Genomic DNA, 239,448 nt, shown 5'->3' on the forward strand with positions numbered 1-239,448 from the left:
GTGAACATTTGGCCATTCATCAGCACGGTTGACATCCTTCTCAATGCACTCGACCGGGTGGCGCAGTGGTAACACTCGCGCCTCACAGCAGCAAGAAGAAGAAGAAGCTAGGTTTTATTTCTGACTGGGTCCACCTTCCTGCGTTGAGTTTGTATTTTCTCCCCCTGCTCGGCAAGGATTTTCCTCCGCGTTCTCCATAATGTTCACATAGCTAAGCACCGTACAAGTTAACTGGTGTTGGCCATACATCCAAATTTAGGGCCCTCCTGAAAAAGAGTATTCAGACTCAGTGTGGCTTTCCTGGGTAAATAAGTATTTATATATGTAACACTCGTATCAACAGGAGCGCTATGGTGGTGAGTTGTTAACTCCCTCGGATGATATACGGGAGGTCGTTGGTTCGATCCCGACCCTGACGCCTGCTGTTATATTTGGAGTTTGCACGTTCTCCCCCTGGTCGAGTGGATTTTTCTCCGGCCCATTCCGGTTTTTCCATCCACATTTAGAAACTTGTGTTTAGAGTATTTGACTGCCCACATGATAAGCCACTTCGTTGAGGTATCATTTGTGACCAGTTCTCTTCTGAAAAGAGCTATATAGCTCAGTGGGCCTTACCTGGTAAATTTTTAAAAAGTTCATAATTTAGTTTTAGTATGAACCACCAGTGTTCAGTCACGATAGATGGGCTCATCTGCATCATGAACGGGATTTTTCACAATACAGCAGTGTCATTTTCAAGTAGCTTTCAAATGTGCCCACCACAGGTGAAAAATGTGAGGGGGTTCCAGATCAGGGGGGTCGATGCGGTGGATGGGGCAGCGCACGGTCCACGCGACCCCTCCAATGGCGCTTTTTGATGTTTCTTGGTCCCGTGCGTGGTCTCGTATCGTCACGTCCTGTCATGTCAGAGGAGAGAGGGCATCAGTTATGTCGACAAATGTTACTTGCAATTTCGTGGCAAATTCTCATGAATCCAAAATCTGCAATGTTGGAGGAGTTAAAACTAACAAAACGATCAAAACACAAGGAATAATAATAACTTAGGGGGAGGCATCACACCTGTCCAGGCGGCAGTGAATTCCACAGCCTGGGGGTAGCACGGGAAGAGGCCAGGTCACCCATCGAGCGGACGTAGAGTGCACGGCTCGCAATCAGAACGTTGCAAGTTCATACCCTGGTTTGGGGGGAATGACTCAGCCCATCATCCCTCAGAGGTCGATAAAACGATAACCACTATGTTGGGAACTCAACAGCGGCTGCAGGAGATGAGCTCCGCCGAATCGCTCATTTGAGCAGGAAATCCCGTCGATGTGTGAATATTACTCCGAGGGCATCCCCTCAATAATTGGGGACACACAACAACAAAAACAACCCTGAGATTTTTCTGAGTTAACGCATAGCTGTGCATTGCATTACCGACCAAATCTGCGCGCACTCCGTGTCTATCGGGGGGGTGGGTGGCACGTGTAAGAATCAAATCACTCCAGGCCTCTCTCTCTCTCTCTCTGCCTCCCCCCAAACCGCTTCACCTCCCCACCTCGCAGGCAAGATTTGTGCGCCTGCCCATTGAAGCAGAACAGCGCGGCGACGGCAGCAGCGGCGTCGGCGTGAGCTCAATGGGGATGGGACAACTTCGCGAGCCGCGTTCGACGCGGGCGGCCAAAGTTGCGCACACGTGGTATCACCACGGAATCCAGCGACCGGTGCCACCGGAACATCGCGCACAGAAATGGACGCCGCACATCTCCCGCTGATTGGTGTCGTCGTTGTTGTTGTTGTTGTTGTTCCGCACGGAGTTCCCCAACAGTATGTCACCTTTAACAGGCTGTGAGGGCGAGCGCTGTTAGCGAGGAGCACCTCGTGAAGGCCGGCACGGCACACGAGTGGGTGGGTCGGCCTACACCACGCCCGGCCGCCTTTGTCTCCCCAGTGGCGACGTTTACTGCACACCGCTGCTCCGCAGACACCAGCACACCCACCCGCTCCACGCGCGCTCGCATTCGCCACAGCTCCGGGCCACGTTTGGGCTCCACGTAAATTATAAAATAAAACAAAACATTTTAAAATAATAAAATAATCAACGGAGCCTTTCCCACAGAGCCCCCGTCGTAATCCACGTGACGTGGGGGGGGGAGACTGCGCGACGCGTCACGCCGCCTCTACAGCTCCCAACATTTTTGTTTTTACGCCGATTTCCCTGCGGCGTCTCAAGAACGCCACTGACGTCGCTAATGGGTTCCATGCCGGCGGGGGGGGGGGGGGGGTGTTCTCGCGTTCGGCTTTCTGTATAGGAACTCACGAGTCCCGTTCCACGTAGCTCATCGGCTGTTAACAACTCCTTAACTCACGGTGGTGGGGGGCGGGGGGGGGAGACGGCAGCGAACGACTGCAACCCGTCCCAGGGAACGTGAACCGGGGAGACCGAGCGGGTGAAATCGGCTCGCGTGTTTGGTGTCAGGCTTGCAGCGTTGTGGTATTGTGAGAGGTGTCAGCGGCTTGCGGAGGCATTCATCCAGCAGTGGATTGACCCACGTGGCTGAGGATGATGGTGACGACGATGATGATGATGATGGTGAATTCCATGTCCCGGCTTTGGTTGCACAGAGGAGAGCCGCCCGGGAAGCTGAAATGGAACCCTTCAATGCCCCCCGTTGGAATGGAACCGGGAGAGCGCCACGGTTCGCAATGCGGTGCACTGCTGCCTGCTCAGGATTTCCCACAGTCGCCTGCCGGGAGCGACTTTGAGCGGGGCTGGTACTCGCATCCGCCACGTGGTGGCAATCCCGCGTCTTGTCGAAGTTGCGATATCCACAGGGGAGTGCCTTTTAAAGGGAAGGGGAAATTAAATCGCGGGTAACGTGGAGAGACAGCCGGCATAGAAACAGCCGGCAGAGAGACAGCCATCGGAGAGACAGCCAGCGGAGAGACAGCCGGCATAGAGACAGCCGGCGGAGAGACGGCCGGCGGAGAGGCAACCGGCGGAGAGACAGCCGGCATAGAGACAGCCGGCGGAGAGACAGCCGGCATAGAGATGGCCGGCATAGAGACAGCCGGCATAGAGACAGCCGGCGGAGAGACGGCCGGCGGAGAGACAGCCGGCATAGAGACGGCCAGCGGAGAGACAGCCGGCGGAGAGACGGCCGGCGGAGAAACAGCCAGCGGAGAGACAGCCGGCATAGAGACAGCCGGCGGAGATACAGACGGCGGAGAGACAGCCGGCGGAGAGACGGTCGGCATAGAGACGGCCGGCATAGAGACAGCCGATATAGAGACAGCCGGCGGAGAGACGGCCGGCGGAGAAACAGCCGGCATAGAGACAGCCGGCATAGAGACAGCCGGCGGAGAGACGGCCGGCGGAGAGACAGCCGGCATAGAGACAGCCAGCGGAGAGACAGCCGGCATAGAGACAGCTGGCGGAGAGACGGCCGGCGGAGAGACAGCCAGCGGAGAGACAGCCGGCATAGAGACAGCCGGCATAGAGACAGCCGGCATAGAGACAGCCAGCGGAGAGACAGCCGGCGGAGAGACAGCCGGCATAGAGACAGCCAACATAGAGACAGCCGACATAGAGACAGCCAGCGGAGAGACAGCCGGCGAAGAGACAGTCGGCGAAGAGACAGCCGGCATAGAGACAGCCGGCATAGAGACGGCCGGCATAGAGACAGCCGGCGGAGAGACAGCCGGCGGAGAGACAGCCGGCGGAGAGACAGCCGGTATAGAGACAGCCAGCGGAGAGACAGCCGGCATAGAGACAGCCAGCGGAGAGACAGCCGGCATAGAGACAGCCGGCATAGAGACAGCCGGCATAGAGACAGCCGGCATAGAGACAGCCAGCGGAGAGACGGCCGGCACAGAGACAGCTGGCATAGAGACAGCCGGCATAGAGACAGCCGGTGGAGAGGCAGCCGGCATAGAGACAGCCAGCATAGAGACAGCCGGCATAGAGACAGCCGGCACAGAGACAGCCGGCATAGAGACAGCCGGCATAGAGACAGCCGGTGGAGAGACAGCCGGCATAGAGACAGCCGGCATAGAGACAGCTGGCATAGAGACAGCCGGCGGAGAGACGGCCGGCACAGAGACAGCCGGCATAGAGACGGCCGGCGGAGAGACAGCCGGCATAGAGACAGCCAGCGGAGAGACAGCCGGCATAGAGACAGCTGGCGGAGAGACGGCCGGCGGAGAGACAGCCAGCGGAGAGACAGCCGGCATAGAGACAGCCGGCATAGAGACAGCCGGCATAGAGACAGCCAGCGGAGAGACAGCCCGCGGAGAGACAGCCGGCGGAGAGACAGCCGGCATAGAGACAGCCAACATAGAGACAGCCGACATAGAGACAGCCAGCGGAGAGACAGCCGGCGGAGAGACAGCCGGCGAAGAGACAGCCGGCATAGAGACAGCCGGCATAGAGACGGCCGGCATAGAGACAGCCGGCGGAGAGACAGCCGGCGGAGAGACAGCCGGCGGAGAGACAGCCGGTATAGAGACAGCCAGCGGAGAGACAGCCGGCATAGAGACAGCCAGCGGAGAGACAGCCGGCATAGAGACAGCCGGCATAGAGACAGCCGGCATAGAGACAGCTGGCATAGAGACAGCCGGCATAGAGACAGCCGGCACAGAGACAGCCGGCATAGAGACAGCCGGCATAGAGACAGCCGGTGGAGAGACAGCCGGCATAGAGACAGCCGGCATAGAGACAGCTGGCATAGAGACAGCCGGCGGAGAGACGGATGGCGGAGAGACGGCCGGCACAGAGACAGCCGGCATAGAGACGGCCGGCGGAGAGACAGCCAGCGGAGAGACAGCCAGCGGAGAGACAGCCGGCGGAGAGACAGCCGGCATAGAGACAGCCGGCATAGAGACAGCTGGCATAGAGACAGCCGGCGGAGAGACGGATGGCGGAGAGACGGCCGGCACAGAGACAGCCGGCACAGAGACAGCCAGCGGAGAGACAGCCAGCGGAGAGACAGCCGGCGGAGAGACAGCCGGCATAGAGACAGCTGGCATAGAGACAGCCGGCATAGAGACAGCCGGCACAGAGACAGCCGGCATAGAGACAGCCAGCGGAGAGACAGCCGGCGGAGAGACAGCCGGCACAGAGACAGCCGGCATAGAGACGGCCAGCGGAGAGACGAACGGCGGAGAGCCAGCCGGCACAGAGACAGCCGGCGGAGGGAGAGAGAGAGAGAGTGCGTGATCATATCTGTCCCCGTGGAAGTGCCGGCCGTCATGTAATGTTACGTGACGGGAGACGGCAGCAGCTGCCCGCGCGCATCAGTGGAATATTTGGAGGGGCAGTGGGGGGGTGGGGCAGTGGAGGGGGGGCAGTGGGGGGGGGGCAGTGGCGGGGGGGTCAGTGGGGGGGGCAGCCGACTTTGCTGTTGTCAAGACGTCACTCGCTCTCGCAGAGATGGTTTGTTGATTTTGTTTTGTTCCAGTCACAGTATTCTGTCAGTCCGTCATCCCAGCGAGCGTTGCTCGTCGTACCCAGAACCAGGGCCGTGACCTAGCTGAGTGGCGTCTCTTCTCCGTGGCTGCACTACCGGCAGCAGGAGCAGCAGCTGTCTGGGGCCCGCTCTCTCCCATACACTGCTGCACACGCAGCAGGAGCAGCATCTAGGCACTATCCTGCACCTTCAATCAGCACCTTCAATCAGCAGCGCAAGGCTCTCCAACTGTTCAGACTCTCACCTGTCTGGGCTCTCGCCCGTCCAGGCCCTCACCAGTCCAGGCCTTCACCTGGTCTAGGCTCTCACCTGCCCAGGCTCTTACCTGGTTCAGGCTCTCGCCCCTCCAGGCCCTCACCTGTACAGCCCTTCACCTGGTCTAGGCCCTCACCTGTCCAGGCCATTACCTGGTTCAGGCTCGCACCTGCTCAGACTCTCACCTGTTCGCACGCCATCAAATCACCCTGCATGTACCCGATATTTGTCCGATCTCGCAAGCTAAGCAAACGTCCGCCTGGTTGGTGCTTGGATGTCCGACTGTCTAGGAACACCACGTGGTGTGCGGACTACGGCTGCGAGGTGGCCCGGAGATTTCCGCGCATCCAATGGATTCCCGAGACCTACCCGTGTGGAGATGTTCAGTGTCACGCTCCTCGCATGCGTGCTTGGTGGCCTCCTTCCGCACGAAAGTCAAACACCCACTCGTGGAGCGTGGCCCAACCATCCCGGTGTGGCAGGACCCTCCTGACGACGAATCTTGAGACTGGGCAGTGAGGCTTCCCTGGGTAATTGAATGACGGCAATATTTTAACGCGTGCGTCTGCGTGGGGAGCGGTAGTGTAGCGCTACGAACCTGGCGACCCGAGTTCGATTCCCGCTCACGGCCAAAATCAGTGACGATTATCTGCACCGGTTCTGTGCCTCTCCTAGGTCGACTCAGCCTCAAATTAGTACCTGGTGCGGTGTGTAAACATCGCCACTGGGGAGACAAAGGTGGCCGGGCGTGGTACTGGCCACCCACCCCCTCGTGCGCCGTTCTGGTCTTCATAGCTGCTCGCTAACAGCACTTGCCCCAACAGTCTGTTACAGGCTATACGGGGGATCTTTGTTTTTTTGTCTTTGTGTTACACGCTGCAGCTGAAGTCGCCGGCGTCACAATCCACAGACATACCAAAACGGCACGACGATTCACGTGAGCTGTATGGGACACGGCAAAGTGTGGTCAGGCGACACCCCGTGCCCAACAGCACCGCGGCCTGGGGAGAGCAGCGTTACTGACGAGCGACTTGGCGTGTCTTCGTGTTACTTGTGCACGCAGTACCACAAAGGATGTGCCCTCCAAGTGCATTCGCGCATGTGCACTACAGTGTGTGTGTACACACACGTGCGTGTGTACACTTTGCGTGTGCGTATGTACACTTTGCGTGTGTACACATGCGTGTGTGTGCGTGAGTTGTGTGTGTGTGTGTGCGTGAGTTGTGTTTGTGTGTGTGTGCGTGAGTTGTGTGTGAGTTGTGTGCGTGTGTACACGTGCGTGTGTACACGTGCGTGTGCGTGAGTTGTGTGTGTGTGCGTGAGTTGTGTTTGTGTGTGTGTGCGTGAGTTGTGTGTAAGTTGTGTGCGTGTGTAGACGTGCGTGTGTACACGTGCGTGTGCGTGCGTGAGTTTGTGTGTGCGTGAGTTGTGTTTGTGTGTGTGTGCGTGAGTTGTGTGTGAGTTGTGTGCGTGTGTACACGTGCGTGTGTACACGTGCGTGTGTGTGCGTGAGTTGTTTGTGTGTGTGTGCGTGAGTTGTGTGTACACGTGCGTGTGTGCGTGAGTTGTGTGTACACGTGCGTGTGTACACGTGCGTGTGTACACGTGCGTGTGTACACGTGCGCATCAGGGTGACGCGGCGGTTATCACGCGCTGCGCTCCGAACCCGGCGACCCGAGTTCGATTTCCGCTCACGGCCAACACCAGCGACGATTATATGAACCGGTCCTAGGCCTACCCTAGGTCGACTCAGCCTCAAATGAGTACCTGGTGCGATGCGCAAATATCGCCGCTGGTTAGGCAAAGGCGGCTGGGCATGGTGCAAGCCACGCACGTGTACCATGCCGGCCTTCATAGGTGCTCGCTTACAGAACTTGTCCCTACAGTCTGCTAAGGCTATGCGGGGGGAAGCGAGATATTTGTCTTTGGTGCGTGCGTGCCACAACCGTCATCTATTTATGCATTCACACAGATCATTATTATTCATTTGCGTGTTCGGCTCGGTTTGCCAAACTTGCTTCCCCCCGAGGCAGCGGAATTGCTACAACCACAGCAGGTCTGCTGCGAGGAATGGGGTCCCGTAGCCCACAACTCACACACACATAACTCACACACACACAACTCACACACACACCTCACACACAACACACACACACAACTCACACACACATCTCACACAACTCACACACACACACAACTCACACACACACACAACTCACACACACACACACAACTCACACACAACTCACACACACACACAAACAACTCACACACACAAACAACTCACACACACACAACTCACACACACACACAACTCACACACACACAACTCACACACACAACTCACACACACAACTCACACACACACGCACAAATCACACACACAACTCACGCACACACACAACTCACACACACACACAACTCACACACACAACTCACACACACACAACTCACACACACAACTCACACACACAACTCACACACACAACTCACACACACACGCACAAATCACACACACAACTCACACACACAAACAACTCACACACACACAACTCACACACACACACAACTCACACACACACAACTCACACACACAACTCACACACACAACTCACACACACACGCACAAATCACACACACAACTCACGCACACACACAACTCACACACACACACACAACTCACACACACACAACTCACACACACACAACTCACACACACAACTCACACACACAACTCACACACACAACACACACAACACACACACACAAACAACTCACACACACAACTCACACACACTCAACTAACTCACACAACTCACACACACAACTCACGCAACACACACACACACACAACTCACGCAACACACAACTAACACACACCACTCACGCAACACACACAACTCATACAACTCACATACACACACAACACAACTCACACAACTCACGCAACACACACAACTCACACACACACACACAACTCACACACAACTCACACAACTCACGCAACTCACGCAACTCACACACACAGACACAACACACACACAACTAACTCACACAACTAACTCACACAACTCACACACACACAACTCACACACACAACTCACACACACAACTCACACACACAACTCACACAAGTCACGCAACACACGCGCTTTGGCGACGCGCCACGTTCCCCCCGCGCTACATTCCTCAAGTCGAACGCGCCGCTCGCTCCGCCGAGCGTTTGCCCAACGCACGCGGTTACGAGGCCGCGTAACCGCGTTCATTTGATGTTATTCAGCTTATTGTTTGTTATTGTTGTCGCACGTTTGTAAGACGGGGCGGTTGCCCCGCCGCCGCTGCCGCTGCCTAAAGATCCTCGCCGTTGCCTTTGACTTGCCCCCCCCCTCCCTTCTCTTGTCCGACGTTTCGGCGCGCGTGCCCCGAAAGTGTCTCTTCAGTTTCGCTGAAGAATCTGCCGGCACATGGAGCCAAAACGTCGAACATCAACGCGCGACACAACTCCTAAACGTATAGGAGACTGCGATTTTATAGTAATCATGTTTAATTAAGTTCACTATTCAAATCTAAATTGTTGACTTGTTGATCTTCTGGGATCACCATCAGTATAAGCAACTCTCCGCTGTCAGCTGACTAAATAAATAAAGACTCTACGCATTCGCAAAAAAAAATACATTGTGGCATTACAATTAAATATCTAATCGGCGACGTTTCTGGCAATGGCCCTTCTTCAGAGCACATACATAGATAGACCAGAGAGAGTTGTTGGGGGGTGATACTTAGCAGATACAGTACATAGTTCAATAATAGATACTATTGAGTAAGCGTAAGAGTAGATTCGGCCTGAAGTTGTGTTGCTATGGCTCACGGTTCTAAGGGCGTGAGTTTGAATGCCACTTTATGGGAGGAGACTGAACACCCACCAAAGTAATGTGGAGTTTCCACCACTGGCTCAGTCTGCGAGTTGCCACGATTCTAGCTCACAACAATTCCATCACAGAATTAATAATCTGTTGTCTCGTTTGTATTGTCCGTATAATTAATTCCGTCTCAAATCCTACCACGAATATTAATACGAAATCGCATAGAATTTACATGTTCGCTGCAAATAATTATTAACTCTCAAACACACGTTTCAATTACCAGTTCCATTGATTAATCAACGAAAATAAGCGCTAGGCGTGAAAACATCCATAGTTTCATCAACTACAATAAATTCTCACTTCCAATGCATTAAATCTGTCATCCAAAAACGGATTATTTACCATTTTATGCAAAACATGCCATCAACGAAAGTAAACAAATCGGACACTGAAATTGCCAAGAAACAATGCAAACGAGACGGGAGAAAAAAATATAAAAAATAACGATCAATTCCTGCATCTGATATCCACCATGAATCGTGACAACTCATTGAGTCAACGAGCAGGCGAATCGCCCCATTCCACATTCCTACTGAGCGCCACCTCTGCACCCCCTGGTTCAGTGGTGGGCGCTCCAGATGTAGTTTTTTTTGCTTGCACAGAACCAACGCTGTTGAAATTATGCACTCCCAAGAGAGCCCCCCTCCCCCCACAACTCAATAAAAGAGCCCCCCACAACTAACTAAGAGAGCCCCTCCCTCCACAACTCAAAAAGAGAGCCCCCTCCCCCAACAACTCACTAAGAGAGCCCCCCACAACTCACTAAGAGAGCCCCCTCCCCCCACAACTCACTAAGAGAGCCCCCCACAACTCACTAAGAGAGCCCACTCCCCCAACAACTCACTAAGAGAGCCCCCCACAACTCACTAAGAGCCCCCCCTCCCCCCCAACAACTCACTAAGAGCCCCCCCTCCCACAACAACTCACTAAGAGAGCCCCCCACAACTCACTAAGAGAGCCCCCTCCCCCAACAACTCACTAAGAGCCCCTCCCCCCCAACAGCTCACTAAGAGCCCCCCTCCCCCCAACAACTCACTAAGAGAGCCCCCCACAACTCACTAAGAGCCCCCCCTCCCCCCCAACAACTCACTAAGAGCCCCCCTCCCCCCCACAACTCACTAAGAGAGCCCCCCACAACTCACTAAGAGAGCCCCCCACAACTCACTAAGAGAGCCCCCTCCCCCCACAACTCACTAAGAGAGCCCCCCATAACTCACTAAGAGAGCCCCCCACAACTCACTAAGAGAGCCCCCTCCCCCAACAACTCACTAAGAGAGCCCCCCACAACTCACTAAGAGAGCCCCCTCCCCCCACAACTCACTAAGAGAGCCCCCTCCCCCAACAACTCACTAAGAGAGCCCCCCACAACTCACTAAGAGAGCCCCCCTCCCCCCACAACTCACTAAGAGAGCCCCCCTCCCCCCACAACTCACTAAGAGAGCCCCCCTCCCCCCACAACTCACTAAGAGAGCCCCCCACAACTCACTAAGAGAACCCCCCTCCCAGAAAACCATGCGGATGATGGGTTGTGTAAGAAGAAAAGAAAACTTGTAATTTTTTGCTATTTTATTTTTCTATCTGGACGGCATGTATGTGAAGGAGACATCGTCTGGGACACAGGAGGTCGAGAACTTCGAGGGAGCAGATTCATGGCCCTCTTTCGCCACCTCCCGGCATCGCCAGCAACTTGCCCGACTTGCAGACGCCCCCTTATTCCTACTGGATCAATGTTCGCTCGCAATGCATTGCATTGTATAAATGTTGAACTTCTTTCGCACCGTACGCAGCCAACCGTGCTAATCGAAGGTGCTGGAATGCAGTCAAACGTCAAAGCGATGTCCGACTCAAAGGAGCCATCGAAGCGGTGTTCATCTACTTGAGTCAGTGGTGAACACTCCACATTTCTATGGCGGGAGCGAGTGTCTATACAGGACAACCAGTGTTGACTTCTCCCAGAGATTGGTGGTCATATTATTACACCCCGTAGGGATGATGGGGCGAGTCAACCAACCAACCAGAGGTTGAACGTCGAGCAAACCTTGCGTTTGCGGAGCAACTCGCTCTCCCGCTGAGCCACGTGGCCGGCCTTCGACGCATTGCCGCAATACGATTTGAATGATGGGTTTCTTGACTTCAGGGGAGAATCCACTGAGATGTCCAATATGCTAAGCGAGAGTGATCCGATCGACACGTGACAGCCAGTACGGTTCGACATACGCCGAGCGCATACAAGTCCAAAACAGTGCTCAAGAGAAAGGGAAGTTGATTGCACAACAAATTAAAACATTTAGCCCCTTTGTCAGTTCGCTGATAAGATGGGGCGTGATTGACCATACTTGACCACCGTGGTCAACGCGGGTTGGTGAAGTCGGAGCGATCGCCCAGGAGGAATTCAGATATCACTCGCCACTGATGTTTGCCGCTGCTATGAATCGAACTCTGTCCTGCCGGGGTCTGCCGCGTTGACAAGATGTTCACTGCCTCGCCTGGTATACGTGGAGGTCGTGGGTTAGATCCCGACCCTGACGCCTGTTGTATATTTGAAGTTTGTATGTTTGCCCCGTGGTCGCGTGGATTCTTCTCCGGCTCCTCTGGTTTTTTTCTTTCCCATCCACATTTAGAATCAACGTGCGTTTAGATTATTTGGCTGATATAAATGTCCACGCGATAGGTCACCTCCGTTGAGCTATCATTTGTGGTGGCCATGTCGCTTCTGAAAAAGAGCTATGTGGCTCAGTGGGCCTTGCCTGGTGAAATAAAAACAAATAGGTTATAGTTTAAGCGTACGAACGACCCACAGTTGCAATGCGCTGTGCCTATGTAAAGAGACATGTTGAGACAAACTTATAGAGAGATACAAAATAAAAACATTTACGACTTTGAGCAATCGAGAAGGCCTTTCACGCTGGGGCAACATGTTAACACGAAGCAAATGTCAGCGCAAGGAGAGACTGGGGTTGAATCAGAGTCCAGTTTTACCAAAAACAGAGCGAACGAAAGGCAACAGCCGCTGTTGTTGCCGGTGAAGCTGGCAGACTGCTCCAGGTTCAAAATGTTCAAAGACAAAGGCAATAAAATAAAGTACGAGATTTGAAATAAACATCGTTGAATACAAAACAAAAAATACGCGGATTTATACACGATCCAATCGTAACAACATCTCGAGAGACTATAACAAACATTGGGCATGAGCGACATTACATATTTATTGTACATAAATAAATTAAAATGCAGTTAAACGCAGAGAAGAAAGGCGTGTTCTTGAGCCTGGACTTTACCAGGGGCATGGGGTTGGCAGCACGGCCGGCCGGGGGGGAGAGCGTTTCCAACGACGGGAGAGAAGAGAGGATGAGTGAGTGACCTCGTGCCGAGTGTGGGTTTTGAATTTTGAGTGCGTTCCTTGAGCGGCCGTGGAGAACTTAAGACACCCCAGGATAGGTATCGTTAAATGTGCCTTCGATAGTAATTTATTATAATGCATTTTTTATGGAATTAGCTTTTATTCTTCTTGTGATTTAGTCTATGAACAATGTTTTTTTTAATCTATCTGTACAGTACTTTGAATGGCATCCTTTGCACGAAATCGTGCTTTATTGTTTACGCCGCACAGCTTTGGTCACTCTGAAAGCTCTTATAACCATATTCTTGGTTCTTTCGGTAAAGTCACGTATAAGGGAAACAATTAAATAATAAAATATAAAACAATAACATTTTCTTGCTGTGGTTTTCACACCTGATGATGATTGCTTGCGTTGCAGTCGAAACGTGAGAATGTTATTGTTTTATATTTCATTGTTTCCCTTCTACGTGACTTTACCGAAAGAACCAATAATATGGATCCCTGCAGTCACGAAAGCTTTAAATCCTTATAAGCAGTTGCATTTGGAGGCTTGCCCCTTCCTTCCTCTCCGCCTGATGATGAAGACCGCTTGTGTTGCGATCGAAACGTCGTGGTTTTTGCTTTTATTTTACATTTTTATTAATTTAACATTTTATTTCATTTTTATTTTCTACCTACGTGACATTACAGAAAGAACCAAGAATATAGAAATAAAGATTTGACCGATTGAAGGTCGAGTGGCGCTTCGACGGATAAAGTCTTCGGTTGCCGGAGTGGAGAGTTTTGTGCGGGAGGAGAGCGAGATGAGAGAGGCTATAGGCATGAGCGAGTCCTTGGAGAGCGCTGAAGCCGACCACTGCCGTATTTAATAATGACGGTGCCAACTCGCGTGGCGATGCATTCGCTCGCTCTCGTAGAGAGCGGAGGCGCCAGGGCAGTGTTCTTCACTAATTTTCAGAGGTGGTTGGGGGGGGGGGGTTACTTTCGCCGATAAGACATCATAGGTGTGAGACAACAATAATTTACATGTTGTGTACTGTCGGTGGTGGGAGGGGGGGGGGGCACGTCATGGGGCGCACTATAGGCCATCAGGGGCTCCCATTGGTCCCCGTGCCTTGCGATGAAGAACGCCGCGCTGGGAGGAACCGCGGACGAGCGAAATGGAATCAACGTGGTGAGCCGCTTGAAAGCAATTGAATCATTTGGCGGACCCCAGGGTCCCGCAAAAATCAGGTCAATAATTATTATTTTTCAGTCCGCCCACTCGTGATCCCGCCAGGACACCGGACGGACCCCGCCCCCCCAGGCAGTGAATTTAACGTGTTTATGTAATTTTTCAACGTTTTACGAAACTTAGTGCCCCGAGTAGCAATGGACGAGGCCAATCGAATGACCACTAGTTTTGTTGTCGGTAAGGCAGCAAGACTCGTGTCGCTACGCGGTTTTTCCCACCCCCGGGGCAGTGATGGGACCCCGGGGTCCCGCCAGTTGCTCCAATTGTCCAATCTCTGCGGTCCTCGATATATACATGTGTTAAGGTGTTAGCGTGCGGCGCTTGAAGAAGATGCGGGAGGCGAAGCCGCAGCACCCAAAGAAAACCCCACGCGCGTTGCAGGGGGCAACGCTCCGTCCAACTCAGACAGATCAGGCTGAGAGTCCAACCCTCTCGCCGCGCCGTTACCGCCTTCTCCTGGCGAGCCAGGGGTACGGCACAAACCTCGGCGCCCACGTGAGGTGGGGGGGGGGGGGAGTTCTCGCAGCATCTGCGTGTGGTGGTGCGTCGATCCACGAGGCCCTCGCCGCTGCTGCCCTCACACTTGCGCTGGATTTACAGGCAGCAGCAGCAGCCGCAGCCACTGCCGCTGTTGATCTGGGACCGGACTGAGAGCCACTTTACCCCCTCTCCCACCCCACCATTACGGCGAGTCGTACGGTCAGCGGGCACGGCACAATGTCGCATCACTCGAGCACTAAACATGATTAACGCAATTAGTGATTTTTTGTGTGTGTGTTGTTGTTGTTGTGGCGTGTGACGGTCGGTCACATCAATTGCCGGCAGGCCTGTCCGCTGCAGGCTTGACTGCTCTGTTCACCGCAATATATATGTAAATATTTTTTTTTAAAAATTGCAATTCTCCACTTGAATCACGACTCTATTACGGCCGCGGCGTTGATGAACGCACTGAGTTTCCCGTTGCGCGTGCCAGCAGAGAGGTGTCACCGTGTTATCTCATTTAATGCACGCCAAGCACGGCGCACGTCAAGTCTCGAGCTTGTACTCGGCGAGCGGTGCGGTGAGTGGTGGAGGGGGGGACGTTGGCCCACGACCACACACGGACACAGCCGCCTAGGGGCTCTCAAGCCCACTAAAGGTCGCGGCAGTGTTACACACGGACAGTTTGCGTGCGTGCGACTTACAGAAGTCGGCAACTGATGACATCCCGAAGCAACGCCTCCTTCGGCCGAGTCAAATCGTGGCATTTGCGAAGTTTCTGCCATGAGTCGCCATCGCCTTTCACGTGTGTGGTTATGTGCATATATATACAGCGCTTGGTCAATCCACTGCTGGATGGATGCAGGCCCACTGCCCACGCCGCCTCAGTCCACGAGGACTGCTTGACTCACCCAGATCTTGTGATATATATAAAACATAGAGCCTCCTAATGGAATTCCTCCAGTCTAAATCAAGATTCTGATTCTGAGATGCACCACCTGTGCTGTCCACTGCGCCACCTCGCTGCGTTTTAACCGCCTGGTGCTCCAAAGACCAAAAAACGCCCATAAATCCTGAATAGACTGTTGGGGCAAGTGCTGTTAGCGAGCACCTATGAAGGCAAACACACGAGGGGGTGGGTGGCCTACACCACACCTGGCCGCCTTTGTCTCCCCAGTGGTGACATTTACACACTATACCGGGTACTTATTTGAGGCTGAGTTGACCTAAGGGAGGCCCAGGACCGGTTCAGATAATCGTCACTTGTGTTGGCCGTGAGCGTGAATCGAACCTCGGTCGCAGCGAGGTTCGATTCCACCTCTTTGAGTTACGGAAAATCGGGACACATCGTGGGGAGGCCATCTGTCAAAAAGAGCTGCATAGCTCATCGGATTCCTCCACTATAAACACATATTCTGATTCTGTTTCGAAGTCCTGAGAGTGGAGAACTGCGTGTCAATGCGTTGTCTTCAGTGGTTTATTCATTTTTTTTTTACGATGCCGACACCGGCAAGAAATACTGCAGATTTCTTGCAGCAGCACTGGAGGCAGCAGCGAGGATTGGTGAATCACAGCACGAGCGTTGGGAGACTCTGTCCCCGTGGGCGTCGAGGAAGGTGCCGTGCCCAGGTCTCGCCAGGAGAAGGCAGTGAGAGCAAAGTGCTGTCCCTCGTGTGTGGGATCGTGCGTTGCCCCCTCTCGCACGCGTGGGTTTTCTCCGGCCACTCCAGGTTTCTTCCCACCTGTGTAGACGCTCACCCATTGGCTGGAAACGCATTACTACGTAGTACTTACAGCGGACGGCAGAGCTCGGGCAATTGTTGGTGGTTGCCGGCTCGCCGCCTAGCTGCTGTTGCTGCCTTCCAGCTCGTGTCTGTGGTTCCTCGGCGATTGTGAGAGATGCGAATCGCATGAACGGCGATATATAAATATTGAAATATATTTATTTAAAAAAAAACACAACTAAATATGACGATGTCATAGATTTCCCAGTAGAGCTACCGCAACAAGATGATAACCCCTGGGGAAACTAGGACAGGTGACGACCCGACGTGCTGGGCCAAGATCGGTTCAGGTATCGTTTTCCATCTCACTCCTTCCCGTGCTGGACACCCAGAAAGAACCCCAATTAATGACGTACTTGCTCGTGCCAGGATGGACGTCCCCCCCCCCTCCTTCTCCACCTTCCCCTCTGGATGAGACGTTCCCCTCCCACAACACGTGACCCGTCATGGTCAAGACTCGAACTCTGGTGGCCGAGTTCGTAGCTCAATTGCCCTAACCACTGCGCCCATCACTACACCGCCCGCTGCCTTGTCACGCCATGCGTCTTAATTGCGGCATAGAGAGTGACGCAGCGAATGTGAGCGAGTAATGACCATTGGCTCGTAACAGGACAAGACTACGCAGAGAGACATAGAGCCTCCTAATGGAATTCCTCCAGTCTAAATCAAGATTCTGATTCTGAGATGCACCACCTGTGCTGTCCACTGCGCCACCTCGCTTTATTTTAACCGCCTGGTGCTCCAAAGACCAAAAAACGCCCATAAATCCTGAATAGACTGTTCGGGCAAGTGCTGTTAGCGAGCACCTATGAAGGCAAACACACGAGGGGGTGGGTGGCCAACACCACACCTGGCCGCCTTTGTCTCCCCAGTGGTGACGTTTACACACTATACCGGGTACTTATTTGAGGCTGAGTTGACCTAAGGGAGGCCCAGGACCGGTTCAGATAATCGTCACTTGTGTTGGCCGTGAGCCCGAATCGAACCTCGGTCGCAGCGAGGTTCGATTCCACCTCTTTGCGTTACGGAAAATCGGGACACATCGTGGGGAGGCCATCTGTCAAAAAGAGCTGCATAGCTCATCGGATTCCTCCACTATAAATACATATTCTGATTCTGTTTCGAAGTCCTGAGAGTGGAGAACTGCGTGTCAATGCGTTGTCTTCAGTGGTTTATTCATTTTTTTTTTTACGATGCCGAGACCGGCAAGAAATACTGCAGATTTCTTGCAGCAGCACTGGAGGCAGCAGCGAGGATTGGTGAATCACAGCACGAGCGTTGGGAGACTCTGTCCCCGTGGGCGTCGAGGAAGGTGCCGTGCCCAGGTCTCGCCAGGAGAAGGCAGTGAGAGCAAAGTGCTGTCCCTCGTGTGTGGGATCGAGCGTTGCCCCCTCTCGCACGCGTGGGTTTTCTCCGGCCACTCCAGGTTTCTTCCCACCTGTGTAGACGCTCACCCATTGGCTGGAAACGCATTACTACGTAGTACTTACAGCGGACGGCAGAGCTCGGGCAATTGTTGGTGGTTGCCGGCTCGCCGCCTAGCTGCTGTTGCTGCCTTCCAGCTCGTGTCTGTGGTTCCTCGGCGATTGTGAGAGATGCGAATCGCATGAACGGCGATATATAAATATTGATATATATATTTTAAACACAACTAAATATGACGATGTCATAGATTTCCCAGTAGAGCTACCGCAACAAGATGATAACCCCTGGGGAAACTAGGACAGATGACGACCCGACGTGGTGGGCCAAGATCGGTTCAGGTATCGTTTTCCATCTCACTCCTTCCCGTGCTGGACACCCAGAAAGAACCCCAATTAATGACGTACTTGCTCGTGCCAGGATGGACGTCCCCCCCCCCTCCTTCTCCACCTTCCCCTCTGGATGAGACGTTCCCCTCCCACAACACGTGACCCGTCATGGTCAAGACTCGAACTCTGGTGGCCGAGTTCGTAGCTCAATTGCCCTAACCACTGCGCCCACCACTACACCGCCCGCTGCCTTGTCACGCCATGCGTCTTAATTGCGGCATAGAGAGTGACGCAGCGAATGTGAGCGAGTAATGACCATTGGCTCGTAACAGGACAAGACTACGCCGAGAGACGCTTTAACGAACTCACTCTCAACTGGGTTCATGGACATTACATTTCAAGCAACAGACGTCTCGGATGTCGGCAGTCAACCCCGCCACGAGGCTAACGGGACTGCAAAGGGAATGTCGCGGGTGATGTTAAGTGACACCGGGAGCAGCCAACCGCTGCTCCCGGTGTCAAAAGCGCAGCGTGGAGACGCGCAAGGACCCCCCCCCGCCCCGTATGCTCTTCACAGACAGCACCTATCCAGGCCGGCACGGTGGCACACGAGCGGGTGGGTGTCGAGCACCGCGCCCGGCCGCCTTTGTCTCCCCAGTGGCGATGTTTACGACACACCGCTACGCCAGGAAGTCATTTGAGGCTGCGTTGACCTAGGCGAGGCCCAGGACTCGTTCGGATGTTTGTCACTGGCGTTTGGCCGTGAGCGGGAATCGAACTCGGGTCGTCGTGCCCGTGGCGCAGTGCGTTAACCACGACACAAAGACAAAGACCCTCCTCCCCCACCACCACCACGTAAAGCCTTAACAGACTTTTGCGGCAAGTGCTATTAGCAACAACACCAACCGCCGTTCGCCACCAAGTGGCGGTGACGTCGCTTGTGCCAGGCTGTGTGCCGTTGAGGCCACGTGATGCGCTATTAGCGAACACGTGTGCGCGCGGGCGCACGAACACGCACGAGCACGCACGCACGCGCGCGCGCTCAGCGATCGTCTTAATCGCGTTTCCGTGCCGGGCCCGCCAACCCGAGCGGCCCCGACGAGTACTCCGCTCCAGATGCTCGCATCCGCGTTGTCATCATCATCATCGCCTCCTCTCGGCGGCGGTGCGCCGTTGACTTAATGCGGCGGTCGCCGCTGGTTATCGTTCGCTGCCCTCCCGAGTGGAAGCTGTCAGTCCGCACGCGCCCCCCCCCCCTCCCCTTCTTGTTAAGTGGCGAATCGCGGCCGATGCCATCACCAGACCCGGCGCCGTTCGAACGACCTCCCTGGTCTTTAGACAACAACAACATTAAAAAGAGGAAAAAAATGCTCCCCTGAATATGAAAGCTCTGAGGATAGTGGTAGTCGTAGTAGTAGTTTGTCGCTCCGAGTGTGGATGCTGAGGCCAATCGATTTGTTTCAGCTTGTCTTTACCCAGGAAAGCCTCGCGGAGTCTCCAGCCTCCTTTTTTAAGGGAGGTCTTGCCACGTTTTCGCAGTCGGGGTGGGTGGGGGGCACAGGTAATGCTGCAGCTATTCGATGTTTGGCCGGTACCGGTGACATTAAAGGTTGTTTTTGTTTAGAACACGGGGAGGAAATCCGTGGAGAACAGGGGTAGAACGTATAGAAAGGTGCCCAAGTCGGGAATCGAACCCAGGCATTTTTGCCGTGAAGCATGTACGTCCCCCGTTGTCACACCCTGCCGACCATAACTTCAGAGGTTGGATGATGCACGGCTAGTTGAAGAATTCCGAGTGGAAAATATCGTCCTGTCCTCTGAAATGATGCCGGTTGCCAACCATTGTTTATAATGTAAGCAGTGCACACGAACAGTGTACAGCCCCTTTCTCTGTCAGCGCACTGGTGAACGAAGGCAACCAAATATTGGCGCATCGTACAGCCCAACAAACGCGCCTTTGCTTCACTGCCCAGGGCTGGCAACGTAGATTTGCGGCCACCGAGACCACCGGTTATAACGGACGGTGCTTACCTATCTGAGCACTGTCCAGGCTCAGGCCTACTTAGCTTCTGAGATACTCTGACATAGTGGTCAGTTCCGGATGATCCTAGGAACAAAAGTAGCTACATATGTAGCTAGGGGCCCCGCACTTTCAAGGGCCCCGCGATAAATCCTTTCTTCACCTGAGTAAGGCTACTTGTGTTGTGGCCGAAACGTCGTGAGAATTTTATTTTATTACGTTTTATTTTTATTATTTTATTTCCATTCTACGTGACTTTACCGAAATAATCAAGAAGACTTTCATTTCCGGTTCAGTGATTCTGCACTTGCTCTATTATTATAGTACTATACCGCCTTCAACTTTTATGAACGACTGGGTGTTTAAGGTTAGCGATTTTCGTATTATCTGGCCGTATAGCAAATTAAAAAATACAATTTACTATGCAAGTAAAAAATGTGTGTTTTTATATTTACGTTTTTTTTTTAATTCAGGGCCCCTTTATAACATTAGCTACAGGGCCGCACTAGCTTAATCCGGCACTGCATAGGGTGCAACTCTGGGCGATTTGACCGCAGGTGTATGCAAAGACCCAGCCGAGAACGATGTGATTGATTTCATCTATGCTCTCCGTTTCATTGTGTTACATTCATCTCGGTGCAGAAGTAAAACTGTTAACGACCATTGTAGCTGAACGCATAGGAGCGCTCGTGACTTGTTACTAATCCGGATTACGCTCTGCAAGGATTTGCAGCGCCAGCCCATCTGGGTGCGTGCGTGCGTGCGCCTAGACTGCTGGGGGAACCTCGCCCCCCCCCCTCCCCCACATCGTTCCTCGGCGCTCCCCCATTGCCATCAGAACCCACGCATAACTCTCTACGCCATCGGCTGCCTCCCCAATCTCCCACACGCTCTCTCAACACCCTCCCCTCCCCGCTCCACTCAACGCTCTCCTCCTACGCCCCAACTCAGACTCCTCCTTCTGCGCTCGCGTCCCTACGTCGCCCACCCCCCCTTGTTCAGGCTGCCACTTCATCTTGAGATCACATAATCCCAGCGTGTCGTCGGCAGCAGTGGCGGCGGCGGCGGCGGCGGCGTCAAGAGCGCGTGCGCTGGGCATCCGCAGGGCCTCATGCCGGCCCGGCCGCCCCCGATGGCAACAAAGGTTCCGCCTCGCCCGGGCTTCCCCGCCGATCGATCCTTCGACTCCAGTCAGGTGAACGCGAGCTGGCGCGGCGACTTTACTGGCGCGACCGCGGCGCCGTCCCTACCGGCGTATGGGGGTCGCAGCCGCCGCGGCTACAAGGGCACGGTACTGCGGAATTCATTGGCCAAAAAAAACCCGATTAGTCGGAATTTTGCGTAGCAAACTCCACCCCCCCCCCCCAGCAGCGACTCGCGCGTTAATGATCGGTGCGTGAGGTTGTAATGATGCTCGGGAGCCCTCCGGCGTGCTGTCGGGTCGTGCCGCGTGCGTGTTGCTCGGCGATGATGTCCCCGACGTTTCGCTCCACGTACCGGGAGCTTCTTCAGGAAGTGAAGTGCAGAGGAAGCTCCCAGCGCGAGGAGAGAAAGGTCGGACGTCGGAGCGCCACCAAACGGCACGACCGCCAGATATCTGATGAGGTGACCGGGTGGGTCTTGCTTGAGGTCAGAGCGATGAGCTGGCACCGCTGATGAGCCGGCACCGCTGATGCGCCTGGGTTCGAGTCCAGGTTTCAGTCACCTGCAATTAAAACCGGGTTTTCAGGTGCAAGCTAATAGCATCAACCCGGTTAGCCACACCTAACCCCCACCCCTCCCCCCCCCCCCAAAAAAAAGGTTCTGCACTTTAATTTGTTACATTTGCTACAACTCTGAGAATTAAAACATCAGTTTTTGGCTGACGTGCGACAACCATTGCTCTGATGCGGCAGCTCGAGTGGGTGAAGCTCTGCCCTCTACCGTGTGCACCACAAGTCTCTTGAAGGAGGAATCCCGGAGGTAGTTCTGTGACATCCTCTTCCTAAATGACCATTCTCTAACGCGGGGGGGGGGGGGGGGGGTGGGATTGGCTCTGGAGTCTCGTGATGGCATGGCGCGAACGACAGCGACATTGAAATAAAGTTTGGATTTGGGGACATCTTTGAATTAATAAATAACGATTATATAGAGTACCAGTGGGTACCGTTTAACATTACTCTGTTATTGCTTAAATATCATTTATACGTGTAGATATCTACAGATACAAGTATTGCTAGACTGACTAAAAAAACTTAAAATCTAAATTACCCATGAATTGCCACTTGTCACAGTCTTCAATTCAATGAAACTTTATTTTACGTCGAGACTTCTCTGAGCACTTCACAATGTTACGATCATCTGAAATAGTCGGGGATAACAATGAGTGGGGTCACGGAAAATAAAAATATAAACAGCGACTTAAACATTATCTATAAACCAGTGTACTTTACACATGGATTACGATAAGCAACTAAAACAAGAGGGGTTCACACACAATAAATCTCGGTAACAAATTTCATCTGAAATCGTGGAACTGCCTGCAGTAAAATATAGAGAGAAAGACAAAGATCTCCCATGCAGCATTTCAGACTGTTGGGACAAGCGCTGTTAGCGAGCACTGATTAAAGCACACATGGGACACCAGCCGGTGGTCTGTGTAGAACAACACCGGGTCGCCTTTGTCTCCCCCAACGCCGATGTGTAACACACCGCACGAGGCAAGGGTGCAAGTCGGAGTCGCCGTAGGGAAGTCCCCGGCGCGGCGGATCAGACCTCCACCAGCGACGTGATCCGCGGGAATCGAACCCGAGGCGGGTCGTGCTCGTAGCGCGGTGTATCTCTCCGTTCCCCGACAGATTCGCTGCGTTCTCTCCGCGCCGTCTCGCCCGCCAGTGTTCCCTGATGGCGTCGCCACGAGGCCACTACCCGCTGCGCTGCCACAACGGCAGCTCGGCGGTGCCTCTGCACAACTCCGTGGTGTGCCTCAACGCCACGGCTCGCCCTCCGTCGCTGGCGGCTGCCCCCGCCGCCAAAGCCGCTGACGCCGCCGCTTGCAGCGCCGCCTGCTCCGCCGCGGGCGTCGAGCAGCAGGGCCCTCTCTCGGGCGACTCCCTGTGCCTCTGGATCGCCATCGGCGCCACCGTGGGCAACATCATCGTGGTGGTGGTCGTCTACGTGTGCACCTTCTACGAGGTGTGACGCCGGGGATAGCTGCTCCCCCCCCCCACCACCCTACTACCCCACGGTAGGAACACGTGCGGACCGGCACACGGACGGACGAACGGACAATGGGGCAGACAGACAGGTGGATGTGTGGACACACGGACAGATGGACACATGGATAGATGAACGGATGTACAGACAATCGGGTGAACAGATGGATGGATGGATGAGCACACAGACGAACGGCTGGGCAATTGGGCAGACAGAGGGATGGACAGATACATTAATCGATGGACTCACCGATGGACCGGATGGACAGATATATAAACAGACAGACGGACGGATGGGCAATTTGGGAAGATACTTCGATGGACAGATAGAAGGATAGCTGGACGCACAGATGGACTGACACACGGATTCATGTGTGTATGTGTGGAATAGCAGACGATCAGATGCATGGATGGCTAAACGGAGGGACGAATGTATAGACATTTGGACGGACAGACGCACAGACGGATGCATGATTGACCACATGGCCAGATGGACGGACGGCTGTGCGATGCGCAAGCCGTCGCTTCGTTTTGACATTGTAATCTTTCGGCAGTGAGAAAAGCAAGATGAAAATGACCACTTGTTTCACACAGTGGAGCCAAGCGACCCCCCCCCCCCGTCAATGAGAAGCACCGGAATCTCGCAGCTCACAGTGATCCTCTGAACTGATCTCTGAACTACTTGAGAAGCCTGACTTCCTGATCTTCTTGGAAGATGCTGTTGTTGTGATATTCTCCTTCCCCTGCCATCGCTGCTGCTACTGCTGGCGTTGACAATTTCGTCGTCTGCCATTCCAAGCGTTCGTTTGGGTGGCAGCCGCTCGCACCGATTGCGTTCGTTATCGAATCAAAACAGAGGTCGCTTGGCAATGCGACGTCAGTGTGAAGAACAGAGAAAATCACAGACCGTAGGCTCAATGTGGCAGCTGTGCCGGCAACGCGAGGAGACATTCTGCTGCTGCTGCTGCCGCGTTGCTGCTATCCAGCTTCTACCATGACGAGTGCACCATCAGATTTGACTTGCGCGTGGAGGCGAGCGGCGTGGAAGCGGAGAGCTACGGCCGAACGCGCTGGGCCGAATCGCAACCGCCCGCTCGTCGTCAGGCAAAGCCATTAGCGAACGGGTCAAGGGAGACATTCATCGCGCCCAACCGATCAGGAAGCGCCGCCGACACCGCCGACACCGCAGCAGCAGCAGCAGCCGGCCGACGTTGGCGACGACGACGCCAGTAAACTTTGCCTCCCGAGGACAGCGGCAGCTGCAGCAGCAGGGGCAGAAGCGGTCACGGCAGGCCGACCGAGCCACTTACATCTTGACTGGTGCCGAGACGGAGTGCCGTCAATGATCAGCTGAGGGCACCGCAGCTGAGCACACGGGAGGCGTGCGCTGGGGGGGGGGGAGGCGAGGGGTGGGGGGCACGGAGATTGCTCCGCGGGGCGCATCTGGCTCTTGTCATAATCGCGGAGATGCGGGGCTCTGTAACGATGCTACGCGCTGGGCTCGCAGCCACATTTGTGCTTGGGTTTATTCCGCCATGTAAAGCTGACACTTATGAGGTGGCCGGGAGGCTCAGCAGAGGTCAGAGCGCTGAGCCGCCACGCACGGCTAAGATCCTGAGGTTCCAATCCGCGTATCAGCCGCCCGTGATTAAACCGGTTCGCGAGTTGTGAGTTGATGGTTTCAGTCCGGTCAGTTAATGAAAAAAACACCATCGTAATATGTTCGGTGTTGCACTTGATTAGGTGGAATTCCCATTCTGAGAATGAAAATGAGACTAGTTTCAACGTCGTGAGACCAACTTTTCTCTCCGTAACATGACAATGAAAATGATACTAGTTTTAACGTCGTCAGACCAACTCTTCTCTCCGTAATAAAAAGTACTGCCTTCGAGTCTGTGGATAAATATCCCACTTGATGCGATTTTAGAAGCAGCCCTGTAGTGTCCCCTTCCACGGACTTTACAGACGCGGTAATCCGCTGCATAACCGGGATAAAATTCAGGGGAAATGTAAAATATCAACATCGAATACCTGGCGCCACGTGTTAAATCGAGAAATAAAATCCACTGGATTGGACTCCATTGGGAAAGCCCCCCCCTACTGGCTGACTGACCGCCACTGCTCCTTCGTGATTCGCCTTGCGCCTGTAAGAAAGGTGGCGGGCACCAAATGTACCCAGATCACTATTTCACAGTCACGTTTGTGTGCATGTTCATCGCACGTGCGTGTGGTTAATGCGGACTTGATTCCTTGCAAAAGTTGTCTATTTGGTGTTCGAACGTCTTAACACCTGTTTTATTGACATAAAGGATAAAACCCATTCTTATTATAATAGGTTTTTCCCCTTTTTTCTGGCAACAATACAGGTGTTAAGATGTTAAAACACCAAACTGAAACCTTTAAAAAGGAATCATGTCTGCATTAACCACAATGCTTGTGGTCAGAATGCAAAAAAAACACGCTCTGAAACTATATGCATTGTCCTTGAAACTGATTGGTCCACACCAGAGACAGCTTTCTTTTGAGCCTCGTCTCAAGGTGTTAGACCAGAGGACGCCTTGAGACGAGGCTCAAAAGAAAGCTGTCTCTGGTGTGGACCAATCAGTTTCAAGGACAATGTATCATATTATCAGAGCATGTTTTTTGGTCTGCATTCTGACCACAAGCATTATGGTTAATGCAGACATGATTCCTTGTAAAAGGTTTCAGTTTGGTGTTTTAATATCTTAAGTCACGTTTGTGACTGTTGCCAGAAAAAGGGGAAAACCTCTTATCATATTTTGGTACTGGCAAAGGCGGTCCCAGGTGTTAAGATGTTAAAACACAAAACTGAAACCTTTAACAAGGAATCTTATTTTTCACACTATTTTTCAAGTCGGAAAAAATATATATATCCGATTCTCACGCGCACGATTCGGCATGTTGTACCTCGCCCGCTTAAAGAACCGATACTCGTCGAATGATCGATGCTTCGTCGCCCCGTACAGAACAGGCTCACACAAAACCGATCCACCCACTGCTGCCTTGGCTCGCGCGCTACTCACACAGCCGTCAGCGTTAAATCTCACCCCGACGATTCTTCTTCCGCATCACCGGTGCTCCGATCTTTTTTTCTTTCTGATTTTCTCTTCATTCGGCAAATTGGCTAGCGGCCGCGACCACCGCCGGCGGGCTGCTCGCTCCGTCAACCGCGCTTTAATCCCGAGAAGCGCTCGCGCGCTGACGTTCCGCGTCAGCACTGCTCAAATCGACGTCGCTCATGAGCCACCTGGCCGCGACCGTGCGGTTTGAGCGAACGGAGAGAGGGATGGGGGATAGAGAGAGTCGGAATGATTTGCTGCTCTAATGAGCATTTCAGGCGATGTTCATCTAATGTTTACAGCCCCTAAACCAGTGGTTGATGTCCCACATTCCTCTAGCAAGAGGTTGATTTATTCATTAGGACCATGGTAGTCATGGCTTACTTCAACCTCCCTCGCCTACCCACCGCACCCCAACCATGACTTGAACTTACAACCTTGCGATTGCGAGCCACTCGCTCTACCAAGGGTGACCTGCGAATATTTACCCGCCACTAGGGGGCGATGATTGCTGCCGCTGTGTAATCCCAATCGAGTAATTTGCGGTGTTATTTTTTTTTATTTAGGCACATTTGGCACATTTTGGCGCCGGCTCACGGTGGCTTGCGCTTGCGCAACAACGTCACGGGATCTTTAACGTCCGCTGTGGGTGGAGCAGACGGCGCCCTGGCAGCGGTATTGTCGCGGCTGACGCTGACGCCGCGGCAATAACCAGGGGCGGCCGCTGGATTCGAGGCGCGAACAACCCGCGGCGACAAGTGGCGAGTCGCGCTGTCGCTGGGGCGTGCGTGACGCGCCCGCGCGTAGGGAGACGCCGGGTGAGCCGGTCGACTGTTGACATCGGCGAAGAAGAGCTTCAGCGCTCGCCGGATTCCTCCGGCACGAATAAATATTCCGGTTCTGATTCTGACCCGCGGCGATGGACACTGAGCTCGACCAGGGTGAGCGGAGGCGCACGGCGAGGGTTCAAAGAGAACGGACAATTCTTCTCACGTCCGCTTCGCTGCCCAGTCATCTCGCGTTGTAACAACGGAGGCAAAGGCGCAGCCCTGCGATTGCTCGCTCGCGCCACTGCTGGCAGTAGGGGCCTCCAAACGAGAGCGGAGCTCGTGACAGCCCCGCTGTCTCATGGATGTTTGGCCTACTCTTCCACGCCGGCCTGCCGCATTGGAATCGGTGGGAGTACGCACGCTTTACCCCACCGCCACGCGCGACCTGCGTGTCGACTAACTGCGGTGTGGGTTGGATGGAGGCGCCATTGTTCCAACCGGCACCGCTGGGAAATGGAATGGAACCGGCCACCTCTGGTTCCTGGCAAGTCCCAGCGTGCCAGCCGTCACAGCAGGGCGACTGCGCCGCGTTACTGTTATCCGGTTCTGCGTACTCTAAAGCGTAATTACGACGTGAATAAATGTTCCGACACGCTCGTGACGACGGGTGAACTGCGAGATGCCGAACATCTCGAGTCTCACACGCCGCTGTCACTTGTGCGTTTTCAAACTGCACATCTTTGAAGTCCCGACGCATGCGCATTGTATCTGTACCCCACATTCTTACGAAACGTTCACGAATTTGTCGCCGATGTAGCAAAGAAGGTGGCACACGACAGAGAGAGTGAGAGAGAGAGAGAGAGATGGGGCGGGCGGTGTCGGAGGGGGAGTTTATAAATCCGTTCTGGGATATGTTGGTCTGGAAGTCCATAAAGTGACAGACAAATCAGCAACGGTTCTGTACAAAGAGAGAATGGATGTTTCAATCCGTTTCGATTGTTTTGGCCGTGAACAACAACGCTAGCTGGTAACTATTATATTGTTTCTGTTTTTTTCTGTTTAGAAAAAAAAAACACTTTTTCGCGTTGAACGGACCCCATCGTGTAGGTGGGAGCACCCTCGCCAACAATATCTGGTATCTGTATGTCTGACCTTGCACTGCTGATGAGGACGCGCCCCAACGAAGTCGCAACCGGCTCAGTTCGCCTGCTTGAGCAAATGCTGCTGAATAAAAAAAAATGTATATGGATCCGCACGACCAAAAGGCTGATGGGGGAAAAAAAACCTTTATAGCAATAATAGGTTGTATGATAATAAAATATATTTCACATGGAGAGATGTACTCTTGCGTCTGTGACTTTTATAAAGGTGGCAAAGGCGCAGCCCCGTAAAGGCTCGCTCACGCCACTGCCGTCGAAAGGGCCTCCGCTCGAGGGAGCTCCCAACATAGCCCCTCTCGCTAGGCAGCTCAGCCGACTCTCCCTTGGCGGCCAAATCACCTTGGAAGTTGTCGGAGTATCCACACTTGACCCACCCCCCCTCCCACCACCACCACAACACGCGACCAGACTGCGGTGTGATCAGCCGGCACGCCACGGTCAATGGGCGCGTGGCGGCGCGGGAGATGATTTAAAAAACAAAACTAAAAGACCAAAAAAATATTGCACCCACTGCTTTTTACCGACGGGCTCGCCGATTCAAATAAAATCCGCCGAGCTCCGTTACGCACGGCCCGAGGGAGTGCACCGACCTTGGCGAGCGGTTGTTGATCAAGACCGTAGCGGTGGCGACGAAATCGCCTGCGTTCAGCAGTGCAGGTGTGGTGGGGGTGGTGGGGGTGGTGGGGGTGGTGGGGGTGGTGGGGGTGGTGGGGGTGGTGGTGGAGGTGTGGGCGAGCGAGCAAACGGGACGGCAAAGGCGAGACCGCCGCACATCCACGTGGAGAAGACCTCCTTGGGGGCGCCGTGGCCGTACGGTGTTGGGTTCACAGGGACGTCTGCTCGCTATTTGGCGCGGTGTTCTTCAATAATTGTTGGGGCGGGTGGGGGTGGGGAGGGGTAAAGAGAGGGTTGGGGGTTTGACAGCAGCACGATGATGGTGTGTGTGTATGGGGGGGGGGGGTGTTTTCACTATTTGTGTGTTGTCGGGGCGGGAGGGGGCCGCAGTAAAGGCCACCAGGGTCGCCAGCAGCCCGCGGGCTCTGCGACGAAGAACGCCGCTGGAGCGCAGCGCGCCCCGTGTCGCCTGCTGCTCGGACGCAGCGTCCTCGTCCCCTTCGTCCAGAGCCCTCGAGGTGGCGAAAACGCTTTGAAGCAAATGCGACGAAGCGGCCTCGTCGCTCAAGGGGGGCACTTCCCCCATCCTCCCCCCCCCCACCCCCAATGCCTTTTTTTGGCGAGTCCGACGGTTTAATTTACTCCCAAGCGATGGGGCGAAGGGACGGACTGCAGCTCGGAGATCTCGCGGTCGCTGTGCCCAGCTCTCGGGTGGGCACCGCGAGTTGAACGGCGCACGACGTCCGACGTTTCGCGACGACGCCCCCAACGTTCGTCGTCGATCCCGGCGCGCGGAGCGAAATGCACGCCGAATGAACACGCGGCACAACTCGTAATAGCAAAAAACAAACAGCAGCACGTCGGAGAGATGGCAGCGGCTTGTCGCGATTTCGAGTCGAGCAATCATCGCATCGCGCGCTTTCAGCTGCGCTTCTTCTGAAGGCCGTCTGGAACCGGGGCTATGCACTTTTAAACGGAGATTTAAAATGCAATTGTTTAGAACTGCTTTTTGTGCTTCGTTTGTTGTCCTTTGCCCGCACCTGCGATTAGCGCGGTTGGCTGCGAGCGGTGAAAAATAAGTTCTCCATTACACAAACATTCAAAGGTTGCCGTTTCTCACATTTTTTTAGCCCTTGAGCTCGGATGGCCAGCAGATGGCAGTACAGAAGTTTCCCTCGCGGCGAGGATCGGCACAGCGGGCGACTTGGGCATCGCGTGCACGAACCCACGGCATCAGCAAGTTCGGCCCCGTCACGACGCGCGCGTGGATCGCGAGAATTCGTGACGAGGTCGCGGTTACGAGCTGCTGCGACGGAACGAACGGCTCGCTTGCGCTGCTGACACCGCTGCTGCTGCTGCTGCTGCATTCGCTGTGGTGTACTCGCCACAGCCATTAACGCCTCAATTCCGTCAACCTACACTGTGACCCGAAATGCGGGATGTCGCGACAAGCGACGTTTCGAACAGCGGCCCCATTCTCGATTCTACGTGCCGCGAAGAGAAGAGCCGTTGCCCCCGACATGTCCATGCTCTCTTTTTCATTTTAGTGTGACCGACGATACAAAAACAACAACAACAACAAAAACAACCCCTTCCAATAATTCGCAGTGGAACAAATGACTCTCTACCGCTGCTGCTACCGCTGCTGCTATCGCCGTCGCCGCCGCTGCTGCTGCTGCCGTTATCCAAGTGCGGCTGTCCGGTCGCATTTCACCGTTCACTTCGCCGCTTGCGGATGAATTCCCCACGTTGAAGCGCGCCTAATTCATTTGCATCGTTGCATCGCCTATCCCCTCCCACCCCACCCCGCCCCCCCCCCCCCCCCACTACATCGCTGCCCCCTCTCCCCGCAGTGCCCAACACTCCTGAGATATGTCCTCTTTCTCTTCTTCCTCCATATCTCACTCATGCTCTCTTTGCCTCTGTAACGTTCTCCGTCAATCATGCGCTCCCTTAATCATGCTTCCCCCCTCTCTATCTCACCGATGCCCTCCCTCCCTACCCCATGCCCTCCATGCCCTCCCTCCCTACCTCATGCCCTCCCTCTCTCTCTCTCACGCCTTCCTCCCGCATGTCCTCCATGCCCTTCACGGCCTCCCACGCTCAACACAACACCACCAGTAGTAAACGACTTGCTGCTGCTACTGCTGCTGGAGGTGAGTGCGCCGTGGGCATGTCGTCTTCTTCTTCCGTACGGCTGCCGATGTAGACGCAGAGCAACAATTACAACTGCGCATTCAGGGTGGTCGAGCCGAGATAACCGCGTCAGAGGCAGCAGGAGCGTCTCGCCGCGATGCCACCTTCGTATGTGTGGATCGGGGGGCATTGCGTCCTTCCGCGTTGTGCGGTCTGTTCTGCTGGAAAGTTTAAGAAGAACAATATTTTCCATTTGCGCATCAGGTATCCGCATGGTTTGTGCGGATGCGATTTAGGCCATTTGGGCCTGTGACCAGAGCAGACGAAGCAACGCACTTTGGGTGTTCGTGGTGCGGTGGAGGAGGCTCCACGCACCGTGTGTCTGTGTCCTCTCCCGAGCACACGCATCTCACTCCACACTCCCGCAGTTGCTGCTGTTCGTTCTGCTGCCAAGCGCTGCTGCCGCTGCTATTACTGATGCCATTTCTGCTGCTGCTCGTGCTGCTAATTCTGCTGTTGCTTGTGATACTGTCAGTTCTGCTTCTAGTGCTACTCGTTCTGCTGCTGATGTTGTTGCCAGTGCTGCTGAAAGCGCTACGAGGAAATAAACAGTTGGAACAAATCCGGCAGTGACAAACGACGAATTGCCGATCGCGCCTAAAGGCTCCGTATGCTGGCTACACAACAAGCGAATCAGTCGGTCTCAGAATACAAGTTATTTATATTTATACTTTCTTTTGGTAACTTTTTTTGTAGGAGAATTGGATGCGTTTTTTTTTAAAGCGACCAGCTAGAGAGAGGCTCGCGAACCGCAATGTACAACCCGACACAACAGCTGGATCCCACCTTCTTGACAGCCCAGGTATGTGTCGTCGCGTGTGATGGTTCATGTTCAAGAGGAGCGCCGGCGCTGATTACACTGTGACAATTTTTTTTGTTCCTGGGTAGTAAGTGTCATTTGCTTATGCCTCAAAAGTACAGAAAATGGTTATTATTCCCCACAAACTTTGCTTTTGTGACCAGGACAATTATATTTTGAAATTGATCTATTTTCGATTAGATAACGGGCGAATTTGTATCTTTTCGTTCACAAAAAGTCAGAAAAACAACATATGAATCAAAATGTACATCTATTTATACCAAAGTACTCCAAAAATTACTACAAAAGATTTATAAGTGAGTAGTTTTTCGAGATTTATGATCATACTGTAAATCACTTTCACGAATTAGACCCCAAATGTAGTCTCCCATCATGTTCTCGTTATACTGTCCTGGGTAGCGGCGTTCAAAGTCCAGTGTATCCTGGTGGAAGCGCTCGCCTTGCTCCTCCGAGTACGCTCCCATCAAGGATATGGACTTTGAGGGATATCCTACAGCCCATTGTGCCGGGAGTTCTTCACCAGAGTCTCAACCAGCTCCACGTAGTTTTCGACCTTGTGATTGCCCAGGAAGCCACGAACCACTGCGACAAAGCTGTCCCAAGCCGCTTTCTCCTGACTAGTGAGCTTCTTGGGGAATTCATTGCACTCCAGAATCTTTTTTTTTATCTGTGGTCCGTTGAAGACACGGACTTTGACCTTTGCCTCAGATAGCTTAGGGAAGAAGTCTTGAAGGTACTTGAAGGCTGTCGACTCCTTATCTCAGCCAATCGATGTCATTAGAATGAGTACCGTTTTGTGGGACAACCACAGTATTTGTTTTATTACAGCGAGCGACGCCCCGAACATAGGAACGTGGAGTTCCGTCTATTCGAGCCACCAACCCTTACATTAATGTGCTGGATCACATTGACGCGTGTTACCACATCTGGTGTGGATTACACGCGCGAGCCTTTTATCAATCTACTGCCGAACGAGGGCCTTCCCTGGTCGTGCGGGGTCACGGGGGTTTATTTGACCTTGCTTCACCACACCGGACAGTGCGGGTGATTTTGTCTTCCTTGTTTGCGGTGAGGATCAAGAGGTGGCTGGCTGGCTCAGGACTCAGAGCACTGAGCCGGCAACGCTGAGTCTCTGGGTTCGAATCCTGGTTTCAAACCGGCCAACCGTGACCAACGTGGGTTCTGAAGTGTGGAGCCATGGGGCTTGTGCAGTTTCACCAAATCACGGGGTTCTCACCTTCCCAGTTAAAACCTTTTAATACAAAAAAAAAACGAAACACACGATTAATCGTGAGCCACGCTTTCCCACGCGTAGAAATTCCCAGCGATGGTCGGGATGTCTATCGCGGAATCGCCAGGACACGGCTTCGCCATGGCCCGGAGCTACAGCCCACGTCGCACGTCGATCTTCATCATCCCGTGGCCGCCCCTGCCAGGCCGGCAATGCTCGCCCGGCCTGGCCAGCCTGGGTGGCGTCGCGGGCGGCGGTGCCGCTGGGGCAACCGGGATGACCGGGCACCCTGTGGAGGCCGCCTGGCGGAGCCGGGCGTGCGCGTGGCTCACAGTCCTCGCCATTGTTGGCAACCTCCTGGTGGTTGGCATGTTGTACGTGTGCACCTGAGGGACGCCGGCGCCGAGCGGCGGCAGCGATTCCGCCTTCGAACACCTACCCCCAACCCCCCCCCTACACCCGCTCTCGCGCGCCTCCGCGTGGCAGCTTCGTGCCCACGGGCGCGCGCTTCTGGCTCGCGTGCCGCGTGCGTTCGGCCGGGCGAGCCACGGATCACCGAGCGTCCGCCGCGGAGCGATGCTAAAATTAGTTATTCCGTCCGTGGTAATTCGACTGGGAGCTGCGACGCTTTTAAAACCTCCCGCACTAATACGAGTGACTCACAGCAAAATGCTTTTTTTTTTCTCACAGTAAGGGCTGTTGTTTTTGTTTTGCCAACACGACGCTGAGCACACACGCACGCATACGGAGGGTTATTGATCCACCACCGTGACATTCCCTTACTGGATAGGGCGATAGAGGAGTCAGGAAAAGTCATCAAGGATCCTTGCCTCTGATGCCAAATGTTTTTGTTTGGCTATTGGGAACGACTCAAGAATTGGCAAGAGGCTCAAGGTCAGTCTTATTACCAGGCCTAGGCATGTGATTCATCTTTCTCCCCCCCCCCACCATCGATTCTGTAAAATTGATTCTGTTCAAGAATCAATTTCATTTTCGTCTCATTCGCAGCGTCTCGGTTGTATTATTGTCACTGATAACGGCACGACAAAAAAAATCACCCCCATCACTTTAAATAAGATGTTTGAACTTCATTTGGTTGGAGTCCGGCTCGGAGAATTAGAAAGGTCAATTTAACTGTCACGCAACAAACTTTCCTCCCTTGCAAGGAGTAAGGCACAGTACCCTCGAGTGCATCGCTTAAGAAGATCATTCAAAAGGTTTCTCTGAAGTAGTTCGGTGACATCCCCTTCCGCGGAGCAGGTCTCTAGACACGTAGGGTAACACACTGCGCGTCCAAATGAACGACGTCTCCACGAGCTCGAACTTAGCGGTCGGCCTCGTGACACGACGCGTGACGCGCAATAGCAGAGTCCGCACCTCCCATTGGCACGGTCGGCTCCATGCGGTGCGACACCAAACTAGGTGGCGGTGACGTCACCACGGCGCCTGTGCCAGGCTAGGTACACGTTGAGGCCACGTGAAAGTGTCGAACGTCCCGCCGGCAGGAGGTCACGGGGCAGACCCAGGTGCCACGGGTCGACTGACTGAGATGACTGGCCGATGCACCACCTGTGCCCCCTACTGCGCCAACTTGACGGTGTAACATACATTCAGTTCAGTTTCATGTATTAGGTGTAGCCCTGTGAGCCATGCGCCTCCTGACTCGGGTGCAACCGCAACAAGCAAAAACATGAACAAAGAAAGTCTTAAAGCGACTACGCGCAACAGAAACATACAGAAAAAAACAGCAAAGTCTTCCAGAAATAAACACCGTATACATATCAACGCTGTGTGCAACAATCCCAGTGGGATGCAAGTCAAACACTAACAACCATACGACATTTCGATTTAAAGCTTCCGTGACTGCAAGGATTCATCTTCTTTGGTTCTTTCGGTAAAGTCACGTAGAATGAGAATAAAATAGTAAATTGATAAAATAAAATAACACAATAAAATTCTCACGACGTTTCGGCCACAACACAAGCGGCCTTCATCAGGTGAAGGGACGAGACTGTCTGGAGGACAGCGCTGGAGCGAAAAAGCCACGCTCAGATCGCGACCTTTAAGCTGTGTGAGAAGAAACAAAGCGCCCTCAACTTTAGCAACACGGATAGCTACGGGCCCCGTTCAGACGGACGAGTTCATCTATGGTCGGAACAGAGGAGGAGGAGAGAGACAGCTGCGAGGCGCTGTTATACTCCATGTTGTAAACCATACCATTAACCGTGGTGTGAGAGGTATTAAGAGTCAATGCCAGCGAAAGAGCTGCGGTCTGAAGGTTATCGTAAAATACAATTAATTAAGAACGGAAATGGTTTAAAACATCTTTACAATGGTTACTAAGCCAGAATCCATCTTCTCGGTTGAAATTGTCTCTGTGCTTGTATATGTGAATGGCCTCATGAACGAATCTCTCATGGTAGCCAGTTGGTTAAAGTTGAGGGCGCTTTGTTTCTTCTCACACAGCTTAAAGGTCGCGATCTGAGCGTGGCTTTTTCGCTCCAGCGCTGTCCTCCAGACAGTCTCGTCCCTTCACCTGATGAAGGCCGCTTGTGTTGTGGCCGAAACGTCGTGAGAATTTTATTGTGTTATTTTATTTTATCAATTTATTATTTTAGTCTCATTCTACGTGGCTTTACCGAAAGAACCAAAGAAGATGAACCATACGACAATTCAGATTAATCAGGTTAACTCTGTACTTCAACAAACAAACATGGCTAAACCATGCGTTTTCAAAATCACTAAAACAAAGCTATAAAAACAATGTAACAGTGATCATACCAATAAACGATACACGTAACATGTACGACCAAACTTTGCAGCCATAGCTGGCAGCATGAGTCACTCCATAACAGCAGGAGTATCATACATCACATACATAACATACATAATTTACATATATACGAAGTGGGTGGTGGGGGGCCGGGCAGTAGAGCAAGTACTTCGCGTAAAACACAAACACAAGAAAGCATTGCTCGAGAGAACAGAACCCCCTGCGCGCCACTGCGTCCGCGAGATCCCGTTCCTGTCACCTGTCTCCCCCCGTCCACCTCCCCATCCCCTCCCCTCCACTTCCCACTCTCCCGTGACCTTTGTCGAGAGCTACAAAGTCAACCCGCAGCTCGTGGAGTGCCGGGTTTGACGGAGTCACAACTTTTCGCGGAGCCTCTTCAGAATTCCGCGACGTCCCCCGCTGCGTAGAGAGCGAACCCTCTGACGTTGAACGGAGAGCGCCTCGGCCGGATTGTCACGGGCGCCGACGACGCCGTGCGTGCATGCAGTGCTGACATTATCGCAGCGGAGAGAGGGAAACTGCTGCGGCATTGAATTGAAGCTTTCGAGACTGCAGTAATCCATACTCTTTGTTTTTTTTCTTTCGATAAAGTCACGTATGTATGAAATAAAATAAATCAAGAAGTTTCGATCGCAACACATGCGGTCGTCCTCAGGCGGAGAAGAATATAATCCAGCAGTTCCACTGCTAGATTAAACTTCTTTCCGCCTGAGGACGACCAATGCAGGCCATTTAAATGACAATGTTGTGATGCATTGCCGAAAAATAAAGGCTTCGGTATTTATACCACAACAATAATAAGAGGAGATACTCTTTGGTTTTATTCAACAACATAACAAAAAATCACGACGTTTCGGCCACAACACAAGTGGCCTTCATCAGGTGAAGGACCGGACTGTCCAGAGGACAGCGCTGGAGTGAATACAGCCAAGCCCAGACCGCGTCCTTCAAGCTGTGTGGGAGGAAACAAAGCACCTTGACAAAGCAGTTAGCTTAAAAATTAGCATGTGTAGTGGAGTATGAAGGTGTGTTGTGGAAACTGCGCGATTGCATGATCACATGGACAGTGTGGGTTATCTGGGGTCAGCCTGTGGAGAAGGCGAAAACAGTGTGGGTCGTGTTAGGACAGCCAGGTGCAAAGGCTGGGATGATGAGGTAACGGTTGGGCCAATTAAGCCAGAGGATCAGCAACGGCGGTGATTGGCTGTGGCTGTTGTCAAGGGCGAGGAGGCGTCGAGATGTCTGGAGAAAGGCAGGTGTTTGAGGACGCGAAGCGTGCGGAGGCACGCGGGCCAATTAATTAGCGAAAATGAGAATGGGCATAAATTGGAGGAGACACAAAGAGAGCGGGGAGTTGGAGTTGGGAGCTGCACGAGGAAGACCTGGAGTTGGAAACAGAGTAGAAGCAGAGTTTGGAAACAGAGTTTGGAAACAGAGTTTGGAGACAGAGTGGGAAATGGAGTTGGAACAGAGTGTGAAGCAAGACGAAGTAGTTAGCAGTGGAGTGAGCGTAGTGATAGAGGAGCTGAAGACGCTGTGTGCGGAGTGTGCGAAGTTGCTGTGTGCGAAGACGCTGTCTGCGGAGGAGCTGAGGAGAATAGCCAGCAGTGGAGAGAGCTTAGCGATAGCAGAGCTGAAGACGCTGTGTGCGGAGGAGCTGAACGGGAAGTCGCTGAGTGCGAAGCAAGTGAAGTGATAGTGGGGAGACAAAGGTGGTGAGCGAGACGAACGGAGCACGGTGAGCAAGCCGTGGTGACCAGGATACTGTGGAGTGTGGAGGACATGTTGAATGTTGTAAATAAAGCGGTGTTCGAAGAAAGACAGAAGTTGTCCGCGTAAAGTCGAACACTACATTTGGTGTCAGAGTAACTACGAACCACGCCGAGATGTCAAAGAAGGTGGCAAAGAAGAAGAACATACCGGTGGACTCGTCCGACGACAGCAACGATGAGGACGTGCTGCCCGTGTCCGGCCAAGTGGCCGATACTCCTCCGGAGGGTCTGGTCGATCAAGAAATAACAGAATGAGGCGGCGGTTCGAGCGGGGCCGAGATCCCGGGACCGTCGGGGGATTGGAGAGTCCTCATGGCCCAGTGGGAGGCCAGGATGGCGATGCTGATGGAGGCGTTCAACCACTTTGTGACATCGAACCACGTACAACCAATGGTGTCAAGTCAACCAGCAGATGTTGCCGCGGGGTCGGAGCGATTGGAGAAATCCAACGACGAGGAAGCGCAGCCGTCGGGAACAGCATGCCGACTTCATGTGCAGTGGTTCGAGGCCAAAGTCGGTGATTGGACGGCATTTACACGACGGTTCCGAGCGGCTTATTAATCTCTGGAGTGGACTGAGGGTGCCGCACTGCGGGCACTGCCGACGGCCCTCGATGATGATTCTTTGGCGACATTTAATGGTTTCCCTGCGGCAGTCAGGTCAACGCTGGACGGGGCATTCGCGGCAGTGAGAAAGGTGTACGAGCCGCGGTCGTTCGCCAAACGTCGATTTCAGCAAAGGAAGCGGGAGGGCACGGAATCCCCTCTTGCGTTCCGCAGCACATTGTTGGCCCTCGCTCAAGTTGCATACCCGGCGATGGACCAGGAGGCCCTAGATTCCTTGCTGCAGGAGAAGCTTTGGCAGTTGGCGAAGGAGCTACGGATCGTCCTTTTGCTTCCTGACAGCAACAACGACGACGACATGTCGTCTCTACAGATCGCCAGGACCATCCAAGTCAACCTGGACCTCCGCGACGAGCCAGCGGTGGTGGGTGTGCAGCCGCTGCTGATGAGCGCTGCCGCGGCCGAGAGCGCGGTGGCGGTGAACGAGGCGCCGCCGATTGCAGCGGTGGCCGGGGTGCCACCCGCGGGCGTGCTGCGTCATCCCGCGGTGTATGGAGGTGGCACACAATGGACGTGCTACGAGTGCGGATGGAGAGGACATCTCGCCCGCGACTGCTGGCGGCGCAGGGGCGGCCTTCCAAGGGCGCCGACCAGCTACAACTGAGGATTTCCCCAGGACCGAAGATTCCGGGACCATCCCTATTGACTCGACGAGGGGGTTCTAGCAGGTTTGCTGGCCGGACGCTGGTTGACCGGCCACAACCTCGAAATGCTGTCCGGTCCGAGCATGGACGAAGGATGGTCCCGCCAGCAGATGGTCGCTGGGACTGGGACGGGTGTGCGACGAGGACCAGAAGCAGCAACTCACTTAACGGAGGAGCGTTTACCCGCCCTTGCCCCAAGGTGTCCCGTGTAGGGGAAATAGACCAGCAACTGGAACTCGCTCCCGAGGACGGACCTTCCATTGACTTTGCATGTTGCGGTTCTTGTACAAAGTTGTTGTGTTGTTTCGTTGTTATGTCCGCGGTACTCCACTACTCCGAATTCAAAGTATCGTCGTAGCCGGGATGGCTAGATTTTTTTTATCACGGGGGGGGGGGGGGTGATGTAGTGGAGTATGAAGGTGTGTTGTGGAAACTGCGTGATTGCATGATCACACAGACAGTGTGGGTTTTCTGGGGTCAGCCTGTGGAGAAGGCGAAAACAGTGTGGGTCGTCTTCTTTGGTTCTTTCGGTAAAGTCACGTAGAATGTGAATAAAATAATAAATTGATAAAATAAAATAACACAATAATATTCTCACGACGTTTCGGCCACAACACAAGCGGCCTTCATCAGGTGAAGGGACGAGACTGTCTGGTAGGACAGCGCTGGAGTGAAAGAGCCACGTTCAGGTCACGGCCTTTAAGCTGTGTGAGAGGAACAAAGTGCCTTGACAAAGGAATTAGCATATAATTTAGCATTGAAATGGCTGAATGATTAGCTTGTGACTGGTCACAGAAATAGCTATGTTAAAAGTTAAAGCATACACATCCGCAGAGGCACCCCTTGATAAAGGAATTAGCATAGAATTTAGCATTGAAATAGCTAAGTTAAAGCATACACATCCGCAGAGGCACCCCTTGACAAAGGAATTAGCATAGAATTTAGCATTTAAATAGCTGAGTGATTAACTTGTAACTGGTCACAGAAATAGCTACGTTAAAGTCAGAGCATACACATTCATCGAGGCACTTAGTGCAAATCAAACAGGAGAATTTAGCATTGAAATAACTAGGCGAATTTAGCATTGAAATAACTGAGTGATTAGCTAGTGACTAGCTAGTGACTAGCTAATCACTCAGTTATTTCAATGCTAAATTGGCCTAGTTATTTCAATGCTAAATTCTCCTGTTTGATTTGTACTAAGTGCCTCGGTGAATGTGTATGCTCTGACTTTAACGTAGCTATTTCTGTGACCAGTTACAAGCTAATCACTCAGCTATTTCAATGCTAAATTCTATGCTAATTCCTTTGTCAAGGGGTGCCTCTGCGGATGTGTATGCTTTAACTTAGCTATTTCAATGCTAAATTCTATGCTAATTCCTTTATCAAGGGGTGCCTCTGCGGATGTGTATGCTTTAACTTTTAACATAGCTATTTCTGTGACCAGTCACAAGCTAATCATTCAGCCATTTCAATGCTAAATTATATGCTAATTCCTTTGTCAAGGCGCTTTGTTCCTCTCACACAGCTTAAAGGCCGTGATCTGAACGTGGCTCTTTCACTCCAGCGCTGTCCTACCAGACAGTCTCGTCCCTTCACCTGATGAAGGCCGCTTGTGTTGTGGCCGAAACGTCGTGAGAATATTATTGTGTTATTTTATTTTATCAATTTATTATTTTATTCTCATTCTACGTGACTTTACCGAAAGAACCAAAGAAGATGAATCATTGCAGTCACGAAAGCTTTAAATCGAGTGTGGGTCGTGTTAGGACAGCCAGGTGCAAAGGCTGGGATGATGAGGTAACGGTTTGTCCAATTAAGCCAGAGGATCAGCAACGGCGGTGATTGGCTGTGGCTGTTGTCAAGGGCGAGGAGGCGTCGAGATGTCTGGAGAAAGGCAGGTGTTTGAGGACGCGAAGCGTGCGGAGGCACGCGGGCCAATTAATTAGCGATAATGAGAATGGGAATAAATTGGGGGAGACACACAGAGAGCGGGGAGTTGGAGTTGGGAGCTGGACGAGGAAGACGTCGAGTTGGAAACAGAGTTTGGAAACAGAGTTTGGAAACAGAGTTTGGAAACAGAGTTTGGAGACAGAGTGGGAAATGGAGTTGGAACAGAGTGTGAAGCAAGACGAAGTAGTTAGCAGTGGAGTGAGCGTAGTGATAGAGGAGCTGAAGACGCTGTGTGTGGAGTGTGCGAAGTCGCTGTGTGCGAAGACGCTGTGTGCGGAGGAGCTGAGGAGAATATCCAGCAGTGGAGAGAGCTTAGCGATAGCAGAGCTGAAGACGCTGTGTGCGGAGTTGCTGAACGGGGAGTCGCTGAGTGCGAAGCAAGTGAAGTGATAGTGGGGAGACAAAGGTGGTGAGCGAGACGAGCGGAGCACGGTGAGCGAGCCGTGGTGACCAGGATACTGTGGAGTGTGGAAGAAAGACAGAAAATGTCTGCATAAAGTCGAACACTACACATGTAATTGGGGGATTAGCATGATGCACGTAGAGGGCACATGTTCAGACCGGCGAGGGGGGGGGGGGTAGTTTAAATTATGTTGGTGTGAAGGGAAAATAGTGCAGCTGTGAAAGTTTGGGATACCATTACTTGAAAAAATATATATATACTGTACCATGGAAAATTAGTTAAATGTTTGGTTTGATTTAGAACATCTTTCCATTGATTGTTTAGTTTGAAACCATCCTTTCGGTTGAAATTGTGTCTGTGATTGTAAATCTGAATTGCCTCGTGGACAAATCTCTGATAAAAACCGGTAGGTTTGCAGAGAACCTTGGTATCGGAGAAAACTATATCGTGATCACCCACAGCGTTGTAACAGTGGTCAGCTACGGCAGAAGAATTCGTTCTGCCGTGTTTCAAATCTGATTTGTGCTCGCGAATTCGGTCAGAGATATGTCGTTTCGTCTCCCCGATATAGCAGTCACCACAAGTGCAGCTCAATTTGTAAACCCCGGGGTACTGTAAGTCAGGAATGGCATCCTTTACGGATGGGATTAGGTCACGGATTTTGTGTACTGTATTGAACCGGAACAGGATCATGTGTTTGTTTAGCATTTTGGAGATCTTTTCAGTAACGCCTGCTACCTACAGGCTAGCCCGTTTTCTGTCAGATACCTTGCTGCCTTTCACTGGCAAGACCACCTCAGCAGTACTTAACTCAGCCCAATTGGTCTCTATGGTCAAAGACGTTGTACTGTCCCCTGATGATATCCTTGTCAGCTTCGATGTGGTCTCTCTGTTCACCAAGGTCCCAGTACCTGATACCATTGAAATAATTGAAAATTTGGTACAACATGGACTAGACCCCGATACACCTGCGCTGGTTAGACACTGCCTCACCAACACCCTGCGTTACTTGGAATGGCACCTTTTACAAACAAAATGAGGGTACCCCCATGGGTTCCTCCTTGTTACCAGTGATAGCCAATGTTTTCATGGAGAAATTTGAATCAGACGCCATCCAGACTTCCACCCTCAGACCTTCCCTGTGGAAGAGATATGTAGACGACACTTTCGTCATTTGACCACATGGCCTCCCAGCTTTGAACCTTTTCCTAGACCACATCAATTCCAGACACCCCGCCATCAAATTCACCATGGAAGTGGAGAAAGATGGCAAACTGCCATTCTTGGATGTTCTGTTTGAGAGGAGACCTGATGGCTCATTGGGACATTCTGTCTCTACAGGAAACCCACCCACACAGTTTCCTACTTGAAACCTGATTCCCACCACCACCCGACTCAAAATAATTCTCTCATCAAAACGTTATACCACAGGGCTCATTGCATTTCGAACCAACACCACCTGGCCAGTGATTTAAAACATATACATCTGGCCCTCAAGAGGTCTCTAGACATCCGCCAAGCTGTTTCTCCCTCCATACAGAAACAACCACTTGATACTCCGATCAAAACCATCACACAACCATATATAGCAGGCGTTACTAAAAAGATCTCCAAAATTCTAAACAAACACATGATCCTGGTCCGGTTCAATACAGTACACAAAATCCGTGACCTGATCCCATCCGTAAAGGATGTCATTCCTGACTTACAGTACCCCGGGGTTTACAAATTGAGCTGCACCTGTGGTGACTGCTATATCGGGGAGATGAAACAACATATCTCTGACCGAATTCGCGAGCACAAATCAGATTTGAAACACGGCAGAACGAATTCTTCTTCCATAGCTGATCACTGTTACAATGCTGTGGATGATCACGATATAGTTTTCTCTGATACCTAGGTTCTCTGCAAACCTACCGGTTTTTTTCAGAGATTTGTCTACGAGGCAATTCAGATTTACAACACAGACACAATTTCAACCGAGAGGATTGTTTCAAATTAAGCAATCACTGGAAAGATGTTCTAAATCAAACCAAACATTAAACTAAGTTTCAATGGTACAGTATATATTTTTTCCAAGTAGTGGTATCCCAAACTTTCACAGCTGCTTATTTTCCCTTCACACCAACATTATGTAAACTCCCCCCCCTCCCCCTGGCCGGTCTGAACATGTGCCATCTACGTGCATCATGCTAATCCCCCAATTACATGCTAATTTTTATGCTAACTCCTTTGTCAAGGCGCTTTATTTCCTCCCACACAGCTTGAAGGACGCGGTCTGGGCTTGGCTGTGTTCACTCCAGCGCTGTCCTCTGGACAGTCCGGTCCCTTCACCTGATGAAGGCCACTTGTGTTGTGGCCGAAACGTCGTGATTTTTTGTTATTTTGTTTTTTACCTACGTGACTTTACCGAATAAAACCAAAGAGTATGGATCCTTGCAGTCACGAAAGCTTCAAATATAGAATAAATAAGACGAGATGTCAATTATTTTTTTGCCATGAAAGTCACACTGAGTCTCAATGTTGATTTGTTTTTCTTTTCTGGAGGGTTGCTGTGTTGTCAATTCAATTCGCTAGAGTTTGGCTTCACGTGCGAGGCTCACTGTAGAACCCACGGCGCTGTCAACGAGGGGCAGACACTCAGCACTGCCGTCTCCTGGCCACACCTCGCAAGCCCCATGCCTCGGGCACCTGGCAAGCCCCAATGGTGTGGCGGTCAACCATGCCGAGTGCTCACCGGGCTCACACCTGCTTAGCCTCTAAGAGCAGTGAAGAGGACATTTGATTCTCTGATGCTTTCCGAGTTAGACGAAAGTTTTCTCTTGCCCGAGTTAATTGCAAGGTCAAGAAGAATAAAAAAAATCAATTTGCCAAACGTGGTCATTAATTTCACGAAAAGATATCATCAATCGCTTGGTAATTGGAGGCGTTGAGGACATCTTGATGTTGTTTAATATACGGATGGGCTGTCAGTCACTCGCTCGTTAACCCTTGAATCGACGGCAGGTTCATCGCCATGTCACGCGAGGTCGCTAACATCCACGTCTAACATTGTGAAAAGGGCCGATCGCATTCACCGCGTTCTCCCACCACGATTGACGTGGCAGCAGAGCGCCTCCGATGAGCACCGTTGTCAACGTACGGTGTGATAGAAGTTCAACGTACATCGCGCCTTCTTTTTGTGAACCACTGCCAACTGAGCGAAGCAACAGCATCATTGCATTCGGTCTCGCCTGAATCCGTCACTTGGCTTTCAAATATGTCGAACTATTTCTGTGAAGAAGGCGCCATTACCCATTACAAGTGTGTGTTTTCCTATTCCACACCCACGCAGCGTTATTTGACGAACGAGTCCAATGTTTTGTTCACTCTGATTGTGTGCCACTGCCAAGGCAGCAGCAGCATCACCACCACCACTACCACCACCACATACATTACTTAAAATTTAGATGCAGATCTCGAAGCCAGTTAAGAATGGAGAGACTTCATATTTCCAAGCACCTCTTAAATTCCTTCCGTCGAATTCCGAACATCCTCCACACCACGCAGCGCCTTTGCCCATCGCTCTCCGGCACGGGCGAGCAGCACGTGGCCTTCATTATGGGCATGAACTCCTCTCCCCTCTCTCTCTCTCTGTCTCTCTGTCTCTGACTCAACAATGCACGAAGACCATCGTCCCGACAACGGGCAGACGCACTTACGGACCCAGATAGCGGCGATGGTTTAATAAGCGCCCGCCATCAATTAGGCGCGCGCAATTTACGCCCAACGCAATTAGAGACCACGGCTGCTTCCTCCGAAAGCGCGCGTCTCCATTGCATTAGCGGCCCATTTGGCTTCCATTTGTCCACAGCGCACAATCGCCGATAAGATAGCCGCTCTTTCGCTTGCGCTGCTGTCAAACAGTCCGCCTGGAGCAGCCGTGCGTACAGACCTCGCCCCAGCGTCCTAAAGCGGTAGCCCCGAACAAAGAAAAATCATCAGGTTTAGATGTAAATACGGGGGGCAAAGGCGGCTCAGAGGCAATAACAATTATACGCAATAACAATGATACTTTACACTTTTAAAGCAGCGTTTTTTTTTTTTACCCGGAGGGCACAGAGTTGCTGTACAGAGCTGCAAGACAGAAATAAAGTAGAATAATAAAATGAAGTCAGTAAAAAAAAGCTGACCACTGTTACAACGCTGTGGGTGATCACGATATAGTTTTCTCCGATAACAAGGTTCTCTGCAAACCCACGGGTTTTTATCAGAGATTTGTCCACGAGGCAATTCAGATTTACAAACACGGACACAATTCCAACCGAGAGGATGGTTTCAAATTAAGAAATCATTGGAAAGATGTTCTAAATCAAACTAAACATTCAACTTATTTTCAATGTTACAGTATATTTTTTCAAGTAGTGGTATCCCAAACTTTCACAGCTGCTTATTTCTCTCCACACCAACATTATGTAAACTCCCCCCCCCCCCCCGCGCCTGGTCCATCATGGTCCCCCCCGCGCCTGGTCCACCATGGTCCAGCATGTACCTCCTACGTACATCATGCTTATTTTTATGCTAATTCCTTTGTCAAAGCGTTTTGTTTCCTCCCACACAGCTTAAAGGACGCGACCTGGGCTTGGCTGTTTTCACTCCAATGCTGTCCTCATGACAGCACGGCCCCTTCACCTGATGAAGGCCACTTGTGTTGCGGCCGAAACGTCGTGATTTTTGTTGTTTTATTTTTTACCTACGTGACTTTACCGAATAGAACCAAAGAGTATGGCTCATTAAAGGTTCGTGATTAAAAAACAGAAAACAACCGACTCAAATGCAACAAAATAAAAACCCAAAGGCTAAAGTAAACAAAATATGACGAAAGTGAAAAAGCCCTTCAAAAAAAGAGATGGGGTCTGAAGGGTGAGGATGAGTCGAACGTCCATTGACTGGCGAGCCCACACCCCTAGTTGAGTCGGGGGAGGGTCGACTCGACTCAGCCCATCACCCCTTCCCTTCCGGGGGTGGATATGCAGGAGAACCACTTTGTGTGGAACTCACCCGCACGCCCCCCCCCCCCCCCCCCCCGCTAGGAGAATGTGGAAACTCCACCGCTGGCTCGGTCGTGTAAAACAGAGGCAATGAACGGCGCCTCACCGCTCGTTGGAGCAGGAAGTCACTGTGGCCGTGTTTAAACAGACCTCGGCAGGGCCTGTTCTCTAAACAATTATTACCACTGATATTGAGGGCTCCGTCACGTGTCACTAGCAGCACGCAGTGCGGATCACCCTGCTGGCATGACACGTGCTTCAGACGACAAAAACAACGGTCACGGGCAAAGAAAATGGAACAAACAAAAAACTGAAAACAACAAAACCTACGTATGTTGAACTTATTTCGCACCGTACGTTGCCAACCTTGCTAATCGGAGGTGCTGCAAAGACGCATGGGTAGACGCAGGCTGGGAATTAGACTGAGATACAGGGAGAGGAGCCACGTGGATTAGAAAACACGCGCAGGTTAATGACGGCATCTAACATTTGTTAAGGGAAGTAAGGGGCTTTGGGCAGGACATCGTCAAGGTTGAAGGCCGATGGTCAGGAATCGTGATGGCATGGCAGCCGAGGGAATGGCGCGCATCTTAGAGGGCGTCCGTCGAGGAGACAGGGGCGATGGAATCGGCTGGGCCGATTATTATTACATCGCATGGTCGTGAGAGACGGCGACCGATCGGAGAGAAACTTCATCCAGCAGTAGGTTGATCATGGCTGATGACAATATTGCTACGGCATAAGTGTTACAGGATGCAGAGCCACGGTTGCGACAGCCACAAAATTGAACGCAGTGCTGGAATCACCGCTCTCACATTGCCAACGTAACATTCGTGGACTTAACGCTGACCAGAGCCAACGCAGCACCGATCAGTTTTCGCCGGGCAGTGGGGGGCTGCGTGGCACGGCTGGTATCTGGCGCTGTGGAGGCGAAGCTTGGCGACTCGCAGAAAATGTTACGAACGTTCATTCCCGTGGGCGTTCATTCCCTTACCCATCTGTACAGGATAGTGTCAACCCCCCCCCCCCCCTTGTCACACGCGCGGAATTGTCTCCAGGGCAACTGCGGGTTCATCCGCCACGTACATTGGTCGATAACACCTTGATGTATACAGAGGACCGCAGAGCTTGGCAAACATTGTTTGCGGCGGCTTGCCGCGTGCCTGCTTCCCTTCCCGCTGGTCCGCGAGGACTCTTGAGTAGTTATCTCGTTTCAAAAGTGAGCGAATCCTGCGCGGCACGTTACAGATTGACATGAATTATTATTTCAAAATGAATAGCGGGTTTTTTTTTTAATGTAATTCTAGTGTATAAACAAAAGAGGCCTTGCACAGAGAGTTTCTCAACGCTGGAATTGTTTCCCGGGGCTCGGAAGCTCGGAAGCTACCCAATATGCGTGTTCTCCCAGCGCCGTGACGCAGGGTCAGCGTGAACACGCTGACAGCATCTGCACTGTGCGTCGACAAATACTGCCAAGCGTGCTAAAACAAACACAAGCTGACAATCCTGGTGTATTAAACGAGCCTACGCTTGGTGGCAACGAGACATATACAAACAGAACTTCGTCCAGTGTCTTCCACGTAAATATATATATATAGTATGTATATTTAACGTATTTCGCACCGTATGTAGCTAACCGTGCTAATCGGAGGTGCGGGGGAAGGACAACAAACTAAACACTAAAAAGCAGTTCTAAAGAAATTCGTTTTAAAATCGAGATGATTTAAAAGTGCACAGCTCCCGATGGCTTCCCAATATCGGAAGAGCGTTCCAGACGGCCGCAGAAGCGCCATCTGAAAACGTAGCGCGATGCGCTGAACACCGTCTTCGTTCAGCGGTCAGATTAAACCCGCAGCTGCTGCGAGGATGACCGCAGTTTCTCGTGATGGACTTATGCTCCTTGACGAGATGAGCGAGATATCGTCAACTTAATTATCGTCGACGGTCAGAGTGGTTTGCGAACCGCTGATGAACCCCCAAACTGTGGCTACCCCCCTCTCTCTCTCTCCGTGCCCCGATGTGAACGGCGTTCTTGTTCTCTCTCTCTCTCTTAGGTTCAATCGCCCCGTGTAACCCTCCACATGATGCCACGTGGCGTGCATACTCGCGATACACCACGGTGTATAATATAATACGCCGTAGGGCACATATGATTGTGTACACACGACGCGCACGCAGGCTGCTGGTAGCAGGTAAAATTGGATTTTAAAAGTCAAACACCCCCGGCCTGCCCCCCGTTCTCCTCAAACAACCAGCCAGCCACCCTGTCCTCGTGTCCCCAGCCCCTATCCCCCCCCCCCCCACCGGTCACCACCCCCACCCACAAGCAAAGGGACACAGAACCTGGTCCGACACGTGGAGCGAACGCGTGCACTGGGGACGGAATAGGGCTGAACGATCTGGGGGAACATTTTTAATTGTGGTTTTATCTGACAGATATTGCGATTACATTTTTTTACGTCACTGTGTAATAGATTTAAAACGTATGATGGAGCATTACCACATGATACCATCAAAATATGAACTGCTCTCTCTATATATATAAAAGGGAAATTTGTGAATATGTGTGTCTGTTCAAAATGTTTAGCATACTTCCCGACATGCAACAAACTTGAAATTTGCCATGTGGGTACTTTCCAGACTGTACACCATGCAACAATTATAAAAAATATACTTTTGTATTTTTGGGGGGGGAGGGGGGGCATGCAATAATGCATAATATTTTGCACGGCAAGTGAGCTGTGACGTCACATCTGTCATGTCACCCGCGCATGTGGTAGCGTCACGCAGTGTGCCTGCTGACGTCACGCATCCCCCCCCCCCAACCCTCCGCGAGTAAAGTGCCATACAAATGTGTTGCAGGTCTAAGGCGTTCTTCGCGCAGCATTGCTTTATTATTTGAGTCGTTTACTGCCGTACGCACCCTGAAAGTTGTGTGTGTGTCTGTAACAAGCGCGTGTATGTGTACCTATGGACGAGCGCGTGTGTGTCTGGGGGGGGGGGGGAGCGGTAGTGTAGTGGTTAGCGCGCTGTGTGTGTGTGTGGGGGGGAGCGGTAGTGTAGTGTTAGCACGCTGCGCTACAAACCCGGACCAGCCGAGTTCGATTCCTGCTCACGGCCACCACCGGTGACGATAATTTGAACTGGTCCTGATCTTCCCCCTAGGTCGACTCAGCCTCAAACGAGTAACTGGTGTGGTGTGTGAACATCGACACTGGGGAGACAAAGGCGGCCGGGCGTGGAGAAAATAATGCAAGAATGAGAACTTAAAATATATGAATGACTTCCAACATGTATTTATTAAAATGTTTTGATTGAAATAAAACAATCAAACATAGAACAATTGTTAAGTTAAATAAATAAAGTTATAATAAAAAAATGAAACAACTCCAAAAAAAGAAGGTAAAGGGACTTTTCAAATCGCAAAAAAAAATCAGAGCCTTTGCGATTTACTAATCGCATTGTTTCAAATTGCGATTTCGATTTGTAATCGATTAATCGTTCAGCCCTAACGCAGAGTGCTCGCTCAATCGCTCAATAACCGGTGGTGGCACGGAATCGGTCGCCTGATTGTCTCCCTGCTTTCACGACTACCGCCACCGGGTTACTCGGCTCGAGAAAGAGCTAGCGGGGACTTGCAATTGGCAGTATGTTATTGATAGCTGTTGATGTTGTTGTTGCCTTTGCGCTGTGATATTATTCCGCTAAAATTCAACGTGACATCACACGCAGTCGAATTCGCTGGGAGGAAACGTGGAACTGACACTTTGGTTCTTTCGGTAAAGTCACGTAGGTAGAAAAAATAAATAAAACAAAAAATAATAATATATCACGACGTTTCGATCGCAACACAAGCGGTCGTCCTCAGGTGGAAAAAAAATAAACCAAAATAATAATCCAGCAGTGGAACTGCTGTTACAGCAAGATAGCTGTTACAATAAGAGATTATATTTGTGGCAATGGGCAAGCAAGCGGGGTCTGAGCTGGAAAGGAATTCCATCCCCGGATGCAAGCACGTCAGTTGTGTTAATGGAGGAGATTAGGGAGAGAGAGATTAGCATTAAATGAGCTTCCGTCGCCACGTAAGAGTATCATGCCCGCATATGCGCACAACAGCAGTGTTAATGGGAGATTAGCACTACGTTGATGGGAGAGATTAGGCAGGGAGATTAGGGGGATTAGCAAGTTAATGTCATGTCTATGTGTAACACAAGCTGCTGCGGTGCTGCCAACCGCGCTGTGAGAGGCAAGCGCGTCCACGCAAGGGAACCACTGCAACAGTGGTCGCGCCAGTGAGACACAAAGCCAATCACACAGCCAGAACCATCGGTACATCGAGGCTAAGGGAGCAGAAGTGGCCATGTTAGTGAGACCCCGGCCCGTTAATGCAGAGGCACCTAACAGGGCAATGCAACTTAGAGAGTCGGAGACAACAACCAAACGGCAGGGAAGATTGGAAGCACCACAGCAAGTTACAACTTTGCTTGGTTAATAACGTCCTTCCAATGATTGCTCAGCTTATACCCATCATCTCGGTTTAAATTGTCTGTGTTTATATATCTGGATGGCTTCATGGACAAATCTTTGATGGTAGCCCGAAGGTTTACAGAGTACCTTGGTCTCAGAAAAAAACAATATCGTGCTAGCCCACAGCGTTATAACAATGGTCAGCCACGGCAGAGGTATTGGTTCTGCCGTGTTTCAAATCTGCCTTGTGTTCGCAAACACGGTCCAAGACATGTCGTTTCGTTTCCCCAATGTAACTGCTGCCACAGACACAACTTAGTTTGTAGACTCCAGGGTATTGCATGTCAGGAATGACACCCTTCACAGATGGGATCAAATCACGGATTTTGTGCACTGTATTGAATCGGACCTGGATCTTATGTTTGTTTAAGATTTTGGAAATATTTTTGGTAAGAACTGCTATGTATGGCAAGGTGATGGTTTTGATTGGGTCATCAGTTGGTTGTCTCCCCATGCTTGGGGCTACAGCTTTGCGGATTGTGCGGTCTGAGTATCCATTCATGTTGAGGGCTTGGTGTACATGCTCCAGTTCATTGGCTAGGTGGCGCTGGTCAGAGATGCAGCAGGCCCTGTGGTGTAGTGTTGTGATGAGGGAGTTCTTCTGGGCCGGATGGTGGTGGGAGTCAGGCTTTAGATAGGAATCCGAATGGGGGGAATTCCTCTCGACGGAATGTCCCAACGAGCTGAGCAGCAATCTGAACTTGCATTGAAATTCTCGTGGTAAACAAAAAACGCAAAAAAATACCGCTCGGCTCCACTACGCGCCGAGTGATTGCTGTGAAAAATTCACGACTGTTTATACAATAACGTCTTCGTCTTCTTCGTCGTCGTCTTCCTCTTTGTCTTCTTCTTTGTGGTCTTATTCTTCTTCATTCTTCTTCGTCATCTTCTTCTTCGTCTTCTTCGTCTTCATCTTCTTCTTCGTCTTCTTCTTCATCTTCTTCTTTTTCGTCTTCTTCGTCGTGGTCTTCTTCTTCATCTTCTTCGTGGTCTTCTTCTTCGTCGTCTTCTTCTTCTTCTGGGTTACTGAAAGGGCGCTTTATTGATGATGCGGAGTCAGAACCCTGGCCGTGCCGGGCGGCCTCTTGCTCACATCGCCTCTAGTGCCTGCGTGTGTGTGTCCTGAACCGCAAGTTGAACTTCTTTCGCACCGTGCGTGGCCGCCAACCATGCTCATCGGAGAATGCGGGGGAAGGACAACAAACTAAACAGACGGAAAAAAACCCCAACAAGCTACACACAAATCCCTGCTACTCGAGGCGATGACAAGAGTTGTTTGTAAACTCTCTTACGAATACCCTTTCGCTCAAATAAATACTACTTTCATTTTATGAAGCGTCATTCATGCGAACTGTATCACATAACACTCTGCATTAATTATATGGAATGACCAAACTATATATTATTGTAACTTTGCATCGGGCTATGAATAATAATAATAATCATGATGATAAAGCAGGGTCCTGAAGTTGTCCTAAGCACGGGACGTGTCACTAGACCCTGCATCTTTAGCCGAGACGCGGTGTCACTGTCGTGTCAAATCTGTACAAGGTGTCACTATCGCGTCAAGTCTACACGCTGCGTCACTCTCCGGCGTGGCCGCGTGGCGTATGCGCAGTGCTTTTGCTTGCAGACTCCCTGGCTCCAGTGTCAACGCTGGCGTTGCTCCGCAGGACAATTCAAACATGTTCTGAGGTCGACTTGGCTCCACGTACTAAACAGTGGTTCGTCATTATTAGTTGTCTGCAAGTGTAGATGAATCACTGCTTGCTGGTGCCCAGGATAAACACTTTTTACACTTTGGCGCACGTCCGTTTGTCGAACGTCGTACGCAGCCAACTGTGCTAATCGCAGTTTGCGGGGGAAGGACAACACTCTCAAAACACAAACATCAGTTCTAAAGAATCCCATCGAATGATCGCACCAACTATGTCACCTTACATGGATCGGTCGAGATGAGGTCCACGATCGACTCAGTCGATCAGCTCACCGAATCCTTAAGGGGGGGTGGGTACGCGGTGTTTTATATATATTTTACTATTTTATTGTTTCTCTTCAACGTGACTTTACCGAAAGAACTCAGAATATGGGGGTGGGTACCTTGAAAGTCAGCGTGGTGGATTCCACCCGATTCTCGCGTCTCGCATGAGCATTGTGTTCAGGAGCTAAATGCCAATTTAGAGGTCTCCTGGCCTACGACAAGAGGGCTTTGGCAGAGAGAGAGAGTTTGTGTAGCAACGCTGTGCATCCTCCTCTGTGTAGTTTAACTACGCAGTCCAGATTTTGGGTTGTACGGCCACACTCACACTCCTGTGGCTCGCGTCTTAACATTTCAACTCACGAATGAGACGTGTGGTGATGCTCTGATGCCATTGCCACTGGAATGTCGGGATTTTGTTCAAAGTTTGTATTCTTTTTTTAAAACCAAGATTATTAGCTGTACACGCGGTTTGGAAAAAAAATATTTTACCTTTGGTAGAACACGGGAAATATGAGTCAACTATAAACTATTTTCCTTTCACCACATTAGGTCCACTGAGTTATGTAAGCTTCTTTTTTTCCCAGAAGAAACCTGGCCACAGATGATAGCTCCCAGAAGTCGAGGGGAAAACCAGAGGACCCTGAGAAAAATCCACGCGACCGCGGGGAGAGAAACACGCAAACTCCAAATATACAGCAGGCAGGCGTCAGTGTCCGGATCGAACCCACAACCTCCTATATACCAGGCGGGGGTGGTTAACGTCTCGCCACCACGACGGGAAATCGAGACGGACATCCCCAGGACGGACAAAAAGCGGGCACGCCTCAAGTTGAGCAGCAGGGACACAGAAAGAGTGCTGGGGGCAGGAAGGGGACGAGGAGGGGGAGACAGAATGACCGAGCCAAGATTCCGTGGATGATGAGAGGATGATGTTGAGAGGGAGGGTGGGGGGGAGAGGGAAAAGAGACAACGAGGGAGCAGAAGAGAGATGCACGGAGGAGCAGCATCTGTTTTCACAGGGGGCGGTGGTAGGGGTGAGGAGAGAGGTTCATAGTGGATTTACGGGAGGCTTGAGCTGAAATGTTATACGTATATTCTGATAACGTCCATCAAAACTGATTATTTTTTGTACCAAATTAACAGCACGGAGAAGCTCCGACGCCTTTCAGACGGGAGGAATGCGCTCGGAACGCTCCCCGATGATGAGCAGGAATGGCAGGAGAAACACTCAGGACGATATTTTTTCATTAAGACACATTCCACTTTTTTTTTCCATCGAATATCCCCCACCCCCACACACACCGTCCAAAAGAGAAACCGCCCGGAGCGATTTGCAGCGCCAACAATTGCTCGACGCAAGACGCCTGCGCGCGGGGCCCGTCGAGGCGCAATGGTAAAACAAAGTCAAAATGCGTCGACTGTTCTCGCGCAATTGTGCGAACAATTTATCGCTTCTAGATTTGAAGCTTTCGTGACTGCAAGGATCCATACTCTTTGGTTCTATTCGGTAAAGTCACGTAGGTAAAAAAATTAAAACAACAAAAATCACGACGTTTCGGCCACAACACAAGCGGCCTTTATCAGGTGAAGGGACCAACCTGTCCAGCGGACAGCGTTGAAGTGAAGAAAGCCAAGCGCTGGTCGCCTCCCTTTATCGCTTCCCGGTCGCAGTTGGATTCGTAGGAAGAGGTTTGACTGGGCCGCGGACTTCATGGAATTGAGAAAACAGAGTGCGGTGTCAACGGAGCGAAGGGGCGCGTGGACACGCACCCCCCCCCCCTCCCCATGCATAGGTTGTTTGACCATACTTCCCCAATGCTTATCAGTGCATGCCGCGTGCATCGTGACGCCGTTAAGGGAGGCAACAAGCTAATCTCTCTCTCCCTAATCTCCCCCATTAACACAGCTGACGTGCCTACGTCCGTGGATGGAATTCCTTTCCAGCTAAGACCCCGCTTGCCTGCCCATCGCCACAAATATAACCTCTTGTTGTAACAGCTCTCTCGATGCTTCAGCAGTTCCACTGCTGGATCGTATTATTTTTTTCCGCCTGAGGACGACCGCTTGTGTTGCGATCGAAACGTCGTGATTCATTTTATTTGATACCTACGTGACTTTACCGAAATAACTCAAAGAGTAAGCGAAGTATGGCTTTGCGCACAAAAAAACACTCCTGTCCTTCTGCCTCCATCTGTCCCAGGGCACGCCACAGATCGTCGCCGAGACTGGAAAGACGCCGTCCACCGATCGCTCTGCGAAACTCGCCATCGCAGCTCGCCGATACCAGCGACTGAACTCACCACGCAAATGTTTGCGTGTGCGACCGAGACGCGACCGTTTCTGCGAGAACGCCGTCGTTCTTCTGGTGGGTGGTAATCCACCTCCCTCCTGCACGCTCCTCGAACTTCTGACCCCTTGCAGTGCCGTCGCCTTCTTGGTCGCGCGTTCGCCTTCCCAAGTTATTACGCGCGTCGGGGTGGCGGTGGGGGGGGGGGTGGAGGAGATACGGCAGAGAGCTGAGCGGCAATCTGAACTTGCATTGAAATTATCGTGGTAAACAAAAAACGCCAAAAAAACACCACCATTCGGCTCCACTACGCGCCGAGTTATTGCTGTGAAAAATTCGAGACTGTTTATGCGGCGACGTCTACCTTCTGCTTCTGCTCGTGCATACGCAGAGCCAGCAAAACTACAATTTCACATTCAGGGGGTCAAGTCAGATAACCACGTCAGGACCGGCGCAGTGTATCGCCGCCGTTTTTGTGGATCGGGGCATTGCGTCGATGGTACGCTGTAGGGTCAGTAGCATCGAGCACCATCATCTCCTCCATCATCCCGACGGGGAGAGAAGCGCTGTCCGCACGGTGACTGCTGCTGTCACCAGAGCCAGACCACGGATCGCGTGATCCGACGCTGCCACCCCCCTCCCTGCACCGCCGATTCGCGGGCAGCATCGAGGACATTCGCCGAGCCTGCGGAGAGGCTACTGAGTATGCGGAGTAATAACCCCCACGTACAATGAGACGTATAATGTTGCTCGGTTCACTTTGACATGTGACAGAAAACACACACAGATCACCGTGAGCACCACTAAACGCACCGTACACAACGCATCATCACCAATGCTAAACTCAGCACACAGCTCACCATTATCATTTTTTTGCAGAATTTTGCAATATAGAGAAGTTTGTTGTGAAAAAAGAAAACGAGTTTATATTTGAGTAATTATTTTTTTCATCACGTGATGATAAGTGCTCGCTTCTTTCTTCTTTCATTCGGCAACACTTTTCGCACAATGTGGAACGCGCCGCTATAACGCACACAGCGCACCGCTATAACGTGGAACTCGCACGGCTATAACGCACACAGCGCACCGCTATAACGCACACAGCGCACCGCTATAACGTGGAACTCGCACCGCTATAACGCACACAGCGCACCGCTATAACACGGAACTCGCACCGCTATAACGCGGAACTCGCACCACTATAACACGGAACGTGCACCGCTATAACACGGAACGTGTCACCGCTACAAAGCGGTTTCCGAGCGGTCGTCGGCGAACTGCCTTCTTGGGCTGTGCGGCGTAGCGGTACAGTGATACAGTACGCGGATTGATTCGGTGTCGCTGTGGCGTACCCTCAGTTCTTTGTCCCGTCATCTCCGCGTGTGTACATCGCATCTCGCCGAACTTCACGGTTATGTTATTTACGGGGGACATTTTTTTTTATTGTCGCTTGACGCTTTTTTCGATGAGCGCGGCATCGCGCCTTCAACTGTGCAGCGGCGCCTGGGGGCGGGCGTCGTGAGCCAGCGCCTTGGTGCTGGCTCGCGTGCGATTGTTCCCGCCGCGGTGGCGAGATGTTGCCTCCCTCGCCTCGTACGCAGGAGGCCGCGTGCTCGATCACGACCCTGACGCCTGGACATCTCTCCCTGCGGTCGCGTGGATTTTTGTCCGGGTCCTCCGATTTTCTTTTTTCACCTCCACGTTTAGAAGCATGCTGGGTGGGGTGGTATTTGGCTGCGAGAAATTTCCACGTGATGATAATTATCCCCTTCTGTTGAGCTATCATTGGCGAGAAGCCAGGTCGCTTCTGTTAAAGAGCTACAGTATATAGCTCAGTGGGCCATTACCTGGTAAAATAAATAAAAATTGGGGGGGGGGGGGGTCAGACATTTGTGACGATGTGTGACGAAGGAGGGGGGGGGTGAGAAATGTGACGTCACATAAAAATTCGCAACTTTAAATAAATATAGACAACACGTTCTACTTAATTGAATAGACTTTTTAATAAATGTTTTCGCCTACAACATCAGAGTGCAGCGCCACACGAAATACGCACTACAATGACAATAGTTTAAAGCGATTTGAAGCATGTTTTATTTTTTGGGGGGGGGGGGGGGGGGTGGGCAGAGCTTTGTGACGTCATATTTGAGGGGGGGGGTCTGACTTTTTGTGACGCCGTGTGGCTAGGGGGGGGGGGTCAAAAATAATCCAAAATCGCGTGACGTCATTTATGGACGGCCCCTTTCTTGGGTTAGAACACGTAAATACATAAATGTGTCGTTAAAGCCGCCACCACCCGACACAGCCAACTAGTAAGGGTTGTCCAGTAAACAGAACGTGGACAATTCGTCACTAGTACAGCACTAACCGGTGTGTTGGACAGCAAATCCACAACATTTACCATCTGAGCACGACGTTTCGCCAGTGATTACAACCGGCTTCATCAGGCGACATCCAGATTTGTGGTGAAGTCTAACTCTTTCGTTCCTTGAATAGAGGCGTAGACGTGATGACGTCACTTGTGAGCCCTTCACGTGCGAATGGGAGAGAGGGTGCATCTAAATTACAATGGGTAACCATTGCAAGGTTGGAATTGCCCGATGATGCTGGAAGTATTTACCAGCGAAACGTCGTACTCAAACTGTAAATGTGGATTAACTCTTCAACACACCGGTGGGCTGAAGTAGTGAATTATTTGTCTTTTGTCAACGTGACACTTTTTTGCTGATTGGCCGTGTCGGGTGGTGGAGGGTTACGACACATTTATAAATAAACGCGATCTAACCCAAAAACCTTTATTATGAATATTATGAATTATGAAGGTTGGGTTATTCATATGGTAACCTACGTACATGATGCATGCGCATTGTTGGTGTACCTCGTTAGCGTGCAATGCAATAGCAGTACCCGTTTTTGTCTGGTGGCGGGATTATATTTACGCGACCTAACCCTTACAAAAAAAATCTATGTTATGGATGATATTGATCGCGAAAGCCTGCTACGTGTTGAACTGAGTTTTATAGCTCATGAGTCGCTTTGCCGTGGTGGTCGTCTCTTGTTGACAGGTCGCACCCATCGACGGCCGCACGACACGATGAGGAAACGACTCTTGCTTGAAGGGCACCTGGCATGCGCGAATGTCTCTCACGGCTGGCGTGCGTCAGATTATATAGAGGCTAAGATCCCCCCGTATAGCCTTAGCGGACTGTAGGGGCAAGTGCTGTTAGCGAGCATATATGAAGGCCGTAACGGTACACGAGGGGGTGGGTGGCCAGCACCACGCCCGACCGCCTTTGTCTCCCCGGTGGCGATGTTTACACACCGCACAAGGTTCTCATTTGAGGCTGAGTCGACCTAGGGGAGGCCCAGGACCGGTTTAGATAATCGTCACTGGGTGTTGGCCGTGAGCGGGAATCGAACCCAGGACGCCGGGTTCGTAGCGCAGCGCGCGAACCGCTCGCTACTCCACCGCTATAGAGGCACGCACACACACACAGACACCCACCGCTATAGAGGCACGCACACACACACAGACACCCACCGTTATAGAGGCACGCACACACACAGACACCCACCGCTATAGAGGCACGCACACACACAGACACCCACCGCTATAGAGGCACGCACACACACAGACACCCACCGCTATAGAGGCACGCATACACACACAGACACCCACCGCTATAGAGGCACGCACACACACAGACACCCACCGCTATAGAGGCACGCACACACACAGACACCCACCGCTATAGAGGCACGCACGCACACACAGACACCCACCGTTATAGAGGCACGCACACACACAGACACCCACAGCTATAGAGGCACGCACACACACAGACACCCACCGCTATAGAGGCACGCACACACACATACACCCACCGCTATAGAGGCACGCACACACACAGACACCCACCGCTATAGAGGCACGCACACACACAGACACCCACCGCTATAGAGGCACGCACACACACAGACACCCACCGCTATAGAGGCACGCACACACACAGACACCCACCGCTATAGAGGCACGCACGCACACACAGACACCCACCGCTATAGAGGCACGCACACACACAGACACCCACCGCTATAGAGGCACGCACACACACAGACACCCACCGCTATAGAGGCACGCACACACACAGACACCCACCACACACATTTACTGTCAACATAAATGTGACGCATGCCGCGAACTGTTTACCAAACGCCGGGCATGCGACGCGTCATTGCCACCACGATCGTCGTGATTGTGGACTTGTGATTTAACAACAACAAATTTGACGTAAGAAAAAAAACTCACGAAACTTTTTTTTCTCTCTCGCAAAAATGTACCGTCATTGCTTTTATTGATCGCCTCGTCTGGACTGATTTCCCCTACTTTCGTCGCCCTCGTGCGAACAATGTTTGATTGTTTAATCTCTTTATACATTCTTTACGTGACCTCAAGCTCCCGCAAAGCACGTGATTTGTGTGTGCCCCCCCCCCACTCTGAACCCCTTCCCTTCTCCCCACCGCTCCTCCGTGCAGCTGCGTGGACCCTACGGTGAACTTCTTTCGGTGAACTTCTTTCGGTGAACTTCTTTCGCGCCGCACGTAGCCAGCCGCGCCTATCGGAGGTGCGGGGGAAGGAGAGCAAACTGAACACACGCAAAAAAAAAGCAGTTCTTAAGAATTTATTTTATTTAAAAGTGCACAGCTTCTAGTGGCTTCCTAATATCGGAAGGAAGAGCTCATGCTCTTTCCTGCCTCCCCACCTCCCACCTGCCGTCATCATCATCATCGTCTTCTCATCCTCATGCCCCGTCCTGACCCCAGCGCTCTTCCTCCTCCTCCATCCCTCCCGCCCTGCCGCTCATCCTGAGCCGCGGCCTCCTCTTTGTCCGTCTTGATGGGGGTACTTCGGTGCCAGCGTCCCTTTCCTGTCCCCTTCCTTTCTCTTCTCCCATCCATTCACATCCCACCCCCTCCACCCATCGACTCGAGCCCTCTTCCCCGCAAGGGGCGGTGCCAAGGGGTAACGACGTGCAGAATAGAGCCCGCGCGTCGCACGATCGTTTCATTTGCGACGGTAAATAAGCAACTCGGCAAAAATAAGCGACTCGCGCAAGTTCACGCCACTTGACACAAGCATCGTCATCGTTTGACGTCGTTATCGTTACAGGCCGCACGGTGCTGTTGGCCAATGCCTCGAGTGTGTGTTTTGGTTTTTGTTGTTGTTTTTCGTCCAATGCGGGGAGATGGAGTGACGGAATCAGCTCCCGGACAGGTTTCCCGAGCGGATTGTTGTTATTGTTGTTATTTACATCGCGGGATCGTGCGAGACAGCGACGGCTTGGGGAAGGCCTTGGTCCAGTGGCTTTTATTCGGAAGCCACTGGAGCTCGGCACTTTTAAATCATCTAGTTGGAAAACGAATTTCTTTAAAACTGATTTTATTGTGTCTCATTGTTGTTGTCCTCCCCGCGCACCTCCGATATAGCACGGTTGGCTACGTACGGCGCGAAACAAGTTCTTCAACACACATGCAGTTGTGGATTTGATTGATCGTGGCTGGTGATGGTGGTGACGATGATCGGGGAATTCCCAACATTTGTAGCTCTCCGCGACCGCTCTGCTCCGCCAGCGATAGGCACTCCCACGCGAGGCTGCGTCCCAACACAGCCCCCCTCAACTTCCTCCCAACGCAGCCCCCCTTCAATTTCCTCGCAACGCCCGGATTCATGGGTAAACAAAACACTGATGCGCGTTTTTCCCCTTTCCCTGGGGCTAAAGCAAACGCCTTCGGGCCACGGAGGACAAAGATGTTACGTGGCCTCCACCCCCCTCGACCCCCCCCCCCTCCCCCTGCGGATGTGTCGCTAATGTGCTGTTGTGGGGAGCGGTAGCGCTACGAACCCGGCGGCCCGGAGTTCGATTCCCGCTCAGGGCCAACACCGGTGACGATTATTTGAACCGGTTCTGGGCCTCCCCTAGGTCGACTCAGCCTCAAATGAGTACCTGGTGCGGTGTGTAAATGTCGCCGCTGGAAAGACGGAGGCGTGCCGGGCGTGGTGCTGGCCACCCACCCCCTCGTGTGCCGTGCCGGCCTTCATAGGTGCTGCTCGCTAACAGCACTTGCCCCAACAATCTGTTCAGCCTAAACAGGGGATCTTTGTCATTGTCTTTGCTGTTGTACAAACACGACCGGTGGAGTTGCAGTCGTTCAAAAGCTCTTCCCTGCCTCATTACACGCGAACGAAGTTCCACACACATACACGGGCGGAGTTTGGACACGTTTATTCGTTTATTTTAAGAAGTTTACAATTAAGATTAAAAAACACATTCATCACATGCACCCTCGATTCCGAATGGCGAGGAACAAAGCGAACCACTTTTTGCCTTACCCACCCCGCCCCAAACATAGAAGTGAAACTCAGCCCGATGCACAACGCAGACACACATACACGCGTGCGGAATTGCCTGCTGCATTTCTGTTTGAATGTCTCGAGTCTTGGGGGGTGCCGGCGTTTGTCTCGCTCCGCTCGGGGCTTGGTGGACGCGGCGCGGTGACCCCAGCGGGGTAGCTCGCGCCTTCGCCCCCGCTTGTTTCAGGAGTTCACGGGGGTTTTTTTTTCTCGTCGAACCGCGGCGGCCGCCCTGGTTAATACTCGGCGGCGGTGTGTGTCAACCGTTACAACAACAAATTACTGGACGTTAAAGATCCCCTTGACGTCATTCGACGCGAGTAAGCCATCGTGTTCCGGCGTTACGGTTAAAAAAAAAATGTTTAGCCAAACTCAAAGGAAAACCGGCAAATTGCTCATTTTGGATGACCAACAACCTCAATGAAGACCTGACGAAAGAACAGCTGTGGTTTATCTCCCCTGCCCGACTACAGTGGAGGCCGCTCTTATACAACCGGTGCCCCGACAACGCAGGGAAGAAGAAGGAGGGGTGGGGTGATTTCCTTCGAAAATGGAAGTTCAGGAGACTCCACCAACCCGTGAATGCGATGCCAACCATCAGGCGCATCGCTGATGACTGCACCAATGAAACCACGCGACCCTGGTGGAACGAGTGGACCACTCCACTCAGATACCACCCCGGATTTGGCCGTGGAATGGCTCACGACATTAAGCGTATAACGGCAGCGCTGCTATTCTTTTTCAAACGCCATAAGAACTAAATAAAGAGAGAAAACGCTCGCACGAAGCAGCGATCCATGCGCACTGTGGATAGCTTTAGAAACCACCGCATGCAACACTTCCTAAAATCCAACGTCACTTACAACGAGTTCATTAATGTTCAAACTCGCGGCCAATATCGCCGTTCCCGAAAATGCAACGTCCTTCCTTCCTTCCTCCTGCGAGACCCTGAAGTTTTTTGCAAAAGTCGACATCCAACATCCTCGGACTCGATCTCACCGTTGAATCCTCCCCGCCTACAATCTATTCGCGTCCTTCCCCCTCGGTCGCCACCCCCCCCTCCCCTCCCCCGGATGCCACTACCCTGGCAATGTGGGTGCCCCTGCCTGCCCTCCTCCATCCCCGCGCACGTGCACCGACTCTTCCTGATTACGTCTGCGAATGACCAAAAAATGCATGCAACGTGACTTTACCGAAAGAACCAAAGAGTATAAAAAAAAGGCTCATTGTTCATGGAGGAAATTCAGAACCTACGTGGATGAGGGTTTTTTTGTTTGATAATGTTCTGCTTTCACTTACGCCGTGCCCCTACTGGACATCTATAACAAAGAGACGTGGAGCTCATCGGATTCGTCCAGTGAAAATACATATTCTTATTCTGATTAACTGCGGCTGCTGTTGGGTATTACTGCAACATAGAACATTACGTAACCGGTGATAATACGTAATTATAATTTTCAAACTTTGACAAAGCCGCTGCTGGATGAAGGCCTTCCCATTTCGTGTCAGTCGTGGGAGTTGTTCGTCCATACTTCGCCACGTTCGTCAGGGTGGAGTTGGTGAAGAGGTGAAGCCAGAGAGCCGGTTTCAGATGTCATTGGCCACTGATGTTAGCCCAGGGCCCAGAATTCAACTCAGGGTGGCTAGGTTAATCGTGCAGTGAGTCAAACGCTTCATTAATCGCACTGCGCGATATTAGAATTAGCCTCCCATCGTCCGGTATCCCATATAAGACTCGGGTTGCACCATTACATAAACCTGTTAACGCTTATCTATTACACCCCCACGTTAATAGCATTATGTGGTGATGATGCTGCTGCAGCTTCTGAGTTGGCAGTGATGCCAAAGAACAAATAACAAAAAAACGCTTTCGTCAATAACACTGTTTCCTCAAGATGAAAAAAAAAACAATGTAGATAACGGGCGACGTTTCGGGCAATGACCCTTCTTCACAGGACATAAAAAACCTCACCTTCAATAGCACTGTTTGTTGCCGCTGCCCGCTCGGCATCGTGTGCCTGTGGGCACTGTGCTTCAGCATCGGTGATTTAAACGAGGCGCGAACAACCCCATACCCAGTCCCCTACCCCCGGTATTGTTCGCAAAGAGTCACATTTTCCGACGTCGCGTTCACGTGTCGCTCCGCTCTTGTTAACATCGTAAACCAGCGGGCGGGGGGGCATGGGGGGGGGCGGCTGAACACGCCTCCCAGCGAATGTCACCACCGCCACGGTTTACAAACTCTACTGCCATTGTTTACACGCGAACCGCGATTTATAGCCAAGGGCGACCATCGCAGCCACCTTCCGTGACGCCGAGAGGCGCCGTGGGCCAGGGGAGGCTGGAGGAGGGGGTCGTAGCTGCAGCCCGAGGGCCTCAGACTTTGAGGTTTTCCCTTCAACCCCCCAAAAGATCATACAGAGCCCCGCTTTTGTAATGGTTGTGACACAAGCGTTGCACTCCAGCGGAGTGCTCTGTAACTGACGTGGCGCCGAGGACCAGGTGCGCCGCGGTGTTTTCTGAATAAAACGAAAGAAGCTCGCTGCTCGCAAGCCAGGACAGACGAACTCTCCATGCCGTTCAGTGGCCGATTCAGCACCCCCCCCTCCACCCCGCCCTTGCCTCCAGACCTCCCCCCCAGATAGCCGTCAGCTCCCATCGTCGGCCCTCTCAACTCCCTCGGTCGCGCATGCAAACACGTGTGTAGTGGAGGTCCAGCGAGTTCGACAGCGAGTGCCGTGGAATGTAAAAAGGTTGCGAAGCACAGTAGTGAGATGATGATGATAATAAACTGATCGTACACTTATGATGATGATGATGATGACGATGGGAGTGACTGACATCGTCGGGCTTGGGTGGTTGTAAAACAGTCAATTTAATATACTAATCGGAGGGCCTCCCCAAAACGATAACATCGAACCTAACGTGGCCCCCTGACTGCACTCAAAACTGTTCGGTTATTTTTGCTTTCACAGATTTAAACAGAAAACCGCGTCTAAGGGCGCACAAGCAATCGCTTTGCATGGCCACGCACGCGCGCGCGCGCACACACACACACGTATACACACACACACACACGGACGCACACGCACACACGCGTATACACACACGCACACAAGGCGCGCTTGTTTAGTTTCGAGCAAATTCCAAAATGCCCACTCGACGGCAGCGAGAGTAGCACAGCGCTGTGTCGACACTCATCCAGGATACCCCTCCCCCTAAAGCCCCCCCCCCCCCCATCAACGTCCGTGTTTTGACAACGTTATTGATAGGAAGCGACCGCGCTTCGTAAACCGAGCGTCGAGGCGGATTGATGACCTTAGGAAACGCGCGCACGACGCTCGACTCGCTGCGGAGCTGCGGGTGGAAATCGCCAGCAAATGGTCTCGAGGTGTCAGCCGAAGCGGACCGCGGTGTGGTGGCCGCGAGGGCCGAAGCGAGCTCAGCAAATATCATAGGCGCCCCACCTAAGCAGCTCAAGGGGACCGTCGCAATCAGCTCCCCATGAACTTAAACTGGTCAATTAATTTAACAGGCTAATCGAGCCTTCTTCTCTTAGTCTCACTACGTCCGTCTCTGAACGTTGCATCCATCTCAGCTGAACACGTAGCAGGCTTTCGTGACCAATATCATCCGTAATAGAGTGGTTTTTGGGGGGGTGAGATCTCGTAAATATATAAATGTGTCGTTAAACCCGCCGCCACCCGACACGGCCCGCCACCACCGACCTTCCAAGACAACCATCTCACCTACCTCTCTGCCCCATCGGTATCTCTCTTCTCTCAGCTGATAATACCGATATATTTTGCCCAACATTGTTGGCACACCTATACCCCTTTGTCTCGACATCTTATGCAGTCTCGCTGCATGTAGTTTTTAAATTGAAATGTCAGGTGGACCCCAAATTTTAGTTTCTGCTTCGGGCACGCAATTGGTCAGCGCCACCACAACCACTGAAATATACCTACCATGCATGTGTGTGTATGTGTTGAACTACTTTCGCATTGTACGAAGCAAACCCGTGCTAATCGGAGGTGACATGGTCTATCCACTGTTAGACGAAGACATCTCCCAAGCCATCACCACCTCTCGGGAACCTGCAATGTAATAACCCACAAAGCACTTGCGCGCAAACGGATTTCGTCGTTCGACCTCCCCGGTGGACGTCCTCAATTTCCCTTGCCCATCGCCCTTTCGGGCTTTCGCGACGTTTCCCGTCTACGCAGTTTGAATTGTCTCATCGACCCACTTACTGTCTTTGCTACTGTCTAATCCATGCGTTCCCGTTTTTGTCTCTGCGTGTGCTTCCCAGCTCTTGCCGCCTCTTGCCTTGCGCACTCTGTCGGTGTCTGCTCGTGTGCATACATATCGTGTAGTCACGACCGTGCTTCTGAACCAACCACTATTTTGTTTTGTTTATAAGCACATGTAAAATGCACGCGGATAACACTTTTTTCAGGGCGGAAAAATAAAAAAAAATATTCTATGCAAACATGGTTACAAGCTGCGGTCGCAATTCGGCAAATAGCTCAAGCGAAACAATCCACCACTTGTTTAAGTTTCCCAATCTGGACACCGTCGGAAGCTGGCCCGGGGCGGAACCCCAGAGTTGTGGCCGGGGGGTTGGGGTGCAGGGAGGAGGGGTTATACCCCCCCCCCCCACCACCACCCCCCGCCACCCCCGCTAAGGATGACGCGTGATCGCACTTAACCAAGAGGCCATTCATGCAGCGATCACTTTACGCGCCCCAGATAAGCAGCGTTACCCTGGTCAAGTGAGTGAGCGAGGAAAGAAGAGAGAGGGGAAGAGACGGCAGAGACGGCAAAGAGAGAGGCAGAGAATTTGATTTTCATCATCATCATCACCACCACCATCATCATCGGAGGTGAGTTGTGAGTTCAAGGCCTGCACGCAGCCGCGGTGCCGGGAGCGCGCGGCGTCTCGCGGCGCTCCGCTGATGAATCCGGGTCGCCCGTAAACGCGTCGTGGACATTTTTGAAAACTCAGATTTGCATCTTTTGATCCGAGCGAGGATGCATTTCGTGCACGCGCTTGGGGGCGCGGAGGTGGGGGGAGGGGTTAATTTAGAAGGGGGGAACGAAATGTGCGTTATCGCATTGACAATCTTCATATTGCGGGTTGGGGCCATCAATCTCCCACACAACTCCCACACACCATCTCCCGACGCAGCGGAGCCGGGAGCAGGATTCTGGCGGATGCCCTCGCCTGGTGTGAGAATCTGAACGTTCTCCCTCGCCAATTATTACAACAAATGCGTATTTTCGCATATACTTGCTGACTTATATTCATGCGATAATTGCGTTAGTCGCTTGCACTGATTAACGCCTTTCACAACTTCTCTCTTTTTGGGGGATCGGTCCCTTCTTTGATGGGTGACCGCGCACAATTATTGCACAGCGTTTTGAGAGGCGATTGTATGAATGATTCCTCTTCTGGCGAAATGGCAAACGAGCGCGTAAGATTGCAGTGCGAGCCATGCGGTCATCGCTCCGGCTAGTGGCGCGACTGCCGCTGTCGAATCCGACGGAGAACGGTCGCAGGGTCCAGATGTTGGCGATTGAGTCCACTCTCTGGTTCTGATGACCGTAGTCTCTACACTGTGTGGAGGGGTCATCGTTAATCGGGCAGCGCAGTGGCGAGTTGTTATCTCCTGCTATGAAGGAGGTCGTGGGTTCGATTCCGACCTTGACGATGCATGCGTATTTGGAGTTTTGCATGTTCGCGCGCTCTCTCTCTCTCTCTCTCCCCGTGCTCGCGTGGAGTTTTGTCCTGGCTCCTCCAGGTTTTTTTTGTCCCCTCCACGTTTAGAAACACGTGTTCGGAGCGTTTGGCTGCCGCACATTTCAACACGACAAGCCGCTTCGTTGAGCGATCAATTGTGGCCAGTTCGCGTCTGAAAGAAAAGAGCCGTGTCTCTGAGCGGGCCTTTCCTGGTACAATTAAATATCTATACATAGTTTCGAGTTAATAATGCCCCGCGTGTAGCAGAGGCGTTCACCGTTCAGAAGTGGTTGATGATGGGGACCACCAGCGATTTCTTGCACGAATTGTGGCAATATCAAATAAAATTGAACAAACCATGTGGCCACGTAGCCATACATAACTTGGTCTTCATCATGCTTTGTGAAGAAGATGATTTTTTTTTCCGTATGAAGCAAGTATTAAGTATTAATTGAAGAAAGTATTAATTACCTTTTAAATAAATAAATATTCCCACTCGTCTATTAATGTATTCACACACTTAGGTTTATTGGACGTTTAGCTCATTCAGCGAATGGGTTTTAGCATTCATTTAATTAAACTGCCGTTGCATTTTAGTTTCCATGAGTTATGGTTCACGCCAAGCGTTTGCTGCTGGGTCTTGTATACGGTGCTCTGAAATCCTCAATGAGAGGCGCATTGTACATTAACTAAATGATACGTATAATATAATAATGACTATCATTACTAAAATAAATATCGCTTCCTTACCCACATGTATCTAGTTTAACACAACCCACCAGCGTACAACAGGCGCATACGAGAAGAACGAATTTGATGTCATATTCACATTTCCCACAATGACTCTCACTGAAAATTTCGTGAAAACATCTTTGTTTTTGTTTAAGCAACTATTATTCATTTAACTTTTGAAAATGACTATTTACATTATTCCCGATGTTCACTTCGATAGGATTTCTGTAAAAAAAAAATCACAACGTGGCAAAGGGCCCTCTTTCAAGTCAGTCTTGAGACTCGGCCACGTTTGTGTATTAACAAACAAGGTATGCGCGTGAACTTCTTTCGCGCTCATTGGAGGACACAAACTAAATGTGAGAATAAACCCATCGCCTTACAAGTTTGTTCGTCTGGCTTCGTCCACGTTAGTCGCGGAACTGAGTCAGGACTGAATCTGTTGCCACGGTCTACGTCGTTCTCGCCATGTGTTTCAGTTCTGTGTTGGTTCAATTTCAATTTTGAATCCTCCCTATTTATTGATCTCCGTTTGAAGATAGACTGCGCTTTAGCAGGCTTTCACCAGGCAATACAGATGCGTTTTTCTTTTATTCAGTTGAACGAGGAAGAATTTAATATGGAGTGCCCTTGCCCATAACGCCTGGTGATCCAGCAGCATTGGTTTAACAGGCCTTGACTGCTGATGAGACCCAGAAGGTCAAAGCCGGTCCAGAGTGTGCTTGCTTAAAACAAACGATGCCGGAAAATATCGGAATGGAAAGGAAAGACGCTCACGGACCAACACGCGAGCATTTTATATTAACGTGGTGTGAAGACACGGAGCGCTTATTCTGCTTATGAATGCGTTTTACGCTCAATGTACCACGGCAACAGATGATGAGTTTGGGTACGGTTACATGAAGGTCATTAAATAAATAAATATTCTATGCACTAAACACATAACACGAATTGATGTACCGTGTACAACATTGGTATGCTAATCAGAAACCGGAGGTGGAGTAGTGGAGGCAGTGGTTAACGCACTGCAATCGGCCACATGAGTTCGATTCCCAGCTACGGCTAACATCAGTGGCAGGTGATATCTGATCATGTCATGGCCAACATCATTCACCAACCAGAGTGGTGAGTATGGTTAAACAACTCTCCCCCCACCATGACATGACTGACACGGCAACTGGAGGCCGTCATCCATCAGTGATTTGACAAAGGGCTTGAGTTAAGTTTCGTTGGCAACGACGTTGACACAGCGCGTGTGGGTGCGTGTGTGCGTGTGTGCGTGCGGGCAATCCGCCACGCCAGGTCCCGCGATGGACCTCGCCAGCTCCACCCCGACGGCGAGCGCGCACGGCGGCCTCAACGCGAGCGCCGTCTGCGACGTCGCCCCCTGCCCCGTGAACCTCACCCTCGACGCCGAAAAGTTCTGCAACGCGACCACCATCTGGGACTCCATCTACGTGTTCGTCCCCGCCGCGTACTACGTCATCCTGGCGCTGGGCGTCGTCGGCAACCTCTCCGTCATCCTGGTGCTCTGCCTGCAGGCCACCAAGCGCACGGCGGCGGAGATCTACCTGCTGAACCTGGCCTGCGCCGACCTCCTCTTCGTTTGCACGCTGCCGCTGTGGGCCATCAACATCACGCGCAAATACGACTGGCCGTTCGGCGACGCGCTGTGCCGCGCCGTCGGAGGCCTCGTGTACGTCAACATGTACGGCAGCGTCTACTTCCTGACGGCCATCAGCGTCGAGCGCTACTTCGCCGTCGCGAAGCCCATGTCGCTGGGCCTGCGACGGACTCGGTCGTGCGCGCGCCGCGTCTGCCTACTCGTGTGGGCCGCCACGGCCGTCTTCAGCTTGCCCGTGTTCGTGTTCCGCGGCACGCTCTTCCTCAAGGAGTACAACATCACGGCGTGCGTCAACCAGGCGAACACGGGCTGGCTGATGGCCAACTACGCCTTCCTCAACGTCGCCGGCTTCCTCCTGCCCCTCGGCGTCATGCTGTTCTGCGCGTGGCACATCGTCCAGGAGTTGCGCAGGTCCTTCCAGAAGACGAGGCAGAACGAGAAGAGGGTGACCGTGCTCATGTGCGTCATGGTGCTCGCCTTCTTCATCTGCTGGATGCCCGTCCACTTCTTCCTCTTCCTCGATTTCCTCATTCGACGCGATGTCATCACGGGCTGCGACGCCACGGAGGCCATCGAGGCCGGCGTCCAGATCCTCACGGTAGTGGGTTACGCCAACAGCTGCCTCAACCCGCTCATCTACGTCTTCCTCGGGAAGATGTATCGGGAGAGGGCCTCGCAGATCCTGCGCCGCGTCGCCGCCTTCTTGCGGAGCTCGTCGATGCAGAACATGAGCCAGTCGTCGCGATCGCAGAGCGTCACCACGGTGTTCCGCGTGTCGCAGACCAACCTCACGTCCGTCATTCAGTCCAACGTCGCAGCATTGTGAGCGACGCGCGTTCGTTTCAAACCGGCTCCGCTATTTCGACAAAGTTTGCGGTCCTGCAACTGCTCAATAAGTTTGACCGTGGATGAGAATTATCGGGGCCATGGTTGAGTCGTATTTGCCTGAGTGGCTGGGCTGCGTGGGGGGGGGGGGGGTCACCAAAATGACAAAAGCAAATCAGGACAGAAAGCTGAGGAATTGAAAAAAATACTGCCAAAAATAATTTCCACCGCAGTGCAAATCGGTTCTGGCAAATCAAAGAAGACAGTGCTGGCTGCGTTGATGAAGACGGGGGGGGGAGGCGCAGACGTGGGGAGCATGTAAGTGCAGTGGACTAATGGCTGCCCTCTGCTGCCTATATCACGTGTTACGCGCGGGTGTCGCTAACCAAAAACACCAGACGGTGGCGAGTTGTTTAGTACCTAGCGCTGTATGCTGAACGTCGTGGGTTCGATCCCGACCCTGCTGCCTGTTGTATATTTTAAGTTTGCATGTCTCTCTCTCTCCCCGTAGTGGCGTGGATTTTTCTGCGTGTTCTCCGCATTTAGAAACCGTGCGTTCAGAGTGTTTTGCTGCTGATTTCCACTTTCACGTAATAAGCCACTTCGTTGAGCTGTCATTTGTGGCCAGGTCGCTTCTTCAAAAGAGCTATACAACTCAGTGGACCTTACCTGGTAAAATATACTTATATATACACAGACGTTGAACTCTCCCACCTCTCTGACCTCGCTATGTACTGTGAAGGGTCATTGTCTGAAACGTCGCCTGTTATGTACTTCAAATGTTTAAGGCCACGCACTGTCATTGACGAATGTTTTTTTTCGTTATTTGCGGCAGTATCAACTAGACGCGACCTGGCCACAAATTAATTTTAACCGTTCTGATAGCTACAGGCGCAGTGCTGCTTGAAAACGAATTATCAAGTAATACCACACTTGTTTAACTGCATGCCGATACAGTTCCCTATACGTCAATAGTGATTAACTGAGCAGACAATAACAAGTATTGCGATTTCTTGCACCCAAAAACGGAAAAGATGTACACGCATGGCGTTCATGCATAATATACACGCATAAAGTATGTTAATTACGCTATAAATAATGGGATATCCATTGTAATTGATATGTAGACATTAACCCCGCCCCCACTCCTCTGGCCCTCGCACCTGATTGGCTCGCTCACAAGTGACGACATCACATGTATCCCTCTATTTAAGACCGAAACAGGAGGATGTGTCCACAACTCGGGCTGCCGCCTGATGATGCTAGTTGTAATTACTGGCGAAATCTCGTACTCGAATTGTAAATGTTGTGGGTTTACTTTCCAACACAGCAGTGTGCTGTACTAGTAACGAATTAGTACGTTTTGTTTACGTGACAAACCTTACTAATTGGCTGTGTCGGGTGGTGGTGGGTTTAACGACACATTTATATTTGTGAGAAATAACCCCCCCCCCAAAAAAAACCTATATTATGATTATAGTATCACCAATGCGTTCACAAACATGACATCGCTTCGCCGGGGTTTTTTTTTTGGTTCGGTGTCACGTGGCATCTGCCGCCGTCACTTTTGTTAGCGCCAAGATACATTTCTACACGGGCACGCGACGGCATGGATACCGCCAAGTCCAAAGAAGGGGACGAGGAACTGTGGTCAGAACGTTCAGGAATGCCGTCAAATCGGCAACTCGAGAGCGGTGGACGCGTTGGCCAAGCGGCCGCGCGCTCGCTGCAGAGATTCGCGCTGTCGCAAACGGAGCGGCCGCCTCGGGGCGCTATAGCCGCAGCGGCTCTGCGCGCCGTCCGCTGCACGGTGGAGGTGAAGGGATCCCGCGGGGCCGTTCGCAAAGGCTCGGCCATCGTGTGGCCGTGTAACGGTCCACATTCGCCGAATGCACACCTGTCAACCCATACGGTTTACCCCGGATTCTTCTACAGGGAAATTGAGTTTTCAGGTTCGTACGGCGTACAGCCGTTTCAATACGGGCAGAATATATTTTTGTGTATTTGTTTGTGTTTCTCCCTTGTGATGGGACTTTGTAGGATGGACGTTGAGATTTATAAGGGCACGGGGTGACCAGTAAGGTCTGGTCTATAATAGGGTAGGCACTGATAAGGGGTTGACAGGTATGCGAATGTGCAGATATCACCGGTAGATAGATGTACTCGTTTGCAATAGCAGCTGCCATCGCCCCCTGCTGCAAAAACTTGAGACTTGAGTGAGTCGGGCTCTCCTGGGCAAATACTAAGAGAAGAAGCCCAGATGACCCCCTGCAGACGCTGCGACACGGCGTGTTGTTTTCGGATAAGATGGGCATTTTCTTTCCCTTATTCGAATGTGAATCACGTGGGTAAAAAAAACAATCACCGAGCATTTATTTGCATGACATACTTTACTTTCATATGTGTACTTACTGTTTATAGTATACTCATTTGTTTTTTTTAATTCGTGTAATCCAATTACAACTGCTGTTTGTTTGTTTTCCCAAAATGGAACATTCCAGCCCATATTTATATGCACATTGTGCCTGTCTGGTCCTGATAAACTCTACTGCTCACTTTGCCAGCGGTTTTAACAATTGTGTCGAGTTGTGTGCTTAGTTTACAAACACAATGACGCTTCCGCGACCGATGTGATGATTTGTTCATTATAATTGTTTTATATTGTACGAATACACGATGGCAACAATCACCTGTCCAGGCCCTCACCTGTCCAGGCCCTCACCCTCTCCAGCCTCTCATCTGTTCAAGCCCTCACCTGTCCAGGCTCTCATCTGTTCAAGCCCTCACCTATCCAGGCTCTCATCTGTCGAGGCCTTTACCTGTACGTGACCTCACCTGTCCAGACTCTCACCTGTTGACGCTCTTACCTGTTCATGTCCTCACCCGTCCAGACTCACATGTCCATGCTCTAACATGTCCAGGCTCTCACCTGTTCAGACTGACGTACGAGGGAGTTTGAGCTCTAGTTCCACGCCTCAATCAAACATTGAGTACGATGCACGAAGTATGTGCACGTTATAAACTGTGACTATTATAATATTTAAGTGAAGCATTTGTTCACTGGATCACGGAGGGACGACCACAAAACTAACAGTATACTTGGTCATAAGCTTCCAATACATTAAACGTAATCTTGCAAAATGGTCTCATAACCGAAGCGGTGTCCTAGAAGATGTTCGATAACCCACAGATGCTCGCTTGCTCTCAGATTACAACTGTATTGAGAGCAGGAGGATTAAGTGGATCAAAGTGAGTGAATTATGAAGTTCATTATGAGGCCATCTGCGGAGAGACGATGCAATAAGTGCAACCAGTGTGGGTTACATGGACAATTGTTTGTTTTCCAGAACAGATGTTAAATTGAGATGTGATTGCATTTCAAAGCGCTAATCCTCGATGTGACCGAGGTGGCTCAGAGGTCAGACAGACCATTGAGTTTCCTGGGTTCGAATCCAGATCCAGGCCAGACACATGCCAGCACGAGGAGTTAAACGTCGGAAATCAAAATAAGAAATTGCTCTCTACCCCCCCCCCCCCCCAAGCTCTGCGATCCTCGATGTATTAATGTATCGGTCAATTAATGTCCACGTGTGGGATTAAAACTGCCGCACCCTCAGAAGCCCATGTGTGCGAGGGGACAACACTCTATCCCATCTATCCGTCGGTACGCACAAGTGAAATATTAGGTCAGAGGGGCTCGTGGACAAACAAAAAGAGAGCCCGCGAAGGTAGGCCTCGGCAAGGTGAAAGGTCAAAACAACGAGCCTACCTTTATCCTACCTTTTACCTTACCACAATACAATCACTCTACCCTTACCTTTAACCCTTTAGCAAGGTAAAAAGCAACGAGCCTACCTTTACCTTTTATCCTTACCCCATACAAATTACCCGATTACAGGGTAATTACTGGGGTACTACACATGAAAAAGGTTTATAACAGGTAAATGCTAGATAGAGCGCTATATTTATCTCCATATATATAAAAGGCAAAGTTGTGAATATGTTTTTTTATGTTCAAAATGTTTAGCCTACTTCCCGACATGCAACAAACTGGAAATTTGCCATGTGGGTACTTTCCAGACAGTACACCATGCAAACATTATTAAAACAAAAAAAACACTTTTTTGGGGGGGGGGGGGGGAGCTCAATAATGCATTTATTTTTTGCACGCCAAGTGAGCTGTGACGTCAAATCTGCCATGTGACCCGCGCATGTGGAAGCATAACGCATTGTAGTGTAGTGGGTAGCGCGCTGTGTATGTGTCTGTGTGTGTGTCTGTGTGTCTGTCTGTGTCTGTGTGGAAGCGTAACGCATTGTAGTGTAGTGCTTAGCGCGCCACGCTTCGAACCCGGCGACCCGAGTTGGATTCTCGCTCACGGCCACCACCGGTGACGATTATTTGAACCGGTTCTGGGCCTCCCCTAGGTCGACTCGGCCTCAAACTATTAACTAGTGTGGTGTGTGAACATCACCACTGGGGAGGCAAAGGCGGCCGGCCGTGGTGAATCCAAGTCCCGGGCGAAGCCGGGTAGTACAGCTAGTCTATATATATAAAAGGGAAATTTGTGAATGTGTGTGTCTGTTTGAAATGTTTAGCATACTTCCCAACATGCAACAAACTTGAAATTTGGCATGTGGGCAGCTTCCAGACTGTACACAATGCAAAAAGTATAAAAACATACTTTTGTATTTGGGGGGGGGGGGGGGGGCGCAATAATGGATATATTTTGCACGGCAAATGAGCGGTGACGTCACATCTGTGATGTCACCCGCATGCGGCAGGGTCACGCAGTGTGCCTGCTGACGTCACACACCCCCCCCCCCCACCCTCCGCGTAGGCCGTGTATTAATACAAGACAAGAATCCAAGTCTCGGTATAGAAGACTCTCGATGATTCCAATTTTAAATGGAGGCCACGGACTGCGCCACGGAGCTTTTAGCGAGTGGTAAACAAGGTGTTTATGGTACACAAGGTGTTTACCGGGTAATACTTCGCGCTACCTTTACACTTTACCTTACCCCTTGGCATGTCGACACCTTTACCCTTTTACCCGGTAAAAAGGGTAAATTACCTTAGGGGCCGTCCATAAATGACGTCACGCGATTTGCCCCCCCCCCCCCAAAAAAAACATATTTCCATTTTGAAAATAAAACATGCTTCAAATCGCTTTAAACTATTGCCATTGTAGTGCGTATTTAATGTGGCGCTGCGCTCTGATGTTCTCGGAGAAATCATTTATTAAAAAGTCTATTTAATTAAGTAGAACGCGTTGTCTATATTTAAAGTTGCGAATTTTGATGTGACGTCACATTTCTCAACCCCCCCTTCCCCCCATCGTCACAAATGTCTGACCCCGCCCCCCCTTACCTTGCCGAGGCCTACGCGAAGGATTTTAATAAGTCGACGTTAGCGCTCCCTTCCGTTCACGTGGGAGAGGTGCAGAGTTATAACAGCTGCATGGCCACTGTGTTCCCTTCTCACTGGGCTCACACCCACACTGAACACTGAAGCCACACCGTGGACTTTTTCCCGCAGTGAGTAAAATTGAGTTGGGGGTGTGGGGGAGATAAACGTGGAATAACAACAACAAAAAATGCCCTCTCGTCGACACTCATAGGCGGGCACATGTGGTGTGGTTTAGATGATCCAGGAAAAAATAACACATCCCCATTACTACATTTGGCCGTTTCCGAGAAAAAAAACATATATATGTAAATACAGCCTTATTTCTCCTGGGAGTAAACGGTGAGCTTTATTACATGCTTGTGCAGTCGTTATGTATAATGTCAACATTTTTTGGGGCGTTTGTTTTGCAAGGGAGGTTTGGAATGCGATGACAAGAACGGTGGTTGAAACACTAAAATAATGAAAGTTTTTTTTCTTTCAAACCCAAATACTTCTCTGCGAAATATATACGAAGTCCAAGAATCAACATACCATACGTTTCGCACACATACACGGAACATTCTTCGGTCGTCTGGTTAGCGCCTACGACGTTCGTACTCCGCGGGTAATGACTCGGGAGTTCCCACATCCTGCCTCATCCCTGAAGGCAGGAAACCCCCCAAATCACAAGCCAAGCCCAATGATATGAGGTGATTATGTCACCAAGCCACATCCAGCCACCTCCCAATCGGTGACACAGGTGAGATTATCTTTTTCAGTTAATTTTGTTGATTTGACTCCGTAGGCTATCACGCTTACTGTTATGATTCATCATTAGGTCGTTTTTGGGTCGGATCTTGTGTATAATATCAATTATTTTGATGATAGCCCTCCACCACCCGACTGAGCCATTCAACACATTTTGTCACGTGGGCAAATATGTCAATTGTTTTTTTTTCCTTCAGTAAGCCGGTGGAGGAACGTTGAACAGAAGAAGCAACATTTCTGACAATTTTATTCGACGTTTCGCGCGAGATTACACCCGGCATCATCAGGCGTCAACAAGAGTTCAGCTCTCGCGTGCAATGGGCTTCCCGCACAGCTATGCACGTGAACTTGTTCAACAATTGGCGTCGATTACTGGTGGACTGGTTGTGATTGGCAGGTGAGTTGAATAAGATGAATCTATTGGCCGGAGAAAATCGCCTATCCTTAATTGTATGAAGGTGTAATTACATCTTATAATTAGTTACGAAGTGAATTAAGTAAGCGACGCGGTAACGCGTGAGATCTGGTGATCTAGCTACCTGGCTCCACAGTGCTGAATTACAGGCCACGTGCAGCAGCAGCAGCAGAAGAGCTACAACAACCCACAGAGCCGAGGGCATTGATTCACTGCAAAAAGGAAACTGTATCTCACCAGCAATGTCAGGTTTATTGTGGAGACACAGATGTATGACGGATACTTTTTTGCGGAGTCTGATCTGGGTCGATCTTGGGGTATTCCAGACGTGTAGACTGTAGAGAGCGGTGGCTCTTAACCTGGGGGTGCGAGACGTGGCCAGATTTTATTAGGAGGTAAATCATCGATAAACAAAGCACGGGCACGTACGTACAACTACTTTGTTTCATCAAACCCCTGTGTATTTATTAACATATTTACAGTATGTTTTACGGTTGAGAACCACAGGGGTGCAAGGCTGCAAGTAAAAGGTTAAGAACTACTAAGAATAGACTGTAGTGCACAGCGTGTAGACTATAGATTTATAAACAATGTGGACCGAGCTTCCACTCACGCCAAGCTCTGGCTCATTCCATTTTCTGCCGACCCAAGGTAATATTTACGGCAGTAGGAGCTTTTATAAATTGTTTAAAAAAAAACCCAGTTAATCAAGTCCAGGCTGGCGACTTCTCTCTCTCTCTCGCTGTGGGTGTCACCGACCGTGAATATTTACGCACCCAGTGTTGTGACGCCAGGCGGTGTTGTGACGCCAGGCGGTGCTGTGACGCCAGGCGGTGCTGTGACGCCAGGCGGTGTTGGGACGCCAGGCAGTGCTGTGACGCCAGGCAGTGTTGGGACGCCTGGCAGTGTTGTGACGCCAGGAGGTGCTGTGACGCCAGGCGGTGCTGTGACGCCAGGCGGTGCTGTGACGCCAGGCAGTGTTGTGACGCCAGGCGGTGTTGGGACGCCGGGCAGTGTTGTGACGCCGGGCAGTGTTGGGACGCCAGGCAGTGTTGTGACGCCAGGCAGTGTTGGGACGCCAGGCGGTGTTGTGACGCCAGGCGGTGTTGTGACGCCAGGAGGTGCTGTGACGCCAGGCGGTGTTGGGATGCCAGGCGGTGTTGTGACGCCAGGCGGTGTTGTGACGCCAGGAGGTGCTGTGACGCCAGGCAGTGCTGATCTCACCTACATTGTTTCCTTCTCCACGCAAGCAGTGAACGGTGCTAATCAGCAAGGTTGGCTACGTACGATCCGAAACAAGTTCAACATACATACAAACGTGCAATAGGCGTAGGGAGCGGTAGCGCAATGGTTGGCGTATTTCGACATGAACCCCGGTCACCGGAGCTCGATTCTCGGCCACGGCTAACGTCAGTGGCCCCATTCAGATAGCACCAATCAATCACCCCCCACCCCTCCACCCCATGAATGGCGTTTGAAGATGTGTTATCTCGCAGTGATTATACTTGGTACTGCTGCTGCTGCTGAGTTGGCCAATTGTCCAAAAGCACAAATGACAACAAAACTCAACACATCCGTCAGTAACAAATGGCAATTAAAAAAAATGGCAAACGTTTCGGACAATGGCTCTTCTTTCATAGCGCATCAATGATGAAGGGCCATTCCCCCAGGGTCATTCTTGCAAATGAGACAATCGTTGTCTCGATCTCTCTCTCTCTCAAGTTCCCCGAGCACGAGGCGGACAGAGGAATCGTCCCGACTTGTAGGGATCCGGCCGGGCCACGTGCAGTGACGTCACTGCCGCGTGCTGGAAAGTCATGTGATATCATTCCCCCCCCACCAACCTCTTGTTAATGAACATTTCCACTCCGACTGGACAATCGGTGAGCTCGTGTCCTCTGGGCGTGTAGCTGCGGGAGTCGCGCTCTTTACAACAAGCACGACTTTATGAAGTCTGTCGTTTTGCTTCCTTTTGCGCGTTCGCCGCAAACAAACGCAAAAACAAGTCTCTGGCGTTTACATTTTGATTTTTGTTGAGAGGCCAGCCCCGTCACCTCGGTGCGTTCCACTGTCTTTAAACATACATCGAATCATTAGTTTATTTTTTTTAATCTACAGTATTCGTGTTGTCGCTTCGTGCAAATCGCATCTGATAATCGCCGAGGAGGAACCGCAGACGCGAACAGGAAAGCTGCCAGGTCGCCACTACAAAACAGTTTCCCCTCACTTCTCTATACATTAAGATGTTTGTTTTTTTTCCAGCCAATTGAGTTGTGTTTATTATACACGTGAGAGGAAACCTGCGCACCCGGTGGCAAAACAAAGTCATGCATGCGAGGGGACAACACTCTATCCCGTATAGACGGGACATATGAGTTCACGTTCTGCTGCTGTAGTGCATTCTGTTGTTTGTCCGATCCACCAACCCTTGCTACTGCCTCCAGTGATAGACTGCAGTCCACGTGTATGCACGTGTATGCACGTATGTTGGACTTCTTTCGCACGGTGCGTAGCCAACTGTGCTCATCGGCTGTGCAGCAGAGCCACCAAGTGCAACTGTGGCTCTGTGGCCTAGACGAGAATGGGGTTTTCCAAACTTCCCCAACTCGCGACTCACCCTGAAGTAGCCAAAGCAGGAAAGCACGCCGGTGCTTCTGGACGGGTGCGCCTGAAACCGTGAGGACAGTGCGATACGATCAGCTCACGTGCGGCAGCTGGATCGTGGCATCTTCATGGGTATGCGTCGATGATTCTGATCATCGAGCAGTGGATTGATTGGATGACGGTCGCAGAGTAGCATCACTGAAGGCGCCACACCGACACACAACCCATTGTGATGCTCTTCAAACTCAATAGCCGCGTCCAATCTTGCACAGTTGGTAATTGCGACCCGCAGAGCCCGCGTGAGCTCCGAACTGGCTGGACCAGTTTCTCTACGCGCGCTGTGTTATTCAAAAGCACACTCCCCGCAGGGTCGAGACGAGGGTGGGGGGATGTGTGGGGGGATGTGTGGGGGGAGGGGTGGGGGGGGATGTGTGTGGGGAGGGTGGTTAGCATTCGACAACTTGTTCACTCACACCCAGCCGATGTCAACAACCAAGGAAGAAAAGCCGTGCGCACGCGTGGCCTCTGTGAACGCCGCGTGCATGCAACAGGCGTCGTCAACGAGATGTCCCGAGCAATGTCTACAGGTCACGGGCGTGAGACTGCCACACCTGCCCCCGAGTTTGTGTCTCCGCGTTTTGGGCAACCTTGTGATCAGTTGCACGCGCTATCGTGCAGAGAGGTAACATTGCCCCAAGACGTTGACTGTTATATGCTTTTTTTTCTTTCATTTTAAGGCCACAGTTGTTTCTTGGCGAATGTGTTGAGTTTGTTTGTATTTGCACACCACTACCAACGCAGTACGATCAAATAATCGGTTTATTCTTAAATACATTTTGGAAGTTTTTTTTCCCCCTTCCTAGAGTCAGTCCCTAGCGGCAACACAACTTTGTATGTATGTCGAACCTCCTTCGCATCGTACGTTTGCCGACCGTGCCAATCGGAGGTGCCGCAACTTTACACTAAAGTCGCGTTCGTATTGTTAGGACTGACAGACCGGACACAGCTATTGCATTAACCCCTTTCAGTCCCGAGCTACTGCGTGGGCATCAGTGCTGCCCAAGCAAAATTAACAAAGCGACTTAACACGCGCGCCAACGGCCAACATTGGCTGGAAATTGTCAACAGTAATAACGAAAAAAAATAAGTCCAAAACACGAATAGGCGTAGGATTGTCGGGACCTGGACCGGTTTTTTTTTAAATGAAATCTTGAATTGTCACGCGAGACGAGTCTGTGTAGAACATTTCAGCTCGTTAGGCTTCGTAGATCCGAGGATATTAAACGTCAAAGATTTGAAAGCATATTCACAGACAACAAGACAAGTTCAATAAAAAAAATATTGTAATAAAAAAGGGCTGCCGGTGACAGACAGAGATGGTAGGTGGGGGGGGCACACCAAAGGATTGGCCAAGAAAGTGGAAGAGGAGTGTAGGGGTGGGTAGTGAGAGAGAGAGAGGACCCAGCCACCACACGTTACTTTATTTACTCCGCACACACACACGGCACGAGATCCCCAGCTCGTGGACACTCGGAGAGTGCGCGTGCTGGCGTCCGCCCTCGCTGCAGGCAGGAGGAAGCAGGGAGAGACGGAGCCGTTGAATGGGAAACTCTTCGCACGAGAATTCATCTTCGACGGACAGCAGCAGTTGATTGGCTCAGTCTCTTTGGAGGAGCAGAGTTCAAACACGGGCGAGGTGACCTCCTCGGTGCGCGTGTGGAGAGGTGCGCGATTGGGGTGGAGGGGGGGGGTGATCGTTCCTTCATCCGCCGACTCGAAACGACTCCGTAGAGAGCGAGCGACGGTGGTTAACTCAAGAGTGGTCGTCTTGCAGCAACTGACGTTTTGGGTAACGTATTACACGAGTGTGGCACACATCGGTTTATGAGACGCCCTTATGGGAGTGCGGCTTATAACGCGGTCGGTTTGTGTGGATGGATGTGTGTGGGGGGGGGAGTGGTGCTGCAGTGGGTTGTGTAGTGGTTAGCGCGCTGCGCTACAAATCTGGCGTCCCGAGTTCGAGCCCCTCTCACGACCAACACCAGTGACAATTATCTGAACTAGACCAGAGCCTCCCCTAGGTGGACTCAGTCTCAAATGAGTACCTGGTGCGGTGTGTAAACATCGTCACTAGGGAGACAAAAGCGGCCGGGCGTGGTGCTGGCCACCCACCCCCTCGTGTACCGTTCCGGCCTTCATAGGTGCTCGCTAACAGCACTTGCCCCAACAGTCTGTTACAGGCTATACGGGGGATCTTTGTCTTTATCTTTGGTGCAGTGGTTTACGCCCTGCGGTATGAACCCGGTGACCCGAGTGCGAATCCCGCTCACGGGCGATATCGGTGACGAATATCTGATCCTGTTCTGCCCCTCCCCGAGGTCGACTCAGCCTGAAATGAGTATCGTGGCGCGTGGGTGTATTAAACAGCAGCACTGTGGAGACAAAGGCGGCCGAGCGTGGTTCTGGCCACCCACCTCGTGTGCCGTTCCGGCCTTCACAGGTTATCGCTAGCTACACGGCGTGGTCAATGCTATACAGGGGATCTTTTCGTTTTTTGTGCGGCCAGGTTTGTCTAACTTGATTGGCACCTGGCACATTTCTGCACAATTATAGGGTAAATATATATTTTTTATAATTATGAGTATACATTTATATTTCATATTTGCGCGTTCGAGTACCGTTTGGGCATATATATAATAGTAAAATGCAGTCCTTTGCCAATCCACTGCTGGATGACTTACTCGATCCGCCCACGCCATGCTGGGCCAAGGGGCTCGTTTGACCATACTTCACCACGCTGGTCAGTGCTGGTGTGTGAATGATGGGGGGGGTAACCCCTCCAGGAGCGGTTCAGATTCTCGCTGGACGCCACCGATGTTCGCCGTGGGACTGGATTCGAACACGAGTGGCCCGGATCCATAATGCTCCACTCACCTATCGACGTCAGTATGTACAGTGAGGGAAAAAAGTATTTGATCCCCTGCTGATTTTGTACGTTTGCCTACTGACAATGAAATGATCAGTCTATAATTTTAATGGTAGGTGTATTTGGACAGTGAGAGACAGAATAACAACAACAAAATCCAGAAAAACGCATGTCCAAAATGTTATAAATTGATTTGCATTTTAATGAGGGAAATAAGTATTTGACCCCTCTGCAAAACATGACTTAGTACTTGGTGGCAAAACCCTTGCTGGCAATCACAGAGGTCAGACGTTTCTTGTAGTTGGCCACCAGGTTTGCACGCATCTCAGGAGGGATTTTGTCCCACTCCTCTTTGCAGATCTTTTCCAAGTCAATAAGGTTTCGAGGCTGACGTTTGGCAACTCGAACCTTCAGCTCCCTGCACAGATGTTCTATGGGATTAAGGTCTGGAGACTGGCTAGGCCACTCCAGGACCTTAATGTGTTTCTTCTTGAGCCACTCCTTTGTTGCCTTGGCCGTGTATTTTGGGTCATTGTCATGCTGGAATACCCATCCACGACCCATTTTCAATGCCCTGGCTGAGGGAAGGAGGTTCTCACCCAAGATTTGACGGTACATGGCTCCGTCCATCGTCCCTTTGATGCGGTGAAGTTGTCCTGTCCCCTTAGCAGAAAAAAACACCCCCAAAACATGTTTCCACCTCCATGTTTGACGGTGGGGATGGTGTTCTTGGGGTCATAGGCAGCATTCCTCCTCCTCCAAACACGGCGAGTTTAGTTGATGCCAAAGAGCTCCAATTTGGTCTCATCTGACCACAACACTTTCACCCAGTTGTCCTCTGAATCATTCAGATGTTCATTGGCAAACTTCAGACGGGCATGTTTATGTGCTTTCTTGAGCAGGGGAACCTTGCGGGCGCTGCAGCATTTCAGTCCTTCACGGCGTAGTGTGTTACCAATTGTTTTCTTGGTGACTATGGTCCCAGCTGCCTTGCGATCATTGACAAGATCCTCCCGTGTAGTTCTGGGCTGATTCCTCACCGTTCTCATGATCATTGCAACTCCACGAGGTGAGATCTTGCATGGAGCCCCAGGCCGAGGGAGATTTACAGTTATTTTGTGTTTCTTCCATTTGCGAATAATCGCACTAACTGTTGTCACCTTCTCACCAAGCTGCTTGGCAATGGTCTTGTAGCCCATTCCAGCCTTGTGTAGGCCTACAATCTTGTCCCTGACATCCTTGGAGAGCTCTTTGGTCTTGGCCATGGTGGAGAGTTTGGAATCTGATTGATTGCTTCTGTAGACAGGTGCCTTGTATACAGGTAACAAGCTGAGATTAGGAGCACTCCCTTTAAGAGTGTGCTCCTAATCTCAGCTCGTTACCTGTATAAAAGACACCTAGGAACCAGAAATCTTTCTGATTGAGAGGGGGTCAAATACTTATTTCCCTCATTAAAATGCAAATCAATATATAACATTTTTGACATGCGTTTTTCTGGATTTTCTTGTTGTTATTCTGTCTCTCACTGTTCAAATAAACCTACCATTAAAATTATAGACTGATCATTTCTTTGTCAGTGGGCAAACGTACAAAATCAGCAGGGGATCAAATACTTTTTTTCCCTCACTGTACATACTCGACTAGTTAATTGGTTGTGCCAAATTTCAGCTGTTTATTTTACCCCTGCAGAATAGCGTTAGAATTTAACACAACTCGACACGTTCCCCAATAGCACCGTGGCCTTAAAAAAGAAAGCATATTCTGGGCGACGTTTCGGCCAATGACCCTCCCACATAGCTCACAACTAATTGGGTACAAGTTTGGGTCATGCATATTGGCTGAAAGGTAGTTGCGTGGGACGGAGGTTTCCGTCATGGGAATTTGGAATGACCACCAGTGTGTCATCCCTGCCCCACCCCCACAGCGCGTTGAACGGGGACACCCTGTGCTTTGTTTGCACAGACGCTGAAGACGCTCTCCTGTACGTACACACACACTGTCCATTTACATATGAGACGCCTATCGCCAAATCACGCTCAGTGCGCGCCAGAATTCGTCACAAGTGCGAGGCTAAGCAGGCGCTGAGCCTGGATAGCTCTTTGGAAGGGTGATCACCACGCACAACTTGCCACGCAGGTGTGACGCTAGCCTATGCTCCCGTGTCTGGGTAGCAAACGGGCAGTGCGGTGACATCCATTTAGTGTACCGTCCCTTTGCGCTACGCAAATCTTGGCGGAACCTCGCGCTGGTCAGCATGGGCAAGAATGGTCAAATATCGCTCAGGGTCCGCACAGGCAGGCGTGACTCTGTAGGCCCTGATCCAGCAGTGGAACGGATCTCTAGTGTGCGCCAGTATACTTCCCACCTTGTACAGTATATATACAGGTTACCACGAAACCAGGTTTTATCTCGTACGAAGAGGAAGACAACACGGCCATATTCACCTCTGTCTTTGGCACGCGGTGTCGTCCGTCCGCTGGAGAGATATCTGTCGGGGGGGGGGGGGGGGATTTTGGCGCAAAGGTATTCAGCGAATGGCAAGAATCCGATGGGAGTAAAAAAAACAGGGCACACAAAACACATGACTTGGCTCGCCCAACGCCTGACCTGGGCCAAACCGTAAAAGCGATTGTAAATATGGTGGATTTACTCTCAAGCACACCGGTGAGCTGAACTCTTAACGAATTGGCTATGTTTTAAGTGACTAACTTTACTCATTGGCTGTGTCGGGTGGTGGCGGGTTTAACGACACATTTATATTCACGTGATCTAACCCCCCCAAAAAAACTGTATTCTGGATTAAAACCGTACCCTGCTTGAACATCAAACCAGCGTTTGGGGTGCACAAATTGAACGTGGTCGTGTTCGTTGAATTAGCCACGAAAACGTTCGTCAACGAGCTGTTTTCGTTTCCTTCAATTCACGAGTTCCACGGTGACCACGGGTTGGATGTCGATCGCCAAACGTGGCGGATGTCTACGACTACACCCAACCAAAAGTTTCGAGAGTAAAGCGTCTGAAATTAAGAGGGCAGACCGATGTCATTCGGCAAGGTTATTTGGAGGAGCCCGGGAAATGGAGAACAACAACAACAACGACCCGGCTGGGAACGCGTCAAAAGCAGCCGACTGGAGCGGCCTCTGCCCGAGGACACTGGCGGCTTGAGTCATCCCGAAGGGGAGAAACCCCGATGATCGGATCTGTCACGGGAATAGTGTCAGCGGGAGGGGCAGTCGTCGTGATATCCTGCAGGCTGTCGTTGTTATTAGACTAAGGCTATGACTAATATGTAACGTTACGAACATTAACTAAGCTAACACTGCGCGACGTGGCTGTTAATTGTACTTAGAACGTGCGCATTTCCAAGAAATGCCACTTTGCTATCCTATCGCTTGCGTGCAGGATTATCTGCGTTTGTCCAGACAACCGCACACAAGTGTGTTTGTCTCGAAGGCGCTGCGCGGGCGGTGTGTGCGCCGAGCCAACAATAGGTGCGGTCCCTCCCTCCTCCTCGAGGCCAGAAAGAAATACGGTCAAGAATGTGGCTCCCTTTAAAGCTAGTGTCCTGAATGAATGCAATTTCCCGAAAGCGTCAGAGTTGTTTTTTTAGTTGATTGCGTTTGGACACGGCTCGGTAACACCGCAGCAGCACCGACTAATTTAGCTGTGAAATCGACGACTCTTAAGATTGCTGGGATACTGACCAAAACACCCGGAACTCGCCCGATCTCATCACATCTCGGAAACTCGGCAAAGCATTGAGCCTGCCTGGTGCATGGATGGGTGACCACCACGCATAAGTAAATCAATACACGGGTGTTTTAGGCGGCAACTGCCGTTTCTGCTGTCTGCTGCGCTGCTGCTGCTACGTTATCGGGCAGAGGACAGTGCAGCTCAATGCATCCTCTAACTCTACTTCCACGGTTCCAACGTCTCTGGCTGACTGGCTCCGTCCGGGACTGTCGGTCGTGGCTGCGTGCCGTCCCAATGCTCTCTCGGAGCCGGGAGCACCTCCGACCTCCGACGCCGCAGCGGTCCACCGGGGGGTCATGTCGCTGTCTTTGGCACACGATGTCCGGTGGTCCCGCTTCCACCGGATGGGAGCCATCTTCGAGAAAGCGAATTAGGGCTGCTCATTTCGATTGCGGAAGATGCGACTCATTCGGCGCTGCTCAGCCCGTGGAGCGAAACGTCGGACACGGATTCGAACCCCAGGAGCTCGGTGTTCCCGGCTCGGCGCTCTGACCTCGAGAGCCACCCGACCACCCAAAGGTTGTTGGTTTACGTGGCTACAGAGAATCAGAATATTTATTTATACTGAGAGGAATCCGATGAGCTATAAAGCTCTTTTTAACAGACGTCCAGTCGGGGCGTGTAACAGTACACAAACACGATAGGAGTGCAAAGTACAAGCAGGGTTAACAAATCGCCCAAACACATACAAATAAAACTAAACCATCCCCATCCTAACCAGACAAAGCCCACTGAGGTATTAATTTATTTTTCAAAAGCGAGCTGGCCACAAATGATAGCTCAACAAAGTGGCTCATCATTTGGACATTTATAGCAGCAAAATAATCTGATAAATCTAAAACGTATATTGCCCCAAGCTTGCATTTGGTGTTGACTAGTAGGCCGGAATTTTACAGTAGATCATCGATTGTCTATTTGGCGGCTTTGGGGATGAAGGGGGTGCTGGATTTTCAAAAACGCCGGATAATCACCACATCATGATTCTTTTTAGCACATTCTAGCACATTAGGTGTTACATTTTTCAGTGTTTTAAATTCGTTGACAATGTTAAATTGGCATGAATAAGCATACAAATAGACACAAATAAATATCCTACTGTGAAACGTTGACGTATTTACTGTAGCGTACTTACCACTCCAATCTCGAAAACTCTGCATGGGGTGATGTGCGTCGTGCCACGACGCACATTGTTTCAGCACAACCACGTGTTTCACGATCACCGGGCTGATGCCGAATCACGTGGACTTTTTTCTTTCCGGATCGCACCGCATTTATCCCGTTTTTATTCCTGTAGTTATCAGTCATGACAAATGTATTTGAGTGCAGTATTTGCGTTGTTTAAGTTGTTTTATGTAGTGTATCACGTACCGTATATAATATTTTACACTCAAATCAAGCGTAGCTACTTTTTTTTAGTCACGCGCGCGGTGCCGATGGCCGGACTGGTGACAGCTTCAGGAGCGGTTTCGCCGGATCGGCCCGGGACCGCCGGATAATGTTGGAAGCCGGATAATCGCACGGCGGATAATCGATGATCAACTGCATATACTTTGTTGAGATTCATTTATTGATCGCCACTTGTTTAACTTTTCTCTATTTCGCGCTCCTGTCGGTTTTTTTTGCAATAGTTTGTTGTTGTTACTTGCTGACCCACCCCGACTGGACATCATCTACGATAAAGAGCGTCCTAGCTCATCAGATTCCTCCCCGCAGTCTAAATAAATAATTATGCTTCCGTTATTACCAACGCGACTCTCTGGCCACCTCAGTTCTCCCCATTGTGCGAGCCGCCTGCTCCAAATCCACGCGGGACTCGACGGTACGAGCAGCCCTGCTTCGTGCGGTCAAACAATCCACCACGACCGACCGCGATCAGGAGGAGGCCTTCATCCAGCGGCGGATTGACGAGGATTAATATCTCACCCAAGAGCGGTTTCGACTTATACCGTGCCTTAGCCGCCCAGGCCCCCGTGATCCCCTGCACCCATAACTAGGGTTCAGCCGGATTTGTGCAGGTCAGGGACCCGGCGCAACCACAACATCCAACATACCCGCAATCGCTACGGCTGTGGCTGCGAGCCAGACGCCACCTACTCCGGTCGATCAGCGACACAGAATGTTCGGTGAGAATTTAAGCAACGATCGTCACCATGAGGGCCCCCCATTGCCTTTGGGTGCTTTCCATTCCGATTTGGCAAGCGATGCTAGATTGCCGAGATAGGTCCCTTCACTTTATAAGAAGAAAACCGAAGGCTGCCATGGTGGCTGTTGCTGTTGATAGTGGTGGCGGTGGAGCGTCTATCCCCGGCTCCGATACGACGCGACCGATCCTCGTGCGTACGCGACAGATCATCCTGAGGACGCGACCGATCCTCGTGCGTACGCGACGCGACCGATCATCATGCGTACGCGACAGATCATCCTGAGGACGCGACCGATCCTCGTGCGTACGCGACGCGACCGATCATAACCGGTCATGGTGGCTCACGGCAGGAGAGCGAGTGGCTAACTGGTGGGTCGACTCAGCCCATCATCGCTCCATCGTGGGGGGGGGGGGGAGATAAGATGTGTACCAGCCTCGGGGGGCCGTAAACACGAGACGAGCACTGACCTCGAAAGTCTCATCGGGGCGGGAGATCGCTTTGACCTTTTGAGACCGCCGCTCCCCCCCCACCTTCGCAGGCAGCTGCGGCCTCCTTCACGATGGCCACCTGCAAGGAAGTGAGCTGCGTCATCCCGCCCGACTTCGGCACGGTGATGTTCCCCGTCATCTACTCCATCGTCTTCATCGTCGGCATCATGGGCAACGTTGTGGCCGCCCTCCTGGTGCGCCTCTACGTCAAGCAGAAGAACGTGCTGGGCGTCTACCTCCTCAACCTGTGCATCTCCGACGTGCTCTACCTCGCGACGCTGCCCGTGTGGATCGCGTACACCTCCAACGAGGAGTCGTGGACGTACGGCGAGGGGGCCTGCAAGGCGGTGGGGTTCTTCTTCTACACCAACAACTACAGCACCATCATCTTCCTGTCGTGCATCGCCCTCGACCGATTCCTCGCCGTCGTCCACCCGCTGCGCTCGCTCGGGCTGCGGCGGATGCGCACCGCGTGGGGCGCCTGCGCCGTCGTCTGGGTCCTCATGCTCGTCACCAACTTGCCCCTGCTGTTGCACCCTCAGCTCTTCAAGGACAGCCACAGCCGCTCGCTCTGCTACGAGCGTTACCCGATGGAGCACTGGGTAGCGCAGCTCTCCTACTTCCGTGTGTTCGTCGCCTTCCTGCTGCCCTTCATCATCACCGTCATCTGCTACGGCTACATCATCCGCACGGTGCACCGCTGCGCCTCCGTCGAGCGCCGGCGCAAGCGCAAGATCATCTGCCTCGTTGTCGTCATCATCACCATCTTCGTGGTCTCCTTCCTGCCGTACCACGTGCTGCTGCTGGTGCGTGCCATCGCCAGCGATGTGACGGAGGGCTGCAGCTGCGATTTCGAGATCAAGGTGCGCAAGGCGTATCGCGTCGCCTTCGCGCTCACCTGCCTAAACAGCGCGCTCGACCCCTTCCTCAACATCTTCGTGTCGGAGAACTTCCGCGAGGACCTGCGCAAGGCCATGGCCCCGCTGCGGGCCTGCCTGCGCGCCGCCACCCGCGGCAGGTGGCCGCAGGAGCCCCTGCGGCGACAGTCGGCCACCACGGGTACTGGCACCGTGCGCAACTCGAGGGTTCCGCTGTTCAAGACGTCCCTGAACCAGGGCTCCGCCACCACGACGGTGCTGTAGCGTCGGCGCCGTAGCGGCGGTGCAGTGGTAGCGGCCAGGCAGGTTGCGCGGACGTTGCGCGAACGTCGACGGGTAACGTCACGATCGTTACCGCTTCCAAAGCGCACGGCGGCTAGGTGCGGGAAGCCATCGGCAGGTTGCCGCACGGGCCGATCGCAAACAGTATGGCACGCAACGCCGACTAGTTAATCAGTGCCAACACGAAATATAAAACTAGTTGTTTTTTTTTACAAAGCAGGAGAGAACACCACTACCACGTGACCACATGACCCCCCCCCCACAAACAAATTGTTTTTGTGCAGTGGTGAATGGGGGGGGGAGGAGGAGGCCGGGAGTGACAAGCCATGTGCTCGTGTCCTCCTTCGATATTCTTCCTTCACGCGTGACAAACCCCCCCCTCCCACCACCACAATAAATTTGAATTCATCCCCGCGCACCGCTGCTTCTCTGCGAGCGTTCCGAATCGTCGGATCTCGCGCCGCGTGACGCCGATAATCACGATCCGGATGAACGTGTGGAGAGATTAATCTTTTTTAATGATGTTATCTCCGTGCACCGCTTACGGAGAGGCGTCAACATCTTACAACGTTCGCGATAAAACTCTCTCATCCTGGGCCGATGTGAACCACTTTGCTCGCGTTCTTACTGTGTTCAGCATTTTGTACATATATCTTTTTATTCTTTAACTTGTCCATTGAGCTAATCATATTACTAAGTTCTTGACCAAAACTGAGAGTTAGCCCATCAAGGGCTGGAGCGAGTATCGGCACCGCCTAAAGTAGCTCATCCACCGTTCATAAGCACCCGTATATATATTTTTTTGTTTGTAAATGAAAGAGCGCATCACCTAATAGCTACGCCCTTTATAAGTGGTTGTCACGGACTTCACTGCGTATTGGTCCCCACGTGAAAGGAAATTGGAAGGAGCGATGTCATTGCGATATATGATAATAGGTTTTTCTCCTTTTTTCCGGCAACAAAACAGTTGTGTTAAGATGTTAAAACACCAAACTGAAATCTTTCACGATGAATCATGTCTGCATTAACCGCAATGCTTGTGGTCAGAATGCAAACAACAACAACAACAAAATACTCTGATGATATATGCATTGTCCTTGCATATATTATCAGAGTATGTTTTTTGTTTGTTTGCATAATTGTCGCCCGTTGGGGAAGACGAAGGCGGTCCCTGCAGGTCCGTCGGCACGTGACTTGCGTACGAATCCCACCTGGGGCGATCGTCACTCTCGTCGCTGCGGCCAGGGGCGGAGCCAGGATTTCAGACCGGGGTGACATTCAACAATTTTTTTAATTTCAAGAATGATTTAGAGAGAGTCAGGCTGTTGAACTAGACGCCATCGGTTGGCGACACACTCTGACAATGCAGTTGCACGGAGTCCGCCAGACCGAGTGTCGTACACTTACACACGCAGAATGTCACCCCCACTGTCACCCCCCACCCACCACCCCTGGCTCCGCCCCTGGCTGCGGCCCTGCAGGAGGAGCCCCTCCCTCCGTCGAGTGAGGGGCTCCTTCTGCCGACAGTGCCGCGAGAAAGGCGATTGCAGGGCTGCTGCACCCTGGCCAAGAGAGATTCTCCCACGAGGGTGTTTTTTCAGACAACCTCGGAAGCTCTAGGTTTGCATGATATATAAGTTAGTGACGTGAATTGAGCTGAAAACATTGCAATTACATCTCCGGCGTGTTCAACATTTATACATCTTGTTTACAAAATAAATTGTAAGATTTCCACAAAATACCAAAAGACAATTGTAAAAATTAATTTTGACTTGACCTACGGAAGTCCTGTGTGTAAAACTGTGGCGACTACTGTTGGCGGTTCTCAGAACAACGCACCCAACAAAGATCGATCAGCAACACGCTTCCCGTGGCTTTGATACCGACCCTGACGCCTGCTGTATATTTGGAGTTTGCGTGTCTCTCTCCCCGTGGTCGCGTGGATATTTTTCCGGGCCCTCCGGTTTTGCCCTCCACATTTGGAATCAACATCGTGCGTTTAAGAGTATTTGGCTGCTATGAATTTCCACGCGATGATAAGCCACTTCCTTCGAGGTATCATTTGTAACAGCCAGGCCGCCTCTGAAAAAGAGTTATATAGGAGCTCAGTGGGCGTTACTACCTGGTAAAATGAAAAAAAACGGTTTAATAGTTGATTTCAAAGTGACTCCACCAGTCCGAATTCCAGGGGCCTCTATGGGGAATTCCACAGCCAGAGCGTTGGTCTCGCAGCGCCGCCACCAACACCGTTATGATGCCCGCGGGGTTTTTTTTAAGTTTTTTTGTTTTGTGGTCAGGGCCAGAAGCCACTTACCGCGTAGCCGGAAACCTCTCAGCCCCCCCCCCACCCCTGCCCTGCGCTGGTGGCCAGGTGGTCAGACAACGCGGGAGAGTAGCAACACGCTGCTGCAAGGTTACAAGGCGTCGCGCGCTCTTCACGGAACCGCAGAACTTAAATGGAGATAGAGGGGGGCAAAACACGTGGGGGGCTGGTGGGGGGGTGCTTATTGGGTCCACCGCTGTGGGTTGTTTTATGCAATCGTTGTTGCTGCGACTGTGCACCGCGTGCCTCCGCCACGCACTGCGTGCTGCTGTGCCGCACGTCCTGTTGTAAATTGTGAACTGAATCTCGCTCGAGGCGTTTCGTTTTGCGCGTTTCCTGGGCTTGGGCGCGCGAGAGTACGAACGGACGCGGCGACCCGAGATCGATTCCACGCGCACGGCCAGCGTCGGGGACGAACATCTGAGCCGGTCCCGGGCCTCCCCTAGGTCGACTCGGCCTCAAATGAGCACCTGGCGCGGTGGTGTGTAAACATCGCCACTCGGCAGACAAAGGCGATCGGACGTGGGGCTGGCCATCCACCCTCTCCTTGTGCCGTCTCAACCTTGATAGACGCCGCTCGCCAACAGCCCTTGCCCCAGAACTCTGTCGAGGCTATACGGGACTAAGTGGGGGTGGTGGGGGGGGTTCTGTCTCTGTACGTGCGTGCGATTGTCACCCTTTTACAGCGATAGTCGGAACAAATGCGCGCGCTACGTAGCAGCAGCACTGTTGCCAACTGACCCCCACCTCTTATTAGCGACTCGCACGGGGTGAGGGCAGCCGTGTACGCACGGAGGCGTAAGCAGCGATTCTAGGTATGCGGTACGGGATTTCCCTGTGTTTACTGGAGCTGCCGCCACCGTGAGGGTGGGCGGAATGGGTTTGCAGCTCCTCTCTGTGGACGCGACTCGAGATCCAGAGAGGTCGCCAATTCGATTTCATCTTCCGGCGCGGTGGTCGAAAGCAAGGGGCCGTCCATAAATGACGTCACGCACCTAGGGGGGGGGGGTCAGACATTTGTGACGATGTGTGACGAGGGGGGGGGGGTTGAGAAATTTGACGTCACATCAAAATGCGCAACTTTAAATAAATACTTAATGAAATAGACTTTTTTAATAAATGTTTTCTCCTACAACATCAGAGTGCAGCGCCACATTAAATACTACAACCTTGTCAGTGCCTAGCTTTATACTACAACCTTGTCAGTGCCTAGCTTTATACTACAACCTTGTCAGTGCCTAGCTCTATACTACAACCTTCTCAGTTTCTAGCTTTATACTACAGCCTTGTCAGTGTCTAGCTGTATACTACAGCCTTGTCAGTGTCTAGCTTTATACTACAGCCTTGTCAGTGCCTAGCTCTATACTACAACATTGTCAGTGTCTAGCTCTATACTACAACATTGTCAGTGTCTAGCTCTATACTACAACATTGTCAGTGTCTAGCTCTATACTACAACATTGTCAGTGTCTAGCTCTATACTACAACCTTGTCAGTGCCTAGCTTTATACTACAACCTTGTCAGTGTCTAGCTTTATACTACAACCTTGTCAGTGTCTAGCTCTATACTACAACCTTGTCAGTGCCTAGCGTTATGCTACAAACTTGTCAGTGTCTAGCTTTATACTACAACCTTGTCAGTGTCTAGCTTTATACAACAACATCGTCAGTGCCTAGCTCTATACTACAACCTTGTCAGTGCCTAGCTCTATACTACAGCCTTGTCAGTGTCTAGCTTTATACTACAGCCTTGTCAGTGCCTAGCTCTATACTACAACCTTGTCAGTTTCTAGCTTTATACTACAGCCTTGTCAGTGTCTAGCTCTATACTTCAACCTTGTCAGTTTCTAGCTTTATACTACAACCTTGTCAGTGCCTAGCTTTATACTACAGCCTTGTCAGTGTCTAGCTTTAGACTACAACCTTGTCAGTGTCTAGCTTTATACTACAGCCTTGTCAGTGTCTAGCTCTATACTACAACCTTGTCAGTGTCTAGCTCTATACTACAACATTGTCAGTGTCTAGCTCTATACTACAACCTTGTCAGTGCCTAGCGTTATGCTACAACCTTGTCAGTGTCTAGCTTTATACTACAACCTTGTCAGTGTCTAGCTTTATACTACAACCTTGTCAGTGTCTAGCTTTATACTACAACCTTGTCAGTGTCTAGCTCTATACTACAACCTTGTCAGTGCCTAGCTTTATACTACAACCTTGTCAGTGTCTAGCTTTATACTACAACCTTGTCAGTGTCTAGCTCTATACTACAACCTTGTCAGTGTCTAGCTTTATACTACAACATTGTCAGTGTCTAGCTCTATACTACAACCTTGTCAGTGTCTAGCTCTATACTACAACCTTGTCAGTGTCTAGCTTTATACTACAACCTTGTCAGTGTCTAGCTTTATACTACAACCTTGTCAGTGTCTAGCTCTATACTACAACCTTGTCAGTGTCTAGCTCTATACTACAACATCGTCAGTGCCTAGCTCTATACTACAACCTTGTCAGTGCCTAGCTCTATACTACAGCCTTGTCAGTGTCTAGCTTTATACTACAACCTTGTCAGTGCCTGGTTTATACTACAACCTTGTCAGTGTCTAGCTCTATACTACAACCTTGTCAGTGTCTAGCTTTATACTACAACATCGTCAGTGTCTAGCTCTATACTACAACCTTGTCAGTGTCTAGCTTTATACTACAACCTTGTCAGTGTCTAGTTTTATACTACAACCTTGTTGGTGCCTAGCTTTATACTACAGCCTTGTCAGTGTCTAGCTCTATACTACAACCTTGTCAGTGTCTAGCTTTATACTACAACCTTGTCAGTGCCTAGCTTTATACTACAACCTTGTCAGTGTCTAGCTTTATACTACAGCCTTGTCAGTGCCTAGCTCTATACTACAACCTTGTCAGTGTCTAGCTCTATACTACAACCTTGTCAGTGTCTAGCTTTATACTACAACCTTGTCAGTGTCTAGCTTTATACTACAACCTTGTCAGTGTCTAGCTCTATACTACAACCTTGTCAGTGTCTAGCTCTATACTACAACCTTGTCAGTGTCTAGCTTTATACTACAACCTTGTCAGTGTCTAGCTCTATACTACAACCTTGTCAGTGTCTAGCTTTATACTACAACCTTGTCAGTGTCTAGCTTTATACTACAACCTTGTCAGTGTCTAGCTCTATACTACAAACTTGTTGGTGCCTAGCTCTATACTACAACCTTGTCAGTGTCTAGCTTTATACTACAACCTTGTCAGTGTCTAGCTCTATACTACAACCTTGTCAGTGTCTAGCTTTATACTACAACCTTGTCAGTGTCTAGCTTTATACTACAACCTTGTCAGTGTCTAGCTTTATACTACAACCTTGTCAGTGTCTAGCTCTATACTACAACCTCGTCAGTGCCTAGCTTTATACTACAACCTTGTCAGTGTCTAGCTCTATACTACAGCCTTGTCAGTGTCTAGCTTTATACTACAACCTTGTCAGTGTCTAGCTCTATACTACAACCTTGTCAGTGTCTAGCTCTATACTACAACCTTGTCATTGTCTAGCTCTATACTACAACCTTGTCAGTGTCTAGCTTTATACTACAACCTCGTCAGTGTCTAGCTTTTTACTACAACCTTGTCAGTGTCTAGCTTTATACTACAGCCTTGTCAGTGTCTAGCTCTATACTACAACCTTGTCAGTGTCTAGCTCTATACTACAACCTTGTCAGTGTCTAGCTCTATACTACAACCTTGTCAGTGTCTAGCTTTATACTACAGCCTTGTCAGTGTCTAGCTCTATACTACAACCTTGTCAGTGTCTAGCTCTATACTACAACCTTGTCAGTGTCTAGCTCTATACTACAACCTTGTCAGTGTCTAGCTCTATACTACAGCCTTGTCAGTGTCTAGCTTTATACTACAACCTTGTCAGTGTCTAGCTTTATACTACAGCCTTGTCAGTGTCTAGCTTTATACTACAACCTTGTCAGTGTCTAGCTCTATACTACAACCTTGTCAGTGTCTAGCTCTATACTACAACATTGTCAGTGTCTAGCTTTATACTACAACCTTGTCAGTGTCTAGCTTTATACTACAACCTTGTCAGTGCCTAGCTTTATACTACAACCTTGTCAGTGCCTAGCTTTATACTACAGCCTTGTCAGTGTCTAGCTTTATACTACAGCCTTGTCAGTGTCTAGCTCTATACTACAACCTTGTCAGTGTCTAGCTCTATACTACAACCTTGTCAGTGTCTAGCTTTATACTACAACCTTGTCAGTGTCTAGCTTTATACTACAACCTTGTCAGTGTCTAGCTCTATACTACAACCTTGTCAGTGTCTAGCTCTATACTACAACCTTGTCATTGTCTAGCTCTATACTACAACCTTGTCAGTGTCTAGCTCTATACTACAACCTTGTCAGTGTCTAGCTTTGGTTTACGCCCTGCGGTATGAACCCGGTGACCCGAGTGCGAATCCCGCTCACGGGCGATATCGGTGACGAATATCTGATCCTGTTCTGCCCCTCCCCGAGGTCGACTCAGCCTGAAATGAGTATCGTGGCGCGTGGGTGTATTAAACAGCAGCACTGTGGAGACAAAGGCGGCCGAGCGTGGTTCTGGCCACCCACCTCGTGTGCCGTTCCGGCCTTCACAGGTTATCGCTAGCTACACGGCGTGGTCAATGCTATACAGGGGATCTTTTCGTTTTTTGTGCGGCCAGGTTTGTCTAACTTGATTGGCACCTGGCACATTTCTGCACAATTATAGGGTAAATATATATTTTTTATAATTATGAGTATACATTTATATTTCATATTTGCGCGTTCGAGTACCGTTTGGGCATATATATAATAGTAAAATGCAGTCCTTTGCCAATCCACTGCTGGATGACTTACTCGATCCGCCCACGCCATGCTGGGCCAAGGGGCTCGTTTGACCATACTTCACCACGCTGGTCAGTGCTGGTGTGTGAATGATGGGGGGGGTAACCCCTCCAGGAGCGGTTCAGATTCTCGCTGGACGCCACCGATGTTCGCCGTGGGACTGGATTCGAACACGAGTGGCCCGGATCCATAATGCTCCACTCACCTATCGACGTCAGTATGTACAGTGAGGGAAAAAAGTATTTGATCCCCTGCTGATTTTGTACGTTTGCCTACTGACAATGAAATGATCAGTCTATAATTTTAATGGTAGGTGTATTTGGACAGTGAGAGACAGAATAACAACAACAAAATCCAGAAAAACGCATGTCCAAAATGTTATAAATTGATTTGCATTTTAATGAGGGAAATAAGTATTTGACCCCTCTGCAAAACATGACTTAGTACTTGGTGGCAAAACCCTTGCTGGCAATCACAGAGGTCAGACGTTTCTTGTAGTTGGCCACCAGGTTTGCACGCATCTCAGGAGGGATTTTGTCCCACTCCTCTTTGCAGATCTTTTCCAAGTCAATAAGGTTTCGAGGCTGACGTTTGGCAACTCGAACCTTCAGCTCCCTGCACAGATGTTCTATGGGATTAAGGTCTGGAGACTGGCTAGGCCACTCCAGGACCTTAATGTGTTTCTTCTTGAGCCACTCCTTTGTTGCCTTGGCCGTGTATTTTGGGTCATTGTCATGCTGGAATACCCATCCACGACCCATTTTCAATGCCCTGGCTGAGGGAAGGAGGTTCTCACCCAAGATTTGACGGTACATGGCTCCGTCCATCGTCCCTTTGATGCGGTGAAGTTGTCCTGTCCCCTTAGCAGAAAAAAACACCCCCAAAACATGTTTCCACCTCCATGTTTGACGGTGGGGATGGTGTTCTTGGGGTCATAGGCAGCATTCCTCCTCCTCCAAACACGGCGAGTTTAGTTGATGCCAAAGAGCTCCAATTTGGTCTCATCTGACCACAACACTTTCACCCAGTTGTCCTCTGAATCATTCAGATGTTCATTGGCAAACTTCAGACGGGCATGTTTATGTGCTTTCTTGAGCAGGGGAACCTTGCGGGCGCTGCAGCATTTCAGTCCTTCACGGCGTAGTGTGTTACCAATTGTTTTCTTGGTGACTATGGTCCCAGCTGCCTTGCGATCATTGACAAGATCCTCCCGTGTAGTTCTGGGCTGATTCCTCACCGTTCTCATGATCATTGCAACTCCACGAGGTGAGATCTTGCATGGAGCCCCAGGCCGAGGGAGATTTACAGTTATTTTGTGTTTCTTCCATTTGCGAATAATCGCACTAACTGTTGTCACCTTCTCACCAAGCTGCTTGGCAATGGTCTTGTAGCCCATTCCAGCCTTGTGTAGGCCTACAATCTTGTCCCTGACATCCTTGGAGAGCTCTTTGGTCTTGGCCATGGTGGAGAGTTTGGAATCTGATTGATTGCTTCTGTAGACAGGTGCCTTGTATACAGGTAACAAGCTGAGATTAGGAGCACTCCCTTTAAGAGTGTGCTCCTAATCTCAGCTCGTTACCTGTATAAAAGACACCTAGGAACCAGAAATCTTTCTGATTGAGAGGGGGTCAAATACTTATTTCCCTCATTAAAATGCAAATCAATATATAACATTTTTGACATGCGTTTTTCTGGATTTTCTTGTTGTTATTCTGTCTCTCACTGTTCAAATAAACCTACCATTAAAATTATAGACTGATCATTTCTTTGTCAGTGGGCAAACGTACAAAATCAGCAGGGGATCAAATACTTTTTTTCCCTCACTGTACATACTCGACTAGTTAATTGGTTGTGCCAAATTTCAGCTGTTTATTTTACCCCTGCAGAATAGCGTTAGAATTTAACACAACTCGACACGTTCCCCAATAGCACCGTGGCCTTAAAAAAGAAAGCATATTCTGGGCGACGTTTCGGCCAATGACCCTCCCACATAGCTCACAACTAATTGGGTACAAGTTTGGGTCATGCATATTGGCTGAAAGGTAGTTGCGTGGGACGGAGGTTTCCGTCATGGGAATTTGGAATGACCACCAGTGTGTCATCCCTGCCCCACCCCCACAGCGCGTTGAACGGGGACACCCTGTGCTTTGTTTGCACAGACGCTGAAGACGCTCTCCTGTACGTACACACACACTGTCCATTTACATACGAGACGCCTATCGCCAAATCACGCTCAGTGCGCGCCAGAATTCGTCACAAGTGCGAGGCTAAGCAGGCGCTGAGCCTGGATAGCTCTTTGGAAGGGTGATCACCACGCACAACTTGCCACGCAGGTGTGACGCTAGCCTATGCTCCCGTGTCTGGGTAGCAAACGGGCAGTGCGGTGACATCCATTTAGTGTACCGTCCCTTTGCGCTACGCAAATCTTGGCGGAACCTCGCGCTGGTCAGCATGGGCAAGAATGGTCAAATATCGCTCAGGGTCCGCACAGGCAGGCGTGACTCTGTAGGCCCTGATCCAGCAGTGGAACGGATCTCTAGTGTGCGCCAGTATACTTCCCACCTTGTACAGTATATATACAGGTTACCACGAAACCAGGTTTTATCTCGTACGAAGAGGAAGACAACACGGCCATATTCACCTCTGTCTTTGGCACGCGGTGTCGTCCGTCCGCTGGAGAGATATCTGTCGGGGGGGGGGGGGGGGATTTTGGCGCAAAGGTATTCAGCGAATGGCAAGAATCCGATGGGAGTAAAAAAAACAGGGCACACAAAACACATGACTTGGCTCGCCCAACGCCTGACCTGGGCCAAACCGTAAAAGCGATTGTAAATATGGTGGATTTACTCTCAAGCACACCGGTGAGCTGAACTCTTAACGAATTGGCTATGTTTTAAGTGACTAACTTTACTCATTGGCTGTGTCGGGTGGTGGCGGGTTTAACGACACATTTATATTCACGTGATCTAACCCCCCCAAAAAAACTGTATTCTGGATTAAAACCGTACCCTGCTTGAACATCAAACCAGCGTTTGGGGTGCACAAATTGAACGTGGTCGTGTTCGTTGAATTAGCCACGAAAACGTTCGTCAACGAGCTGTTTTCGTTTCCTTCAATTCACGAGTTCCACGGTGACCACGGGTTGGATGTCGATCGCCAAACGTGGCGGATGTCTACGACTACACCCAACCAAAAGTTTCGAGAGTAAAGCGTCTGAAATTAAGAGGGCAGACCGATGTCATTCGGCAAGGTTATTTGGAGGAGCCCGGGAAATGGAGAACAACAACAACAACGACCCGGCTGGGAACGCGTCAAAAGCAGCCGACTGGAGCGGCCTCTGCCCGAGGACACTGGCGGCTTGAGTCATCCCGAAGGGGAGAAACCCCGATGATCGGATCTGTCACGGGAATAGTGTCAGCGGGAGGGGCAGTCGTCGTGATATCCTGCAGGCTGTCGTTGTTATTAGACTAAGGCTATGACTAATATGTAACGTTACGAACATTAACTAAGCTAACACTGCGCGACGTGGCTGTTAATTGTACTTAGAACGTGCGCATTTCCAAGAAATGCCACTTTGCTATCCTATCGCTTGCGTGCAGGATTATCTGCGTTTGTCCAGACAACCGCACACAAGTGTGTTTGTCTCGAAGGCGCTGCGCGGGCGGTGTGTGCGCCGAGCCAACAATAGGTGCGGTCCCTCCCTCCTCCTCGAGGCCAGAAAGAAATACGGTCAAGAATGTGGCTCCCTTTAAAGCTAGTGTCCTGAATGAATGCAATTTCCCGAAAGCGTCAGAGTTGTTTTTTTAGTTGATTGCGTTTGGACACGGCTCGGTAACACCGCAGCAGCACCGACTAATTTAGCTGTGAAATCGACGACTCTTAAGATTGCTGGGATACTGACCAAAACACCCGGAACTCGCCCGATCTCATCACATCTCGGAAACTCGGCAAAGCATTGAGCCTGCCTGGTGCATGGATGGGTGACCACCACGCATAAGTAAATCAATACACGGGTGTTTTAGGCGGCAACTGCCGTTTCTGCTGTCTGCTGCGCTGCTGCTGCTACGTTATCGGGCAGAGGACAGTGCAGCTCAATGCATCCTCTAACTCTACTTCCACGGTTCCAACGTCTCTGGCTGACTGGCTCCGTCCGGGACTGTCGGTCGTGGCTGCGTGCCGTCCCAATGCTCTCTCGGAGCCGGGAGCACCTCCGACCTCCGACGCCGCAGCGGTCCACCGGGGGGTCATGTCGCTGTCTTTGGCACACGATGTCCGGTGGTCCCGCTTCCACCGGATGGGAGCCATCTTCGAGAAAGCGAATTAGGGCTGCTCATTTCGATTGCGGAAGATGCGACTCATTCGGCGCTGCTCAGCCCGTGGAGCGAAACGTCGGACACGGATTCGAACCCCAGGAGCTCGGTGTTCCCGGCTCGGCGCTCTGACCTCGAGAGCCACCCGACCACCCAAAGGTTGTTGGTTTACGTGGCTACAGAGAATCAGAATATTTATTTATACTGAGAGGAATCCGATGAGCTATAAAGCTCTTTTTAACAGACGTCCAGTCGGGGCGTGTAACAGTACACAAACACGATAGGAGTGCAAAGTACAAGCAGGGTTAACAAATCGCCCAAACACATACAAATAAAACTAAACCATCCCCATCCTAACCAGACAAAGCCCACTGAGGTATTAATTTATTTTTCAAAAGCGAGCTGGCCACAAATGATAGCTCAACAAAGTGGCTCATCATTTGGACATTTATAGCAGCAAAATAATCTGATAAATCTAAAACGTATATTGCCCCAAGCTTGCATTTGGTGTTGACTAGTAGGCCGGAATTTTACAGTAGATCATCGATTGTCTATTTGGCGGCTTTGGGGATGAAGGGGGTGCTGGATTTTCAAAAACGCCGGATAATCACCACATCATGATTCTTTTTAGCACATTCTAGCACATTAGGTGTTACATTTTTCAGTGTTTTAAATTCGTTGACAATGTTAAATTGGCATGAATAAGCATACAAATAGACACAAATAAATATCCTACTGTGAAACGTTGACGTATTTACTGTAGCGTACTTACCACTCCAATCTCGAAAACTCTGCATGGGGTGATGTGCGTCGTGCCACGACGCACATTGTTTCAGCACAACCACGTGTTTCACGATCACCGGGCTGATGCCGAATCACGTGGACTTTTTTCTTTCCGGATCGCACCGCATTTATCCCGTTTTTATTCCTGTAGTTATCAGTCATGACAAATGTATTTGAGTGCAGTATTTGCGTTGTTTAAGTTGTTTTATGTAGTGTATCACGTACCGTATATAATATTTTACACTCAAATCAAGCGTAGCTACTTTTTTTTAGTCACGCGCGCGGTGCCGATGGCCGGACTGGTGACAGCTTCAGGAGCGGTTTCGCCGGATCGGCCCGGGACCGCCGGATAATGTTGGAAGCCGGATAATCGCACGGCGGATAATCGATGATCAACTGCATATACTTTGTTGAGATTCATTTATTGATCGCCACTTGTTTAACTTTTCTCTATTTCGCGCTCCTGTCGGTTTTTTTTGCAATAGTTTGTTGTTGTTACTTGCTGACCCACCCCGACTGGACATCATCTACGATAAAGAGCGTCCTAGCTCATCAGATTCCTCCCCGCAGTCTAAATAAATAATTATGCTTCCGTTATTACCAACGCGACTCTCTGGCCACCTCAGTTCTCCCCATTGTGCGAGCCGCCTGCTCCAAATCCACGCGGGACTCGACGGTACGAGCAGCCCTGCTTCGTGCGGTCAAACAATCCACCACGACCGACCGCGATCAGGAGGAGGCCTTCATCCAGCGGCGGATTGACGAGGATTAATATCTCACCCAAGAGCGGTTTCGACTTATACCGTGCCTTAGCCGCCCAGGCCCCCGTGATCCCCTGCACCCATAACTAGGGTTCAGCCGGATTTGTGCAGGTCAGGGACCCGGCGCAACCACAACATCCAACATACCCGCAATCGCTACGGCTGTGGCTGCGAGCCAGACGCCACCTACTCCGGTCGATCAGCGACACAGAATGTTCGGTGAGAATTTAAGCAACGATCGTCACCATGAGGGCCCCCCATTGCCTTTGGGTGCTTTCCATTCCGATTTGGCAAGCGATGCTAGATTGCCGAGATAGGTCCCTTCACTTTATAAGAAGAAAACCGAAGGCTGCCATGGTGGCTGTTGCTGTTGATAGTGGTGGCGGTGGAGCGTCTATCCCCGGCTCCGATACGACGCGACCGATCCTCGTGCGTACGCGACAGATCATCCTGAGGACGCGACCGATCCTCGTGCGTACGCGACGCGACCGATCATCATGCGTACGCGACAGATCATCCTGAGGACGCGACCGATCCTCGTGCGTACGCGACGCGACCGATCATAACCGGTCATGGTGGCTCACGGCAGGAGAGCGAGTGGCTAACTGGTGGGTCGACTCAGCCCATCATCGCTCCATCGTGGGGGGGGGGGGGAGATAAGATGTGTACCAGCCTCGGGGGGCCGTAAACACGAGACGAGCACTGACCTCGAAAGTCTCATCGGGGCGGGAGATCGCTTTGACCTTTTGAGACCGCCGCTCCCCCCCCACCTTCGCAGGCAGCTGCGGCCTCCTTCACGATGGCCACCTGCAAGGAAGTGAGCTGCGTCATCCCGCCCGACTTCGGCACGGTGATGTTCCCCGTCATCTACTCCATCGTCTTCATCGTCGGCATCATGGGCAACGTTGTGGCCGCCCTCCTGGTGCGCCTCTACGTCAAGCAGAAGAACGTGCTGGGCGTCTACCTCCTCAACCTGTGCATCTCCGACGTGCTCTACCTCGCGACGCTGCCCGTGTGGATCGCGTACACCTCCAACGAGGAGTCGTGGACGTACGGCGAGGGGGCCTGCAAGGCGGTGGGGTTCTTCTTCTACACCAACAACTACAGCACCATCATCTTCCTGTCGTGCATCGCCCTCGACCGATTCCTCGCCGTCGTCCACCCGCTGCGCTCGCTCGGGCTGCGGCGGATGCGCACCGCGTGGGGCGCCTGCGCCGTCGTCTGGGTCCTCATGCTCGTCACCAACTTGCCCCTGCTGTTGCACCCTCAGCTCTTCAAGGACAGCCACAGCCGCTCGCTCTGCTACGAGCGTTACCCGATGGAGCACTGGGTAGCGCAGCTCTCCTACTTCCGTGTGTTCGTCGCCTTCCTGCTGCCCTTCATCATCACCGTCATCTGCTACGGCTACATCATCCGCACGGTGCACCGCTGCGCCTCCGTCGAGCGCCGGCGCAAGCGCAAGATCATCTGCCTCGTTGTCGTCATCATCACCATCTTCGTGGTCTCCTTCCTGCCGTACCACGTGCTGCTGCTGGTGCGTGCCATCGCCAGCGATGTGACGGAGGGCTGCAGCTGCGATTTCGAGATCAAGGTGCGCAAGGCGTATCGCGTCGCCTTCGCGCTCACCTGCCTAAACAGCGCGCTCGACCCCTTCCTCAACATCTTCGTGTCGGAGAACTTCCGCGAGGACCTGCGCAAGGCCATGGCCCCGCTGCGGGCCTGCCTGCGCGCCGCCACCCGCGGCAGGTGGCCGCAGGAGCCCCTGCGGCGACAGTCGGCCACCACGGGTACTGGCACCGTGCGCAACTCGAGGGTTCCGCTGTTCAAGACGTCCCTGAACCAGGGCTCCGCCACCACGACGGTGCTGTAGCGTCGGCGCCGTAGCGGCGGTGCAGTGGTAGCGGCCAGGCAGGTTGCGCGGACGTTGCGCGAACGTCGACGGGTAACGTCACGATCGTTACCGCTTCCAAAGCGCACGGCGGCTAGGTGCGGGAAGCCATCGGCAGGTTGCCGCACGGGCCGATCGCAAACAGTATGGCACGCAACGCCGACTAGTTAATCAGTGCCAACACGAAATATAAAACTAGTTGTTTTTTTTTACAAAGCAGGAGAGAACACCACTACCACGTGACCACATGACCCCCCCCCCACAAACAAATTGTTTTTGTGCAGTGGTGAATGGGGGGGGGAGGAGGAGGCCGGGAGTGACAAGCCATGTGCTCGTGTCCTCCTTCGATATTCTTCCTTCACGCGTGACAAACCCCCCCCTCCCACCACCACAATAAATTTGAATTCATCCCCGCGCACCGCTGCTTCTCTGCGAGCGTTCCGAATCGTCGGATCTCGCGCCGCGTGACGCCGATAATCACGATCCGGATGAACGTGTGGAGAGATTAATCTTTTTTAATGATGTTATCTCCGTGCACCGCTTACGGAGAGGCGTCAACATCTTACAACGTTCGCGATAAAACTCTCTCATCCTGGGCCGATGTGAACCACTTTGCTCGCGTTCTTACTGTGTTCAGCATTTTGTACATATATCTTTTTATTCTTTAACTTGTCCATTGAGCTAATCATATTACTAAGTTCTTGACCAAAACTGAGAGTTAGCCCATCAAGGGCTGGAGCGAGTATCGGCACCGCCTAAAGTAGCTCATCCACCGTTCATAAGCACCCGTATATATATTTTTTTGTTTGTAAATGAAAGAGCGCATCACCTAATAGCTACGCCCTTTATAAGTGGTTGTCACGGACTTCACTGCGTATTGGTCCCCACGTGAAAGGAAATTGGAAGGAGCGATGTCATTGCGATATATGATAATAGGTTTTTCTCCTTTTTTCCGGCAACAAAACAGTTGTGTTAAGATGTTAAAACACCAAACTGAAATCTTTCACGATGAATCATGTCTGCATTAACCGCAATGCTTGTGGTCAGAATGCAAACAACAACAACAACAAAATACTCTGATGATATATGCATTGTCCTTGCATATATTATCAGAGTATGTTTTTTGTTTGTTTGCATAATTGTCGCCCGTTGGGGAAGACGAAGGCGGTCCCTGCAGGTCCGTCGGCACGTGACTTGCGTACGAATCCCACCTGGGGCGATCGTCACTCTCGTCGCTGCGGCCAGGGGCGGAGCCAGGATTTCAGACCGGGGTGACATTCAACAATTTTTTTAATTTCAAGAATGATTTAGAGAGAGTCAGGCTGTTGAACTAGACGCCATCGGTTGGCGACACACTCTGACAATGCAGTTGCACGGAGTCCGCCAGACCGAGTGTCGTACACTTACACACGCAGAATGTCACCCCCACTGTCACCCCCCACCCACCACCCCTGGCTCCGCCCCTGGCTGCGGCCCTGCAGGAGGAGCCCCTCCCTCCGTCGAGTGAGGGGCTCCTTCTGCCGACAGTGCCGCGAGAAAGGCGATTGCAGGGCTGCTGCACCCTGGCCAAGAGAGATTCTCCCACGAGGGTGTTTTTTCAGACAACCTCGGAAGCTCTAGGTTTGCATGATATATAAGTTAGTGACGTGAATTGAGCTGAAAACATTGCAATTACATCTCCGGCGTGTTCAACATTTATACATCTTGTTTACAAAATAAATTGTAAGATTTCCACAAAATACCAAAAGACAATTGTAAAAATTAATTTTGACTTGACCTACGGAAGTCCTGTGTGTAAAACTGTGGCGACTACTGTTGGCGGTTCTCAGAACAACGCACCCAACAAAGATCGATCAGCAACACGCTTCCCGTGGCTTTGATACCGACCCTGACGCCTGCTGTATATTTGGAGTTTGCGTGTCTCTCTCCCCGTGGTCGCGTGGATATTTTTCCGGGCCCTCCGGTTTTGCCCTCCACATTTGGAATCAACATCGTGCGTTTAAGAGTATTTGGCTGCTATGAATTTCCACGCGATGATAAGCCACTTCCTTCGAGGTATCATTTGTAACAGCCAGGCCGCCTCTGAAAAAGAGTTATATAGGAGCTCAGTGGGCGTTACTACCTGGTAAAATGAAAAAAAACGGTTTAATAGTTGATTTCAAAGTGACTCCACCAGTCCGAATTCCAGGGGCCTCTATGGGGAATTCCACAGCCAGAGCGTTGGTCTCGCAGCGCCGCCACCAACACCGTTATGATGCCCGCGGGGTTTTTTTTAAGTTTTTTTGTTTTGTGGTCAGGGCCAGAAGCCACTTACCGCGTAGCCGGAAACCTCTCAGCCCCCCCCCCACCCCTGCCCTGCGCTGGTGGCCAGGTGGTCAGACAACGCGGGAGAGTAGCAACACGCTGCTGCAAGGTTACAAGGCGTCGCGCGCTCTTCACGGAACCGCAGAACTTAAATGGAGATAGAGGGGGGCAAAACACGTGGGGGGCTGGTGGGGGGGTGCTTATTGGGTCCACCGCTGTGGGTTGTTTTATGCAATCGTTGTTGCTGCGACTGTGCACCGCGTGCCTCCGCCACGCACTGCGTGCTGCTGTGCCGCACGTCCTGTTGTAAATTGTGAACTGAATCTCGCTCGAGGCGTTTCGTTTTGCGCGTTTCCTGGGCTTGGGCGCGCGAGAGTACGAACGGACGCGGCGACCCGAGATCGATTCCACGCGCACGGCCAGCGTCGGGGACGAACATCTGAGCCGGTCCCGGGCCTCCCCTAGGTCGACTCGGCCTCAAATGAGCACCTGGCGCGGTGGTGTGTAAACATCGCCACTCGGCAGACAAAGGCGATCGGACGTGGGGCTGGCCATCCACCCTCTCCTTGTGCCGTCTCAACCTTGATAGACGCCGCTCGCCAACAGCCCTTGCCCCAGAACTCTGTCGAGGCTATACGGGACTAAGTGGGGGTGGTGGGGGGGGTTCTGTCTCTGTACGTGCGTGCGATTGTCACCCTTTTACAGCGATAGTCGGAACAAATGCGCGCGCTACGTAGCAGCAGCACTGTTGCCAACTGACCCCCACCTCTTATTAGCGACTCGCACGGGGTGAGGGCAGCCGTGTACGCACGGAGGCGTAAGCAGCGATTCTAGGTATGCGGTACGGGATTTCCCTGTGTTTACTGGAGCTGCCGCCACCGTGAGGGTGGGCGGAATGGGTTTGCAGCTCCTCTCTGTGGACGCGACTCGAGATCCAGAGAGGTCGCCAATTCGATTTCATCTTCCGGCGCGGTGGTCGAAAGCAAGGGGCCGTCCATAAATGACGTCACGCACCTAGGGGGGGGGGGTCAGACATTTGTGACGATGTGTGACGAGGGGGGGGGGGTTGAGAAATTTGACGTCACATCAAAATGCGCAACTTTAAATAAATACTTAATGAAATAGACTTTTTTAATAAATGTTTTCTCCTACAACATCAGAGTGCAGCGCCACATTAAATACTACAACCTTGTCAGTGCCTAGCTTTATACTACAACCTTGTCAGTGCCTAGCTTTATACTACAACCTTGTCAGTGCCTAGCTCTATACTACAACCTTCTCAGTTTCTAGCTTTATACTACAGCCTTGTCAGTGTCTAGCTGTATACTACAGCCTTGTCAGTGTCTAGCTTTATACTACAGCCTTGTCAGTGCCTAGCTCTATACTACAACATTGTCAGTGTCTAGCTCTATACTACAACATTGTCAGTGTCTAGCTCTATACTACAACATTGTCAGTGTCTAGCTCTATACTACAACATTGTCAGTGTCTAGCTCTATACTACAACCTTGTCAGTGCCTAGCTTTATACTACAACCTTGTCAGTGTCTAGCTTTATACTACAACCTTGTCAGTGTCTAGCTCTATACTACAACCTTGTCAGTGCCTAGCGTTATGCTACAAACTTGTCAGTGTCTAGCTTTATACTACAACCTTGTCAGTGTCTAGCTTTATACAACAACATCGTCAGTGCCTAGCTCTATACTACAACCTTGTCAGTGCCTAGCTCTATACTACAGCCTTGTCAGTGTCTAGCTTTATACTACAGCCTTGTCAGTGCCTAGCTCTATACTACAACCTTGTCAGTTTCTAGCTTTATACTACAGCCTTGTCAGTGTCTAGCTCTATACTTCAACCTTGTCAGTTTCTAGCTTTATACTACAACCTTGTCAGTGCCTAGCTTTATACTACAGCCTTGTCAGTGTCTAGCTTTAGACTACAACCTTGTCAGTGTCTAGCTTTATACTACAGCCTTGTCAGTGTCTAGCTCTATACTACAACCTTGTCAGTGTCTAGCTCTATACTACAACATTGTCAGTGTCTAGCTCTATACTACAACCTTGTCAGTGCCTAGCGTTATGCTACAACCTTGTCAGTGTCTAGCTTTATACTACAACCTTGTCAGTGTCTAGCTTTATACTACAACCTTGTCAGTGTCTAGCTTTATACTACAACCTTGTCAGTGTCTAGCTCTATACTACAACCTTGTCAGTGCCTAGCTTTATACTACAACCTTGTCAGTGTCTAGCTTTATACTACAACCTTGTCAGTGTCTAGCTCTATACTACAACCTTGTCAGTGTCTAGCTTTATACTACAACATTGTCAGTGTCTAGCTCTATACTACAACCTTGTCAGTGTCTAGCTCTATACTACAACCTTGTCAGTGTCTAGCTTTATACTACAACCTTGTCAGTGTCTAGCTTTATACTACAACCTTGTCAGTGTCTAGCTCTATACTACAACCTTGTCAGTGTCTAGCTCTATACTACAACATCGTCAGTGCCTAGCTCTATACTACAACCTTGTCAGTGCCTAGCTCTATACTACAGCCTTGTCAGTGTCTAGCTTTATACTACAACCTTGTCAGTGCCTGGTTTATACTACAACCTTGTCAGTGTCTAGCTCTATACTACAACCTTGTCAGTGTCTAGCTTTATACTACAACATCGTCAGTGTCTAGCTCTATACTACAACCTTGTCAGTGTCTAGCTTTATACTACAACCTTGTCAGTGTCTAGTTTTATACTACAACCTTGTTGGTGCCTAGCTTTATACTACAGCCTTGTCAGTGTCTAGCTCTATACTACAACCTTGTCAGTGTCTAGCTTTATACTACAACCTTGTCAGTGCCTAGCTTTATACTACAACCTTGTCAGTGTCTAGCTTTATACTACAGCCTTGTCAGTGCCTAGCTCTATACTACAACCTTGTCAGTGTCTAGCTCTATACTACAACCTTGTCAGTGTCTAGCTTTATACTACAACCTTGTCAGTGTCTAGCTTTATACTACAACCTTGTCAGTGTCTAGCTCTATACTACAACCTTGTCAGTGTCTAGCTCTATACTACAACCTTGTCAGTGTCTAGCTTTATACTACAACCTTGTCAGTGTCTAGCTCTATACTACAACCTTGTCAGTGTCTAGCTTTATACTACAACCTTGTCAGTGTCTAGCTTTATACTACAACCTTGTCAGTGTCTAGCTCTATACTACAAACTTGTTGGTGCCTAGCTCTATACTACAACCTTGTCAGTGTCTAGCTTTATACTACAACCTTGTCAGTGTCTAGCTCTATACTACAACCTTGTCAGTGTCTAGCTTTATACTACAACCTTGTCAGTGTCTAGCTTTATACTACAACCTTGTCAGTGTCTAGCTTTATACTACAACCTTGTCAGTGTCTAGCTCTATACTACAACCTCGTCAGTGCCTAGCTTTATACTACAACCTTGTCAGTGTCTAGCTCTATACTACAGCCTTGTCAGTGTCTAGCTTTATACTACAACCTTGTCAGTGTCTAGCTCTATACTACAACCTTGTCAGTGTCTAGCTCTATACTACAACCTTGTCATTGTCTAGCTCTATACTACAACCTTGTCAGTGTCTAGCTTTATACTACAACCTCGTCAGTGTCTAGCTTTTTACTACAACCTTGTCAGTGTCTAGCTTTATACTACAGCCTTGTCAGTGTCTAGCTCTATACTACAACCTTGTCAGTGTCTAGCTCTATACTACAACCTTGTCAGTGTCTAGCTCTATACTACAACCTTGTCAGTGTCTAGCTTTATACTACAGCCTTGTCAGTGTCTAGCTCTATACTACAACCTTGTCAGTGTCTAGCTCTATACTACAACCTTGTCAGTGTCTAGCTCTATACTACAACCTTGTCAGTGTCTAGCTCTATACTACAGCCTTGTCAGTGTCTAGCTTTATACTACAACCTTGTCAGTGTCTAGCTTTATACTACAGCCTTGTCAGTGTCTAGCTTTATACTACAACCTTGTCAGTGTCTAGCTCTATACTACAACCTTGTCAGTGTCTAGCTCTATACTACAACATTGTCAGTGTCTAGCTTTATACTACAACCTTGTCAGTGTCTAGCTTTATACTACAACCTTGTCAGTGCCTAGCTTTATACTACAACCTTGTCAGTGCCTAGCTTTATACTACAGCCTTGTCAGTGTCTAGCTTTATACTACAGCCTTGTCAGTGTCTAGCTCTATACTACAACCTTGTCAGTGTCTAGCTCTATACTACAACCTTGTCAGTGTCTAGCTTTATACTACAACCTTGTCAGTGTCTAGCTTTATACTACAACCTTGTCAGTGTCTAGCTCTATACTACAACCTTGTCAGTGTCTAGCTCTATACTACAACCTTGTCATTGTCTAGCTCTATACTACAACCTTGTCAGTGTCTAGCTCTATACTACAACCTTGTCAGTGTCTAGCTTTATACTACAACATTGTCAGTGTCTAGCTTTATACTACAACCTTGTCAGTGTCTAGCTTTATACTACAACCTTGTCAGTGTCTAGCTCTATACTACAACCTTGTCAGTGTCTAGCTCTATACTACAACCTTGTCAGTGTCTAGCTCTATACTACAACCTTGTCAGTGTCTAGCTTTATACTACAACATTGTCAGTGTCTAGCTCTATACTACAACCTTGTCAGTGTCTAGCTTTATACTACAACCTTGTCAGTGTCTAGCTTTATACTACAGCCTTGTCAGTGTCTAGCTTTATACTACAACCTTGTCAGTGTCTAGCTTTATACTACAACCTTGTCAGTGTCTAGCTTTATACTACAACCTTGTCAGTGTCTAGCTCTATACTACAACCTTGTCAGTGTCTAGCTTTAAACTACAACCTTGTCAGTGCCTAGCTTTATACTACAACCTTGTCAGTGTCTAGCTTTATACTACAACCTTGTCAGTGTCTAGCTCTATACTACAGCCTTGTTGGTGCCTAGCTTTATACTACAACCTTGTCAGTGTCTAGCTTTATACTACAACCTTGTCAGTGTCTAGCTTTATACTACAGCCTTGTTGGTGCCTAGCTTTATACTACAACCTCGTCAGTGTCTAGCTTTATACTACAACCTTGTCAGTGTCTAGCTTTATACTACAACCTTGTCAGTGTCTAGCTCTATACTACAACCTTGTCAGTGTCTAGCTTTATACTACAACCTTGTCAGTGTCTAGCTCTATACTACAACCTTGTCAGTGTCTAGCTCTATACTACAACCTTGTCAGTGCCTAGCTTTATACTACGACCTTGTCAGTGTCTAGCTTTATACTACAACCTTGTCAGTGTCTAGCTTTATACTACAGCCTTGTCAGTGTCTAGCTCAATACTACAACCTTGTCAGTGTCTAGCTCTATACTACAACCTTGTCAGTGTCTAGCTTTATACTACAACCTTGTCAGTGTCTAGCTCTATACTACAACCTTGTCAGTGTCTAGCTCTATACTACAACCTTGTCAGTGTCTAGCTCTATACTACAACCTTGTCAGTGTCTAGCTTTATACTACAACCTTGTCAGTGTCTAGCTCTATACTACAGCCTTGTCAGTGTCTAGCTCTATACTACAACCTTGTCAGTGTCTAGCTCTATACCACAACCTTGTCAGTGTCTAGCTCTATACTACAACCTTGTCAGTGTCTAGCTCTATACTACAACCTTGTCAGTGTCTAGCTCTATACTACAACCTTGTCAGTGCCTAGCTAACCTTGTCAGTGTCTAGCTTTATACTACAACCTTGTCAGTGTCTAGCTCTATACTACAACCTTGTCAGTGTCTAGCTCTATACTACAACCTTGTCAGTGTCTAGCTCTATACTACAACCTTGTCAGTGCCTAGCTAACCTTGTCAGTGTCTAGCTTTATACTACAACCTTGTCAGTGTCTAGCTTTATACTACAGCCTTGTCAGTGTCTAGCTTTATACTACAACCTTGTCAGTGTCTAGCTCTATACTACAACCTTGTCAGTGTCTAGCTCTATACTACAACATTGTCAGTGTCTAGCTTTATACTACAACCTTGTCAGTGTCTAGCTTTATACTACAACCTTGTCAGTGCCTAGCTTTATACTACAACCTTGTCAGTGCCTAGCTTTATACTACAGCCTTGTCAGTGTCTAGCTTTATACTACAGCCTTGTCAGTGTCTAGCTCTATACTACAACCTTGTCAGTGTCTAGCTCTATACTACAACCTTGTCAGTGTCTAGCTTTATACTACAACCTTGTCAGTGTCTAGCTTTATACTACAACCTTGTCAGTGTCTAGCTCTATACAACAACCTTGTCAGTGTCTAGCTCTATACTACAACCTTGTCATTGTCTAGCTCTATACTACAACCTTGTCAGTGTCTAGCTCTATACTACAACCTTGTCAGTGTCTAGCTTTATACTACAACATTGTCAGTGTCTAGCTTTATACTACAACCTTGTCAGTGTCTAGCTTTATACTACAACCTTGTCAGTGTCTAGCTCTATACTACAACCTTGTCAGTGTCTAGCTCTATACTACAACCTTGTCAGTGTCTAGCTCTATACTACAACCTTGTCAGTGTCTAGCTTTATACTACAACATTGTCAGTGTCTAGCTCTATACTACAACCTTGTCAGTGTCTAGCTTTATACTACAACCTTGTCAGTGTCCAGCTTTATACTACAGCCTTGTCAGTGTCTAGCTTTATACTACAACCTTGTCAGTGTCTAGCTTTATACTACAACCTTGTCAGTGTCTAGCTTTATACTACAACCTTGTCAGTGTCTAGCTATATACTACAACCTTGTCAGTGTCTAGCTTTATACTACAACCTTGTCAGTGCCTAGCTTTATACTACAACCTTGTCAGTGTCTAGCTTTATACTACAACCTTGTCAGTGTCTAGCTCTATAGTACAGCCTTGTTGGTGCCTAGCTTTATACTACAACCTTGTCAGTGTCTAGCTTTATACTACAACCTTGTCAGTGTCTAGCTTTATACTACAGCCTTGTTGGTGCCTAGCTTTATACTACAACCTCGTCAGTGTCTAGCTTTATACTACAACCTTGTCAGTGTCTAGCTTTATACTACAACCTTGTCAGTGTCTAGCTCTATACTACAACCTTGTCAGTGTCTAGCTTTATACTACAACCTTGTCAGTGTCTAGCTCTATACTACAACCTTGTCAGTGTCTAGCTCTATACTACAACCTTGTCAGTGCCTAGCTTTATACTACGACCTTGTCAGTGTCTAGCTTTATACTACAACCTTGTCAGTGTCTAGCTTTATACTACAGCCTTGTCAGTGTCTAGCTCAATACTACAACCTTGTCAGTGTCTAGCTCTATACTACAACCTTGTCAGTGTCTAGCTTTATACTACAACCTTGTCAGTGTCTAGCTCTATACTACAACCTTGTCAGTGTCTAGCTCTATACTACAACCTTGTCAGTGTCTAGCTCTATACTACAACCTTGTCAGTGTCTAGCTTTATACTACAACCTTGTCAGTGTCTAGCTCTATACTACAGCCTTGTCAGTGTCTAGCTCTATACTACAACCTTGTCAGTGTCTAGCTCTATACTACAACCTTGTCAGTGTCTAGCTCTATACTACAACCTTGTCAGTGTCTAGCTCTATACTACAACCTTGTCAGTGTCTAGCTCTATACTACAACCTTGTCAGTGCCTAGCTAACCTTGTCAGTGTCTAGCTTTATACTACAACCTTGTCAGTGCCTAGCTTTATACTACAACATTGTCAGTGTCTAGCTTTATACTACAACCTTGTCAGTGCCTAGCTCTATACTACAACCTTGTCAGTGCCTAGCTAACCTTGTCAGTGTCTAGCTTTATACTACAACCTTGTCAGTGTCTAGCTTTATACTACAACCTTGTCAGTGCCTAGCTTTATACTACAACATTGTCAGTGTCTAGCTCTATACTACAACCTTGTCAGTGTCTAGCTCTATACTACAACCTTGTCAGTGTCTAGCTCTATACTACAACCTTGTCCGTGTCTAGCTCTATACTACAACCTTGTCAGTGCCTAGCTAACCTTGTCAGTGTCTAGCTTTATACTACAACCTTGTCAGTGCCTAGCTTTATACTACAACATTGTCAGTGTCTAGCTTTATACTACAACCTTGTCAGTGCCTAGCTCTATACTACAACCTTGTCAGTGCCTAGCTAACCTTGTCAGTGTCTAGCTTTATACTACAACCTTGTCAGTGTCTAGCTTTATACTACAACCTTGTCAGTGCCTAGCTTTATACTACAACATTGTCAGTGTCTAGCTCTATACTACAACCTTGTCAGTGTCTAGCTCTATACTACAGCCTTGTCAGTGTCTAGCTTTATACTACAGCCTTGTCAGTGTCTAGCTTTATACTACAACCTTGTCAGTGCCTAGCTTTATACTACAACATTGTCAGTGTCTAGCTCTATACTACAGCCTTGTCAGTGTCTAGCTTTATACTACAACATTGTCAGTGTCTAGCTCTATACTACAACCTTGTCAGTGTCTAGCTTTATACTACAATCTTGTTGGTGCCTAGCTTTATACTGCAGAGTCATTCAGACCTTCATGGCCACCCCGTCCCATTATAAATCGCAACGTTCATCCTACAAAGTACCATCGTATTGAAACGGCTGTACGCCGCATGGACCTGAAAACTCAATTTCCCTGTTACAAGAATACGGGGTAAACCGGATGGGTTGACAGTGTATGGTCAACTGTTTGATGAACTTCCTTCGCACCGTACGTAGCCAACCGTGGTAATCGGAGCGATCCCCCGGGGGGAGGGGGGGGGAGCTTTGTAGCTCGTCGGATTCCTCCAATATCAATAAATGTTATCCAATTATTTGTTTTTGTTCCCCTCCCGGCCTCTCTCCCGTGTCCGCTTTCACTTCTCTGCTGACTGCACCACTCCCGGGCCTCCACCTGCAGCGCCTCCACGCCCCTCCCCCACCATCCCTTCACCACCACCCCACCTACATCCCCCCTCCTACACCCCCCCCCCCCTTCATCGCCCACCCCCCCTCCCTGATCCCTCCTCCTTGATCCCCCCCCTCACCCCCCTTCATCGCCCATCCCCCACCTTCATCGTCCCCCCCCTTCATCGCCCACGCCCCCCCTTCATCACCCCTCATCCCCCCCTCATTGATCCCCCCTCCTTGATCCCCCCCCTTCATCGCCCCCCCCCCCTTGATCGCCCATCCCCCACCTTCATCGCTAACGCCCCTCACTGCCCCGCCCATCCACCCCGCACCCACTTCTCTCCAAAGAAAAAACACAAAGATCCCCCCCCCGGATAGCGTGCTCAGAATGTTGTGGGGCAAACGCTGTTAGCTATCAGAATGTTGTTGGGGCAAGAGCTGTTAGCTATCAGAATGTTGTTGGGGTAAGGGCTGTTAGCTATCAGAATGTTGTTGGGGCAAGCGCTGTAGCTATCAGAATGTTGTTGGCGCAAGCGCTGTTAGCTATCAGAATGTTGTTGGGGCAAGCGCTGTTAGCTATCAGAATGTTGTTGGGGCAAGAGCTGTTAGCTATCAGAATGTTGTTGGGGCAAGCGCTGTTAGCGATCAGAATGTTGTGGGGCAAGCGCTGTTAGCTATCAGAATGTTGTTGGGGCAAGCGCTGTTAGCTATCAGAATGTTGTTGGGGCAAGCGCTGTTAGCGATCAGAATGTTGTTGGGGCAAACGCTATTAGCAATCAGAATGTTGTTGGGGCAAGCGCTGTTAGCTATCAGAATGTTGTTGGGGCAAGCGCTGTTAGCTATCAGAATGTTGTTGGGGCAAGCGCTGTTAGCGATCAGAATGTTGTTGGGGCAAGCGCCGTTAGCTATCAGAATGTTGTTGGGGCAAGCACTGTTGGGGCAAGAGCTGTTAGCTATCAGAATGTTGTTGGGGCAAGGGCTGTTAGCGATCAGAATGTTGTTGGGGCAAGCGCTGTTAGCGATCAGAATGTTGTTGAGGCAAGCGCTGTTAGCTATCAGAATGTTGTTGGGGCAAGCGCTGTTGGGGCAAGAGCTGTTAGCTATCAGAATGTTGTTGGGGCAAGGGCTGTTAGCGATCAGAATGTTGTTGGGGCAAGCGCTGTTAGCGATCAGAATGTTGTTGGGGCAAGCGCTGTTAGCGATCAGAATGTTGTTGGAGCAAGCGCTGTTAGTGATCAGAATGTTGTTGGGGCAAGCGCTGTTAGCGATCAGAATGTTGTTGGGGCAAGCACTGTTAGTGATCAGAATGTTGTTGGGGCAAACGCTGTTAGCTATCAGAATGTTGTTGGGGCAAGCGCTGTTAGCTATCAGAATGTTGTTGGGGCAAACGCTGTTAGCTATCAGAATGTTGTTGGGGCAAGCGCTGTTAGCGATCAAAATGTTGTTGAGGCAAGCGCTGTTAGCTTATCAGAATGTTGTTGGGGCAAGCGCTGTTAGCGATCAAAATGTTGTTGAGGCAAGCGCTGTTAGCTTATCAGAATGTTGTTGGGGCAAGCGCTGTTAGCGATCAAAATGTTGTTGAGGCAAGCGCTGTTAGCTTATCAGAATGTTGTTGGGGCAAGCGCTGTTAGCGATCAAAATGTTGTTGAGGCAAGCGCTGTTAGCTTATCAGAATGTTGTTGGGGCAAGCGCTGTTAGCGATCAAAATGTTGTTGAGGCAAGCGCTGTTAGCGAGCGCCCGCGATGGCCGGAAGGGCACACGTGGGTTCAGTGTGGCCGAAACCACGCCACACCACACCACGCCACACCACGCCACACCACACCACGCCACACCACGCCACACCACACCACGCCACACCGCCTTTCACTCCCCAGGGGGCGATAATTGCACACCGCGCCAGCTACTCGGTTGAGGCTGAGTCGAGCGATGGGGAGGCACAGCGCACCGGTTCAGACAATCGTCACTGATGTTGGCCGTGAGCGATGAATCGAACCTCGGTTTTTTCCGGGTTCCGAAGCGAAGCGCGCTAACCGCTACGCTACCGCTCCCCGCCACTTTACCCAATTCACCCCGTTGCTTCACAGCCCTTCTCTCACCCACCCATCCGGCCCCTCGTCCCAACCCCCCACAGCATCATTTGTTTTCCCTCGCAGTCCCGGCGGTAAACACGGCGCGTTGGACCAATCCAACCGCGTGCCAAGCAACCAACGGTGGCACGTTTTGCCGCGTGCAGGCATTGCCAGTCTCGAGACGTTCCGTGGTTTCGTTTTCATCAGAAAAAGAATTCGTCGCTGTAACGGAGTTAAACTTCGCGGAAGCGGCGGCGATGAACACGTTGACACTGAGGCTCTGCGCGCGTAGCTCAGCGACTCGGGCCATTGCGGCGACCGGCGGAGCTGGGATCGTGCCGATCCGGTCCGCGTTTTTCACCTCAGCGTTTTCCATTCACCGCTGCGGTGACCGGCTGAGCTGGAATCTCACCACGCCGCGTTCCGCGATCCGGTCAGCGTATTCCACCTCAGCGTTTTTCATTCACCGCTGCGGTGACCGGCGAAGCTGGGATTCCCGCCACGCCGTGTTCCGCGATCCGGTCCGCGTTTTCCACCTCAGCATTTCCATTCACCGCTGCGGTGAGCGGCGGAGTTGGGATCTCACCACGCTGCGTTCCGCGATCCGGTCCGCGTACTCCACCTCAGCGTTTTTAATTCACCGCTGCGGTGACCGGCGGAGCTGGGATTCCCACCACGCCGCGTTCCGCGATCCGGTCCGCGGATTCCACCTCAGCGTTTCCATGCAACCGCTGCTACCCAAATCCATTGTTCTCCAATCAAATGCAAATCGGTCGGTTGCAAATTACGGGCACCTTTAACTGTTGAATACCAAACAAGAAACGGGAACCTTCAAAGCGACGAAGGGAACTCAGAAAAATTACGAGACACACACGCTCTCAGTTGTCCGCGCGTGCGTGCGTTGGCGTGCGCGTCTGGGTTGTTAATCCCAAATATTTGTGTCCGTCCCTTTTCAGAAATTCAGCTCGGAGCGCCGCGAACCGTAAGACACTTCGTGCGCCGCGCGGAGCAAGGTCTTAGCGCGACCGAGAGACCCTTTAAGTTGCCGGGCACTTGAGCCCGTCGACTCTGTGCGTAGCCCCTCACCTCGCGCGCACCTTGCCACCTTTCGAGCCGAGGACACCACGCGGTTTAGGCCCCCCAACCAACACAGGGGACGGGGCCTCCTCGGCCGAGCGCGCGAGCGGCAGCGCTGGGCGCGCCGAGTCGAGCGGCCCCCCACCTCTGACCTTGGGAAGCCCCCCTCCACCTCCCCCCCCCCCCTACCTTCGCGGGCAGAAGACCACCAAAGACGGGACGAAGGACCACGCGTAGCTGCACTTTTCTGGCGGAAAGGTTCGGGCCCTGCTGCAGTCGCAAAGAGGCCTTCCGCTATAGAACTGACTCTCGGGTGGTATTTTGCCGCCCGGCTCTTCCACGTTGACCAGCACCCACACTTTACCCCACCATCACTGCAACTGGGTGGACAGAGACAGCGCAATTGCGAGGTGTGTTGGGGGGGTGGTGAGAGAGATTTGAGAATCTTGCCCCCATTGTTTCAACCTTGGCGCGCCAGGAGCTGAGATCGAAGTCCCGCGAACCCTCTGGATCGCAAGTCCTGCGTGCTATTCGCGACGGCCTCAAGGCCAGCGGGTGGGTGGTCCTTTCAGCGTGCCACGGGACGTCTCGGAGCCCGGCGCAGCTGCCGGGCGTTTGAAACGGAAAGCGGTTCCCGTTGTCACGCTGCTATAGGCTGGAGAGAAAGTGTGGCCCGCGGGGAAGGAACCAGTGGTCCCCGTTGACCTCGTGGCCGACATCCCTGACTTGTCTTCTCCACGTGGGGTTATCTTCCTCCTCCTGTTTCTCTGTTGCAGCGAGCGGCACTCAAAGCGTTCATTAATTTCGTTTTAATTGTTAGTGTTGATGCCGAATGCGTAAAATGGCGAGCGCGCGTTAAACATTTTTAGTGACATTTAAAATGCTGGCACGAACCGTTTTTTTCGCTCAAAATTAGTTACGAAAATTTTTACTTTTTTCGGTAAATCAATTGTACAGCGTACATATACACAGACACACACACGTACAGAAAATGTATACAAACATTCTCGAGCCGCGACGAAGTTTTAAGCGATCATGCAAGACCTGTGGCCCGGTCCGGGTGTTGTGGGATGCTGCTGGTATGAATTACGCTATATAACATGAAAGTATTATTATGTAAACTATATTGCTGTATGGGGCTGAACTCTTTAAAATATTTCCCCCATCCCACAGCGGGTTGGGTGTTGGGGCTTGAGGGCACTTTAGACAGATAAAAAAACAATCCATGAGAAATGAAAACCAATTATTTGGTGTTGCTGCTGTTGTGTTGGCTTTGGCGCACAAGCTCAAATAATAATTACAAAAAAAAACTCACCACGTCTGTCAAAACTGTGGCTTTCAAATCGTTTTTTTGTATATTAGGCGACGTATTGGGTAACCTTTCCTTCTTCTACTGCACATCAATGAACAAAGGCCACTGCAATCAGGTCACTCTCTGCACACGAGACCACGCTGGTCCTTTGGGTTCTCAGATCATGAGGGCCCACAAGAAAATGGGCGCAAATTGGAGAAAATATTATATGAGTTTAAAAATATATTACGGGTGGCGTTTCACGTTATGGTCGTACTGCTCCAAATTTGATCCACTCCATCTCACTGGCATCTCTAGCCATGTCCCACGAAGAGAAATGAGGGCCATTGCGCTGAAACGCCACCTTATAATATATATTGTATTTAGTGCCACGTTGTTGTTGTGGACGGACGCGTTGAGTTTTTCACGAGAAAATAAATTTCGCCGAGTGTTATCCATGAAACGCAGCCGTCGATTCGTCGTTCCCCCCCACTACCCCTTCCCCGAGTGACAGAAACACGGACGGTGAATGCAATGGATTTTGTGTGAGTTGGAAGTAAAAAACCACACACACACACCGAATAAATAAATAAAAAGAGAGAATGCGCCAAACTCGAGGCTTTGCTTTCCAATTGGCAGCGTCGTGAATTCCTTCAGCGTGAGCGATGAACGGCGAAGCCAGACTATAAAAAAAACTTTTCCAGGTCAATCCGCCAAAGCGCCCTTCGTATTCACGGTTGGGCGTGGTGCGATCAGGCGGCGGCTACGCACGTGGCCGCTGCCTCTAATCCAACTCCCTTCCCGTGGGCGCCGAGGAGGTGCCGTGTACCAGTGACTCGCCAGCAGAAGGCGGTACAGCAGGTGGACTGTTTCCAGAATATGTTTCCATCTGTACGGGGAATGGAGTGCAGCCCTCTCGCGCAAGGCGTGGATTTCCTCCGGGTGTCCCGGTTTCCTTCCTCTTGTTTAATAATAGCAATGAACACAACTCGTAATTTAATGGGCTGAAGGCATCTTACAAATAGCAGGACCCTCCTGAAAACGAGTCCTACAAGGCGGCGTGACTCTCCCGGATTAACGCGTCAGAGTAGAGGAACATACGAAAGCTTTGATATAGGATTTGAGGCTGGTCCCTCGTGCGTGTATGGGAGGTGGGGGGGAGCGGTGTATTTGGATTGCCAGGCTGCGTAGGATCGGGCCACGGCTTTTGGGGTTTCACGACCGCGCCGCGCAGCTCTTCGTCCCTGGCGCATCCCGAAGCGCCGCTCGGCACGGCGTCCGACGATTCGCTCCACGTCCTCGGCGGAAGAGCGGAACGTCGGACGTCGGGCCGGAAGCAACGCGCGCGGCGCGCTACCGCCCGCAACGCGCACGGAGAGCCGCGCGGGGGGGGGTGCGTCGGGTGCCCACCTCTGCCCTACCGAGAGAGATCGTGCGCACGTGTGTGCGTGTGTGCGTGTACGCGCGTGTGTGCGTGTGTGTGCGTGTGCGCCCCCCTCCCCTCCCACCTCCCACCATGTGTGCAGTGCCGGCCTTCATAGGTGCTCGCTAACGGCACTTGACTCAAAAGTCTGTCGAGGCTAAACGGGTTTTGTTGTTGTTTGGTCTTGTGCGTGTGTGCAAGACGCGGCTTGCGCCCAGCGGATGACCCAGACGGTTGCGCCGACTTCTCCGTCCGAGCTTAGGGTTTGTAGCTCCAGTGTATCCTGTGTTTCTTTCCTAACGAAATAACAGGAGAGAAAATAAATCACAGCAGTCGTGGGCTGAGCTCCGGAAAACGTTTTTTCACTTTTCCCACCAACACCACCACCACCCGCTCTCGACGCCAAAGTGTGCAGAGAGAGAGAAGGGAGTGAACTCCAGACGATTGGAGCTGTAACCGGGTCTCTATGTAAGTCTATAGGTCTCTGTGTGAGTCTATGAGTCTCTGTGTCAATCTATGGGCGTCAGTCTATGGAGGGCGTGAACTCCAGACGACTGGAGCTGTAACCGGGTCTCTATGTAGGTCTATAGGTCTCTGTGTGAGGCTATGAGTCTCTGTGGGGAAATTAAACAAAATATGAATGGAAAATGCGACGTCCCGGGAAAACAGGAAACGAGGTTGTAAAATATAAAGTTATTAAATAAGTTACGACCGGACAATGGGACGAAAAAAGTATACGGTACTACCAGGGATAATACGGTACTGCTAGGGAGAATACGGTACTGATAGGGAAAATACGGTACTGCCAGGGAGAATACGGTGCTACTAGAGAGAATACGGTACTGTTAGGGAGAATACGGTACTGATAGGGAAAATAAGGTCCTGCTTGGGAGAATACGGTACTGCTAGGGAGAATACGGTACTGCTAGGGAGAATACGGTACTACTAGAGAGAATACGGTACTGTTAAGGAGAATACGGTACTGCTAGGCAGAATACGGTACTGATCGGGAGAATACGGTACTGCTAGGGAGAATACGGTAATTTTATGGAGAATACGGTACTGGCAGAAAAAACGGTACTTCTCGGGATAATACGGTACTACTAGAGAGAATACGGTACTGCTAGGGAGAATACGGTACTATTAGAATGCGGTACTGCTAGAGAGAATACGGTGCTGATAGGGAGAATGCGGTACTACTAGAGAGAAAACGGTACTGCTACAGAGAATACGGTACTGATAGGGAGAATACGGTACTGTTAGGGAGAATACGGTACTGTTAGGGAGAATACGGTACTGCTCGAGAGAATACGGTACTGCTAGAGAGAATACGGTACTGCTGGGGAGAATACGGTACTGATAGGGAGAATACGGTACTGCTAGATAGAATACGGTACTGATATGGATAATACGGTACTGCTAGGGAGAATACGGTACTGGTAGGAAGAATACGGTACTGCTAGAGAGATTACGGTACTGATAAAGAGAATACGGTACTGCTAGGGAGAATACGGTACTGCTAGAGAGAATACGGTACTGCTAGAGAGAATACGGTACTGCTAGGGAGAATACAGTACTAATAAAGTGAATACGGTACTGCTAGAGAGAATACGGTACTGATAGGGATAATACGGTACTGCTAGGGAGAATACGGTACTGCTATGGAGACTACGGTACTGATAGAGAGAATACGGTACTCCTAGGGAGAATACGGTACTGCTAGAGAGAATACGGTACTGCTAGAGAGAATACGGTACTGCTAGGGAGAATACGGTGCTGCTAGCGAGAATGCGGTACTGCTAGGGAGAATACGGTACTGCTAGGGAGAATACGGTACTGCCAGGCAGAATACGGTACTGATCGGGAGAATGCGGTACTGCTAGGGAGAATACGGTACTGCTAGGGAAAATACGGTACTGCTAGGGAGAATACGGTACTGATAGGGAGAATACGGTACTGCTAGAGAGAATACGGTACTGCTAGGGAGAATACGGCATTGATATGGATAATACGGTACTGCTAGGGAGAATACGGTACTGGTAGGGAGAATACGGTACTGCTAGGGAGAATACGGTACTGCTAGAGAGAATACGATACTGATAGGGTTCATACGGTACTGCTAGGGAGAATACGGTACTGATGGGGAGAATACGGTACTGCTAGGGAGAATGCGGTACTGCTAGGGAGAATTCGGTACTGCTAGGGAGAATACGGTACTGCTAGGGAGAAGACGGTACTGCTAGGGAGAATACGGTACTGATAGTGAGAATACGGTACTGCTCGGGAGACTACGGTACTGATAGAGAGAATACGGTACTGCTAGGGAGAATACGTTACTGCTAGAGAGAATACGGTACTGCTAGGGAGAATACGGTACTGCTAGGGAGAATACGGTACTGCTAGGGAGAATACGGTACTGCTAGGCAGAATACGGTACTGATCGGGAGAATACGGTACTGATCGGGAGAATACGGTACTGCTAGGGAGAATACGTTACTGCTAGGCAGAATACGGTACTGATCGGGAGAATGCGGTACTGCTAGGGAGAATACGGTACTGATCGGGAGAATACGGTACTGCTAGGTAGAATACGGTACTGCTAGGGAGAATACGGTACTATTAGGCAGAATACGGTACTGATCGGGAGAATACGGTACTGCTAGGGAGAACACGGTACTGATCGGGAGAATGCGGTACTACTAGAGAGCATACGGTACTGATAAGGAGAATACGGTACTGATAGGGAGAATACGGTACTGATAGGGAGAATACGGTACTGATAGGGAGAATACGACTCACCACGCTAGCCAAGCTCACCACGCTCACCATGCTCACCACGCTCACAACGCTGGCCACGCTCACCACGCTCACTACGCTCACCACGCTCACCGAACTGGCAGATGAATCTGTTCCGGGAGCGGCAAGGGCGGTCGTTCCAATTGAAGCCAGACTCGGCGTGCATCACCACGCAGTTGCCGAACCTAAACGCAAACAACCGCACGGCGGGATGTTTTAAATCTAAACTGAAAAACGTATTTCTTAAATAACTGAATAAAGGTGTCAGTTTTTGTGCCAGTTAAAAGGGTAAAACCTATTCCTATATCTTGTTTCTGGCAAAGGATGTCTCATAATGTCAATGCTCACCCCGAGCCCTCAATACTCTGATAGTGTGCTGTTTTTGAGTTGTACGCCTTTTGGCGTCTTCTGGTCCAACACCAGTGGAGACTAGGCTCTAAGAAAAGCTGTCTCGGGTGTGGACCAATCAAATTCAAGGACAGTGCATATTATTATCAGAGTTGTCTTTTTTGTTTGCATTTTGACTGATTCTGTTGTGGTCATTGCAAACACGATGCCTTGTATAAAGGTGTCAGTTTTTGTGCTAGTTAAAAGGGTAAAACCTATTACTATAACTTCTTGTTGTTGTTATTGTGTTTAGTTTGTTGTCCTTCCCCGCACCGCCGATGAGCACGGTTGGTTACGTACGGTGCGAAAGAACGTCAACATTCGTGCGTATGAAGTCGTTTTAAACGCGATGATTAAGTGCCAGAGCGTTCCAACTCTGGTTGTTATAACTTCTGCAAGCTTCGGGGGCTTTGGCAGCATGTCAGGTTTTGGCAGCGCGTCAGTGATTTACTGATTAGGATTAGATTCAGAATTGAAACGGGTGGCTTATAGGGCACGTAGCCTTGCGCTACTGCCGAGTTTCTGAGTTCCATTCCAGGCAGCCGCCCCTTACACTTGAGAATCCAGAACTTGCGATTCTGGACAATACTAAACTGGAATTCGCAAGTGCAGTGAGTTGATGGGCTCAGCCTGCACTAAATTTCGCTCAATTCCAACTGCCAACCACACACACATCCACTCACCAAATTTTTGGAAGTTTTTTTTGCCGGAAACAAACGGCGATCATACAGGAGGTGTGAATCTCTGTCGTCCCGACAGGTCTGTACCTTTCACCTGAAGACGGCCGCTTTGCGTTGTGGCTGAAACGTCGTGAGAATTTTATTGTGTTATTTTATTATTTTATTCTCATTCTACGTGACCTTACCGAAAGAACAAAATAAGGTGTTAAAGCGTTCAGACACCAAATAGACGCCTGTTGCTAGGCATGCTTGTGGTAAAACGTGCGTGCAAACGTGCTTTGGTACCGTACGCATGGTCGTTGAAACTGATTGTCCTACACCAGAGACAGCCTCCCGTATGGCTTCGTCTCTCCAGTGTCAGACCAGAGAACGCCCAAAAGGCGAACAGCACAAAGGCATTGCGCAATATCAAAGCAATGATCATAGCGCGGGTTGAGCAGTCATAATTGCCGGTTGCAATCGGTACCCGCCCACAATTTGCACCGCAAAACAAAACTACGTTTTCGGATCCGAAACATCGTACCTTAGACCCCCTGATTTGGGTGATTTATTTTTTTGTTTCGTTGTTAATCCCCAAAAATGTCAAGAGAGCACCCCCCCCCCCCTCGTCCAAACCCTCCTCATGCTCGCGCCGGGTTGGTCTCACCCGTGGCTGTCCGGCTGTCCCAAGGCGAAGCTGCTGAAGTTGACGGCTCTCCCATCGTCCCAGCGGAAGACGCCTTTAGACACCTTGTAGGTGAGACCTGACGGACGTGAGCACGGCCAAGAGTTAAACTATCGGTCAAACAAATATCGGCCCGCTTTTCCGAACTGAATCGGGTCACGGGGGCGGTGACTCCATCAAGGCCTTTCCACATCCTGCCGTGTCCTCCGCCAGCTACCGGATCGCCGGTCTCTCCTTCTGCCAGGCGCACCACCACCTTGGTCTCTCCAGGGCGATCGCGAGCGGCTTCTGGGTCTTTTGCTTGGAGGACGTCCTTCGAACGTCTCCCGGGGAGGAGTATTTATTTCGGAATCCTTAGCAGGTGACCCATCCAATGTAGCTGGCTTCGCTCCACGCTCAATAGTGCCGACTGGACGTCGAGTCTCTGGAGGATAGCCGTGCTTCTCACCCGATCCCGGAGAGAGAGCCCTGCCACCATGCGCAGGAAGCCAATTTCTGTTGATTGCAACCTTGAGCGTGTCCTTTCCGTCAGAATCCAGGTTTTGTGGCCATAGGTCAGGTTCGGGACGAATATTGACCAGTAGACCTAGAGGTTTGCCTGAAGGCTCAGCTCCCGTCTTGAGACCACGGGAGTTAAACTATGAACTAAACAATTTGTTATATTTTATCAGGTAAAGTCCACTGTGCTGGAAAGCTCTTTTTACAGAAGCGACCTGGCTATCACAAATGACAGCTCAACGAATTGGCGTATCATGTGGAAATGTATGAAGGCTTGTTGATTCTAAATGCGGAGGAAAAAGCCGGAGGACCCGGAGAAAAATCCACGCGACCACGGGGATAGATAGACGCGCAATCTCCAAATAAACAAGCGTCATGGTCGGGATCGAACCTCCGACCCCCAGTATACCTGGCAAGGTAGTTAACATCTCGCCACCGTGGCACCAGTCATGCAGCTTTATCCCTGGGATACCAGGGGCAGAAAACATTCCCAATTTATTTTTCCCAATACACCGTCTATCCGATCCGAAGACGATGACGAATTTGGAGCGTGGGAGTTCTTGGGGGGGGGGTATCATGGACCGGGCGTGCGGGAGCACCTATCCAGAAGCTGTTGGACTCGGGCTCCAGGCCCGTGACGTCGTTGCTGTCGGTGGCCCTGAGCAGGTAGAAGGAGAGGAGGTCCTGCTCCCGCTGGCTCTCGATCTGCGCGAGGGTCCCCCCTCGGCCCTGCGCTCGCCAAACACGGGAAGAAGACGGTGGCAAAAAAACAAAACGAAAAGCGTTGAACGGATAACGACGCGACACAGAGCGTGGCCTTAAACGTATAATGGGCGACGTTTCGGGTGACGGCCCTTGTTCGTGACCTTAAAAAAGACGGTTACCGCATCGCGCTGCTTTCACACGCGCTTCTGCGGCCGTCTGGAACGCTCTTCCAATATTAGGAAGCCACTGGAGCTATGTACTTCTCAATCTAGATTGAAAACTAATTTCTTTGGAGCTGCTTTTTTAGTTGAGTTTGTTATCCTTCCCCGTGCACCTCCGATTATCGCCGTTGGCCACGTACGGTGCGAAAGAAGTTCAACATACTAACATGGCACACCGTGTGCCATAAACGGGTGTGCTATGAAGCAGAGCCAATGCCCGTTATACATCCTGTCCTGCTAAGGCCACTCGCGGAGTTATTGACAAACATGTGTCTATGTTGTGTGTCTCTCTCTGTGTGTGTCTCTGTGTTGTCTCTCTCTGCTTGTGTGTCTGTCTGTGTGTCTCCGTGTCTGTGTTTTGTCTCTCTCTCAAATTTAGTTCTACCTGATGACGACTGCTTGTGTTGCAATCGACACAGTCGTGTCGTATTATTTAATTTATTTTCTTTCTACGTGACTTTACCGAAAGAACCAAAGAGTAATTCCTGCAGTCACGAAAGCTTCAAATCAATATAAGTTAATACCTCAGTGGGCTTTGCCTGGTTAGGATGGTGATGGTTCAGCGTTACTTGTATGTGCGTTTGGGTGATTTGTTTAACGTTGTTGTACTTCGCACTCCTATCGCGTTTGTTGTGATAGCTCGTAAAAAAAAAGTGGCCTATCGATTTTGGCCAGTCATATCAGCCCAAATAATCTAAAGAGTCTAAAAAAAAACGACCGGCGAGACCGTCAACAGGCGGTACGACCCCCACAACCCCAGAGGAGGGCGGGGCGGGTAGAGGGTGGGAGGGAGGCCGGCGTCGCTACCTGGCACTGGTTGCGCGCCGTGTAGAACGTCTCCCTGTCGACCGACACGGAGAGGCACTCGTCCTCCACACGCAGCGAGCAGCTGTGGTACGGGAACTCCGCTCGCTCTGCGACCCGTGGAGTGGGGGGGGGGGAGGAGGAGGGGCAAGAGCCGACAACGCGCGGCCCCCTGAGTCGGCAGGCGGGCCGGAAATGTGCCGCAGCCCGAAACGTCGCCTCTCTTATTCTTGGTTCTTTCGGTGAAGTCACGTTGAAGGGAATTTTATTGGTCTATATATATTTTATTATTTCATTGTTTCCCTTCAACGTGACTTTACCGAAAGAACCAAGAATATGAATCCCTGCAGTCACGAAAGCTTTAAATCAAAATTTAGACGCCTCTCTTCTTATCGTTGTTGTGGACAAAGATAAACAACAACAACAACAACAACACGCCACTCCGTATGAAATGTTTAATGGGAGAAAAAAAACGAAGTGTGCTCGACACGTGTGGAGTTTTTGTTGTTGTTGTCGTTGTTGTTGTTGTCGTTGTTGTTGTTGTCGTGTGTGTGCTTGTGCATCGCCAGGTCATTTCTAAGAGGCGCGGGACTCCAGCGAGGTATTCGACATGGCCAGAGAGTCCACAAGGTTACAAATTAGCGATCAACATGTCGGTGTGGGACATCGTAAGTCGCTCACGCAAGGCAGACACTCGCCCATCGAGTGCGGGTGGCGGAGTGGCAGAGTGACGACGCTTGTGAACTGACATCAAATAAAGCCTGGGTTCGATCCCTAACTCGGGTGCATCTCCGTGCAGAGTGCGTGGTGTGTTCTCTCCGTGTTTTGCATGGGTTTCCTTCGGAGTTCTCCAGTGTCCTCCTATAGCTAAAAACAACCTATAGTGTAGTGTTCTTCACTAATTTTCAGATGGGGGGTGGGGGGCTACTTTCGCCGATAAGACACCACGTCAGCGCGTGAGGGCCACCACACATTTGCAACCATTGGGGGTTTGACAGCAGCACGATGACCATGGGGGGTGTTTTCGCTCTTTGTGTTTTGTCGAGGGGGGGTTGCACTCAAGACCACCAGGGACCGCCACTGCTACGGTGTAACTGCTATTATCCAAGCATCCCAATGCTGAAAAAAATGGCACTGCAAATTACTCAATTGGCATCACCACCAACAACAACAACCGACAGTCGCCACTAAGAGGCGGCGACGTCACCACGGTGCTTGTGCCAGGCTATGTGCACGTTAAGGCCACGTGAAGTGTCGAACGCCCGCTGGTAGGAGGTTACGGGACAGACCCAGGTGCCATTGGTTGACTGAGATGACTGGCTGATGCACCGCCTGTGCCCTCTACAGTGCCAACTTGATTGGCATCAAGAACAAATGTCCCCCGTATAGCCTTAACAGACTATTTGGGCAAGTGCTGTTAACGAGCACCTATGAAGGCCGGCACGGAACACGAGGGGGTGGGTGGTCAACACCACGCCCGATCGCCTTTGCCTTACTAGTGGCGATGTTTACACACCACACCAGATATTTTAGGCCGAGTCGATCTAGAGGAGGCCCAGGACCGGTTCTGATAATCGTCACTGGTGTTGGCCGTGAGCGGGAATCGAACTCGGATCGCCGGATTCGTCGAGCAGGTCGCTAACAGCGACACCACCGCCCATCACTCACAGCAACATCGCCCCCTACTGCGAACAAAAACTTGGCAGGACTCTTACAGAAAAAAAAAGTCCGAGGCTTTCCGAAGGCGAAGCAATGTAATAATACGACGTACTAATAAGTCCTCTCCCTATTGTGTAAACAGAACACATGTTGTTGTTGTTAACGTTGTCGACCGGTCCCCCTGTTGCTGTGACGTGTGAAGCACCATGCTTGCGTCACACCGTGTCGTTTTGTGTCGCAGACCAATCACGTCGCCGTGATTGATCGCCAAGACCCCGCACCGTTGTAGCAACGTCTGTACCACGTGGAAGGACGCCAATTAAATAATAGAGCTTAACAAGCTCACCGGGGCCTTCCTGCTAAAAAAAAAACACATAAATACAATTATATCTTATTCCCTAGGGGAGAACTGGCGTGACGAGAGGCTTCACCTGCACAGGTGAGCCCTCCGTAGCCCAGGTTACAGACGCACGAGCACTCCTCCTCCCTGTACCGTCCATGCACGCAGGGGTAGGCGCACTTCACTGAAAGACAAACAACAACAACATCCACGACGCCTTCACGCACAGTCTAATTGGTGTCGGGGTGGTGAGAGAGATGTGGGAGGTGCAGGAGGTGGGCGAGGTGGATGGGGGAGAGGGGGCGGTGGTAGGGAGGGGGGTGAGTCCTCACCCTGGCAGTACTTCCCAGAGAAACCGGACGCACAGCTGCACCTGCAGCTCGCCGAGTCCAGGTGGCCGTGGCGCCCGCAGTTCATCCGGCAGCGGTTCTGCGGCACCTCTGTGGAGACGGCGCCGTGGCAACGTCGCTCAGAAGAGTTGCGCGCTCATAAATGTGCTTACTCGTGAGCGGAGAATGAGCGGGGAGAGAGCGTAGAATGAGCGGAGAAGGAGAGAGAGAGAGAGGAGGGGAATGGCGGAAACGTAAGTGGAGAATGGGTGGAGATTGAGTGGAAAACGAGGGAGTGCGTGGAAAACGAGGGAATGCGTGGAAAACGAGGGAGTGCGTGGAAAACGAGGGAATGCGTGGAAAACGAGGGAATGAGTGTAAAACGAGGTAATGTGTGGAAAACGAGGGAATGTGTGGAAAACGAGGGAATGCGTGGGAAACGAGGGAGTGCGTGGAAAACGAGGGAATGCGTGGAAAACGAGGGAGCGCGTGGAAAACGAGGTAATGCGTGGAAAACGAGGGAATGTGTGGAAAACGAGGGAGTGCGTGGAAAACGAGGGAATGAGTGGAAAACGAGGGGATGAGTGGAAAACGAGGGAATGCGTGGGAAACGAGGGAATGCGTGGAAAACGAGGGAATGTGTGGAAAACGAGGTAATGCGTGGAAAACGAGGGAATGCGTGGGAAACGAGGGAATGCGTGGGAAACGAGGGGATGAGTGGAAAACGAGGGAATGAGTGGAAAACGAGGGAATGAGTGGAAAACGAGGGAATGCGTGGGAAACGAGGGAATGCGTGGAAAACGAGGGAATGCGTGGAAAACGAGGGAATGCGTGGAAAACGAGGGAGTGCGTGGAAAACTAGGGAATGCGTGGAAAACGAGGGAGCGCGTGGAAAACGAGGTAATGCGTGGAAAACGAGGGAATGTGTGGAAAACGAGGGAATGTGTGGAAAACGAGGGAATGTGTGGAAAACGAGGGAATGCGTGGGAAACGAGGGAATGCGTGGGAAACGAGGGAATGCGTGGAAAACGAGGGAATGTGTGGAAAACGAGGGAATGCGTGGAAAACGAGGGAATGCGTGGAAAACGAGAGAATGCGTGGAAAATGAGGGAATGCGTGGAAAACGAGAGAGTGCGTGGAAAATGAGGGAATGCGTGGAAAACGAGGGAATGAGTGGAAAACGAGGGAATGCGTGGAAAACGAGGGAATGCGTGGAAAACGAGGGAATGAGTGGAAAACTAGGGAATGTGTGGAAAACGACAGAATGAGTGGAAAATGAGGGAATGCGTGGAAAACGAGGGAATGCGTGGAAAACGAGGGAATGCGTGGGAAACGAGGGAATGCGTGGAAAACGAGGGAATGCGTGGAAAACGAGGGAATGCGTGGAAAACGAGGGAGTGCGTGGAAAACGAGGGAATGAGTGGAAAACTAGGGAATGTGTGGAAAACGACGGAATGAGTGGAAAATGAGGGAATGCGTGGAAAACGAGGGAATGCGTGGAAAACGAGGGAATGCGTGGAAAACGAGGGAATGCGTGGAAAACGAGGGAGTGCGTGGAAAACGAGGGAATGAGTGGAAAACTAGGGAATGTGTGGAAAACGACGGAATGAGTGGAAAATGAGGGAATGCGTGGAAAACTAGGGAATTGGTGGAAAACGAGGGAATGAGTGGATAACGAGGGAATGTGTGAAGACGAGGGGATGCGTTAAAAGTAGGAAATGCGTGGAAAACGAGGGATTTCGTGGAAAACGAGGGAATATGTAGGAAACGAGGGAATGCGTTAAAAAAGAGGGAATTAGTGGAGAATGAGGGGGTGCGTGAAAAACGAGGGAAAGCGTGGAAAACGAGTGGAGAATGTACGTACTGGATGTGTGTTGAACTTCTGTCACATCGTACATAGCCAACCGTGCTAATCGGTGATGCGGGAACTTTGCACTAAAGTTCCGATTGTATTGTGAAGACTGACAGACAGACCGGACACAGCTGTTACATTAGCCCCTTTCAGTCCCGAGCAAAGTGTTGCCCAAGCACAAATTAACCTCAACAAGTGCGCCAGCTTATCGTCAACCTTGGTTAGAACGCATTATTAATAATAATAATCATGCTAAAGGGCTGCCGGTGAGAGACAGAGAGAGTGGAGGGTGTGGGCGAAATAACAAACGATTGAAGGAAAGTGAGGCGTTGGGTACTGAGAAAGAGAGACTCAGCCACACGTGACTTTACTTTTACCTCGCACGTCCCGGGAGATTCATCGTTAGAAGACAGAAACCAAGAAACAATGACCAACAAACAACAATAGCAGCAGCAGCACAACGGTGAAGTTGCAAGGCTTCTTAGACTCAACTGCACGTCATTTATCCAGGAAAGCGTCAAAGTGTCCAATTGCCAAAGTTCGGGTCGTTCCGTATCGACGAGAGGCCGCTGCAAGAGTCAGCATTGAATAACCACTTAAGTTAGCGGTGTTTGAATTTCAGTATGCAGCAGTCCGTAACTATGTTTTGGGAATTATTGTTTGCCAGATCCGCAAACGACTCGGCTAATTTTGTAATTGTACATGTAGGTGTGTGTCTGTTTGGTAATGCGCCAGTCATTGAAAGGTTACATGTGAAAATATTCAACGCTCCGTACAAACATTGCAATATTCAAGGCACAAAAGACGTTTACATATATGCAAGTTATTATAAATATACAGGTTTTTTCATGATGGATCATGCATATACATGTACTGTATATATATATAATCCTATTCAAATCATTATATTAATACAAGGTACAATAACATGGGCTGTTTTTGGATAGGCGTGCCCTGATACAATTCACCATATATGTTTGTATATATATGCAAGTACACGCGTCCATAATAGAGGTTTTTTTGGTTAGATCGCGTAAATATAAATGTGTCGTAAATGTGCCCCGGGCTCACGTCACCCGACACCTGACCCTGGTTCACGTCACCTGGCACCTGCCCATGGCTCACGTCACCCAGCGCCTGCCGCTGGCTCACGTCACCTGGAGCCTGACCCTGGCTCACGTCACCTGGCACCTGCCGCTGGCTCACGTCACTTGGAACTTGCCCCTGGCTCACATCACCCGACACCTGACCCTGGCTCACGTCACCTGGCACCTGCCCCTGGCTCACGTCGCCTGGCACCTGCCCCTGGCTCACGTCACCTGGCACCTGCCCCTGGCTCACGTCACCTGGCACCTGCCGCTGGCTCACGTCACCCGACACCTGCCCCTGGCTCACGTCACCTTGCACCTGACCCTGGCGCACGTCACCTTGCACCTGACCCTGGCTCACGTCACCTGGCACCTGCCCCTGGCGCACGTCACCTTGCACCTGACCCTGGCTCACGTCACCTGGCACCTGACCCTGCCTCACGTCGCCCAGTGCCTGCCCCTGGCTCACGTCACCCGACACCTGCCCCTGGCTCACGTCACCCAGCGCCTGCCGCTGGCTCACGTCACCTGGAGCCTGACCCTGGCTCACGTCACCTGGCACCTGCCGCTGGCTCACGTCGCCCAGTGTCTGCCCCTGGTTCACGTCGCCCAGTGCCTGCCCCTGGCTCACGTCACCTGGCACCTGCCCCTGGCTCACGTCGCTCAGCGCCTGCCGTGGGTGCCCCCTTGCTCACCGCACAGGCCACCTGCGCCCTGGTGCTTGAAGCAGCCGGACTTGACGGAGGTGCAGAGCGAGCACCAGTCTCCCGCCTTGTAGGGAGCGATCGTCTTGCCATCCAGAAGCCAGTTTCCTCTGCCGGGGATCAAAGCGAACTCAGTCAAACGAGCGGGTGGGTACGAGCGAGCCCGACGGCCACGTGAAGCGCCAGCTGCCTTGAACGCGAAGAGACGCTGCACTTGCGCTATTTAGAGGCGAGCGAGATGAGGAACACGTGGCCGGGTGTCAAAAGGTCAGCTTTGTGAACACCTGGAGAAAATTACCGTGGCAACAATACTGCACTGGGCGAGGGCAGTTAATTGGTCAGGGCGGGTATGTGACGGTGGTTCCACAAACCCAGAATCAAAATCTGAATATTGAGAGTGGAGGAATCCGATGAGCTATAACGCTCTTTTATAGCAGATGTCTAATAGGTAAACTGTTGATTGCACACCTTGACACGGATTTTGAGCGAATGCATGCTTAGCACACGCAAGCCAGGTATTGTGGTATTGTTGCAGTAATCAAGGGTAGTTATTGAGAGCGGTGGCGCCCAATAATTTGACTGAGTCAGGGTCGTAGGGGGGGGAGCTTGCTCCCAACTTATTGACCGTGGCAAACATTCCACTCGCAGAGCGCTGCCAGCCCTGGTGAGCCACTGGGTGGCAGTGTAGGTCCGTTACGACACTCGACACGAACACGGCCTTTGAGCCGGGAAGTTGGTGGTGGCTATGCACGTGGCCTGTAATCCAGCACTGTTTGAAAGCGAGGATTGGGGTATCACGTGCGGAACGTTTTGAAACTCCCTTACCCTTGGGCATCGAGATGGTGCCATAACCTGGCTCTCCAAGAGAGGGCGGTACAGCAACATGTGTACTCCACCTGTTCCGTCTGTACGGGATAGAGTGTTTCCCCCCTCGCACGCGTGGATTTTTCCTGCTTAGCTTTTGAGATCCGGCGTATTTAGGTTGAATTTGGTGGTAGGACAGTCACATACGCGGTCAGCGAATCGCCCTGGAAAATTCTGGATTGGCGCGGCCGTGCCTTGCCGCCCTCCGCACTGGGGGCTTCGGTTGGCACGTGGGGTAAATTTAATTAAGCCCGGTCGCACACGTTTAAAAAGCGCCACTTGTCACCCCACTGTCACAAGTGTTAGGTGCGTGTGGGTCTGCGAGCGAGCAAACGATTGACAGATGCCTCCCGCCGGGTGCTGTCGCGGCTGAGGCGGGGCCGGGCTAGGCCGAGCGCCCCCCCCTCCCCCTCCGGAGCGGAGCACCGCCCCCCCCCCCCCCCAAAGTTTCGAGCCGAGATGTTTTCTGGCGTCTCAAAGCAGCGAGACGGGTGACGGTGGCGCAAAGGTTTGGGGCCGTCCATAAATGACGTGACGCGATTTTGGACGATTTTTTACCCCCCCCCCCTCGTGACACGGCGTCACAAAAAGTCAGACCCCCCCTCAAATATGACGTCACAAAGCTCTGCCCCCCCCCCCCAAAAAAACATTTTTCCATTTTGAAAATAAAAATTCTTCAAATCGCTTTAAACTATTGTCATTGTAGTGCGTATTTAATGTGCCGCTGCACTCTGATGTTGTATGAGTGTTTTTTTATAACAATTAGTGTTCTTATAACAATTCTATATTTATTTAAAGTTGCGCATTTTGATGTGACGTCACATTTCTCAACCCCCCCCCCTCGTCACAAATGTCTGACCCCCCACCCCAGGTGCGTGACGTCATTTATGGACGGCCCCTTTGGCACCTTGCGCCGGTCGCCAAAATCTAGCCACGGCTTTGGAACTTGCCGATGCTCATGGGCTGTAGGGCGTTGAAGTGCGCGTGTTGGTGTATGAGTGTAGGGGGAGCGGTAGTGTAGCGGTCAGCGCGCTAAGAACCCGGCATCCCGAGTTCGATTCGATATCCGCTCACGGCCAACACCAGCGACAATGATCTGAACCGGTCCTGGGCCTCCCCTAAGTCGACTCGGCCTCGCATGAGTACCTGGTGCGGTGTGTAAAAATCATCGCCTCTGGGGAGACAAAAGCGGCCGGGCATAGTGCTGGCCACCCACCCCCTCGTGTGCCGTTCCGGCCATCACAGGTGCTCGCTAACAGCACTCGTCCCAACAGCCTCTTTAGGTAATACGGGGAATCTTTGTCTTTGTATGGAGGGGGAGGGGAACAGTAGTTGGCACAATGACCCTTCCGTGCCCTCCGCTCACCCGGGCAGGTAAACGCACGCGAACGCCTCCACGCGGCTCCCTGGGTCCCGGCACCAGCGCTTGGCGCAGCCCACACGACTCGCCGAGGCCCACACCATCTGCTCGGCGAGGAAGACGTGATGGGGTGCGTGCGTGCGCGTGTGTGTGTGCGTGTTTTTTTTGTGTGCGCGACACGGTAGTGTAGCGGTTAGCGCGATACGCTATGAACCTGGCGACCCGTGTTCGAGTACCGTTCACGACCAACACCAGTTACAGCGATTATCTGAACCGGTCTTGGGCCTCCCCTAAGTCGACTCAGCCTCAAATGAGTACCTGGTGCGGTGCGTAAAAATCATCGCCACAGGGGAGACAAAGGCGGCCAGGCATGGTGCAGGCCACCCACCCCCTCGTGCGCCGTGCCGGCCTTCATAGGTGTTCGCCAACAGCACTTGCACCAAACAGTCTATTACAGGCTATACGGTGGAGCTTTGTCTTTGTGCGACACGGTCCCATCGATGAGCTCCTGCGGCAGATGAGCCTGTGTTGGCAAGGGGCATATACCCAGCCAGTCACCGCATGCCTCAACAGCTTTTGTTCTGCCGGATAGAGGGGGCTAAACGGGCGCGGCACGGGCTGGAGAAGGAGGATATGGAGCTGACTGGACTTGCAGATGACCGGCTCGTGAAGGACGCTGCTGGGCAGTCGGAAGCAGTCGCCCTCCAAATAACAACAACAACAACAACAACAACGACAGGAGGGCAGTGGAGCGACTCGCAACAGCGAGCGAGAGTCGCCGCGCGCGTGGCGAGGGTTGCGCACCTGCGTGTAGTGGCGGCACGTGCGGTTGGGCGCGCACCCTGGCCGCGCGTAGTCGTAGTTCTGCCCCTCGGAGAACCACGAGGCGAGGACGCTGGCGAACGAGGTCGCCCCGTGCGGCGCGCGGTGCAGGTTCACCCCGAGGCGGCGCTGGCCGCCTCCTCTTCCACCTGCTCCGGGCCCCTGAATCCCCGGTTTCTCGGGGATCTCTGCCGAGGTCCCCTCTGCCGCTCGGGGATTCTCGCAAGCGACTGCCGCCCACTCGTGGGCGACTTGAGCCAAGGAGTCGTCCCACTCCTGTGGAGGCCGCGGACCACAGAGCTCGTGGGTTAGGGTTCGCGTCGCCCCGAATGCGCCTCTGTTATCTCGTCTGTAACTAGAAATCTAGCCTTGTGAAGTATGGCCAAACAGGCTTCGCGAAGAGACGATGAATGGGGGACACCTTCAACCTTCAGTAGATGGACACATTTACAAAAGGGTGTACATTGTAATTGATCGCGTTGATTCAAACACATGTTTTTTTTGGTTAGGTTGTGTTCAACGTGTGTCGTAAATCCTCCTCCACCCGGCACAGCCAGTTAAGTAAGTCTGGACATTTGTTATCGCGCACTCCTATGGGTCCAGTCGACCGAGAATGCGTACTGATCAGACAGAGCCAGCTCTTCGGAACAAGACTGTTTTAAGTCTGTTGCAAAACTGTCTCAGACTCCGTCTATCGCTCCCTGCGTCAATCTCCCGCGTTGTCTCTATCGGTCTCTCTGTCCGTCTCCATATACGTGCGTGTTCACTCTGGGTCACTCCGTCGCTCTCAGTGTATCTACACAGCAATCTCTCTCAAACCTAATCTGTGTCATTCCCTCTAGCCCTCCGTCTCGCTCAATCTGTGCCTCTCTCTCCAGCTCCGTCTGTTGTAACTGTCACACTCTCGGTAGCTGTTTCTCCACTTCTCTCTCTCTCTCTCGTTCTGTTTCTATGTTTTTCTCGAATTAAAACTCACTTCTTTGGAACTGCCTTTTGTGTTTAGTTTGTTGTCCTTCCCCCGCACCTCTGATTATCACGGTTGGCTGCGTACGGTGCGAAAAAAGTTCAACATACATACATTTTCTCTGCGTGTGTCTCCGTGCATGTGTAGCTCTCTCTCTCTCTCTCGCTAGACAGGCCCTCTTCACCACTTCTCCATGGCTACTGCCCTGGCTTTTGGTCAGAGTGGAGAAGTCTCTTTTCATTTTTTTTAGTTCCGGCTCTCTCGCATTGTAAACCACTCGCTCGGGAGGAGACGTCCCGGGCGTACTGTGCGTGTGTCTGTGCGTGTGTGTGCGTCTGTGTGCGTCTGTGTGCGTCTGCGTGCGCGTTCGGATGGTCAGGCAGCACTCGAGGTGATCTATGGGGTTGGTGGACCAGAGGGCCCACTTAAAACACCGACTGCTTGGTCTGCGGGCGCTGGCGCCTGGCTTTGTCCTCTGGTAATCACGTGGAGAAGAAGAAGACGAAGAATAAGTAGTAGTAGTAGAAGACGAAGAATAAGTAGTAGTAGAAGACGTTATTGTATAAACAGTCGTGATTTTTTTCATTGCAATCACTCGGCGCGTAGTGGAGGCGAGTGGTGTTTTTTTGCGTGTTTGTTTACCACGATAATTTTAATGTAAGTTCAGATTGCCGACGACGACGACGACGAAAAAGACAAAGAAGACGAAAAAGAAGCAGATGAAGGAGAAGCAGAAGAAGAAGACGACGAAGAAGAATAAGCACGCACGCATGCAGATGCGCGCTGCGAATTGCAACGAGGCGCGTGGACTCGAGACGAAAACGCATGCAAATTCGGGAGGCAATGACATTGGCCGTTCAGATAATTTATCGGGCAACGGGCAGGAACTGGCTGGGAGGCGCGATGGCATCTGGTCGAGACCAGGGATGGTGTGGTAGCCAAAGGAGCGAACGCGCCCGAGACGACGTCCACCGAGGCGATGGAGTGAGGGGGTTGTTGGCTCATGTGCGGGAGCTCGTTGGTTCGATGCATTGTAGAAAATAAAATAAAATAATAAATCGCTCAGCATCTGTGCGTGCTTTATGCACACACCAAACCCCCATCAACAGTTCCTGAAGAACTCGTACACTCGTACCATCTTTTCCATGTTCGCTGCCGAGGGTTGAACCGTGGCGCGGAGTTTGTTGTGGAGGGATTCGAGGGCGAACGCCTCCTTGGACACGGAGCCTGCTGCATATCCAGCAGCAACAGCAGAAGCAACAACAGCATCAACAACATTAGCAGCAACAGCAGCAACAGCAGCAGCAACAACAGCAGCAACAGCAGCAACAGCAGAAGCAACCAGAGCAGCAACAGCAGAAACAACAACAGCATCAACAACATTAGCAGCAACAGCAGCAGCATCAGCAGCAACAGCAGCAACAGCAAAAGCAACCAGAGCAGCAACAGCAGAAGCAACAACAGCATCAACAACATTAGCAGCAACAGCAGCAACAGCAGAAGCAACAACAGCATCAACAACATTAGCAGCAACAGCAGCAACAGCAGCAGCAACAGCAGAAGCAACAACAGCATCAACAACATTAGCAGCAACAGCAGCAACAGCAGCAGCAACAACAGCAGCAACAGCAGAAGCAACCAAAGCAGCAACAGCAGAAGCAACAACAGCATCAACAACAGCAGCAACAACATTAGCAGCAACAGCAGCAGCAGCAACAACAGCAGCAACAGCAGAAGCAACCAAAGCAGCAACAGCAGAAGCAACAACAGCATCAACAACAGCAGCAACAACATTAGCAGCAACAGCAGCAGCAGCAACAACAGCAGCAACAGCAGAAGCAAAAACAGCATCAACAACAGCAGCAACACCAGCCACAGTAGAAGCGACAACAGCAGCAGGAACAGCAGCAGCAACAGAAGCAACAACAGCAGCAGCAACAGCAGCAACAGCAGCAAGAGCAGCAACAACAACAGCAACAGCAGAAGCAACAACAACAGCTGCAACAGCAGCAGAAGCAATAACAGTAGCAACAGCAGAAGCAGCAACAGCAGTAGCGCACTTTAAACAACCACCGCCGTCCTCTCAGGATTATCAGCCGACGACTCCATAAAGTAAGACGCGGACCATAGCGTGTGCCCGATTGTAAGAAGCACTCCCCACACGCTTCGTTTGCTGAAAATGTCATGGTGTGGGCGGAAAAAAATAGAAGTCGCGGCGTATAATAACGGGACTCGAATCCATTTCCAGAAATGGATTCGAGTCCCGGAAAACGCTCCCGCATCCGGCACGCAGCGTCTCTTGTACCCTTTCGCTGTGCCCGTGATCGCGAGGCGCGTTCCCACACCGCCGAAAGTGTATCTGTGCCGGGTACACCACATCCACTTTACCTCTCCCTATATATATGTGTGTGTGTGGAGCTGTGGTTGCTACCGGCCAGTTGTGCTTACTCTAGTCCATCAGCGGACAGATTCGTTAAGGTATTATTAAAGCCGGCTTATATCGCCCGAACCCTAACCCGAGAGTGAACTCTAACACATCCGCTCTGGCGCGCTCTCGTGGTGGCCGTGGTGGTGACGGGACTCGAATCCATTTCCAGAAATGGATTCGAGTCCCGGAAAACGCTCCCGCATCCGGCACGCAGCGTCTCTTGTACCCTTTCGCTGTGCCCGTGATCGCGAGGCGCGTTCCCACACCGCCGAAAGTGTATCTGTGCCGGGTACACCACATCCACTTTACCTCTCCCTATATATATGTGTGTGTGTGGAGCTGTGGTTGCTACCGGCCAGTTGTGCTTACTCTAGTCCATCAGCGGACAGATTCGTTAAGGTATTATTAAAGCCGGCTTATATCGCCCGAACCCTAACCCGAGAGTGAACTCTAACACATCCGCTCTGGCGCGCTCTCGTGGTGGCCGTGGTGGTGATTTCTGGTCACATTTTCTTATTTTCTTCGGGGGGGGGGCGGTGGGGGGCACGTTCATACGCAGATGAAACTGGCAAATCGTTGACTCGCCCCCACTGGATACCCGTGAGAATGAGAAAGAGCTTCACAGCTCATCGTCTTCCGCACAGTCGAAATAAAGATTCTGATGAGCAGAGTTTGCGACACTCCGCACGGACATTTGTCGCACGCGGGCGACAGCGAGCGAGCTGGTGATGTCCCAGAAGGGGCCTCGAGAGAGTGCGCCTGACATCAGGCACGAATGTTATCGGGTCGAGAGAAGAATGAACCGTGGAAAACATTTCGACTCAAAACTTTCGTGACTGCAGGAATTCATAACCTATGGTTCTTTCGGTAAAGTCACGTAGATAGAAATTTGTTTTATTTGATTTTATTTCTAGCTACGTGGCTTTACCGAAAGAATAAAAGTTTCATTCAATTATCGTACAGCGATTGCGGTTAGCTAATACTCAGCGCTGGAATTTCACAACAATAGTGACAATAGTGAACACCCCCCCCCCCCCATAGTGAACACGTAATAAGTCGATCGTAACGTCGTGAGTTTTTAGTTTTTTATATTTTATATTTTTCTTATTTTTATTTTCTATCTACGTGACTTTACCGAAAGAACCATAGAATACGTGGAAAACATGTTGGAGTTGTTGGGGTATTTGTAACCTCCCTCACCTCTCACCCATCAACCCAACCCTCATTTCCCCCGACGTGGCGAAGTGTGTGTGTACAGTACGTGCTAAAGTGTCGGGTATTTTAATGAATTGATTCATAGTTTGATTGCGCAACGCTACACGAGGTCGCGTTGCAGAGCCGTGACAGCTGCATTCAACCTTCATGATTGGGAGGACAAAAGAAAAACAAAGCAATTAGCCCTCCTCCACGTGACCCCAGGCTATTGTTGATGCAATAACGTTGTTTGGCACGCGCCGGTTCATCGGGAATGCGTAATAACAAATGTAATATTAATAAAGATGCCCTTTCTTTACCCATGAACCCGGTAAACGTACCAACGTTGAACCAACTTTGGACCAACGTTGAACCAACGTTGGACCACATGCCAACGTTGGACCAACTTTGGCATGTGGCCCAACGTTGCTCCAACGTTGGTATATGGTCCAACGTTGGACCAACGTTGGCATGTGGCCCAACGTTGGTCCAACGTTGGTATGTGGTCCAACGTTGGACCAACGTTGGCATTTGGCCCAACGTTGATCCAACGTTGGCATGTGGTTGGAAACGTCGGGCCAACGTTAGCTCAAAGTCGCATGTTTACTGGGAAAGCCTAGATACTATATAGATATTTTTTGTCGGCTACATGTACCGTGGGTCGTTTGGACGATTCCGTTCGTGAACGTTGACGTTTGTATGCTGGAGGAAAGGCGAGCACACGGAGACGACACACGCCCCTCCCACGGGGAGACGTTCCGCTCGACGATCGACACAGATTCTAAACCAACACCTGGCAGCTCCGGCCGGCGTGCTAATCCCGGGTGAGATTGTCATCGTGTAGGGTCGTAACGGCGATTGAAAAAAATCAATACTATGAAAAAATCGATACAAAAAAATGAAAAAATCAATACAAAATAAATTAATATAATAAAAAAAATGCAATTAAATAGTCTCGCCATCCCACATTCGTCTCCCTACATACATGTTTTAAAATAATACTAATAATAATTGTTTTTACGCAGCCCATCGGCCCACACGAGCTTCTAACATTTGCACCTCATCAGCCGCATCGGTTCAACAAAAGTAAAACTCTTGGACAGGATTTAACGTTCAGTATCTCATCAGCACGAATAAGGCTTGCTGAGAGCCATGCTGGAGAACTGTCCGACGCTTATAGGCAAGGGCCACCGAGGAGGGAATAGGTGAGGAGTGGTGAGGATAAGGGTATAGATATAGGAGAGAAGAGACGAGGTGAGGGGTGTGGTGAACTTGTGCCATCACACACCTGGCGTCTTGTTCTTGATTACGAGTAACTGAGAGTCCCGCTTTAGGTTGGTGAGCGCCACGCTTATCGCGTGCGCACTCACGGTCATCATCAACAGCATCAGCAGCAGCAGTAACGATAGTCCTCGTCTCCTGCTCATTTCAACCACGGAGGGAGGGCGGGGGAGGCAACGGGAACGTGAACACGGATTCCTCCGCAGCTCGCCACGGAAGCCGCGCGTCTGTGTCTATGCGAGTCGACCGCGAGCTTCGCCTGTCACGGCCACGCGGACGAGGATGGAGAATTTCCGAGCGCCCTTCTCGTGCGTCCGCCCGTTCGTGCAATGGAATGAGCACGCTCGGCTCGGCTCGCTCGCTCGCTCGGCCGCTCGCTCGCTCAGCCGCTCGTTCGCTCGTCTCCCACTCGTTCCTCTCCACTCGCAGTGCCGCCGCCGTCCGTCCGCGCGGTATTGCCTCCGCTCAAAGCCGCCGAGGCGAGACTCCTCGCCGCATTGTTGCAGATCCGGTGCTCGCCGCCTCCCCGATCGACCGATGGGTCGCGAGATGACGAGGAGGGAGAGGAGGAGGGAGAGGAGGAGGGAGGGTTATGCGGAGGAGGATGACGACGACGACGAAGAGGGAAGAGGACGACGAGGATGGGCAGGAGGGGGACGATCTGGAAGAATTAATTTTGACAGAGGCCTCATTGCGCGCGTGACCGTGCTATTCCCGTTGCACACAGAGGCGCCCCTGTCTCGCAAATGCCAAACTGCTCTGCGGGCGAACGCGTGTCGCTCGGGGGTGGTGCTGGATGCGCGGCGTGGGGTTGGTGATGTCGCCGTGACGCGGGTGCCAGAGATGATTGTTGTGAGGATGAGATGACGATGATGGTGATGATGATGGTGGTGGTCGTGGTGGTGGTGATGATGATGGTGGTGGTGATGATGATGATGGTGGTGATGTTTATGATGGTGGTGATGGTGATGATGGTGGTGATGGTGATGATGGTGATGATGGTGGTGGAGGTGATGATGATGGTGGTGGTGATGATGGTGGTGATGGTGATGATGATGATGATGGTGGTGGTGGTGATGATGGTGGTGATGATGGTGATGATGGTGATGTTTATGATGGTGGTGATGGTGATGATGGTGGTGGTGGTGGTGATGATGATGATGATGGTGATGTTTATGATGGTGGTGGTGGTGGTGATGGTGATGATGGTGGTGATGGTGATGATGATGATGATGGTGATGATGATGATGGTGGTGATGATGATGGCGGTGGTGATGATGATGGTGGTGGTGGTGATGATGATGATGATGGTGATGTTTATGATGGTGGTGATGGTGATGATGGTGGTGATGGTGATGATGGTGATGATGGTGGTGGAGGTGATGATGATGGTGGTGGTGGTGATGATGGTGGTGATGGTGATGATGATGGTGGTGGTGGTGGTGGTGATGATGGTGGTGGTGACGATGGTGATGATGGTGATGTTTATGATGGTGGTGATGGTGATGATGGTGGTGGTGGTGGTGGTGTGTGGTGATGATGATGTTTATGATGGTGGTGATGGTGATTATGGTGGTGATGATGGTGGTGGTGGTGGTGGTGATGGTGATGATGGTGGTAGTGGTGATGGTGATGATGGTGATGTTTATGATGGTGGTGATGGTGATGATGGTGGTGATGGTGATGATGGTGGTGGAGGTGATGATGATGATGATGGTGGTGGTGGTGGTGATGATGATGGTGGTGATGGTGATGATGATGATGGTGGTGGTGATGATGGTGATGATGGTGGTGTTCGTGATGATGGTGATGATGGTGGTGGAGGTGGTGGTGGTGATGATGATGGTGATGTTTATGATGGTGGTGATGGTGATGATGGTGGTGATGGTGATGATGGTGGTGGTGGTGGTGATGATGATGGTGGTGGTGATGATGGTGATGATGGTGATGTTTATGATGGTGGTGGTGATGATGATGATGATGGTGATGTTTATGATGGTGGTGATGGTGATGATGGTGGTGATGGTGATGATGGTGGTGGTGGTGATGGTGATGATGGTGGTGGTGGTGATGGTGACGATGGTGGTGATGGTGATGATGATGGTGATGATGATGATGATGGTGGTGGTGGTGGTGGTGATGATGATGGTGGTGGTGATGATTGTGATGATGGTAATGTTTATGATGGTGGTGATGGTGATGATGATGGTGGTGATGGTGATGATGATGGTGGTGATGATGATGGTGATGATGATGGCGGTGGTGATGATGATGATGGTGGTGATGTTGATGCCTGCCGCGCTATGCGATGGGACACGTGGTATGCACCAACGCGCGCACGCGCGCAGAGACAATAATATAAAACAAAAACAAAGATCCCCCGTATAGCCTTACCATACTGTTGGGGCAAGTGCTGTTAGCAAGCAACTATGAAGGGCGGCACGGCACACGAGGGGGTGGGTGGCCAGCATCACGCCGGGCCGCCTTTGTCACCCTCGCGACGATAATTTACACATCGCACCAAGTGCTAATTTCAGGCTGAGTCGACCTAGGGGAAGCCCAGGACCGATTAAGATAATCGTCACTGGGTGTTGGCCGTGAGCGGGAATGGTACTCGGTGGCCGGGTTCGTAGCGTCGTGCGGCTCCCCACAACAGGCAAAACACACACACATGCAGACATCATACACACACGCACACATTGACTATCTTGTGTTATGCATTACATCGTCCGGCGTCGAACTGTGACCCATATCTAACAGAGAGGAAACCTTGCCAACAAACCAGCGTCGGTTGAAGCGAGCCCAGACTGTTTAAACAACCACTAGTGGGGCGTGAATTCTGCGGTGAATTAAAACGGGACGGTACAGCAACCACGAGGTTACATAGATAAACACGTAATAGAGGGGTTTTTGGGGGGTTATATTGTGTAAATATATAAATGTTGTGTCGTTAAAACCCGCCACCACCCGACACAGCCAACTAGTAAGGGCTGTCACGTAAACAGAACGTGGCCAATTCGTCACTAGTACAGCAACACCGGTGTGTTAGAGAGCCAAGCCACAACATTTACAATCTGAGTACGACGTTTCGCCGGTAATTACAACTTGCTTCATCAGGCGACAGCCACATTTGTGGCGGGTTTTAACGACACATTTATATATTTACGCGATCTAACGCAAAACAAACACCTCTATTATGGATTATATTTGTCGCGAAAGCCTGCTACGTGTTAAAGAGATAAACACGTGTTGTGTAATCTCAGTGTAACACTCTCACTTCTTATATATAATGGTCATCACCCTATACATGCCGTTCTACCTACCTTTTGGTTAGTAAATAAAAGAGACCTCACATTCAACAATAAAGCTGCCTTAAAATACTGTGCATATATAATAGTCGACGTTTCGGGCAATGATCCTTCTTCACAGCACATCTTTTCGTAGATAGGTAGCATCTTATGCCTATGGAGCACTCTACCTATCTGGAATCTCTATTGTCGCGCTATGACGAAGGGCCATTGCCCGAAACGTCGCATACGATATCATTTTTTTTCTATATTAAGGTCGTAATATTATTGACGAACGTGTTTGAGGATTCATTTGAAATTCGTACCCATATCTTCGTTGGGATCTTTTATTCGAAATGGTCGACGCGTAAGCCAGGGTGCGGGTTGAACACGTGGCGATGGAGCGCGACGATGAGACTCTTTTTTTTATTAATGAAAACCTCTCGCCGTCTTGACACCTCCGCCATCCGCGTGCTTCTGGTTTGCGAGTGGCTCGCGGCTCAAAACTCGGGGCCATCGGGAGCCTGGGCAAGGCATAGCTCGACACAACTCACCACGTGATCCCACCCGTCCGAATACTATAAACTTTTTTTTTTATTTTACCACGTAAGGCCCACTGAGCTATGCGGCTCTTTTTCAGAAGCGACCTGGCCACAAATGACAGCTCAACGAAGTGGCTTATCATCGCGTGGACATTAACAGCAGCCAAAATACCCTCAACAGATGCTTTGGTAAATATCAACTCCTGTTGAGTGGGTTATCCCACGTTACGCGCGCCTGATCATTTGGAATAGCGTCCCAAAGCAGTATAATAATAATTGATACGATTTTGAGTTTCCGAAACAAAAATATGACTTTCATTCATCTTAATTGTATATTTTCCATTTAAATCGTGCGTTCTTAAGTAACATGTTGTTGTTGTTGTTGCTATAGCGACGAATAGAGAAATATCTAAGTCTGCGCTCTCCACTTGGCTGGGTGAAATCTGGTGAACCCGCGTCTTTGGCCCATTTTGGCTCAAAAAGCCTCAAGTCACCAAAACAAACACGTCCCGCGTGGCGTACAGAGCGCTGACTTAAACCACCCCCCCCCCCCCCCAAAAAAAAAATAACAACTGTGCGGTCTTAAAAAATGGGAAAAAACAATTATATGTAAAAGGCGACTTTTCGGGTCAAGGGCCCTTCTTCATAGGACGTGGGTTTTTTGTTGTTGCTGTTATTTGTGATTGTGCACCACCGCTAACGCGGCATCACGAAATAACTCGCTTTAAGGGGGGGGTGAGGTCACCTCAGCGCTCGTGCCAGGTTCGGTGCACTTTGAGGCTACCACGTGGAGTGTCGAAGGCTCGCTGCTGGCAGGAGGTCACGGGACGCACACGAGGGTCAAACTGGCTGAGATGACTGGCAGGTAACGCGCAGCACGTACTCTCCGCTGTGCCAACATGGGCGTGCCAGCTTGTTGGCAGAGTTGGCACGTGGAGAACGCGTACACAGAGACAAAAATATCCTCCCTATAGCTTGAACAGACTTTTGAGGCAAGTGATGTTGGTACCCTATGGTGGCCAAAATGGCACACGAGGTGGTGAGTGACAGCGCCACGCCTGCCCGCCTTTGTTTCCAAAACCCTGAAGTTTACACACCGCACCAGGTACTAATTTAAGGCTGAGTCGACCGTCCGGGAGGACCAGATTCAAATATTCGTCCGTGATGATGGCCGTGAGTGGAAATAGAACTCGGGTCGCTCACCACTGCGCTAACCACTGCACCACCGCTCCTGCATGCAATGCACGCGCACACACGTAATGAATACATCCACTTAAGTTCGAATCATAATCGTGACAATTTAAATGACTATCTCAATGCAAGTGTTTCTAATTTACCCAGCAAAGCCTCGCCGAGTCGTTTATGACACTTCCCCGTATAAATCCTTCCCATAATTATTCAAAGGAATACTGGAGCCGACTGCGGGGTTGAATTCCAACGCTGCCCTTGGTGGAGGGGAGGGGGGGGGGCTTGAGAGTGGGCGGTGGGGGGTGGGCGGCCTGGGAGGGTCAGGATCCCAGTTCCCTTGGCAAGGTCAATCAAAGGCCCCATCAATCGTTAACCAAAACCTCGGTGTGGAGAGGCCGATACGGTAGCAGTGGAGCGTGACGTGCGTTGGTCGGTGGCTCTGGGGGATGGGAAGTGGGAGGGAGGGAATTTTGGTGTCATCCACACGCGTCCTGCTAAGTAATGTCAATCTGTAACCGTATTCTGCAGACAATAAGGCGCACTTATTTCCACTCCATATTTTTCATCAAACATTGGGGGGGGGGGGGGGAGGAGGTGGGGTGCGTCTTATAAACCGATACGCGAGTGATGCCGCCAACGTTTGATCACGCTCACCGCCATCACCATCATGGGTAAATCAATGAATCGCCATCCAATCAATCATAATTTAAGACGATTTCATCAAAAACATGCAGTAATGATCATCATTCTTAATTTGAAGCTTTCGTGACTGCAGGAATCCATACTCTTTGGTTCTTTCGGTAAAGTCACGTAGGTAGAAAATAAAATATTAGATCACGACGCTTCGATCACAACACAATCAATCGTCAGCAGGTGAGACAACCACAGCAGCAAAACTGCTGAAGTAGGCGAGAGAGTTTCCGTGACACGAGGTTATATCGTGATCATCATCATCACCATCATCACCTATGGTCAATCCACTGCTGGATGGAGATCTACACACGCTCCTTCCAGGTAATAGGATGAGTTTAAGGGGGAGCCTAGGGGGGTGGGCGGGGTGGGTTACGATACTTCTCCCACGCTGGTCAGTACGGGTTGGTGAAGTGGGTGGTTGGGAACCCATACCAAGACCGGTTCGTATGTGCGCATGTATGTGCGCATGTATGTGCGCATGTGTGTGCGCATGTGTGCGCATTTATGCTGATCTACCTTCGCACCGCTCAGTAGCCCACCGCGCTAATCGGAGGTGCGGGATATGTACGGCGCGACAGAAGTTTAACACACATGAAATCGACATCACTCGCAACCACTGATGTTAATAACCGCGGCCGGGAATCTAACGCAGGTGGTGTTAGGTTCATAGCGAAGTGTGGGGACCTCTCCAACCACCGCTCCGCCAGTTTTTGAACCTCGTGCCATTTCCCATTCCAGGCAGGAATGTTGCACCGCTGGGCATCGACCGCCCATTATGGCTGCCCGACGTTTCGTTACCACGTGCCGCATGTCGGAGGTTTTTCAGGAACTGAATTCCGACGCGAAACGTCGAACATCGTGGCGAACCGCACGCGGGCACAACCGTGAAACGCATCGCGCGAGGGCATCAAAGGGCACCGTAAAGGTTTACAGCTGACCGGGTCAAGTTTTCTTCAAATGCCACCATGTGATAGAATGTTCGACGGGCAGTACGGATGATTGAAGATCCAACACTCACTGATTCATTCTTCCGGCGGTCAGTCGCCTCCCTGTCACTCTTCTCTCTCCACTTCCGTGGTCGCTCTTCGCGTGAACTTCACTCGTTGCTTCCTCCACCCGAACCTTTCGTTTCATCCACACTGTGTTCAACCACCACCACCACCACACTCCAGGTGATAAGAACTCACTCACTCAACCGGCCGCTCACCCACGCAGTCAACCGCTCACCCAACCCACCACACTGCAGGTCACACCACTTCTCTCTCTCTCTCTGCTTCTTCCCTTGCACCGTTTCACTTGCACATCTCCCTCCCATCATCGTCTCTTCCCCCACGTTTTTATAATCACCTCGCTATCTCCCAGACACATGCTAACCCTCGATAAGTGCTTTTTGCTGCTTGCCGCTCGACGTTTTGGGCCAGCGCTAAGCGACCCTGATTCAACCACAAGAGAAGCGAAGGGTAATCCCATTTTCCTCGGAGTTAAATATTTGATGTCCTTTAACCCCCCCCCCCAAAAAAAAACCCCTCCTCCTATTCAATTCAAGACGCCCCCTCACCGCTATAGCTGGACCCTTCATCCCCTCTACCCCCCCTCCCAACCACCTCCACAACCCCCGCCACAAGGGGGTAGGGGTGCGGAGCGTGACTAATTGACGGAGAGGGAAGATCGCTGCGGTCTGGTTGTGTGTTTTTTTGCCGAGGGAACGGCCACGGAATCTCAGAAGCGGGGGGCGGGGGGCGCAGCAGGGCCTCGTGGGTCTCTTGAACGCATCGAGACATCAACGTCCATGTTAACACTCGCAGTGGGACATGCGGCGTTGGCCTTGAACAACAACGACAACAACATCAATGACAACGACGACAACAACGACAACAAAGACAACAACGACAACAACGACGACATCTACGACAACAACACATAATGAACCCAAATCGGCTACACCCCCCCCCCCCCTCCCTCGACACGGCGACAATCACCGCGTATAAATGCTTGACGTGTCCAAGCGAAGGTGGCTACATTTGTTCACGTTAATTTATTTAAAATGAAAATGTTGACATTTTTTTATATTTTACAAAAGTCGTGTCGTAATAAAGTCAATAAAAAGAGAAAAATAAACCCAACATATGCCAGATCTTCGTGCTACCAAGTCCGATGACTCTGCTGCTAAGACACTGATCGCGCCCACCGGCCAGAGTGTTCCTTGTCCTGAACCAATGCGGCTCCAATTTTGCACTCCGAGAATGCCGTGCGTGTGCTGATGTGCTGCGTCAAAGATACTTTTACATATATCTTTATATATATTTAAAACGGAGGAGGCGTATTTTGTCCAGTTATATTCTCCACAACGACGCTAAAGACGACGTTGTGTTACGTCCAACAAAGAACGGGTCATTGACCGAAACGTCGCCTTTATTACTTACGGTTTTCATTTTACGGTCGCACATCATAAAGCAACCATGAACAACTGAACGCACGAATGCTATTCCGGTGATATCACGTGACCGTAACTTTAAAGTATGTTTATTTTTTACTAATCTATCAAAGCTTCCAAACATGTGTGTGGGATCGCCCGAGACTCACATGCTGGATACCTAGCTACCAGATAAGAGCCTCGTGCGTATGGGTTATTTATCCTTTGAAGTGAAAGGCGACTCTATCCGCATGCACATAGTGGTGAGTGTGTGGGTGTGTTTTCGATGCAGTGAGACAGTCAGCGTATTGCACCTGGCTCCTGTACGTGACCTGTCAGCGGGCCAACGACACTTCACGTGAACTCAAAGTGCACATAGCGTGGCACAAGCGCCGTGGTGATGTCCCCGTCTATTAGTGGTGAACGGCGGAAGCTGCTGCTGCTGCTGCTGTTGTTGTTGCATACAGGGAGTAGTGGCGCAGCGGTGCGTGCACTAACACAGTCAACATCAGGAGCGAGTGACACCCCAACCGGTTCGGATTAGTGCGACTCATCCGTCAATGAGTGCCTGTTGCAACTCATCAGCACTGGGGAGACGAAGACCACGGGTACGTGGTGCTTACCCAAACCCCTCCCCTTCCCCCCGCCCAGTGTTGTACGTCATACAGACCTTAATAGGAACTCGCTAACAGCAAGTGTCCCCCGACAGTCCCTTTGGTTCTCAATCGATAAACAATGTGTGATGTCAATACATGTATAGGTTTGAAGAAAACAAAGTTGTTACTTACGTGCCCGTGCTTAACTTGTGTTTTCGATTATTTAGCTCCGAAAAAAATCTGGCCATGTCCCGCACCCCCAGAAAGGGCATCCGGCACCCCCAGGTAGAGAAGAATCACTGCTATAGAGGGATCGTTGTACTTGGCGTGCTGCTGTTGTGTGTGTGTTGTTGTTGTTGTTGGCCATGTTAATGAGTCTCCCTTCTCTTCCTCCCATTGTGCGCTCTCCGCTTTACACGCTGCGTGGACAGAACGAGCCCTGCAGCATGAAGCCTTTGACAAACATAAGCCAGGGGTCACGGAGGGTCAGCCCTTTGTGTATGGGGCCCTTTATGCTGTGGTACAGCAAGCCTTAACAAGCGTTGGATTATATTAAAGGGACTAAATATTGATCCGCTTTGTTTAAGCGAATTACTTAAACTAGCATGGGAGAGAGGCGGTGTTGTTTTAGGACACTTTTTTTAAATACACACACATAGATATACATTTTTAAAAAAACAGTAGCGTGATAGCCGCTATCACGCGTGGTCCAGAAACGCCAGCGGTAATTCACGAACAGATATGGAACTAAAACTGGAAATACGCAAAGAGGCTGGGAGAGACGCATGTTTGAAATGACATGAAGAGACAGAGCGAGGAACACGTGGATTATACAGGTTCATAACATCATCCAAATTGCACACAAAGTGGGCTTGGGAAGGACGCGTCGTGGCTGGAATGAATAATGTCCGATGTAAAATATTCATCGTAATAATAATAATAACAGAGCGGCAGCCAAGTAACGGAACGCGTAACCAACAGGACGTCGACGGGGAGAGATGACAGCCGATTTATACATCGCGGGTTCGATCGTAAGAGGTGACTGGCATTGGCTTGTGGAGGTCTTCATCCAGCAGTGGATTGACCATGGCTGATGATAAGGCGAGTAACTGATAAATATACAAACACGCATTTGCCTGTCTCTCTCTCCAATACCACAACTAACACATGCTTCTATTTAAAATTGCATTAGATTGCCTTCGACCAAGCCATCATGAATGTGCCTGATCTTTGTGGGATCTCAAAAGTGAATAAGAGTCAACCCTGATTGGTACTTAAATGGGAGAATGCCTGGCGACTTCCAGCATGCGTTAGTCTCCGTAAGGATCTGATCATAAGCTTGGGTTATGAGGTGTAGCCGGAACATAGGGGTCCACCAATGGATTATTGAATCTGTCTGTGTGGAGGAGTTTTGAGTGTTACACCGTCGCAAATGTGACGGGTTTTCTCCCACGTGTCTCCAGTTTAGCATCCCACACGACGGCTAACACCTCATGGAACGGGACCGTCATGAACAAGAATTTTGAAACTCAGTGAAGCTTTCTTGATAGGTAAACAAATTATATTATTATCGTCTTAAATTCAAGCGCACCAATTATTTTCTGACTTTAAAAAAAAAATCTCCAAAAACCCACTCATATGCATGGTTGATGTGACGACTTCCAGCATGCGTTAGTCTCCGCAAGCATTTGATCATCTGTACTAAAGGAGGCTGGCATCCGTCCGAAGAAACGGTGTAAGCTCAGGGGTTGGACCTCAAAGGTCGCGTGCAACCGTTGGATCAATTTGTCCGGTTTCTCTCTGGGATCAGTCGCCTTTGCAGCGACGCAGCTTCACGCGAGAGACAACGCGACCGCGCGTTGCGGACATATGGGCGGACAGGGGGACAACGCTAGCCCTTGCAAGCTCTCAACCTTAGTTGGTAAGCCTTAAAAAAAATAAAAAATAAGCAAACGGGGAATCGTACCCACGGTTCATGAAGTATGATGTTTTAATGAAGCGGTGTTGTGTTTAAAATCACTGCTCTTCACTGCAAGGCCCGCGGGCTACTGGTGGCCTTTAGTGCGGCCCCTGAGGTGCGGTCCCCGACAATACACAACACGTGACAACACCCCACATCGTGCTGTGAAAACCCAAAGGTTTCAAATATGTGGCGACTCTCACACTGACGATGTATTGTCGGCGAAAATGCACCCCCCCCCCTTCTCTGAAAGTTATTAAAGAACACTGTTTCAAATGAAAGTGCATGCCACCAGGACCGATCAAAGACATACCGGTGCCAAACCAAAACCTCCCCACGGCATTCCAGCGATGTGCAAACCGACGTTATTATTGCAAAACAAAGTCACCCTAATCTTGTGAAGAAGCATTCCGAGTACATCTTCGCGTGCGTGAAGCTCGCGCGCGTCTCCGTGTCACCCCTTGAGCACAACCGGGTGGATTTATTTCTTTAAAATATGGAGTAAAAGTCACGCACACGCATGGATTCCAATATACGTGCGTGCATGGAAACATCTACATTTTAGTTTTTTTCATGAACACGATATACTGGAATAAGTGTCTGCAGTTGATCATTCCTACAAATCTCCATTCTTAAAGTGCGATTATATTTCTTATTTTGGTAAACGCAACAGGGTATGCGTGCCTGGCACAATTAATACGAATTGAAACTCGTAACGCGCCTCCGCCACTCCACAGCATTCGCTCCTCGCTCTCGTCTAGAGAGTGGGAACGGCTCGAGGGCGCGAGGAGGAACCGCACACGAGCGGTGAGGATCTGGCACCACCCACAGTTGCCCACGCTCTGCGATCCTCAATATATAGAGGTATTAAATTTTGATTTAAAGCTTTCGTGACTGCAGTAATTCATATTCTTAGTTCTTTCGGTAAAGTCACGTTGAAGGGAAACAACAAAATAATAAAATGCAAACCAACACACCTGAAGACGACCGTTTGTGTTATGGTCGAAACGTCGTGAGAATTTTTATTGTTTTATATATATTTTATTATTTTGTTGTTTCCCTTCAACGTGACTTTACCGAAAGAACTAAGATTATATAGAGGTATTGTCGGCCAATTAATGAGTGTTGAATTATTGAAGTGTGGAACAGAATGGGGGGGGGGAGGAGGAGGGGTTGGTGGAGGGGAGGGTGTTCACCCATTTAACTCTTAACGCGAGATGCCAAAACCACACTCCGCCACTGCCCTGGCAGTGTTAAGCGAAGCGAGAATGCACGGCGGTGATTAATTAACAGAGGATCGCGGCCCCACACTCACTCGGCGGCGGCGGCAACAACGAGGGCTCAGGGGCGGTTCCATTGCGTGGGTTGGTATTTGGCCATGTGCGTATCGGGTACTTTGGAGGACAGTGACGCAGTGGTTAGCGCGCTGCGCTACGATTTCGGACACACGAGTTCGATTCCCGCTCACGGCCAACACCAATGACGATTAACTGAACCAGTCCTGGTTGTACGAATAGCTGGTGCGGTGTGTAAAATATCAGCAAAGGCGGCCGGCCGTGCGTGTTGGTCCTCTTATTGGTGCTACTCGCTAACAGCGCTTACCCCAGCAGTCTGTTAAGGCTATACTGGAGGGGGGGGGGGGTCTTTGTCTTTGTTTATAGGTGCTCGCAAAAATAACTCGCCCCAGCAGTACGTTAAAGGCTACAGGGAGGGGATCTTTGTCTTCGTCTGTATCAGCGAGGAGGAGGGGGCTGGGCGAGGCGGGGTGGAGTTGGATGACTTTCGCAAGTTCACGATGGCCTTCGAGCGTGGACCTCCAGATCCCACGAATGAAGCGGAAAACGGTGCCGGTGTCGAAATGCCTACCCCCCCCCCCCCCCGCGTGACGTCGCTAATACCGTGACGCTGTCATCACGGCCGTGACGCTGTCATCACGGCCGTGACGCTGTCATCACAGCCGTGGGCACGCGGTCGCAACCGATTGGCCGCTCGCCACGCCGTCCAGCAACTCGCGTGCGTGCGTCCGCCCCCCCATGCCATCGTCCTCGACGCATTGTTGACAGTGGCGGCGATTGATGAAGGGTCACGGAAGTCACGAAGATGCCTTTTTTATCAAACGGTATTACTTAACTTGACTCCCCTGTTTGTCGTGGTCAAATCTTGTAATCAAAATTTTGTCGACTTCCTGTTGTCTAATCAATTCAAAATTTTGCACACGTACTCAGATCCGGTGACAATGCATGCCTGTATCAAAACCGGCATCAATTAACAAATGAATTTGCTACCTTAAAGCAATTTACATTTTGTATGGACGTCTTATTATTTATATCTAATCTTGATTTGAAGCTTTCGTGACTGCAGGAATCCATACTCTTTGGTTCTTTCGGTAAAGTCACGTAGGTAGAAAAACAAAATAAATCACGACGTTTCGGGCGCAACACAAGCGTCCGTCATCAGGTGGGAAAGCATGCAGGCTGCTATACTTACGTGACTTTACCGAAAGAACCAAATAGTATTTATATATATATTTGTGTAGGTAAAAAACACCGTGGTCCCTAAACTCTCGAATCGCCTGCTCCGTGTCAACCAGCTACGGAAGTGATCAATTAATTCAAGTAAGCGTTGATGTGGGAGCAGGCGCCGCGTCGTTGACGTACTTCTCGACCGTGAGTTAAACGAAGTTGTTAACAAAACCGTTGTTTAAAAACAAAAACTTTTTTTTAAGGAGTTTATTAAGAGGAAGCAATGGTCTCTCGTTTGAATTGATACACACCGAGTAGATGTCGCTGTCTATTTATTTCGTGTTGAAAATAGGAAGGTGCCCCCACGCCCACCAACTCGGCACGTATGAAATGGAATGGGGCCGTCCATAAATGACGTCACGCACCTAGGGGGGGGGAGTCAGACATTTGTGACGATGTGTGACGAGGGGTGGGGAGGTTTTTGAAATGTGACGTCACGTAAAAATGCGCAACTTTAAATAAATATAGAATTGTTATAACAACATCAGAGTACAGCGCCACATTAAATACGCACTACAACGACAATAGTTTAAAGCGATTTGAAGCATGTTTCATTTTCAAAATGGACATATGGTTTTCGGGGGAGGGGGCAGAGCTTTGTGACGTCATATTTGAGGGGAGGTCTGACGTTTTGTGACGCCATGTGACAAGGGGGGGGGGTCAAAAATCGTCCAAAATCGCGTGACGTCATTTATGGACGGTCCCAATGACAAGTGCCCTGTCCGCTCGCTGCGTACACATGGCGACAGTTCGGTCTCTCGAAGGGGGGGGGCACGAATCTCCTCTCCCGTTCCCGCCCCCCAATAGACTCCCACCTACCACTCTGAGTCAGAGCCACCAGCACCGCCACCCACAGCTACAGAGGTCGACGCTGCACAATGGGAGCGCTAAGGGCCGGCCCGGCGGTCGGACGCCAGCGGCCTTTATCTGGGCCCTTGCGTGGGCGAGCGAAGTCCCGGGCTGCGTCACCGGTTTGCTTCGTCGGGTTTTTTTGGAATCGTTATTTGAGCGCTGGACAAAGGGGGGCCCTTAACCCTAGCCCCCCCCCCCCCCACCGCCCCCCCCCCCCCCCACATAATTCCTCCGACTCACCAAGGCGCAATTTAAGCAGCGCATTCCAGCGCGTTCTTTGGCTGCCGCAGTATTCGGGGTAAGTGAAAGAGGCGAGGAGGTGGGGGGTTAGGGGCTTCATTGGTACTGAATAGAGGAGAAATTAAATAGAAGAAAATTCGCTCCAAAGGACGACCAACCTCGGAGATGGAGGGAAGAGATCGGTTCGCGTGCGGGCAGGAGCGAGATTGGATTGTGACATCGCGCGGTAAGCGTGAGAGATACAGAGGGTGTGTGGGGAGGACTTCATCCAGCGGTGGATAGACCACGGCCCATGATGAACGGCGTGGGATGAGTGAGTGAGTGCGTGTGTGTGGGTGTGCAGGGAGTGAATGTCGACACGGGATCGTAACTTGTCGTTGAGACGTTGTGAGCGAGGCGGCGGCTGCCCCGTGTGTGTGTGTGTGTCGAGACAAAGCCTCTGTGTGTGTCTCTCTCACTCCGGGCTCTGCGCTCGCCAACATTTGACAAACGTGGCTAATGCAGTCACTGGACATGAACCAACTCGGCATTTCACCATTGAATAACCCACGCACCCACTCGCCCCGTGCCCCAACCCCCACCCACCACACAATCCAACTCAACCCCGACGATTCAATTAATTAAAAATAATCCTTGACGTCGTTGTTGGAGATTATACATCAGACAATGAATAAACGGACCATGTCTCCTCCACATGTAATCCGTCTCTCCGCGTGAACAAAACACACGAGTCCAGCATTACTTTGCACGACCCATCAGCCAGCCGCACGGCCTTCCGTGTGCGCGTTGCTTTCAGCAGCATCTATTCGAGGCGGAGGCAAAACTCGGCACCGGCTGAGTGGTCGCTTGCCCAGTGGTGCAGTGATCCGCCTCGCAGCTGAAACAAGCCACGAGCTGCCTGCATAGCTCCATCTCGACGGCGAACGTCCCCCCCCCCGCCCTTTGGTCAGCTATTCCGTCGTTAAACTCGATCACGGATCACCGTCACCATCGTTATCATCCGAGTCTTGGCCAGAATCAAAAGGTGCTCATGCTTGTGAGGCCCGCAAAAACTGTGATGTGCAACTCTCATTAATTCACAAACTCGCTCAACTCTTTCAACCGTCCAATCAACCGATCAATCGACGGGACCTAATTAGCGGGGCGGATGAAAGGCGTACCGGGAAGTGATATCCCCTCCTGTCCCGGGTCGGTGTGGCCAGTGCCCGAGGCTCCGTGTGAATCGGAACGGAACCGCTGAGGACTGGGATTGTGCACTCCCAGCTTACAGCTGTGACCACACCAACCACCCCGATACGACCAAATCCATCCATGGATCACGATCACCACTGAACACGCCACCTCTCTGGTTCATCTGAATTAGCCGCTAACAAAATCAGAAATATGCATTCATACTGGAGGAATCCGATGAGCTGTAAAACTCTTTTTCACAGATGTCCAGTGGACATCGACGATTGGCATCACCCGGCCGTCGACTTGTCGCACGGTCTCGCGTTCTCCTTGCACACGAGCTGAATCCATCTCAACATCTCCTCCGTATGTGTCCCTCTTGGAAGTAAACCATTGCTCGGCTGCCACTCCGCATGATTATTCTTGACCATGGGCCATCCATCACCGCGTCTGGCGACGCGTCCAGCCCAGGCCCAACTTGCTTTACTTTTCCGTTTCCATTATCACAATGAGAATATGTATCCTGGAGGAAGCCGATGAGCTACGTTTTCACAGATATCCAGTTAATGATGTATGTATGTTGAACTTCTTTCGCACCGTACGTTGACGACCGTGCTAATCGGAGGTTACGGAGGATGGACAATACACTAAACACAAAACAGCAGTTCTAAAGAAAATGAGTTTTCAATCTAGACCTAAAAGTGCATAGCTCCAGTCGCTTCCTAATATCGGGAAGCAAGAGCGTTCCAGACGGCCGCAGACGGGCATCTGAAAGCGCGCGATGCGGCGTCTTTGTTCGATGGCCAGACAGAATCCGCTGATGGGATGACCGCAGCTCGCGCGATGCCATTAAGCTGCGTGCCTTCTAGAATCCACGTGTTCCTCTTTCTGTCTCTCAATGTCATGTCAGTAGAGCGTCTGCCCATGCTTGTTTTCACTCGACCTCCGATTAGCACGGTCGGGCACGTAAAGACAAAGATCCCCCGTATAGCCTTAAGAGACCGTTGGGGCAAGTGCTGTTAGCGAGCATTTGTAAAGGCCGGCACGGTATACGAGGGGGTGAGTTGCCAACACCACGCCCGGCCGCCTTTGTCTCCTCAGTGGCGATGTTTAGTTTTTAACCCACCGCACCAGGTACTCGTTTTGAGGCTGAGTCGACCTAGAGGAGGCCCAAGACCGGTTCTGATAATCGTCACTGGTGTTATCCGTGAGCGGGAATCGAACTCGGAGTCGCCGGGTTCGTAGCGCAGCGCGCTAACCGCTACACCACCGCTCCCCACAACACAAACACATAGTACAACAACAACCGCCATTCGCCACTAAGTGGCGGTCCAGTCCACACCAGCAGCTTCCGAAACTGGCCCGAACTAAATTTCCTTGAAAACGAACTGCAGTCCAGTTCCTGGAAAAGCTTCCGGCACGTGGGATCGAAACGTTGGACATCGTGCCGAGCGAACAATGGGCGGTAAGAACGAGGCAAATAAAAATACACACGCGAGAGTGAGAAACTGGGTGCCTGTTTTATTGGGTTGGTGAGTGCGTGGTGCCCTCTGCTGGAGAGCAAAAGAAATGCAACACTCGTCAGCGCCAGCGTAGTCGACCTTCACAAGAACCAACACATTCATGCAATACGTAGACTGCAATAGGTGGCGACGTTTCGGACAATGGGCCTTAGTTGCACTCAGGATGAGATGAATTGCCACGATTGTGTTCGATGGTCTTTTCTTCCACCCTTGTAGCAGGCCTCTAGTGGCACAAATATTCGCGTGGACCTCGCCCCACTAAGTACAAGTTATAGGTTTATTGATCCCCTTATAGGTTTATTGATCCCCTTAACGCTCAACCCCGCGTCGCACGCGGGCATGGTTTGACCATACTTCACCACGCTGGTCAGTGCGGGTTGGCTTCACGTATCTCACTCGCCACTGATGGTGGCCGTGGGCGGGCATCATCCAACGCCGTCCGCTTAAACGTTCATCGCTCAGTGCGCTAACCACTGCACCACCGCTCCTCTCCCGGTGCATGTAAGAGAGGACACGAGTTTCGCAGAATGGATTCGTGCACACTGCTCGCTGCGTTTCCAACGATTCGTCTCTATGTGTGTATGTTGTATGTGTGTATGTGTGTATGTTGTATGTGTGTATGTGTGTATGTTGTATGTGTGTATGTTGTATGTGTGTATGTGTGTATGGTGTATGTGTGTATGGTGTATGTGTGTATGGTGTATGTGTGTATGTTGTATGTTGTATGTGTGTATGTGTGTTGTATGTGTGTATGTTGTATGTGTGAATGTGTGTATGTTGTATGTGTGTTTGTGTATATGTTGTATGTGTGTATGTGTGTATGGTGTATGTGTGTATGTTGTATGTGTGTATGTGTGTATGTTGTGCATGTGTGTATGTGTGTATGTTGTATGTGTGTATGTGTGTATGTTGTATGTGTGTATGTTTGTATGTGTGTATGGTGTATGTGTGTATGTTTGTATGTGTGTATGTTGTATGTGTGTATGTGTGTATGTTGTATGTTATATGTGTGTATGTGTCTATGTTGTATGTGTGTATGTGTGTATGGTGTATGTGTGTATGTGTGTATGTATGTTGTATGTATGTATGTTGTATATGTTGTATGTGTGTATGTTGTATGTGTGTATGTTGTATGTGTGTATGTTGTATGTGTGTATGTTGTATATGTTGTGTGCGTGTCTTGTATGTGTGTAACTCAACACCTGCCAACCCCTTGTCAGTGCCTACCTTACTACAGAGTCATTTAGACCTTCTTGGTCACCCCGTGCCATTATAAACCTCAACGTCCATCCGTCAAAGTCCCTTCACAAGGGAGAAACACAAACAAATAGACACAACATTATGTGTGTGTGTGCCCGTATTGAAACGGCTGTACGCCGCATGAACCTAAAAACTAAATTTCCCTGTTACAAGAATACGGGGTGAACAGGATGGGTTGACAGGATATGGTCAACTGCATGTTGAACTTCCTTCGCACCGTACGTAGCCAATCGTGCCAATCGGAAATGCGGGGGGGGGGGGGGTAATGACAACAAATAGTCAACCCATTCGGGCTGCACCCCCAACCCGTCCCCCCCCCCTCTCTACAGAAGGGATGCCTGGGGTGGTCCTCTCGCCCGCCCCACCCTTGATATATATCGTGAGCTTTGATACGATAGTCGCAGTAGCTTTCTGTTGTTGTTGTTGCTTCGGAGTGCGGGAGATCGATGATCGGTGATCGATGTTCGGTCACCGCGGTGATGGCATTCGTCGCAATTTCTCACTCGACGGAGTTGGGGAGGGTGGAGGGGGTCGCGTGAACAACGCCGCTGTCTCCCAACGCTGTCGCTCTGCATCTGCATGAGCCGTGCGACAAGCAGAAGAGGAAGAAGAGGGCGAAGATCACGGTAGTAGTCGGAGTAAGTAAGTCAGTAGGAGTCAGAGTTGTAATCGATTACGCGGCACCATCGGTGCACGGATGACAAAACAAAATGCGTTCGCGCGCGAGGTTCCAGAAGCTCAGGGATATTTCTAACCGCACAGGGAACCCCCGCGGTGCGCGTGCCCCCTCTGAGCACAGCTCGGCACAGAAAAGTGTTTGTTTGTTAACGCGTGTGGGGGGACGGCAGAGTGGGGGGGGGGGGAGTCGCCTTTGATGTTAGAATCACAACTCTCGTGCACTCTGGAGAAGGACGTTCCCAGGGGTGGTGACATTCCTAGGGCATGGCAAACAAGCACGCACACAAAGACAAAGATCCCTCTTATAGCATCGAGATAATGTTGGGGCAAGTGCTGTTAGCGAATAGCACCCGTTAAAGGCCGGAACGGCACACGAGGGGGTGGGTGGTCAGCACCATGCCTGCTGATGTTTTGCGTACCGTACCAGGTACTTATTTAAGGCTGAGTAGACCTAGGGAAGGCCCAGGAGCGGTTCAAGATATGTGCCACTGTTATTGTGTGTACCGTGTGCGCTACTCGACATGCAGCTGCATCGTGTGGTGAATTGTGAGTTGGGTGAGTGTGCCGATCCATGCAACGCGAATTCATATTGTGTGCCCATTTTTTTTGGAACGCATCTACTACCGCCACCTGCATCATCGTTATCGTCTTCAACAGATATCGTGACTCGGTGTTCGGCGCCAGAAGTGGGGACTTTAACGGACTGCAGGTTTGTACCACGAGATGGCACCAGTGTTAAACTCGTCCGCGATGAACGTCGCGATGGGTGGCAGCAGGGGCTACCCACGTGCGTTTGCTTCCGCCCATCCGAAGTGAGGCAATAACGCGTGGGCAATGCGCGTCACGACTATTGAAAAAAATATTTTAAAAAAAACATTTTTATATTACCAGGTAAGGCCCACCGATCTGTATAGCTCTTTTTTCAGAAGCGACCTGTCCACGAATGATGGCTCAAAGAAGTGGCTTATCATCAATTTTGAAATTTCATAGCAGCTGAATACTCGACAACGCACTGTTGATTCTACATGTGGAGGGAAAAGCCGGAGGACCCGGTGAAAAATCCACGCGACCACGAGGAGAGAGAACACGCAAACCCCAAATATACAGCAGGATCGAACCCACGACCTCCTTCATACCAGGCGAGGACGTAACGCTTGGGCAATGCGCATCGCAAACCATCAGCGGACACAATCGCTGGCTTCAGACATCCACATCGGCTACCATTCAGGAAATAATCAGAATCAGAATCTTTATTTATACTGCAGAAAGGAATCCGATGAGCTATGAAGCTCTTTTTCACAGGTGTCCAGTGGGGGCACGGGAGTCAGCGAGTTAAACCCAACAACGACAACAACAACAACAAACAATACAAAGAACGGTGCCAGAGCAAGGCACAGAAAAGGTGATCAATTCGCTAATAAATAAACATCAACAGAGCACAGAAGTGAACATGACACACGTCGGTTTGTTAAAACAAATAGATATTAGCTTTAGGCGTTTGTTCTCGCTCCGCGCTATGATGCCGCCCAGCTCAGGTCGATTCCTCCGACCCACGGCTAACATCGGTGCCGAGTGATGATCTGAACGCCCCCACCCCCATCTCTCTCTCACCTCCAACCTACTGCCCTTCACCAACCCGCCCTGACCAGCGTGGTAACGTCTGGTCCGTGACAGTGACACGTGGTGGGGGACACCTTCATTCTCATAGCACGTGCGTGGGCGCTCTGATTTTTGTGCTTATGAAAAAGGGTCATTGCCCGAAACGTCATCCATTAGATATATTTATCCCGTGTTCAGGCCACACAATTATTGTTGACGAACGTGGAGGGTTGTGCTTGTTGTTTCTGTGCTTTAGTGCACTACTGCTGCCCGCAGCAGCAGCAGCAGCATCACCACGCGTTTGCTTATAGAGTATTTCCTTATTATATTCTTAGTTCTTTCGGTAAAGTCACGTTGAAGGGAAACAACAAAATAATAAAATATATATAAAACAATAAAAATTCTCACGACGTTTCGACCATAACACAAACCGACACACCTGAAGACGACCGTTTGTGTTATGGTCGAAACGTCGTGAGAATTTTTTTTATTGTTTTATATATATTTTATTATTTTGTTGTTTCTCTTCAACGTGACTTTACCGAAAGAACTAAGAATATGAATTACTGCAGTCACGAAAGCTTTAAATCAAGAGTATTTCCTTGTTTTATGGCAACTCAATATAAGGATATTCGCTATAACCTAACTTATTTAATTATGCAACGACTTCGATATACGTTACGTTACTTTCGCATTTACGGAATTTTGCATCGTTAATAACATTGCGACTTAATATTGTGCTTAAAAATGTTTTTGATTATTTCTTAAGTGTGATATTATTACATCTTGGGGTGGAATATTTTCAATGGGAAAATAGGATTCGATATACGAAATTTCGATTTACGTCCAACGTTTCAGGAACACATCTGTTCCGTATATCGACGAATACCCTATAGTATTTGGTTCACCTAATTTGACATCAAATAGACTTACAACACTCTGTGTAACAGTGGCTAACATCAAAATACAATATAAGCAGTGACAATTATTTACCCAGGAAAGACTCGGGTGACCCTCAAGACTCGTTGTGCAGGAGGGTCCTGCTACACTGGGCGCCACGACGGCGCGATGTTAACTACCTCGCCTGGTATGCAGGAGGTCGTGGGTTCGATCCCGACCCTGACGCCTGCTGCTGTATATTTGGAGTTTGCGTGTCTCTATCTCTCTCGTGGTCGTGTCGATTTGTCTCCGGGTCCTCCGGTGTTTCCCTCCACATTTAGAAACAACGTGCGTTCAGAGTATTTGTCTGCACTACATTTCCATGCGGTAAACCACCGCCTCGCCGAGCTATTATTTGTGGCCAGGCCGCTTTTGAAAAAGAGCTAGAAAACAGCTCATTGGGCCTTACCTGTTAAAATAAAAAAAAGATAGTTTATAGTTTTTTTTTAATTTACACTAGGATACATATTATTGGTTCTTTCGGTAAAGTCACGTAGAAGGAAAATAATAAAATAATAAAAATAAACCTATAAAATTCTCACGACGTTTCGATTGCAACACAAGCAACCATCATCAGGTGTGAAAACCACAGCAAGAAAATTGTATTGTTTTATTTTCATTAATGAGTTATTTCCCTTCTACGTGACTTTACCGAAAGAACCAAGAATATGAATCCCTGCAGTCACGAAAGCTTTAAATCGAAAAATACACTCGGATAGTTTGTTAGTTTCCGTTTTCTTTGCTTCGTGTGCGAGGGAACTGTCGACTGAAGTGGACGTAGATAACCCCGGCTACAATCCATAAAGACGCCGTCTTATCTTCAGCCCACTCACCCCAGAGAGAGAGACAGCGTGTCTCTATGTACACACACAGACCGAGATAGCCCGTGGAGCTCACACAGATTGTTGCGGCAAGTACTATTAAGCACAAAGACACATCACGCGGAAAGCCTTTACAAATGTTGGGGCAAGTGCTGTTAGCGGGCACCTATTAATACCTGTACAGCACACGCGGAGGGCGTGTGGTCAACACCACCACGCCCGATCGCCTTTTTCTCCCCGGTGCTGATGTTTTAAACGTCGCACCGGATTACCCGTTTTTAAGGCTGAGTCGACCCAGGACCGATTCCGATATTCGTCACTCAATATCGATCACGGCTCTCCTCCGGGTCTCGCAGCGCAGCGCGCTAACCACTACACTGCCCCGCTCCGCACAAGCGCATGGACACCGTGCACACGCGTGCACACGCGTGCACACGCGTGCACACGCGCGCACACACGCACACACACGCGCACGCTCGCACACACACGCGCACACACACGCACACACACACGCGCACACACACGCACACGCACACACACTCACACACCCACACACACACGCACGCATATCCCTCTCGCCGACCTGGGCATTTGTGCCGCGTGTCATGAACGCTCTTGAGCTGCGGCCACGGAGAGAGTCACGCAACGCAGGCGCCCGCTGATGTAAAACAATGCCCCTCGTGTTTGTTTAAAGTGGCGCTCAAGGGATGACTTCAGCGTTTCTATACGCGAGCGCGTGTTTGTCGTCGTGGTGGAGGCGAGCGGTGGCGCAGCGGTTAGCGGACTGCGCTACGAACCCCGGCGACCCGAGTTCGGTTCCCACTCGCGACCAATAACAGCGGCGAATGATTGAACCGGACCTGAGCATCCACCTAGGAGAGACTCCGCCTTAAATGAGTACCGTTACCGTAATGTGGTGTGTATGAAAGGCCATCACTGGGGAGACAAAGGCGACCGGCCGTGGTGTTGGCCACATTACCCCCTCGTGTGCTATGCCGGCCTTCATAGGTGCTCACGAACAGCACTTTCCCCAACAGTCTGTTAAGGCTATACGCGGGGGGGGATATTTGTCTTTATGTTATGTCTCCTCACGTGTTTTGTGTGTCTGAGTGAATCACTAGTTTGTGTTTGTGGTTCGGTCGCTCTCTGCGTTATTCCCAAACCTGCCCCCTCCCCCCCTACCTGAGTTCGATTCCCGGCCATGGCTCACATGAGCGGCGAGGCGATGATCTGAGCAGGGCCCTGTGGCCAAGCACCCTGTATCCCCCGACGAACCCACGTTCACCAGCTTGGCGAAGTATGGTCAAGCGACCCCGACAAGACATTGCTTTGAGGGAGGCATTCATCCAGCGGTGGATAGTGGAAGAAAAAAATAACCGTCCGTCGTCATTAATATAATTGACATTATTAACTTTCATGTAACGTACACCGGGACCGTTAGACCACACGCAAAAGCCGAGGTTTATCCCCATAAGATCCCCATATGATCCCCCAGAAGACCTCTTCATCACATTTCCGCCAGAGATAACATTCGTGGTGCCGTTCGCTCCACGGGATTATCCCTCTCGAGGGCTGTGTCTGGGGGGGGTTGGGGGGTAATGCGATACGAGACTGCCGAGGCGAGGGCGGATGGCGATGAATATCTCCCCCCCCCCCCCCTCGTTTCTACCGCTCGTCTTGAGACCCCGCTGCGAGGGAAGAATCCCGAGCTGACATCGGAGCTCATCTGCTTTGCATGACGAACTCTTCGCTTCGTCCGGCGCACGTCCTTCGTAGGCACGTCGCTGCATCACCGTGTCTTGTTTAACATCGCATGTTTACGGGGCGCCTTAGCCCAAGGCGCTTGGCGTCGTTTAAATAAAATGAAAAACACTCGGCAACAACAGCGGTGAGTGATTTAGATGGCAGGGCCGTGTAAGGGCCGCGGAGTGAGTGACCCCGTTTCAGAGGGCACGTGGGGGTGTGGGGGGTGGTGGTCACGAAAGGGCGATGGGGGAGGGACGGGACGGAGTGGAGGGGCGAGGGGAGGGCAAAAGAAGGGAATGGGCGACAGAGAAGAGGTGGCGAGGCTTTAAGAGATGAACAGAATGAGGTTCAGGATGCAGGGAAGCTGCTTAATTTACAGGGGAAGTTGATTCCAGTGGAGGGGTGCAAGGAAGGAGAGCATCACAGGGAGAAGGGGGGAGCAGGGAGAAACAGAGAGAAGATGGTGAACAGAGAGCACGAGGGGAGACGTAAATGGCGATGAGAGAGGCGAGGTATCAGGTGGGGCAAGGCCGTGGACACATGTAAAGAGGAGTTGTAAGATATTGGTAAAGACAACGGTGTTAGTGAACGGAACTCCAGGTCCCCCCTATGTGGGGGGAGCTCCTTCGGGAAGTTCGGTGCGGCTTTGCTGAATGAGCTCCCGCTACGTTAAGCGCGAAACGTCGGACATTGTTGCCGAGAATTCCCACCGTATTCGCTCACCGTCGTGCAGAGGCGCGAGGAGGAACCACGGACGAGTGGGAAGCGCTGCAGCCGCACGGTGAGCAGCCGGCGCTTCCAACAAACGTCCCAAGCTCCGCGGTCCTCTACATATATGTCGAGGTGGTTATCGGCCCGTACAGACGGTGGGGGGGGGGGTCCACATTGTCACCGTTACCGCATCACTCCCGGCGAGTCGGGGTTACGGCGCCTGGTCGTCAACGGAGTTTTGGAGAAAGGAATTGAGACCAACATTCTTAACGTAGAGAGGACCCCCACCCTCCTGACAAAAGAGCAATCTTAACTCCTGAGACGCGGCGAGGCTTTTTTGGCAGATGAATGAATAAGTAAATATGCACCTAAATAAATAAACAAACTACTGCCAATTTTTTTTTGGGGGGGGGGAGGGGGTGGGTGGGGGGATAAATCTCAGCGGAGCTCTTATCAGCTCGGCACATGGCGACACCGATAAGGACGCCACGTACGTTGCGTGCGGAGCGAGGCACAGGGATGGAGAGAGAGAGAGAGGGAGGGAGGGCGAGAGGGCCCTTCCTGTCCGCCTCCATCGCTCGCCTCTGCGGCCCAAAGGTAACCGCCACGGGCTCGTCACTCACGCGGCACGAGGGGGGCAAAGAGTGCCCCGTCATGAAATCCACTAATCGTGGATGAAATCGACAGACGGTGGACTTTGGGTAAAGCTTCGCGGGGGTTTTGGGCCCCCTCGAAGCGCAAGCGACGCGCAACCGGCGCGAATCTGTGATGCGACGCGTCGGACGTAAGGGGGGGGGGGTTGTTGGATCACACGCGGATTTGTGAAACTCTCGAAACCCGCGAGGCTGCGATGTGGTCCCCCGCGATGGGGGAAGAGCAAAATTGATTCTCGGATCCAGCTATCGTGGAACTTTGAGTGGTTATCTCGCTCGTTTGGCGTCGTGGCGTTTATTCGGGGCCCTCCGGGTTCCCTGCCCGGGTGAAACGAAAACGGTCATTTAAAGGGAATTGGCCAAACATCCCAGTGTAGCAGGACCCTCCCGAAAACGCGCCTTGAGACTCGGCGAGAATTGCCCTGATTAGACGGAGGGCCATATCATGTACGGTATCGATGTTGTGATTTGCCATTTTTCACTCGTGTGAATTGCGTGCGAAAGTGTGCGTTAGTGTGCGTTGGTTTGCGTGGGTGCGTGAGTGTGTGTGCGCGAATGTGTGCGTGGGAGCGTGAGAGTGTGTGCGTGAGTGTGTGTGGGAGTGTGCGTGCAAGTCTGCGTTGGGGTGCGTGAGCGTGCGCGAATCGCGTGCGAGTGTGCGCGAGAACGCTTAAAGTTCGTGGGGGTGTGAGCGTGAGAGTGGGAGAGAGAGAGAGAGGCAGAGAGCGTGCGAGTGCGAGTGGCGTGCGAGCGACGTGGCCGTGCCCGTGCGTGCGAGAGGGAGCCAGGGCGCGGCCGTGAACTCTGTCCCTAACGATGACCCCGTGAACTTGGCTTGGCTCCTTTCGCTCCGCTCTCCCCCATCCACCCCCCCCCACCCCCCACTGCTCCTGTTTTCTTTTTCCAAAATTTTCCTGATTCTTCAATAGCGGCTTCTCACGCAAACACGCAGCTTCCACACTTTGTTTACTTTACGGACCCAGACTCACTGGGGGTGACTGAATGCCCTCCACCCAAACCCTCCTACTGAGACGCCCCCGGTACACCCCGCCCACCCCCCCTCCCCCTCTTTTCATCATCCTCCTCCTCCCCACATCCCTCCTACACCCTTACAACCACCCACCCACCCCTTTCTCCGCTCCCCCCGGATCGCTTTCTTTTCCTAAATTACACGCAAGAAGAATTATGACTGTGTGCGCTTTGTGGGCGCAAAGACCCCAGAGCGGAAACTGGCGCCCATCCAGAGCCCCACCCCCCTCCACTCCCCCCAGTCGCCCCCCCCCCTGTTTATCTCATTACGAGTAACAATAGCAGCGGCCACGGCTTTGTAGCCGAGTTTTAGAAACGGCCCGCGAACTGGACTTTGCAGGTGTCCCTTAACCAACCGGGCATTGCATCTCCTTTAACCACCAAAGACAAAGATCCCCCGTGTAGCCTTAACAGACTGTTGGGGCGAGTGCTGTTAGCGAGTCGCACCTATGAGGGCCGTCAATGTGGCACACGAGGGGGTCGATGGCCAGCACCAAACCCGGCCGCTTTTTTCATTTTAATCCCTCGTGGCGATGTTTACACACTGCAACCAGGTACTCATGTTGAGGCTGAGTCGACCTAGGTGAGGCCCATGACCGGTTCAGATAATCGTCACCGATGTTTGGCCGTGATCGAGAATTGAACTCGGGTCGCCGGGTTCGTAGCGTAGCACGCGCGAACCGCTCGTAATACTGCCGCTCTCCACTGTCTTATAACCGCCACCATCATCATCACCACCACCATCACTATTTTCCTATTGTTTGGGTCTTTCGATGAAGTCACGTAGATAGGTTCAAAAGAAATAACTACGACGTTTCGATCGCAACACAAGCTATCGTCATCAGGTGGAGATGACGACCGCCTGTGTTGCGATCGAAACGTCGTAGTTATTTGTATTTTTGTTTGCACCTATCTAAGTGAATATGAATTCCTGCAGTCACGAAAGCTTCAAGTCAAGATCACCACCGTTTGAATCCTTTGTCCACCCACTGCTGTACGAAGAAGGCGTCCTCATTGTCCTTCTGCACCACTGCCGACCGCAACCACAGCCGCAAGCAGCAGCAGCAGCAGCCCTCAAATCGCTGTGCGAGTCGGGAGTCGCAGCGTCAGCCTCCAGTCCTCGTCGAGTCAAATAAAAACTCCTCCAGCCACGCACAGCGAGCGTCCGGGTCAGGCGCCACCTTGCAGAGCGATGACACGAGCCGCGGTTTGGCTTTTTAGGCCAGGACCCCCCCCCCCAAAAAACAAACGACCCAGCCTCCCCCAAAAGGAAAAACAAGCGCCCCTGTTCACTGCATTGCGCACACAACTTCCTCCCCTCCTATACGGCGGTGGATGGAGGGGGGTGGTGGGAGTACTAACTCGACAGGGGCTCTGGGATTAAACACAAAGCCCCCCCCCCCCTGCCCTCCCTCCCCCCGCCTCCTCCTCCCTCCTTCGAGCCTACTATCCCTCCCCGTTATGGCAAGAGGCAGTGTTTGGTTATAATTTATAAAACGTTATGTTTAACAAAAAATATATATATTGTAAAGTGTGCGATTCATCATCTGCCAGGTGGCCCACGGAGAGAGGGAGAACGAGAGAGAGAGGGAGAGAGAGGGCGATCCCAGGGCAGGGATCGGGGGGAATTCGATTCGGCAGCGAGAGGCGCAGACGCGACTCGAGTGCCCCACGGAAGTCGACGTCCGCGCGTGACAAACAAAAAGCAAAGCTACCCCGTGTAGCCTCTAACCAAGACTGTTGGGGGAGATGAGGACAAGTGCTGTCAGCGAGCACCAATGGCTGAGCCGCAACGGCACGCGAGGTCGCCTTTGTCTCCCCCGTGATGGCGTTTCATACACACCACGTCAAGGCACTCATTCAAGGCCCAGTCGACCTAGGGGAGGCTCAGGATCTCGTTCAAATTATATTCGCCGCTGTTATTGGTCGTGAGACGGGAATGGAGCTCTGGTCGGGCGGTTTCGTGGCGCGGTGTGCTAACCACTGCGCCACCGCTCACCACTACAAAGACAGTGCCCCCTCCACCCATGCCCCATATAGCCTCAACAGACTTTTGGGGCAAGTGCTGTGAGCTATCACCAATGGCAATGCCGGCACGGCACTCGAGGCTTGTGAGTGGGTACCCACCACGCCCGGCCTGCTTTGTCTCCCCAGTGATAATGTTTACACCACCACCAGCACCACGCTGAAGGCACAGGCGCCCTGGCACATTCCTTAAGCCGAGTTCAAAAAGATGCTGCGACAAGATTTACATGGCAGTGAGAGCCCGAGCAGAGGATGGACAATGGCAGATCGCGTCCCGTGACTCACCCAGCGCAGAGTTTTAGACACTCGTTTCGAGTTTGATGAACATTCACTGCGTCGTGACCCAGGGGTGGTATGCGTTACTCCACCACATCATTCCATAGACTCGCATTGGGTCTCATATAGTGGGCTCACATAGAGACCCACACACTCACATAGATACCCATAGCCTCACGTAAAGACACATAGTCTCACATAGAGACCCACAGACCCACACAGAGCCCCATAGACTCACATAGATACCCATAGCCTCACATAGAGACCCATAGCCTCACATAGAGACCCACAGACTCATATAGAGACCCACAGACTCACATAGAAACCCAGAGACCCACAGACTCACATAGAGACCCACAGTGTCACACAGAGACCCACTGGCTCACATAGAGACCCACAGACTCACATAGAGACCCACAGACTCACATAGAGACCCAGAGACCCACAGACTCACACAGAGACCCGCAGACTCACATAGAGACCCACAGACTCACACAGGGACCCAGGTCCAGAACGGTAATCACTGCTTCACGGCGGAATCCGTCCCAGCAAAACCGACACTCGAGGACGAGGAGGAAGAGGAGGCGAGTTTGTAGGAGTCGTGGAATCATTTCCTGGTGGGACCGTCAAACAGCCACAACATCCTGACGCCTTTTAATCTCCCCTCTCGCTCTCCATTCCCCCCCCCCAACTCCTCATCTGCCTTGGATACATCTAAACAATTAATCATTGTCTAAATTGCGTGTTTGGACAGGGGCCACACGTCCGCATGCCTGCGGGAGACTCCTTCGATGTGGTAATTAGGGTTGTGTAATAAGCTTTGAGAGAGAGAGAGAGAGACTCACAGAGGGGGGGAGGGAGATGGCGAGGGTGATGCAGAGGGGAGCGTGGACGTATCTGAGAGAGAGAGAAAGGAGAGGGACTCACAGAGAGATGCGGAGGGCAACGTGGACGTATCCGTTTCATAGCCCCACGGTGTAATCATGCACCGGCACACTCGCCACCGTCATTAGCGAAATGAAGACGGGAAAAAATATGAGTCTGCGGTTGCAAGATTCACGTGCATCGTCATCATAATCATCAGCAACAGCAGTAGCGGCATTTAATAATGATGATCTCTATCGATTGATGTATCATCAGCATCTATCGCTATAATAAGCATTTAATAATGATGATGTTTATCGATTCATTCATCATCAACATCTGTCGCTATCATCAGACCAACCACTTAATCCGTTGTAAAACTGTGGACATCATAAGTCGTATGCCAGATGGGGAGCACGGATGACTACCGTGCTGATGAGACCTCGTGAGGATGAAACCGATCCACGGTTGTCTCTCTGTGTCACCGCTGCCTGTTTGTGGGAAGGCATCGTGCACCAGAGTGCAAGACAAAGATCCCCCGTGTAGCCTTAACAGACGATAGGAGCCAAGTGCTGTTAGCGAGCGCCTATGAAGGCCGGCACGGCACACGAGGGGGTAAGGTGATCAACACCACGACGACCGGCCGCCTTTGTCTCCCCAGTTGCTGATGTCTATACACACCGCACCGAGTACTCGTTTATAACGCCGTTTCAACTCAGGGGAAAGCCTAGGATCGGTGCGTGGGAACCGAACTCGGGTCGCCGCCGAGTTCGTAGCACAGCGCGCTAACCACTGCGCCACCGCTCCAAGGATAAAGATCACCCGTACAGCCCTAACAAAGACAAAAGATCCTCAATATAGCCTTAACAGACGGTAGGGGCAAGTGCTGTTAGCAAGCACCTCTGAAGGCCGGAACGGTACACGAGGGGGTGGGTGGCCAGCACCACGCCCGACCGCCTTTGTCTCCCCAGTGGCGATGTTTACACACCGCACCAGGTACTCATTTCAGGCTGAGTCGACCTAGGGGAGGCCCAGGACCGGTTCAGATAATCGTCACTGGTGTTGACCGTGAGCGGGAATCGAATCCGGGACGCCGGGTTCATAGCGCAGCAGTAGCGCTAACCGCTACACCACCGCTTCCCACAGCCCTAACGCACACATGCACACGGGCACACGTGCACACGGGCGCAAGCTCACGTTTCGACTCGCAGCCGCCACACGGCACAGCACGTGGCTCTCTTAAATCACGGCTACTGTGCGTATGGGGATAATATAATGCACGCGCGGCTCCGATTTGTGAACGAGGGTCCAGACATAAATCTACAGCCTTTGTAGAAGAATGTCGCTAAGTCGGTATTACGATTATTAAATCTTTTTCCTTTGTATTGTAATTCATCAGATTTTTTGGGGGGTATTTTTTTGTTAGTTATTTTCCCCACGAGAATCCACTGGGGCTTGGCCCATACAGTGGGGAGCAAAGGGCCAGAGCAGAAATCGGTACCAACTCTAAGGCAGCAACCACCACCTTAGCCGTACCGCTTTATGTACGAGGGAAACTCGAGTTCATTGCTTTATGAACCCCGACTGATTGGCATTTGTCATCACATAATTGGCTGTTATTGGTCGCAGGAAAAAAATTGGAACCGCAATACGGGATTTTTTGGGGGTTAGATCGCGTAAATGTTTAAATGTGTCGTTCAACCCTTCACCACCCGACACAGCCAACTAGTAAGGGCTGTCACGTAAACAGAACATGCCAATTCGTCACTAGTACAGCTCACACCGGTGTGTTGTGAGTGCCAAGCCACAACATTTACCATCTGAGTACGACGTTTCGCCAGTAATTGCAACTAGCTTAATCAGGCGAAAGTCAGATTTGTGGAGAAATCCTCCTGTTTCGTTCCTTAAATAGAGGGGTAAATGTGTTGACCACGCTTGTGTGCTCTTCTTGCACAAAGTGGGGGGGGGGGGGATTAATGAGTCAACGTACATTATGCATGCGCATTATGCGAGCCCATTGATCTTGTACTTCCTGTCGATTGTTTGTACTAAAATAGCCGTAACACAATCCAGCTTAGGTGGTACTGACAAGTGATGTTTCTGTGCTGGGTTCATGTACTGTCATTCGCGACGTGGCCAGGTTAAACAAAACAATTTCACTGCTGATGATACACTCAATGTCGAAATCGGTGCAGAGTTTTACTCATTATTCACTCCCACCAGGCCATGCGTCCTCTGGGTTGCTTAAGACATGCTTTTGTTTGTTTGTTTGTGGAGACGGTTTACATGTGAAGGAGACATCGTCTGCCTATCGAAATTGTTCTTTATATTCTCCACAACTACGCGAATTATAACTTTGAAGAATGAAATGAAATATATATATTGATGCTTTCAATCAAATAATGGCGAACAGTGGAACAACGCAGACGTCCAGAATAAATACCTCCTCATTCATATTCTTGGTTCTTTCGGTAAAGTCACGTAAATAGAAAATACATTTTTTTAAATACTATTTAAAAAATGAAATAAATATAACAAAAAAAATACAATAATAAACATCATCGCACCTCCTTCTGGCTTTGCCATTCCTCCTACGAAGACACTGAACATCACTCGGCCGATGCCCACCACCTCCTCCGAAGATGTAATTGGAAAGACACATACCCATGCAACCCAAACAACGGACGGTACAGTAAAACCCACCGTGGTCTGCGCTCCTTCAACGGACGAGGAGTAAGAGCGAAACGACACGAACTCTTCACTCCTGAAGCCCTCTCTCGTCGTGGCTAGCAGACAACGACATTGGCATCGAGCTTCTGCACACATTTGCTGCCGCGTGCAACGGAACAGAATTTAAATCAGAATCGCAATGCGCGCGTAGACGAAGGCTCGTTATCAGTACACATTTGGCAGATGACAACCGCGCAAAAGAACGCACGGAGAGACGCGCACTCGGAATTTCGACAGAGAGACGGAGAGAGATCGGTGACGGAATGGCAGCTAAAGGGAGGGCCAACACTTTCGGACAATTTCCCTTAATCATAGCAGGGAAGGGCGACTGCGCGAAACGTCGACTCGTAATGTTTTCGTTTTCGGGGTGGGGGGGGGGGTGTGGCACAGCGTGATATATTTGCTTGCGTGTGCTCGCGCACAGCACTGCTGATGCGCGTGTTTGTGTTCTCAACGGGGCCGTTAGGGGCAGTCCCCTACGCCCCGTAGTTCAGTCGCCCCCCGGGGGTCTCGGGCGAGCTCTGGTTTTCGTCCCACTCCGTGCGCTGTCATTGTTAGCGTCAAGAGGTCGGCACTTCTTAGTTTACCGAGAAATTGCTCAGGGGATGGACATTTAACAACATATGGCAAATTCGTTTTCATTTCATTATATATTTTTTTTCGGGAGGGGGGAAGGGGGAGCGAGCGGTGGGCGGCGGGGTGGGGGGTGGATTCTGGCCGAATAAATCACCGAGTAACAGCGTTGTGTTCGGGCGTGATGTCCGACGTTTCGCTCCACGGCCTGGGCGCTTGTTCAGGAACTCAGTTGAGCGACTCAATGCAGTTACCGAAGGAGCTCTCGGCACGTGGAGTGAAACGTCGGACATGAAGCCGAATAACGGAGATTCGAACTCAGATTAAATCAAATTCGGCGAACCGAGATCTGTAGCCCCAGCAGCAGCCGGAGACGCAAGGGAGAACTTGAGCTGCCCCCCCCCCCCAATTCAGTTCCTGGGCAAGCTCCTGGCACGTGGAGCGAAACGTCTGACGTTGCGCCGAACAGCACGCGCTCCACGCCCGAATCCACATCATCAGAGAGCCACGCGGCTGCACGACCGCGACAACCTGCCGAGTTAACAAAAAACATTCGCGGCTGAACCGCGCAGTTGTTGAACATGTGGTTCACTTTTAGCAAAGCGAGAAACCCCCCCGCCGCGCGTCCATTGGACGTGACCATCGGTTCGTCCCTCTGGACCTTGACGTCCTGCCAGCCAGCGAGCAATACTTTTTTGTTTCTCATGTAGTATGAAGTTACAAAGTGCAGCCTTGACCCTCGCCACTGCTGGCGGAAGGGTCTCCGCTAGAGGGAGCTCTCCCGAGGCACCCCCCCCTCAACCCTCTCCCCTATCGAGTGTAATCTCGGAGTACGATTCCACGTCGGCCGCACGTGTTGGAAGGTGCGTGAGTACCCACACTTTACCCCACTACACGCCACGTGCTGATGGGCTAAATCAGGTTGCGCTCATTTTTATTTGAAAACCAAAAAAAACTTGCCGGATTGTTTCAACTGCCGCGTCCGTAGGTCGAACCTGCGACCTCTGACCTCTTGATTGCAAGTCGAGTGCGTGTAACCATTTTGCCACCAAGGCAGCATCCATCCCTGTTATGGAGTTTTTTTTTTAATGTAACGTTATTACTTTGGTTAAATTAAATTTAAATCAGCGCTCTCACAAATAAATAAACATTGGGTGAAACGTGGCCCAAGTGAATATGAGTTGGAGGCTTTAATTATTATTACTATTATTATTTTACGAGGAAAAATGAATTCCCCTCGAGTCTCGACTTAAGACATTTGGCCAAGGAGAAAAAAAACACACACACACACAAACTTAAAATTAAAATAGAATGGGAAAAACAAATCATTCCCTCAACTCAAACTCCAAGCGGTCTCCCACCGGGAAGGGAGGGCTGGTGCAGTGGGGGGGGGGGTTGAAAATGTTTCAATTTTTGTTGTTTTCAATTCTAAAAAGTTCCCTCAAACCCTAACCCCCCCTCCACTTTCCTGACTACTGCAGGCAGCGGTGGCGATGCGCTGTGGGGGGGGGGGGGGGCTGGGGGGGGCGGGGGGGGGCACCATCGCGGCTTCGGTGCCGCTGGCGTCGTGGGCCCCCCGCCGCAGCGGTGTCGTCTCTCAGCACGCGTGGGGATCCGCCGGCGAATAAACACGGAGGGCCCTCGTTGGCCGGCAGTCGTCCGACCCAAACACGAAGCCTGCAGCCTCTAACGTAAATCCGAAGGTGTGTATATGAATGCATAAGAGCCGACGTTTTGAGGAAATGGCCTTTCTTCACGGCGCACCAGAGCCAGGGCCTTGTGCTGGCGGAGCGGCGTTTCGTTCCCCGTGGCTGCACCACCAGACGGCAGCAGCAGCAGGCGTCTGGAGCTCTCTCTCAACAACAACAACAGCCGTCTGGAGCTCTCTCTCAACAACAACAACAACAGCTGTCTGGAGCTCTCTCTCAACAACAACACCAGCCGTCTGGAGCTCTCTCTCAACAACAACAACAGCTGTCTGGAGCTCTCTCTCAACAACAACAACACCAGCCGTCTGGAGCTCTCTCTCAACAACAACAACAGCAGGTGTCTGGAGCTCTCTCTCTCTCAATAACAACAGCAGGCGTCTGGAGCTCTCTCTCAACAACAACAACAGCAGGCGTCTGGAGCTCTCTCTCTCAACAACAACAACAGCCGTCTGGAGCTCTCTCTCAACAACAACAACAGCAGGCGTCTGGAGCTCTCTCTCAACAACAACAACAGCCGTCTGGAGCTCTCTCTCAACAACAACAGCAGGCGTCTGGAGCTCTCTCTCTCAACAACAACAACAGCCGTCTGGAGCTCTCTCTCAACAACAACAACAGCAGGCGTCTGGAGCTCTCTCTCAACAACAACAACAACAGCAGGCGTCTGGAGCTCTCTCTCAACAACAACAATAACAGCAGCCGTCTGGAGCTCTCTCTCAACAACAACAGCCGTCTGGAGCTCTCTCTCAACAACAACAACAGCCGTTCACCACCAGGTAGCGGTGAGGTCACCACGGCGCTTGTGCCATGCTAGGTGCGCTTCGAGGCCAAGTGAAGTGTCCAAAGTCCGCTTGTAGAGCAGTATCTAAGCACCATCCTGCACCTTCAAGCAGCAGCTCAATGCTCTCCATCTGTTCAGGCTTTCAACTGTTCAGACTCTCACCTGTTCAGTTCATACTCTGTTCAATGCCCCCCCCCCTCACCTTATTATAAATAAAATTCCTAATAAAATATCACTTTTATTCATGAATACAAGTACAAACAAATTCGTGGGCCGGCCAAATCTGAAATTTTGCGCCCGGGAAACAAACAGTTAAGTTTTTTTCCCCTAACTCCCCCCTAAATGAGGCCATGAATATCTGACAAGAAGGGGAGTCGATCTCTCTCTGTGTGTTTGTTCCACGGACGGAGAAGAAAACGCGCCATTGATTGCAGAGCAAATAAACACGGTAATGTAGAACGCATGATCTGTGTCACGTACCTCGCGTCCTGACTGTATATGCACACACACAGACAAAGATACCCCGTGTAGCCTTAACAGACTGTTGGGGCAAGTGCTATTCGTGAGCACCTGTTAAGGCCAAAAAAGGCACACGAAGGCGTGGGTAGCTTGCACCACGTCCAGCCGCCTTTGTCTCCCCAGTGGCGAGGTTTACTACACACCGCATTTGAGGCTGAGTGGACCTCTGGGAAGCCCAGGACAGGCTCACATATTCGTCACTGGTGTTGGCCGTGAGCGGGAATCAAACTCTGACCGGCGAGCTCGTGGCGTAGCGCGCTAACAACGGCGCCACCACTCCCCACCCCACGATGCACACACGCAAAGGAATTCATACGCAAGGAATACACACGTACAACTAATCGGGCGTATGCGTGACTGCACACCGCGCGTGCATATGCACACACGTGGTTCGTACGTAGACACGCTCTCGCACGTGCGCAGACATACGTCTTGGAATGGGGTGGGAGTGCCCACACTTTACCCCACCAGACGCGACTGCTATCGATCGACATGTATCCTGCTGGGCCAACGGAGGCCGTGGCGACAAAGGGAGTTGTGGGGTCGTTGCGGGAGGGGTTAAGGAACGTACCCATTGTTGCATCTGCCGCGCCAGGAAATCAAATCGATGCGGGACCTCTGCATTGCGGTGGCCATTAGTCGGCAGGCACAAGTCCCGCAGTAACGTGAGCCAATGCCCCCCAAAAAAGTCTCTCGGTGCCATGCGAACAATTATTATCCCAACGCGTGTCATCTCCGCATACCAAATGTGCATGAAAGCAAGATCCACGCGATAACTTCTGATGAGAACAAAAGTGGCACAAACATCTACGGGAAATTAAACGAACAGTGTGTACCCATGGTGGACACGGCCCATGGTGGATACTGCCCATGATGGACACTGCCCATGGTGGACACTGCCCATGGTGGACACGGCCCATGGTGCACACTGCCCATGGTGGACACTGCCCATGGTGGACACTGCCCATGATGGACACTGTCCATGATGGACACGGCCCATAGTGGACACGCCCCATGGTGGACACTGTCCATGGTGGACACTGCCCATGGTGGACACGCCCCATGATGGATACTGCCCATGGTGGACACTGCCCATGATGGATACTGCCCATGATGGACACTGCCCATGGTGGACACTGCCCATGATGGATATTGCCCATGGTGGACATTGCCCATGGTGGACACTGCCCATGATGGATACTGCCCATGGTGGACACTGCCCATGATGAATACTGCCCATGGTGGACACTGCCCATGATGGACACGGCCCATGGTGGACACTGCCCATGGTGGACACGCCCCATGGTGGACACTGCCAATGGTGGACACTGCCCATGATGGATACTGCCCATGGTGGACACTGCCCATGATGGATACTGCCCATGGTGGACATTGCCCATGGTGGACACTGCCCAGGATGGATACTGCCCATGGTGGACACTGCCCATGATGGATACTGCCCATGGTGGACACGGCCCATGGTGAACACTGCCCATGGTGGACACTGCCCATGATGGATACTGCCCATGGTGGACACTGCCCATGATGGATACTGCCCATGGTGGACACGGCCCATGATGGATACTGCCAATGGTGGACACTGCCCATGATGGACACGGCCCATGGTGGACACTGCCCATGATGGATACTGCCCATGATGGATACTGCCCATGGTGGACACTGCCCATGATGGATACTGCCCATGATGGACACTGCCTATGGTGGACACTGCCCATGATGGATACTGCCCATGGTGGACACTGCCCATGATGGATACTGCCCATGGTGGACACTGCCCATGATGGACACGGCCCATGGTGGACACTGCCCATGGTGGACACTGCCCATTGTGAACACTGCCCATGGTGGACACTGCCTATGATGGATACTGCCCATGGTGGACACTGCCCATGATGGATACTGCCCATGGTGGACACGGCCCATGATGGATACTGCCCATGGTGGACATTGCCCATGATGGCCACGGCCCATGGTGGACACTGCCCATGATGGACACTACCAATACACTGCCACCGCAGGTGGTACCGACCAATCCCCTTGGCTCCTGGGCTAAGGGGGCACGTGGTGGGTGCAGGCGGAGCGGAGTCTTTCGTGCGGACAGAGAAGCCCGCTGACCCAGGACAAACCCGGCAAATCCTGCACGGGTGAAACAGCGGGGCCCCGAGAAAGAGCCGCTCAATAATTTCCTCCCGGCGGAAGCTGAAGCTGACATCTGGCCCAGAGGTGTCACCGGCTGATGTGCCCGCCTTGCACGAGGGTAATTACCGCTGCTGCCCGGGCCTCCTCGACTCTCCAAACCTTCACCCACGCGCTCCCCCCATCGGTGCTCACAGTCCCCATCCCCTCCTCCTCTCCTCTCCCGCCGATCCTATCAATGTTCTCCTCCTTCTTCGCTTCCTTTCAATCTTCCTAATCTCCTCTCCATCTTCCCCACCTCTCTATCCCCCCTCTCCATCTTCTCCGCCTACCCTCCATCTCTTGCTCATCCTCGCCTTAGCCACCTCCTCCTACTCGTCACCATCACAACCCACCATCAACACTTTTTGATGTGAAACCTGTGGCTTACGCCCGTGCAAATATATAAAGGAATTGTGATTCCGCGATGGCAGCGGTGTGCAAGCAACACATATTCAACACATCCGTGGAGAGCGGTTGAGTAGGGGTTAGCGTGGCTGCGCTACAAACCCGGGCGATCCGCGTTCGATTCCCGCTCACGGCCACCAACACTAGTGACGAAAATCCGATCCTGTCCTCGGCCTCCACTGGGCCGACTCAGCCTCAAAGGTGTGCCTGATGCGATGTGCAAATATTGGGGAGCCAAAGGCGGCCGGGCGTCGTGTTGACCACCCACCTCTCGAGTGCCGTGCCGGTTTTCGTAGGTGTTCACGAACAACACTTGCCCCATTGAACACGTAGCAGGTTTTCGCGACCAATATCATCCATAATAGAGGTTTTCGGGGGTTAGATCGCATTAATATATAAATGCGTCGTTCAAACCCGCCACAAATCTGGCTGTCGCCTGATGAAGCAAGTTGTAATTACTGGCAAAACGTCGTACTCAGATTGTAAATGTTGTGGATTTGCTCTCCAACACACCGGTGTGCTGTACTAGTGACGAATTGGCCACGTTCTGTTTACGCGACAACCCTTACTAGTTGGCTGTGTCGGGTGGTGGCGGGTTTTAACGACACAGCATTTATATATTTACGCGATCTAACTCAACAAACCTCTATTATGGACACTTGCCCTAACAGTGTGTTGAAACTACACGGGTCCGGGGGAGATGATTGATCTTCGTCTTTGTGACCAAACATGAATACGTTTACAGACACCGGGGGGGGGGGGGGGGGGTGGGGGGGGGCGGGGAGTGCATGCGCCCCATATATCCCAGAGCATCTTATAAAATGCGAAAAATAACAACCAACTTGCGTAGGAGGCGCGCGGCTCCGGGATGACTTTCCCGATGTGAACGATCGCAGGGAGCACGCGGCCCTCAACGCTTGCCGAGGCGGAGCCGTCAGGGCGTCGCGGCTGGGATTTCATTTCTCACGCACAGAGCTCAGGGACCTCCGCTCCGATCTCCGGCTGTCACGGACGAACCGCGGAGAAAACATTTTCTTAGAAATGTCTAAGCTGTGCCTCTGCGTTATATTTTTTTTGTTAAACCCAACGGGGTGATTTATCGTTTCGCCTGACTTTTTGGGACCTCTAAGATTATTACGCCAGACGCGCCGCAAACAGTCTTCAGTTGCCGCCAAATCACCGTGGGCAATCAAAGCCCTCTCTCCCGCTTGCCCCCGCAATGCCCGCGACTCTTGAGCGTGGCTATTAATCAGAAATTCCCTCCCGCCCTCCCGCTCTCCGCTCCCCCCCCCCCCCCCCCAAATCTCCTCCCAACTTATGGCTGTGATTGCGTTACACAACAGCCAGCCCTTCTTCCTGAGGTGAGCGGGGTGGCTGGGAGGTCAGAGAAAGCTGAGGCCCGAGAATTCTGGGTTTGGATTGCGGGATTGATTATGTTGCCCGGAGGCATCAACCTGGTCCTATCCGGTTCAGCGAGTTCGGAATAAGAATATTTACTTTTACTGGAGGAATCCGATGAGCTATAAAGTTATTTTTCACAGATGTCCAGAGTTTGGTGATGGTCTTGGCCGAGTCACCAATTGATGCGTAAACCCCATAATATTACAACTTATTACTTGAATTAATTCAAATTTTATGGGCGGGTTCACTATTGTTGTGATATTCCAGCGGTGAGTATTAGCTAACCGCAATCGCTGTATGATAAATGAATTAAACTTTGATTCTTTCGGTAAAGTCACGTAGTTAGAAATAAAATGAAAAAACAAACACATTTCTACCTACGTAACTTTACCGAAAGAACCAAAAAGTATGGATTCCTGCAGTCACGAAAGCTTCAAATCAAGATTGAATTTAACTTTTTTGACCCACACTGTCCTCGGAATTGTAATTATTCCCATAAAAAAAAAATGTATTCTGGTGAATTATACGGAACCTTGGGACTTGAAATGTTTCTGGTGGAGTGAACTAGCGAGTGACGCAGACACCCATGGTGTTTCTCGCCAACAACAGACGGCAGGAGGAGTGGCTGCCTATGGGTACAATCATCGTAGCCGCATTGGCGTTGGAGCGGTGACACAAGTGGACAGCGTTACCGAACTACAACAAACCGGGGCCCCACCCGCGTTTAATTCCACGCCACGGCCAACATCAGCGGCGAATGATAGCGTAACCGGCGTGCTGGTTCTCACTCCTCCCCCCCCCCGCGATTGCAACCAACCCACACTTACCAGCGTTAGAGTGAAGTATGGTCAAATAACGCCGCAGGACCCGACCCGGTCTGGGGAGGCCTCTCCGTCGTGGCAGTTGGCTTCACACGGGGCTGAAACATTCACGATGATTGCGGTGCAGACACACAAAGGTGCTCTCACGATAGGTTAAGGGTAGCGATGTGGGCCTGAGAGGGCGAGCGGATAGTTGGGGTGGTTTGTGTGGTTGGGGTGGTGAGTTATGGGAGGGGGGGGGGGGGAGGCAATGCCGGATTATTCTAGTAGCACAAGTAGCTACATAAGCTACGGGCCCCGCACTTTCAATGGCCCCGCGCTAAATGCTTTCAAGCTATCAATTCAGGTTCAGTGATTCTGCACTTGCTCTATTACCATAGTACTATACTGCCTTCAACGTTTATGAACGACTGGGTGTTTAAGGTTAGAGATTTATCGTATTATCTGGCTGTATAGAAAATGAAAAAAATACAATTACTTTACGATGCAAGTAAAACATTGTATGTGTTTGAATATTTACGTGCTTTTTTTACATTTATAGCCCCTTTGTAACATATGCTACAGGCCCCGCACTAGCTTAATCCGGCACTGGGGGGAGGGCGTAGCGGGTTGAATTCCCTGGCGAGCACCTTCCACCGACAGTAATTTACGAGACGCCAACGAGGCGATGTTTAATAGACAAGCCCGCGCGATGCATCAACACATCACGCGCCCTACTCTCGTGCAGGAACGCCGATCGCGAATGGGAGCGGGGGGAACACAAGCCCGGCTCTGGGGCGCCGAATCAAAACCACATGTCCAGCAGCAGCAGCAGAACACGGGGGTCGAGTGTGACCCCGCTGTAATGTTGATGTCTCTATGCTATGAAGGAGGGTCGTTTGCCCGACAGGTCCCCTATTTACTTTTTTTTACTTTCCTTACACTTTTATGCCCGGCAGAGTGTCATTGACGAATGTGATGAATTGCTGTTGCGATTTGTGGTTAGTTTGTTGTCCTTCCCCCGCACCTCCGATGAGCACGGTTGGCTACGTACGGTGCGAAAAAAAGTTCAACATACATATTGTTGTTGTTATTTGTGCTTGTGCACTACTGCCAACGCAGACAAGTAAACTGAAAGCATTGCTTGTGTTCTTTTTTATTTAATCACCGTAGCTGAGTACAGGCGTACAGACTCAAAACACCAAGCGGTCAGCAGCAATTGGCACTATTAAAGTTGCAATCGATACGATTTAACACGGTTTTTTTTTAGATTGAGCAAGGCAATCATACGGACTTGGGGAGAAGAAACGATCATATTGATGATGGAAGAGGGAATTCCAAAGTGAATCAGTGAGAGGGAAGATGCAGTGAGAGAAGTGAGGTGAGTGGGTGGGTGGGTGAGTGAGTGGGTGGGTGACTGAGTGGGTGAGTGAGTGGGTGACTGAGTGGGTCAGTTAATGGGTGAGTGAGTGGTAGGAGACTGGGTGGGTTCGTGAGTGGGTGGGTGGGTGAATGAGTGGGTGGGTGACTGAGTGGGTGAGTGAGTGAGTGGGTGAGTGAGTGAGTGAGTGGGTGGGTGAGTGAGTGGGTGACTAATTGGGTGAATGAGTGAGTGGGTGAGTGAGTGAGTGGGTGGGTGACTGATTGGGTTCGTGAGTGACCTGCTGGGTGGTGGTTGAACACCGTGTGGATGAAACGATGTGGTTCGTCTGGGAGACCAATTCTGTGGAGAGCAATTTTCTGGGGCAGTATGACCGCAGTGTTTGAAATAGGAAGAGACGTGCAATTTCTGCAGCATATTTATTCTGCTGTCAAGTTGTGTGTTTATACAGAACTGATTTTTTTATTATTATAAATCGTGTGTGTGTACACGCGTGTGTGTGTGTGTTATGTCCCGGGAATTATGCCCCAACAGTTTGTATAGGCTACACGGGGGAGTCTTTGTATGTAAGCGGGGAGTGATGGTGCAGTGGTTTGCGCATTGTGCTCCGAGACTGGCTACCCGAGTTAGACTCCTGCTTACGAACAATAAGAATGGAGAACATTTGATGCGGTCCAGGGCCTCCCCAAGATCGACTCAGCCTCAAATGAGTACCTGGTGCGATGTGTAAACATCGCCACTCGGTAAGACAAAGGCGGCCGAGCGTGGTGTTGGCCACCCACCCCCTCGTGTGCCGTGATGGCCTTCATAGGTGCTCGATCACATCACTTACCCTTTCAGTTTGTTCAGGCTGTATAGGGGATCATTATCTTTGTAGTGGGGGGCGGTAGAGTAGACATCCAAGACCATCTATCCTGCATGGTAGGTGTCCACTGCGCAATTTCGTCCATTTCCTCTGTCTTGTACCCAAGTAGCGGCCACATATTTCTGGCACCAATCTCTTATATGCTGCACCGTCATCGTCAGGTTTTCCTCTCTTACAGGCGCCACGCAAAGACATTTGGGGGGGGGGGGGCGGGGGGCATCACGCTTCACTGCTCTTATTATTGACAAATTTCTTCAAGACTCCCTAAGTCCCTCCGTCCGTGAACAATTGGAACAGGCCGTGTCTGCAACTTCTCTTTTGATTTCCCAGAGTCAGCTGTCAGGGGGCGAGAGAGACGCGGGGCGGGGGAGCGAGGTCGCGTTCTGTGAACTTTCCTTTTGCGCAACTCTCCCAATGCAAATTTATTAAATCGCCCCTGGGACCGGCGCGCGCTTGCCAACGGGTCATACTCGATTTCATACTTATTATTATTATTTTTAAAAAAATCTCCAACCCCACCTCTCTCTCTCTCTCAACCGCACCAACATATTGTTAAATATATATACAAATCTATTTTAATATCAACCCCCTAAAAAAATAAAGTAATATACAATTTCATTCGATTGCGTGTTCCATCCCGCCCAACCACCCACCCACCCACCCCCGATGGTCGGAGCCGTGCAGAGCAAAATCTGCGGCTGGCGCGAGCGCTGGGCCCCATTCTCGCTGCACGCAACCGTGAAGCAAACAACGAAGTGCTGCAGGTTAGAGGAAGTCTCATCCCTTGAGGTGGGGGAGGGAGGGGAGGCAATCGCTGGCGCCCACGGATCGGCTCCAGCAGCAGCAACAACAACAACAAAACGACGTGCACGCGAAACTTATCCTTCAGGAACATTTCCATCCACGCACACCCCCAAAGACAAAGATCAACATCCCGCTCCCTCCCCTCCCGTGTAGCCTCAATAGACTTTTTTTGTGGGGGGTGGGGGGGACCAGTCCCGTTGTTAGCAAGCACCTATGAAGGCCGGCTCGGCACACTAAAGGGGATTGTGGCCAACACCACGGCTGGCTGCCTTTGCCTCCAACACATGGCGATATTTACACATTGCACCAGGTACTCATTCTAAGGCTGAGGTCACCTAAGGGAGGCCCCGGACCTCTTCAGGTCATTGTTGCTGGTGTTGGACGCGCGATTCGACCCCCGAGTGGCCAGGTTCGTAGCGCGGCGCGCTGGGTGTATGTACGTGAATGTTGAACTTCGGTCGCACTGTACGTAGTCGACCGCGCACGTCGGAGGGGCAGAGGAAGGACGATGACTTAAAGACAAAAACAATAAGTTTTGATGAAATTCGTTTGCAATCGAGAAGATGATTTAAAAGTGCATCATAGCTCCCAGTGGCCTTCTGATATTGGAAGGAAGAGCGTTCCAGACGGACGCAGAAGCGCGTGTTAAGGGGCGCGATGCGGTCTTTGTTCGATGGTTCGCCAAAACCCGCTGCTGCTGCTGCTGCTGCGAGGATGGCCGGAGTTTGCGTGATGGTTTATGCGCCTCGTACATTGAACTTCTTTCGTACCGTACGTAGCCAAACGTGCAAATCCCCACTAAACCCCACCAAACCCCTCAACTCCTTACCCCCAACCCACTGCCGCACACAGCCCCAACTCGCCCTCGACACGCGTCAGCCCCTTTCGCCGAACGGATCCAAAACTATCGACTTGGGACCCGCCAATCCCACGCAGAAGAAATAAACATCTCCATATTTTATTATATAATCTGTTATGGCTTTAAGCGTGTGTGTACTGTATATATATAATTATATCGTTATGTATAAAGTGTGTGTATATATAAAATTGGAGACGGGGAATACATTCGATCGAGCAATAGCTGACGCAGAAGATTGAGCAGCAGCGGAATCAAGTTAAATTATTTGGAATCTTGCAGAACGATGGTGATTAATTGCATTTCAATATGATGCAAACCAAGCCCCACACACATACAGATATCATAAACAAAGATTCCCCCTATATCCTTTAACAGACTGTTGGGGCATGTGCTGTGAACGAGCACCTATGAAAGCCGACACGGCAAACGAGGGGGAAGATGGCCAACACCACACCCGGCCGCCTTTGTCTCCCCAGTTGCCGATATTTACACACACGCACCAGCTACTCATTTGAGACTGAGCCGACTGGTGTTGACCGTGAACGGAAATCGAACTCGGGTCGCTGGGTTCGTGTCACCGCTGCACTATATATGGGAGTGTGTGATCTCATATATCACACACACACACACACAACTAGACCATATACATACCCAGGGTTTCATTCCTCACTCAATATTTTCCCGATCGCTGCAAGGCTGCCACGGGGTGAAGATATTATCGGCGTAAGGCACTACCACTATAAAAAGGGGATGCTCGTATTCTATGTTATTTCAAACAGAAATAACTCAGCAGACTCGTCATAACACATGTGCTGCGAAGACGGGCCGTTGTCCGAAACGTCGCGGATTCGGTTTTTATTTATTTTAAGACCAGCAGCAGTTTCACTAAATATTTGACAGTACAACGTAGGGCGAGATCATTAATTTCATTTTTCAGTTTCATTTATTTGGTCTAGCTCTGTGAGCCAAGCAGCTCTTTAATCGGGGGCAACCGCAACAAACAACAACATGAACAAGGAACAGCTTAAAGTGACTATGCGCAACATAAAAATAATGACCGCAGCCTGAACCAGGCGAGCGCCTGGACAGGCGAGAGCTTAGACAGGTGAGTCTCTGGACGGTTGAGTGACAGCAGGACAGGTGAGAACCTTGAGCAAGTGGGAGCCTGGACATGTGAGTCCCTGAACAGGTGAGTTCCTGAACAGGTGAGTTCCTGAACAGGTGAGTAGAGCCTGAATGAGTGAGAGCATGGACAGGTGATAGCCCTGATCTGCTGCTTCAAGGTGCAGGATGGTGCTTGGATACTGCTGCCCCTGCTGCTGATGTGTGTGCAGAAACAGCGGGGTGAGATGCCAAGATCATTCCCGACACGGGAGTGGGGGGGGGGGTAAACTGATTACCACCTTTTGATTTAAAGCTTTCGTGACTGCAGTGATTCATATTCTTGGTTCTTTCGGTAAAGTCGCGTTGAAGGGAAACAATAAAATATATATTTATTGTTTTATATATATTTTATTGTTTCCCTTCAACGTGACTTTACCGAAAGAACCAAGAATATGATAACCACCTCGCGAGGCTGCACAACAGTGCGCTCGCTGGGAAATCCCTGAACTTGGCCCCGTCGACGGAATGTGGAATTTATGCGTTCATAACAACCGCTCGTTCGCAGCACGTGACGAGCGATGCTGCCAGGGGCCAGTGGAGCGTGGAGACACAGTGACCTCCCCCCACCCTCGCTCATTACGCCCAGCGCTGTCACGAGTCATAGGGACTCGAGGTGCCTTTGTGTTGCTGTCCCCAATTATTATCTGACTTGGAACCCATGAGTAACATTTTGCCCGATTGCGTGCGCGCGTCTCTGGTACACAGGGAGGGGTTAATAGGGAGCGGTGGCGCAATGGTTAGCGCACTGCGCTTCGAACCCGGATCGATAATAACGGTGGTGGATATTGTAACCGGTCGTGGGCCTTCCGTAGGTCGACTCAGCCTTAAATGAGTGCCGATTGCGGTGTGTATTAAACACCAAAGATGGTGGAGCGTGGTGCTGGCCACTCACCCCCACGTGTGCCGTGCCGGTCTACGTAGGTGCTCGCTAACAGCACTGTCTTGACCCAACAGTTTGTTGAGGCTATACGGAGGATCTTTGTCTTTGTATGATAGGGAGCGGCATCGCCGCGGTTAGCACACTGCGCTGCGAACCCGGCCGATCGGAGTTGGATTTCCCCCGGCTTGATAGAATTTTTGTCTGACATGGTCATTATGAAATCCCCCCCTCTCGCTTCACGCTCCCCCTCACACCGACTCGCACCCCCTCCCCGCTGAGCCACTCGGCCAGCTGTAGGTGCCTTTGTGTGTTTGAAACAGCTGAATACAAACGGGACTTGTGTGCATGCTGTGGCTGCCAGGACGTGGAAGAGCGAGTTTGAACTTCCCCCGAAAAAAGAAAAACCTCCCTTCGCTGGGGGAAACTGAGCTCTCTCGTCGGTGCTTCGCCGACTCTGTGTCCAGCTAAAAAACGAGCCACTCAACAATATGGCTCTGGATTCGTCCGTTCAAACATAATGCATCTCAAAGCTCTGTGCAGAGGCAATGGGAAAATTTATTTATACGGGGAGCGGCAGTCACGTGTCTCTTTGTGAGACTAAGAGTCTGTTTACGTACGCCGCGAAATAAATTCAACATACGTACATGTATGTACGTACGTAAGTCTGTAAGTCTATTCGCGAGGGTTTATATGTTAAACTATGGTTTAATATGTGCGTCTGTGGGTCTCTATGTGAGCCTATGGGTGATGTCGAAACAATTCAACTGAACGGGCTTGCAGGGAGCCGACATCAGGGATGGCTGGGGGAGAGGTGGAATAGGGTGGAGGGGGTCCCTTTTGTTTGGAGTTGATGGAGAACGCGGCGATTCTACCCGCCTTCATACTCCTCCGTGTGTTTGTAATCATTATCTCGAGGAGGAGGAGGACGGGGATGGATAGACACGAGGGAATGAGGATTGTGAACTCATCAATGCGCCCCGCGCGCGCTGCGGTTTGAAGAATCCAAGCATTCCTCACGAAGGCCACCTTCAATCGCGTCCCAATGACACAGTCCAACTTTCCTTCCAGCCCTCAACCCGACCGCCCATTTTGCTGACGCTGACCCACAACGTGCAACAGCACTGCCCCTGGTCTGCACGCTGCCGTCTGCTCTGTCCATTACAGTGACTGACTGAGACTCGCCATGCCAAATCGCAAGCGCATCAGAACTTACGAAACAACGAGGGGGGGACGACGTGGCTTCCGAGAAATGAATGGGGAGAGAGAGCGACTTCAGAGTAAATGTGTGTGGGTGTATGTAAATGTGTGGGGGAGCGGTAGTGTAGCGGTTAGCGCGCTGTGCTACGAAACCCGGCGACTCGCGTTCCATTCCCCCGCTCAAGGCCAACACCAGCGGCGATCAACTGAATCGATCCTGCGCCACCCCTAGGTCGACTCAGCCTCAAATGCGTACGTGTTGCGGTGTGCAAACATCGCCACCGGGGAGACAAAGGCGGCCGGGCGTGGTGCTGGCCACCCACCCCCTCGTGTGTCGTTCCGGCAGTCGTGGTGCTCGCGAACAGCGCTTGCCCCAACAGTCTGTTGAAGGCTATACGGATGATGAGGGGGTTTGGGGGGGTGGGGGGAGAGATGGGATCTTTGTCTTCGGTCACACATTCATTTACTGACCAGGCGCAAAAAAACAACCTGCTGAGCTTTCGGGATCCGCACGAGAGATCGGGCGCATTCAAGGGGGGTGCAATCCGCTCGCAGGTTGCTTACAGCACAGCGACGAAGGCGCGGCTGACTGGCTGCCCTGCGTCAGCTCACAGCCGACTATCGATGCGTTCCCACGCACCGCCGTACGCGCTATGATAGCGACGCGCGAGCCGGAGCAGCCAGAGGAGGGGGGACAAGGGCGGGGGGGGGGAGGACGCACACGAGAGGAACGTCCAACAGCGGAGAATGGAGTGGACACGTGTGTGCACGAGTTGCGCTCATTGTTACTGTTGTTATTGTTGCTGTTGTTGTTGTTGCTGTTGTTGCTGCTGTTGTTGAATCGTGAAAACCGTCGGAGAGATGACGGCTGCTTGGGCTATGCAGGCCTTCTTCATCCAGCAGTAGATAAATCACAGCTGTTGGTAATTATGATGACGATGATGATGACGCATTCACATGAGTTCATAGTAAAATCATATTCTTGATGCACAGGCCATGTTCATGACAATTCGTTCACGAATTCGTTCACGAATTGCCATGTTCTGTTTACGTGGCAACCCTTACTAATTGGCTGTGTCGGGTGGTGGCGGGGTTAACGACACATGTATATATTTACACGATCTAACCCAAAAAAAACCTGTATTATGGATAAAATTGGTCGCGAAAGGCTACGTGTTAAAATGGGAGGTCCTGTTTACGAAATGAATAGGCGAATGTTTAAATTATATGCTACCCAATCACCAACACCAACAACAATACAGGGCAAATCATAACCAATAATAATAAACCAATCATAATGTTTATCAACAGAGCGCCTGTCATAGTATAAGGTTCAAGGCCACGCAAAATGAAATGTTGTCAAAACGCTCGTAATAATATAAAAATGTTGCTTCTTTGCTCTCAGAGTCCGTGAAGAGATCGTCCTCCCCCCACCCTCCTCCCTTTCCCCACCCTCCCCCTTTCTGACTTATTCAACTGCCCTAACTCAGGCATCTCTCCCACTTCAGTAAAACAATATTGCTGTGGTTGTCACACCTGATGATGATTGCTTGTGTTGCAATCGAAACGTCGTGATTAAATTGTGTTTTTCACCTACGTGACTTTACCGAAAGAACCAAAGAATGTGGGGATAATAAAACAGTGAAATAATCATAAGATGCCAAAATAAACGCAGAGGCTAAGCCATATATTATATTATATCTTTTTTAAAGTTTTGCTGGCTGGAGGGACGGACAGTCACGGCCAAGAAGACGTGCGGGTTGCTTGTTTAATCTAAAATATAAATCGTGGCCTTCAGCAATGATTTAAAAGTTGTTAAGGGTCACTATTACTTTTCATCCGTATTTATCAATTTTAGTGCATAGCCCTATATATAATATATATAAATACACACTGATGATATCATAGATTTGTTCAAGCGATGGTCATCTTTATTTTTATTAAACGAGTTTTGCTCCTGCTCTTAAACGTACAATCACATTCTGAACGTTGGCATGAGCAGACGGAATATATCCGTGTTTGCCGGTGTGGTAATGCCGCAGCGTTTAGCATATCCCTATCGTACCTTTGGCGGTATACACTTCTTCACGTTGTATATACACGTGTTCATATTGTATACGGGATCATGATATCTACATATTTTTATTATTATTATTATTGTATACATTGTACGGGATAGAGCGGTGGCGCAGTGGTCGGGTGGTGCATCAGGCTTTGAAACTCTGAGTTCGTTTCCCCGATCACGGCTAACGTCAGTGGCAAACGATATCCACACTGGGTTCTACATCCAACACCGCCCCTCCCCCGCCGCTCCCAAACCCAGCTGTTCCAACGCGCACTGACCAAAGTGGTGAAGTATGGTCACGCTACTACCCCATGTGACCGACATCCAGCAGTGGATTGGCATTACGCATCACATGCCACGGTGTATACCCATCCTATTATCGTGACTATTACACGTGTGCTCAATTTAACCCAAACACTGTGCGTGTCTCCAGAACGTGAACAAATATTACCGTGCTCTGAATAATATTCGCAGCGAAACGGAATGAATGCGTTCATCGCATACGTGCTCATCCCGATGTGGATTCGCGCGGTAAGAGGTGCGCCAATTAGTATTCAAGAAGGGCCGTTCACCGAAACGTCGCCGAGTGTTTACTTTTTCCTTGCAAACACCGTTGAGTCTGTTCGCTTTTTAGTGGCATCAGCGTCGCGCTCTTCAGCGAGGCCACAGCGTATACCCGCGCGGGGGATCGCGTCTCTCCGAGGCGAGATGAAACATGTTGGATTCGTCACAATTTCACTATCGAATATATTCCCCGCGTCGTCTTACGACGGTGAATGAGTCTCAAGCCACCGCGAGAAGAGGAGGAGGGAGGAGCAGGAGGAGGGCACTATCGGTCAGAGTTCTGACGGCGATGGCGTGCCCTGGCCAGTTGGAAACAATCGGTGGAGACAATCGGTGGAGACGCTGTGAACGTGGCGACTCGTGTCGGATGGTCGAGGGTTTCCGACACGAGTATTGACGTGACACCGACATCCGCCAAGCCTCCACAGAAGCCCCATAACCTCGAGATATATACACACATACACGTATAAAATGTTGTAAATTCCACCTTGCCACATTATATTCGTGTGTTCATTACTACGTATATATATCTTACTCGTGGCCCAGAATATTATCTTTGTCAAAACACGGCACGCCAATATTTGTTTCTGCTGTTGCTGTTGCGTTGGCAGTGGAGCACAAGAATAGTTTAACCATAACAACAACAACAACAAAAAACTCAACATGTACCGTATCGACTATCCTGGCCTTAAAATTTAAATAATATCCATATGTAATCGGCGACAATTGTATAAGTCGCGAAGAAGGGCCATTGTCAGAAACGTCCCCGATTAAAAAAAAATATTTGTTTTCATTTTAAGGCCACAGTGTTGTTGAGAGTACGTTAAAGCGATAGAGCGGACGGAGTCGTGGCTCCCACCAAACCACGTGGGCTCAGTTTAGTTTGTTGCGTTTAACCCGGGTGGGATCTCAAGAGTCCGGGACACGTCTCATTTGTGCGAGTGACCTGGGGACATGAGTGTTGCGAGTCGAGGGGGTGAAGGTTGTTGCTGTGTGTGTGTAGTGTCGTGGTTAGCGCGCTGCGCTATGAACCCGCCCACCCCAGTTAGATTCGCGTTCACGGCCAACACCAGTGAGTATTGTTTGAACCGGTCCTGGGCCTCCCCTAGGTTGATTCAGCCTCAAATGAGCACCTTGAGCGATGTATAAACATCGCGACTCGGGAGACAAAGGCGGTCGAGCGTGTTGCTGGCCAATCACCCCCTCGTGTACCGTTCCGGTCTTCATAGATGCTCGCTAACAGCACTTGCCCCAACAGCCGGTTAAGGCTATACGGGGGATCTTTGTACTTGTGATCTTTGAACTTCGCAGCCAACCGTGCTAATCGGAGGTGCGTTGGAAAGACAACAAACTGAACACGAAAAGTAGTTTAAAACAAATTAGTTTTCAACTCATTTCTTCAGAGTGTTGAGACCGATCCGGCTGATGAGCACCGGAATGGTGAAACCGGATCACAGGGCTCGCGATCTTCAACAAATGCCGCTGCTAAGCATCAGCCCGGAAGGCTAACAGAAAGTTGGTCCGAACACATACGATATATTACGAATGTAACATTAACATTGGTGGTGGTATCTCCATCACGAAGGTTCGCGTATTACTCGCCAAGCTGCCGGGAATTAAAGTCAGTTTCGTGGGTTTGTGTGTGTCCATGTACGTGTGCGCATCCAACGCGCTAACCACCGCCGCCAGCCTTCTTTTAGCCTTTTACGGTGACCCACACGGAGCCAGAATCAACACGCGGCTCAGTCCCCTGCAATCAGTCACCGGGCATCAAGCACCTTCCTCTGGCGCCGTTAATGAAGCGGGAGAAGAGCGGGCGACCCGACCCGCTCTGCCCAGCCCGCTCTGCCCCGCGCCCAGAGTCTCCCGGGGACGCTGACAACCTGCGATGGAATGGAGAGAGCGATGGAAGGAGAGAGCGCCCTTTTGTTTGTGGAGTATCCCCCCCCCCCATCTTTGTGTGTTGGCGCGGTGATTTGCGAACGTTTTCTTAGGGCTGATGCCTCCCTCCCTCACTGTCCAATCCTCCCTCTCATCCTCGCCCCCCTTCCCCCCACTTGTTCCCTCTATCCCTCACTCTCTCTCTCTCCCATCAACACTCACTCCCTCTCCCATAATCCCTCCCATCCTCTCTCACTTTCTCCATCCTTTCCACCCTCCCTCCCACCTCCCACCTCTCATCCTCCCTCCCACCTCCCACCCTCCCTCGAAGAAACCCCGGCCGGGTGGAGGAGCAGCGAACCGGAGCGCGCGTTCCACATGACAGGCCCCGCGTTACACATTCACAGACAAAGTTCCCCCGTGTAGCCTTAACAGACTGTTGTGACAAGTGCTGTTAGCGAGTAGCGCTTATGAAGGCCGGCACGACACGCGAGGGGGGTGGGTAGCCAGCACCACGCTCGGTCTCCTTTGTCTCCCCAATGCTGATGTGTACACACCACACCAGATACAAATTTAAGGCTGAGTTGACCGAGAGGAGGCCCAGGAACGGTTCAAATAATCGCCACTGGTGTTGATCATGAGCGGGTTCATTGCAAAGTGCGCCAACCACTCTGCCACCGCTCCATTTCTAAAACACGCCGGCCCACAAACACTCGAATGGACAGAAGCTCAATAAATGACTCCCTTACGTGATGTGCTGTGCAGAAGACTGTACATGTAGGTTAGGCTAGACAAAATAATAAATATATATGTATATAAATAACTATTACTATCCTAACCTTGATGGAGCAAAGGGGCGGCCCTTCTCAGCCCGTGTGGCTCTGCGTGCACGCTTGGCAGACTCGCGTCTCGTCCTGTATAGCTCATCTCGATAAATACAAAAAAAACCTCACCGCTCGTGGCAATTTCCATAGAATTTTACACAGATTTCCACCGACATATTTCACTCATGTATACGGAATTTTCCACAAATTCCCACGGAAAATGTTCAGCATTTTTTTTTCCCGGGAAAGTTCCACGGATTTGTACGGAATTCTCCCACAATTTTTGACAAAATTTTCCACAAATTTCCACGGAATTGTCCCACAAATTCAGATGTAAATTTCTCATAAATGTCCACTGAATGTAACCAAATTTTTACGGAATTTTCAGCAAAAAAATTAAGGAATTATACCCACCAGCATTCAGTGGGCGTTCCACAATTGGCTCATTCGTGCAGAGATGTGTTCTCTACGACAGTCCAGTCGGCAAAGGAGTTGGTGGATCACGTAGAGATGTGTAAACATCATAGAGCGCCGCTACATTGTCTCGCTCACGCCACTGTTGGTGGAAGGGCCTTCACTAGAAGTATCTCGAGAGAGGGCCTTCGTGAGTGGGGTGTGGCCAGACGTCCTGGAAGAGGTGAGAGTTGCGGCCCTACCAACTCTACAGCCCGCCACACGCGACTAACCGATGGTCAGAGTGGAATATTTGAGAACTGTGCGTGTCTTTGTCTTTGTGTAATGGTGTGGTACCGCCCACACCATTCACAAAAGACAAGTACGATTGGCCACCTTACGTGGCCAATCGTACAGCCTGAACAAACTGTTGGGGCAAGTGCTGTTAGCGAACACCTATGAAGGCCGGCACGGCACACGAGGGGGTGGGTGGCCAACACCACGCCCGGCCGTCTTTGTTTCCCTAGTAGCGATGCTCACACATCACACCAGGCACTCATTTGAAGCTGAGTAGACCTAGGAGAGGCCCAGGACCGGTTCAGATAATCGTCACTGGGTGTTGGCCGTGAGCGGGAATCGAACTCGGGTGGCCAGGTTCGTAGCGCAGTGCGCTAAGCGCTACACTACCGCTCCCCACGACACACACCCCATATACACACACACACACACATGTACTTCAACGTGTTCATCCGCGCGTGTCTGGGGCGCACTTTGTAAAACTCTGTATACCCCCCCTCCTCCGCCAAACAGCAATCACCCCCCCCCCTGACCCACCACTCACTCGCCAGGCTACCGCCTCTATGCCCTTGAAATGTTTGCTCGGTGGGACGCGACTCAGAGCGACGGCATCGAGGGAGTTCGCGCGGCACAGCTCGTGGGGTCCTGAGAAAGTTTGGCAGCAGAATAAAAAAAAAACTCGAATGAGACTGCAAAGAGTGAAGATGGAGAGAGGGGGGAGAGAGGGGGGGGGGGGAGAGAGGTGAGTTGCGGTCCTTAGAGAAGTCCAACACGGCTCTCCCCAGCGCGCTCGTCTGCCTACTCTCTCCTGCTTAAGGGAGTATGTGCACGTACATAGCTATATATACACACACGCGCCTGGATATACACACACGCACATGAATGTACACGCGTACTTGGATACACACACGTACATGGATGCACACACGTACGTGGATACACACACGTAGATGAATATTCACACTACACGGATACACTCACGTGCATGGATACACACACGTGCATGGATAAACACACGTACATAGACACCCCTCTATATTAGAAAGCACACCTTTTAGTCCGCCGTTTCGCATGTACGGTGCGAAAGAAGTACAACATGCATATTAGTTACACGGAAAATCCCGTGCAGCCAGTTGCCCAGCTAATGTCGGTGGCAACGGCCCGCAGCAGCCACTACCAATCAAATTGATTTGGGGAGGAGAGGAGCCCAGGCAGCAGCCAGCCAGTATTCTCAATACATAGATTATTTGTAATAGCGGTACGATTGTTGTTGTTATTATTATTACGATTATTTAGTGTAATTTCCTGCTTGTAACACGAGCGTAGTACATTCGTTAGCTCGTGCTCCGTATCGTATGACTGGACGGCAGGCTTGTTGTATGGGGGGCTTCATCCAGCAGTGGGTTGACCAAGGTCGACGACGACGACGTTGTATGGACGTTGAACTTCTTTCGGTCACCTTACGTGGCCAACCGTGCGCATCGGAGGTGCGCGTGAAGGACAACAGACCAAACACGCACACACACACGAAAGCAGTTCTGTGACCGTATAGATGGTGGCGATGATGACGACGACGACGTTGAATCCGTGTGACGTTGTCACCCAAGAACCACGAGCACGTGGGGGGGGGGGGGACTTTATTTGGGGGCAGGGAGCGCGTCCGTAAAATGAACCGCGTGCGAACATCGATACGCGGTCTGTCGATGTCGATTGCTGCAAGAGCACGCGCCTGCTTTCTGTGGCCACCACGATAATGTACGGCTGAGGATTTAATTAAATGGTGGGGGGGGAGGGAAGGCGAGGGCGCTTGTTTGATTACTCGAGTTGATGATGTTGCCGCATTTCTGCCAATGAAAATATATATGAGTCTATTTATTGTTGCGGGGCGGGGCGGGGGATCACGCGTGTCTCATTCGACGTGCCGCGCGTGAAACACGAAGAGCCATCCACGCGGGCCGCTGGGGGCACCGTTCGCTAGGATGTTCACCGCGCTGCACTCCCGTTGCAAAACGACGTTCACTCTGTGTGTGTGTGTGTCCTTGGACATTGAACATTAAAGGGACACATGTTCACTTCATCAAGTTGCCCTTCATCGCCGTCTTATGTGGTGCTGGAACACGGAGATGGAGCGATGGAATCAGCTCCGTCTTGCTGCAGGAGTATCATTTACATCGTGAGACGTTGTGGTGGCGGCTGACCGATGCCTTAATCCAGCAGTGGATTGACCATGGCTGATGATGATGATGACGAAGTGCTCTTATTAACACCTCTTAAATTGTGTCCATCTCAGTATTGTTGATCATTTATAGCTTGTGTTACAGGCCGAAGACTATTTTCTAACAATGATGTTATTAATATCTGTGTGTATAGGTACTTGTGGGGAGCGGTGGCGTGGTGGTTAGCGAATGGCGCTACGAATCAGGCGACCCGAGTTCTATCCCCGCTCACGCTCACTAACAGCGGCGAATTTTTGAAAACCGGCCGCTCCCCCTAGGTCGACTCAGCCTTAAATGAGTCCCTGGTGCGATGGGTAAAAACAACATCAGAACTGGGGAGACAAAGGCGGCCGGGCGTGGTGCTGGCCACCCACTCTCTCGTGTGTCTCGGCGGTCCTCATTGGTGCTCGCTAACAGCACTTGTCCCAACAGTCTGTTAAAAGCTACACGGGTGGGCACATTTCCTTTGTATTTAAATGCTTAAATCTACATTATTGTCACGTTCTGAAAATTCGCAACGTAAAAAAAAAACGAAGCATTCGTTTTATATTCAGGACTCCCCCTCCACCAGGCGTTAATTTAATTCAAACGTAGGCTAATTAATTAGACGTAATTGTCTACGATCAGTTCGTGATATGAACAGCGACCATTGTAAGACATGTCATGTGATGTACAATAAATAATGGCCGTGTAAAATCTGCACGTGTGGCACAGACAGACGGAGATGAGCAGGCACACGCGGAGATACACTTTGCTTATATTGAAATCCAGAGACACCCGCAAACGGAAAACGAACACACAAATATAACAATATACACAGACAAAGATCCCCCCCGTATAGCCTTGATACATTGTTGGGGAAAGTGTTGTTACACACGCCTGTATACATACAAAAATACTAAAGTATACAACGCACAAACGCTAGTGCACAAAAAAAGACAATGTACACAAAGATCCCCTGCTCGCGAGCACCTATGAAGGCCGGCACGGAAAATACCAGGACACAAAAACAATATCCAGCACACCAGTACACACACACACACACCACTACACATACACACATTATTCTCAAGTACACGACAAAACACGAGTACACACACAAATCACACCATTCCAAACAGCACACGAACACAACACTACACCACAACAGCGCATAAAGACAACAACATTCACAGAGAACCACTAACACACAGAGACTCAGCAACGTGCACACAACGAGCACGCGTGCACAAGTGACTCGCTCACGGTCTGTCGTGGCACAAAATGTAAACATTAGCCTCGTCGTGGAAAATAGAAATAAATTAATTAACAACGTGTCTCTTTCACATTGCTAAGTGTGCTCTGTCCGTCTCTCCACATAAATGATGACGTGAACAACCGCACAGCGTTTTGGGAGTGCGTAATTACAGCCAGCATGGAATCAATGCATTGTTTTTTTGTACAAACCGCATCAGATATTTTTATGTAGGTACATTAGTGTTGCGTGTGATTTTGTTTTACAGTATTTATGTGTGCACTGGTGTCTTCGTATTTGTGTGTGTGTGTGTGCTGGTGTGTATGAGTGTTATTGTATCTGTGTGTGTACTGGTGTCTTTGTATGTGTGTGTACTGGTGTGTATGAGTGGTATTGTATCTGTGTGTGTACTGGTGTCTTTGTATGTGTGTGTACTGGTGTGTATGAGTGGTATTGTATCTGTGTGTGTACTGGTGTCTTTGTATGTGTGTGTACTGGTGTGAATGCGTGTTATTGTATCTGTGTGTACTGGTGTGTATGAGTGGTATTGTATCTGTGTGTGTACTGGTGTCTTTGTATGTGTGTGTACTGGTGTGTATGAGTGTTATTGTATCTGTCTGTGTACTGGTGTGTATGTGTTGTTGTATATGTGTGTGTACTGGTGTCTTTGTACGTGTGTGTACTGGTGTGTATGAGTGTTGTTGTATGTGTTTACTGGTGTGTATGAATGTTGTTGTATTTGTGTGTGTACTGGTGTGTATGAGTGTTATTGTATCTGTGTGTACTGGTGTGTATGAGTGTTATTGTATCTGTGTGTACTGATGTCTTTGTATGTGTGTGTACTGGTGTGTATGCGTGTTGTTGTATCAGTGTGTGTACTGGTGTCTTTGTACGTGTGTGTACTGGTGTGTATGTGTTATTGTATCTGTCTGTGTACTGGTGTCTTTGTACGTGTGTGTACTGGTGTGTATGTGTTATTGTATCTGTGTGTACTGGTGTGTATGAGTGTTATTGTATCTGTGTGTACTGGTGTGTACTGGTGTCTTTGTATGTTTGTGTACTGGTGTGTATGAGTGTTATTGTATCTGTGTGTACTGGTGTGTACTGGTGTCTTTGTATGTTTGTGTACTGGTGTGTATGAGTGTTATTGTATGTGTGTGTACTGGTGTGTATGAGTGTTATTGTATCTGTGTGTACTGGTGTATTTGTATGTGTGTGTGTACTGGTGTGTATGTGTTATTGTATCTGTGTGTGTACTGGTGTCTTTGTATGTGTGTGTACTGGTGTGTATGAGTGTTATTGTACGTGTGTGTACTAGTGTGTATGAGCGTTATTGTATCTGTGTGTACTGGTGTCTTTGTATGTGTGTGTACTGGTGTGTATACGTGTTGTTGTATCTGTGTGTGTACTGGTGTCTTTGTATGTGTGTGTACTGGTGTGTATGAGTGTTATTGTATCTATGTGTGTACTGGTGTGTATGAGTGTTATTGTATGTGTGTGTACTGGTGTGTATGCGTGTTGTTGTATCTGTGTGTGTACTGGTGTGTATGAGTGATATTGTATCTGTGAGTGTACTGGTGTCTTTGTATGTGTGTGTACTGGTGTGTATGCGTGTTATTGTATCTGTGTGTGTACTGGTGTCTTTGTATGTGTGTGTACTGGTGTGTATGTGTTGTTGTATCTGTGTGTGTACTGGTGTCTTTGTATGTGTGTGTACTGGTGTGTATGAGTGTTATTGTATGTGTGTGTACTGGTGTGTATGAGTGTTATTGTATCTATGTGTGTACTGGTGTGTATGAGTGTTATTGTATCTATGTGTGTACTGGTGTCTTTGTATGTGTGTGTACTGGTGTGTATGAGTGTTATTGTATCTGTGTGTACTGGTGTGTATGAGTGTTGTTGTATGTGTCTACTTGTGTGTATGAGTGATATTGTATCTGTGTGTGTACTGGTGTGTATGAGTGATATTGTATCTGTGTGTGTACTGGTGTCTTTGTATGTGTGTGTACTGGTGTGTATGCGTGTTGTTGTATCTGTGTGTGTACTGGTGTATTTGTATGTGTATGTGTGTGTACTGGTGTGTATGAGTGTTATTGTTTCTTTGTGTGTACTGGTGTGTATGAGTGTTATTGTATCTGTGTGTGTACTGGTGTCTTTGTATGTGTGTACTGGTGTGTATGAGTGTTATTGTATGTGTGTGTACTAGTGTGTATGAGTGTTACTGTATTTGTGTGTGTACTGGTGTGTATGAGTGTTATTGTATCTGTGTGTGTACTGGTGTCTTTGTATGTGTGTACTGGTGTGTATGAGTCTTATTGTACGTGTGTGTACTAGTGTGTATGAGTGTTATTGTATCTGTGTGTGTACTGGTGTCTTTGTATGTGCGTCTGTGGGGAGCGGTAGTGTAGCTGTAAGCGCTGCGCTACGAAACCTCGGCCACCCGAGTTCGATTCTCGCTCACGGTTAGCACCAGTGACGATTATCTGAACCGGTCCTGGGCCTCCCCTTGGTTTACTCAGCCTCAAATGAGTACCTGATACGGTGTGTAAAAAAAAATCGCCACTAGGGAGACAAAGACGGCCGAGTGTGGTGCTGGCCACCCACCCCCTCGTGTGCCGTGCCGGCCTTCATAGGTGCTCGCTTTCAGCACTTGCTCCAACATTCTGTTAAGGCTATACAGGATGCTGTTAGTGAGCACCTATGAAGACCGGCACGGCGTGGGTAGGCAACACCACGCCCGGCCACCTTTGTCTCCCTAATGCCAATGTTTACACACCGAATTATAGAAGCTGTATATTAAAAAAAATCTCGATCGAATTGACACATCGTGCGTATATTTTTTTTATATATATTCTGTTCAATGTTTCTATCTTGCACGTGTAGCCGTGATATTTAAAGGTCTTCGTGTTCTTGTTATTTGTTTTTGCAGTCGTTTGCAAAGGATCCGTGTAGGGAGGCGCGGCTGGAGGATTTTGCTGGGACCGGTGACCCGAGTTCGACTCCCGACCCCCGAATGACCACCACCCCCCCTCTCCCCCACCGTTGCCCACTGCTCTTGGCGTCGTATCTATGAACGTGTCGTGGACGTTGCTGATCGTGATCGAGTGAGCTGCGAGAAATCTGAACCAACGTTCCCGATCGAGGGCGAGAGAAAAAAAAAACGTCACTCCTGGACACCGGCAAAACGACGCAGGCGTTGAGTGTGACGGTAGAGCCGAGAGAAAGCGACGGAGAGCCAACCCACTCGTTACAACAGCACACAATGCTGCGTATATACAAGTACTGTATTTATATAAACATACGATGCATCTAAAGTACAGATAACATATTAATGTTGACTTGAGATTACCTTAACGCGCTTGATCGATTTCACAATATGCCAATGTTATCACGCGTTAATTACTTTCATCCGCGTGGCATCTGTTAGCTCGAGTCGAAAAACGAAGATGTCGCTTTAAAAAAAAATACATTTTGTAATACAAAGTCAGTCATCTATTACGAATTCCCTCCATCGTCATCATAATCATTGGTCACGGTCGATCCACTGCTGGATGAAGGCCGGCTAAACCAATCCGCTGCCTGCTTTCACAATTTTACAATTGCGCCGTTACCCGCTACAAAATGTACTTGTCAAATCAGACACAATTACTGAAGCCGGAATTAATGTACTGATGTTTATAGCGATTTGATAGTAATTATATATTTTTTTTAATCATCAAAACAAATCGCAGCAGTAAGAGTCATGATCGATCCACTGCTGGGTGAAGGACTCACCAAGTCGTCAATGTGATGATGATAAAGTAAAATAATAATTACAGCCATGATTTATCCACTGCCGGATGAAGGCATCAACATGTAGTCAATGTGATAATAATAATAATACTAACATCATAATTACAGGCATGATCAATACACCGCTGGACGAAAGGCTCCCACACGCTGGCTGAGTCATAAGGGTTGATTGTTCAAAATGTACGCAAGTACTACTATTATTTATGATTATGATATGATGATTATTATTATTGAGTTAAGGTATGTAAAGTGAGCTTTTGCAACGGGAATAGCTTTTTCCCAAAACTCGGCGCCAGCAGACAAAGGCCGCGTGTGTTGTTGTTCTACAGAGCGACCCCCACACCCCATTATGAGACATTTTAACATTGCAGAAATTTCATTTTCTAAACCAGCAATGGATATTGTTACAAAGCGAATGAGCGCGTGCATACGTAGAGGAGCGGTGGCGCGGTGTGTTAGCGCACACCACCGCGAACCCGGGCGATCCGAATTCGATTCCCGCTCGCGGCCAATAGCAACGGCGAAATATTTGATCCGGTCCTGGGCCTCCCCCTAGGTCGACTCAGCCTTAAACGAGTGCCTCGTGCGTGAACATCAGCAGTGGGGAGACAACGGGGACCGGTGGTGGTGCGGCCTCACCTCGCCCTCCCCCCCACGTGTGCCACAGCGCTGGCCTTCATCGGTGCTGCTCCTCGCTAACAGCACTTGACCCCAACAGTCTGTTGACGCTATGGGGGGGGGGGGGGGTTGCTGGGGGACTTTGTCTTTGTTGCGTGAGTCTTTATATCCAAAGGCATTCAGAGGCTCTGCCCAATTTTAAAAGCCAACGGACTCGCTCGCGTGTTTACGTGGCATATACAATGATCGCGAACGTGAGGGCAATTTAATAATTTTAGGGGTGCATTTGTTCGCGGAGGGAAGTAATGTTTTGAGAGTGACGTGGGAGGTTTTGAGCAGGCTTCTTAGCGGTGCCTTTATGCAACAAAATCAACAGCAGCAGCAACAGCAGCAGCATCAACGGCAGCAGCAACAGCAGCAGAAACAGCAACAACAACAGCAGCAGCAACAGCAACAACAGCAGCAGCAACAACCTTAAATTACACTATATAACACAATTTTTGCTCCTGGGTTGTAAGTGCTATTTCGTAATTGCCTATGCCTAAAAAGTACAGAAAATGGCTATTATTCCCCGCAAAATTTGCTTTTGCGACCTGGACAGTGATATTTTGAAATTTACCTATTTTCAATGGGAAAACGGGCGATTTTGTGTATTTTCGTTCACGTAAAGTTAGATAAAAACAACATATGAATAAAAATTAACATTTTTTAATGCTAAAGTACTACAAAATTACTACGAAAGATTTCGAAGTGAGTCGATTTTCGAGATTGTTCCTCCCCACAGAGAACTCGGTCCGCTGTAGCCAGTCCCGTCTGTGGTCGTGCGCCTTGGTGTCTACATTTGTTGTAGTCATTTTTGTATTACTTTAGTATAAATACATGTTAATTAGTTGTTTTTCTCTCAATTTAAAGACACAAATTCACCCGCTATCTCATTGAAAATAGGTAAATTTAAAAATATCACTGTCCTGGTCACAAAAGCAAAGTTTGTGGGGAATAATAACCATTTTCAGCAGCAAGTCAGAGAGCGAGGAAGACGTTGTAGATCCAGATGACAATTTCAGAGGTGGAGCTGGGGAGAGAAAACCATACTACCCCAACCAAAAAGACCTCAACGACTTGATCAGAGATCTTGGTCTCACCAAGTCCCAATGCCGAGCTTTTGACGTTTCGGCTCAAGCAGTGGAACTTGTTGGATGAAAGTGTCCAAGTCGCAGATCAGAGGAAGTGTCACCAACCTTATTGCAGCTTCTTCACCTGTCAAGATTGGCTCTGCTTCTGCCACAATGTGACCAGTCTGTTCGAGGTAATCCGGAATCGCCTGTAACCAGAATGAGTGTCGCCTCTACATTGACAGCTCATCCAGGAGCCTCAAAGCCGTGCTGCTCCATAATGGTAACAAGTAACTGTCTCTTCCCCTGGCTCACTCGGTGCACCTCAAAGAGGATTACAACAGCATCAAGACCTTGCTGGACGCCTTGAAGTATGATGAGTATGGATGGAGAATTCAAAATGGTGGCATTCCTGATGGGTCTCCAAGGCGGTTTTACAAAGTTTCCCTGCTATCATTGCCTTTGGGACAGCAGGGACACCAAGGTGCACTACCACAGGTGGGACTGGCCACAGCGGACCGAATTCTCTGTGGGGAGGAACAACGTCAAGTGAGAGCCACTGGTGGACCCCCGGAAGGTGCTGATGCCACCACTGCACATCAAATTGGGCCTTTTGAAACAATTTGTCAGAGCTGTAGATAAGGAGTCGGCAGCCTTCAAGTACCTTCAAGACTTCTTCCCTAAGCTGTCTGAGGCAAAGGTCAAAGCCGGTGTCTTCGTCGGACCACAAATAAAGAAGAACCTGGAGTGCAATGAATTCCCCAAGAAGCTCACTAGTAAGGAGAAAAAAGGCTTGGGACAGCTTTGTCGCAGTGGTTCGTGGCTTCCTGGGCAATCACAAGGTCGAAGACTGTGTAGAGCAGGTTGAGACTCTGGTGAAGAACTACGGCACAATGGGCTGTAGGATGTCCCTCAAAGTCCACATCCGTGATGCTCATCTTGACAAATTCAAGGAGAACATGGGAGCGTACTCGGAGGAGCAAGTCGAGTGCTTCCACCAGGATATACTAGACTTTGAACGCCGCTACCAAGGACAGTATAACGAGAACATGATGGGAGACTACATTTGGGGTCTAATTCGTGAAAGTGATTTACAGTATAATCGTCAATCTCGAAAAACGACTCACTTATAAATCTTTTGTAGTCATTTTTGTATTACTCTAGTATGAATACATGTTAATTTTGATTCATATGTTGTTGTTTTCTAACTTGGTGAACGAAAAGACACATATTCGCCCGTTTTCTCATTGAAAATAGGTAAATTTCAAAATATCACTGTCCTGGTCACAAAAGCAAAGTTTGTGGGGAGTAATAGCCATTTTCTATACTTTTTAGGCATAAGCAATTACGAAACAACACTAACCAGGGAAAAAAAATTGTGTTACATAATGTAATTATTCAATAATAATCATCATCATTATGCTCCAGTTTCCTCCCAACACATTTCCAAACACTTACCATGTTTTTTTTTTAAATAAAGATTATTTTATTGTAAGTTTGTGTTTTTTTTACCAGGATAATCCCATCTCCTTCGCAAGGATGTCCAGGGTGTCAAGTCACACGTACATTGCGCACAAAGACAACGACCACCCGTCTCGCATTATCAGACTGTTGGGGCAAGTGCTGTTAGCGAGTATGAAGGCCGGCAGGGCACACGAGGGGGTTGGGTAGCCAGCACCACGCCGCGCAGCAGTACCTCTAGCGGTACTGCTGCTGAATTAACAGGCAATTAAATGTTTTACGAATTCTACTCCTTGATTGTGCAAATCGACGCCGTGTCACAAAATGAACAAGATTTTATTCATAGAGAACGGTCCGTGGAAGCGGATATCGCAGCGCCATATGTGTGTGTGTGTGTGTCTAATCAAGTTGCCCTCTGCTCCACTCAACCTTGGCCGACCTTGCCATGTTTTGCTGGGTTCTCTACTGCCACAGAGCACCAATGTTCGTGGGCAAGACACTCGGAGCCCAAGGTCTGATTCAGCTGCGGCTCAATTGTGAACTATGGGACGCGCGCGCGACTGAATGCCACGGTTTTTTTTTGGGCCCACGGAGTGAACGGATTTCTAAAGGAACGACGCCGTTCGCTATCCTCTTGTCCACCGCGAGGTCATCTGGGCAACCCTTGCACCGAGGGCAGCGGTAATTTATTCACTTGCGGAGCGTCCGCCACCCAATCTTCAACCCCCCCTTCAAGCGGAGGAGGAGGGGGGGGGGGGGTCCCTCGCTGCCCCTACAGCTCTGGGGAGAGAGAGAGGGGGGGAGGTTGCTGCTGGGAGCCGGAGCTTCGCACGCAAACCCGAGACCCCCGGTCACGCGAGACGCGAGGCATCACGAACAACAAGCGGCTGACCGCTCCCCGCCCCGTGGCACACAGGCAACACGTACACACGTTCACGCGTACACACGTACACATGTACACGGGCAATGACTCCCCCCACCCCCCCACCGCCCACCTCCCACCTCCCTCCCCATAGCCTCACCTTAACAGAATGTTTGGACAAGTGCTGTTAGCGAGCACCTATTAAGTAACGCCGCCACGGCACGCGAGGGAATGGGTGGGTGGTCAGCACCACGCCCAGGTAGATTTTCGTCACCGGAATGCTGACATTCACGCATCGAAACGGACAATCGCTTTAAGACTGAGTCGACCTAGGGGAGGCCCAGGATAGGTTCGTAGATTCGTCCCTGATGTTTGCTGTGAGCGGGAATCGATCGCGGGTCACCGGGTTTGGTAACGCAGCGCGCTAACCACTACTCTACCGCTCCCCATCATATACACAGACACACGCAAAAGCCCCCATGCGTATGCATATAAACACAAACACACGGGCTTGCAGTCATACGCGGACACAAACAAGGACTCACGACTAAGTGTACACAAATACATGATCGTAAAAGCGTACACAACAACAACAGCCGCCATTCGTCACTCAGTGGCCGTGACACCACCACGGCACTTGTGCCAGGCTATGTGCACTTTAAGGCCACGTGAAGTGTCGAACGCCCGCTGGCAACGCACACAAAGACAAAGATCCCCCGTATAGCCTGAACAGACTGTTGAGGCAAGTGCTGTTAGCGCCTATGAAAGCCGGCACGGCACACGAGGGGGTGGGTGGCCAGCACCATGCCCGCCCGCCTTTGTCTCCCCAGTGGCGATGTTTTTACGCACCGCACTGGGAACTCATTTGAGGCCGAGCCGACCTAGGGGGAGACCCAGGACCGGATCAGATAATCGTTACTGGTGTTGGCCGTGAGCGGGAATCGAACTCGGGTCGCCAAGGCTCGTTGCTAAGCGCGCTAACCGCTGCACCGCCGCTCATACATCACACGGCCACGAGCGAAACACAATGGAACCAAAGAGGGATGGAGAGACGCATGCTTGGATTGACACTGAGAACAGAGAACGCATGGGAGGCGCGGAGGACGCACGCCAAGAGTGAGTATGGCTTGGACAGGGCTTGGAAGGGACGGTGGCCGATGGTCAAGAGGAAGCACGGAACGGTAGCCCAAGGAATGGAATGTATAAAAAGCGAGTTCACGCGCGCTGCGCTCGCGCGCGAGCGAGCACAGCGTTCGTACGATACCACGGGAGTCCACACGCACGTGCGTATGCGTGCGAGCGAGCGAGCGAGCGTGTGTTGCACGTGAGTCTTCATCCAGCAGTGGATTAACCCTGGCTCATGACGACGATGATTATGTAATTATAGCACTCCGTGCAAGGACTCGGATTTTTAAATAAAACCCGATCTACGTAAATTGCACTTCTGGGCTCTATCCAGTGAGCCAATTTGAGGATTAATGTGCGTGTATACACAAAGACAAATAGACCCCGTAAAGCCTTTAGCAGGACGTGGAGCAAGTGCAGCGAGCGAGCAGCAATGAAGGCCGGAAAGGCGCACGACGTAGCTGGGTGGAGCAGCACCACGACCGACCGTCTTTGTCTCTCCATGCATACACAAACATCGCGATGTTTCTGCTTAACGTCTCCGCTGCCTTCCCTTCACATTGTTTGTTTTCGCGTCAAATAGGGATGACATTTTTATGTCAACACGAGGATCTCCGCTTTGTTTTCACTGCGCACCGCGCGACACGGCTGTCACGCCTTACACACACGCGCGTGCATGTGTGTATGTGTGTATATGTGTGTGTGTGCGTGTATGTGTGTGTGCGTGTGTGTATGTGTGTATGTGTGTGTGCGTGTGTGCGTGTATGTGTGTGTATGTGTGCGTGTATGTGTGCGCTGCGAATCTGGCGACCCGGGTTCCATTCCCGCTCACGGCCAACACCATTGACGATTATCTGAACCGGTACTGGGTCTTGCCTAGGTCGACCCAGCCTCAAATGAGTACCTGGTGCGGTGTGTAAACATCGTCACTGGGGAGACAAAGGCGGCCGGGCGCGGTGTTGGCCACCCACGCCCACGTATGTGCCGTGCCGGCCTTCATAGGTGCTCGCTAACAGCACTTGCCCCAACAGCCTGTTAAGGCTATACGGGGGATATTTGTCTTTATGTGTGTGTACGCGTATGTGTGTACATTATCTATTCTAGATTTAAAGCTTTCGTGACTGCTAGGATCCATACTCTTTGGTTCTATTGGGTAAAGTCACGTACGTGACTTTACCAGTCACGTACGTGACTTTACCCAATAGAACCAAAGAGTATGTACATTATCTGTACGTGCGACTGTGGTAACGGTAGTGTAGTGGTTAGTGCGTTACGCTAGGAAACCAGACCACCCGAGTTCGATTCCCGCTCACGCCCAATAAAAGCGGCGAATATCAGCAACGTAGGTCAATTCGCCCTTAAATGATTACCCAGTGTGATGCGTAAGACATTTAAATCAGCACTGGGGAGATGAAGGCGGCCGGGCGTGGTGCTGGCTACCCACCCCCTTGCGTGCCGTACCGGCCTTTTATACGGCGCTCGACAGCAGCACTTGCCCCCGCAAATATCTGTAAAGGCTATATACGGGGGGACTTTGTCTTTGTATTCCCTTGCTAAACGCCTTAAGCGCATCAAATGTGGAATGGCTGCGCTACGTTGATGAAGGGGCTGATTTGTGTTTGTTTAGAAGGCGAGCGCGTGTGCGGCTGCCCGTGTTTACCCGCTCAAGTGCACGGCGGAGTGCCTCTCTCATTCGCTCTTTTTTTTTCTGAGTGGCGCGTTTGTTGTCGCGATGGGCAGCAGAGGAAGGGTTTGTGTGTGTGTGGTGGTGGTGGTGGGTGGGGGGTTGTAGGCGGTTGTGACCGCTTGTGTAAAAATCCTCGTCCTGTCGGCATATTTAAAATATTGATCTTTCTGGAATGAGCGCAATGTTAACAGAGAGTTTTTCGAGCCGGCCCTCGGCTTCTAAACCGAGGAGGCACCGGCCCCGCGCGCAGCCTCCGCGCATCGCGTGCGAGGGTCGAGTTAGGCTGGACCCGGGTACAGCGCAGAGAGCGGGGCGCTCTCTCTCCCTCTCTCTCGCTCTCTCTCTCGCTCTCTCTCTCCCTCTCTCGCTCTCTCTCTCCCTCTCTCTCTCGCTCTCTCTCCCTCGCTCTCTCTCTCTCGCTCTCTCTCCCTCTCTCGCTCTCTCTCTCCCTCTCTCGCTCTCTCTCTCGCTCTCTCTCTCGCGCTCTCTCCCTCTCTCTCGCTCTCTCTCCCTCTCTCCCTCGCTCTCTCTCTCGCTCTCTCTCCCTCGCTCTCTCTCTCGCTCTCTCTCCCTCTCTCGCTCTCTCCCTCTCTCTCCCTCTCTCTCTTTTTTACGATCAGAGGAAGCAAGAAGATGCTCGGTGTGGTCGGCACTTTGCTTCGTTCATCATTTAGTTTTTTTAATGCTTTGCTTTATATAACCACCCCCCCCCCCCCTTTTAAATGAAAGATTTAACAAAAGGTTTCTCGCTCTGCTCTCCTTACCCCTTCCCTCTCTCTCTACCCCCCTCTCTGCCCCCCCCCCCTCTCTCTACCCCCTCTCTTCCTCCTCCACGTCGCTCTCTCTCGCTCACTCTCTCTCTCGTTCTCTCTCCATTTTTTTAAAACTACGACAAGTGCTGCATCTGCTCGCAGCCCTTCTCACAGTCAAACGGCCTCCGACGGGTAGCTTATATCTGCTCTCGCTCTCTCTCTCTCTGTGTACGAGGGTGTGGGGGAACACTCACTCGCACGCTCGCTCGCGCTCGCACGCACGCACGCTAGTGTTGTGCGAGTGCATAGACGCACGTGCACGCACGCTCGCACGCACGTGCGAGTGGACTTCCCGTTGCACACACTCGTACCCACGCTGACTCGCTCGCACGCGAGCACAGCGTGGGTAAACTCGCACACTCGCACGCGCACACTCGCACGCACACACTCGCACGCACACCGATTCAGCCGCACGAACTCAAGCATTGGCACGCATGCACGGAGGCTCGCGTGCATTAAAACAAAGGAAATGACAGTGCTATAGGCTTTCGGGGTAAGTGCTGTTAGGCCGGCACCACGCACGAGGGGGTGAGTGGCCAACACCACGCCCGGCCGCCTTTGTCTTCCCAGTGGCGATGTGTACGCACCACACCAGGTACTTATTTAAGGCCGAGTTGACTTCAAGGGAGGCCTTGTTACTACCGGTCGTGAGCGGGAAACGAACTCGGGACGGCGGGGTTCGTAGCGCAGCGCGCTCACCACGCGCACACACGCTCACATTCACGCCGACACTCGCCCGCTCTCTTAAAGTCACGTGCACACACCGACGTGCCAACATGCTGTGTTTCAACGACGCTGCGCTTCGCTCGTTGGCGTGAGCGTCGCTCCTCCGCCCTCCGTCGTTGCTGCTGTTGCTGTTGTAGGGAGGGTGACTGCCTTCAACTTGAACTGACTGTTGGGGCGAGTGCTGTTAGCAAGCACCTATGAAGACCGGCACGGCACACGAGGGGGTGAGTGGCCAACACCACGCCCGGCCGCTTTTGTCTCCCCAGTGGCGATATTTGGACACAGCACCAGGTACTCATTTGAGGCTGAGTGGACCTAGGGGAGGAGGCCCAGGAACCGGTTCAGATAATCGTCACCGGTGTTGGCCGTGAGCGAGAATCGAACTCGGGTCGGCGGTTCCGCAGCGCAGCGTAGCGCTAACCGCGACACCACCGCTCCCACCGATGACACCCCGCTCGCACGCACACCACTGGCACGGATATTCAAATGTTGGGAACGCGCCCCCACGCACACGCGCACACGTGCACGCTGCTCGCAACCCGTTCTCACGCAAGGGGAGGCTGGCTGCCTCGCTCGCGGACACCGCTCGCACTCTCTCGGTCAGAGACACACCCCGGCCACTTACACGCAAACCCATTCGCACGCGAGGACGGCTCACTCGTACACAAAAACACAAAGACCCCCCCCACCCACATCACCACCACCACCCCTACCTCCGTATAGCCTTCAGCAGACCATTAGGGCAAGCGCTGTTAGTGAGCACCTATGAAGGCCAATATGGACAAACGACGGGCGTGGGGCTACCAGCGTGGGGCTACCAGCACCACGCCCGGTCGCCTTTGTCTCCACAGTGCTGCTATTTACATTTGGCGACGGCTTGAGGAGGCCTTCATCCAGCAGTGGATACATCTGGCCGGGGTAGCGCAGCCATAAAGAGCTCTTGGCTTGCAATCGCAAAAAAAAGTTGCGAGTTCGTCAAATGTTTTTTTGACGAATGTGCTGAGTTTTTGTTGTTATTTGTGATTGTGCATCACTGCCGATCCACAGCAGCAGGCTCACCAATGTAATTTATCTTCTGGAAAAAAAAACTGGTCCTGGTCATAGGAATGTGGAGTTTCCGCGACTGTATCAAGGCAGTATCGTGGAAATGAGCACCGCACACCGCTCAGTTGCGTGAAAGGCCACTGTCCATCCACTGCTGGATGAAGGCTTCCCGCGCCGTGCCGGAAATTGGGGTTGTTTGGCCATACTTCACCACTCCTGGTTAAGTAAGGCCCACTGAGCTATATAGCTCTGTTCGAAAAGCGTCCTGGCCACAAATGATAGCTCAACAAAGTGGCTCATCACGTGGGAATTGACAGCAGCCAACTACTCTAAACGCGTGATGTTTCTAAACGTGGAGAGAGAAACTGGAGGACCCGGGGGGGGGGGGGGGGAATCCACGAGACCACGGGGAGTGTGAACATGCAAACTCCAAATATACAGCAGGCGCCAGGATCGGGATCGAACCTATGAACTCCTGTATACCAGGCAAGGTAGTTAACATCTCGTAGCCACCACGCACCGCTGATGTTGGCCCTGGCGGAGAATCGACACCATAGTGAATAATAATAATGATGACATTATTATAATTATTCGCAAGCACGTGACAATTGTAACGTTCATGAAACTGGCAGGGACGTCCAGCCGAGATTAAACGACCGCATTGAGACAGCGGATAGAGAGGGACGGCCACACCGCCCGACCAGCTATGGAATCGGCTCGCTTGCAGAAAGAAAAAAAAACATCTGGCGGCGTCCGATAGCATCTGGAGAGTTCAGGAGATCCATTACAATGTCCAGGTCCCCAAAGCCACGGTGTGAGTGAGAGAGAGAGTAAGGGCTTCCGCGGAGAGATTTCGTGAAGTGGTGCTGCCGTTCCTCATCCTCCTCCTCCTCTATTCTATTCTCTTTCGCATTCATATAACGCCTTTCCCAGGGCGTTCGGTGAGGAAGGCGATGGAATGGATGGAGGGACAGGGGCTGGGAATGGAGCTGACGTTGCAGGGGTCGGTTAGCCAGAGTGAGGTGGAGTGTGATGTTGAGTGAAGGTGTCTGATGGCTGCAAGGTGGATGAGTGGCAGTGGGGTATTGGGGGGGGGGGCAGGCGCGTAAAAGTTGTGAAATGGGCACGAATGAGGATAGGTGTAGGGTGTTGGGGGCAGAGGTCTGGTGGCCGGGCAGTTGAGTCGATGGATGAGCACGACGTAAGGGGCGGGTGAGAGATTGTGACCAGGTGCACGTGGTTAGCAAGACGTCGGAGCCGGGTTAGGAGTCGGGGTCGTCGGAGGAAGATGACTGGGGAGGGGGGGGGGGCTGGGAGCAGGTTCGAGGCGGGCGAAGGAAGCGTTTGCGGCGGAGACGGCGGAGGAGAAACAGCAAATCGAGAAGAGAAAGGAGCTGAGGGCCGAGCGAAAGGTGGAAAGCGAGAGGGTGAGAGTCCGACGTGGAGTGGGAGTTTGTTCCAGTGCAACTTGACAAGAAGAGAGAAAGAACGAAAGCGAGACTGGGCGCAAGGAGGTGATGGAACAGTGAGGAGCGCAGACCACAGCGGGTTAACTCTACGGCCTTCATTATTTAGTTGGTTCACTCGAATCTGTTTCTTGGCCCCGTGCTGATCACATCTGGACTCGAACGTCCGAGTGCGTGTAAGGTGACGCAGTGCAGGCGGCTAAGAACCCGGCGACTCGAGATCGATTCCCGCTCACGGCCAACACCAGGGACGATTATCTGAACCGGTCCTGGGCCTCCCCTAGGTCGACTCAGCCTCAAATGAGTACCCGGTGCGATGTGTTAACATCGCCGCTCGGGAGACGAAGGCGGCCGGGCCACCCACCCTTTCGCGTGCCGTTCCGGCGGCGGGTGGCCTTCATAATGTGCTCTTAACAGCACTTGCCACCAAAAAGTTTAGTTGAGGCTATACGGGAGATCTTTGTCTTCGTCAAGGTGACGTGAAGACGCGTGAGAGGTGGAGCCACCGCGCGGAGGAGGCTACCATTGGCCCAGCCGCTGCGTTGATTGTTGCGTCGCTGCACCGCGAGAGAGATGGCGAGGGCATAGGATGAAGGCCTTCATCCAGCAGTGGATATATCATGGATGACGATCACGATTGCGCGTCAGCCGCCGTTCCCCCACTCGAAACAAAATTGCAGCAACCCCCCCCCCCCTCAACCCCACCCCCCCCCCCCCCCCGAGTTTCAAAATCATTCAAAACTTGATAAGTAACTAAGAGGGCCTAGTCCGGGAGCAAGCGCGTCACTACCCCTCCCCCACCTCCTCTAGGGGGCCCCTGGGACCGTAATAGGTGCTCCCAAACTGCAATTGCATCAGAAAGTTTTGTGAAGCTATAAGGATGTCTTTTGTGTGCTGTTTATGTGTGTTTTCGTTTATGTTGCAGTGCGTGCGTGTGCGTCGCGTGCAGGAGCTGTGTACGTACATGTGTGTGTGTGTATGTGGTGTGGTGAGTAAATATCAGCACTGGGGAGACAAAGGCGGCCGATGTGTGATGCTGGCCACCCACTCCCTCGTGTGCCGTTCCGGCCTTCATAGGTGCGACTCGCTCACAGCACTTGCCCCAACAGTCTGCTGCAGGTTATACGGGGGATCTTTGTCTTTGGCCTATGTACGTGCGGTGTCGTGGCGGTGAGCGCGCTGTGCTCTGAGCCCGGCGACCCGAGTCCGATGCCCGTCCACGGCCAACATCGTGGGCCTTTTGATTTAAAGCTTTCGTGACTGCAATAATTCATATTCTTAGTTCTTTCGGTAAAGTCACGTTGAAAGAAAGAACTAAGAATATCGTGGGCCTTCCCTAGGGCGGCTCTGCCTCAAATGAGTAGCCCGCTGCCATGTGGCCCCCCAAAGCCCCTCGTGTGCCGTCCCGGCCTTCACGGGCGCTACTCGCGTAACGGCACTTTTCCCAAAAGTCTGTTCAGCCTATACGGGAGATCTTTGTCTTTGTGGTTTTTTTTTTTTTGGGGGGGGGGGGGGTACGTGCGTGCTCACGGCACGGCAACGGAGCGTGACGGCGGCGGGACGGAGGCAGTCGAACCTCGCGTAAATAATTTACGCAATTAGCGACGCGCCCTTCGCAACCCCGAGTAATTGGCAAGCTGCGCGGATCGCGTGCGAGAAAGACTAGAGGGCGGTGGGGGGAGCGTGGGGGTGGAAGGATGGAGGGGGGTGGAGGGGGGTGGAAGGGTGGAGGAGGGGGCGTGGAGGGGGGGTGGAGGAGGGGGGGGGGCTGGGAAGAAGGTGAGGGCTGAAGGCGAGTACCGTAAACAACAGCACGCATTGAAGAGCCGCGGCGAGGAAGCGCCCGGGGTGCGAGGCAGGCGAGGGTGGCGTGGGAGGGGGCGAGCGGAGAGGGACGAGTGGGGGGAGCGGAGCGGACGTGGGGGTGCTTGGGGAGGAGGAGGAGGAGGAGGAGAGGGGGGGAGTCTCCGTCGGCCTCGCGTCACCTTCGCGTGCCGCCGCCACCGCGGCCGCGATCCAAGATGGGCAGGGAAATGAACCCAATTATCCCGCACTGCCATCCCGGAGCCACACGCGAAAGGGAATGAAGGGGGTGGGGCGATTTATAAGCTCGTAACGAACAACAGCAGCAGCAGCAACAGCGGCATTAATCGGTGATGCTCGCTGTGGATGATTGTGTCCGTGATGATAATCATTGCTAACGGCATCGTGAATGCTGATGTCGCCATGAGCATCATCCGTAGGCCTGTCGTCAGCATCGCTGTAACGGTAATTTTACACTCACCATCGTTCGAATATACAAAAATAACTCTACTTCTCTGGCCTCGCTTTCGAATATGCTGTGAAGCAGGGCCATTGCCAGAAACGTCGCTCATTACATACTTTTTCCACGCTCGGTCTACACGCACGGCGGTGTTGTTATTGACACTGAGCGTGTTGTTGTTGTTGTCTGTGCACCACTGCCAACGAAGGAGCAGCAACACTTAAACAATTAGTTTGGAATACAACATATCATCGCTACAATTGATCATCATCGCTGTAACAATGATTAAAGCATCGTAGTTGTGATAGCTATCGCGGTTGCTATCAACAAAATGCGATCAGCGCCATCATTATTATCACGACTACAATTATCGAGTGACCTTTCCATAACCGTGGGCCGGTGTGTGTTCACTGGGGGGTTAGGAGCGGTGGCGCAGCGGTTAGCGCACCTGAACTCGTCAATCATCCATACCGCGCGGGATCGATTCACGGTGACGCGAGTTGATATCTGCACCGGTCCCACCCCCACCGCAAACCACGCACCGCCCTTCACCAATTCGCACTGACCAGCGTGGGGAAGTATGGTCAAACAAAATCCCCAAATGAACGACAAGGCGTGGTGAGAGGCCATCACACGGACTGTGTGTGAAACCAGAGTTGACATCGCCGTGGTGTCGCCGTTTGAACACTGCAACTCGCAATCCAGAGGTCACCAGTGCGTTCTTCTGCCGCGGTAGTTTAAAGTACGGGGAACTTTTCTAAACCCCCCCACCACCACTCACCACCACACCCCGGTTCTGTCCACATGGGAGTATAAGTGCTATAAATGTCCAAATGGTGGGCCACTTTGTTCAACTATCCTTTGTGGCCAGGTGGCTTTTTTAACAAAAATAAGTTAATACCGCAGTGGGCTTTGTCTGGCAGGATGGGTGATGGTTTAGTTGTATTTTTTGTTGTGCGTTTGGGTGATTTGGTAACCTTTCTTGTACTCTGCTCTCGGATCGTGTTTTTGTACAGGTTGTTAGTTCTTACCCCGCGCCCAACTGGACATCTGTGGAATAAAAACGCTTCATAGCTCATCGGATTCCTCCAGTCTGAATACAAATTCTGATTCTGAAGTATGGATGCTCCCAAACGTGGACGGGTTGGCCAAAATCCACTCTAGAAGCTTTCGATCTCAAAGCTCACTCTCGTGTCGCGTTAGGAGGCAATTGCAGGGCTGCACTTTTGCCTTGACACGGCGTGAACGAAGCTGCGACAACGGCTGCCAACTGGCGCAGGCAATTTACACTCACACAGCACTGTGTAGTGTGTGTGGTGTGTGTGTGGGGTGTGTGTTTGTAGTGTAGTATGTGTGTGGTGATGGTGTGGTGTGTGTGTGTGTGTGTATGTAGTGTAGTATATGTGTGTGGTGTGTGTGGTGTGTGTAGGTGTGTGTGTGGTGTGTATGGTGTGTGTGTGTAGTGTAGTATGCGTGTGTGGTGTGTGGTGTGTGTAGGTGTGTGTGTGGTGTGTATGGTGTGTGTATGGTGTGTGTGTGGTGTGTGTGTGTATGGTGTGTGTATGGTGTGTGTGTATGGTGTGTATGGTGTGTGTATGGTGTGTGTATGGTGTGTGTATGGTGTGTGTGTAGGTGTGTGTATGGTGTGTGTATGGTGTGTATGGTGTGTGTGTATGGTGTGTGTGTGTATGGTGTGTGTGTATGGTGTGTGTATGGTGTGTGTGTTTATGGTGTGTGTAAGTATGGTGTGTGTGTATGGTGTGTGTGTGTGGTGTGTGTGCAGGACCGAGTTGGTTCTCATAGTGAAGCTGAGCCCTCTGTAAAAATGCGTCCCCCATCTCAATTGGAGGCGTCGGGAGCCCGCGGGGCTTTGTGCACAGATGACCCTTAACCTCCCATCAAATGCACACGCGCGCACGGCGGCAACGATCCTATTAAGGCGCCTTCGAGGGAGGATGGTCAGGGAACCAGCCTCGCCGCTGATTTTGGCTGTGCCCGGAACGTCGAACTCAGCACGCGGTGCAGTGCGCTAACCACTACGTCACAACCCCCCCTCCCCCTCCATTAAAAATATAAATAAAGCTTATAACAGATTGTTGGGGCAAGTGCTGTTAGCGAGTTCCTATTAAGGCCGGAACGGTGTACAAAGGGAATGGTGAAACTAACACACCCGGCCGCCTTTGTCTCTCCCCAGTACTGATATTTTATTGTTGTTTACGCACACTGCTAAGTCGACGTAAATGAAGCCAATTCCCGATGTGTCATTATTAATCAGATTATCCCCTGGGCCTGGAATCGAACTCGCAACGCCGGAATGTCCCGCGAGCAGGGCACACGAACCACGCTCGCGCGCGCGCGCGCGCGCACAATCACCAAGCGCGTGGCCGTGCCAGGACCAGAGCGAGATTACAGAGCCAGATAGCAACGAGACGACGGCGTGGTGGGAGGGTGGTGGGAGGGTGGTGGGTGGGTGGGAGGGTGGTGGGAGGGTGGTGGGTGGGTGGGTGGGAGGGTCACAGCCCTGAACTCACGCGAACTATTTACCTACCTCGCACGCACAGCCGCACACACACACACACAAAACACACACACACACACAACATCCGTCGCCATCCTAGCGCACAATCGCACGCAAACACGGACACACACACACACACACTTCTGAACACGACAAAGACAAAGATACCCTGTATGGCCTTCACAGACTGTTGGGGCAAGTGCTGTTAGCAAGCACCTATGAAGACACACACACACACACACTTCTGAACACGACAAAGACAAAGATACCCTGTATGGCCTTCACAGACTGTTGGGGCAAGTGCTGTTAGCAAGCACCTATGAAGACACACACACACACACACTTCTGAACACGACAAAGACAAAGATACCCTGTATGGCCTTCACAGACTGTTGGGGCAAGTGCTGTTAGCAAGCACCTATGAAGACACACACACACACACACTTCTGAACACGACAAAGACAAAGATACCCTGTATGGCCTTCACAGACTGTTGGGGCAAGTGCTGTTAGCAAGCACCTATGAAGACACACACACACACACTTCTGAACACGACAAAGACAAAGATACCCTGTATGGCCTTCACAGACTGTTGGGGCAAGTGCTGTTAGCAAGCACCTATGAAGACACACACACACTCACTTCTGAACACGACAAAGACAAAGATACCCTGTATGGCCTTCACAGACTGTTGGGGCAAGTGCTGTTAGCAAGCACCTATGAAGACACACACACACTCACTTCTGAACACGACAAAGACAAAGATACCCTGTATGGCCTTCACAGACTGTTGGGGCAAGTGCTGTTAGCAAGCACCTATGAAGACACACACACACTCACTTCTGAACACGACAAAGACAAAGATACCCTGTATGGCCTTCACAGACTGTTGGGGCAAGTGCTGTTAGCAAGCACCTATGAAGACACACACACACACACTCACTTCTGAACACGACAAAGATACCCTGTATGGCCTTCACAGACTGTTGGGGCAAGTGCTGTTAGCAAGCACCTATGAAGACACACACACACACTCACTTCTGAACACGACAAAGATACCCTGTATGGCCTTCACAGACTGTTGGGGCAAGTGCTGTTAGCAAGCACCTATGAAGACACACACACACACTCACTTCTGAACACGACAAAGATACCCTGTATGGCCTTCACAGACTGTTGGGGCAAGTGCTGTTAGCAAGCACCTATGAAGACACACACACACACACTCACTTCTGAACACGACAAAGATACCCTGTATGGCCTTCACAGACTGTTGGGGCAAGTGCTGTTAGCAAGCACCTATGAAGACACACACACACACACACTCACTTCTGAACACGACAAAGACAAAGATACCCTGTATGGCCTTCACAGACTGTTGGGGCAAGTGCTGTTAGCAAGCACCTATGAAGACACACACACACACTCACTTCTGAACACGACAAAGTCAAAGCTCCCTCGTATAGCCTTCACAGACTGTTGGAACAAGTGCTGTCAGCGAGCACCTATGAAGGCCGGCACGGCACACGAGGTGGGTGGCCAGCACCACGCCCCGGCCGCCTTTGTCTCCCCAGTGGCGATGTTTACACACCGCACCAGGTACTCATTTGAGGCTGAGTCGACCTAGGGGAGGCCCAGGACCGGTTCAGATAATCGTCACTGCTATTGACCGTGAGCGGGAATCGAACCCGGGTCGCCAGGTTCGTAGTGCAGCGCGCTAACCGCTACACTTCACACATCTCCCCTGTCTTAGATTCTGCACGTAGCCCCATGCCCCCAGCCCTGGAACGCGGAGGGGATGGTAATGGGGTTGGGGGTGGGGGCTGGCGGGGCTGGGGGCTGAAGGAGGTGTGGAGGATGGGGAGAGAACACGGGGGGAGGGGGGCGGGGTCGTCCTCGCAAAATTGAGAGGCAGCAGTCGCCCCCCGCCCCGCGCTCTCGTCCTTCCGAGTGGCGGTCACAATTGTGGCGAGGGGAGGGAGAGGAGGGAGGGGATGAGTGGATGGGTGGTGGTGGTGGGGGGGGGCAGTCGATGCAAGGGGGGGGGGGTCCTGCTGATAAATACACGTGGGTTTCTGCGGCACCCGCAGATCAACGCCACTAGCGATTTAAAAGTGGCAGCGGCAGAGGCAACAACTTCAGCAGTTGCAGCAGCATAAGTACCATCAGCGAACCATCATCGCCAGCATCATCGTAATCATCGCCAGCAGCAGAGCGGACTTGTGCCAGCGATCAGGTCGCAGAGACGGCGCCTCCCCTTGGCGCGCGTTGAATAAACGAGCCCACGACGTTTTTTTTTTGGTACGTCGCCGATCGGACAACAAGACGCGAGTCAGAGAATCTCCGATCCCTTTTCTCTCTCCCTTTCTCTCTCTCTCTGCCTTGCCATGACCGCCGCCGAGAGCATGGAGGCGCTGCCCGTGGTAGCGGCGGGCGGCGGGGCCCAGCTGTGGGACATCTCGCACCCGCCCGTGCTCTTCTTCCTGCTATCCGCTCTGCTCATCCTCCTCGTCACCCTGGAAGCTCGCAAGCACGGCCGCTCTCATCAGCAGCAGCAAAAGCACAGCGCTCCCGACCCTCCGGGTCCCCTCGGATTCCCCATCGTCGGAAACTCCCTCCAGCTGGGACCGATGCCTCACCTGACCCTCAATGCCATGGCGCAGCGCTACGGGGCCGTGTTCCGCATCCACCTGGGCCACGAGCCCGTGGTGGTGCTCACGGGGGAGGAGATCATCCACGAGGCGCTGGTCAAGCGCGGCGCGGAGTTCGCGGGCCGGCCCGACTTCCCCTCCTTCGCCCTCGTGTCGGGCGGCAACAGCATGTCGTTCAAGACCTACAGCGAGCTGTGGCGCGTGCACCGGCGGCTGGCGCACTCCACGTTGCGCGCCTTCTTCACGGGCACGGCGGCGACCCGCCGCGTCTTCGAGGGCCACGTGCGCCTCGAGGCGGCCGAGCTGTGTGCGATGCTCGCGGAGGCGACGAGCCGAGCGGGAGGCTGCGGCGTCGACCCCAGCGAGCCGACGGTGGTGGCCGTGGCCAACGTCATCTCGGCGGTGTGCTTCGGCAAGCGCTACGAGCACGACGACGCCGAGTTCCGCGGCCTGCTGCGCAACAACGAGCGCTTCAGCAAGACCGTGGGCGCCGGCAGCGTGGTGGACGTCATGCCATGGCTCATGCGCTTCCCCAACCCCGTGCGCTCCATCTTCCGCGACTTCGAGCAGATGAACAACGAGTTCTTCGCCTTCGTGCAGCGCAAGGTGCGAGAGCACCGCGACTCGTACGACCCCGCGGCGACCCCGCGCGACATGATCGACGCGCTCATCGGGCACATCGATGGCGGAGGCGGCGACAGCGACGACGAGGGAGACGCGGCAGACGGGGCCAAAGCTGGCGCTGGCGGTGCGCGCGAGGAGCTCCTGAAGTTGGGGCCGCAGTACGTGGACAGCACCCTCACGGACGTGTTCGGGGCCGGCCAGGACACCATGTCCACGTCGCTGATGTGGTTCGTGCTCTTGTGCGCCAAGCACCCGGAACTTCAGGCCGACATGCAGAGAGACATCGACCGCGTGGTGGGACGCGAACGGCTGCCACGCCTGGACGACCGGCCGCAGTTGGCGTGCGTCGACGCCTTCGTGTGCGAGATGATGCGTCACGTGAGCTACGTGCCCTTCACCATCCCGCACGCCACCACCACGGACACTGAGCTCAACGGCTACCGCGTCGCCAAGGGCACCGTGGTGTTCGTCAATCAGTGGTCGGTCAACCACGACCCGGCAATCTGGCGCGATCCCGAGCGCTTCGATCCGAGCCGCTTCCTGGACGAGACGGGCGCGGCGCTCGACCGCGACCTCGCGCGCAGAGTCATGATCTTCTCGGCGGGCAAGAGGAGGTGCATCGGCTACGAGATGGCCAAGATGCAGCTCTTCCTCTTCTGCAGCGCCTTGCTCCACCAACTGAGCATATCCGTGCCCCCCGGGCACGTCGTGAGCCTGGAGGGCGTGTACGGTCTCTCCCTGAAGCCCAAGTATCTCTCGGTGGCGTTCACTCCGCGCGAACAGCTGCTGGGTCGACCGGGAGAGGCAGAGGAGTGACGCGAGAGAGTGGGAGAGAGCGAGAGAGCGAGAGAGAGAGTGAGGATATTACTGTGTTAGTGATAATGCAAGTGAGAGGTCGGGTGGGGTCGGGGGGGGGGGCAGCATAGAGAGTGAGCGAGAGTGAGAGCGCACATGCGTGACAGGGAGTGAGTGGGTGAGAGAGTGAGCGAAAGAGAGAGTGAGTGAGCGAGTGAGTGAGCGAGAGAGTGAGAGAGAGAGAGAACACTTTAAGACAGCGAGTGAGAGCGCGGGGTGGGGGGGGGTGTAAGAGAGATTTTAAATACGAGAATCAGGAATACGGAATTGAGAGGAGGCGCGGTCGGGGTGAGAGAGTGAGATCATATTTTAGAGCGAGTGAAGATATGAACGGGACAATTGCAAGGAGACACGACGTAGATTGGACAGAGATCGTGTGCGAGGAGAGGAGGCCAGAGTTACGTGATACATATTCATGCTGATGATGATGATGAGAATGATTTCTTAGAGAGTGGAGAGGGAGCGGCTATGCAGTGGTTAGCGCACAGCGCCGCACACGCTGTGACAAGTTCGATTTCCAGCCGCATCGAATGACATCTGAACGTGTCCTGCGGCCTCGTCCGTATAGGACTATAGGTCGACACGGCCTTGAAACCAGCACACGTAACTGGCATGGCGTACGTGAGCATCGCCACTTGGGGAGACAAAGGCGGTCGGGCGTCGTGACGGCTTTAATGGGTGGTGGATAACAGCACTTGCCCCAACATACGATGGAGACTATAGGGGGGGGGGGCTTTGCATGTATTTGTGTGTATGTGCGTATTCTGTACGCACATACGTGCGAGGTGTGTGGTGTCATTTGACGATTACACTCACGATTCCTCCTAGTGTGCATCGATCATTTTTTATCGATTATTTCCATTCGTTCGCACAGCCGACGGTGGGAACTGCGGTCACTAATGGGTTCACCTCGCGCCATAGCTGCGAAAAAAACACGTAAATCGATTACGTTGATCGATTCGTGAAAATGTATTGGTGTCGACGACGGTGCCATTCGTTACGGTCTCGCTTCTCTTTAATTGCGTACGCAGAGCAATCAATCAAGGGCTGCCGTGGTAAATAGAGACCCAAAACTCCCTTCTGTGTTGCCACGCAAGGAACACGTCTTTCATTTAGCCCATCGCCTGATGAGCAATCCAAACTAATAACAAACCCGAGATAATTCGAGCTGATATGAGCAAACGAAAAAAAAAAGCATAACCAACGTAATATGTTCAAGGTGATATTGGTCCGGACATTTATGGTAATTGTAGTAATATTATAAATATTATTATTGTTATTACAATAACACTATCGGTCTGGATGGGCTAACTGGCGTCGTGATTACATATATGTGTGCGTTTGTATTGTCACTGAACGGAAATCGGGCCCCTTTATATTCGCTGACCTCACCCAAGGGGACCAATTCACGCGTCGTTGGCGAATGTTTATTTGGCATCATTTTCTGCAGAGCTACGCCGATCGCTCACCCCTCCGCCATCGACAACGAAGGGGTTGGGGGTGCGGAGTGCGCACAGAGATCACAACGAAGACAAAGATCCCCCGCCCCCCGTATAACCTTAACAAACTTTTGGAGCCAACAGTCACACACACACACACTCACTCGCTTATACACACTCACACACACTGTCACACTTCGACAGGCGCTGACGAAAACAGCAGGAGCCACATCGCAAATTTGCCTCGTCAATTCGCTACTTTCTTTTAGTTTAGTTTTTTTGCGGACCGAGTGAGACACACAGAGACAAACAGATACATGGGGCCAAAATATATTTTCTTCTAAACAAAATGTATATGTTAAATGTTTGAATCGGATGAATAGCTATTGTTAACATCTTACGCAAATCATCAGACCCGATAGTCGCGTTTCCGCTCAGATACAAAACGAGACTCCCCCCCCCCCCCTCCCGTTCGATCTCATTTGAGTTGAGTGCCCCTTGAAAAAAGTTGATAACCCACGCGCGCATTTTTATATATCAAACGCACGCAACTCAAGCTCGTCAACTGTGGCAGTAAAAGATACAAAATGCTTAACCGTCAACTTTTCGTGCGGTGGCCCTTCTCCATCGCTAAAAGGGCCATGTAAAGAAGCTGAAGGGTCAGTGCCCGAAACGTCGCCGATTATATGCATATTGTTTTAAGGCGACAGTGTTGTCGACGAGCGTCGTGGGTTTTGTTTATTGCGCTTGTGCACCACCGCTAACGCACAAACATCACACACAGAACATTTTACAATCTACATTTTTATTTGATTACACAAATTTCCAGTTCACGCTCAGAAGTGAGACGAATGGTAGCGGCACCAGACCGGGAGATACCTTTCCGGTGTGGGAGGAAGGATTTCATCCAGCAGTGGATAAGACAATGGAGAATATTGATGACGATTTTGTACTCTTAAGAGATTGCTCGCGCTCGATTCATTTTAAACACTTTACAATCTACGATCGATATCTTAATCGCCTCTCTGCGCAAACGGTCGCACTAATAACGGAATCATTCGCTCGCTCGTTTCGGCCACTTCATCTTTCCTATTCTCAACCATATCCTGACAATTATATATTGTGAGAGGTTTTTTTCGGGGGGGCGGGGAGGTGTCCCAGGACAGCCCCCTAATTGGAATCATCTGTCTGTCGTGCAGACATCGCGTGGGATTACACGTGACACGTCACGTGGGATTCAAGTTGCACAATTACATACTGGGTGATGGGGGGGTCAGGTGAGTGGGTGGGTGGGCGAGGTAGGTGATGGGGGAGTAGATGGGCGAGTAGGTGGGGTGAGGAGTAGATGCGTGAGTAGGTACGTCAGCGTGTTGGCGAGCAGGTGGGTTTGTAGGTGAGTACGTGGGTCAGCAGGTGGGCGAGGTAGGTGATGAGCGAGTAGGTGGGTGGGCTTTACAAGTTTCACAATGAAGGCCCCCTACAACTGACCAATGAGCCACGGCACGCGACCGATTTCGACAAACCTCGGAAAGCTGAGCAGGTTTTGAGCCTGGATAGTGTGAGCATGAGCGACCACCATCCATAACAACACAAAGCTGTAGGCTGATGTGGCCAGCAGATGGCAGTGCAGGAAAACGAATTGCAGTACTGTACTTCTATGTTCCCGCATATATGCACCTGGCCTTGATGAACCTGCACGGACCAGCGTGGTGAAGTATGGTCAAAACAAACGCTATATGGCGTAGGGTAGGCCCCTCATCCAGCAGTGTATTGATGAAAGGGACTATACATTACTTGTATTGTTACATATTCACGTGATCTGATCTCGGCGAAATTTTAGGCGTAATGTGTTCGTGTAAGCGTTCCTTTATCCTGCGTTGATTTCGCCCGAGATCTCAACCAAGCTCATGTCGACTCATCTACAGCGCGGTCAGCCACCATCACTGCAAGATCTCAACAATACACTCACTCATCCACCCACTCACTCACCAACCCACCCACCCATTCACTCATACACTCAACCACCCACTAATCCACCGATTGACTAATCCACCCTCTCACTCACCAACCCACCCACCTACTCACTCATCCACTCACTCATCCAATCACCCACCCAGTCATCCACTGACTCACTCATCCACCCACTCACTCACCAACTCACCCACTCACTCATCCACTCACTCATCCACTCACCCACCCACTCATACACTCACTCACCCACCCACTCACTCACCAACCCACCCACTCACTCATCCACCCACCCATTCATCCACCGACTCACTCACCAACCCACTCATTCACTTATCCACCCACCCACCCACTCACTCACCCACTCATTCACCCACTCACTTATTCACCCACCCACTCACTCACCCACCCACCACACCAGCAAGTCACAACACTTATCTCCCTGTTGCTTCCTTCCCTGGAACTGCTCCACTTCGGAATTCCCTCCCAGTATCACCGCCTCTCCACGCACTCCTATCATTGCAACATTCACAGTGCTGATTGTTGCTGGCCACATGGAATTTCCAGCTTTCGTGCCCCTATGCTCAGCAGCCGTTATATACATATTTTCTAAAAAAAATATGCTTCAAGTATAAGCAGCCTTCCATTTTTTTAATACACATCATGTGCATGCGGTATTCATATTTATAGTCTATAAAGACGTCGATCTGTTTTACCCGCTTCGCAATGCCGCCTGTCGGTCATGTTATCTCCTAATTCTCACCGAGTCGAACCTCGCGACCCATTGCTCACTGCCGTATATTTGTTCTTGTCCGGGGCACGTGAGGTTCGTCGCAGTAGTAGCATCCGCAGTCACGAGCGAGAGCTATTCTCAATGTGGTGTGCCGGGTTCAGAAATGTGTTGTTTTGTCGGGTGTCCCACACCCCGATGATGTTAATCCCTGAGTATAATAACTACCGATATCGTATTATGAACATTGTTATAATAATTCAAAGAATTATTTTTTATCCCAAGTGATCCATTGGGAGACAGTATTCATTACCTACGTATATATGTGCAAAGGTATTCCAGTAAAAATACCAAATCAGTGTTTTAATTGTACTACGGCATGTAACCTTTGATTCACTACTAAGGCAATACATATATTCTTTACGAAAATTTTAATTCAAATCTAATGATAATAATTGTTGTTATTTCGGGGGACAAATTCCGAGTGTTGTGTGCACTTTATCACGATGTGAAAGTACAGCTGCCGGTTTATAATATTCGCCGTGATGTGTTTGTCGGCGGTGATTGTGTGCGCGTGTGCGCGCTTTGTAATAAACACTATTAAACATGTAAGAAAATCGACAATAAACACACGTGAAGTTTATCACCAAATGATCTCGTGCGTAACTGTGTGAATCGATTTCTTACGTCAACATACAGTATATGCATACTGTATTAGAGATCGCATTTAGGTATTGACGTCTTCGTTCCCCTACAACCTGCGAAGTCGGAGGGGGGGCTGGAGGGAGGGGGGCCTGGAGGAGGAGTGGGGAGGGGGCCTGGAGGGAGGGGGGGCTGAAGGAGGTGGGGCTGGAGGAGGAGGGGGCTGAAGGAGGTGGGGGGTGGGCCTGGAGGAGGAGTGGGGAGGTGGCTGAAGGAGGTGGGGGTGGGGCTGGAGGAGGAGGGGGCTGAAGGAGGTGGGGGGGGGGTGGAGGGAGGGGGGGGGCATGACTGCCGTGCTGCGTGGAATCCCGATTGAGCAAACTAATTTTGCGGGTAAACTTTTTTTTTAATTTGACAGAGATTAGACCGTGACGCCGGCACACAATTCGAGAAGTTGGAGCCATTTCAGTTCCGTCTTGAGAACTCAACTCTGTAAATCGGCCTTTAACCCCCCTCCCCCCTCGCCGAGTTCAGGACACGTGCCCTGCAGGTTCTGTAAAAGGGGCGACATCAGTGGGATCTATGGATGAAATGCGCTACTTGACAAATGTAAATCATTAATGCTCATTATTATCGAATAACGTCACGTGATCTGTAACGTGCCCACGACGGTTTTGAAGCAGACGACGCGCATTTGTTCATGGTTAATGCACCCGCGATATTAACCAGGGCGGACGCGGGGCACGAACCACGAATCTCTGCCAACACATGGTAAACGCGTTACGGCTAGGCCATGTCACCCTCAATAGCCTTTGCATGCACCTGCACCCAGTGGAGGACTGGGACAAAAAAAAATCGGCCCAGACATTTGTAAACACGCCGAGTCCAAATTGCCGTATAATCTCATTGGCCCATTTGGGCTGGGTCCAAAAACAACAAATGGGCCGATGAGGAATAATCTTTGGGGCTGCCGAAAATTGGACTCAATGGCAACTGAGAGCGTAAACAAGCAATAGAGGGTACACATCGAGAGGTAATAAAATAATCAAACCAAAACACATCTATTTACTTTTTTACTCTGATCACATTTGAAATTTCCCCACACAGGCCGGCTCACCGGCACCTCGGAATTGACCGGCCCACCCGGGAATTTGCCGGGACAGCCTCATGGCCATTCCGGGCCTGCCTGCACCGACCAGCCTCCTCGCTTTCTCTTCCCCTTGCTTTGGACGATTTGCTTCATTAACCTTCGGTACCTGGCAGACGAAACGCCCATTGGCAGATCGGTGCCACGTGCTTTCCTTTGCGCCTCGTCGGGACAGCCGTCGCTGGGAGGAGGGTGGGTGCCCCCCTTGGCTCGACTGCAGCAGGGGACGGTTTGAGATGTCATGCCAATACATCGACGGAAGTGCTCTAGAAATGCAATAAACGAACTTCAGCCGGGTGGTGGTGGTGGTGGCTATCCACGCGGCTGCCCGTGATCCAGACAGCAGCAGCGACGGTTGGTGGATCACCACACACACGCAGATGTTGTGAAACTCCCTTCCCATGGGCGTCGAGCAGCTGACGTACCTTGGCTCGCCGGGAGAAGGCTGTAGCAACAACAACAACAAAATGTGAACTCTACCTGTTCCATCGGCATGGAATTGAGTGTTTCCCTATCGCACGCGTGGGTGTTTTCCGTGCGCTCCGATTGCATCCCATATATATAGGTGTTCATTAATCGGCCGATAGCACCGTCATATATAGAGGATCGCAGAGCTTGGGCAATCGTTGGCGCCGGCTCGTCGTCTGAGCTGTTGCTATCTTCCCCACGATGGATAATGATGGGCTGAGTGAATCAAAAGTCGATATTTGAAGTCATAACCCTACGATTACTTGGTGTCCCTCTCTGCCCATGGGGCCACCTGGTCGGCTAACAATGGGAATGGATCTGGATATGAATCAATTACAATTGTCAGAATGATGAGGAGAAGAGGGCGAAGGAGGAGGGGGGAAGGGAAATATATTCCAAACCCCAAAATGGATGAGAAAAAAAACCCCACACAAACCGGCGGAGTAAACTCTCACGTCCAGGGCGCTGTTCGCACATGAAATCAATTCCCGCCACCAGTCGCCTCGCCCCCCCCTCGCCCCCCCCCCAACTCTGAGCAAAGGGAGTCTTTTCAACCAAGAGCAGCAAGAACAACAACAGAAAGAGACCCCCAGGTTCGCTTCTCCCCCCCCCCCGCCGCCCCCAACCCCCGTATACATTGTGCACTTATTTATTTATTTCCTCTTCGCTATTCAACAAAAAAACGGCACCCCCCTCCTCCAATTAAAGGCGCGCGCGCGAGAGGGGGGGGGGAGAATGCGAACCAGATGCGGGCTGGAGCACAGTGGCCGTCAACGCGCCGAGACCGCGCAGCGCACGGGGTGACGCCGGTGACGAGTTAATGGGTCGCGGACTCGCGTGCGACTCTATTAAAGAGGGTCTCTCTCTCTCTCTGTCTCTCTCTGTGTCTCTCTCTCTCTCTCTGTCTCTCTGTGTCTCTCTCTGTGTCTCTCCCTGTGTCTCTGTGTCTCTCTCTGTGTCTCTCTCTGTGTGTCTCTCTGTGTCTCTGTGTCTCTCTCTGTGTGTCTCTCTCTGTCTCTGTGTCTCTCTCTCTGTCTCTCTCTGTGTGTCTCTCTGTGTCTCTCTCTGTCTCTGTGTCTCTCTGTGTCTCTGTGTCGCTGTGTCTTTCTGTATCTGTGTGTGTGTCTCTCTCTATCTCTGTGTGTGTCTCTCTCTGTCTCTCTGTCTGTGTTTCTTTCTCTCAAGGTCGCCCGGTGGTGACTCGGCGGGAGCTGATGGGGCGGGTGGTGGTGGGGTTGGTGGTGGAGGTGGTGGGGTTGGTGGTGGTGGAGGTGGTGGTGGTGGGGTTGGTGGTGGTGGTGGTGGGGGTGGTGGTGGTGGTGGTGTTGGGGGTGGTGGTGGAGGTGGTGGTGGTGGTAGTGGAGGTGGTGGTGGGAGTGGTGGTGGGGGTGTTGGTGGGGGTGGTGGTGGAGGTGGTGGAGGTGGTGGTGGGGGTGGTGGTGGGGTTGGTGGTGGTAGTGGAGGTGGTGGTGGTGGTGGTGGGGGTGGGAGTGGTGGTGGGGGTGGTGGTGAAGGTGGTGGTAGTGGTGGTGGGAGTGGTGGTGGGGGTGGTGGTGGAGGTGGTGGGGGTGCTGGTGGGGGTGCTGGTGGGGGTTCATAATGGCCATGTCGGACGCAATAAACTACACCAGCAGTGTAAACTGCGGGTTCAGTCCTGCCACCCCCCCCGTGATTATGCCCCCCCCCGTGATTAAACCGGTTTCTCAAGCGGAGTGAACAGCGATGAGGTGATGGTCTCGGCACGGTCTACGGTGACTCACATAGAGACCCCCATCGAGCCACGTAGCGATCCCATAGAGCCACGCAGCGATCCCATAGACCCACACAGCGACCCATAAACCCACATAGCGACCCTATAGACCTACATAGCGACCCCATAGACCCACATAGCGACCCTATAGACCTACATAGCGACCCCATAGACCCACATAGCGACCCTATAGACCTACATAGCGACCCCATAGACCCACATAGCGACCCTATAGACCTACATAGCGACCCTACCATAGACCTACATAGCGACCCTATAGACCTACATAGCGACCCCATAGACCCACATAGCGACCCCATAGACCCACATAGCGACCCATAAACCCACATAGCGACCCTATAGACCTACATTGCGACCCCATAGACCTACATAGCGACCCTATAGACCTACATAACAACAACCGCCATTCGCCACTAAGTGGCGGTGACGTCACCACGACGCTTGTGCCAGGCTATGTGCACCCTAAGGCCACTGGCAGGAGGTCACGGGGCAGACCCAGGTGCCACGGGTCGACTGACTGAGATGACTGACTGATGCACCACCTGTGCCCCCTACTGTGCCAACCTGCTGTGCTTTAGCCACCCGGCGCTCCGCTCATTGTTCTGAGCGTCGCTCCTTCGCCCTTCGTTGTTGTTGGAGGGCGACTACCTCCAACTGCCCAGTAGCGTCCTTCACGAGCCTCCTCCACAGAGGCCGATCTTGACACCGCTGGTACCAGTCATCGGCAAGTCCACTCAGCTCCACGTCCTCCTGTACCACATCACTCCATCTCTTCTCTAGCCCGTGCCGCGCCCGCTTAGCCCCCTCAATCCGGCTGAACAAAAGCTGTTTCGGCATGCGGTGGCTGGGCATGCGGGCTACATGACCCAACGATCGTAGCTTTCCCCGCCGGAGGAGCTCATCGATGGGACCTTGCCCAGATCTTTCAAGGATTTGTGAGCTCCTCACACAATCCAGCCTGGTTCAACCCAGGATGGATCGTAGGCAGGCCAGCCTAAATGTTTCTAACCGGCGAAGATGTTCCATTAGGGGGGTCCACGTTTCGCAAGCATAGAGAAGGGAGGGAATGACCGTGGCCGAGAAGACCTGAAGCTTAGTGCGGAGCGACAGACCAGGTAGCTTCCACACAGCGTTACGCAACCGATGAAAAGATATTGCCGCTCGACTGATTCGGAGTGAGACCTCTGCTGTTAAACTGGAGCCAGTCACAAGCACACTGCCCAGGTATGGGAAACTCTCCACTCTCTCCACAACTGCCCCATCACCGAATGGGAGTTGTGGGGGTGGAGTGTCCGATGGTACAAAATACCCAGGCAGGTGCTTAGTTTTGGTGGGGCTGATGGTAAGGCCCCACCTCTTAGTGGCACGCTCCAGTCTGATAGCGACCCCATAAACCCACATAGCGACCCTATAGACCTACATAGCCACCCATAGACCCACATAGCGACCCTATAAACCTACATAGCGACCCTATAGACCCACAAAGCAACCCCATAGACCCACATAGCGACCCTATAGACGCACACAGCGACCCTATAGACCCACACAGCGACCCTATAGACGCACACAGCGACTCTATGGACCCATACAGCGACCCCATAGACCCACATAGCGACCCCATAGACCCACATAGCGACCCCATAGACCCACACAGCGACCCTATAGACCCACATAGCGACCCTATAGACCTACATAGCCACCCATAGACCCACATAGCGACCCTATAGACCTACATACCGACCCTATAGACCCACAAAGCAACCCCATAGACCCACATAGCGACCCTATAGACGCACACAGCGACTCTATAGACCCACACAGCGACCCCATAGACCCACATAGCGACCCCATAGACCCACATAGCGACCCCATAGACCCACACAGCGACCCTGTAGACCCACACAGCGATCCTATAGACCCACACAGCGACCCTATAGACCCACATAGCGACCCCATAGACCCACACAGCGACCCCATAGACCCACATAGCGACCCCATAGACCCACATAGCGACCCCATAGACCCACACAGCGACCCAATAGACCCACACAGCGACCCTATAGACCCACACAGCGACCCGTAGACTCGCACGGCGACCCGCGGATTCGCGTATCCTACAACGCAGAGACCCATAGATGTGCACAGACTGGGTCGTGATTCGAACCGGGCTCCCAGGTGTATACAGCGAGTCGGTGTTCAATAATTTGAGACGATTTTTTTTTACTTATTTCGTTTGGCCCGTTGTAGATACAAGGAAACCATCAACAATGCTACGTCAACCCCGATGAAGTTCGGAGAGCTAACGCAGAAGATCCGTGGGTTTGATCTTTCACGTTCCACGAAGCTCACTACACAAACCACGGCAGTAGGTGCGGACACCTGATGCACAGATAGAAAATTTAAAACTCTCCTAGCAGCGTGCGGCTGTGGTCATCCAGGAGAGACCGTAACAACGTGGAACGACGCAATGCTCCGGGTTCACAAATACGAAGGAGACATCGACGGCTTATAGACCCCGCTGCTCATGACGCGGTTAATCTGTCCTGACCACCTGGATGTGAAATTGATGAAGAATGAAGAATGAAGGAATAAGAAGACGGATGATGAAGAAGAAGGAGACCCGGGTTGCACCTTGCTGACGGGGATCGTCACTTCACCTGCAAGCTCGAGTGGCGGTTTCCGCTTTGGGATTTGTGGCTGCACATGGCTCATCATCGTTACCATCGTCATCATCGTCACCATCGTCATCATCGTCATCATCGGGGTTGTGAAGTGGCATTGTTGAATGATTCGCGCGTGGGTCCAAGAGAGACTGCTGCGCGACTTCTGGTGGTGGTGGTGGTGATGGTGGTAGTGTTGGTGATGATAGTGATGATGGTGGTGGCGGTGATGATAGTGGTGGTATTGGTGATGATAGTGATGATGGTGGTGGTGGTGGTGATGATAGTGGTGGTGGTGATGATAGTGGTGGTGGTGGTGATGATAGTGGTGGTGATGATAGTGATGATGGTGGTGGTGGTGATGATGGTGGTAGTGTTGGTGATGATAGTGATGATGGTGGTGGTGGTGATGATGGTGGTAGTGTTGGTGATGATAGTGATGATGGTGGTGATGATGGTGGTAGTGTTGGTGATGATAGTGATGATGGTGGTGGCGGTGATGATAGTGGTGGTGTTGGTGATGATAGTGATGATGGTGGTGGTGATGATAGTGGTGGTGGTGATGATAGTGATGATGGTGGTGGTGGTGGTGATAGTGATGATGGTGGTGATGATGGTGGTAGTGTTGGTGATGATAGTGATGATGGTGGTGGTGGTGATGATGGTGGTAGTGTTGGTGATGATAGTGATGATGGTGGTGGTGATGATGGTGGTAGTGTTGGTGATGATAGTAATGATGGTGGTGATGATGGTGGTAGTGTTGGTGATGATAGTGATGATGGTGGTGGTGGTGGTGGTGATGATGGTGGTAGTGTTGGTGATGATAGTGATGATGGTGGTGATGATGGTGGTAGTGTTGGTGATGATAGTGATGATGGTGGTGGTGATGATGGTGGTAGTGTTGGTGATGATAGTGATGGTGGTGGTGATGATGGTGGTAGTGTTGGTGATGACAGTGATGATGGTGGTGGTGATGATAGTGGTGGTGGTGATGGTAGTGATGGTGGTGGTGATAGTGGGAACAGTGGTGATGGGAGTGCGGTTACATTCAAGAGGTCTCGAGGTCCTCCTGGCGTACGTGGAGGCGTGCGCTCTCCACGACTCGCCGGACGCGGAGAGGGAGGGCGAGGAGGGCGAGGAGGCCCCCCCCCCCCCCCCCCCGTGTGCGTGCGAACTCTCAACCCATCCCCTCGCCGCAACGGGGAGCCGTGCCGGCGCCTCTCCAGGGAGTCGATAGCGGAGACCGCAGCAGCAGCAACAACAAAAAACACAATCACACGGAGGAGTGGGGGAGTGAACGCGAATTCTTTGCTGAAATTGCTCGTTGAGGACACGCGTGCCCCGTCCACCCCACGTGCTGCGTGTGTAATTGTGGCGGTGGAGGGTGGATTGGGGTAGGGGGTAGAATACAACAATGATATATGTAGGCACGCGTATACATACATACATACACACGCGCGCGCATGCATGTGCTGTATATGCGTGCGTGCATATGTGCGTGTGTTACCATTGGTGAGATTATACATTTGTCAAAAAGTAAAAACCTGATCGCGATTCTTTTTTTTTCACAGATGATGTGTTGTCTGTCTCTTGGTTGTGATTCTTTAATATGTTATTGTTAGTTGTAATGTCAGGTTAGTGGCACTGAGTCAGTGCTGCTCGCAAAATGCCTGGGTATTAAAGTGGGCTATGAAGTTTGTGAGAAATCTGGCTCACAAAAGAAATAAACTAACTAACAAATAGACTCATCGAGATACATAGAGACTCATAGATATAAATGATTATAGAATTACATAGATACTCATAAAGATATATATAAATGTATCGAAATAAATCGAGATTCATCGAGTAAATAGAGACTCATCGAGATTCTAGATTTGAAGCTTTCGTGGCTGCAAGGATTCATACTCTTTGGTTTTAGTCGGTAAAGTCACGTAGATACCGAAGGATACTGCCTCTAATGGGCCGTCCATAAATGACGTCACGCGTTTTTTGACGATTTTTGACCCCCCCCCCCTCTCAACACGGCGTCAAAAAAAGTCAGACCCCCCTTAAAATATGACGTCACAAAATTTTGCCTCTCCCCCCCCCCCCTAAAAAATATAAAACATGCTTCAAATCGCTTTAAACTATTGTCATTGTAGTGCGTTTTAATGTAGCGCTGCACTCTGATGTTGTAGGAGAAAACATTTATTCAAAAGTCTATTTAATTAAGTAGAACGTGTTGTCTATATTTATTTAAAGTTGCGCATTTTGATGTGACGTCTGACCCCCCCCTCCCCCCCCGGTGCGTGACGTCATTTATGGACGGCCCCTAAGCTGGACCCAAAGAGGTACCAAAGTAAAAATAGGAAAAGAGTTTCACAAAGAAGAAGACAACTTCATGATGCAGGTAGTGACGAGAAGGAAACTGCCCCTATTTGGACAAACATGTAAGATGGACAACAACAACAGGACATTTCAAAGTGTGTTATTCGGAAAAATGGAAGGAACCGGAAAAAGAGGAAGACCCCAACAGAGAATTGCTTGACGATGCCAGGAATCTGTTTAAATACTTGAGCATATTGGCACTATAATACAGAAAAAAAGTGGAAATAAATAACGGAATGTGCCGCGGACACCTATACGGGCTATTTGTCCATAGATCGTGATGATGAGATAGAATATCCATCTCCAGAGGAGACTGTACTCTTCGGTTCTTTCGGTAAAGTCACGTAGGTAAAAAAAAATAGATCACGACATTTCAATCGCAACACAAGCAATCGTCATCAGGTGGGACAACCGCAGCCAGAAAACAAACTGCTGTAGTCGGCGAGAGATCTGCCGTGGCACGAGGTTTTATAGCCCTCGGCAGTAGGGGGAGGGGGAGGAGGCGGGGCAGAAAGTGGACCCCGGCGGCAGCACCCGAGTCAAGAGGAGGCTGTCGATGCGACCCGGCAAGGAACTGCGGCGCTGCGCCGTGACGTGTCCGCCGAGACGCGACGGCGAACGCACCGAGCGGTGACTTCGAGCTCGCGAGCGGCAGTCGATGCATTCGTTAGCAGCGTCGCGCTGAAAAACCCCCGCTTTCTGAAGGTCGTCATAACCGGTGGCGATGACGCCACACCACTGCTCTTGCGCCAGGCTCGCTGTGCACTATGATGCCACGTGCAAGTGTCCCGGGGCTCGCTGGCAGAGGGTCACGCGACAGAGCCAGGTGGCACGGGTTGACTGAGACGACGGGCAAAAAGTGTGCCGTGTTTGTTCTCGTGGCAGCTAAATGCATGACTTGACCCGAGTCGGGTCACGCATATACATTCTGGCGAATTGCCCGATGATGCTGGATGTAATTACCAGCGAAACGTCGTACTACTCAAACTGTAAATGTTGTGGATTCACTCTTCAACACACCGGTGGGCTAAAGTAGTGAATTATTTGTCTTTTGTCAACGTGACACTTTTTTTGCTGATTGGCCGTGTCGGGTGGTGGAGGGTTACGACACATTTATAAATATCGCGATCTAACCCAAAAGCCTTTATTATGAATAATATTGGTCTCGAAAGCCTACATGTTAAACTGGAGGAGGGTACACGACACATCGAGTGCATTTTACTCACACGGCGAACTGACCCAAAAATCAATGTGTATATCCACACTGCATTATTATAATGGTTTAACACGTTGAGCAGCTACCACGGCACGGGTAGGGACGGATTAAGGTTACAAGG

The 239,448-nt window shown here is 51.1% G+C and overlaps 4 protein-coding genes, 3 long non-coding RNA genes and 1 pseudogene across 12 annotated transcripts; 6 read left to right on the top strand and 2 right to left on the bottom strand.

The window, feature by feature from the left end:
• Positions 1-30,904: 30,904 nt before the first annotated feature.
• On the top strand, positions 30,905-75,827 carry LOC116948388 (B1 bradykinin receptor-like). Of its 4 annotated transcripts, none has more exons than XR_012945887.1 (5): positions 30,905-31,209; positions 31,946-32,051; positions 33,385-33,674; positions 55,228-55,392; positions 59,851-63,880. XR_012945887.1 is itself a non-coding variant. In XM_076071494.1 (5 exons), the coding sequence occupies exons 4-5, from the start codon at positions 55,335-55,337 to the stop codon at positions 70,649-70,651; spliced, it is 1,206 nt and encodes a 401-aa protein (XP_075927609.1). In that variant the 5' UTR covers positions 30,905-31,209; positions 31,946-32,051; positions 33,385-33,674; positions 55,228-55,334; the 3' UTR covers positions 70,652-75,827. The 4 variants fall into 4 exon arrangements, 3 of the variants coding, with proteins under 3 accessions (XP_075927609.1, XP_075927608.1, XP_032820902.1); XM_076071494.1 differs by lacking the exon at positions 59,851-63,880 and adding an exon at positions 69,504-75,827; XM_076071493.1 differs by lacking the exons at positions 33,385-33,674; positions 59,851-63,880 and adding an exon at positions 69,504-75,827.
• Positions 75,828-76,041: 214 nt separating this feature from the next.
• Positions 76,042-80,145, bottom strand: LOC116948391 (uncharacterized). Its single transcript, XR_004403798.2, has 3 exons — positions 79,837-80,145; positions 77,996-78,455; positions 76,042-77,578 (listed from the first exon to the last, which is right to left on the bottom strand). It is a non-coding gene; the product is annotated as an uncharacterized LOC116948391 (long non-coding RNA).
• Positions 80,146-81,299: 1,154 nt separating this feature from the next.
• On the top strand, positions 81,300-97,967 carry LOC116948390 (G-protein coupled receptor 4-like). Of its 2 annotated transcripts, XM_032965013.2 has the most exons (3): positions 81,300-81,672; positions 84,674-84,730; positions 89,185-97,967. In XM_032965013.2, the coding sequence occupies exon 3, from the start codon at positions 89,206-89,208 to the stop codon at positions 90,274-90,276; it is 1,071 nt and encodes a 356-aa protein (XP_032820904.1). In that variant the 5' UTR covers positions 81,300-81,672; positions 84,674-84,730; positions 89,185-89,205; the 3' UTR covers positions 90,277-97,967. The 2 variants fall into 2 exon arrangements, with proteins under 2 accessions (XP_032820904.1, XP_032820903.1); XM_032965012.2 differs by lacking the exon at positions 84,674-84,730.
• Positions 97,968-98,011: 44 nt separating this feature from the next.
• Positions 98,012-113,690, top strand: LOC142929739 (G-protein coupled receptor 4-like). The gene is made up of 2 exons (XM_076071496.1): positions 98,012-99,681; positions 104,136-113,690. Exon 2 carries the CDS (start codon positions 104,157-104,159, stop codon positions 105,225-105,227), a length of 1,071 nt encoding a protein of 356 aa, XP_075927611.1. The 5' UTR covers positions 98,012-99,681; positions 104,136-104,156; the 3' UTR covers positions 105,228-113,690.
• A 6,725-nt stretch (positions 113,691-120,415) lies between these two features.
• Positions 120,416-145,010, bottom strand: LOC116948392 (C-type lectin domain family 18 member A-like). Of its 2 annotated transcripts, none has more exons than XM_032965015.2 (12): positions 143,983-145,010; positions 140,208-140,299; positions 138,091-138,384; positions 137,293-137,390; positions 135,054-135,172; positions 131,422-131,529; positions 131,181-131,273; positions 129,094-129,200; positions 127,960-128,089; positions 126,845-126,941; positions 125,225-125,316; positions 120,416-122,631 (listed from the first exon to the last, which is right to left on the bottom strand). In XM_032965015.2, exons 1-12 carry the CDS (start codon positions 144,119-144,121, stop codon positions 122,594-122,596), a joined length of 1,407 nt encoding a protein of 468 aa, XP_032820906.2. In that variant the 5' UTR covers positions 144,122-145,010; the 3' UTR covers positions 120,416-122,593. The 2 variants fall into 2 exon arrangements, with proteins under 2 accessions (XP_032820906.2, XP_032820905.2); XM_032965014.2 differs by having other exon boundaries at positions 140,208-140,302; positions 143,983-145,005.
• A 33,388-nt stretch (positions 145,011-178,398) lies between these two features.
• Positions 178,399-179,815, top strand: LOC142929740 (uncharacterized). The gene is made up of 2 exons (XR_012945888.1): positions 178,399-178,911; positions 178,949-179,815. It is a non-coding gene; the product is annotated as an uncharacterized LOC142929740 (long non-coding RNA).
• A 17,906-nt stretch (positions 179,816-197,721) lies between these two features.
• LOC142929741 (uncharacterized) lies at positions 197,722-204,317 on the top strand. Its single transcript, XR_012945889.1, has 2 exons — positions 197,722-198,670; positions 204,230-204,317. It is a non-coding gene; the product is annotated as an uncharacterized LOC142929741 (long non-coding RNA).
• An 18,538-nt stretch (positions 204,318-222,855) lies between these two features.
• Positions 222,856-229,707, top strand: LOC116948393 (cytochrome P450 1B1 pseudogene; annotated as a pseudogene).
• The last annotated feature ends 9,741 nt before the right edge of the window (positions 229,708-239,448 follow it).

Source organism: Petromyzon marinus, chromosome 33, assembly GCF_048934315.1.
Source record: "Petromyzon marinus isolate PM22_M1 ecotype Great Lakes invasive population chromosome 33, UKy_Petmar_22M1.pri1.0, whole genome shotgun sequence".
Lineage (NCBI taxonomy): Eukaryota > Metazoa > Chordata > Hyperoartia > Petromyzontiformes > Petromyzontidae > Petromyzon > Petromyzon marinus.

Excerpts from the sequence above, each read along its gene's own strand:
- LOC116948388 (XM_076071493.1), top strand. The coding sequence starts at position 30,997 with ATGCGCTCCCTTAATCATGCTTCCCCCCTCTCTATCTCACCGATGCCC. Across the intron at positions 32,052-55,227 it reads CCACCTTCTTGACAGCCCAG|GGCACGCCACAGATCGTCGC; the intron begins GTATGTGTCGTC and ends CATCTGTCCCAG. Across the intron at positions 55,393-69,503 it reads AGAACGCCGTCGTTCTTCTG|GTCCCGCGATGGACCTCGCC; the intron begins GTGGGTGGTAAT and ends CCGCCACGCCAG.
- LOC116948390 (XM_032965013.2), top strand. The coding sequence starts at position 89,206 with ATGGCCACCTGCAAGGAAGTGAGCTGCGTCATCCCGCCCGACTTCGGC.
- LOC142929739 (XM_076071496.1), top strand. The coding sequence starts at position 104,157 with ATGGCCACCTGCAAGGAAGTGAGCTGCGTCATCCCGCCCGACTTCGGC.
- LOC116948392 (XM_032965014.2), bottom strand. The coding sequence starts at position 144,121 with ATGAGCAGGAGACGAGGACTATCGTTACTGCTGCTGCTGATGCTGTTG. Across the intron at positions 140,303-143,982 it reads AATCAAGAACAAGACGCCAG|CAGGCTCCGTGTCCAAGGAG; the intron begins GTGTGTGATGGC and ends CTGGATATGCAG. Across the intron at positions 137,391-138,090 it reads CGTGCCGCCACTACACGCAG|ATGGTGTGGGCCTCGGCGAG; the intron begins GTGCGCAACCCT and ends CTCGCCGAGCAG.